General features: G+C 38.2%; 14 protein-coding genes, 1 long non-coding RNA gene and 2 other non-coding genes across 32 annotated transcripts; 9 read left to right on the forward strand and 8 right to left on the reverse strand.

Moving 5' to 3' along the window:
- Nucleotides 1–3,146: 3,146 nt before the first annotated feature.
- Nucleotides 3,147–45,248, forward strand: syt6a (synaptotagmin VIa). The gene is made up of 7 exons (XM_056733249.1): nt 3,147–3,303; nt 31,493–31,877; nt 33,825–34,383; nt 39,436–39,556; nt 40,339–40,510; nt 42,356–42,506; nt 42,894–45,248. The coding sequence occupies exons 1-7, from the start codon at nt 3,147–3,149 to the stop codon at nt 42,963–42,965; spliced, it is 1,617 nt and encodes a 538-aa protein (XP_056589227.1). The 3' UTR covers nt 42,966–45,248.
- A 53-nt stretch (nt 45,249–45,301) lies between these two features.
- olfml3a (olfactomedin-like 3a) lies at nt 45,302–51,500 on the reverse strand. 3 transcript variants are annotated; one of them, XM_056733252.1, is made up of 4 exons: nt 51,167–51,500; nt 49,361–49,423; nt 47,669–47,951; nt 45,302–46,214 (listed from the first exon to the last, which is right to left on the reverse strand). In XM_056733252.1, the coding sequence occupies exons 2-4, from the start codon at nt 49,394–49,396 to the stop codon at nt 45,424–45,426; spliced, it is 1,110 nt and encodes a 369-aa protein (XP_056589230.1). In that variant the 5' UTR covers nt 49,397–49,423; nt 51,167–51,500; the 3' UTR covers nt 45,302–45,423. The 3 variants fall into 3 exon arrangements, with proteins under 3 accessions (XP_056589230.1, XP_056589229.1, XP_056589228.1); XM_056733251.1 differs by lacking the exon at nt 51,167–51,500 and adding an exon at nt 50,982–51,156; XM_056733250.1 differs by lacking the exon at nt 51,167–51,500 and having other exon boundaries at nt 49,361–50,958.
- A 14,687-nt stretch (nt 51,501–66,187) lies between these two features.
- On the reverse strand, nt 66,188–88,467 carry c1qtnf12 (C1q and TNF related 12). Its single transcript, XM_056733285.1, has 8 exons — nt 87,130–88,467; nt 76,632–76,736; nt 76,114–76,225; nt 75,819–76,000; nt 73,680–73,788; nt 69,220–69,313; nt 67,669–67,747; nt 66,188–67,394 (listed from the first exon to the last, which is right to left on the reverse strand). Exons 1-8 carry the CDS (start codon nt 87,301–87,303, stop codon nt 67,296–67,298), a joined length of 954 nt encoding a protein of 317 aa, XP_056589263.1. The 5' UTR covers nt 87,304–88,467; the 3' UTR covers nt 66,188–67,295.
- A 1,363-nt stretch (nt 88,468–89,830) lies between these two features.
- On the forward strand, nt 89,831–93,130 carry sdf4 (stromal cell derived factor 4). Of its 3 annotated transcripts, XM_056733200.1 has the most exons (8): nt 89,831–90,140; nt 90,586–90,921; nt 91,149–91,285; nt 91,399–91,512; nt 91,611–91,769; nt 91,886–92,061; nt 92,247–92,446; nt 92,534–93,130. In XM_056733200.1, exons 2-7 carry the CDS (start codon nt 90,614–90,616, stop codon nt 92,421–92,423), a joined length of 1,071 nt encoding a protein of 356 aa, XP_056589178.1. In that variant the 5' UTR covers nt 89,831–90,140; nt 90,586–90,613; the 3' UTR covers nt 92,424–92,446; nt 92,534–93,130. The 3 variants fall into 3 exon arrangements, with proteins under 3 accessions (XP_056589178.1, XP_056589177.1, XP_056589179.1); XM_056733199.1 differs by having other exon boundaries at nt 89,832–90,140; nt 92,247–93,130; XM_056733201.1 differs by having other exon boundaries at nt 89,858–89,975; nt 92,247–93,130.
- A 3,512-nt stretch (nt 93,131–96,642) lies between these two features.
- ctdsp2 (CTD (carboxy-terminal domain, RNA polymerase II, polypeptide A) small phosphatase 2) lies at nt 96,643–105,534 on the forward strand. Its single transcript, XM_056732502.1, has 7 exons — nt 96,643–97,437; nt 101,207–101,358; nt 101,813–101,914; nt 102,057–102,113; nt 102,577–102,669; nt 103,182–103,367; nt 104,189–105,534. Exons 1-7 carry the CDS (start codon nt 97,377–97,379, stop codon nt 104,321–104,323), a joined length of 786 nt encoding a protein of 261 aa, XP_056588480.1. The 5' UTR covers nt 96,643–97,376; the 3' UTR covers nt 104,324–105,534.
- Nucleotides 97,444–100,999, forward strand: LOC130408964 (uncharacterized). The gene is made up of 2 exons (XR_008904809.1): nt 97,444–98,798; nt 99,215–100,999. It is a non-coding gene; the product is annotated as an uncharacterized LOC130408964 (long non-coding RNA).
- Nucleotides 105,535–105,802: 268 nt separating the features above from the next.
- On the reverse strand, nt 105,803–130,120 carry nckap5l (NCK-associated protein 5-like). Of its 4 annotated transcripts, none has more exons than XM_056732501.1 (12): nt 129,760–130,120; nt 115,804–115,932; nt 115,645–115,713; nt 115,207–115,245; nt 114,560–114,679; nt 114,153–114,239; nt 110,942–114,066; nt 109,844–109,979; nt 109,665–109,740; nt 108,833–109,132; nt 107,920–108,068; nt 105,803–107,675 (listed from the first exon to the last, which is right to left on the reverse strand). In XM_056732501.1, exons 2-12 carry the CDS (start codon nt 115,921–115,923, stop codon nt 107,424–107,426), a joined length of 4,473 nt encoding a protein of 1,490 aa, XP_056588479.1. In that variant the 5' UTR covers nt 115,924–115,932; nt 129,760–130,120; the 3' UTR covers nt 105,803–107,423. The 4 variants fall into 4 exon arrangements, with proteins under 4 accessions (XP_056588479.1, XP_056588476.1, XP_056588477.1 ...); XM_056732498.1 differs by having other exon boundaries at nt 114,153–114,242; XM_056732499.1 differs by lacking the exon at nt 129,760–130,120 and adding an exon at nt 122,805–123,035 and having other exon boundaries at nt 114,153–114,242.
- Nucleotides 130,121–130,385: 265 nt separating this feature from the next.
- kansl2 (KAT8 regulatory NSL complex subunit 2) lies at nt 130,386–136,180 on the reverse strand. 4 transcript variants are annotated; one of them, XM_056733855.1, is made up of 12 exons: nt 136,092–136,180; nt 135,766–135,805; nt 135,269–135,389; nt 134,059–134,311; nt 133,806–133,972; nt 133,548–133,662; nt 133,294–133,457; nt 133,054–133,220; nt 132,704–132,794; nt 131,939–132,192; nt 130,957–131,151; nt 130,386–130,846 (listed from the first exon to the last, which is right to left on the reverse strand). In XM_056733855.1, the coding sequence occupies exons 4-12, from the start codon at nt 134,307–134,309 to the stop codon at nt 130,778–130,780; spliced, it is 1,473 nt and encodes a 490-aa protein (XP_056589833.1). In that variant the 5' UTR covers nt 134,310–134,311; nt 135,269–135,389; nt 135,766–135,805; nt 136,092–136,180; the 3' UTR covers nt 130,386–130,777. The 4 variants fall into 4 exon arrangements, with proteins under 4 accessions (XP_056589833.1, XP_056589831.1, XP_056589834.1 ...); XM_056733853.1 differs by lacking the exons at nt 135,269–135,389; nt 135,766–135,805; nt 136,092–136,180 and adding exons at nt 134,691–134,741; nt 134,887–134,948; XM_056733856.1 differs by lacking the exons at nt 135,269–135,389; nt 135,766–135,805.
- On the reverse strand, nt 132,442–132,575 carry LOC130409869 (small nucleolar RNA SNORA2/SNORA34 family). Its single transcript, XR_008904934.1, has one exon. It is a non-coding gene; the product is annotated as a small nucleolar RNA SNORA2/SNORA34 family (small nucleolar RNA).
- Nucleotides 135,513–135,655, reverse strand: LOC130409871 (small nucleolar RNA SNORA2/SNORA34 family). The gene has a single exon (XR_008904936.1). It is a non-coding gene; the product is annotated as a small nucleolar RNA SNORA2/SNORA34 family (small nucleolar RNA).
- Nucleotides 136,181–137,003: 823 nt separating the features above from the next.
- mlh3 (mutL homolog 3 (E. coli)) lies at nt 137,004–143,177 on the reverse strand. Its single transcript, XM_056733852.1, has 13 exons — nt 143,053–143,177; nt 140,298–142,738; nt 140,098–140,199; nt 139,943–140,019; nt 139,308–139,412; nt 138,895–138,979; nt 138,750–138,818; nt 138,502–138,610; nt 138,223–138,382; nt 138,098–138,121; nt 137,917–137,995; nt 137,495–137,643; nt 137,004–137,216 (listed from the first exon to the last, which is right to left on the reverse strand). Exons 2-13 carry the CDS (start codon nt 142,735–142,737, stop codon nt 137,133–137,135), a joined length of 3,483 nt encoding a protein of 1,160 aa, XP_056589830.1. The 5' UTR covers nt 142,738; nt 143,053–143,177; the 3' UTR covers nt 137,004–137,132.
- A 1,820-nt stretch (nt 143,178–144,997) lies between these two features.
- tmem240a (transmembrane protein 240a) lies at nt 144,998–152,268 on the forward strand. 2 transcript variants are annotated; one of them, XM_056732313.1, is made up of 4 exons: nt 144,998–145,784; nt 146,061–146,167; nt 147,920–148,128; nt 151,105–152,268. In XM_056732313.1, exons 1-4 carry the CDS (start codon nt 145,728–145,730, stop codon nt 151,257–151,259), a joined length of 528 nt encoding a protein of 175 aa, XP_056588291.1. In that variant the 5' UTR covers nt 144,998–145,727; the 3' UTR covers nt 151,260–152,268. The 2 variants fall into 2 exon arrangements, with proteins under 2 accessions (XP_056588291.1, XP_056588292.1); XM_056732314.1 differs by having other exon boundaries at nt 145,000–145,784; nt 145,977–146,167.
- Nucleotides 152,269–156,640: 4,372 nt separating this feature from the next.
- atp13a2 (ATPase cation transporting 13A2) lies at nt 156,641–169,610 on the forward strand. Of its 4 annotated transcripts, none has more exons than XM_056733839.1 (29): nt 156,641–156,773; nt 160,369–160,466; nt 160,544–160,711; nt 160,826–160,884; nt 161,090–161,159; nt 161,242–161,321; nt 161,400–161,477; nt 161,565–161,634; nt 162,663–162,797; nt 162,871–162,937; nt 163,020–163,151; nt 163,388–163,549; nt 163,746–163,856; nt 163,944–163,990; nt 164,334–164,522; nt 165,248–165,454; nt 165,543–165,638; nt 165,729–165,885; nt 166,168–166,279; nt 166,541–166,665; nt 166,844–167,028; nt 167,161–167,253; nt 167,359–167,438; nt 167,622–167,774; nt 168,210–168,306; nt 168,396–168,619; nt 168,705–168,856; nt 168,953–169,125; nt 169,223–169,610. In XM_056733839.1, the coding sequence occupies exons 1-29, from the start codon at nt 156,761–156,763 to the stop codon at nt 169,388–169,390; spliced, it is 3,501 nt and encodes a 1,166-aa protein (XP_056589817.1). In that variant the 5' UTR covers nt 156,641–156,760; the 3' UTR covers nt 169,391–169,610. The 4 variants fall into 4 exon arrangements, with proteins under 4 accessions (XP_056589817.1, XP_056589820.1, XP_056589819.1 ...); XM_056733842.1 differs by lacking the exon at nt 156,641–156,773 and adding an exon at nt 157,438–157,506; XM_056733841.1 differs by lacking the exon at nt 156,641–156,773 and adding an exon at nt 160,173–160,194.
- A 602-nt stretch (nt 169,611–170,212) lies between these two features.
- On the reverse strand, nt 170,213–173,726 carry szrd1 (SUZ RNA binding domain containing 1). The gene is made up of 4 exons (XM_056732154.1): nt 173,603–173,726; nt 172,309–172,358; nt 171,962–172,231; nt 170,213–171,863 (listed from the first exon to the last, which is right to left on the reverse strand). Exons 1-4 carry the CDS (start codon nt 173,651–173,653, stop codon nt 171,752–171,754), a joined length of 483 nt encoding a protein of 160 aa, XP_056588132.1. The 5' UTR covers nt 173,654–173,726; the 3' UTR covers nt 170,213–171,751.
- Nucleotides 173,727–175,008: 1,282 nt separating this feature from the next.
- On the forward strand, nt 175,009–178,602 carry tmem82 (transmembrane protein 82). The gene is made up of 6 exons (XM_056733379.1): nt 175,009–175,221; nt 176,280–176,352; nt 176,995–177,172; nt 177,270–177,687; nt 177,843–178,024; nt 178,170–178,602. The coding sequence occupies exons 1-6, from the start codon at nt 175,137–175,139 to the stop codon at nt 178,248–178,250; spliced, it is 1,017 nt and encodes a 338-aa protein (XP_056589357.1). The 5' UTR covers nt 175,009–175,136; the 3' UTR covers nt 178,251–178,602.
- A 181-nt stretch (nt 178,603–178,783) lies between these two features.
- Nucleotides 178,784–207,980, forward strand: spen (spen family transcriptional repressor). Of its 2 annotated transcripts, none has more exons than XM_056732315.1 (15): nt 178,784–180,901; nt 184,193–184,513; nt 188,688–189,305; nt 195,454–195,611; nt 195,715–195,915; nt 196,013–196,164; nt 196,263–196,388; nt 196,572–196,685; nt 196,924–197,037; nt 197,131–197,231; nt 197,311–204,913; nt 205,069–205,392; nt 205,478–205,672; nt 205,803–205,965; nt 206,126–207,980. In XM_056732315.1, the coding sequence occupies exons 1-15, from the start codon at nt 180,819–180,821 to the stop codon at nt 206,251–206,253; spliced, it is 10,401 nt and encodes a 3,466-aa protein (XP_056588293.1). In that variant the 5' UTR covers nt 178,784–180,818; the 3' UTR covers nt 206,254–207,980. The 2 variants fall into 2 exon arrangements, with proteins under 2 accessions (XP_056588293.1, XP_056588294.1); XM_056732316.1 differs by having other exon boundaries at nt 195,457–195,611.
- Nucleotides 207,981–210,972: 2,992 nt separating this feature from the next.
- On the forward strand, nt 210,973–241,392 carry epha2b (eph receptor A2 b). The gene is made up of 18 exons (XM_056733062.1): nt 210,973–211,386; nt 221,109–221,412; nt 221,966–222,033; nt 223,089–223,737; nt 231,278–231,433; nt 231,634–231,969; nt 232,545–232,669; nt 232,780–232,966; nt 233,136–233,235; nt 233,686–233,741; nt 233,826–233,951; nt 234,739–234,924; nt 235,279–235,340; nt 235,502–235,711; nt 235,867–236,016; nt 236,114–236,307; nt 236,899–237,054; nt 239,413–241,392. The coding sequence occupies exons 2-18, from the start codon at nt 221,331–221,333 to the stop codon at nt 239,519–239,521; spliced, it is 2,952 nt and encodes a 983-aa protein (XP_056589040.1). The 5' UTR covers nt 210,973–211,386; nt 221,109–221,330; the 3' UTR covers nt 239,522–241,392.
- The last annotated feature ends 2,401 nt before the right edge of the window (nt 241,393–243,793 follow it).

Consider the following 243,793-nt stretch of genomic DNA (forward strand, 5'->3'; position numbering starts at 1 on the left):
TTACCGATGGCTATCCCTTTTCACAACACAGTGAGACTAATGAAAATAGAATAGCTTCATAATTACAAACAACTGCTTAAACACATCATAAAAAGAACATTTTCACAACAAATTTCAGTTACATGTCACATGAGGTATCGGTCTTATCAGTGAATTTTTATGAGTACAAGTACGAGTGCATGCCCTTAATATGGGGCCCGATATCGATGGTATCGGTATTAAGCATCCCTAATATATATATATATATATATATATTGCTGATGTCCTTCTGAAACCATCTCCATATTTTGTGATTTATATTTTAAAATAATAACATCATTATAGTCACCCTTTATGTCTGTCACGGGGCTTTGCAAATAGAGAATATAACCAATAAAAAGTATTAAAAGTACTTACAGTATTTAATCATTTTGAGTTTTTAAAATTTTCTGAAAAAAACAGTAAAAATGGACATCCGATGTTTTGAAAGGACATTGACACTATTTGGATATTTGTTGCTTCATGTGATCATATTATTGCGAATTTATATACATTTTATTGCGAACAATGGCATATCAATATCACAACATAACACTTCATCAAAATTACATTGTTGATTGTAATCAATCCTGTTCAGGTACTGTAAGCTCATGCTGTTTCTGATTAAACCGCATCCCTTCATCAAACCCATAGGCCTAATAGCCTGTAACGCCAATGTAGTGCACTTCTGTGTAGGCTGTAGGCAAGATTGTATCAATAGTGTGATTTGTGTAGCTGGAGGAAATGAGTGAACTTGAAGCAGCATGAATAAACAAAGAGTCACCTCTGTCATTTCTCGGTGGCAGTTTCTAATGCCTGTCACATCTCACTTTTCACAATCCAATCAGAGCAGTCAGATGAAATAACGATCTAATGATGCAGAAATAAAAAAACTGGCACATGTTTGACCCGAGTATTCAGTGAAAAACATTTTGAACGCTGGACATTTCAGTAATGTCACTCATCCTTACTGAATTTGTGTAATAATTCCCTGGCCTTGGTTTATAAAAACATCAAGCACTGGCTTATTGGTTTCCAATAATGATATATCTGCAGACTTATGAAAAGGATGTTATACCCTATAGCACTTTCTAACCACTACATGACATGTATTTATTAACTTCTTTCTAAAATGGAATTGCCTTGAAAAACAGGTACCTCTTGACCCTTCAGGGTACAGAAACACATTTATTGTTAGTAGAGGTATTGTAACAAGTTTGGGAAACACTGTCTTAGAATAGATTCTCATTTAATAGGGGTTTTATTGAACGATGAGACAGATTATCAGGGGAGTCTGGGCAATAATATATTTAAGTAATAAGTGAAGATGTCAATTAGCAAGCTATTATTTTTTCTTTGCCACATATTTCATTTCATTCAATAAAACGGGCTCTTTTGAGCTGCACTGTATTTAATGAAGTCTACAAAGCCAATATCATTTTGTCTTTGACAAAACTGATTAACTTTCTCTATATAAATCAGAATACCTCATAGGCTCCTATTATTTTATTGCCAGAAAGATTTTATTTTCTATTAAAAAGACAAGTAGATATTAGTAGATACAGATTAATGCAAAACATGATACGACAGATTTATCAGACTTTTAACTATTTTCAGTAGGTTCTACTTTTTTTTGCATTTTTTAAATATCAGATGATTTCAGCAGCAACAGCATTAAGAAATGTTATGTGGCCCATACTTAACTTGCCGGTAGACCTCTGCAAAGAACCAATAACTTGAGTATTATAAATTTAATGAAATACAGTTCATATACAATAAAATATTGATGTAAATTAAATTTAAAACAAATTGTTATATTATGATATTTTAACCAAGCACAGAACAATAGTAAACTTCGGGCCAGGCACATGCATCTGATGAAACCATTTACAGTATAGTCAAGTGTAACGACACACATGTATTCTAAACATGCATGCACACAGACACACATGCATGTTTTATTATCTCCGTGGGACAGTCCATAGGCGTAATAAGTTGTATACTCTACAAACTGCTATCTCCTACCCCCTAAACCTAAAGATTTTTAGATTTTCAAAAAGTTTTGTTCTATACAATTTTTAAGCTTTTGTGCCCGTGGGGACTTCAATTTTGGTCCCCACAGTGACGCGGGTCCCCATATGTTGGTGTGCATTCAGGTTTAGGTCCCCACTAACATATACAAACCAAGTCCACACACACATACCTTGTTAATCTGGATCTGTTAATCACTATTTTGTGAGAAAACCATTTGTATATAATTTATTAAAATAAAATACAGTCTTTTGTCTTTTTTGGGCAAAGCGATTGTACAGTCATTTCAATTCCGTACAGTCTGTACATTTAAATTCAATCATATTTATTCATTAAAATTGCCAAAAGTAATATTTAATGCGTTGACTATAAAAATATGGGAAACAAACACTAATGGCCATTTATTTATCTAGGTTATTTATACACATATCTAAACCTATTAAATCAGGGCCATACAGTATGTTCATTTGATGTTTAAATAAATCAGGGTGATGACTGTTGTTTAGACGTATTTATTCTTTAGAGAACATATCGTACTTATCTAATCAGACACTACTCCCAATTCTCACACAACTCAAAGCGGGGTTCTGAACAGCTTGTTAAAACTTGAGAAAAACAAACGAATGTTCACAATAAAAGGCTTTCCATTTCTGGGGACAGGGGGAAGATAAAGGACATTTAAAAGGGCAGATTCCAGACACTATAATCAGAGTGTCCCTCCTTCAGCCATTAAACACATTTGTTGCATTACATTTGTGGAACTCAAGATTCAATGTGGATCTCTAGAATACCTGGGGGCGTTAGTGAATCATTAAGCATAGACACACACATTCTAAGCATGCATTATACACACACACACCAAAGGAAAGCACAAATAAAATCGTTGACTTCTGTTAGACACACACACACACACACACACACACACACGCATAACCAGATATTTATGCGCATTCTTGCACAGAGATTCAAAAGCAAAACAGAATCAGCAGAGGAGAGGGAACCTTGCGTTCATGTGGATGCTTTAGTTGTGCTGCGAGAGGGGGGTGTGTTTGGCTCCTGCTGGAGGAGCCAGCCACACTGAGGATGCGTCAGAGAGCATGTCTGCTGTAGGAAAGGGGCATGATATGTTCTGTCAGAAGGCAGTGTCCCTCATAGTTGACCTCTGCACTCAGGACAGCCCACGGCTAGACCACGACACCTGCGAGGAGTTTCTCTTTCACATCTCCAATCAAGAGTTCAACCACAAAGAATCGGGTAATTTAGTTTCTTTGTGATTTATATACTGTACAATTCTTTTACTTTTAACTGTTTCGTAGATGTTGTGATGTGCTCACTTTTGTGTAGTTTTAACTGTTTCGTAGATGTTGTGATGTGCTCACTTTTGTGTTCTTCTGAATGAGTCTCTCATTTCAATGGAAAATGCTATAATGCTTTTGGCATTGAAACAATCGACAACAGTTTTTGGTCAGCACAGTGCCAAATTTGCCTTGCAGGGTAGTATCGAGTTAAAATTATCTGTTCCCCGGATAGAATAACTCACAGTTTGACTGCGTTCCTGTGTGGGCTGTGGCGAATTTTTTTTTATTATCTTCCAGCAATGCCAGCTAAATTCTTAGCAGACATTACTGCTAGATAGGAATATCACTTCAGCAATAGTTGTTTGGTGTCTCAGGAGATTTGTGCATGTATATAGCCTCAGAAGCGTTATGCTAATATTTCTATTGGAAAGCTGTTATATTATTATCAGATATAGACATTTGTATTTGAAGTCTTTTCTGTGTGGCAGGCACATATTGGACATGTAAAGCTGCAGGCTTCCCTCTGATCTGAAAGAACGTAAATAAATTTGCCACTCACAGAGACAAGGAATACATCAATTGTAAAAAATTACAAATGGGAGCGTGAATGGCACTCATTTATTGGTACATTGGAGTAATTGCGATTTTGGAAAAGAATATTTAAACAGTAAATGCATAAACCGTGCTTAAAAAAAACATATGTGTTTAAAAAAGGGATAGTTCACACAAAGAGGAAAATTCAGTCATCATTTACTCACCCTCTTGTCATTTTAAACCTGCAGGGTGCTTTCTTCAACAGAACACAAAAAATGTTTTAAAGAAAATTGATAACCAAATAGCGCTGACACCTATTTGCTTCTTCTATTGTTTGGTCACAAAACCAATGCAAGTGAATAGGAGGTTTGAAATGACAAGAGGACGAGTATGTAGTTTTGTATGAACTATCTCTTTCACACTTGCCCTGAGATCATTTTGTGGAGGTGTTAGTCGCTATGTAAACAATTATGTCAGACTTTCATTACACGGTAATCTTGACCAACTAAATTCAAACCAACAATATTACTGCAATGTTTTTATCTTTAATTCTTTTCGTCTTTTTGGGGCAAAACTGGTTAACACTTTAGTATAGGGGGCATTTCTCACTAGTTGTTGTAGCATGCCAATGGCATTTTGGCTGTTTATTAAAGCACATATTCTGCATAACTATACTCTACATCCCTAATCCTACACAATACCTAAACCTAACAACCACATTACTTACTATTAATAAGCAACAAATAAAGAGTTTATTGGGGGGAAAATAAGTAGTTTATGGTTTGTTAAAAGCGAGAATTGCCCCCTATCCTGAAGTGTGACCCAAAATAATAACTGGGTGCTGAATTATTTACAATATTATCATATGTGTAGCATTAACACTATGTGATTCATCGTGTTTATCATATCACAGTAATTTTCAATAACAGTATATTGTGACCCCTAAGGACTTGTAGCCTATTATTTTGAATGTTCAATCATATTGCTTGCAGCCATATGAGTATTTTTGGCCAATTGTGTGCTTGTCATTCTGTGAAGTAAATGTGTTGACAGACCTATGCTTAGAAGGAATGTAGACAAAATCCTGTGTCACTTTGCATTAACCTCACCGGGCGAGTCGAAGACACTCCAGCGGACCATTGGCATCTATATCTAAGCCGCGTGGGCACAAAATGCCATGGCATGTTATCAGACGGTCACAAAGAATCACCAGTGCCAGAACAGTGACCCTTTTCTTATTGTTGGACGAATTTAAAGTGTAATGTCGGGAAAGATTAACAGACGTAAATGTCAAACAGATAGAAGCTGGGGGGTTCTTCCCTGGAATGATTTGCTTGGAAACGTTTATGCTATGATTATGTGATTAAGTATGAGGTGAACATGACAAAATTTAGTTTTGCACTGTTTTGGTGCTCATTTTCTGCGTTTCCTTCCCTGTCTGCAAAATCGTTGTGATTCTGTAAACAAACCAATTTTCAGTGTCTTCAAATGTCAGATGCCCAGTCTTTTGCTGAGGCGCGTTCAGCGTGTGCCGCGTCTGTGATTGCTAATTTTTGGCAAACTCGGGTACAGGGAAAATAAAACACTCCGAATCACAGCAATGATGGCAATGAAAGCGATAATGCGTTTCTCTGTTTAACATCTGTAAGCTCGTCTGTTGTGAGGTTACCGAAGGGGGTTTCCACACATCTCTCGGTTAGTTTTGAAACATTACAGTGTTTAAGCTTTCATGGGTCTGTGTGTCAGAGAACAGCTGCTGTTCAGCGATGGTAGGACACTGTGTTGCTGTGGATGATGGATGAAATGGCCAGCGCAATCCCATTAACAGTCAACAGATGTCTAAAGATGAGACGCTCACAGTGGAGAAAAATCACATTCACCTCCACGAGGCTGGAGTGCGGTGTGTAAGAGAACAGAGAGACACCTTTGCAATTGTCCTTGTATGCGAACCTTATCCATTGAAATGATGGATGCCAAAGCACAGGTGATGTGTCAGATGTGAACATCGGTTCTAATTACATTTCATTTTCAGGGTCCCATCACAGATTTATTAAACTGGGCTCCCTACAGTAAACATTACGAGCAGATTATTTTTCATTAGACGCGGCGCTGAGAACAGTTGCATTGCAGGTAAAAAGGAGCAAGTCACGGAAAACAATTCTCTTTGTTGTGCTATAGGGTTTTCATCTACATGCTATTCTTTTTTTTTAATTCTTTTCCCAAAATTGGCCGGCAGCCATTTTGCTCCGAGAAGATTAGGCACTTTTGCTGGATTTCACACAGGCAAATGGCAAGACAAGTCCAACGGTAGTGGCTAATTTACATGATTATTATGTGTCTTTGTGATAGGAGGGTAATTGTTGGTGTAGTGGAGGTGGAGTGTGTGTTTCAGGACCCATGCTTGAGGGGACTGGGCGCTGACATGAGAGAGAGTGGGAGTGAAACCAGTCTGTCCGATATAAGTATATGCTACAGCTGATGGGAACATCCACAGACGTGTATGCTTCAGTGGAACGCAAAAGTAGATATGTTGAGAAATGTCTCTGTGATTTTGTGTCCATACAATGTAAGTCAATGGGGGCCGGTGTTGTTTTTTTGACTCTTTAAAATATCTTATTGTTCTGCAGAGTAAAGAAATCATACAGATTTATAATGACAACAGTTATTCCATATACTGTAGGTACGTAGCAAGTTAGGTTTCATTATATACAAATATTATATAATGTAATGATATATTTTTTAAACACTTTATTTGATGTAATGATATTTATTAACAATATTTTTTAATACTACAAGATACAATGTTAAATAGAAATAAATAAGCGGTTGCCAAGCAACCCAGATGCAGAAACAATGACAATTTTACAGCGGCTTAGAACACGGCAACACGCAAGAAGAATCGAGGACCAGAACAAAATATGAATATACACAAACACCATGTTTTATACTATTATATTATTGCATACTATTTTACATTAATAAATTTCTCAGGCCAATATGTGTTTTAATGTAGAGCCTTTTATGTAGGCATTTAGTAAAGAACCCTGCTGGGTTCTAGAACCATAAAAACATTCTATGATCTTTCAAGATACTTAAATAAACATATAATTTATTTAAATGCATTTAGGTCATCACCTAGCATTTACAGGTATAATATCATTAATGATTTGAGTTTTGTACAACTTATGTGCTTATGACTCATTTTAAATGATCTTACATGATATGCCGTGTAATATGTTCCTTGCCAGTGTCATGCAAATGAGGAAGCATGTTTGGCAGGAAACTCTTCATCTCGTTCCGTGTCACGCTGTGTTAACAGACAGCCTGGGTGCTACATGCACCAGACGCATCTGCTCCAACGACAACAAAGCTTACTGACATTATCTTCACTGTTTCCTGGAGTCCAATGAATTGAGGAAGCTGGAAGCTAAAGCTTTGTTTTTCCTCAAAAGAACCCCTGCAGATATGGCCACCACAGTAGGAGGGCTGTCATTATGAGCATAATGTGAACAAGCAAAACTGTAACAACACGGTACATTAAAGCACAACAGGCTAATAAGGACGAGTAAAATATCATACATGAAACATCTTGCATTGGAAAGAAATTAAGATTTCACATTAAGATTTCACTTTAATCTATCACATGAAAGTGTGTTTTTATTCTTTCTCTGAATTCAGTTAAGTTGCCTACAGGTGCACACATTATCTTTTACTAGCTGAGACAACCAGACAGTAATTGAAAATGTATGAGAAGATCAAAGAGCGTGTGAGTAGACCTTTAGCAAGGCATGTCTTTTTGATTTGATTCATTTAAAGGCATTTAGTTTTATTTTAGAGTTGCATTTAAATTACATTTAGCGATACGATTTGTAAGTTTAGATTGTATTGCACCTAAAAGCACAGGATTCACCTTTTTCCACCCTGTTTGTTGTAATTTAATGCTCCGTGGCTTTCTTTATACATCCATGTCAACCTTCCTTAAACATGAATATTTCTATATTTCGGGACACTCCAACATATAAACCTAAAACATTCTACAGAATGATTCATTATCTTTCCGATGAATGTCTTTCCCTTCACAGGAAACCCAGTGGTGCGTGTAATTACGAGCAAGATAAGGCGTGTATGTTTTCATGCAATGATAGAGACATGCTCATCATCGGCTTCTCCAAAGCACTAATCCATGTGGATAAAAAACAACACGCTTGTTCAATAACAGCACAATGCCTAAAGCCCAGTATGCTCATCTAGTATACCTAGTAAGCGCTTCAGTTTCAGTATCAAAACATTTGCTTTGCGCAGACATGCAAGAGACGGCGGCCCACAAGAGACCTGTAATATCTCTCCATATATTTACAAGCACTCACACAATTGTGCATTGGATCTAGTTTTGAGTGCACTTCTTACCAAAACAAGAGACCCCCTTTGTGTAGATTGCATTCATGATGGAGTCATGGGTTGAGGATGTAATGTAATTAGGAAATGTGTGATGTACAATGGAAAACAATGGAATGATTCACTGCCCATTCAAATAGGTAGGCTACTGGAGGGGAGAACAAGTGGTTTGGACTATGAGACTCCTGCTGCATGTTAAACAGTTGGGAGGAGTGGCGGGAGTGAAGAGAACATTTTGGTCCGACTGTCTGATATGAATGTCTAAAATGAATGTTCAGTGTGCAACAAGGTGAGTCTATTGCTCTTTCTGTAACCTAAGATAGTTTGGGAACACAGTATTTCAAAATATGGCCTGAAGCAGCTCTGATGGAGGACATGGACTTGATGATAAATCCAAATCCAATCCAAAACTGAAGCAAACATTTGTTCATATAAAACAGATTACGTTTATTGAAACATATTGAACCTCTTTAGTATTACCTGTAATGACGTAGGAAATTTAATTTAAAGCAGCGATGTTTAACTTGGCTCTTTATCGCCAAGGCTTCAGGCTGCTACAAACTTATCGTTACGTGAGTTGCTTATGTCAAAATCTACCAACAGCTAAGCTTATAAATCATTTTTGTAAGCTTACTGTTGCGAATGAGAAGTTAGGGAAGGAGACATACTGATTTCTTACTTGCTCAATAACTGATGTTGGTTATTTATAACGAAAAAGGTTACGAATTGCAGTTTTAACATGATGACTCTTAAACAGCTGACGATATTACCACAAAGCCCGACACGACCTTTTGTTTACCTTCGTTCAAAGATGATCTTTATTTTAGTGTGGATTGTATTTTCTTATAACGTTACCTTGCATAGATGATTGTTGGCCTTCGTTCTACTAATGATTTTTTTTTATTAAACATATTTATTTTGCTATTCCCAAATATATGGTTAGTTGCACTTTATTTGCTTTTTGTATTGTTTTGGTATTGATAATTCCTCACAGACCGACCACTAGCCTTAAGCAATTCCAGAGTTTGTTACAGATTAAACTTTCTAGTAAATTAAGCTTAGTTTTCATTAGATGTGCTGACATTAGCCCACCAGCGTTTTAAATAACATACAATATACAATTTGACTGGCATGTGGCAGTCTTTGTCCTGAGAGGCTGTTGTACTGAGTGACAGAACAGATGATAAATGACTGCAAGTAAATCCTCACGCTCAGCGACTCCAGACACGTTCAACGATCATTCCAGTAAATCTCATGTAGATTAGTTGAAAATATGGAGGGTTTCTGCTGTCTATTGCAGAATTTAAGAGAACAAAACACTACAACAAAAGGGTCTTGAACCATTGCGAATATAAAAAGGTAGAGGATATAATATGCCGGTGATGTCTTAAGTTACCAAAAATAGAGACGCTGTAAAAGAGAAAGTATTAAGTAAGCTTAGCATCAATTCAATGCCATTTGGAATCAGCAGGATTTCATATAATAGCTGGGATTTAATGCATTATGCATTGTCCACACTCCCAGTGACATTATTCAACCAACAGCATTTTAATTCTAAGCCTGCGTTTCTAAAACGCTGTCTCTCACTTTTTCTCTACATTGGTAGAAAGCAGAGCACCTCACGTGGTCAGAGGAAAATAGAAATGGAGGTCTGTGAAATGATTATGTACTATCCCATTAGCTACACCCAACAGAGAGATTTGCTTGTTTATCTGCCGTGAAATAACCCCAACTGACAGTGAAACTCATTGGCACATAAACGCACTCAAGAACAAACCTTTCTGAAGCACAGTGACGCAAATTCCCTGGGACATCAAAGCTTTGAGGCATCATATCATTGAGGTTGTCATATATGAATCACAACCCTCATATATTTTCCACAATATATTTTTCATATCATTTTCACATAACTCTCTTTAACCTTCTTCCTTCCTTTCAAGCACGAGTGCCGGACCGACTCCGCATTGTTAAGGGATTGGTGGGTTTCAGAGGGGTCTTAAAGCTCTTCTAAAGCATCTGAGAATAACCAAGAGAATTTTTCGGTTTAGATTGTGCGTTTCCACATGGTGAGTGCTAAAAGGATGAAGCTTCAAACCTGAGCCCTTGTTCCTTTGAACTTGCCCAGAGTCCCTGAGCAGTCTTCAGGTGCAGTCAGATCTGTGTCACGCCGCTGTCAAAGATGACCAGAGGGTGTAGATGTATGGCTCATTAGAATGATGAATGACGTGTCCGCTGATGACTGATCCTGGAGCTACTGTAGCCAGCATGGCATGTGCATGTTTAGACCGCGACTTCCTCCTGTTTTCCCCTAGAGGGCCTTTAACAAACACAACCTCTCATGCAGGAAGCTTATTGTGTCAAGAAATGAAAAATTTTGTTTGTTCTTTATTGACATTTAAAATCCCTCTCTTTTGTCTTAGGAATAAGATGGCATCTGTCTGACATTATTAAAATAAATGAGGCTTTGTTGTGGAAAGAAAGCTTGTCCACACTGGAAGGTTTTGCGCATGTGTATAGCTACATAACTAACATAGAAAGATTTGATTATAAAAAATTACAACTGTCCAGGAAACTCTTGTGATTCTACCTCGTCTAGAATGTATGATCAGATTCACGGTTGCCTTTCTAAGTCTCGTATCTGAATCAAATTACAGAAAGGGGGAACTGCTTTTGTCAGCTAGGATGTGATGTATATACACAACCTTTATTTGTCAATTAGGGATGCACTGATATGTATATTTTGACAGATAATGATAACTGATAACATTAGAAGCCAATAACCGATATATTGGCTGATATAGTATGCACGGTAAACCATCGGCAATATCGGTATTGCCCGATAAATAGCCATTTTAATGTTATTGATATCGGCCGACAATAAAATTTAGGCCGACATATTATAGCCGATAAATCATGAATGATTTCCTCTGGTTGAACCACTTCATCTGCACTCTGCTCACAGTTAAAATCCAGAACAGTACTGTCTTTGTCATGATCATTCATTTACTTATATTAGCAAAACCTTGTTGATGTAGTATGTAGATGCAAATAATAGGAACAAAAGCATATTGTTTGAAGCCGACTGCTGTCTGAATGCTTTCTGTCTTAAGACCTGTTAGACTTGTGGCTATTGAGGATAACTTTCTGGGTTGCTCTGTCAGAACATATTTAATTTTTTTATTAAATAAACATTATATCCCGAAAAGTAGATCTGAGGATCTTTAAATAGTGTAAAGTAGGCTTGGTATGTGATATTCAGGGGGGAAAATTAATTTTCAGGTTTAGAAAACGTTATATTATTTAGATACTGTATGTTGGCCAATATATCGGTTATCAGCTTCCAATGTTCAAGAATTATCGATTATATTTGTTGCACAAAATTTACATATCGGTGCATCCCTAATCAAAATATGAATATAATTTTTTTTTAGCCTGAAACAAAAGGCAAAAGTTGACAACTGCTTTTATTTAAAAACATTAAATGCAGAAAGCAAGGTAAAGTTTAGTTATTTTTCGACAACATTAAAAATGGCCGACGCCAATAATATATCATGCACCACATTGTCAAGTATTTGATTTAGTACAGTATGTTTATTTGTATGTATGTGCATGTTTGTTTGAACAGATATGCTGTTTCATAGATTTAGTTTATATACATTTTTATAATATAGTTAAAAAAAGGTATTCTTAAGAACTCTTCTAGAGGAAAATTGTATTGCTCAGATGTCGCACAAGAGAATGAGGTTCTCCATTATGCTAAGTATCAGTTTGTTTTAGATGTTTCTCTGTAAAATGTCTAAGGACGAGTACACAAGCAAACAAATGAGACGGTGTAGCAAAGAGCTAGAATTAATGTGCACAGCACAGCTTAGATAAAACATATAAAAAATAAGACCACCAAAAAACAGGAAATATTTGAGTATATATTACTCTAAAATGCCTGACTTTTGTTTAAACACTTTGGTATTCTTGTAAACCTGAGCACAGCTGGAGATGTTGAGAACCAATTTAAAACTCTAGGGGAGACACATATGAGCTTCATAAAATCTCTCAGGGAAAACAAAAGCACAGAAACTGGAGATTTAAGTGCACCGTCTCCAAACTAATTTAAGCCACAAATTAAGGGAAATCAATTTGTTGTCGCCTATAAAATGCAATTTAACGCAAACGGGCTGCTGAAATCACTCCGGGGCTCATGTGTAGTGTTGCATGTATTATTTGGATCAAAATGGTTGTTGTTCATCAGGGCTGTAATGGTTCCAGTTTAAGAAACATCAGGTATGGCCACTGGCAGAGACGATAACGGCAGGAGGGAAACGGTCCCAGCATTTGACTGCTTTCACCATTCAGTGCTCTGCTGAATGCAGCTGATAGCATGATGGTAATCTAAACAGAGGAGGCAGGAGGGACCCGCTATCTCTCCAGCTTGGGTGAAGGATGCACTGCAGTATGCGTTTGAACCCGCAGCAGAGGCTATAGTGCAAAACACCCAGAGACATCAAATCACATGTCTTCGCTTCTTCTGTCTGTAACCGATCAGTCGGAACCACAGGCACATTTGTCTCCTCTTTAATCCATTGGCAAATTCTCTAAATAAAGAGAATGCGCCTTTGGTGCTTCATCCATTGAATAAACATGTTTGATATTCATGAAGTAACCTGCATTAACATACATGCGCCAAACTTATGCAGCTCCGCTCATTTGTTATTCTAGTTAGTCTGGCATAAAATCACAGCTGTTTCACGGTTGTATCTCTCCTGTATAACTGTCCATGTGACGGAGAGGTCCATGTCCCGCGTGTTGTGTATTGCGCTGTGAGGTGTGACACCACAGGGAAAATGAAAGCGTGGAGTGTTTGTAAGTGTGTGTAGATCTCAATGAGGTATCTGCCCCCAGCCTTGTGCTGCATATTGCTGACTGGCTTGCTCTCACTGCCATAGAAACGGGATTCTTAAGCGCTGTGGAGGCGCATTCTGCCTGGGCGCTGCCGCGTGTTTGCATCGGAGGGATCAAGGAGAGAGTGAGAAGATATAAAGTGTAAGAGAGAGACAAGTCCTGGTGAGTATTTAAGTGTTACACAATTTTTTGGAGGAGTTTAGTGACTGTCTTTTCTTTGAATAGCGTGTGTACTGGGAAATATTTTGAATGGATTTGTGCATCAATGGGTTGATGGAGAAACAGGTTGCATGCGCATGTTGTGACAAAGAGAATTTGTGTTATAGCTGGGAAGAAAAAGGCAAGCACGTGCTGGTGATTTTTGCAACTGTACCTGAACTATTCACAAATTTTCTCAAATTTTGTGCCTGTTTGTGTGAGCGCCTATGTGCACGTGTGTGCAAGCGTGTGTCCACTACATCAAAGGAGGATGCGGTCGCTCCGGCGACAGCTCTCATGATCTCTTTATTGCTTTTGTTTTATCCCTCCATCCGTCTCCATGGCTGAGCACTTTTAAACCGATGACCGCTGAGTGGCAATGGATTATAGGTTAATGTTTTTTATCCCCTGCCCTTTCAAAAAGGCTTTGTAAATATTTGATCAAAGCGGTTTTTGTGCCCCTCATATTTGTTTCTTCTTTTCTTGTTGTTTGGTTTTCCTTTAGGACTTTTACAGTACAGTACATGCTGATTTTGTTTTCTGGCATGTGAATTGCGCTCAGAGCCACACAGTGACTTTGACAAGTCTCACTTTGTTTGTTTGTTTGTTTTGTGTGTTAAATGAGCAATCATGACTGCGGGGTGTTTAGGTTCTCATCCCCGCCCCACCAGTGATACTATTTTACCTGCTGCGTAATCCTTGCGAGGTAACCTGGCGTCACATTGAGTTGAAGATCAGCTCGTGCGGTAGATGTCGGCTTCGATAAAGCTCACATTTTCAAAGCCCCTACAGCTGGGTCGTTCTCAATATCTCGCCCTGCTGGAGACTCACGTAAATATGTCACTCCATCTGTGGAGCACAGCGTTGGCTCTCGCCGGTACTGTCACACCCTCGTTCCATAGAGAGACAGAGTCTTGCCACAGCAGTGTAGCAGTGCAGTCAAGGTGAGCAAACTTTGGCTCTATTGCCTGCCGAATATATAGCACTATCATAAATCAATGGTGTTGCATTATGCATGGAGCAGAAAGTGTTTTGGGTACTGATACTGGTACAGTGCGGAGCTGCACATCACGGCTGCTGCATGTTTGTAGTGACACTTACCCACTTACATGAGGTCCATTTGAACCGCACTGGGCGCAGATGCTTAGCGGTCAGAGAGGAGAGATCATGTGATTAACGCAGTCATCATTGACATGATGGGGGTTGATAGATCTATTTTCTTGCTTTCTATTCTTGTCTCATTGACACTCTTACTCTTAGGGCTTATTTCCACCACATTCTGAAGAATTTTTTTAATAAATCTCTTTCAAAATAAAACATGACGTTTTTGTAATTTCTTGTTCAGATACAGATAAAAAAAATGATTTACGCGATGACACAAAGACTTTCTCAAGTTTGCTTTGTATTTATAAATATGTGTATATAATGCATATATTTATATAAAATATTATGTTTATATTTTATTATACTATATTAGGATTTGTGACATAATAATGAAACCTATACATTTTCTATTTTAAAATCGATTCATCTTAGGATTCATGTTCACTTGACAAATAAAGTTTTTGTTTGTATAACAGATTTTCAATCTAATATATTCCAACAAGAAGAATCTTTCATATACGTTTATAAGTATACAGTGTATATATATAAATGTATGTATGTATATACACAGTACATGTATATTGAAATATATATATATATATATATATACAGTATAAACACAATCTGATGGGTACAATAGTACGAGGTGGCTGATTCTTATAAATCCTCATTTAAGCGGGGAGGTGTTACCGTGGGCCTTTATTGTTGCCTTGCCACCTCATAAAATTTGTGCGTTTAAGCACAATTTGCCATTGCGCCTATGATATTATGACATATATTTATGTATAGTGTTTCCCATTCATTAATTAGACTATAGCGACCCTCAATGAATAGACTTTTCATGATTCCCATTTTCATTTTATTTTACTAGTTAAAACAGCTTAATTCCTGTAGCTCAGTGGTAAGAGCATTGCGTCAACAATGCAAGGTTGTGGGTTCGATCCCAGGGGATTGCACATACCTATGTACAAATGTATAGGACATTGCAATGTAAGTCGCTTTGGATAAAAGCATCTGCCAAATGCATAAATGCAATTAATTGTAGAGTTGTGAGTGCTAAGCTCCTCACTCTCTCTCTCTCATGTTGCATGCAGTACCTCAACAGCATCACCTCTCTCACATGAAAGTAAACAAATTGTGGTGGTGTTTTCGAATATGCATTCCTCCTTGTACTTGCCTTTCCGCATAAACGTCAACAGTCACAGATATTATTGACAGAGAAGACGGCTGATCATGTTTATATGACTTAACGAAAGGTTAGCAGAGTTTCCCACACACCCTTTCTCTATGTGCTTTGTGTGAGACTGTGTGCGAGGTCTCGCCCTCCCTAAGGTGCAGTGTGCGCGCGAAAGTGTTCTGTAGTTGTAACTCTGTAACAGTGAATTCTCTCATATTTCTGAATTTGCGCCGAATTATCCACGCTATACGTGATCTTAAAGAAAACTATCACTCGTATTTAAAATAAAAAAAGGCTCATAACACAACAACACAAGAGCAGTAAAGGCTGTGCGCTGCATGAGACGAACAAATAATATAGCCAAAATCACCTCATATATCCTCTCTTTGATGTTAATGTATGTGATTTTGTCAGACGATGTCACTTTATAAATCAGGATTTTATACGCAGTTAAAGTAACAGATAATTGTATTAAAAACGAGATGATATTGGGTCGTGTTTAGTTTTATGTCTGAGAACAGCTAATATGTGAAAATAGCATTCAGTTATGTTAAATTACAATATAATGTGATCAGACGGTAGAAGCGAAACCGATTTCAAGTGTCAAAACTAGGGCAAGCGCAAACACGAGTCACGGCGTGATGACGTCACAAAATTATGTTTTATTAACAAAGTTTGGGAGGAGCTGCACGTGCAGATAGTTAACCCCGCTGGCTTTCCATGACCGATCTCACAAATCAGATAATCAACTTGACTGGTTTCCTACAACCAAACTCACCAATCATCCCATTAACCTGAGAGCAACCCCTGCAAATAGACAGGCCGCCTTACCTTCACCATCTTTAGTGTCTTTCAGCACCCCTCCTCCACCCCGTCACCTCACCTTCAGCTCAGCACCTTCTAGCTCAGAAGGGGGGAATGACCTGAGTCCGGGGCTCTCTCCACGGGACAGAACGGCAAATATGCATACTATCCGTCCCTCATTATCCACACCTATTATCTGCGAGGCTAACTTGAGAATATGCTAATTAGTTTGTGATGTCATCAGCGCCACAGTCTCACAAAATCCTGTGGGAAACACTGATGTATACAAAATGTATAAAAGTTGTGCTGAGTGACACGAAAAAGGGACATGTGTTTCCAATAGAATCAATAGATTCTGCCTTGAGATTGGTTGATTGTTTCCACATTGTGTAAAGAAATATAACCTTGATATCAAAGATTGAAAGACTAATGATTCAATTCGAACTATGATGCACCTAATCTCATAATCGCATCATATTTTACAAATAATCACAAAGTTTAAATTCGAAAGAGACGAAGAAAGAAATTACCTTCAATTGCTGTTTATCTGTCAATAGCAATTTATTGCCAGCGTATGCTCTATTTAAGTGTCAATCATAGGTCCCTCAGCTAGAACCCCCTGACATTTAGAGACCCCAGGGCAATGGCCCCTAGATGGTATAACTATACTTTCGCTCAACAACATTAAAAGGTGCTGAGAGGCAGGTTCCCCCATGGCTCTTGCCCTGCAATATGCTTTAGGGCTCACATTAAAATGTCACCAGTGGACAAAACTGTAAAATGTTTCTTACAAAAGCTGGCTGAGTGAACCTAGTGAGACATGTTTGTAATGTGGCTTATAAAATGTGTATTGGCAGGTAGCAATTGTGAGTGGTGAGGTGTAATACGTGCTTTTAGTGTATCTGCTCTCCCGGGAGAACTGTTAGAGGAGCAGTCGGTCTTACGAGCGTAAAACATCTCAAGACTGCATAAGAACAAGTCTTCATTCTTGAGTGGAGAATTATTGAAAATGGCATCATTCAGTCTTGTAAAACTAGACAAGAGGTACATACTAATGTGAACCGTTTTCTTTAGTGCTTCTGTGAAATTAGTACGAATGCTGTGGACTGGAATAGATTACATTGATAGGAGTAAGCAAGGGCACAAACATGTGTTCACATGTTGGTCATTACGAGTTATTGCTTTCTATAAACTTTTATTGTTTGAATGCAATGTTAATATTTTCTTACACCTAAAGCTCACATAAACATTCAAGCTCACTTAAAACTCCCTCTCCGTTTTTCAATGTGTAGTAAGTTAAGTTATATTTTCTACCCTACTGCTTGCTATCCAAAAATAATACAGTAATCAAACCGCATAGCTTTGTAAAAGATTCACGAGTTAACGCTACCTGAATGTGCTATATATATATATATATATATATATATATATATATATAGCAATTTAATATGTATATACGTATAAAATGTATACTGTATGTATGTGAGTTTACTTGTCACAGTTATCTTGACACAGTTATCTTGAGTTATCTAGACTTTATTAACTTAATTAATTGTTAATAAGTCCCTCACCTAAGTTTATCTGATTATTTAAGCCTGTCTGTTCCTAAGTTCTCTCTCTGCCTTTTTTTATGTCTACGTGGTGTGCTTTTGTTCCTGCATTGTCGCTCCTGTGGATTGTTAATACCTTTTTATAGACTACTCCGTTGTCTTGTGCATTTTATGTAGCCATCCTGTGACTATAATATAATTTTTCCCATGCAGTATTAATGTCTCATGTTATATTAATGGGTAATTCTCTTGTGATGAACACCATTCAAACCACAATGTTTCAGATCGTCTGAGGCTCTTAACTCTTTTCCCATATGATGAACATCATGTAACCAATAAGCACATATCCACATCAGATCAATATCAGCAGATCATTCATTAGAGGGTCAAGAAAAGTAAAGCACAAAGCATTGAAGAAATCAATGCTCATGACTTACCTGGACCTACTCTTAACGTGAACATGATTTAGTTTCCTTGTCTGCTTGTGGTGAATAGTGCAAAACAGACTGCACTCCCTCTTCTTGTCAGGCCTAATGCGGTACGATGTTATGCTGAACAGCCCGTGACTCCCGCTGTCATGGTGCTGTCAAGCGCAGGATCAGTGAAGTGATGCGTCGCGCTTAGGCTGACAAGATGTTTATTTCATGTCACAGGCCAAAGGCCAGAGGGAATCAAGACCCCAAATCACCACCAAATGTGCTGTGTCAGCAATTTGAAAGGCATTATTTTCAATTGTATATGTGCAGAGGTTCAAATTTGCAGTTACAGGCCATCTGACCTTCAGATGAGCACTGATCTGCAGAAGGCCAGAGGTTTGATGGACGTGACTAATGCAATTAGACATTTTCACAGGAAGGGTTGTGAAAAGCACAGATATTACATTATGTATTGTAGAATATCATACACAACAACCGGATTTCTTGTTGTGAACAACTAGAGCTTCTTATTCATCAGCTGTTGTAAAGTGGTACAAACATTAAACTGGGATTTTACAGGTTAGAAATGAGACCCCGTTCAAATAATAGTTATACCCAATAAACTGAAAGCAGCCATAAACAAGCAATGAATATATGTGCCAAATTCCACAAAACTTTTATCACCTTTTCCATGTCATAAATCTTCACATGCTCGTAGACTGTTTCCAATCACAGCCTGACATCTGACGGAATGCGCCTTTAATATTCCCTCCATCTTTTGAAGTGGTTCTGCACTCAATGAAATCTCTATAAATCAGGTATACATCTTCTTGAGAGAACCAATTAAGGTCCACAATATGTGTAATAGGAAGATATGTGTGATGGGGTCAGTAATTAAGGAGATTGTAAATGCTGCAGTGGATCGTGGGGGACAGACAGCAGCTCTTTTATAGCCATCTCATATATTTAATTGGCACACCTGAATCTGCTCAGATAAAAATAAGTATAACAAACCCAGATTTGAGCTTAACTTCTTTCCATATGTCACATACATTTATTACCATACCATTTTGGACATATGACAATTATTGATTGTTGAGTCTATACAGTATCACCACCAAATTGTCACTCTTAAACCATATAAACAATCTACAAATGTCACTCTGCTGCTACTGTTTTGGTCACCAAACCCAACATAAAGAAATTAATTTATTTACACATAGGCTTAATATTATTATATACAGTAAACATAATAAGCAGCAGTTTTCATTCAATAATTTACAAAACACTGTAAATGTCATGGATTCTACATAAAAAGTAGTAATTTTGTCATCATTTACTTTCCCTTGTGTCTTCAAACCCTGGATGGATTTCTTTATTTTTAAAGGCAAAAAAAAGATTTTTTTAGTTTTCTTGTTTCAATGGGACTAGATGGTGTCCCTCTTCTTAAGCTTCAAAATAACACAAAATAATAACAAATATAATAAATAATTTATATTATTATTATTTTATTTGTATATGTGCAAACCCTCTGAGGTTTGAATAAGACAAAATGTATCAAATTTAAAAATCTATCTAACATTTTTTTAAGCAGTTGTATATCTTCTGAAGACCTAATGATCCTTTTATGTTGATTTAAAGTAATACGTTTTTAATTTTTTGTGTGTGTTTTTTATATTATTACTTAGGAGTTGGCTGGAATGAGTTTACAGCCTTTTTTAACAACTTTTGTAGAGGCTTTAAAAGAAACCTCTTAACTTAAGTAAGCATACAATTAAAAATCTGAATTGATGTTTAATTTCTTCCCTTCTCCAGCTCGTCTGTTTTTCCAATTTGTGTGTTCTGTGCTCGTATAAAATCTCAAGTGGGTGTTTTATGATTGAAGTTCTAAAAATAAAATGATTTTCATTTTTCATATCAACCAGGAACAAATATTCATCATAATAAATTTTCTGCTTGCTTTAGATGTAAATGTATGCAGAGACCTGGAATAAAGATGTTGCATAAACCGCAGTGTAACCCATTAGCTTTATATTGGAGGATTAAAGTGTAGATTTTTTATGTTCCCTGGCATACCCGGCAACAGTTTTATTTTATTCTGGGGGAATAATGTGCAATAGCATGTGTTGATATTGGGATAAATGAGTGTAGCATTCTCAGCACAACGCCTGCTTTACTGCCTTTGGTAGTAGGCCAGAAACAAACACAACAGCTCATAGCATACACAGGAAACAGAAAAAGCGTCTCTAGAGATTAAAGAATCCTTTGGTTTGTTTTGTAGTAAGATATCTTAACTTTTTCTAAAACAACATCCAATCAGGTACAAAAGCTTTATGCGATACTATCAGAATTACATTCAAATGCATTAATAGCTATTAGTAGTTTAATTTCCCAACTCAAAATTGCTTTGGATTTCTAAATGATGCCATTGGCTTAACAGCTTTTTAGGTATTCTATTTAATGCCTGATTAGAAATCTTAAAATATGTTTAAGCATAGGCAAATATTTAAATTCAAAGACCCAGTTTCATCTGATAACAACACACATCAACTTGTCCTCGTTTGTGAAGGACATCAAGTCAAGTCAAGGTTATTTATATTGCGCTTTTTACAATGTCGCATTGTTTTAAAGCAGCTTAACATGAAAAAGAAAACACAGAAGAGGAAATTTGTGTAAAAAGTTGATCTAAGCAGTCTCTTAGTGACGATGGCAGGGAAACAAAACTCATTGAGAGAAAAACATTGAGAGAATGCCAGTTCTCCTCTGAAGGATTATAGCTGCAAGCAGTGACTTTTGAGTAATAGTTATTTTGTAAATGTTTATGATGAATTTACATTTAATTTAAAACTGATGAGGTATGATTTTGTGTAATGATTGAGTCTCATTTTGTGACTTCAAGTAATACTGTTGATGAAAGAAAAAAATAACTGTAGCTTGTTTAATTTAAACTCGAAAATTAAGTTTCAAGTATCAAGCTTAGCTTGAGTTCTGACCGGTCAGGTAAGACATGCATCAGCCGATCACATCAGGGGTAGCAAATCAAAGTGAACCAATAGTCACTAGAGTGCGTCCTATGCAGGTTGCCTTTCTTTGCTCCTTATCAGCTGCTTATTCGTGCCGCACTGAAAACCCACCTCCATCCCCATCTCATATCTGCCGGATAATTTTAATTGAATCCTGTTACGCATCATGAACTGTTCTGGTTCCCCAGGTTGGGGGACATGTATTTCTGTGCTCCCGCAGAACAGTTTCATTCAGCCAACCTTAAATATTGCTTCGTTTAAATATTTGATGACAGTGGTCCTGACAGAATGAATGTTAAGTGAAGCACCTTACAATTGTGTTAAGACTACTTGTATGAACAAACTCCTTTTTAGGATTCTAATCATGCACGAAACCCAATAGATCATGTTATTGGATTTTGTTATGATGCAAAATAACTCATTTAACTCATCAAAGGAGACCCTGCCGTTTCTTTCTTGCATTGCTTCTGGAATGTGCTGTCACGGCGTGTGTGTAATAACAGAAAGTGCATGTGAAGGAGCATAGCTTCAGTGCTTCTGCAGAGAGGTCTTTGTGGTTAATTCAAATGGATAAACACTTCAGACAATCACGCTGTGTCAAATCCAGACCGGGAGTGGGAAGGAGTCTAAATTGAACAGTGTGTGTTTGTTCATATTCTGCTGCTAAAACAGCGAGCCAGACGTCCAGGTAGGGGTCAAACAGATTACATGGGTCTAGGCCTACGTAGGGCTATAGAAGATGTATGGACACTATGATTCATTTTATATCATCATGTATGGTTCACATGACCGATAGGATTGGTTACTAAATTCATGGTTTTATTTGAAAAATGTTTCTTAAAACGTATGAATTATTTCTCAATTTAAAAAACTGTCACTGAGATATTCTGTGAATAATGAAACACAACACACACACAAATTATTCTATATTTTGCATAGTGATAGCTTGATTGACAAGCTCTATATCATTAGGGATTTGTATACATCTGGGTGTCTTTTTTGCTCATGAATTTGTAACAATGCTTGTTTTGGCTTCAGTGCAAAAAGCAATTTGCTTGCTGTTCTCATTGTTAGGTGTTTTACCAAAGAGATAGCAAGAAGCAAATGCCTGTTCTGAATTTAAAAAGCAGCACGGTGAGCACACCATGGGCACTTTTAGTATTATCGCAGTTTTGCTTTGGCAGAAGCAGACATTTGATGGCTTATCAAGTTGTGGTTACACTTTTATATGCACACAGCAGGCACTGGGGAGAAATTGCAATCATCATGACTAAAACCCAACAGCCTAAAAAAACTGTTTAGCATGTAGCTATGCTTTTTAATTTTTGGTCATTTTTTTAATCCAATAAAAGATGTGACCTTATATAACCTATTATTGCTTTGGTGACCTTTTGATGGTTGTTTATTTTGGTCTTGAGTGGACTAATCTCAATGATTACTGATCGCTCTAGTTATAAGTAATTATCATTAGAACCGAGAGGAACATGAGGCACACATTCATATTGTTACTATTTCTTTTCACTCAAACATGCTTAATTATTATTCTTTAATCATTTATTCACCCTCATGGCATTCTAAACCTGTTCGACTTTCTTTGGCAAAGCACAAAAGAAGATTCTTTGAAAAACGTTGGGAACCAAACAGTACTGGATCCAATTGACTTCCATTGTATGGACGCAAAACCACTGGAACATTTCTCAATATATCATACTTTGTGTTCAGCAAAAGAAAGAAAGTCATACAGGTTTTGAATGACTTGAGTGTGAATAAATGCTGAGAAAATTTTAATTTTTTGGGAGAACTATCCCTTTAAATAATATATAAAAAAAGAATGTCTACATCTATGTTTGCTAATGCACAGTGCTTTAAGGAAAATATTTTATTGAAAGACAAATCTTTAGACATTTTATTCAGGGATGTGAAAACCCAGCTGAAGTGCTTTTTTGTTACCTAGTGTTTTCTACATACAATAATCATAATGTAAAGAACATTTTGTGAAAATGCAACATTGTTGTTTATATATTGACTGAGTAAGAACATGTCAAAGATTGAAATCATACTCTAATTAATGTAACTTTGAAGCTTGTTATCTCAGAATTAGATTTTGAGACTTCAGCCTGATTTTCACAGACTTTGTCACAAATGGTCATAATGTGTTTAGAATTGAATGATTCTGACTGCATGTGCAGTATGTCTATTTGCTTTCTCTTTAAATACGCTTTCATAGACATCAAGCAGTTTCTTTTTGTTTATATTATCATCAGTACCTTTAAGGAATCCGTGTCTGTGGTGTTCTGAGAAAATGTTTTGATTATATTTTAAATAGGCTCTCAGTTTTCCCCTAACACCCTTGGGTTTACATCAAAGTCTCATACGAGTGCACAATCCTAGCAGGATATTCCTCAGAACAATTTCGCCCGGAAAACTCATTTCTATCTTCTGGGACTTCAGGAAAATAGTAAGATGTCACGCCTAAGGACACATTCATATGTGCATCTTATGTTATTACAGTCAATATATTCCTGAAGCTCTACAAGAGGCTGTTTATCTCTAAGTCCTAGCACGTGAATTCTGTATTGGTCCCAGTGGTCTTCAGTTTGAGATCCCTGGCTTTGTGTGCTGTTGCTTTAGCGTTCTGAGAATCAGGGAATTAGGGGATTGGAGATTTCAGTGAAGGAGCTATGAAATACAGCAATCTAAAAATGGCCCGGATGTGGCATGGAGATTTACTCACAGAGCCAATATGTTCCCCCATGCAGAAACCAGAAGAATTTCTCCTCTTTAAAGCCTTGGGTTTCATGCAGCATCATGCGCTGCGGTTTACACAAGAAACCTGGAGAAATGACCCTGAGACCACAGTCACGTCCTCTTCTTTTAACCTTGATTCTGGATGATGCTTTTCTTTTAGCAGTAACCATTTAAGTTATATTAGATATTTAATGCATTGTGGAGCAATGTCTGGCTTAGATCATACACGCAATTTAAAATAGGCTCCATTTTTTGTTATATACTCGTAGATTGTACTGTTGCTAAGTCACAGACTGCTCTTTACAGAGCTGTCTCATTGATTTATTCAAGCCCGTATAATTGATCTCGACCTGAGAAACACAGCAAGGTTTAGTTCACTCAGCGGCTGGATCTTCTGAGCTTATATTTGCATACATCCTCAGGAGATAGAACCAATCAAGGTCTCAGTCCTGCAGTGCATTTCTTAGCCAATGATACTTGTTGAATTCATCCAATATAGTCTTTGAAGCCAGCTCCACATTTCCTTTTCAAATTTCTCGCCACGATTTTTGCCATACATTCGCAATCAATGTTCTTAAGCGTTCCCATGGGAACGGAGATTTCGTTCAAACGCATGATATGACAACACCTCTGCGCCCTCCCTAATGGTGGCCACTCATTGTGAAGCCAGTTCTTATCAACGTGCCTCCAATTGTCCTGGAAATATCAGCTGCCAGAGAGATGTGTGGGTGAGGGACGGTGGGAATAATTAGGGCCGCTGAGTTAAAAAACAGTGTCACTGTGTTTCTTTGTGAACACACTTTGTGTGTGGAAAATTAGGTAATTTTACTACAGTAAATTGAATTAATTAATAGACTGTAACGGACACTGCATTTGACAAACAAAGTGACTTGCAGTGCGTTCATTTGTATGTTGCTTGGGATCAAACCATGACCAATAAAGCTGCACATCTGAGCCATATCAAGACAAGCAATCCTTACTTGGCGTCACATGATCCTAATGGTTGTTTATGGCTTCACATTTAATGTCCGTTCTCTAAATGTCCTTTGTGCTCGCAACAAAGCTCTTTGTTTTTGCCAGGGATTAGATGATTAGAGCTGACAGGGCACATGTTGCATCTTATGGCTTGGTTTCTATGGCAACCAGGTTACATTACAAGACATTTGAAGGGAAAACCCTCAGGCTCCTGTTTGCGCCGTGACTCTGTCTTAAAACAAGTCTAAATTGAATTTGTAGGCCTCCTGATATTAATCGTATGCTCTAGCCACAGCCCAACCCTGTTGAACCCTGTGCCTGAGGAGGGAGGGAAATAAACAGCTCCCGTCCCCCTTTCATGTGCTATCTCATAGGACAGAATGTTCTCCTGTTTGCTCCTGCAGCACTTGGCTTGAAATTTCACAAAGCGCCAAGAGACGCTTTAAGTTGGAATGCAGGTGTGAAATGAATTTAATATGCATGAAATGCTGGAGCCGTCTTCATTTATTTTATCATTATTGTAGGTTTTTGGGATGATGGCCATTTAAAGGGGTAGTTCACCAGAAAATTAACACTGTGTCTACGGGTGATCCCGAATAGTCGAAGATTTGATGCTTCGAGAGGAGGAGCCTGACTACCAATCTCACAGTCGAATCTTCAATGTTTCCCCTACCATTATCTTAGGGGGCGTCCTGCACCTCCAACGGCACTTCTCGCCCCCTTGAAGGTCAAGTTAATAACATTTTTTATGGAGCGTCAGATCACAAGAGAAGTCAAGTTTCCTTTCTATATACCATGTCTATACATTCTTTTCGTATTAAACCAACAAAACAGCATTATGTTATTTATCTAATTTATACGGCGGCATGTCATTTCTGTTTCTACGTGTTCGCGCATTTACAATTCTCCTCTGCTCTCTGTATCGAGTTCCGACCAAATGTGCACGCACATACACAGGTAATCACACTTTCACCAGCGGACAGAGAGCGCGTGTGGGAAAATATTTTGCGTCCACCACCTGAAAAGCAGATAATAAATTGTGTTTTTAAACGCTACTAGGGTGATGAAAATGGGAAAATTTCCTGGCAAAGCAACTGTCCAGTTACTCAGTTAGAATGACAGGTTTTCACCAAATTTTTCCTCCGTTCCATCCGGAACACAAGATATTATTAACCATTAAAAAATCTGACCATTTCTGTGATTTAAATTGAGCAGCGCGTCTACAAAACAGAGATTTACACATCAGGCGCACTCAGGGATATTTATGTTGATTATATTTTTCCGCTATATCTTTGAATATCTTTATTTATAATAAATTGGTATACTTAAAGTCTGCTTAATTGGAAAGACTAATTTTGTACTTAATATACTTTAATAATGCAGAAATAGTGCTGAAGTCCAACTAAAAATACATTTAAGTGAATTTTATTGAGCTACAGTGGAACTCTTGCAAGTATGCTTCAGGTACACGTTAAGTATCTTGCATTGAAAGATTGACTTTACGTAAAAATCATAAAATCCTTATCAAACGTTAGTGACATAAGAACCCATTTTTATTTAAACACAGTCTTAATATGAATAAATGTTGTGTCTAAATAGTAATAAAATACATTTAAATTACACTTAGTATGAAATAAACGCTTTTTTACTAGGGTACACACACATATTTGTTTGTTTTTTATACATAGTGGGGACTATAAACTAGGGATGCAGAATAAATTATCGGTATCTGCCGATATATCGGTTATCGGGTTTCAGTCTTCTCTTGTGTTCTGTAAAAGATATTCATTCAGGTTTGAAATAAGTAAATGATGACAGAATTGTTTTAGGGGTGAAGTATTGCTTTAAATGTCATACTGTTGGTAATAGGTGGCATATGAAAAATTAAATACCAGCACATTATTCTATGCATATTATCTAATCAGCCATAAACATTTCAATTACCAGAATACTACGCAGAAACTTGCTCTCTCTCATCTAAACTTATACAAATAGCCTTAAACTAATAGAATGATTTTCTGCCCCGAGAAGTTCCTGTTGATTGACTGATTGCATTTGTGAACCATTATGTGCACGGCTCATTAACTGACTATTATAACCGGCGCTGTGCCGAATATCATGCTGGTTCGCAACCAGGTCTACGGGGAGTCACAGTGTCACACAGTTTGGATTAATTACCCATATATCACTGGGTGGAAGACAATACCCCTGTGTTCACATTTCTTCACTGCTGCACGTCTTATTGCTCCTGACTTTATGCTGCTCGTAGACAAATCATAATACGTGTCCAGTAAACTGACTGTACACACAGTATCATAAACATTCACATTGAATATGTTTGGAGTAAAATTTGGCACTGTATATGCGACACATTTTCTGGCATGGAATAATAAATACAATTTAATTGATTAATCCCTCCTCCAAATCAGCTTGACATTATCAGCACTGTCCAGCTGTGAGTGTTAACCGGTCTTGATATGGATCAAACGTCAACACACACAGACACATTTGTTACTGGATCATTTCAGATGATAAAACACAAGCTATGGCAGGCCGTGAATGTGAAAATCCTCTTCACACATAAATCCCAGGGATTTCATACCCATCCTGGATAAACCCTGAGCCTTTCAAACGGACACTTCAGAGAAAGCAGTTTACAGAATTTGGAAACCGTGACAGCGTATTCACGTAAAAAACTGACGTTCAGCAAAAATAAAGCTTTTGGTATAGAAAATTGTTACAAACTTTAGAAAAGCACAAACTTTATTCATGGTACTGATACTCATTTCTGGAGGTATTATAGTATAGACGGTTTTGAAGCAACAACATTAACAAACATTACTGTTTATGCACACTTTTGTGGTTCAAACTCAAAGGACAGTTCACAAATAAATTTTGATTCTGAGTTGTTCCAAATCTGAATAAATTTCTATGATCCGATGAACACAGAGAAAGATATTTGAAATGAATGTTAGCAATTTTCTGTTCTGAGACATTGACGATTTTACAATGGTTATGAATGTCGCCCCAGAACTAAAAATTGCTAATATTCTTCCACATATATTTATTTGTGTTCAATAGAACATCATAAAATATTATACAGGTTTGGAATAACTGTTGGAATGTTTAATTTTGTGTGAATTGTCCCTTTAAGTTCTGGTGCACATCCACAAAGCTGCCACACAGACACAAAGAACCATTCAGTTAAAGGTTCTTTAAAGAATCATCTCTTTCTTACCTTTTTGTAATCTGAAGAACCTTTTGCACCGTGAACCACCGTTATTACCGGCAGAAGAACTGTTACTTGGCCAAACTTATAAGCGACAAAGTTATACAGCCCATTCAACAAATTGTTTTAATAATAAATTGAACACATAGTGAAATTCATTTTTTTTTATACAATTATTAATTATACAATAAAAGAATTTACCATAATACACACTGATTCAAATATAAATAGTCTGCTATTAAGCTAGACGAATAAACAAACACGGACCGGAAGTTAACCGGGCCAGGTGTATGTGTCCTGAAAAAACACGTCTATACTAAACTTTCTAAATGTGGCTGTATCATAAACCACACTGACGTTAAAACACCAGACAAGTTTGAAATGCCATGACTAGATTTAAACAGCTCCAGCAACGAATCCGTCCATTTTTTAATTTGTTCTTCCTTGTGGAATTGAACCTTTGAGTATTATCTTTACATTATGTTGTTTGTTTAAAACCGTCAATTAATAAGAAGTGCTTTGACGAATGAGAGCTGTATGAATACTAAATTAAATAAATAATAACAAATAAATAAATAATAAAACTAGATCTGACCCCAAGCTCTTTGAACTGTCAGTAGAGATTTATATTCCGTTTGAGCAAGGACACATTCTGCACTTCTGTGGAGCCTAGGGAGATCATGGCATGCATTATTTCCAATAAATCAGACCAGTCAAAGCCATGGGTGGAGAGAATTCATACTATCACTTGAGGAAAACACATAATCTATATTTTTAAATGTGCAAAAACTACTGTGGTAAAACAATAAAAAATGAATTTTTTAATAGTATTGCATCCTAATCTGCAAAAACTATATTTCTATAAAGCTTCTCTCTCTCTTTCTCTCTCTCTCTCTCTCTCTCTCTCTATCCCCTCAATTCTTATTTTAAATTAATGTTTACATGGTACTTGTCGGCAGTCCTGGAGCTTCTTCAATCCATTTGTTCAACCGCAAGCAAATTCTGTGTAATCGTGAAGCAATGAGATTGAGCTTCCCTTCCGCTTACACGCACGAGAGTCATTCATGGGTGGAATGCTTCTCCGTGAGAGCCCTTGATACGGCTGTAGCGTCTTCCGCTAGCATTGTTCTCTCGGAAATACATTATAGCCCTGTGGTGACACCATATCCGTGATAACTTTAATTACATTTCGTCATTTCTGCGCTGTATGATTGTGTGTGCATGATGTCAGTTCATTTTATGGTTTAGCAAATGCAGGGACACAAACAGTCTGTGATTTACACAGGGTTGCTGTTAGTAAACTGAAAAGTTTTATAGCTAACTGTGCAATCACACTGCCACCGTCGAGAGGGTCGAAAATCACTCTGGCCGCCCGTCAACAACGTTGTAGAAAGATTTGTTGGGGCCCTAATGTAGACCAAAGCTTACAGGGCTGCGTTGTCTGGAATCCTCTCAAGCGGTGGACTTCTTCATTCCGATTGGTTGTCGCCAAACCGCGTCCTAGCTCATTACCATAAAGTTGACCTGATTTCAACTCTCCTCGATGCCCTCGACGGGCAAGATCTCACATTGAAAATGAATGACTTCCGGCTACTTTGACGCTCTTGACAGTGGTGGTTTAAACGCACTGTAAGTGAGAGTGGAGAGGCTGGGGCTAGTTGTCACACTTTTTACCTCTTCAACGTTTCTCCCAGTTGGCTGTTTATGTAATACAAGCATACCTTAACATCTATACTGTATTTTTTCCCACTCTAAATACCCAGAAAGAATATTTTGACCCGTACGTGGTTACTTGAATATATGACAGTGTGGTTGTATTGCGTTGAATTCGATTAGCTAACAGCTAGCAATGAAATTATACTATATATATTTTGGTTTAAGGTTGGATATAACCAACAAAAATGTTACTTTAACAGGGATTTTTTTCGACAACCACTGCTACTGTAAACACACAATTTGTATGTTTACAAATTGTTCAATTTTTTACACCTTTCGTATGTGACAACTTGCCCCGGTCTCCTGTATAGTTCATTTTGTAAAAAATTTAAGGGGACAATTGACCCAAAAATCAAGCGTAGCATCAGTTCTGGCAGGTCACGTGAGTCAAGCTTGCTTCAGCCGATTACATCAGGTGCAGCCAATCAACGTTAAACAATAGTCATACAACACACATTAGACTGCGTCCTATTTAAATTGCCTTTCTTTGCTCCTTATCAGCTGCATAATCGTGCGGCGCTCAAAACCCACCTCCATCCCCATCTCCTCCATATCTGGCTGTATCTGTCGGATCATTTAATTTAATCCTGTTAGGCATCATGAACCATTCTGGTTCCCCAGGTGGGGTGACATGTATTCCTGCGCAACCACTCTGTCCATGCAAGGCTGTATGGACAGGCGGAGAGTTTGCCCAGAACAGTTTAAATTCGTCAACCTTAAATATATGCTATTGTTAAATATTTGACGATAGTGGCCTGACAGAAATAAAAAATTCTGTCATTTCCTCACCCTCAAAGTTTTCCAAATCTGTATAAACGTCTTTGTTCTGATAAACACAGAGAAAGATATTTGGAAGAATGCTTGTAGCCAAACACTTCTTGGCCACCATTTACTACCATGGCAGGAAAATGGACAATGGTAGTCAAAAGTGCTCCAGAAATGTTTACTTTTCTACATTCTTCTTTTGTGTTCTACAGAACAAAGAAATGTCAAAAGCAAATCATGAATACATTCCTGTATATTTCCCCTATTTTCCTTATACAGATTTAGAAGAAGTTGAGGATGAGTAAATGATAACAGAATCATTTTGGGTGAATTGTCCCTTTAACAACACAGGTCCATAACACTTTCTGTTTAAGATATTAATTCAATACTTACATTCAGATCTAAATATTCTATTGGTGTTGCTGTTAAAAAACATTAAGTGCTTCTGTACGGACTGGACCATGTACATTTACATCATACAAAATAGTGTAAAAAATAAGATCTTTACTCATTTAACTCTTCTTGGACCTAATGCACTTTTCCTTCTGTCTTTCTCTATGTTGTGGCCATCTGTTTGTCCATCTTGTGCGTCCCATTACTTCCGTTCCACTTTAGACATCACTACAGGCCTTCCCATCGGTGTGATAATAACGTGTGGTTTGGCGCTGCTGTTACTTTCCACACTTGTCTCCTGGAAGCTCTGTTGGGTTCCTTGGAGGAAAAAATCGCTCTCATCAAGTTCTGCGGCCCTCGCCACCGACGACTGCCCCTCGTTTCAGCAACCGTCTCTTCTGCCGAGTCCTCATCATTCCAAGGTCGCTATGGCGACTGAGAAGGAAAAATATCCTTTGGCATCGATGGGCTTCCTGGAGGCAGCCGTTAAAATAAGCCAAACATCTCCTGACATCCCCGCTGAGGTGCAGCTCTCTATGAGGGAACACTTTCTGCGCCGAACACAGCGTATGCAGAGACAAACCACCGAGCCGGCATCATCCACCAGGTAACAGATTTAAAAAGTCTCTCGGAACACACCGCACATGTATGAAGTCAACAAGGTTGTTTTTATACATATTTGAGTAGGTTTCTAACGCTTGAGGGACAGGTTGTGCCTGCAGTCATATTCAGTGGGGGAAAATTAGAATAGTTTCTTTGTGTTCAAAAGGCTTGATTTTTCTTTAGTTGCATTCGTTTGAGATCGCATGGACTTCTATAAATTTGTAATCCTCTTTGTCTGTTATATTCCAGATCAACTTTTGTTTTTCAGTGATTTTTTCAACTTTTGGACCCCACTATTTTTGCATTTCATTCCTATCAGTCTCATCCAGAGGTATACACTTGAAAGCAAAGCAGACCAAGCCAAACATCTCTGAATGAATACACACATATAGTCCTAACTCATTTACAGTCAGATCAGCTTTCCTGCAGATTTGGGTATGTGCAAGGTGAATGTGTAAGACTGTGATTTTCCATTAAAAAATGCCTCTCTGAAGACATCATTAATCATATGCAACTCATCCATTCCCGAGTCTCCCAGCAACATTTCCAAGCAGCAAGAGAAACATTTACACGTTGAAAATTAGAATAGTATATTGCTGATGGTGCATGATATTTAGAGGGTATTGAATTCTTTCATCTTGGGCTACTTTGTTCTTTTATACCTTTAATTATTTCTGTGTCACTTCAGGGTGCGTGTTTAATGTTTAACTGTTCCATAGTCCCTGGATTGAACTGAAGTGTCGCTCATGCATACTTGATTATTGGCGATATTTCCAGATCACTTAATTATGGTGCAGTACTTGTACGCTTGAAATTAAGTCTTTGTCATGTCATGTTTGCCTATTAAGGAGTACTGTCTAATTTAGTTTCAGTATTTTGCTGCTCTTGAAGCCCTTTTTACAGATTTCAGGTTATTAACAGCTCAGCTGGAACAGGGAAAGCTTGGTTTTATTAAAATTAAGTCAAATGTGGTTGAATTAATTGCAAGACTATACACTGTAGTACTAAGGCTTCCATTGAGGGAGACTGTTACATAAGACTATAATCCGACAAGCATTAATGTTTCTTCATGGCATGCAGTGGAGGTGGACTTCCTGGGGTTTGAGCTCTAAATGTTTTTTATTAAAGGTATATTTCCAAGGTATTACATTTTGTATCATCTTGTCATATTTGTCCAAAGAGGTCATATGTGGAAGTTGCCTGAATTTAATCCTTGTGTAGTCGAATAGTGGGAGGTCCATTAACACCCGGTTGTGCAAATGGTTGGAGGATGAGGAGTCGGAACCATGGCTGAGGGCTGGCTCTTGGAATAACCGTGAGGCGTACGGTTCTGTGTTGGAAGGCAACTAGCGTAGCCTTGTTAAACATTTTAATAAACCTGGCATTGGGTTAGTCACTCAATTCTCTGGGGCTTTGTTCTCATCCTTCTGAATTATGTTGCATTAATAAGGAGTTATCACAAGCTAAGACTGTTTTGTTTAGCTATCTTACAATTAGTATATAATATACTATATCAGTATATACAATTAGTATACTAAGTTAAAGTGTCACCAATTTACCTGGTGACAAGGGTCTTAAAAAGGTCTTAAAAAGTATAATATTTAGCTCCATGATTTCTGTATATATCCTGATTGAGGCATGAATCTTGCAAACTTTGGAAGTAAAAATGTTTTTCCTCATAAGCTAACAGCCTGCAAACCTATAAACTTTGTGTACATGAGTTTCCTAAAAAGCAGATTTTTGGAAGTGGCATTTCAAACATTTTTATAAAGCTTAATTTAAAAAAGACAGCTGACACATGTTTCAAAATAAATAATGAAATACTGAAATATCAAAAATGATATAATTAATATCCAATCAATGTCCTCTGAACCTGTACATTTAGACCTTATACCAAGTTCTGTGCTCTAATCCTACTTTCTCCAAACTCTCTGTCTCTGATTTACTCCAGACACAGTTCCTTCAAACGTCACCTCCCCCGTCAGATGCAGGTAAGCAGTCTGGACCTTGGGGACGACTACTACGTAGATGAACAGCCAACCAGCATCGGCCGCATAAATCCCGAACTCTACAAGCAGATGGGCACCAAGAACGAAGACTCCAGCAACGGCGAAAGTGGCAAAAACTGCGGGAAGATCAATTTTTCTCTCCGTTACGACTACGAGAACGAGATGTTGCTGGTTAACATACTCAAGGCCTTCGATCTACCAGCCAAGGATCTTTGTGGCAGCTCCGATCCCTACGTGAAGATCTACCTACTGCCTGACAGGCAGCAGAAATTCCAGACGCGAGTCCATCGTAAAACGCTCAACCCCACATTCGACGAGTCTTTCCAGTTTCCCGTGCCCTACGACGAGCTGCCAGCCAGGAAGCTCCATCTGAGCGTTTTTGACTTTGACCGATTCTCACGGCACGATATGATCGGAGAGGTCATACTGGACAATCTGTTTGAAGCGTCTGATCTCTCCAGGGAGACCTCCATCTGGAAAGACATTCAGTATGCTACCTCTGTAAGAATATCTTGGTGTTTTCTCTTTGTTTAATGTGTTGTGATAGTAGTTTATTACGCTCATGGATGTGGAAATACAACCACTCTTCTTGCGTTAAAGAGATCACCCAAAAGATGTAAATCCTATCATTTATTCGCCCCGATGTCATTCCAAACCTGTATGAATTCTTTCTTCTGCAGAACACAAAAAAATATATTTTGAAGTATGTTGGTACCCAAACAACAGTGGTCCACATTGACTTCCATTGTATGGACACAGAACCACTGAGACATTTCTCAAAAGATTTTCTTATGTGTTCCACAGAGTAAATAGTCATATACAGGTTTTAAACAACATGAGGGTGAAAAAATGATGACATGAGTTGTATTTTTAAACAATCTTTAAGGTCGATAAACATTGTGCGTTCCCGACGCATAATTTAAGCTTGCCTGGTAAGAAAAAGGAGATTTTAATGAAACCCCAGCAAGGGCTCTTGATTTTGCACTGGTCAGATACTTTGTGTTAGGTGCTGATAAGAAAATCCATTGAACTTTATTCGAAACAACAATGCCATTAGCTTTATCGGTGCTTGCTGAGCTACATGAATTGCTTGTTGAGTTATCAGTCTGTTTAAGTGCAGTCACAATATAATGTTATACACCTGCCAAAGAGTAAGGAAGCCAAATGAATGAGCGCTCCGTGATTTAGCCTCATTAACACAGAGATGAGTTGATAATTCACACATGAGCTTGACTGACACAGGTTCTATTGTGACAGAAAAGTAATTGCTTTTTTCCGTAATGGGGACTAATAAGCGCTGGTGCCAATCAAAGGATGCTTCAAGTCCACAATATTGCTTTACCTCCAAAATAGGTCTTGAGGTCATCTGAGGTCAGTTGACAATGGCGTTTTTTTGCTGGGTCTAAAGCTATTTACGAAGGACCAATTCAATAAACCTGTGCTTATTGCTCTTAGGGCTGGAAGCCGGCTTCGCATTTGAACTTTTATTGCACTTGGCAGGCAATTTCAATTTGAAACTAAGCTGCGACTTCTCAGAACTGATAATGTTAGATTGATGCCAGCAGCCACCAAACATGTTACAGGAAACACTGTCAGACATAAAAGCACATTTGAACTCATTTAGTCACTAAATCAGACAAATTTGGTCAATTTGGGCTTTTCAGAGAATAAAAAATGCTTTCACATCGGACATTCTTTATAAGTCCTGACATACGGAGTACCCTTTCTAGGTACAAGACTCCACTCATTTCAAATGAGGCGGCTATTAATGAGCACTTTTAATTCATATCACACATTTAAGTGAACTTTTATAAACTCACAGTGTACACAACAGTTTCTAGGTTCATAGATTCTCAGACATCAGTATTTTAATAAATTATAAAAAATGAATCGCTGGTCATCTGGAATTTGATTATAGAGATTAAGGTTAGTATAATGGTTTTTCAATAATTTTAAGCACACCCTAAGGGTATATTAGAATTGTTTGTTGTTTCCCTATTGGCCATGGTTGGTCGTAACAATTAAAGGGACAGTTCACCCAAAAAAAAGGTTCACCCTCGAGTTATTCCAAACCTGTATAAATTTCTTTGTTCTGATGAACACATAAAAAAATTTGGAAGTTCTCTTGTAACCAAACAGTTCTAGACAACCATTGACGACCATAGTAAAAATGACAACGGTAGTCAAAAGTGCCCCAGAATGGTTTGCTTTCCTACATTCTTCAAAATATATTCTTTAGTGTTTCTTTTTACAAGCCGATATTTGTTAAAGAGTTAATATTCCTTGAATTTGAAGGTCCTATTTTGGTTTATGGAATGTCAAACAACAAGTATACGTACATACAAGGTGTAAAAACACTATTATTTTGTTATAGGCAGTTATTCTTACCTTACATCTTTACTGACTCTCGAATGATTCGTTCGGGGAATCATCCGTCTAATCCCCTCATTTCCGCCAGCATTCTCTGATTTGATTGGTCAGATGGTCTAGTCTGCTGTGATTGGTCTGCTACGAACGAGGCTCACAAGCTACAGTGATTGGGGGAGAAAAGTGAAGTTTTCGTGAGCAGTCCTAACAAAATGTAGGCGGCGACTATATATAGCGACGTAAATCAGCGGACGTTCGCGAATCGGACAAGGGCACGACTCGTTTGCATGATTCAGAGTCGACTTTTTCTAAGCCAACAACTTTGTTATTCGTTTACCTTCAGCTTTATAACTTTTTTTAAATATGTTTATTGCTTTTTTTAATCACACATAACTTGAACAACATTCGCATAATTTAAATCAACGGAAAACAGACAAAAAATCACATATCTTTAAGTCCTCCTATTACAGGACACAAATTTCTTTCATAACTTCCATTATCACTAACAGCTGTTCTACTGGCAAGTCTGATACTGCGCCCATCCGTCAATCCACTTCAAAAAGTCTCTGCTGTGAAATACTGAAGCGCAACCTGCAAATAATCACCTTAGAGAGACATTAAGCCACAAGTAGTGGAGTCGAGGGATATGTCCATCAGATGGAGGCTTACTGAGCTCATTTAAAGGGACTCGTATTTACACCACAAGTAATACTGTTGATGATAAACTCCAGCACCAAAAAAACTTTTCCTGAAAGAGGGCAAAGTTTGGACGCTAATAAATTACTCTCATCTCTTGATAATGTTGCCACTGTTAGCTGCAGCTTTCAGTTTTAGGTCTTTTTAAAGTAAACATTAAAGTCGTTTAAGTTTAGATATCGTGCTGGGTTTTAAATGAAGGCGGTAAGTGCATAAAGTAACTTGGAATTTTATTTATAAAAAAAAAGATGGCGATATAGTGGCAAAAGTTACATCTTTCAGCTTTAAAATTTAGACTTAGCTGTGAGAAAATGATAGACCCCGTGCAACAGCTTAACCCTGACGGAAAGGCAGAAATGTTTAGCAGAGCTGACGTTTAATTAACGGGTTGCTATAGTGCTGTCCAGGAGAAGAGCACGACTTAGAGAATCCTAACAGCTAATTGGTCACCGTTGCTATTTATGTCCGAACAGCACTCCTTTAGACCTCCATATTGAGTCATAGGCTTATTAAACCCAGCCTTCACAGTACAAATGCCAACCCACATCCTCAAATAATGAATAATTGCTCACAATACTTACTAGGCTTTAGCATATCTGGGAAATGATGGCAAACTGACAGACATCCTTGACGTAATATATATTTTTTCATCCATTGTGCAGACACAAACATAAAAGATTACTAATATTCTATTGACACTAATGTTGCAGTGCAGGAAGCCAGTGTGATTTGGTATGAATCATGCAATCAAGGTCGGTGATTCATAGCTTGGCAGAAAAACAGTTCTATCATTTATGAAGTCAGCGTCTTGTTGATGGAAATGCAAGGATTTTTTCATGGCGCTTAAAGTATAATAAATGCCTAAAAGTTTAAAAAGGTTAAGATGTATTTCAGAATGTCCATTTGTACTGAATACCCTTTAATGACAGCAGGCATTTCACTGTCGGGACATTAGGTCTTACAGACCACAGGCATCAGTAGAAATCTGAAGGTCTCCCATCCAGCACAACTCTGCTAAGCTTCAATGGGAGCCAGAGGGCAATATGTTAATGATCTAGAATTTGTGTAGAATCTTAAATGTCTCGCTTATCTTTTCACAACAATTTTTTTCTTGCTCCATTTTTCTAGGTATAGCTCATACATATGCTTACTGTATATATTCGAAATTATTTATGTGCACAAAAATACATATTTATATTTAAATATTTTGTTTACTAAAGAAGTTTATAAAATGGATGATTTGGACTTGACAATGTGGAAAATGCCCAGCATTGATGGATGATATTGTTTCAAAAGCATCTCAGGGTGAAAAATGGCTGTTTCACAAATTCATGGCAAATTGTACTGTAGCTACCTTGAAGACACTAAAAGGAAACATTTGGGAGAGCGGGGACGAAAGTAAAATCTTTCAGTTTTTCAGAAAGAGAATTATTTTTGCTGTGGTCCGTAACTCAAAGGTGTGCTCTAGCAATACCAGGTGGTATTTTGTTCAAATGTCGAATGACTTTTCAAGATAAGTTGCACATTGTTACTTTCGACCCCATCAGTAGGTGACGAAAGTAACACACAGGTGGGTCAAAAGTAACACAGCAATATAGATTGATTTTTTGTGCTACTTTGGTTTTTATTCATTTAACTGACTTTGACCTTGTTAATATGTAACTGCAAACACTTCATGTCTTTTATCTTTTGAAAAAAGTATAAAATTACATTTCATTTAAAATTTTATCACACGTTTAAAAAAGAACCTGATACTACAAACTTAAATAGTTTCAAATATTTTATGATTGGCAATTACAATGCATTTTATAAAACGTCTTAACACTATGAACAATATAAAAATGAAATCAGCATAATCTAATTACATTAGTAAAGGGACAAAAGTAACAAGTGTAACTCCTGACATTTAAATCCGATTTACTTTTATAATGAAAAACTCTGACAGGCAATTTTCAGCACTAAATCACCTGTAGATTGATCATTACTGTGACAAATGAAACGAGAGACACAACTTGTAATTAGAGAAAAAGCACAGCTTCAGAAATTTACTTTCCGTGCTCGAAAAATGTTTTCCGGACCTAACTGTGGGAAACGATGACGAAATCACGTGATATTCGGCAACAAGGTTGCGTGCTGAGCGTGACGTCAAAGCTTGGAATTCAAATGTAGTCAGGGCTCTGAGTAAATCACTATGTTACTTTCGTCGTGCGTTACTTTTGTCCCCGCTCTTCCCAAGTTTCGTCATTTCTTTAGTCACAAGATAATTCTCACCATCACATTATCTAAAGACATGAAAAAGGAATGTGATCCTAAACTTTTGAACGGTTTTGTTTGTGGAATTTGTACCTGTCTCTGAAACTTTACTCCATTACAGTTATTTACCTCTGTAATCTCACTGAGAAGAAGGTGAAGTATATAGTAATGCTGGCCAATGTTTTATGTTGTTACAATGACTTTCTCTGTGTGTGTGTGTGTATGTGTGTCTTACAGGAAAGTGTAGATCTTGGGGAGATCATGTTCTCGCTCTGCTATCTGCCTACAGCAGGCAGACTAACACTCACGGTCATCAAGTGCAGGAACCTTAAGGCAATGGACATCACAGGATACTCAGGTAGATTTTCTGTCACTCATTTTACTGCCATGAAGCATCTGAATACAGCCCTGAGCGTGGAAATATTGGGGCAATGGTCTCTGGTGCAATTTATAGTTCATTCACAGGGCATGAAAAGATGCCTCTGGAAAAAAGATAGTTACTAACCTGATTCCTTTGTATCAACAGCATCGCTGATAGTTTTAGGCAAAAAGACTTGTGATGTGATGCAAGAGACAATTTTAAGCTCCAATACCAAAATACTGTCACGGTTTCTCGTTAATAATATTTCATACACCCGACATTTTTACTTTTATCCGGTCTGTAAACGTTTTTCATTTGCGGTGAAATTGAATTCGCATGCGCTGGATAATATCTATTAAGAATTGCCTCAAGCAAATTTGGTGTCAGAACAAGTACTTCTCAACTGATTTGTTCCACCCGAGCTGGAAGTGGTTTATGGCTTTGTAATGTACAGACATAATAGATCAGACAAATTGTGCAATGATGGGGAAGGATGGAAATCGGATTGCAGCCCTGGATCGACTCTCAAGTCATTTTATTAAAACACTGAATCTCACCCGCCTTCCATTCACACTGAGCATTAACTGGGATCAATGAAGATATTCAGCATTCATTTAATATATTTTAAAATTTCATTTTAAACCATTGTTAGAGGATTAATCCATTTATATTTAATATTTGCGAGGACAAAATAAGAATTAAAAAAAAGAAAAACATTTAGTCTGCAAATTAGAAATAATCGATATAACTGAACTGATACCAGTGTTTTGTCTAAACAGATCCCTATGTGAAAGTGTCCCTCATTTGTGATGGGAGGCGTCTGAAAAAGAAGAAGACTACAACAAAGAAAAACACCCTGAACCCTACATATAATGAGGCCATTATCTTTGACATCCCTCCTGAGAGTATGGACCAAGTCAGCTTACACATCTCCGTCATGGACTATGATCTGTATGTTACACAACTTCCTTTGTTTTATGTATCATTTTTAATCTTTGTAAATATAACACAGCATGCAAGAGATCACATATCATACTGTATTTGTGCATGAACCTCAATCCATTCAACATAATTTGTGTAGTTTTCCATAAATCAAAGACATGCGCCACTGTATAAAATGCATCGTAATAAAAAGAACACATCCTTTAGTGTTCCTCTAAAGAAAGAAAATAATATGGGTTTGGAATAATCTAGGATGAGTATAAATGTTAACTTTAAGGTGAAGTGTGCTTTTAAATAGCTAGAGGAAAAGGTCAGGTGTCAGAACATTCACTCCTCACCTCTCTACAGGTGGGTCACTGGGAGAAGGGCAATGTGCATGTATTATACTCAGCAGTCTCAAGCAGTGAATCAGTTTGTGGTATTAAGAACAAACACAGCTTTGGATGACATGCCAGGAGCTGGTGTTTCACAATTCTCTTTTGTGGGTTCATACAAAGGACTCATCTAAAGTTCAGTGTCAGAGACATAAATGTATCTTGATATGTCTTTCCTATGGCGCTTTTGCTATCTCGTCTCTCTGAATTATAAACATGCAAATATACGTTTGCACATATCACACAATATGAAGCATCAACACACTGAAAGGAAATGATTCGGCCATGTAGTCCTTCATCAAAGCCCATTAAGGATAGAAATACTATGTGAACCAGGGTTATTATAGTTTACTAAAACTTTTAAAAGATTTAAATTAACTTAGATCAAATAAAGCATTGATCTTAATATTTGACAGACCTCAGAAATAGACTTAAATAAGTTAAGGCACTATAATTGTTAATTAAAAATAAATAATAAGTCAATGTAAACTATAATAAAACAATAAAATTGAAATACATAGTAAAATAAATGTGTAAATAATCAACATAACAATAGAACTACAAAATTTCTTTGGTCCAATGAAAACAGAGAAAGATATTTGGAAGAATTTTAGTAATTTTCAGTTCTTGGACATCATCCACTACCAAAGTTTTTGTTCTGTTTAATACATAATCAGATATTTTGAAGAATTTAGTTCTCAGGCACCTTTGACCACCATTTATTTCTTCCTACTGTGGAAGTCTAAAGGGGTGTAATGATACACTCAGCTCACGATTTCTCATCTCGATGTTTTCGACAAAATTAAACATTTATTTACAAAATATTAACAATTTAAGTAATTTGTCTTGTTGCCCATACAACTTAATAAAGAATTTTAACATTTTAAGGCTTAACTGAAATTAGAATTAAGACTATTGTCAATTTTGACAGCAAACTTTGATTTAGCTGTAGTAATTTGACTAGAATGCTATTTAGTTTTGGTCATCCCCATTTGGATGGTTTTAGTCTAGTTTGAGTCGTCTAATAAAATCTATCTGGATTAACTAATTTAATTGATGTGATTAAATGTTTCAAACAAAGATTTAAATGTTTTGGCATTATTTACTTTTAAATCAGGTCATTACCTTTATTTTTCAGAAAAGTTCAGTAACTTCTGCATATGCATTGTTGTAACACAGAGAATATTGGACCATGAAGTATGTCTCCTTTTGACTCAATTGACTCCTTCCAGTCAAGGGTGTATTCATTCAAGGCATTCAACCAATGAAACGCAGACAGAGCTCAAACGCCATTGACTCACATCTCTTTGCTTATAAATGTTTTTATCATTTTTAGATGAAACATCCCTTTAAACTACAAAGAAACGGAGAACAACATTGAACCGTGTGGATGCTATGGCAAAAGCATATTCATTTCATAAATTGTGAGATTAAATCAGATTGTCATCCTTTCGTTCTTTCTATTTTTGTTGTTGTTCAGGGTGGGCCATAATGAGATTATTGGTGTGTGCCGTTTGGGGTGTGGTGCTGAAGGGTTGGGTAGGGACCACTGGAACGAGATGCTGGCATACCCTCGTAAACCCATTGCACACTGGCACCCCCTGCTGGAGTCCAAGAAATCTGAAAAAGAGGTAAGTAACCATTGAAGTGTGAAAATGAAAACTGCAAATATTGAGCAGAAATATTGCTGAGGGGCCTATATAATGACGTTCTGAAACAGACTTTATTTCAAATGCAAATTGCATTGCTAGATCTATTTCTGACCAGTCGCCAATCTCGCTTTGTAAACATCCATCTAGTCACTTCCTCATTGCTGTGTATCACCAGTAATGCAAGAATGTGTCAGAGCTCATTTACGTGCTGAAATATTATGAGCATTCTGACCTGACCTGTGGTCAAGAGTTAATAATAAAAAATTCAAACGATTCTGAACTTTTTGTAGCAGGCCTCTTGCGCTGGAAGTGATTATGGGATTTTTTTCGATACGATGTTCTGTGTTTATGTGTCCTGTCTTACAGTGGAAAACCAGAACGGCCAGTTTTGACAGTCAGGGGTCTTGTCCCTCCCCCAAACCTCCTGCCAGCCCTTGATCAGAGCCAGATGTAAAAACCCACGGGCTATGTAAACCCATCTTCGCTCTCTCGCCGATGTCTATGTGTCTGTACAAGGAAATGAGAGGGAGAGAGAGAAATAAACTCTGCTATCCACGTTTCCCTTTGGGTTGCTATAGATGCTTCCCAAACACTGAACCAAGATCAGTCCCTGCTGTCTTTGCCGATGTTCCTCATGTTCAAAATGTTCCAGTCCACATGATCTTCCGTCAGCCATCGGGGTGTTGTGCAACCTTCTATACCTAGAATACTCTACAAAGCAAACTTTGTATTCCTAGAATAGCTCGGTACAGTCAGCAGAAGTGTTTCTCCCATTTGAATTTTCCTTCAGACTGAAGCGTTTGAAATGTGAGTGTGGTGTTCTGTAATCTGTCTGCGTGCTGTAGAAGTTTCCGCACAATGCTGCAGGTCCATGTGAATGCCTTTGCTCAGATCTTAAATTTTGAAAGGAGGACTAACCATCTCGAGGAACGAAGGGCTTGACAGTGTGAGCAGTGAGAGGAGAAGAAAGTGATGCGAAAGAAAGTAAAGGATTTGTTATGTGATATAGGAACCTTTTTATCCTTCATTGTATGAATAAAACTGTGTGTGAAGGTACAAATATCCTGAAGAATATAAAAAATAGAAGTTTATAGATGTTGTTTAAATGTTAAATGTGTAAAAAGAGATGGAATTTCCGCACAACGATCTTTTCCTATTCCTTATTCTTAGCAAAACAAAGATGGTTTACATGTAAAGACGCTCATAGCTGCAAACACTTCACATGTAGCCATATACAGCAAATATATTTGATTACATTAATATTCATGTGCGACACCACGAGTGCAAAACTGGGCATTTCATGGAGGAGTTAATTGTGAAACGGCCATAAAGAGGTGAAGAAAGGGAATCTGAGTAGCATTGCATTTAATAGATTCTATTCTTCTTTAAAGCTTCATGCCGTTCCATTTCCATCTTATGTTGACAGCTTATCGAGTTGACATCTTTTGACATGTAATTTTATTGTGAGTTAAATTGGACTGTCAAAAGTTTCCACATTTTGGTACATTGCACTGGAAAATGTCTAGTGTAAGCAATGCTTAAATGAGTTTTCTGCACTATATGACAAGAGCAGGGTCCACTTTACATCAAAAAAGTTTAAGATATTTACATACATTTTTCTAGAATAACTCTTTAAATTGTACAGTCTGTCTCCAGTATACAGCATAAAGAAAAAGTCTTAAATAATTGATCATTTTTAGGGAAAAAAACAATGATGTCATCTTGCGCAAGCATTACTTTTGTATTGTTTAGGGCTGGATAATGCATTATGGTGCAGGCAAAAAAAATCATTGCTACTATTTAGATTTATTAAACAACTTACAAATTTACATTGCGTTGTGATGAAGAATATTTTAAATTATTTATAGTGGGGTGTAGAGCTCATCTGATTTACTGAATTCTGGTTCTTTTGTTTAACACGGTTATTCATCAGAACTTCAAGGACATAAAACTCTTAGTTTAAACCTACTGAATACGTTTCAAAGAAATGACATCTTAATGCACACAAATGGCATTTAATGAGAGCTTCCCCTCAAAATCCTGGACATCTTTCCATTGTTTCATAAAAAAATAGCTAAATATTGCATAAAAACAGGCGATTCAAATGCACATGATTGTCACTAAATCATGAGAGATGAGCCCTGTAAGAGTGAATCTTCTATGCAGGGCTTCTATTGTCAATTGATGTTGCAGTCCTGCTGCTCAAAGATGGTGGGTTCTAGAACAATGACTTTTCTGTAATATCCAGCTAGTGGTGTTAAAATATCTTTAAAGATATATGACACGTCGGGCTAGTTTAGGAGATGTCCTCCATATCATAAGATTGAGTTTTAAATATTTCTATATAGTAAAACAGATTTCATATTTTAACAGAATCTTCGAAAATACCGGTGAACTTGTTAAGAAAATGGTTGTGACAAAGTACAACTTATTTGGTCTTACCTGTTTTTACAATATGAATATGTTGTAATACTCAGACAATATAGAGTGTGTTTCTGTACGTGAATGTAAATGAAGGTATAGATAATATACAAATTGTTTATTTACCTCATCACTAACTCTTGTGTGCTGTGTTTTAACAACCTGTTTCTGCTCCCTTGTGAATCTAATAACTTTCTAATTTTGTATTGATCATTTGTACTTGTAAAATAACTTGTAACGTTTGAAGAGGTTCTTGTATTTCAAAAATGCCAAAATAAATTGTTGGTTCAGTCATTTCAAGCATAGACTTGCTTTCGTGAACTCCCATCTGAAAACAATGTGTTACACTGATCAATATTATCTCATCTTTTTTAATAAAATGTGCAACTGAAGCAATATATCTGTGTGCTGATAAAGGTAAAGGCTTTTGTAGCCTGAATTTTAAAGCCCTTTCAGATCTCCAAAAGCACACGTTCTATTCCTCAGGCGGTGGCATAGTTGCCCATAGCTTCTTCTTCAGGGCTAATTTATAAATAATCTGGTACCCATCATCCCACGCATAAAGCTGCCGCTCCTCCGGATTGTATTTGAGGCTGGAATGAGCCCCGTACCGTCTGGGGAAATAAACAAGAGGGGCCTCGCCGCTGCTTACCATATCATTCACATCAAACACACACTGCACCCGCGAGCGGCTCGGTGGCTTAGTGTTATAAACCACGAAGACTGTGCCGCAGACAATAAAAGCCGCTTCGGCGTTGTTTCTCGGGCAAGCTGTGTCCCACATCTGCTCTATATCTAGAGAGTCTGAGTCCATCTTAGCTACACTAATGGTATCCCCGGAAGGATACAAGGCCCAAAGGCCATCCTCATCTGCTATCAGGTCCACCAGGGTCTCTGGATTAAGGCTGTACACAGGGCTGTTGCTCTCCTTGGGAAAAACTGTGCTGTCTGCGATTGAACCGTTCTTAAAATCATATTTCATAACTTGGATCTCCGAGCTCTCGCTGATGTAGTAGAGGAAGCCGTCGAACACTGCATGTCCAGTCCCGTTCCAGGCAGAGGGAAGGGTGATCTGTCTGCCGTTAGATACACCTGATGAGGCCGAAAGCTCTCGTACGGAGCTGAACTCATACAGCGTGTTGTCAGACGTGCTGTTGAAGACGTAGACTTTTGCTGATCTGGCATCTTTGGTCCATACACCTTTGGGACTCCCGAGCCTCTTGAGAATCTTCATTCCTCGAATACTGGACACGATGTTAACGCACACTGTCAATGAAAACAGAAATTGTTATTAAATCCAAGTGGGTTAAAACCTTGATCCTGGAATAAAGAAATAAAAGAACTTGAATGCAAAAAAGGTTAAAAAAATTAACTGTAATTTAACCAATTAGTTTAATGCATTATGAAGAGTTATTAAAGGGTAAAATGCATTATATTTCTTCATAATGTGTGTAATGCATTATATGTAGTTGTAAAGAATTATAACCAATTTAAAATGTGTAGTGTAACAATGAATTGCTAAGTGTTATAATGTATTAACTGTAATAAAAATTATTAAGACATTACAATGCATTAAAAGTCAATTTATATTGCATTATACATACATGCTTCAAGGAAAGTGTTACCAAATGTATTAATGGAACAACCATAAAGAAACAGTTTTCAGTGAGATGCTCTTTGTTTTTTATTAGAAATATTATAATGAAACATCTTTAGGGTTTTTAAGCACCATATAGTCTACAACAAAGATTTGTGTTTCTTTGAATATATTTTCAGATAAGTCAATAATGTAACCTTTATTCTTACGGTAAAAAGTGTGTTCTTAGTCTTGTATGGTAGTCTAGTCTTGTGTTGTAGTGTTTGTAGATTTGATCTTCTACAATGTTACCAACAGTGTAATTTAATGAAAACCGATCAACATTAGTTGTTTTGTATTCATCGCAAGATTCAACACATCTATTCTTGTTCCAGCATTCGCTGCTGTCCTATCGAAACCTTTTATCTCCATATTTCATTTTTGCCATAAATCATTATTAGTACCCCTTCATGTTTGTGACTGGGTTTTGCAAATATCTAAACAATTAAAAGTTATAAAGATGTATTGTCAACAATATAGTATTTAATAAATTAATAAAGTAGTGTTTTCGCTTTAAAAAAAAACAGCTAATTTGGAAGGAAATTGAGGATAGATATGTGATAAAAAATAAACAAGTAACTGTTTTATACAGGCCAAGGATAACTCTGTCAGTACTTCAAAAAAGCTGTCTTTCAGGGTACACACAATCCCAATATGAGCATGCGCAACTTGGAAAATAGTTCTTAAGAACATACGCTTCCAACATCTTAAATCAAAGCTCTGTCCTGATTTGCAACAATTTTAACCCCCTTAACCATTTTTACTTTTCCAGAATTGTAATTTTCTGGCATGAACTCAAAAACACCTGTCCCTTACGAAATAAAAATAAGAGGGTCTATACTGGAAAATATAATGCTATATATTAAATAATACATATTTCCACATATTGGAATCAATTACATTTTTTTAAATATCAACAGCAGCAATTACTGTATAATGCCATATATTTTAATAGACAATAACAATGTTTTATTAAGTATATTTATAAATTAATAATTAAAAGTTATATATAGAATAATATATTTTCTTTGCCTACCAGAATAGGGTTGGTGTTATTCCCTCCACCCCTACTTATTCCACTTACCCGAAATCTCAAAGAACTCTTCCTTCTTCCTCTCTCTGACAACCACATCCTGTTCCACCATTTTGGCTGCAGCTTTAACACACGGCCTGGGGGGATTCTTGGTTTCAATGTAGTCCATCTCTCTTTCCACTCGGTCCACCCGTGCTCCTGCAGCCTCCATGTCCAAACGCAGTTTATTGTCCTCCTTGGTCAACTTTTCCAACAGGTCTGCAGCTTGCTGTCTGAATTCCTTCAGGTCGGAGTTGTAACGGCTGTTTTGTTCGTGCCACATTGCAATACGTTCCTGGAAGAATAACAAACTGACTAATGAGACATGCACACCATAACTTGATTTAGATTTTACCAGATAATTCTTTCCAGTGTTAAAGTCATTGAAGTGGTAAATTGTTTTTTTGTGCTTATTAAAGGGTTTGGCGCAGAAGCATGCGTTGAGTAATTTGGAAATCCTTTGTTATCCTCTGATCTCCCATTTATTATTTGAAAATAGGAGGGAAATTATTATCAAAGCAGGAATGATAATTCATTTATCCAAATGTGAAAAATCTTCCAATTTTGAAATGCACTGGTTCTTTTATGGAGAATCAAAATGTGTTTTCCATTTTATATCACTATGTAAAGGATAATTTACAGTCACCCAGTCGAAACCACCAAAAAGCAAGCTGTAGCTTTTTTCCCATCCATCTCTTTGTGTCTCTCACCGGCTTCTTAAGCAATGTTTTAATTCATCTCTCTTTCTGGGAACTCTTAAGCCTCTTGGCATCTATAAAAAAGGCTTAAGTTCACAAAAAGAATGATTAGGTCCTGGTTGTACCATAGTAGATGACTGTTTGGAGGTGTAAAAGGTATTTTAGTGGGCCATGTAATGTATTAAAATAATTGCTTTTTTTAATTTAATGTAAATTAATTAAAATTATTTTGGAATATAGTAAAAGTATTAGAGTACAAAAGATTTAAAAACTTAAAGGTACTAGGTAGTAAATGACACATATTAAGACTGCGTTTAATAGCTTTTGTTTATTCATGTCATCAAACGTGTCTTTGCAGGTTTGCTGAATAAATGTCATTAATTTTATGAGGTGTCTCCCTAATCATGATAATTATTTTGTATACTCAATGTTCCAATTTCTGAGCTTCACTGAGAGCAAAACTGCTGAGCTAAACAATACTGTCCTCACGTACACACATCACAGGGATGTTTATCTGCTTGAGGCAGTTTACAGAAAAGACTTTGTAATAGAATCGCATATTCAAAGATGATGTCAGACAGCGCTGGCTTAGAAAAACGGTCACAGTTTTAGATTGTTCGTATAAGCCATGAATCGATTAGAAAGACATAGTTTCATAAAGACAGATTTGCTCCCTGATGTTGTGGCCGATGTTTGAGAAAAGTTGCTCAAAGGGGGTCACTTCCGCTTCAGTCATTTTGTGTGTCTGTAAACTCTAAGTTAAAAGAAAATAAAAGTTTTGAGATACTTTCAACAACTAATTGTTTAATAAAAGTAATGACTTCTCTTTACTGTCATGTAAGAATTGTTTGTGTAAGAAATGTTAAAGTATCTTCATACGAAAATTTCAACTGATACTATGTATAATCTGTTATGGGACAGTCCCATAAAATGGCTGAACACTAGCATGATTGCAGAGAGAACACCCAAGCAGCAAATGTGCCCAGACAAACCAAACGATTCTTACCTCCATAGCAAGCATCCTACTTTCCAGGTAGTTCATAAGGCCCTGGTAGTACTGGCCTCTGACCTGAGTCAAAATGGTGAAGAAAATGAAGAATACGGTGGCTTTCATGGTAAGTTTGGATGAGAAACACTTTCAGGTACTCCACAAATCAAGAGTACATTGAGAACTCTGAGAGGCTGATGTGGAGCAGCTGGATGTGGAGATTTCTTGCCGTGTAATAAGCGTGTGTTCTCAGAAGCAGAAGGGACCAGTAACAGGGACTTACAGGGTTTCAAATTCGCTGGCTGGAATGTTTTCACTAACACTGAGGGAGGAGCCATGTGGACTCTCTCTGTCCTTAAAAGAGACTGAAATACTGTACCTTAAATATGAAATCACTGTTGTAACGTGTTATTTGTATGCACCATGGGTCTGAAAAACGCAATTTCAATCTTCTATACGTATGTACTGTACATGTGGCAGAAATATCAATAAAGCAGACATTGAATTTGACTATTACCTCAATTCCTTCACTTTATTCTGTCAATGTACTAGGCTATGCAGACTAAATGATTGAAGAACCTGACCTCTTGTTTGAAGAGATAGATCCTTATTAAGTATCCTCACAGTCTTAGCTTAATACTAAAACCCTTCCATCAGAATCCATTACGGAGTAAGAACAGAAAGCACAAAAATTAGCCAAATCTAAATATAATTTGTTCTGATATTTTTCTAATATGAGATATTTTTCATTTTTGTCCTTTGCAACCCCAAGGACAATTCAGGCAATCGATGTGAGCGAGCGCTCTGGCCCGTTGCTACGATACTTCTCCGCAATATTGGATGGGCAAGATGACACTATAAACCACAAGGCTTTCACTAAATCTTTGTTTTTTCGAGTCAGATGACATCATGTGGTCCTGTTTTTGTCACGTTGAAGGACCATATGTAGTCTACATGGTTAGGTTAAGGGTGTGGATTAGGGTATGGGTATCATTAAACTCGAAACACCAAGGATTAATGCTGCATTTCGGATCTTGCCGACCTCAATCCCGGAAGTAATGGAACGGCAAACAAAGTCGGTTATCCGAACTCTGAGCTAGGGGCAGATTGATTAACCCCGACTTCAGGGAGACGCGTCATTTGACGTCACGGACAAGATGGCGACTAGCCCTTATAGCAACATTAATTAGGTAGGCATAGGCCTAACAATTTATATAAATGCCTATACACCACGTTTGCCCCGCTGCAATACGTCAATGGCGCCTAAATGATTGCTTGATAAGCCAGACTTTTAACAGTTCCGTATGACAATTAATACGTTTTCATCTCTAACCATCTATAACTGGAGCCAAAACTTTCTGTTCTCCATGTAAATAGAAAAGTATTGAAATCAGTTGAGAAATGAAACCAATGTTTATCCAGAAAACTGCAGCTCCACCATTTGTTCGTATCTCTTTATAGTTGGCTTTTGCCCTCACCAATATGGCGGCGGCGTTGACCTACAGTCCAGCAGACAATGTTAATACTACGAGTTAATAAATATATATACAGGGGCATAACCTGTTAACGAACTATTTCTACAATGCGTATTAAGTATGAACATGAACGTTAATATATCAAGAAACATTTGAATAGCTACCATAGTCTCGTTACGGAAGGTTGCGTCATCCAGATGGTCTGATTTGAAGCCTACTACGTCATCGAGACTGTCGCGTATCGTAATAGCAGGGAGGACATTCCATCTGCACCCTTTTAATGCGTCTTACTTTCAGGAGAATTCGTAGGACACATGAGGTTCATCCTTCATTGCTAGAGATAACTCACCAAACTGCATTTTTGTGGATGCAAATTGTTTTTTTACAATTCAAGCAGTGAGACAACGCTGTTTCCCTGTCACTGCTTTTGACAGATCATTGCAGGCATACTTTTAAGTGACAAGCTAAATTCACTGATCGTGTTTCCAAGCGCCTCCACGTGGTGGGTTCAAATCCTTCTGGAAGTCGATTTAATAACCTGCCGCATAAACGAAACACAAAATCACTAAAACTCTCACATAACTTCGAGCAAATACTCTTAATTTAAAATGGCTAAATTGGACCCCCTGTTTTGAATTAAGGGGTGTGTCTTTGGTCAAATTCAGTGGTCAGTGTGAAGGAAATTCCGGGTCAGCTAACGATGGAGTAGTCATGGCAACACTACCAGCTGCTTGCAGACTCAGGGCCATAACAGTTGACCCCATTGGGGAAATGAACCAAGCTTATTACCAAATGCAATACCATAGTTTTATTATTTATTATTTTATTATTATTATCCAATACCATGGTTAAACTATGATTATTATGGTGAGGTCGTAGTAAACGGTTGTACTGGTTTTACTATTAGAAAACCTACGGTTACCATGGCAATGTTCGCAAGGGGCTGTCTGGAAGATTTAAGGAAACTGACCCCGTTGATTAAATTCATCACAATGATCATTTCAAAGAAACTATTTAAAAAAAACATATTATCCGTTATAGAAATGGACTATGATAAAGTTTAAGAAACTACTACATCGATTCTCAAAGAATGTGGCGCTTTTCATATATCTCCACTAGATGTCAGTGTAAGCGAGCTGCAAAAAATCATGTTTTCCTGACTTCAATTCAACTGTTTCATCTGTGCACAAGTCACCATTACATTTTGAGATTTTAACCTCTGATGTACACTGCTGGCTTGTTTATATTTTTACAGCTGAACCCTTATTATTAACTCTTATACAAAACTATCATTGATTTTAATTTTCATAATAATTTGATAAAATCCATAAAAGCTTGCCTCAGTTTTTTTGCTTATTAATAGCTATAGATCAAGTCAATGACATTGACATTATGGTGCCTACAGAGAGGCAGTTATCCGGTAGCACTCCTGAAACCCAACCTAAATACATCAGAAAAGAAGGATTTTTATAGGGCCAAAATAATGATCGAGTAGGTCAGAAAGCATGACCACCTAGTGCCAGGTCATATAAAAGAACAGACTGTGCAAAAGCACTATAAATCCCTCTGCTTCTAGTAAATAGCTTTAATACACCCAAGGCGCCAAATCACTTGACCTGTGTCAGCCTCGGCGTTTGGGAGCTTTCTGCTTGACTGAATGTTCCGGACCCACCCCCCTCTCGTCCCATTCTCTTGCTGTCAGTCCAGGTAATAGTCAAGGCATAATTAGCAGCACAGTCATCTGACACTTATTTTGTCTGACTCCAACCTTGGGCCCACTTTGTACGTTTAATCAGGCCTTAATCTGGACCTAAATGCGACGTTTCTTTGCTCTCCACGGATATTATTTTGTGCATTAGTGTCCTTGAAAACCACAATTCACGGTTTACTTTCTATAGGCGGGGAAAATATATTGTAGCCGGGCTGTTGCTGGAACAGACAGTTGTGCAATTATGTATGCACGCAGGAAACCGAGGAGCTTGATGTAGCATGTTTGCGAACGATGCCGCCTTGGTAGCTCATGATGTTAATTAGTTCATGTGGGAACATTTATGTAAGCTGAAGTGAATAAAGCGGCGCTTATGTAACGTGCGAGTAAAATCTGCCGCGTCTCTTTTACCGAATCCATTTTGGAAATGTCATCACGCCCCTAATTTGTACATGAGACTACGTGTGTTAGGTCAGCGTTGCAGACATCAGGCAGGCAGAAGACAGTTGGCACGGCTTCGGAACGTTCTAACAGGGCGGCATTCATTTCGCAGAACCCATAGTACAGGACTCCTGCCCGTTGGAAATAAAGACACAGTATCTAGACATGTCCACAGAGAGCTAAATCCAAAAGTTCCCAGGTGCCCGGTGATCTGTACCCCCCACGCAGCTACGTCAGTGCCCAGACTACGCCACCTCGCTCTCTTTGCCGAGAACCAAAAACAAACTCTCTCATCAAAGACAAACCTGTTCCTTCGTACCTCACACATGTTCTCCGACGTACTTCGGCTGTGGAGAGCGAGTGGGCTGGAGCAAGTTAAGCACAGCAACTCTTTTTAGGCCCTGCTGCATCTGGGAGCCACTTGTTGGTACATATGGGCCGCTGGTCAATGGCCAGCCGTCATGGCCAGCTTAGACTGAGTTGGGGCGTCCAGGCTTTTGGCCAGACCGAGACCTTGATGTCATATTGCCAATGCTCCACTTGTTCTCGCTATGAAAAGCTTTGTGAGGAACGGGGGGTGGGGGGGGGCTGATGGCATACTATTATAGCACCGAGCACTAATTACATGAGCCACAAAAGAACTCGACAGCCAAACATGTTGTCTCACGCTTTTGAAACAGCCGAGGTCTCGGCTCTAGCTCTGTAATATGACTAATATATATGGAATGCATCAGAGTTTGTTCAGTGAATCCTCTGTGTTTGCTAGATAATGCAATTAACAGCTTGATTGTTTTTCAGAACAGAGATAATGATGGTTGCGTATCTGGTAATCATGATTCCAGAAGGGATTGTGAGGATTTAGAGATTAGATTCAGTGTTTGTAATAGCAAGCTATAATGCTTGCTCTCGCGAAATTTGCCAGCGTGTTGTTAGCGTGTTGGTGGTATGTGCAGGGCCACCTACAGTACTCTAATCTGTCTTGTGTGGTTGCTAAGGTGCTCTGTGGGTTTTGCTTGGGTACTCTGGATTATTTACAAAAAGCCACTTTGAATCATGATATTATTTCATTGTTTTATGACATCAGACCATCTCCCAACACACACACTCACAGAGGTGACAGACTCTCCATAGACGTTAGAGACTTTCCAAAGACTTAAGGATTTGTATACTGTACCCAACATCCTACTCTTAATCACAGAAAACCTTTACTTTACATCTTACATCGAAACATAATTTAGTTTGTTTAATAATCAATTCAGATATTTGGGACTGACAGTTTATCTGTGTGAGGACATTTGGTTTAGAATCCTAGTGAAAAATAAATGTACTAAAATGTATTTCATGCTAAGTATACTGCAAATCCATTTACAACTTATGTCCTTAATGAAAATATATTGCGATTGAATTTGAGGTGTACTAAATTGGAATACTTAAAGTCTGCTAAATTGGAACAACTAATTTTGTACTTAATATAATTTAATTGTGCAGAAATTGTGCTGAAATTGTGCCGAAGTCCAACTAAAAATACATTTAAGTGTATTTGATTGAGCTAAAGTGGAACTCTTGCAAGTATCCTTCAGGTACACGTTTAGTATGTTGCAATGAAAGATTGGTTTTAAGAAAAAATCAAAAGTGACATCAGAACCCATTTTTATGCAAACAAAGGCTTAATATGAAAAAATATGCATTGTGTATAAATAGTACTCACAATAAAGTTTAATTAGAATTTTTTTCTCAGTCATGTCAGTAAATATGTGAACACAATTAAACTATACTTAGTATGAAATTTATGTATTTTAAATATTTTTTTTACATATGTTTGTTTTTTATACATAGCGGGGACTACAGACTAGGGATGCACGATAAATTATCGGTATCTGCCGATATATCGGTTATCGGCTTCCAATGACAAAGAATGATCAGTTATCGTTATCGGCCAAAATTTACATATCGGTGCATCCCAACTATATACTCTAATGTTAAGAGTCTAAACATTACATACACATTTCAGTCCTCTATAACTTAGATCATTTCTAGCAATTTGTTCATTTGGCTCAATTAATGTTCTGTTCAATTTTAAAATTCCTGTTGAAAACAAATGATACATTAATAGAACCTGACCTGAGCCAAATGATAAAATCTGATGCCACAAATCAAAGGTCGATTTTTTACAGAGTAATGATTTTCATACTATACAAACTATATTTTCTATTTCCCTATCTTCACCCTACCCCAACACAAACCTTTCTTCGTTTTCAGATAAACTTTTTTTATTATATAATCAGTTTATTGGAACTGCTAGTCGCACATACACAGACTATCAAAGTACTCAACTGAACAGAATATATAACACTGGCCTAGTGGTTTTGGGATATTTTACTGCAAAACTGTTACAAACTGTACCTTTAAGAGGCTTATTTTGCCAATTTAAGTGTGTAGGAATCGCTCAATTTGAGGGTCAACCAAACTGATGAAAATGGATGAAAGAAAAGAGACTGTTCATTTTGTGCTGATGGGTGGTGTGAAAGAATATTTACACAGCAAACCCATAATGATATTGTTGAACCTAACCACAGGATGGAGGAGAAACAGAGAGAGAAATAGAGAGATTTTGGGAAGGAGGGGGGTATGTAAACGAGCGAGAGATGCTGCCACACAGTCAGACTGTCTGGCTACAGCAGGATCCCCAGCACTCAGCATCACATGATTCCTGAGGTCAGAGGTTATCCCTGCTGATGAATATCAGGCTGAGGCCAGTCGCACTCACTAAAGAAAGGGAGTTGTTTTCACTCCCAGAGTCTGGAAAGTTTATTTCAGGAATTTATTCTGCCAGCATGAGATTGTAAACCTGTCCCACATTGGGAAAATTATGTCTGCAAATTTTCGTTTTTTCCCCTCGAACGCTATTATAGCAGCTAGAGTATCTGCAGACCTTTTCTCTTTTCTATAAAAGCATAGATGTACAATCACGAGTAGGATTGAAAGATTGAAAGTGAAACATTTCTGCTGTACAATCAAAAGTGCAGTCTTCATTCGCTTTGATCCACAAAAGAATATCTTGAAATGCAAACACTGCTAATAGTATTATAACATGCACTTCATATAACACCTTGACGTGGACTGTAGGGAAAGCCCTCAGATTATTGCGGCCGTGTGGAGGGGCTGGCCACATTATGAGCTGCAAAGCTGGTACAAATGAGGAGCTAAGCCAAACCATTATGTCATCTGCAAACCACAATATATTCTCATCTAGCCGTGATCTTTGAAAACAATCCACTCCAGTTTGTGGAGGAAATGAATCGGCCTGAACTCAGCATGAAGGAGAAATGCGGCTGTGGTATGTGAATCAGAAATGTGCAAATTTTATGCCTTGACAGTTATGTGGCCTAATATATTTCATTTGTAGTTGAGTGTATATCTATTGCGTTTCACAACCTTCTTTTAACCTTCCATATACACACACAAACTGACCTTAAAGCTACTGTTTATAGTGAGGAAGATTATATTAATACAATTAAGTTCACCCCAGAGGATAACACTTCAAGAAACGCTTTATAGGAACCTTGTAAATGGAAAAAAAACACCGTTAATGGAACATAGTAGCTGGTTTCTAGAATCCATTAGATACTTTTTTTAAACATGGCTGGTTTCTATTTGGTCTGTTGACAAACCAGCAATCAGCTGCTAAAACCAATTTAAGGTGTTCAGGTTGCAACACGGTTGCCATGGCCTCTAAGAAGACCAAATAGAAACCAGCCATGTTTAATAAAACTATCTAATGGATTCTTCAGCATTGGCAGCAATATGGGCATCTCTTCCCGTCATTCCTGCCGTAATGGCTGCCCTCATCACAGAGGCATTGACAGAAAAAAAACAAAAAAGACTTTGCAGACACCTCATCTGTAACGGCACTGATATTTTTGACATTTATTAACACTCTAACAAAGAACGAATTGAGTGACGGTGCGACGGCTGGCTGAGGGAAAAGGAGGGAGGGTTGTGTGTATGGGGTCTGCACAAAGCCGTGTCAAACCACACCACATACCATCACCAACAGGAGAATAAGAAATCCATTTGAATTGTTGACATTGAACTTTATGAACCAGACAAGGCAATATTTCAGATTTTTCTCTTTCTGGCTATATTCATCTCACTCCTGTGCTACTCTCCGGAGAAGCTTGGAACACATAACCGTGGACTGATGGGAAGTTCAAAGGAAAAATGTATTTCATGTCTATACATTGGGATTTCTGGTTAGGAATTAATGCCTTTTCAAAGACAGACTGAAAAACAATATTGCCTCAGAATAAATATGGTGAGGAATGTGGAAAGAATGATATGACACTTCACTTTAATGACATTACAACGTTTGCATATTTTCCTCTTCAGGCATGTGTGTACTAGTAACAATGAAATGCACAGAGTCTGTATATTTTAGTTGAGCTGCTCTTTATTTTATGGAGATTCGCTCAACACCACAACCCCATGACATTTGAATTGAATTTAAATGAATCGCTTAAATAAACACTTTACCTCAGATGCTTTATAGCAATTTAAAAGTAGATTTATTCTTCAGAGAATGTCTACTGTAGGGTTTATGTTCTAATCTGTTGGAATGAGTTGTGTAGCAATACGTTGCTTTTATTATGTCAATATCAAAATGAGAAAGCCACTTTGCAACTGTAAACTCCAGAGCGACTGGGTAATTCAAATTAGGGATGGGGAGTCGACTCCAAAAGAGTCGAATCCTCAACTCTTAAAGCGGTACTTCACCCCTGAATCCAAATTTCCAAATGTTTTACTCAACTTTACGGCATCCTCACTGAATTTGGTTTTCTTCTTGAAGAATAATGCAGTCGTGGTTGTAATACCACAAATCCTTTTACTTCCAAGCGGTAGAATGGGAGTGAATGGGGGTTGACTTTTTGAAGCTCCAAAAAGTGCATCCATCAATCAAAGAACTGCTCGATACGGCTCCGTGGTCTTACAGAGTTCTTCTGAAGTAAATCGATGCGTTTGTTTATGACAAATATCCACATTGACGGCACTATTAACGTTGATGTATAGCTTCCGTCATCTCTTGAATGCGCGTGAACCAGAGGCTTGTTTTTCCGGAAGATAATACAGGCGTGTTGTAAATCCCGGTGACTAACGCTTCCTATAGGATAGCGTCTATTCTAGCGGGAGCTTTCGTCACCATCATTTGCCGGAAATACAAGCCTCTGGTTCATGCACATTCGAGAGATGACATAAGCTAGACATCAACGTTAATAGCGATGTCAATACGCATAACTGGACACAAATCAAAATCAAATTTGTAAAAACGAATTATAAAGCGTTTCATTCAGCTTAAAAACTATATCTAACTATAATCATATATTCAGTTCTTGTTGTTCTTACTGGGTTATTATTATAGCATATATTGTCGGATTTAAATGACAAAGAAGGGCAATGAGTACAAAAATAACCTCTCTGTGATGGTGTTCGCATTGTGTAATTGCTAGTGACTTTGGAAATTGTTTGCAAGCCAAAATTTCCCAAACTTATGAAGTTAAATTCATTTATTTTACATTCGTATTCCTGAGCCCTTTTTGAATGAGAGTCGAAGTGTCGATTCCATCGACTCCAAGAGTCGAGAATTGGAGTCGACTCCAAAAAACCCGGAACGGAACAATCAAATAATCTAACCGGTTGCTATAGACGGTTTCATCTTAACAACATAAACATTACTACGCATGTGCACATTTGTAACCCCAACTTAACTTGCGGTACACATTCACAAACAATAGAGCACTCTGCCTGTAGATTATTTCTGATAACAATCAAAAGAAACCAATAAGAACCTTTACTTTACTAAACTTCTCTCTCCAATATTCGGTATTGAGACGCCGGTTCCAAGCTCAACCGCTAGATATCAGTGTAGCATACAGTTTGTTTAAATCTGACCGAACTACAGGACACATGCAACAAATTGTTTATTTAATAAAATGAACATACAACACAATTCAACAAATCGTTTATTTAATACAATTATTATACAGTAAAAATGTATTTAAATCTATTAAATAACATATAAATGGTTATATTATTAGACACTAGCCAAACCAGAAGTTAACTGGAAGTTAACACGAAAATCATTCAGAATGTGTCTTAGAAAGAAACAGCTTATATAGGTGCATGTTTGATTTATCCGAGACAGGCTTTCCCAAAATGCTCCTTTTTATCAGAATGCTGGTTTCATCGATTTGTTTACTCCATCATCCAGACAAGTTCACTATTGCATTTTCCCATCAGTCTGTGAGGGGCACCACAGCCCTTCCACTTGTCTTATCACTCAGAGCTGAGATAATAGGCCCAGATTTAGTCTGATTAGTGCTATTAGTTCCATCCCTGTCTCCTCATCAGAGATGCTTGACATGTTTCTCATAACGGCCCAGCACAGTGGCGCTGGGCAATGAGGCGGACTGATGCCTGGACATGGGTTTGAATGAGGTTTAATGTGCAAAGTGATTTGCATGGTCAAAACAGTGTATTAGATGCTTTACAAATGGAAGACTATCATTGTGTAGCTGAACATGCAGAACCATGAGAAGGGCCACGTTCCAAAAGCCACGTTGTGTCTGGATGCCTGACTCAAATCTGTACTTGCAATTGTCTCTAATTGTGACATTGATTTGGGCAGATCTGCATTCTTCAGCCTCTTACGGTTTTCCAGCATGGGTCTCGGAGTCTGGGGAACCATCAACACGATACCAATCTAAACCAATGGCTCCAGTTCGGGCCTCCCACGGTCTCCGAGGGGCAACCTGTCCAACCTTAAAGTACCTAAATACCCCCTTCCCCCTCCGTTTCTGTGGACAGAAGGGCATTAACGTGAGCAGTGTGTCAATGACAGATGCATGTCAGAGCCGAACCAATTATGAAGACGTTCTCAAAGACAGCCTGTGTCATCACGTCTCCCAGTCGCCATGCTGAAGCGAACATGCCCGTTCTGTGTTGTGGGTAATTAACCTAATGATGCAGCTATTTGATTCATAATGCATCTTCGCAAGTCTTTCCTCAGGGTGTTGCCTTGCTGTTTTGGGAGTCTGATAGATTATCAAAAAGAAAGCTGAAACTGCTTGTGGTTGTTTATTAACTACATCATTTATTAGATTTATAGAACTATATTAACCATAATTTGGAAACAGTCCTAATTTCAATATTTATGAAAAGATAAATAAATTCACACTCTCTCAATCACACACACAGAGACAAGAGCATCATATTCATTCCTGGCAATGTCTTCTGTTTCTTACCAGAGTCTTCTTGTCTGAGCAATAGCTCCCGCTCACAATTTATAGGAAAGTCAGTCGTTGCTCACCGTCTGTGTACTTTGCTCATTCCAGGCTTTACAGTGCTGCACATTTAAACGTAAGCTTGGAGAGACACGTCGGGTTTATTTATAATCCAGAACACCACACATACAAGTGGGGTGAAAAAACTGCGTAGGATTAAAGAGAAGACAAAGCAATGTTTCCAGGTGGAGACATGGAGACAGGCCGTGAATTCAGAATAAGCAACAAAACACGGTGCGTTACATTTATTTTACCACAAATTATCTATGATAATTGTGTCATGAGTGACTTCTAGCTCTTATAAAACATAATGAAGGAGTAACAATAATATGAAAATACATCTAAATAGGCGTATTTATTAATAATACTAATAAATCATTAAATGTAATATTATTAGCAAATTGCTCAATGAAAATAAAGTGCAGTCATGCAGTAGGTGTTTATCAGCATTTTACCTCATATATGAAAGTGGCTCATCCAATCAAATTCAGAGCTATACTATATATAATAACAATATTGAAAACATAAACTTAAGGGAATAGCTCGCCCAAAAAAATTCTGTCATCATTTACTGACCCTCTTGTCATTTTAATCCCGTAAAACGTTCATTCTTCTGCCGAACACAAAAGAAGATATTTAGAAAAATTTTGTTAACTGGACCCCATTCACTTGCATTGGTTTTATGTCCATACAATAGAAGTAAATGGGGTCCGGTACTGTTTGGTACTTTCTTCAAAATATCTTCTTTTATGTTCTGCGGTGGAAAAAAGTCATAAAGGTTTGAAATGATAACAGGATGAGTAAATGGTGAGAGGGTTTATTGAGTAGTTTTTGCAATTCTAACACAGATGACTAAAAATAAAAACCTAAAAATAAAAAGCAATTTTGTGGTTTTACGGCATGTTTCGGTTCAACATCATCCACAGACAGAAAGAGACAGGAGTGAGCTGCTGCTATGGCAACGGTTTTGTTTGGTGGTGACTGGTATCAGTGGGGCTGGGGCTGCACAGAGCTGTTTAGAGTAACTCGGGTTGCCATGAAAAAATTCTAAGCATGCACAAAACATAATATACAGGGACTCAGCGTCGCCCAGGGAGAGAGTCTCTCTGTCTGCTCTGCTCTCTACAGGTGGCCTTGTTTGGAAATGCTGACAAATAGGAAATTTGGAGGCATAGTTGAGAACCTCAGCTCATTCCAAAAGCAAAGTCCACTGCGATATTCTTGTGGATTGTCCAGGTTTCTTTCTTTTCTTTCTTTTAGAAAGATGGTTTGGTCATGGGGTCATGTCTTATCACGTCTGAAACAACAGTATGGTAGGACTGACTGGGGCTAGTTGTCACATGCGGAAACTAAACATTTGTGATATTCGCTAGAATAGTGTGATATTTTTGCCTTACATTTTCAATCTTTGACGTTTAACGGTCCAGTGAATGAAATTTAGCGGCATCTAGTGGTGAGGTTGTGAATTGCAACCAATGGCTCACTCCACCCCTTCCCCCTCCCTTTCGAAGCACAACGGTGGCTGACACAAAACTAAGATGTCATCCAGTTTTCACTTCTTGAAATGAGCTCTGTAGAGCAGTTTGTCAATTACCGTAGAAACAACATAGCAAATTTCATGTAAGGTGACCCACATTGTATGTAGATAGAAATAGCTCATTATAAGGTAATAAAAACATAACGCTTTATTATATATAAAATATCTATTATCGGGCAACTTAATCAACCAATCACAACGGCGTTTCCATGCCTCTCCGTGAACTTGTAAATGCATGGATTTCTCCCAGCCAATTAATGGAGATCAGTCTACCATATGGTGTCTGACTATTTCAAGCTTAGCATAATACCGGAATTTGTGAAACAAATTCGTAAATAGCATTGAAACGAATTGATGAAATGATAGAAAATCACACATTATATGGTTGAATAGTTGTGTTTAAAGGTGGGGTAACATGCTATTTCATGCATTCTGACTTATTTACACTGTTAAACGTGCTGGCTTCTCATGCTCAACATGGTCAACTTGTTAAAGAACGAGGTAGTATTTCTGTGCTCGATACACTCCCCTAGCACTCATACTTGTTTTGAAAAGTTTTTTACAAGTATGGATACCTGATTCGTAATAGGGATCCCATTCCTTTTATTTGCCATTCTCCCAGAAAAGTACACCCATGCGTCATCCACCAAGCGAAAGACCACGCCCACACACTATCGTGAGAAAAAGAACACCCATTAATGCCGCTTCACTCGACGGAACTTGAGCTGTGTTTGTTTGCTCACTGCATTTATTTACAGTGATCCAGTGGGAAACTTAAACTTATAAATGGCATATATTTGTATTTTTTACTGTGAGGCTTATTACTTTTAAAATAAGTGGCACCAGCAATAATAAGTATTGCTATTCTTCACTTCTTATTATATATTTAGAATTTATATGTCAATATTATTTGTTTTCAGCAGATCTGCTAAAATTCTAACAAAATTAAAATATGTTCCTAAATCAAATAAAAAAATATTATTATATAAAAAAAATATTATATGAAGTTATATACGATATATGCACTCATTTAGATTTTATATATGTGTCTTATATTTTAAATATAAATACTTTTTTGAACAAAATGACCATAGACCAGCCAAAAAACATATATATTAACTTCATTGACCTTGATTTTCAAAATAAAATGTATTTTTTTCCTTCCCAAAAGTTCAAAAGACTTGCAATAACCTCCAATAACACTCCAGGGTTGATATTCTATACAGAATTTCGAAGTATCTCAATGAGTGCCCAATAAAGGGGTTAAAGTAAAAAGTAGCTTTACAAAATATTATTGTACAATAAATCCAATCCCATCTTAAAGTCAATTATTGTTGATACGTCACATATAGTGTACCAATAAAAATGTACACCACACAGTACACTTTACTGTACAACAATGGAGACATTGATTTATGTTAAGCAAGCCAGTTACTGTATGGTTCACTTACTACACTTTACATTTATTTTAACAGTTAATCCCTTCTGAGTCCAAGCTGTTATCTTTCTAGCTGTCCAGTTGTTGGGGATGAGGAATCCATTAATTAAAACTCTGTTAAACCCATAGGCTACAGACATATGCTCCGATTGTTTATACAGCGCTTAGCGAACAAGGAAACTTCCACATTCACAATGGCACCATTCATAAACGTTCACTCTCCTCTCTGAAAAAAAGAGAGTTGCTCTTAGCATTTGGGCAAGAGGTAATTGGGATCACTCAGCTTGTCTGATGCTGATAATGGGGCAATGGGAAATTCCTGTCAGAGAGTTTGTGGTGCAAGGCAGTTTCGCAACCACCTTGGCAGCCTTTGAATGCTCCACACTAGGACGGCGTATGGGTTGAAGCATGCTTGCATAGCTGTCATTAAACATATTTAAAACAAACAACATAATGGCAAAAAAGACAAAGCTCTTTGCATTTTGCTCAATTCTTATGTTTGAGGTAGTTACCTAGAAGGTTAAAGGGACAGTTCACTCAAAAATGAAAATTCTGTCAGCATTTGCTTACCCTCATGTCATTACAAATCTGTATGGATTTCTTTCTTCGGCAGAACACAAAAGAAGATATTTTGAAGAACGTTGGTAACCAAACAACATTGGCTCGATTGACTTTTATGGACACAAAATCACCAAGACATTTCTTAAAATATCTTCTTTTGACTTTTCACAGAAGTAGGGTCACACGGGAGAGTAAACAATGACCGAAATTTTATTTTTGGGTGAATTAATTAATAGTTTTTAGAGACATAACGGGAAAACCAATAGGCTACTTATCAATTATAGGCATTAAAAGGTATTTTCTATATGACATAACAGTTATACATGATGGGTTTTAGGCATCAATTGAGTTACATTTAATCAAATGTTTGGTACATAGTTAAAATAAATAAACACAGCTTTGCCAAAAATAACATTATCATATTAGCCTAAAAAGAATGACTTGAATAACAGCCAGATGCTGGTCCTTGTAGCTTATTTCATGGGTAATTCCTAAATGTGCCAAATATTTTACTTATTTTGAGCTGCGTTCCAACAGCAAATTGGAGAGCAAAAAAGTTCATTTTTAAAGATCACAAAAAGGTTGTCTTGAGTTAATAGGTTTATTTAGTCTATTTATTAATAAGTGCAACTGCAATAGTGTCCTTAACCACACGTTTCAATACTAAAATTAATGTTATTCTAAGAAAATGGCCATGCACCCCTCGAGCCAAGACGTTTTCATGCCAGGCAAAGCAAATTTCGTTTGCGAAACCACATGTTCCAATAACTGCAGAATACATCTACGACACAATTATGAAGCCGTCTATGTTTTCAAACATTTCAACAAACAACATCTTGTCTAGAACATGGCTTTCACACAGAAAACTCCCTTGTTTAAGAATGAAAATGAAATACATATTGTTTTGGGGTTTTTTAAGGTTATATGTGTGTGGGCTCTAAAATTGACATGCACATAACACAGCCGTATAAAAATATTCCAAACAAACACCTCTCTTGATTCTTCACACTTTTCCAAACATCTATCAAACAATTTCAGTTTAGATGGAAAATTTGATACATCAAATTGTTATAATATTTTTTTTTTAATTAATACGTTTTTAATCCTTTTAGCCGCTCTCCAAAATATAATGAATGTAAGATATATAGTATATTTCTCAATCAATAGGCTTAAGTTTGGGTGTGCCAGGGCTACTGTGTGTACATGCTGACAATACTAACAGCTGAAGGAGATTACCTGCAGATGCTGTGTAACTAGCACTCACGTTTCAATTATTATCCCTAAGTGCCAGGCGAAAAGTGCTGCAAAATTGTCACAAGTGTTTGGGGTCTTTTATGTGTGCATTTTCCACATAATAAGGGCTTAATTTAGTCAAGCTGGTGTAAAACCGTTACAGACTGTTGAAAAAAAATCGTCACAGATTCTCTTTTATGTTTTTTTTCCTTTGGCAGGGCAATGTTTTAATCTATTCCTTATCAATAAACAAGTTACTAAAACATGTTTTTGAGTCAGTATTGTTATATTAAATCAACACAAGCAGAGCGGGTGAGATGCAGCATTGTAACTTCAACTGCAGCCTCACAATGACAGCAGTTCTGCTGTATTACAAACTTGATCATCGTGAAATCTAATTTACGTTACGGAACGGCACTCAAACCGCATTGTAGCTACAAACTGCGCAGCTGTCTGGTTTCAGTCAGATTTACTCAGACAGCCGGTATGCTGTAACCTATCAATATGAGTGCTGAAATAAATATGTGCTCCAACGCACGGCGTGAAACAGGCTTTACAGCTGATGGTTTTACAGCCGCCTGACAACCAAAGAGGATTGTGATAAACAAACTCTAGTGTGGTCTCAAAATGAAAGCTGATAAATGTAGTATCTGGAATAAGCAAAACTTGGACTACACAATGCATGCAACAAAATGGAAAATGGGTAATGCGTCAATAAATCACACAAATTTGCTAAACCACTTTTTGGTAACACCTAAGGTTGTTTTTGTTAACATCAGTTAATTCACTAACATCAGCATTGTAAATGATTTGATGAAATTCCACTCGTGCCCGAGTGGCGTGCCATCATCAGGCTGTCCGACATGCCTCGGTATTTGAGCGATCCGGGATTATTAACCAAGCAAATGATGCAAAAAAGCTTTTTCCACACTACTGCAAGGAATATTCTTCATGTGCTACATTGTGCAGAATGTATGAAGAAGGCATTGGAATTACTCACCTACTTTATAAATCAGAGAATTAAAAATGTTAGCAAATATTCAAACCTCATAAAAGTCAACCGCAAGTATGCACAGGTGAATAGATATACTTTATATTTATTGAATATAGTTTAATTTCCATTACACCACATTACAAGATACTGTAAAGCAAATACGTTCAAACGGTTTCGCTTCTTTTATATTACTTGTATGGAGATCTATTGGAAGCCTAGAAGCCAATAAAAAAAATAAATCTATTTTAATTGGCAGATACATTTAAACATAAATAATCTGTATATATGTCATATTGTACATATGCTGATACATGTGCATCTTAATTTCTGTATTCACTAAAGACAAAGACGAGAACATGTTTGAAAATAGATGGAAAAATAAGAGAAAAGTGAATGTAAAAACTAGATGACGTATTTAGCATTGAGGCACACAAGACGAGAACTCAGCAGGACTCTAACATGTCTAATCGATCATGACTGTAGCTTTCCAAGCACACACTCACACATTCTTGGATCAACACTATTGTCTGGTATTTTTACCCACTGGACATAAAAATACACTGATCGTCAGCGCTGTTTTTCTTTTCTTTTGCTTCTCTTGCTTGTTTACTTCTTTTGGCCAAGCGTAATGGAACATCTTTCATCATTAATCCAGCTCGAACGCATGCTTTTTGGATCTGCATAGTAAATAAACTTTGTCTAGCTTATGATATTTAAATGATATTAACAATACACAATACAGTCGTTTACGACAGAAGGTGTGTATTTTGTGTTACACCTCCAAAATATGTGAGACTATCAGCCCAAAGATAAACCCATTGCTTTTGTATTGTATTTACTCTAAAATACCTCTCACCCCATATTAAACAATAGAAACACTATAGGAGGATGGTGGTGACATCATGCACCAATATATAGGTAGAAAAATCTCTTTGTATACATTAATGACAAAATACGATCTGGTGAATGTGATTCAATACGAACACAGGGAGCAGGAGGAATTTTACTGTAAGGAATACAGTCAAGGCAGATAAGAGTCCACTGTCCTCAAGTCTTTTAGTATTGCATCCAACAGTCTTTGTCTCTAGCAGTGTGGGGTTCGATATGTCCTTTGCTCATCCATAAAGTTTGTACAGACAACCGCTCTCACGGCGAAGTCAAATGATGTCTTACGATGCTGCGTGTCGGTCCAAAGAGTATTGTATTTGATCCACCAGATATAGCCGAGGCTATACCCCCAACAACATGCCCATGAAATCTGAGCCATTCTGTATTGTGATCGATGCTCCAGCTGCATTGTCCACAAATATGGAGGTGTACTGGCCAGCCTAGAAAAGAACACATCACATTACGATCACACACACTCGGCTCTGAGCTCCTGGCGTTCACTTCAAAGACGTACGGTTCGATTTTAATCTTAACTAAGCATTTCAAAACACAATTTGGTAAATTGATTTTAGAGTTCAGTGAACAGAAATAGCACGTAAAATAGCAGAGGAGCAAGAGATTCGATTTTAATAAGAATATAAAACTCTAACTCCAGTTATTCAACTCAATGAAGTAAGTAAGTCCAACTTTGGGGTCAGGTTCCCCAAAGCTTACCTGAAGTTCCAGCAGTCCATGGACATACACTGTAAATATCTTGCTGTTACTCTCAAGACCGACAATCACTTCCAATGATCTGCACAAAGGTATAAAGAATATAAAGAGTATTAAAGAACGGGGAGATTTGAAGGCAGAAACTGTGTTTGTATGACAGTCCATATGTTTTGCTACTTAGATCAATATGCAAACGTGTGTTACTGTGTTAATGTGTTACTTTATTACATGCTTCTCTTCTTTTAAAATAAATATAAATGATGTTGTACCCAGTTACACTCAATTTTTCCAGTGATAAATCTGAAGAATTACCCGTCAAGAGCTTTGTTGCTAAAACCGACAGGGACCCTATATGTCAAAGGTGGCCAGTTAAGGTTACCAAGGTGACAGGGACCAGACGGAAGGTGAGAGGACATTTTTTAAAGGCCTGCTTCACTTTAACACAGGAAATGCCTTGCTGGTTCCACACAAGCGAACAGACAAGATGCTTTATAGTGCTAAGATGCCGGACTAACAACCAACATAAACTGGAAGAGTTTGTCCAGAATTTCAACCTCTCTCTCTCCCCCACCTCCTGTACCGCTAATAGTATTTTTCTTTTAAGCAAAATCATTTTTGTTTGATTTGTGAAAGAGGATTTTTATGACGCCTAAGCCGCTATAATAAAAACCACGTGCTCGGAATTTATAAAGAAGCTCAAGCAAAATATTCATTTTCATCTGAAGCGATGTACTCCTTTAGGTCTGAGTCATGAATTTATATTGGAGTCATGAATTCATGTGGATGTGGTCTGTGGACACGGAGTCCAAAATGGAGCATTTGTCTCTAATAAATAGGTGCTGCATGGGGGTAAATTATACATAATGTAATCATAATAACTTTTCAGGCAAAAGATGTTGGTGTCAGCACTTCTTCTGGATAGTTTTGCTGACAGAATCGACACTGTCTGGCAGGAAGACCTGAATTCATCAACACTGACAAGATGTTTCTGTGGCCGGCCTTTCACGCTGTAAGACCTTAAAGTGATAGTTTACCCAAAAATGAAAATTCTGTGATCATTTACTCATGTCATTTCAAACATGCAGAACACGGAAGAAGATATTTTGAGGAAAGTTGGTATCCGAACAGCACTGGACCCCAACCCCATTCACTTCTATTGTACCAACACTAAACAAATGCAAGTGAATCAGGTCCAGTTAACAACATTCTTCTAAATGTATTCTTGTGTGTTCTGCGGAAGAAACAAAGTCATAAAGGTTTGTAGGGAGAGTTAACCACGACAGAGTTTTCAGAGTTTTCAGGTGAGCTACCACTTTTAGTTGTAAGATTTTGTTTTCATATCATGATTTTTTTGTCATGATTTTATTTTGAATTTACAACATTCATCGTCACTGCATGGAAAAAACAGTGACTGGTACATTTCTCAAAATGTCTTTTTTTATGTTTCACAGAAGAATGAAAACCATTAAAGACATTGATTTGAAATAATGTAACGGAATTTGTGACGAATTTATGAAAGGATTTTAACTTTCTGTAAACTGGAAGGAAGCTTACGTATATCTGTGGCAGAGTGATTCAATGCAGATCAAAACTCTCACATTGTCTCTGGCTCTCAGCTGGTTCTTACTTTTCTTCACTTCAGTGTGATCTGCAAAAAAGAACATGAAAATGCAGTTGTTTCATCAAATCTGAGTGTACACCGACAATGCAAACAAATAGTAACATGTTTAAAAAACACATATTCCCTTTTGTCACACTGAAATAAAGGCTGTTGTATGAAGAGTAGAAGAGTGTCTGTTGAAGTCTTGTGTTTGACAGAGTTTTGTATCTGGGGCATTTGATGCCAGTCCTGTTTGACCTCCGGCCGCATCTAAATATTGGTCTCTTCTATAAGTCTGTAGAGGATTTGTGAATTTGTTTGGGGATGTTGATTTTATTCTGCCACAGTCTACTGCAGAGAGCCAACTCCTTTTCCCGGAGCTGCATGGTGGCGCCACAGCTAAGAAGAGTTTTGTGTTTAGAGTCCCTGAGGCTTGTTTGAGCGTAACTCCACATCAGTATTCCCACTATGGAGGAGATGAAGTCAACACGATTACTCCCACCCCAAAAGCATCATCCAACAACATGGCTGTGCACTTTTTTTTATTGTTAATTGCAAGATATTGTGCAAGACACCCCCAGTCTCCGAAAAATACATAACGGTTGGAATGTAAGTTACAGGGGAATGCAATCCATGTGTTGAGATCGTGCCAAGTCTGAAGCACATTCATTGCATCGTGCCATCTACTGATGTTTGCGTAATGCATGTGTTTTACGGGTTTGTTTTTATGGCAGAGAAATGTTCAGTATGTAAGAATTCAGTAATGCTTTTGTTGTTGTTTTATTAGAATGTAGGAAAGCAAACATTTCTGAGGTACTTTTGACTCTCATTGTAATGTTTCATACTAGTCAATTGTGGCCAAGAACTGTTTGGTTACAAGCATTCTTCCAAATATATTTCTCTGTGTTCATCAGAACAAAGAAATGTATACTGAAGGGACGGATGCCGTGGCTTCACCTTACTTCAAATATTAGTACCTTTGTGTGGTTTTGACAAATACAAATTAGCATAATTTTATGATAAATTGATGATTTAGGCAAGATTACGTTTTTTGATTATGATATAAACTACAGAAAGTAGAGAATAATTCATGGTTTAGAGTCTCTTATGGAGGCTTAGGCCCTCTCTTCCTGCTAGGTCAGTGTTACTATGCAAAGAGACTTCTTATGCTCATGTTCGAAAAACATCTTCTGTTAGCACACACTCTGCCCGTGAGTTTGTGTATGTGGGATTGTATCGTTTCAGGTAAGTGAGAAAGATGAAAAATGAGACGGACGTAACGCCTGTCATCTTTGATAATCTATAGGACTATTGTCCTGTCTCATGACTCCAGAATTGTTTGAGAGCTTTCTGTTCTTGTGTAATTGATTATCTATTGATAACCAATCATGTGAGCTTGATTTACCTAAGTAATGACATAGTTCAGTGGTTCTCTACCAGGGGGGCACGCCCCCCCAGGGGGGTCCAGCGGCACTGCAGGTGGGGCGTGATGGTTCCCTGAAACCCCAACCCCTTTGGAACTCGATCTCGAATGCACAGAGGAACTCGATTGCAAATTGACGGAGGGCAATGTTCCATCTGAAGCACAGTCTCATTGTAGGTCCTGCACAGTCCAATTTTAGGCTGCGCAGAAAAGCTTAATATCTACAAAATACGCAAACGTCCACTCAGGATTTGGAAGCACCAGCAATTACCCCTACATCATTTTTAGAAACAGGTAGATCATATAAGTATGTTGGTCTTTCAGACTGTTATTTTAGAATAAGCGCAAGTCTCTCTCTCTCTCCCGATGAGTTCAGAGTGTGCGTGAAGGGAGTGTAGTGTAAATAAAGTGCCTTTTCATGTATTTCTGAACTTGGACAGCTGTTTAAAGCTGTTGACAGTTATTAAAGATGTAAAAGGCTATTTTCGACAGGCAAATGACACAACACCGCGTCTAACTCTCGCTCGGTTTTTATGGTTTTAATGGAAACCATTCATGTCTGTGATGGTTTCTTCGGTTTTATCAGGATGATTGTCACATTTATAATCTGATTTCTTGAGATCAATCTGTCATATACAGGTATTTTTTGCATTTTATGTATAGTTTATATTTTACACATTATCTTATATCTCAATGTACATTATGGGGGGGACCGGCAGTTCTTAAAATGGGTTTACAGGGGGGCGCGACCATGAAAAGGTTGAGAACCACTGACGTAGTTAGTTGACACTGTTAGTTTAAATACTACTGCATTTTGGATGGGATGTAAGACTCCTTGAGAGTGCTGAAGCTGACTTCTGCTAGCGAAACTCCAAACAATTTTTGTTCAGTAAATTTTCTTCGATTCACTCTTTGTCTTCATCATAATCATGGTGTACGTGTTTTTAGTGTAATTCCCCTACAATACAGATTTGGAACAACTCTAGGGTGAGTAATTATTGAAATAATTTTTTAACTTTTGGTCTTCTTCCCAGATGTTTGTTCTTAAAAAAGAGCCTGTAATCTTGTGTCATACCCAGTGTTGCCACAGTTACTTTGAAAAAGCAATCTGATTACTGATTATACCTCTAAAAAGTAATTTAGTTACTGTACAGATTACTGGATTTTAAAAGTAACTAAGTTAGATTACACTTTACTTTATCAGTTACATTCAGCTGCTGCCGCCAACAACCTCGCTGCCTCAACATAAAAATGACAATGGGTTTTGCACTCACTTTATTGGATGTGTATTTTCAACAGTAATGTCAACAATGTATCTCCTGAAATTTTAAATTGAACTTAAAGACTTTTTCCTGAAAAAAACATGTTTTTATTAAAAATAATATAAAGACTGATTTTCTTGATTTCACTTAACGTAAATACTTGTTTTTTATAAAAAATAAAATAAAGACAGTCTTTCTTGACCTGACATATTTTACTGTTAACACTTTAATAATGGCAAAACAAACTATTCATAATCTACATTATTTATAAATGTAACAATTAATTTCTTTTTAACATGTTTTATGAACATTGAACCTGTTGTTCACAGCATTAAAGCAGCAAGGAGTGGTTTTAAAAAACAAGTGTAAAACGCACGAAACATGTGCGAGTCAACCGTGTTTTCCTGTAGCTCTTAGCATTGCGTTAACAACGCAAGGTTGTGGGTTCGATCCCAGGGAATTGCAAATACCTATGTAAAATGTATAGGATAAAGCAATGTAAGTCGCTTTGGATAAAGCGTAGTGTTACGTAGTGTTACTGTGCTCGCCAGCACAGAGAGTACAACGAACCTTAATATTGTCATCTGGCGGACACAAACTCGTGACTGTATTTCCAGCTAGAAACGCGCATCTCTCTCTTGCCTCTTGCGTAGTAGAGGCTATTACACGTGAATTAAACTCGACTTGTCGCATAATGCTACGTGTCTTCACTCCTTGAGACGCAAGAAGAAAGCAAAATTATATATTTTTACTAAGGAAAATGACAAAAATAGTAACGCACAGTGACTTGGATAAATAACTTTAATCTGAAAAAGTAACGCGTTAGATTACTCGTTACTGAAAAAATGTGGTCAGATTAGAGTAACGCGTTACCGGCATCACTGGTAATACCTCCAAAGTTTAAGAAGAGATCTTGTCACAAACTGTTCTCGGATTTGTCAAAACACCAAAGTTTACAGTATGACAGCAATTGTCTCCTTTTTTTTGTATTTCTCCTATCTGAGACAAAGCTACTTAAAGAGTACATAACATAAGATCATGAAACATTTCATGCATAATGTTGCCGTGTTTGAAAGTACGCAGTCTGCCAAGTTGTAAATCCAATGGTGAATGAATAACAAAGTTATTGGCTCTGAATCACGCAAACGAGTCGTCCCTAGTCCAATTCGCGAACTGCTGCGGATTTACGTCACTACATAAAGTCCCGCCTATGTTTTGCTAGGATTGCCCACGAAAACTTCACTTTTCTCCCCCAAACATTGTAGCTTGTGAACCGCGTTCGCGGTAGACCAATTACAGCAGACTAGACCATCTAACCAATCACATCAGACTAGGCTAGCGGAAAGGAGGGGATTAAACGGATAAATCGTGGAACGAATCATTTGAGAGTCAGTCAAGAAGTAAGGTAAGAATAGGTGCCGAAATAATATTGTTTTTACACCTTCTATGTACATAAACTTGTTGTTGGACACTCAATAAACCAAAGTAGAACCTCAAAAATCCCTAGTTATGTAAATATAACCTTTTTGAGAATTCTATTAAAACTCCTGAACTATTAAAGAGTAAAAACTTAATATGTTAATTAATCCTGTTATTATTCAAAGTTTAGTGTATTATGTTATTATTCTTCAAATCACTAATGACAATATCCAAAGACAAAAAAGTAAAAAATAAAAGAATCAGATTATGAGAGGTAAATGTTTCCTGAAGTGAAACTTCCTTTCCTTACCAATATGAACATTGGCAGAGAACTGATAAATTCCAGTTACGGTGGCTGTAAATCGGCCCGTGGACTGATCCATCCCCGTTCCTCTGAGGAAGGCACCTTTGGCAGGAGGCTAAAGGTATGAGACAGGTGAGAATTATAGAGGGCTTACAATAAACATTGCACATCAAATAACCAGTTCCTATACTTGAGAATATGAAGCAGAAGCTATATGTCAAACATTAACAGCAGTCACCTCAAATATTTCAAGATGTATGTGGGGGAAAAAGATATCATACACAAACTCATAAACTGCTGACTACCATTTCAAGCGTTAAAGACAAATTTGTCTTCAGCTGAATTTTTGCCCTTCACGCTCTAATAAACTCACTTACAAATCGAAGGATCCCTCATGCAGCATTCCAAAATGAACCAGTTTTAGGGCTCAGTTTGGGAGCACATAACCATTAAATGGCTAGAAATATGTTGATATCTGCCAAGAATCCTCCGATTCTGTTTTTGATCATAACTGCAGCCATGTAGCCGTGCCAGACCACATTATTTTGCATTACGCCTCCAGAACCCACTGAAAGTTCCAGACTCAGACGCTTTTATAATGAGTGCTCCGATTGGTGTGCTAAACACCCTTTCACTTATGCCAGTTCTGTGCTGTCAGCTTAAAACACATACGATAAATGCCTTTCTGATACATGTCAGATCAAGAGGAGTTTGATTTCTTTTGACAATGTCTAAATCGGATGAACTCATGTCGATGTGCAAAACTGTTATGTGAGAGAGGTGAAGGGATGTATATGATCTTCAATTCGTTCAAATGGAAAAGCGATATTCAGACATCTTTGGATGATTTATGATACTACCTGGGCATAAATGTGAAAATGATTTATTTTTATTTACTGAAATGCCGGTCTTAAAAAATCAACTGTTGTCTACATTAAATCAATAGCTATTTTTTCCATGACTTACTCCCCAAGAACATGATTTTCAGTGTACGTCAGTTGTTGACATAAACTAGGTTAATCAGAATACCACAGGCCGTAGTTCTTCCCTGAAACAGCGTTCTGTTTCAAATGGTGTCTATTTTTATCCACACAACTCACTGGTTCAGAACCTCAGACAGAGTACCTTTTGTGCATTGCATTGGATGTCATTTTTAGGAGGACCTGGTTGAGTACATTATTGGCCAATCCAGCATCTCATTTCTAAATTCATAAAACAAGAACCAATATGGAGGTTACCATCACAGATGGCTCTAAATTCAGTTGTGAAGCACACTCAGGTTGGTAGGTTTGGAAATGGCCTATAGACACAGCAATGGAGTTTGAAGCTGAATGGAGCCAAGACAAAACCAACCTATTTCAAATCATTTGATGGAATTTAAAGAGCTTAATCTGCTTATCACGTGTACTTTTGTTGTATCTTGATGATTTATCGTGTGTTTCGAAATCACTGGAATTCATTCATATTGACATTAATTCAAATGCGGCGTTTCCTTCTTTTTTTGTTGGCCCATGAACGTTATTGTGCTCAACATAAGGCATTTATGTAAGAATACTAACAATAAGAAGTGAAAAATAAAAGGGAATTCTTTCTTAAACAATTCAATAACGCCAATATGTGTCACTTATAGGTGATCACATTTAGGCGCATATGTTGTATATTTTCTTCTGTCTTACTTAACAGCTTACAATCCTCTTGGCCACCATTGACTACCACAGTAGGAAAAAAGCTCTATACATTTCTTTGTTCTGTTGAACACAAAAGAAGATATTTTGAAGAATGTAGGAAAGCAAACAGTTCTGGGGCACTTTTGACTACCACTGTAATTTTAAAAGGATTTTTCAAAATATATTTTTCTGTGTTCATCAGAACAAAGACATTTATACATATTTGAAACAACTCAAGGGTCAGTAAATGATGACAGAATGTTTATTTTTGGGTTAATTGTCCCTTTATGTTTTAGATGTACAGTATGTATATGATAGAGACCAAACGCCTCTGAAATGAGAGACCGCAGAAACACACACTTTGTTGATTTAAAACCCTCTGTCACCTCTCAAAATATGACTTATCATACAAGTGTTTGATGAAGTAAAGCAGATATGTTTCCACTAACATCACAACTTGATTCTACGATTTACCTACCGTCTGAAAGTTCTGCAGCTCTGCCAAAGTTTTCTTGTCCACGACTACAGGGCCTTTGAGTTTGCAGTGAAACGCTTCTTCAATTCTCCTGTAGGAGGTCAAGCTCTCCAGGTTAAGGAGAGATGTGGGCAGCTGACTGGGTTCGTCGGGTCTGTCCACTGCAGCTCGCCTCTCTGTGGCCTCTGTTCAAGCAAACATCATGTGTATCTCAAAATGACCAACTAATCTTCATGATAGCAAGATGACAAATAGAAAACTCTGTAGAAAAATGTAGATGCACATTGGGGGCCCTCACCTTTGATCATTTCTTTGAACTCTCGCAGGAGGACCTCTTGAGTGACCTCTGCCCCGGGAGATCCTGGAGGTCCCTGAGGCCCTGGAGGACCAGGAGGACCCGGGGGACCAGGCTGATAGTCAAAAAAAGAAAACTGTTATATAAACTAACATCAAATCAACCTCATGAAGACGTACAGTTAAGTTCTCTCAATGCTCAAATGGTATTTCACTTTATATAATGACATGTCACCACTTGAAATGTTTAGGAATGTATTTCGCAAACATGATAAATTCCATGTTAAGGATAAATTATGCAATAACAGATTTACATTCGCAGTATTTTTTACATTAAACGCAGTGCGTCCGTAATTGTGCTTTTTAGTTTTTATTGCACCTCAAGTTTAGCCGTAGCCTTTAGCATTAGCTGTTTAATTGTCACAAAATATAGCCAGAAGAATTGTACTGTACATTCTCATGCTCTTATGTGCTTCTGTCAATTCTGTCTTTGACATTTGATAAGATGAAGATTTTCCGCACCAGTGGTCGTTTTCGCTTTCTGCATTTTCCGGGAAAGTTGCCCACCGGTCTCTTCACAAAATCCATCCATGATCCAAGAGGATCCACTCTCTGGTTCTCACTGACCTGATGAATCAAACCAAAAGTGATAAACCTCTTGATTTTTTTTTGGAACTGCATATAGCTTTTAATAAGTTGATGATTCCAGATATATGAGAAATGATATCGCTTGTTTAACACGTGTCAGAGAGTAGGCTATAAAAATGTATGTTAATACCAGTGATATACAGCCATGTTCCAAATTTTCATGTATTCAGCATTTCTAGATGTATTGTGGCCAGTCTAGTGTCTGTTGAATTTCAACAAAATCTAATTTTAGGAGTGACATCAAGTCATCCAACAGCAATGTGAAAGGCTGACAACATCACAAGACACATGAAAACTGTGATAAAAAGGTTATCACATTTAAAAAGAATAACTTTTCCTAAATACATGTACAAATAGTACTGCTGTATTGCCTAAAAGTATTATTTTTTGTTATTTTAACCTGTTTCTCCGGTTTTAATTTTCTGTAAATAAAAGGATTTTTTATTTATTTAGGAAAGAATATTGTTAGTAGGTAAAAGAATGAAACAAAAATGATAATTTTACCCAAAGACATGATTAGAAAACTTGAAAATAATTTTTACATGTTTTTTTTCCACGTCTATATATTTGATGAGTCATTAAAAGCAGTCATGATATGAAATATTTAGGCTAAGATCATTCAGTCGGCGATGTATCGTAGCCATAACCACTGAGTCATAATTTCTGCTTACAAACCCTCATAGGAAACTTTTGCCTAAAGATGCTATAAAATGGTGCCAAACATCATAGCAGGTTGCACTCTGTACCCGTTTATTTCTAATTCTCTCTTTCTCAGCACTTGCAAGGAATGGATCTTTGTGTGGCGTGCGGCACTACCTCATGCCAAACACACTCAGTCAAATTTGCTCTTAAGTACTTTACCCTTTGCTTAATTACTCCCGTTCAGTAGTTCTCTCAGGTGCTATACGTCAGTTTTGCCCTGCAGTAGGGTCTGTGCAAAATAAACAGCCTTTCTAAATTGATCTAGTTTAAACAAGTTTCCATGAGCGAGACATTACTGCTAAACTGAAAATGAGAGGCCCTAGACATGGCGCGTTACACTGTGGGTTGCTTTATGCAACTGGATAAAAACATACAGTGGAAAAATTGCTGGCTGGTTCAATACGCTTAGCAGGCTAACCCAGAAAGAAGTTATCTAATGTGCAATATTTAATATAACTCGCTCTGTTTGGCAGTAGTTTGAACTCTTTAAATTCAAGCTTGGAGTGATTTCAACAATAAGCAGCCAAGCAAATGACATCTTCATTGTATAATGTTATCTATTTTCCCAATAGCAGTATATATATAAAAATAATCGACTGAGAATGTTCAGTCTAGTTGAAAACAACACACTGTGTACATTAGCATCGCACCAAACAGCATTGCTACTTTTTGAACGACCAACCCCAAACAGTGTTGGGCTTTCTGAAATCCACTAACCACAAATATGAATTCGATCTCTACGAGCCCTTCCCTAAACTTCAAGTGACTGCGGTTGAGATAGAAACAGAGATAGAGAGATAAGTTGCGGAGGTGTGCTGTCGAAAATGGAATTTGTTTAGGTTTGGCACCGAGACTTGGATCGCTTATCTGTTAAACTAACATGCTACATCTCCTCACCATAAGACGTGTCCCTTGTTAAGCTGCAACGAAGTATCGCCTTGTTTTTCTGACATATACTGGAAAGAAGAGCTCATATTTTTGGTTGCGTGTAAAAAAAATCGTTCTATGTTTCTTGTGACAGGAGACAAAACAAACAACTCAACTAGCACACAAGCCCCTTGCGTGTTGGCTGTCTCGATGTTATTGTTGTGAATAAGAAGCCCGGAGACAGTGAAAGACAGAGAGATTTGTGAAGATACTGTTACAGCAGAAGTCGAACACTCAGAATTTCACCAAATGCTGGAAAAAAGACAAGCGACTTGTTTCTCTTCCATTGTCTTATATGGAATGCTTTAGAAACACAGACTGTATGTCAAAGCAGCGTGGAATGGGTTAGCGCTGCCAAAAAATAGCCACAGGATTCTTATGTTAGTGAATAGAAGAAATGCTCGGTTCTTGATGTCCTCATAATGTTGTTTCAATGAAAGTTTCGTAAGCTATCAATAAACTGCAATGCAATGAAATGCCGCACGTGCACCTACAACCAGTTTCCACAGGATTTGCAAAGTGGACAAGCCAACACCTTTGCTGATCCACTTAAGAACATTTGAAGAATCAGCATTAACACCATGAACGATCGGAGTCAGATCAGATGAGCGGGGAGGATCCATAATTCTGTCAAGGCAAGGATTAACTTGCCTGAAGTCGCTGCTGGGAAATGATGTAGAAGTTTATGGAAACGCGTCAATACTCTATGCCATCAAATTGTATCATGTTCTCTCATGTTCTCCTTCACGCAAAAAGGAAAAGACAATATATCTAAATGGTGCACACAGATTAACGCTCTACCAGACAAGACAGATTTAAAGTAGATATAACCAGTGATCTTATTCTTCAACCCATGCTAATAAAGTCTCTAAAGCAATCTTTGGAAACGAGAGAAGATTTTATTTAAGCTTAAAACTCATGCGGAATGTGTGGTGGTTTGTTCAACGCGATAACGTTTCCAATATTTCAATGCACTATGTACACAGTCGATTCAGTTGACAGCAGTACCATGGCTTGTATGAAAAGCAGTGTGCTGAAGTTATTCAGATCATGACAGATCATGGCAAGCTGTTATTATCTCAGCATACCACTGGGGTGGATTTTTCTCTCACGAGTTTGTTTTGGGGCTGTTAAAACAGCAGACCGTTGTGGAGCAAAGCTGCCAAATGCTCCATTAGAGATAGTTTAAAAAAAGAAAAAAGTCAAGAGCTTTGGTGAGACAACAGGAAAGCTGAGAAAAATGGACTTCTTGAAGACATTATGATAGGCTGAGTAAGTAAACACAAAGCCCCTCAGTCATGTTTATATAAATGGTCGAACATGATATGGGAAGTGTGTACAGCATGTCACTTTGAAAGATTTTTCTAGACTTCTATAAACCGAAAGTTTATTGAAGAATTAAATGTTGAAAGTCAGAAAATATTATTTTATTACATATTGAAATTTTCTTGAAATCTAAAAAATATCTTTTTTTTTAAGATTTGGCCCATGTATTTGTTTTCTAGTAATTCCGTTATTGAAGATACAACATTTATACAAAACTCTTTAGAGCTCACTATTTGTTGAACATCCAGGAAATATGTTCATTTTACGAGAGAAACGTCAGAGACATTTTTAATGGCAGCGCTCCACGGCAAATATAAACACAGCCATAAAAATCTGCCTCGAGGCCACAATCAACAATTATGCGGAAGTGATTTTGAAGAAACATTGAGCTTTACATAATTTTAATACAGAAATATGAATACTTCAAATGATGATAACCTTTTTACCTCACATTGCCTTATGTTTTCAATCTGGACTTTAAAGTCTTTCTACTTTAAAAAAAAAAGATGACATAATTATTGAACCTAAATGACCCATTTTTCTGATTTCTAGCACATTAATATACAGACATATAGTGCTAGAAAAGAAGATATTTTGAAGAATGTTGATAATTGGCACCCATTCACCACTAGCAATTCGTTTTGTGTAGAAGTGAATTAGTACCAGTGCGGTTCGATCACCAACGTTGTTCAAAATATCTTCTTTTGTGTTTTGCGGAAGAAAATAAGTCAAACAGGTTTGAAATGGTGAATAAATGATGACAACATTTTCATTTTTTGGGTGAACTATCACTTTAAGCTTTTGTACTGCGAGTTGTCATGCAGAAACACAAAATACAAGAAACCCGCTGTGTTTCCATCAAGACTAAACCTTGCTGCAAAGATGGAATTCCCATTACATTAATACAGCTTGTTCATACTTGTTGACATGGCACATACTGTACACCCGTCTGCTATACCACCATCTCAAAATTATGACATTTTGCTGTGTAAAGCATGGTGCGCTGTCAACATTTCTCGTTGGTCCTGAAAAAACAATCTTGTCGTGTCCCTCACCCAACCTAACCTTTATATTAGCGCCAAATATTAGCTGTCAGGTATGTTATTTCAAGACCAACAAAGATGTTGAAAAATCAAACTGAGGGCATTCCCAAAATGATTGTTGTTTCAAGATGGGTGTATCATCACTGTCAGTGCACTCATCCATGCATGGCTCAGTGATATTTTCCATCCCACGCCTCCGGGGAAGGATCTCCCCACCGTATCGCAGCTCGGGATTGTTCGTTTCGCACCCACCATCTCTAGATTCACCCATCATTTAACATCTATAGCTGTACTGACAAACAAGAGACTGACGAATAAGATGTGAAGTACACCAAACGTGCACACCACATACAGATCCTCTCTTTCATTAGGCCTCCCTCCTGATGAGAACAAAGTGTGGTGATGGTAGGTTCCGAAACACAGCTTAATGGGTCAGTCAACAGCTTTATGGGATTGTTTATCTGAACCCGTGCAGGCCACACCTTAGATTCTTACCTGCAATTACGGTTTCTGTTGGTACCAAGTCATTACGGTTTTGGAACTCGACAAAGAGATACAAAAGAGAAATAATTCTTTGGCTGAATATCAAGCAGCACAGCTTCAAAGGGCATCATTTAACAGGTAACAGACCCAGCAGCACTGTAAATTTCATTACTGGGCCTCATTACTCTGTAATTCGTTCCCTGTGGATGAGGCCTGATATCTAATACACTCCAAATGGACGACAGATACTGTTTTTCTTCGCATGTACGTCAAATATTTGTTTGGCAGTTACCGTAAAGTTCCTTTCATCGCATTCTTACGTGAGCAGCCAAACAGGCAGTTAAACGCTATGTTATTACTCATGAGGGAAAGTTGGAATTTTTCCCATTAAGCCCACGGGTCATTAAATAGTGACATCAAAGACGTCTGAATCGAATTTACTCAGATCTAACCCAAGCACAATAACAAGTTCGTGTCGGAATCCACTTTCAACTTTACCGAACTACCGATTGGGTGTTGTTCAAAGTCTCTCTCTCTGTTCTATGGCATTGTGGCAGTATAAACATTGTTTAGATATTTACGTGAAGTGCGCATTCCTGGCTAGTGAAGACATGTGAAAAGAGAGGGAGCCACGGGATGTATTATGATATCTGCTGGAGAATTATCTAGCCTTCCTCTCACATAAAACGTCAAAGAGATAAAGAGCGTCCGATTGCAGCATCACACCTGCTTTGTGTACAAATTATACCGTTAAGATAGTTTGCGTCAAGCTAGTTGCTCATTTCCCCATTATCTGTGGTAGGTCAAATGGACAGCTAGAAAAAGCTTCAGGTACACACCTACATCAATGGGCCGTAATGTCGCGCCCCCCTGGAAGATAAATAACTGTGGTTTTGAGCTTCGGAGAAAAATTCAGTGGAGCATAATTGTAAGATTAGACCCCATGTAAATGTCGTTTACATGCTCTGGTATTTGCTAATAATGTGGAAGAGAATTAAACAACATCTGTTCATGGAAAATGTATGAAAGATTTTTGTTAATTTAATGCAGAGTCTAAAAGTTAGATTGTTTAAAGATTAGAAGAGTTTTATGATTCGAGTAGGGCAACAATAGTGATATCATTCCCCTGTATTAAATAAATGTTCCAACATTAAAGGAATAGTTTGTTCAGAAAAGGAAACCTATTGTCATCATTTATTAACCCTCTTGTTGTTTCAAAGTTGTATGACTTTCTTTATTATGCCTAACACAAAGGAAGATATTTTAAAGAATGTTTGGAACCAAACAACGGACCCATTGGTTTTGTGTGTATACAATAAAAGTGAATGGGTACAGCCACTGTTCAGTTATCAATATTTTTTAAATATCTTCTTTGGTGTCCAGCAGAAGAAAGAAAGTCATACAGCTTTGAAATAAAAAGAGGGTGAGTAAATTATAAATATGTTTTATCAGGGAATAAAAGCGGGAGAAGAACAAGCCTTGAGAGACAGATGTTGACTAAGGGTCACCAAGGAAAAACTTTACTTGACTGAATTAAAAAAGTATTTTTAGGCAAACCCCGTATAAAACCTTTTTTTCTTTTTGAATATCATTGAGATTTTTTCATGTGGGGCAAACACTGCTTTTCCATAGCCTGCTTTGGCGTCACTGTTTTGGCTTTGATGGGATTCCCAGCAAACCTTTATAGCATGTATTAGTAGGACAATAAATAACAGCACATGGATCCAATAAATCTCACCTATACCTCTAAAGATGATCTCCACCTTTAACTTTGAACATCACCTTAACCCTGTAGCGGCAGTGACACAACCTGGCACAACATTGCGTTTTAGTGTGATTATGTCATTATTCTCAGATCGTACTGGACAAGATGAAAAGATTTTAAGCAAGGGGAGAGCGAGTGACTAATCCTTCTCGAGGTGTCCGCTTTCAAGACCCTTTCTATGAGGCATTGTGAGGGGCTTACGCGGCCTGCTGCCCCAGTTTTTACAGGGGGCCGCACCGCCCCTATCGGATGTCCCAGACACAGCGGAGTCAGCCTGGTCTGTGAATGACAGAATCAATGGGCTGGGAAAGAGCGCTGCCAAGGTTGTTTAAATATCTCTCAGGAATTACATCATGGCATTCTGCCTGTGCTTGGCCACAAAGAGAGGAAGATGAGGAGGAAGAGGTGATGAAGACACTTGGGATGTGATTGTGAGGGAGAAGAATAAGAAAATGCAAAAAGGTCTGGGGATAAAAGAGGGAGAAGAACAAGCGAGACAGAGGTTGACTCAAGGTCACCAGTTATAACTTGTTTTCCAGGCGTTGACTTTTTTAAAGGAATGGTTCCGGCAAAAATGAAGTTCTGTTATAATTTTCTCACCCTATTGTCATTTCAAACATGTATGACTTTCTTTCTTCTGCAGAATACAAAAGTTGGTAACCAAACAATGGCGGTGCCCATTCACTTGAATTGGTTTTTTATGTATATAATAGAAACGAATCGGTTCATTTCAAAATGTCTTCAAAATGTCTTCTTTTATGTTCCGCAGAAGAAAGTCATACAGCTAAAAACTCTAACATTAATCTGAATCAGGCAATAACTCTTGTCAACAAGACAACTGAAGCAAACAAGTTATGGAAAGCGTGTAGTTGGCATAGGGGTAGGGTGGGATGCTTGAGAATGCCAACTGTGTGGGTGGGCTAAAACATGAGTTAATTTTACAATGAAAATCCCAATATCTAAACAATACAAAGCCATAAACAAATAAAGGTTTGAAATAGCAAAATATCGACCATGCTGGAGACAGAATATGTCAACATACTAATGTATGATAATTTAGACACAGAAAGAGTTTATGCTTATTAAAATTCTTAGAATTGTAAATATTTGTGTGTTTCTCCATTCTTTATTATAACGTAAAACTGTTGAGCCCACAACTTCTCAAATAATACAAAAATAGCTCAGTCGTCACATTCTGATAGCGAGTCTGGTGAAGAACCCCCTACTGAGAGGACTAATTGATGCTCTGATCAGACTCTTTGACTGTGCATTCTTCACATAACTCAAGCGGTCATCCACTTCAGACGTTACAGTCTCATCTTGAGCAACCTGGTGTGAAGATCTGTTAAGATCAGTTAAGATCAGCCAAAACGTAATCACTTTACACCTGTAACATGCATGTCAGAAGTGTCTCATTTGACCGTTTATTACATAATCAAAATCTATTAATCAGATCCCCTGAAACAGATATCCTGTCATTGCCGGTTGTGAAGAAATCTTACTGTACTAGTAAATTACAGCTGTCAGAAGCCCTTATTCTCTAGAAATGCACATATTTAAGTCTGTGCCACACTAAATAGAAATGTCCCAGAGGAAAGGAAAATCAAACAAGGGATCTCCTTCTCATCTCACATTTTTCTCCTTGACAGAAAGTAGATTAAGTGAACATCAAAATGAGACATAAGGTTATGTCTGCTGATTCTCACATGTTCATCCTTAGTCAAAAAAATGTCATCCTATCATGTTTGTCTCCTCTGAAATTTAGATTAGATCTTCATAACACCTCACACCGTGCTCAGATTATTCTCCTTCAATAAAGACTTTTACATTTTCAGATTTATCTCATCTAAAGTTTATAGGAGATCTTGATAACATCTCACACTATGCTCAGACATTTCTCCATAGCTAAAGACTCTAACATTCTTACATTTATCTCCTCTAAAGTGTCATAAGAGATCTCCATAACATCTCACACTATGCTTAGACTTTTCCCCTTAGCTAGAGCCTCTAACATTCTCACATTTATCTCCTCTAAAGTTTCACAACTCCAAATCACTTCGCAGCTTTTGTATTTGGTCATTCTTGCAGCTTGAACAGAATTTATTCAGTTTGACTCAATCAGATTGAATTCCTTGTTTGGAATATGAACTGCATGTACAATGCTGGAATTTGAAGATACATTTAAATGATAGTTTCTATATATATATTAACCATATTAGTCAAAATAAAAAATGTAACACCTTTCTCCAAAAATTGTATTTAAGATATCTGGGGCTGGTTGCAAAAACTTCTATAGACTAGTCTTAAGTATACTGCAAATCCATTTAAATCTTAAGTGCTAAATGAACATACACTGCGATTGAGGTACACTAAATTGGTATACTTAAAGTCTGCTAAATTCAAACAACTAATTTTGTACTTAATATACTTTAATTGTGTAGAAATAGTGCTGAAGTCCATCTAAAAAGAGTATTTGATTGGGCTAAAATGGAACTCTTGCAAGAATGCTTCAGGTACAAGTTTAATATATTGCATTGAAAGATTGATTTGATTAAAAAATCATAAAATCCTTATCAAAGGTGCCATTAGAACTCATTTTTATTGAAACACAGGCTTAATATGAAGAAATGTGCATTGTGTATAAATAGTCCTCCTGATAAAGTTTCATAGTATTTTGTCTCAGTAAATATGTTAATACATTTAAACTATACTTAATTTGAAATAAATGAATTTTAAATTAATTGTTTTTTACTAGGGCAACTACTACTTGTTCTTTAGTAACTATTCAACTAATTATATGCAGCTGGACCCGGGAGACAAAGCTGATACATAAATGAGAAATGTAAAAGAATAATCAGCCCTTAGTATCCTGATGCAAGATAAATCCCTGTCAGAAACATGTAGCCTTGTGGGCAGCACCTCAGGCAGCACGAGTTCGAATCCCAGCTAAAGGTACTTTCCTCTTCCCTTATTGTCTCTCATCCTACGGTCATGTCCAATGAACGTGAAAAACAATATCATCATCATCATTAAAAAACACTAAAAGAAAAAAACAATAGTTCTCAACAAACATCCGCAGTTTGTATTCTTTTCATGACTTTCTCATGTCACACTTGTGTCAACTTTTATTTATCCTAAGGAGTTTTAGGAGAAACATCTGAGACACTGTTGATACTACAATGAGAGATAAATAAGAATCTCAACTAAGTCTCAGACATTTCTCATGTCTCAGTTGTGTCTACTCTAATGGATTTTAGGAAAACAAGGGAAGACAAAGCTGATACCTAAATTAGACTATAAAGAGATTTCCCATGCTTCTCTTACCACAATCTCAGTTTTCCCTCTCTTAGAGATCTCTCATTTGAGTTTATTTTTGTTTCTCCTCAGGAATTTTAGGAGAAATATCTGATAAACTGCTGACACTTCATCAAGAAACATAAATCAGAACTATGTCTCCTGAGCTTAGAAAATTCAACCAATGAGCAAAAAGTTTTTCCTCTGGGGAAACAGCATCTCCATCACAGGCTTTGAATGTGCTCTGCATAATCTTGTTCAAATAGCCAAAGTTTGAGAAGCAGCTGCAGTCTTTCAGCTAGGGCACATATACAACATATGATGTAAGACAAGCGTTAATTCCAAATGCAACCTGTCTTGCTTTCTGATGTGACATGCTCTGTGTGTTATTACAGTGTGGTTTTGACACTTTGCAAAAAGGATCTGTTGCTGTGAAGCATTAATGCACCTTTTTCCCTGTGTGTTAGGCCAAATTATAAATTTAATTAAACGTCAGCTTTATGATGAAAAGTGTTTTGGTATTAAGTATATTCAATATTTTTAATGAAATATTCTGAATTATTATTTTTTTCTGTTCTATATTAGCTGTTTTCATATAAAAACATAGTCAGCGTATTACATTTTTTTAATAATTAAGTGTTACCAAAATGAGGAATAACCAAAATGCTAATAAAAAAACAGGATAAACTGCTCCCACGAACATCAGGTAATGCAATAATTGAACACCTGATGTGACATCACTTTAAAAAACTCATAAGCATATGTTTATACTAGCAGAAAAAGATAACAGAGCATTGCAACCATATTTTTAGGATTTTTAAAGAGAACATACCCTCACGTCGTCCTCCTGCTCCTCGCTGTTTGAGACGGTGCTGTTGAATGCTTCAGTGTACTGTGGATTGGTCTCCTTCGGCCTCTTACGTGCCTTCCTGCCCTCAGCCCACCCTAGAAGGATGCAGTGACTCCAGATCACCGCCGTCACCACAGCTAGCAGCCAGAACCGCATCTTCAGCCCACCAGCCTGGAGAATGTTGTCGCCTCAGAAATCTCTGCTTGTCTTTCTCTCCTCTGCAAGTTCTTGGTCAGAAACACAGTGCAACGGCAAATGTCCACTTGGCTTTAAATCATACGCTTGACCTCCCACAAGAAAATAATGTAGGCAAACATGCAACCAACGTGAATTAAGCTGGCTGTTAAGCTTGGTCTTGATCTTCTCAAACGACCAAAGCTCCTTTGGCAGAAATAAAGTGAAGCTTACTCGACTGTGAAATGTGTCAAGCGGAGCGGCCCTGGGAAATGACAGGTCATCGCTGAGCTGACAGCAAATAAACCCATTAGTGAGATTTTTCACGCTTCCTGCCCTGCGGGGGGTACCAGAGGGCAACCGAAGAAGGTCCAGGCAGATGAAGTGAAGGTGGGGAGGGGAGCGTGGATGGAGATTACAAGATTCCCTCTCTCTGGATCTTCGCCTCTGTCTCGCTCATACTGTGTCGTGGTGCCTCTGTGGTGTTGCAGTCAGTGATGCATCTAAGTTGATTCTCTGGTAAGCAATGCTGAGCTCTTGCCCCATCAGTCTTCACATGTGGTTCCCTCTTGACGCTGAGGTGGAAAAAAATGTCCCGAGGGAATTGGAGGTTGGAATCACTCCAGTATTCGTAGCCTTTGGCCCTCTCTTGACGTTTTTTTTCCTCGCAGGGAAAAATTGGTCCCCCGCGGCCGACTCTGAGAAACTTCAAAGCCGTGAAGCACTTGACGAGACAATCGCGCGCTTTCTCTGACAGCTTCAAACGTCCCCACTTGCGTACGAAGTCCCCGGCCCTAATTCATCAGCCTGGTCCAGCAGAGTGATAAAAACACATGTAGACTCGCATCTAATTGCATGGTCTTTGTGGTAGGTCTTGCTCCCTCTGCATTCGCTTGTGTTCTAACTCTGTCCAGATCTTATGCTGCTGCTTCTGCACTCTCTCTCTCTCTCTCTCTCTCTCTCTCTGCTTACATGAGGTCTCACAGCAGAGTTCATCACTGCCTCTCTCTCTCTCTTTCTGATTCCCTGCTTCTCTTTTCCTCATCAGAAGAACTGGCAAACCCAGTGGGCTCAGCCCTGTTTTATCTCACTAATGAAATACTCAAGTCTTGAGAAAGCAAAGGAGAGCTCTTTGCCAGGCAGACTCTAGGGAATGTGTGTTCCTGTGTGTAGGTGTAAAAGTGTGTGTGTGAACTGTCCTACTTTGGAATAGCTATGTGACATTTAGTATCAAAGAATTCAAACACCTCACAAAGAAATGCTTTGAGGCATCATAACTGATGTCTGTCCAGCTCCGAAGACACAAAGGGGATACTTCACCCAGAAATGAAAATTCTATCATCATTTACTCACCTTCAATTGTTCCAAATCTGTAATCTGTAATAAATAGTTCTGATGATATTTGGGAGAATGCTTATAATCGAACAGATATTGTCCACATTTAACTCACCTAGTAGGAAAAATTACTTTATCTTTTTTTTTGTTGAACACAAAAGAAGATATTTTGAAGAGTGTGGGACAGCAAACAGTTCTGGGGCACTTTTGACTATTATTGTATTTTTTTCTACTATCGTAGTCAATGCGGGGCAAATCTGTCTGGTTGTAAGCAATCTTTTCAAATATCTTTCTCTGTGTTCAACAGAACAAAGAAATGTATACAGACTTGAAACAACTCAAAGGTGAGTAAAGAATTTTCCTTTTTTGGGCGAAGTATCCCTTTAATTTGATGTGAAATAATAATAATTGATCGCTTACCTAAAATATGCCCATCTAGATATACATTTACTACTGCAAAATATGACAAAGGGGAAGAAATGCTGATGGTAGTCCTGGGTGTAATGTTAATGTTAGTATTTCTTCAATATTACCACAATGTGTGATCTATGTTATCTGTCCATTCGTAAATGTGTTGTTCAACAGTATTCAAATAAAACAAATAATTATATTAAATCATAATCAGATTTTTTACATTTATTAATTTACATTTTTGTAACAGTGTGAGTGAACCTCTCTCTGCAACAACTGGAGAGAGTATCGTACGCCACTTGGCGCTCTTTCGCCCTCTGGTGGCTGAAAATTAAACAGCTGAAATGATCAGATTTTTTAAGTTAAACGTTTTGTTTAAATCTGACAGGACAACGTGAAGCAAATTGCCCTGATTTAATTTTTTCAATAAATTTAGATTTTTAATAATTAAGAAGTGCAAAGGTACAAAAAAAAACAAGATGTTAAGTTCACAAGGCGATATTTGGTAAAGTGGGACACTTTGTCATTGCTATTAATGGAAGTTAGCTCCATTCTCCATACGCGTTGACCTCAGCAGCAGGCCACACATCTCCCATCCTTATTCCTAAACCAACAGCAACAAAAGACTAATGATCTAGTTAAAGACCGACGGTTTAACATGAAGAAAAAACGTTTTAAAGAAAACGTATTCGTATGCAGTTAGTTTTTAGTACACTAGATGGCGATACGCGCTTAATAAGTCCATTTTACCTCGTGCAACTGACGCTACAAACGAAGAAAACGCCATACTGACGACGTAGCATTGTTTCTGTCCTGAAGGCTCGCCCTATGTCAGACTGTAGCCATCGTTATCTCTTTCTTGTCTTGTGTTTAACGTAATCCAATAGAGAAAGAAAGAACTAAAGAAGGTAATAAACTGCTCCAAAGCTCCCGATTAATCTGGAGTGACGACGTGTACAGGAACTACGCGATAAGCTGCACATAGACCGTCATTACGTTACAGCTGGGCATAAACTTCCTCTCTTTTACACATCTGACATCTTATTTCTGCTGGGGATCGTTTACGCTGACAGGTTCGTGTTTAACACTTTAGTATTACCCACAAATCGATATTTTTTCTGGGTGTTGTCAATGTTGTCATGATCCATGATCAATGTCAACTGATATAACGCTGCTAGTATACTTACCGGTTCACTAAATAACTAACCAGCTCTAAAACAATGAAACAACTTATTTTGTCAATAATGCACGACCCATTGTCACAGTTCTTTATATTTTTGTTGACTCAATACACCACAATGAAAGTGTAGTAAAAGTGTGTTTTTGGTAGATTGATCACCATTTGCATTACCTTCGTTTTATTCAAATGATCATGGTGAATATGTGGTTTACTTTAGTAAATTTGTACTAAATTTGTTGTAACAGGGGTTTTACTACAAACACAGAATTGAATTGTATTTTCTTACCGAGTACATTTAAATCTGCTTGTGTTTTGAATATATTCTTTGTTTTTTGTAGGATTTATCTGTGAAGTCGAAGCTGTGAAATGACGTCCAACCATAGATCTTGGACCGGCTGCCTGTCCGCCACATCTTTGGCGGTGTTTTTGATGCTGACAATGAATGCTCACGCCAGACCAGCGAATATGTCATCATTAAAAGACAAACATCCAAGCAGCAAAGAGGAGAACGAGATCCTTCCACCCGATCATCTGAACGGCGTGAAGATGGAAATGGACGGACACTTGAATAAAGACTTTCATCAGGAGGTGTTTCTGGGGAAGGAGATGGAGGAATTTGAGGAAGACTCGGAACCGAGAAGGAACAGGAAGAAACTTATTGAGATCTTCACCAAGTAAGTCTGTAGCTGTTGACACAATGAGAGTTTTCACAAAATATGCTTATGTGTCAGAGTGTCAAGGTAAAAGTTTTTGTTTACACTCGGTCAACAACAGCATTCACGTTTTGTGTTATCGACAAATTGAACAAAATCAAACTAGTCATTAAAGATTTAAATATGTCAAAGTTGTGATGTTAAGTTCCCTTGCGTTCATTCATTTATTTTTGAATCACTGTCTCTAGAGTGGATATCAATAAAGACAAAAGTGTCAGTGCTAAAGAAATGCAGCGCTGGATCATGGAGAAGACCGAGGAACATTTTCAGGAGGCTGTTAGGGAGAACAAGCTCAGTTTCCATGCCGTTGATCCAGATGGAGACGGTAAGTTAAGAGCGAAACAGTCATGTGAAAAAATTACAACAAGACTTGCAATTTCCCTGTGTCATGTTTGTGTAGTAAAAAAAATCTGATCTGCTTGTACTGTGCTCTGTCAGGACATGTAACTTGGGATGAATACCGTGTGAAGTTTTTGGGCAGCAAGGGATTCAATGAGAAAGAAGTAGCTGAGAAGATCAAGAACAATGAAGAACTAAAACTGGATGAAGAGAGTAAGTTTGGATATTGCATGTCTATTTGTTTGGTTTATTTTGCTCTTACTAAATTCATTTCTTATAATGAAAATGTATTGTACGATGCCTCACCACAGCCCAAGAGGTTCTGGAGAGCTTAAAGGACCGCTGGTTTCAGGCAGATAACCCTCCAGCTGATCAGCTGTTGAATGAAGAGGAGTTTCTCTCTTTCCTGCATCCAGAGCACAGCAGAGGCATGCTCAGATATATGGTCAAGGAGATTGTCCGAGATCTTGGTAAGTATTGAAATCAGGGATCTAGGATGCAATTCTAAGATCATTGAGAACGTAGCTATTTCATTAAATGTCCTACTTCTTGATAATGGAACCATGTGTTTCAAATGATTTAACAGACCAAGATGGAGATGGAAAGTTGACTCTTGCTGAGTTCATCTCCCTCCCCATGGGAACTGTGGAGAATCAGCAAGCTCAGGACATCGATGATGACTGGGTTCGTGAAAGGAAGAAGGAGTTTGAAGAAGTCATTGATGCTAACCACGATTCGATTGTAACCATGGAAGAGTTGGAGGTTGATCCTTTCTCCTTTGTGTTGTGAATCAGAATGTTTTTACAGACATAGCTTCCTTCAGCTTGCAATGTTTTTAATTAATTTAGTATTTCAGTCTTAAATAGTGGATGCATTGTGGACTTGCATTCTTGCTGTTTTAGTATAGAGCATTGTCTTATCTGTCTGATTTTCTCTATGTCCCACAGGAATACATGGACCCCATGAATGAGTACAATGCCTTGAATGAGGCCAAGCAAATGATTGCTGTGGCAGATGAGAATCAAAACCATAACCTGGAATTAGAAGAGATCCTTAAATACAGCGAGTACTTCACTGGCAGCAAACTTATGGACTATGCCCGCAACGTACACGAGGAGTTCTAAGACAGAATCCTCACTTCAAAATGGTTACATTTATGTATATATCTCTAAAGGCTACGCTAAGGCTTGTACAAAGTGTCTAAAGAATAATGTTAGTATTTGCTTGTTTACAGGTGCATTTGGGCGTGTTTGTAACTTTACAAACCTGCAAGCCAGAAACTCTTTTTTTGAAGTATGACACATTATTCTGCCTTCATATTATCATCGCTGCTCTTATGAGGTGTCATTTTGAAATTCTACATGAGCCTGCACTTATTAGTTTTAGACACGATCGTGTTCATGAATTCATGAAGTTTTGTGTTATAATTAAAAGAAATGTATGTATATGTGGTCAGTAAGAGAGGGTTTTCCATGTGGAAAATGAATTAATGTAAATATAATAGATATTTGGAGTGCCATAATATATAAATGTATTGACTTTTCTGGTGGGCTCTGACAGCTTTCTGGCCGGAGAAATTATTTAATGAAACCAATCCAGTCGGACAGCTGTCAGTATATTAGAGACTTATTCACTGATGCTTTTTCTTCACATAAGGTTATTCAAAGTGAAGATAAAAATAATTAAGAGAATTTAAGTGCATTAAAAGGCGACTGCATCATTTGGGACTGTCATTACCCTTTTTAAGTCAATATGAAAATAGAAGGACAGTTTTATGTAATTTGTTGGTTTGGGGAAAAAAATATATAATAAAATACATTTGTAAGTTCTACTAACTGTGTGCATTTGAGCTCTAATCACATTGTATTCACAGCTTTACTATTTCATTTTTAATCGGAGAATTTATGTTTTTCTTGCTTTGGTAAAGTGTTAGATTTTCCTGATTAGTAGTTGAGGTGTTTTATTTAATTATTATGATTTATTTTTCAACTTCATCCTGTGGAAATTCAATTGACATGTGAACAATTTTTTTTTATTTTTGTTTCTAAATGCTAGATAGTTTTAAAAAGCATTATGTTGCTGTTCAGTTATACTTTTCAAAATTGTTATTTTATATTAAATCATCCTATTCAATCGTAAAATTAATCAAAAATTTGTTTAAAGCATGCATTACATTTCAATATGCTGTACAGACTGGTAACTTAATCTTTCATAACATTGTTTAAACTACGTTCTGGTGATTTCATGGAAATGAATAAACAACATTAAAGCATATGCCTCCTAGAAAAACAACTGTTAGGCTTAGAGAGCTTTCCAAATAACTAGATATGATGGAGAAAAGAAAAGTCAGGCTTTGTTGGTATCTCATTCAGTGTTCCTAACCTAATAGGAAAATTAGGTTGAGTATACAGTTTAAAACGGTGGGGCATACTATTTTTAAACTGGTTACACGTTTACTTAACTATCAATGTACATTTTCCGTTGCATAAGTTCTCACTATAAGCACAAGGGGGCAGTCAAGTGTCACAATTCATGAAGACAGCATAAACATGCCCTTAAACTGCCGTGATGAATATTGTTGCATGTGTTTATTACGCAACCTACACAACATCTTGTTTACCTTGGGTGTGCCCATCATCTGTAAACGAGATATTTGCAAACTCATTTTCATGGATGTGTGTCTATTCACATCCAATTTTATCAAATCAAAAGGACGTCGAGTCTAGTTTGTGTGCAATAAATAAAACAGTCCCAAACCATGCAGAGACTTACATAGGGTGTGGCATTGTGCAGAGAGCAGACAGACGGGTTTCAAGTACAGTGGTGGTAAAGAGAGCCTGTCTTTTTTTCAGTGGTAGAGACTGTTATGTAAGGAGGGAGAGTCGTCCCACCTCCCCTCTCTGTTTTTGTTTTTCTCAATGAGCCAGGCTCTCCCTCATGCAGGCCCCTGCGCCTGTCCACAAGGCCCCTTTCCTGGAAACAGAGCCTGGCAGGGGCCACTCAGGGGCAGGTTTGGGGGGAGAGAAAGTGATTGGGGGAGGGGGTCTCCTTCCCCTTCCTGTAAATCACATGGCTGCAGATTTGAGTCTGAGCTATACAGATACTTCAGATTTGGTCAATCTGGGCAAGGCTCTTGTTAAGCATATGTGTTACGATCGGGTCACCCAGTGCATGGACTGGACGTCAAAGAGGGCGGAGAAGTTTTTATGCAGGATTAATCTTATATCATGTTTACTGATTATGAATATGTGCGTTATGTTTGAATTTTGAAGATTTTGGGGAATACGACCACTTTAAGTGCATTTTGTTGGAAAACAATGTTATTTATGACAGGTTTTTCACGTATGATGTCTAAAAACAGTTTTTAAAAATACAAAATACGGTCTAATCCAAATTTACAAGAAACACATGTAATTTACAGGAAATATTTTTACGGCATTTATCTGGAGGCCCAGCTGCTGGAATTGTTTTGCTTTTCATATTTTTTACAGTGGATATATATGTTTGGACATATTTTTATGTGTATTATTTATTTCTTTATTGTTCGTACTGTTCGTTTGTTCTATTGTTCGTTCCACATGGAAAATAGAGAAAATCGTTATTTATTTATTTATTATATTATATTATATTTTAACTAAACCCAACCAATCCTCCAGTATGTTAAAAGTTGAAGTTGTCTTTTTTAACTGTCTTGAAATTTATACCAGGGATGTTTAAGTGCTTAGGAGCATCAGGTTCAGATTTCACTCTGGCCTTGTTCAAGGCATCAATCCAAAATTGTAGCCTTATAAAAACACAACAATTAGGTTGCCCTTTCGGGCGAGAATCTACGATTACAGTTCAGGTTTAAAGTACTATTTCGGGTCAGGTACCACTACTCCATGATAAAACCTTAATGGTTAACAAAAGCGTACATAGCAGGTTGATCTATCTAATAATTAACATTATTTCGTGAACAGTCTCCATAGAGTACGCTTATGTACATTTTATTACATACTGTACGTAAATGACAGTAATCAATTTTCAGCCCCAACTTCTTTTCAGTAATCCAATATGAAATAATTGTCATAAGAGTCAAACCAATATAGAGTATCATTAATTACCTCTTTTTATCTCTCAGCTCTGACCTCTGTGGAATGCTTAGTCTGTAGGACAAACAAGGGGCACTGTCTACACCAAGAATGAGGCGGTACAATTTCTGTAACACGTATACAAACGTTCAGATTAAACTGAATAGAAAAAGCTAATTATGGTGATCATACTGGTGTAAAATTATTATGTTTACAAAGACCTTGAACTTGGTATGGTTTAGACATTACTATGCATTTCACTCCAGTGCTCTTTTTGTTATTCTATGCTTTTTGTTGCATGGAGTTGCAAAATAACTTTCAAAAGCAGAACATGTTTTGGAACTCATGCTTACACTTATTTTAGTCACGTATCTGACATCTGCACAACTTCCACATTTCTAAAACTAGGAATGTAAATAGTGGTACCATTCTTGAGTATGTCTTAGTTTTGTGGTACAGAATTGGTCCCATTCAGAATAGTCAAGAATAGATTTAAATAAAAGGAGATCTACAGTTCTCAGACATGTGAAGCGATGCCTATTCTGCACCTCTGAATGGAAACAACAAAGATTACATTATTATTTGAATACATGCCTATATTGGCTTGAACAATGAAAGTGCCTCCACTTATTCAATTATTGGAGTTTATTAACTGCAAAAGTATGTTTGAAATAATCAGTCACGTCCTATTAACACCTAAATGGGTTGTGACCTTATACATAGCAATTTAGGATGGTCAAGAGTGAAGATGAGCAAAGCAACCTTAGGTTTTCCTATAAGCAGTTTTACAAGTCTTTTTATAGAAAGGCCTGTTGTGACGTATTGTTGTGATCACAAATAAGTTGTTATATGGTATCACTGAGTAAAGAGTAAAGAAGTTTAATGATCTCACAGCTTTACAGAGACATTAGTGACGCGAGACATGTACGCCATCATGCATGTTTGAAACGACATAAAGATTAATAATCATAACTATTAATTATAAACTACGTCAATTTATCATTTGATTGATGCCCCCGTTGTGCTTGTTTGCTAAATTAAAATATTTGTTGATTATCACACTTGATTCAACTACTTTAACAGAAATTGTGTTTTTTAGCACAGAATCCCAAGTTCAATTAAAAAAATGACAACTATTCACTCGACAATGTTGTTCAGCAGGATAAGGATGCGAACTAACAGCGAAACGTTTAAAAATAGAATCAGAAAGGCGTTTCAAATATGACCAGTTTATTCACATTGCTCGTGTCCTTCTCATTATTGACTAAACATTCCGTCACTGTGATATAGATTTTACATGATTACTGCATAAGACTACTGATTTGTGACAAAACCAGCACTGGAATGCGTTCAGTATGGAGCGTGCAGCGTACAGAAGAATGCTTTAGCAACTCCCACTTCCTGAAGATCCAATCCGAAACGAGCAACTGTTTCAAGGCGCCCGTCCGAATCCGTCCAAAGCAAAACAACACACGGAAAACACAAAAATCGCCAATCGTTACACATTTTCGATTGTAATGTTTGCGCGTTATACGTTTGAGCGAAACGACAGTGTCTTTAAAAAAAATACTATTTTGGATATACCCCGGCTAAGAAGTTGTTTATCTGTAGTAAGGGGAACTTGAAACCGTCCCTTGCCCCATGTCCTCGGTTGTTTTTCTTCTTTCGCCTGGATTCTCCATGTTGTCGGTGAAAAAGTGAGGGCTTTACCCAGACCAGAGGGGGCAATGGATAAATATACATGCGATAGAGTAAACCGAGACTCGAATCCTAGAGAATAGCAGATAAGAGAAAACAAAACAAAGTGGCATGCCCCTCCCATGTGGAAGAGAATAGAAGGCGGGAATAAATAAATAAAATAATTCGTCGCCGTCGGATCGAGATATTTTTTGCGCGAACGGAAATTATTCATTTCAGGCATCGCTAGCTATTAATGCCACTAAATGCGGGCCGACTGTTTGTCGCTGGAAAAGGTTGGTTGGACGTTAAGGGCTGTGCGTTTGTTAGATGGAAAGTTCTATCATCACTCAAGTGCGGAGAGAGGATTCTCTGTCGTCTTCGAAAACAGGTAGGCAGTGGATTGTCACATGTTACATGGTCGCGTTCAGCGCTGTCAATAGGAGCTGAACTCTTTGTTGTCACGTTCTCTTATTGGGATCAAAGAGTCACAATGTTCGTTTGAAAGATTTATATATATCTTCGACGCTCGAGCATTGACGGTTGTTATTCGTGATATTGGGATGATTGACATGTCACAGTCGCGAGCGGAATTCGTTAAGTCGGTTAGAACTTAACGAATTCCGCTCGCGACTGAGACATGTCAATCAACTCAAAATACGTCAGATAATATAAAATCTTATTTTTGTACGTGGTTTGGTAGGGCTTAAATCAATAACAACTTTATTGTATTATTTAACGTGACATGCCTTTATGATGCAGTCAGGCAAACACCGTTTACGTAATATAAACTGTTAAGGTTGTTTGTATTTTTCCTTCTGACGTAACTTCATTTGACATGTTTTGCTGTATTGTTTCCCGCGCCGCTATACACTCAAGCGTATATAAATAAACAATTCATATACGCATTGTTCATTTGTTTTTTCCCTTTCACACAATAGGCATGATTCTGATGTGTGAACATTTTTAAAAACGTGTCGCCAATCCAAGTAGCGTTAAAACAAACTCGAGTTTCCTCTTTTGTGACGTTAAACGGACTGCGGTTCATGGCTAATGCATGGATAATTCGAGGGACATTTTGTCCTAACATGCTATTTACGCTTAAAATATTTCCCCCCTATTTAATCGACTTACCAACGGTCGTGTATCTTGCACCCTACCTTACTGAAGTGACACGAAAATATCGAGTATAAATGAGGAAAACATCGGCCTAATGGAGTACGCAAGGTGCCGCGGTGGAATGCACAAACACACCCCTCAGCACACGCCCTCCATCTGCCGTGCGACGAACAGCCACATACGCGAAGATTACGAAAATTCAAACCTTAACGGTTGAAAAAGGCCGTATTTCACACGTTTCAACAAAGAAGATATTTAAGGATACGATAAAATACGCGATTGATACCATTTTGTCCCCTAGTTACTATCGAGTGAACTATCGTGTTTTGACGCGCGCGCAGTGTTTATCCCGTTTCTAGTAAATAGACGATATGACCGCAGCTTCGCTAATTATAGATCAGACGCAAATAGGTTGAATATAAAACTCGCAGGTTATGCTTACAGATGTTAACAACATCTGTTAGCGAAATATAAGCAGCCATAATGTTCGGAAATAACAAGGCGAGAGTGAAACAATCTCTTGAACAGTAACACAATAACAACTCTAAAAACAGCCATGACTGCAAATGGCGCTCAGAGCGTGAACAAATACAGTGCAAATGTGAATAGCGTTGCATGCCTGAGGCAAAGTGTGTAAGTTCACGTAAAATATTACTGTGTAAAGTATTTTGAAGTAGATGATGCAATATTTGCTTTGTTTTGTCGCAATGTAAAAGAAGCAAATACCAACGTTTCTCTCATTTATTATCATGGCATTTGTTTTGCCATTAACTATAGGTTAACTTGATGTAAATCAAAACGAAGTTATTAAAATGCACTCCACGAAGAAAGGACAGGAGAAGCAATGCTTTGTTTAAAATGTGCAAGATGTGTTGTTTGTAAATGCACTGGCAATTTATAGCTTCCATATGAACTGATAAACATGTTATGCTGGTTGTTTATTTGTGACCCTGACCAACAAAACCTTAAGTCTTAAGAAATTGAGATTTTTATGTCATCTGAAGGCTGAAGAAATCAGCTTTATATTGATATATGGTTTGTTAGGATAGGACAATATATGGCGGAAGAACAAACGTCTACAAAGCTGGAATCTGAGGGTGAAAATCGACTTTAAAAATCGATAGTGACAAAATCGACTTTGAAGTTCTTTATCATAGTAGGCCATCCACTCACAAAAATAAAGTTTTTATACATTATGGTAGGGAATTTATAAAATATCTTCATGAAACATGATCTTTACTTAATATACTAATTATTTTGGGTATAAAAGAAAAACCTGTAGTTTTTACCCATAACCTGTATTTTTGGCGATTACTAAAAATGTTCCCGTGCTACTTAAGACTGGTTTTGTTGTCCAGGGTCACATTTAACACCAGATCAAGACATGTGGGATAATATTACTGATGCCACCCCAGTGTTTTCCGTTTAAAAAGAGACATGTAACAAGATAGAATCAAACAACTCCCTGAAATTACAAGAATGACAACAGTTTAAAAGAAAGCAAAAGCTGGTATGTATTTATAAGCTACTCTGTCCAATGGTGTAATTACAAATATCAAGCATGGCCTTTTACTGTTTTCTTAGCAGATTCCTTGGACTCCCGTTACACAGATCTCTTGAAACTCAAATCCATGTTTGTCATTTATTTTACTTTGTATATCTTTATTTTAAGGAAACGTCACTTAGATTATTCACAACGAGAACGAAATGAGTTCTGCAAAAGCGGCAGATTTAGCTGTTTTCGGTTATACGTCTAGTGTCCTGGGAAATTGATTAAAAAAGGACTTATGCCCTTTCATTTGATTAGGTTTCAGCAGCCGTGCAGTGGAAGAACTCTTAAAAGTCCCTCCAAAACACTCACCCATCTTTTTTATTTTGTTCAGATGCTCTGCAATATTGTTTCATCTTCATGTGTGAAATGAATTCGTGGATACATTTTCCTTCTACTCCATTTCCCGAGTGTCATTGTTAAGCGGAGTGTTATCAGTGAGTGTACAGAGGGGCTAACACCGCACAGAGTAAATGATGACGGAGGAGGCCATTTTCTCTCATCCTCTCTCCGCTGTACATGCTGTTAGTATGTTACATAAGATGATTCCTATGGCTACATAAATCCCCATAGGGAAAGAGAGAGAGAAAGTGTGCATTGATTGGAAATGAGGATCAGCCGGCTCTTCGTGCCTTTAGCTGAGAACGGGGAAAAAAACATTACTAGGACTAAAGTTACATCGTTGTAGAATCAAATAATCATTTGCATATTTTGGTACAAGAGCTTTTACAGAATGTTATAAGAAATGATTCATTATAATCTAAACAGACATGTCTGGACAAAATCACATTTCAGTTGCATGTAGATATTTGAATGCAAAAGTATGCGAAACCCCCAAATATGCAAGGAGCCGTAAGCCCATTGTACTGGATTGCAAAGCTAAATACAGATGCCATGTTACAATCATTGCTCTTATTTCTGTGCCTTGGAGTCGTGTATGTGGGATTACACCCGGAGAGCTTGTTTCTGACAGACTCCTTTGATGAAATGTTAGGAGTTGTGTGTGTATGTTTTGCTCTGAAGGTACAGCTGAAATGTGTGGGCTTTCCCGCCCTCTGAGATTATATAACATGTACCAGCCGTGGCCAGCAGTCTCATTTAAAACAGATTTTCTGTTTTTGTGCAACGTGTGCCATCGCTGGAGAAGGGTGGCTGAGCATTTGGTCATTTTGATGTTTATAGCCACTCTGTGTTTAAGGACTCAAACATACCAGTGTTCTGAATTATTTAAAAGATCTGTCAAACCTCTGTGGTGTGTTTGATGCAAATGTGGATTTGTTTTTTATTTCCTTGCATTGTGTTCTCACCTGTTGGAGAGTTAAACGTTTCTAGAAAAGATTAAAATGTACTTATTGTGTAACATCAGCCTGTAGTATTTAGTGATAGCTTTAATTGTTTATATTTATACTTTTTTATGTATACGTAATTGATTCATCAGAAGGCAAATTATAAAATTCATCAAACCTGTTTTGTTGTGTTTGCCAATTAACAGATCGGGTGAATAAAAGCTCGCCTCAGAAACCTGGAAGTCGAAATATCTTCAAAAAGCTCATCTGTTGCCTTCGAGCACAAGATGCCCAGCTGCCAGCTTCACCTACCCATGATGCCTTGCTAGCAACTAAGGACAATGGAACCATTGCCAAAGTATTATAGTAACCTTAAATCATAACTATAATTAGAAATATATATAAATAGTGGGATTTTAACAACTAGTCCTATTAAGTGAATATATTTTGGTTCATTATGACAATTAAACTTAGTGTGTTATTGCTTCATTGGAAAATATCTATTTTTAATTATTACCATTTAACTAAGTTTAATTGATGGCCTATAAAGTGTTGAGAGGAGAGGCTCGGGCTCCCTTTCGCCATTTGTACTTGTTAACCTACTGCATTGTCGTGCCCAGTAGAATATTACTCAAGAAAGTTTCTTATGAAATTAAACTAAGTACACATAATTTTTTTTAACAAAACAATAAGTGTTTTAATGTCATTCTTAATCATAAATAAGCCTTTTGATGTTGTTTGGCTCAGAGTTACAAGCTTACATTATTATGACAAAACAAGGAGCTGTATCTGATAACTGATCTCATCTATAGATACCAGGAGAGTGTCTTCTACCAGCATTGACCTCTCAGGACCAGCGTAAGATCTGTGTGGTCATAGATCTTGATGAAACACTTGTGCATAGCTCCTTTAAGGTACGACCTTATCATTAAACATAGTAAGATCTTGTAACGTGACACTTTGGAAAAAACCATGACGTTAACATTAAGTTTTACCTCTAACAGCTTTTTGTCACCCCATCAATGTTTTTAAAATATCCACGTTGTATTTTTGTAGCCAATAAGCAATGCTGATTTCATCGTGCCTGTGGAGATCGAGGGGACAACACACCAGGTGAGATGTGATAAATGCTTGTATACGTGAGAAAGACTGGTAATCCCCTGCCAGTAGCCTGGTGTTTATTGACTAGAGCTGTGCACAGAGGACATATGCCTGAGGAAAGAGGGGAGGTATTGTTCCACATTCAAAAATGAAGGATTGGCTCCCTCTGCTGGATTGCTGTGAGAATGCTTCGGCAGCGCCAAATAAATGTGATGGACCAGAATGTTGATATTTTGATCTATTTAACATAAAGAGAATTTTGAAGACAACCACAATTTTCTTCACAGAGAATCCTGCATTTGGCCTCTCCCTGGTTCAAGTAATCCAGGATAGGTTAGTTCCCCCTAGTACGGCCTATTCTTGATTACTTGTTTCAGGAGGAGGCTACCAGCGTCACCGCAGAACATTGATAAAACGTTACTGTGTGTTTTTTTACATTCTTAAATCTAAGTGAAAAATCTAAACTGTTTTGTAGGTGTATGTGTTGAAGCGGCCATATGTGGACGAGTTTCTTCAGAGGATGGGAGAATTGTTTGAATGTGTTCTGTTCACTGCCAGCCTTGCTAAGGTATTAAACCATCTTTTTACCTTTAAGTTAGAGCTTTAGGACATTTTAGAAATGCCTCCCAATGACTACTCTGCCATGTACTATTATACCCCTATTTAGGGTATGCACTGATGTCACAATCCCACGTGAACATGTGGCGACATGCCCTGGGACATGCTCCCCTTTGTGGCAAAACACCCAGCAAAATGGCGAATAGGAGAAACAAAGAAACCGTGACTTAAATATGCAATTATTTGCTGAAATTACAAGCAGCTGGACTCTACGGTGATCCTTATGATAAAGGAATCAGGTGTTCCTGGACACAGAAATGTTGAACGGAATGGCGTGTGTGTGGAGTGTTTTGCCACCCATGGGGGCGTGCTCACGTGGTGTTAAAGTGACGACACGTCCATACCTTCTATAGGAAATATCTTGTCTTAGCATTCAGATTCAGTCTATGCTTTAAGATTCATTGCAGTTTTCCTAATTCCATCCCTCCTCCCCCATCCTCCTTGCATTCATCCCTATGGTAGTATGCAGACCCAGTGACTGACCTGCTGGATCGATGTGGCGTGTTCCAGTCCCGGCTCTTCCGAGAATCTTGCGTGTTCTATCAAGGCTGCTATGTTAAGGACCTGAGTCGCTTAGGCCGTGAGCTCCACAAAACCTTGATCCTGGACAACTCCCCTGCCTCATACATCTTCCACCCTGAGAATGCTGTGGGTTTCATTTTCCTGCTGTTGTTAAGACCAGTGATTCTTGATCCTAGTTTTGTCTCCTTTGTTTGACACGCTTGATGCAAATCTTTAAGTCATTAGAAGAGGTCCGTGAATTGGTCGGACATTTGCAGGGTTGTGGATGCCCAGGAGAATTTAAAGAAATTCTGTTAAAAACTGTTTTAATTATATGGTTTAAAATAGGTTTTTAATTCCAATGTAAATGTAAAGAAGTATTAATACAACCCTAAAGTGCTTCTTATAGATTGTTTCAAAGCAACAACAGAAAAACACGTTTCTGCGCACGTTCGTGGACTGCCCTTAACTTCCGGTAGTGCCTGTACATTGTACAGTGCCTGTACATTATTTATGATAGCAAGCAAAAGAAACCGAGAAAAAACGTTTCTTGGCAAAGCTTGCCTCCCCAACATTTTGAATTTAGACAGCGATATCGAGCTCAATTGCTAGATGTCAATGTCCCATACGGTTTCTTCAAATGCGAAAAACTACCGGTCCCATTCAACAAATTTTTATTTAATACAATTATTAGACAATAAAATAAGAATATAAATGAATATTAACATAAATTACATCAAATATAAATAGTTCTATAAATATGATATATTCTAAGACACTAGTCAGACCCATAACAAACACAGACCGGAAGTTAACTGCAATCCGGTCGCACGCGTCCGGTGAAACGGTCTATACTCAATACAATAATATTAATACAAAGACTCATCACGAGGAACAGATTCATGCACTTCTTTTACTATTAAACTGGTAAATTGGAGGTGTTTTAATAACTTCTGTGTTTTTAACAGGTCCCTGTGTTGTCCTGGTTCGATGATACAGAGGACACAGAGCTGCTTCACCTCATCCCAGTATTTGAAGAGTTAAGCCAAGCCGATGATGTCTACAGCAGGCTAGAACAACTCAGGGGTCTCTCCCTACACTGAACAGGGCAAACCTCCAGGTTGTGCTGCACTGACTGCCAATCACACATAAGCAGCTCATATGACAGTAGACTCCCCCCTCTGACCTAAAAACACAAACACAAAAGCTTATAATCTACTGAAAATTGTGCTGTTCTGTTATTTGGTCCAAGTGACCTTTAACTGTTCGAGACGATAAATATTTTTATCGGAGACTGACTCTGTCATCGAGTCTTTTGCAATAATAATTTACGAATTTTTTATTACTTTTTTACTTTTCTATTATTATGATTTCTTTACTACATCTTTGGGAGATTAAACCAGATGCTGATGAACATTATAAAATACAGGGTTTAATCAAATAGATGAACTATGGTAATCGGCTCAGAAAATACTTTACACAGCACAATAAACATTCAGGTCAGTCTATGCAAGTTCAACTTGAACAGATCACTATTACACCCTGTTTGTTTTAATCTTTATCATTGATTTATCAACGTACTTCAAATTTTTTCAGGCAGTCTAGTTTTCCTATTGTATTCTAGACTCATAATGCCAGGAATTGTAAAATGGCATGAATGGGATACATATTTTTATTATCCAACATGCTATGCAAATGTTTTATATACAAATGTGACACCAATTCATACACTTGTCTTATTACTTTAAAGGCCTTTAAACACACTTCCATTTCACTAAGGTGGTTTAACATAACATTTAACAAAACACCTGTTTTTTCTCTGTTTTGTGTGAATTACAAGCACACACTGTTACTTTGATATTTACTGTATTCATCTTAAAGTGTCCTTATATCTGCTTCAAGTGTACTTGAGCTTTGTTATGATGCTTGAGAGGCAGAATTAACACCACACAGATTGAACCAAAGATGCATGTTGTTTAGTTTATCGTACTCATTGAGGGTTTACATCATGCTGTATTTTGTCCAGACAACTACTTATGCTGTCATCTATATGTATATTTGGTTGAAACTTGAATTCTTCGTATGAAACGCTGTTGGCACAGACCAGCTGCTCCACCACCTTTTGTTTTTAAATATGATCAGTTGTTTTTACTGTAGCATAAGTATTAAAACAATTTTATACTCGCAGCAAAATGTTCAAAGGGTGGTATCTTGCCTGTGTAAGGTTTGTGTTACGTGATGTTCAACTTTTGTACTGCCAACGAATACACTTGTTTTCATGTGCATAAAAATATACATAAAATAGTTGAAATTATTTCCTTGTTGTCTCATTGAAGGAACACAGAACATTGTTCTTAATTAACTTGAACAAAAAAGCTCTACAGAATGCATACATACAAAATTCAAAATATTCCTGTACTACAGACAACTACATAAAATTCTAATTTTTTCCAGAATATAAATGTTCAGTCTAATAACTTGTAAAAATGATGGCAGCTTGTCAATCTTTCTTTAACCACTAGGGACATTCAAACTTAACTACAGCAAGAAAATATGCAATAAATAAACAAACAAAGAAAAAATATACTTAAAATGGATTTATTGAGTTGCATGTGTGATGGCGATTGCTTAGAAAGGAGATTATGAAAACACATTTATGGCTTTTGCAGGACAGACTGAAAACAAAAATCAGATAGCACCTTATATAAACATTTTACAGATATATTAACAACTTCGTCATAAATTCTTTTGTAAACATACCAAACTAATATAAAATATTCCTGACAATTACAACAAAGTAAATAACAAAATGTTATAACGGCAAGCAAATCGGGGATCTAAGAGAATAACATAAACTACTTAAAAAAAATATACAGGATTTTGTAACAAAACACAGTGTCATGCGTATATGATTAAAAAGGACTTTTTAAAAAATGTAAATTTTAAATAGGCCAGAAAGGACTGTGTTACAATGTATGTCTGTTCAGGAATGTTTCCAATTAGTCTTTTCTTATGGTTGATTTATTGAAGAAAAATGGCAGCAACATATTTTAAGTGAACAAAATATGGGGTTATGAAAAAACATCACAACAATAGTCCTGTGCGTAGTCCAAGTAATTGACAAAATGAAACTTCATTTCTAACAGCTATAGAGAGCTGTGTAAGGCAGAGTCAGCATTATTACATCAACAAGGTACGTAAATGAACTGCAAGCCTTGTTTTTAAAATGTGCTGATAATGGGTGCTCATTTTCTTGCCTATTCAGCCATGGCCAAACCTGAAGATCCTGGGACAATCCTGGGAAGGTTTTGTTAAACATAAGTGATTGTAAGCAGCGTGATCCAACAATACACAGTTTTGATTTAGGTCATGAGCTCATGGGTCACAATTTTAAATCAATGTTTAAGAAAATAGTAATAATTTGGGGAACAAACTAACCCATTGACACAAAGAAACATAAAAACCCAGGCACGATACATTTCAACAGAGTAACCAATAAAATGTGGTCTTGTCTTACCACACAATTCAAAGAAAATAAATAAATAAAAATGTAAATAACAATTTACTGCGGAACACTGTAGCTCTGTCTTACATGGATAGCATTTGTGTTGCTGCTACACATTTTTTTCTAACATACAACACAATGAAGCAAACAAAAGCCTAAAATGCAAGTTTTACACAAATATGTTTTTTTTCTTATTTTCATGAAAAAGTCATTTTAAATTAATTAAAAAAAAAATCACATATATTAACATTCACTTTCCAATAACTTTACACAAATGTTACCAAAGGATGTGCACGGATGTTGCATGAGAATACCAGAACATTCTGCGAGCTAGAAACTGGAAGACTTTTGCGATGAACCGAGACCTTGGTCTTCGAAGCGAATTTAATAATAATGTCATGAGTTGAGCGTCACTACTTTGCTACCACTTGAAACAGAGAACACAAATGAGGTGAATGAGTTGGTAAAATGGTTCGAAAATGAGATCACTACAAACACACCGTAAAAGTCCTTCCCTCCATCAGGATATATCAGATAGAAACATGGGTATTAGGGGTAATGCATGTGGGCTTGCTCGGTCAAAAAAAAAAAGGATTTTCCCGTAAGTATCCACCTTTTAAAATTGTCTGATGTGTGAGAAGCATCTCAAAAACCAGGTTTACAAAAAAGGTTGGTACCTGGTTATCATTCAGTCAGTTTTAGCCTTGACTACCACAGGAGGAGAGGCTGTCGTAGAGAGAGTCACTCAGTGACTCGGGGGTCTCTAGGACTTGGGGATGGTTTGGAGACAGACCGTCATCTGGTCTCTCTCTCACCAACTCTAGACCCGTGTCCCTCACCATCTCTGGATTAGCAGGAATACGACTCTTGCCTCTACGTGCCTGGACGGGTTGAGGAAGACTTCTCTGGTCACCTTCTCGGTTGCTTATGGGGTCACTAGTCTTGTTGCGCTGCAGACAAAACGTCCCAGAAAAAGCACAGTGAGTTTTGATTTGAGCTGTACTGAAATATCAATGCACCATACTGTGATGATGTATAGCAACATACATTGAATTGAGTAAAAATCATAATAAAGTGTAAATAATGGTGAACTTTATTGCATTTAATGTTGATCTATAAACAGTGAGGTAGATGTTTTTAATCGTTTTACTACACTTGTGGTACTGACATGTAGGTTTAACAAGTGATTCTCACCCTCTTAAAAGAGCTTTTATGACTGACTGGCTCCACATCATCTCCAACACCAAGATAAACCTCAGATGGCTCTGCCGCTGCTTTGAGGTTAGGAAACGTCCAGTTTTTAGTAGGGCCTAATTTCATAGGCGCTCCACAGATATCAGTGCCTGGATAAGAAAACCAAAGTGAGGAGTAAAACCACCTTCATATATCTGTAAAAGATTTCACATCATTCTATATTAAAACTGAAAAACGCAACTGTATGGCAAAGTACTCCGATTTCGAAAATGTGCTTAATGCTTCTAGTTTTTGGCAATGCACTTTAAATAAACATCACAATTGAACTTTAACAATATCAACAACAATATCAATTCACTACACAGCTATCGTGGCCAAAAGCAATTTTAATTTAAAATAAATAAATGATGTTATGAGTCAAATTAATCTTTAATTTTGTGTGTTTTCTCAGTTTTTTTGGCCAACTGAATCACAATTTTACCATGAATCACCATTATTTTGTTACACCCCTAATCGCAATTAAATAAATATAGTTAAAACCGGAACAACAGCTTTTCTAAATCAAGATTATTGTGCAAGCAGGTTTGGTCAAAAATACTATTAATATCAGATGTAAAATACATTTTTTTTATAGCACACTGTGTTCTCATGTGAACAGGGAAAAAATGAAATGGGACAACAATTTGTAACCTTTTATCTAGTAAATTTTTCAGAGATCTACACTCCAAATACAACCTAATGTTGTGAACAAGCAGCGTCATATTCTACAAGCTCTCTCTAAATTCCTGAAGAATAAAAAAGTAATTGTCCACCATGGCATATTCACTTATGGATTTAACACGGTCAATAACAATCCTTCTCTATTTACAACGTTTATTAAAAAAAGCATTCCAGTACAAAGCTGAATTCCTACCATCATGAACAATGTTTGCAATCTGACTGGTTGGAATCTTGTTTTCCAGCGTGCTGGTGTGATGGTCTATATCCTGACCCCCCATAAAATCCTCTTCCAAAGAGGACAGCTCTCTCTCCAAAGTCCATGCCTTGTGGGAAATTTTCATCCCTGATCCATGTTTTCCCTGGAGATGAGAAGGGTCACTCTCCCCGTGGCACTTTCCTTTGGGAATGCTTTTGCAACCAGCATTCGCACTGTAGTCGGGAAGCGGGAATGTGCCGATACCACTGTCAAGAGTGTGTGTGGAGATTCCAGAACCTGTAAGAAAAGGATTGGAAAATAAGACAAATGTGGTCAGATTTTGCACAGATTTTCAGTCTGGACTCGTTGCAGAAAATCTGTGCCAGTCTGCAGCTTTGATCAGTTAGTGTGTTTCTATCTGAAACTTTCAAAAAGTCTGCAAGTGTATGATGTCTAGATTTAAAAAAAAATCTCTTCAGATTTTAAAAGACTTGTAGTGTATGCCAGCCAATAAGTAAAAAACAAAAAAAAGAGCTGGAGAAACCCAACCCAAATTTTTCGTGGATGGTTATGCAAGTTTCCTGTAATAAATTATTACCATGGAACTTCATCCAGAGAGAAACATCATGAACATCACACCCTTTTCAACATATTCAAATACATCTACCAAGCAGCTGTTGTCAAGGATGAATCACTTTGACGCACCTAGACAATTCATCATCAAAGACTGTAAAACCAGGTTAAAACCTGTTTTTGTGGCTACATGTTAAGCACTCATAATTCCTACCCCTGGAAACAATGAATGCCGCACATTGTAATCATGCATTACCTGCAAAGAGTTCATGATGAATGTTCTCAGCCATGTTGTCATCTGATGTAACATCTTTCCTCAATAAAGTAGAAACCTGTACATTTTTAAACTAAAATTAAAACGGTTTCTCATTTTCACTACTTAAAAACTCATTTGTAATTTAAATTGGTGATAATTACAAGAACGTATGATTTTACCTTTTCCATGTCATCACTGCTTCGTGTCTGACTGCCTATGCCAGAACTCTGGTGACTGAATACAGCTCTGGATTTACAGTCAAATGAGAGGCGTCTATGTGCCATGCTGATGGCTCCAGTGTCCTTCCCATCAACCCTAAAAAGAAAATGCGAAATACATTTTTTTCACACAACATAATTTCACATGAAACTCAAACGTCAGACTGTTTCTAACACATTTTTCTCCAGCCCAGATATTATAATGATAACTCACAAATTCCAAGTCACTGTCAAAGCAGCCGATTCACAAGCCATATTCAAAAGAAGTATTTGAATGCAAGTACACGTTCACACGTTGTTTAAATCACCACAGATACTCTTTTTGGCATAAATATATATATTTATATGTAACATCTGGAAATATATAATAAGCCTATATATTTGTAAGGCTTTGTGTGAAAAGAAGGAGGAATAAGAATAGAATAGAATTTATCAGAGTAAACTAGAGTAACTCAAGTAGAATTTTTAGAAACATATTTATGGTATTAATTTTCGCAAACAGATCAAAAGTATCCCACAGTTTATCAATTTAATATAGCTAATACTATAGATTACTTTAGAATACTACAGTTTTTCATTTAATATTATAGGGTGTCATTCACAATAACTATCTTTTAATTAAATCTTTGGTAACACTTTACAATAAAGTGCTATTTCTTAACAGTAGTAAGTGCATTAGCTTACATTAATACAGTAAATGCTGAAAAACTAAATTGTTCATTGTTAGCTAAACCTTGTTAATTTTGATTAATGTCAATTCAATTGTTCATGTTAGCTGATGGTGCATTAACTAATGTTAACAGACACAACGTTTCATTTAAAAAATGTTTTAGCAAATGCTGAAATAAACATGAATGCTGTAGAAGAATTGATCATTGTTAGATCATGTTAGCTAATGCATTGACTAATTGTTAACAAATAGCACCTTGTTGTAAAGTGTTACCAAATATTTACACTTTGCCTAATAAATCCCCCCACGCAATACCACTATGGACCACCGGGGGTCTTGGGACCGTTTTGGAAGAAGTGCTCTATAGACCTGTGCTGCTTTGTACTAACCGGTTCAGCAATTGTTGCATGAAGTTGTCAGATGGCACTCCCCTGTACATAACAGACAGCTGTCCTTGTGCCTGGTCCATCACCACCTCACAGGAATGTCCTTTTCCTTGTCGGTCCAAAGCCACTCCATTGACATAAGCCCTTTCTTCTTCAAGAGCCTTATGTAAGCCCTCGGCTTTCTCAATTAGCATAGAAATATTCAAGCTCTCACCCTCGGTTTTCCTAGCAGCTCCTTTGGAATCCTTGCCCACCGAAGATATATTGAGTTTCCATTCTCTCTTGTCATCTTTCAATTTCGATCCTTCTGGTTTTCGGCTAAGAGCAGGAAGCTTGCTTTTTCTCAGGCCAAACCAGTTGGCAATGCCGTTGGAAGCCTTTTGCTTGACTTCAGCCATTTGCCCTTTATCTTGTTCTTGCAATTTTAACATATTTTCCTCGATGCCCTTCATGACCTTTTGCTCAATAGAAGACTGAGTACTGGGGGCAGAGTGTCTCTTCTCTTCGGCTACTTCTACTGGCCTTGGAGGTGGAGGAGGAAGACTCTCTCCGTATGTAGAATTCTTCTTCTTATTGGCCCTGAGATGGCTTCTGTCTTCTGATTTGGACATGTACCTCTGAAACTCTTGGGTAGGCTTCCCATCTCGGTTCATAGATGGTGGTACAGTTTTCGTTGGTGACTTAAGTGGTATTTTATTGGGGCTGCCACTGTGGGGACCGGTGATGTTTTTTCCATTATATGAAAGGCTATGTGGTGTTGTACTTTTAACATAACTACGCAAAGCTTGTGCAGCCTCTAAGTTGGAAGATGGTGGATGCATCTTCGATTTTGGGCTTTCTTGCTTGGCTAAGAATGATCTTGAAGGATCAATTTCAAGTTTAGTCACTAAAGAGCTGGAGGGAAGAGATCTGACTGCTTGCTCGCCATGCTGAAAGGACCCTTGTTGTTTCGAGATAGCACCATCAAGATGACTTGAATGATATGACTTTTCATCAGTGGGTTCAGTATTTTTCATAAGTCTATATTCTACTGATTTACAATCAGAATTTCTGTCAGCAGTTTTGATTTTATCTTGACCACGTGTTGCCATACCTGCAGTGGACTGAACTTCTTTCCTTTCTGCAAGTTGAGAACAAGCTGTCAATTCCTCTGGGTTCCTTAACTTGCCAAGTGCAGCCAACCTTTCTTTAAACGAATGACTTGATTCACCTGAATGTCTACCAATGCCTGATTTTTTAGGAACAGGTGGTGGATCGTTTCTTTTAAAAGGTGATTCTGTGCTGGGTGGATCATTATCCATTTCATTTTTCTCTTGGCTTCTGGACCGCATACTGATCCCAGTCTGAGCTTTCTGGGATGTTGACTGACTAGGCAGACTCCGGTGATTAACTTGCTTATGCCACACAGGGCTCTCAGAGCTGTCCTCTTGATCTGAAGAATTAGATTCTGGTGAGGTCTCTTTCTGCTCAAGACTTGTTGGTAGCTCTATCGCAAACGTTGACTGCTTCCCTTTTACCGCTTCACTACTAGAACTGGTATTTCGAAGAGATGAGCTCACTTCTCCCAGTAACTGGGACACATCGGTAGCACATGTTTTGGATAGATCTGACACGTTTTCATAATGGGATATTTTCAGAGGGGTCTTATGAACTTGGGAATTTTGAGTAGGTTTGGTTACACGACTTGTTTTAGGTATACCAGAGCTAAGATCCTTTGTCAGTGGTGTGAGAACATCTTCAGGCTGGGGTGGAGATGTTGGTGCAGACTGAGACTCTGATTTAGAAGCAGGCAGCTGTCTCTGCCTTTCTGTTGTGGTTGCCTTTCGTGGGGCTACAGGCGACTGGTGAACCTCATAATTGTTGCTTCGGCAAGGAATCTTTGAGCTACGTGTCAATTGAGGACTAAGACGAGGTTGATTAGTTACTGTAGTACGTTCTCCAAGAGTGGGTATCTTAAGAAACTTGAGCAGTTTGGAGGGTGAGGCCTTGGCCTCTCTAAGGCAGGAAACTTGACTTGGGTTGCCGGTAAGTTTTGATCTGCTGGACTGAGGGTCGGATGGGGTGCTGTCTTTCACAGGAACAGTGATGTCATCGAGTACTTTTGAGGCTGTTTGATTTTCACTAGGAGAAAACAGCAGACCTTTGTGCACCAGTTCATTGCTTTCCATCTCACAGTGCGCATTCTGGAAGTTGTCTTTGAGTCCAAGAGTAGGCAGCTTTGAGGCGGCCATGCTGGCTCGACAGAGACACTCCGTGTCTTCTTTCACTGCAAAATCTTCACTACCACTGACCTTCTCAAGTCTCTGTGGTGCTACAATGTTTAAGTGCTTCAGATCAGAGTCCAGCAGGTTGACATCAATTGAGCCATCATCATAAATCGTGTCATTGCAGGTGCTACCACTAGACCTGTTTGACTGGGACTCGAGCAGAAGGTCAGATAACCTATTCTTGTCTCTTGTTTCTACCAGCAAAAGATCAGAAACTGCTCTAGTCTGATCTCTTTCTGAAATTGACAATCTTAAATAAGGGTCTAGGGCTTCTAAAGGGTGGGGATCACTGGATGGACCTTGCTCTGCTGAAAGAACAGACACATCAGCAGACGTCCTATTTACAAACAGTTCACTTGTACCCGTGGCAGGCTTCACAAGGTCCTGCAATTCCGAATTCTCCTGAAAGCCAGACCGAGCCAAATTTAGGTTGTCAATAGTAACAGGGGATGAAGTGCAACAATTGTGGCTACCCTTCGCTAAGCTGACAGAATCTTTATTGGACAGCATCAGGCATGTGCTACAGCTACCACACTTGACATTGCTGTGATCTCCTCCATTCAAATGCGGATGTGTGCAAACATCTGGACAGGAATGGGAACAATGTGCTTTGGGTGCATTGCACCTGGATGAATTGTCTCTGCAGGCTAATACAGCCTCCTTAGAGGCAAGAGCCTGGCTGTAGTCACAGATTGACGGAATGCCAGAGGAGCGATGGTACCGCAGAGGATCAGTTTCTTCAAGCTTGCGGAGGACTTCTAATATGTGTGCTTTCTTTTTTAAGAATGGAGACATGGCCTCCATTGAGGTGGACGAACCCTGGGTCTCAGGTATGCAGTTTTGTGCAAATTCACTGGTTCCCTGAAAAACAGAATTGAATAAAATTACTTGTGCTTATCTTACACATAATAGATGTAACAAAGTTTGGTGACGTGTATGGATTCTACCTTGGCCTGTGGATTTCTTTGAGTCTCTATTAGTTTGTTAGGTTCACTGTGCTGCAGCTCGCCGATGTGTTCCAAACAGGGCCCTGGCTGCTTTGATAAAACACAATAAGGATAACTTTAAACTTTTTATATGAATTCATCAATGCATTGTGTGTAACAGTGTACATCAGGGGTATTTTTTTGCTCGCTTTAAATCCCTTTAAGTCAGATAAAAAATAAAAGCCCAAGAAAGTAAAACAGGAAAATGTTAATTGACCAATTTTCTGTAGTTTGCAAACAAAACTAATAGGATGTCCCTGTGGGGTTTGAAGAATGTTTTGTAAAAAACACTTCATTTAAACAACATCATAAATAGCACAGGGGATTGTTTCATCATATGATCATGTGTAAGTATTTAAATCGCTTACCTGCTGGTGTACACATGATTGACTGTGTAATTTCTCCTGAAGGAGTTCACACAGTGTTCTGTTCTGCCTCTCCAAATCAAACACTCGCATTTTCAGCTTAATGCATTCCTCTCGCAAATCCTAAAACAAGACTTTGAGTTTATAAATTTGAAAACATGACAAAGTTATAGTACTAAAATGCATTTGCCAGGTAGGTTACACTTCACAAAACATGCTGTTCAAGTTATGTGAATTCTTTGTATACCAAACTAAATACACAAGGACCTGCTATTTAGTTTTCTTTCCTTACAGCCGGTTTACACAAAGGACAATAATGATAGCTATAATGTTTTTTTAATTATTCTATATCTAAGAGAATAGTGGAGCCCACATCACAACCATAACGATAAAGAAGAATGATATAGTTTAGGTCACTTTTTCAAGCTGATGAACAATAAAACATTGACAGTCAATTAAAATCCATTTAAGTTTAATGGGATCGCACATTTAATATGTGAAACTGCATAGCAAAAACTTAAAAGAAAAGAATGTAATCGTCCGTTGGTGTGAAAAGAAATATAGTTATTGTTCTTGATGTAAAAGAAAGCATCTTGATCTTATTTAAAAGGCTAGGAAAAAAAATCTCCTGCAAAAATACACAGTTTTACCTTTTGATTGAGTAAAGCTTGGACAACATGGTTGGCCACCTACAAACAAAGAAGAATGTAATCATTCACATTTGAGAACATGTGTCTGAAACATCTTAAACAGAATTACAAAACGTCTTGGCTCCCTGCATTATACTAAATCACTCCAAATCTTGGAGAGTTCATCCAAAAATGCCAATTCTATCTATATTTACTCACCCTTGTGAGTTACAATGCTTGTAACAAAACAGTTCTTTGTCACCACTGACTACCAAAGTAAGACAAAAAACAAGGGTAGGCAAAAGTACCCCAGAACGATTTGCTTTCCTACATTCTTCTTTTGTTAAAGACATTTGAGGGTGAGTAAATGAAGACCGAATCTTCATTTTTTCGAGTGAACCGTTCCTTTAATGTCAAAACAACTGCATGGAACAATATATAATATCACTCAGGACTCACCTCATCCAAGCATCGCTCATATGCTTCTCTCTGACTCTCATTTGCCAGGGAAAGAGCAGAGTTCTCAGCCTATACAAAAAAGGACAGTTTCAAACATTAAGTCATGACTTTATCAAGGGAAGCAAATCTATTCTTGATGAAAGCATGCGATTCACTTACCTGAAGTTCCTTTACTCTCTCTAGGAGCTCACTGCTACTCTCTTCCTCTAGATAGGACTCAAGATCACCCTCCTCAGACTCAAAGTCCTCGTCCACTCTATTTTGGGCCTCTTCCGACATTGTCTGTACCTGACGAGAAAGAAAGATTCAGTTTCTGTACCTCGATTCGTAGAGATGCTACCAATACTATCATGAGAAAAATGGCAGAAAGTGAAAAAAGTTTTAAAGCCCTATTCTGTGTGTGTACTGTACACACCTGACTGAGCAAGCTGTACGCCAGCTTTCCAAACTATTTTGTATAACTAAAACACTGAATAAACAGACTAAGGGTATGCTTTTGAATCTAAAGGTAAAATGGTATCATAATCTAGACAGTAGGAAATGTCCCTGGCAAGCCACATCTTCACTTTAACAGCATCATCAGAGAGGATTAAACAGAAGAGGTTTGAAGACACTGGAGGATTCCTGCCATCATTCGGCCTCCTCATGACCTACTGACTTACTGACCGGGTCACAGAATTGGTTCCTTGTGACCTGCGTTTAAACTTAAGAGGAGAAAGGAATGTATTGAGGCACATGATCTAGTGCTGTGGTTACCAACCAATATATTATGTACATATTTACATGTCAACCCAGAGTTGTCATGAGATGTAAAGAGACCAGTCACATTGTTTTATAACTTGTAGCTGATCAAAAAAAACAGGCCTGAAAAAAAAACACAATTTAAAGAATTTCCTTTCATCCGCCCATTCCCACCACTGCACTATACCGTAAATATGACCTTCAATGAGACGCCGGATGTACTTGACGAATGGACTATCATTGCCAAATTGAATCTAAAAATCAATACGCATGTTCATGAGACTCATTTATAATTGATCCTCTAAGCATTCTGTGTGCTCACTTATGTGCCAAGCCTATGTATAGACGCCTGACTCTTTGCGAGTGAATAGTTTAAATGGAAACTCCATATCTGGAAGTAAATGAATATAAAGCCTATTGGGGCCCGAGGGCTGGCAGGGTGTGGAGGGTCAGAGAACACAGCTCTATTTTAACAGAGAAGTACGGCACTGCCGCAAGCTCGAGGCCACACTATACAACTACAAGCTATTCCAGAGCGCTGCGGTGCCAGGAGGCTCCTTTCATATGACAAACTCTTTTCACAGAGACACAAGGCAGAATCCACAAACAGTAGCACATTTAGTTGTATTTTTCATTTGAAGACAGTTTACATTTAAATTTTAAACATTTTAGAAATAAAGGAAACGTTAACATGTGTAATTCATCTTCATTAAAGGGACAGTTCACCCAAAAAATTCAAATTCTGTCACAAATTTCTCACTTTGGTTGTTCCAAACATTTATATTAATTTCATTGCTTGGTTGAACACGGAGAAAGATATTTGGATGAATGCTTCTAACCAAACAGTTCTTGGACCCTGCTGACTACCATAGTAGATGTGTTTTTTTATTTTCGTTAATGAAAATAATGACGATAAATATTTGTCAACTACTATTGTTCCGGGACGATGACGAGACGAAAAAGTAACGCCATTAAACTACAACTAAGACTATATCAGCACGCAATATTGTGACGAAAAGTGTGGTTGTGAAATAAAAACTTTTTGGAATAAATAGAAGATAAATACTACTGATTTTTGTGCAAGCCTCTGCTGTACGAGCGTTCATGTTTACGGTTGCCAAATGATAAGAGTTCAGATCCCCCAAACAGGGATAAAAAGTTTTCTGACAGTGGGTGAATTATTTTATGCACTCTAGCTAGATTTGACATTCTATTGATTTGTGCTAATTGTTAAAAGAGATACTTATAATAAAATATAAAAACTAATTTCTCAAACGACAACAATCACTGTGATTAAATTTTGGAAAAAAACTAGTTTGTATTGACTACAACGAGATGAAAAGCCTACATTTAGTCGATTAAACAAAAATAGGACATGCATGACTGAATTAGATAAAAACTAAGACGTATATTTATCGTGGGACTAAAACGAAGACTAAAATCAAACAATAGCTGACAAAATTAACAAAACATAGTAGTCAGTAATTTTTCCTACTATAGGTCCAAGAACTGTTTGGTTACAAGCATTCTTCCAAATATCTTCTCTGTGTTCATCAGAACAAAGACATTTATAAAGATTTATACTCGAAGGAAGGTAAATGATGACAGAATTTCCTTTTTGGGTGAACTGTCCCTTTAAATCTATAAGTCCATCATCCCACATATCTCCAGTTCTAAAATGGTGCCTATTGCCTAAAATATTTGACTTTAACGTTTTACTATGTTTATGACTATTGTACTAAATTTCAAAACAAACCTGAACTTTTTTACAGTGTTATTTGTACCAAATACTTGCACTGATTCATAACTGCTTTCTTAATAAAATTCAGTTTTAAAGAATTTTTTAAGCCTGCATTTTAAAAACTATGTCTGTGTGTTATGTCTCTCAATAAAAATATCCGAGACCTTTTTCTATGATGTAATACATTTTCAAGTTCCAGAAACTTGAAACTTTTTAACAGCTCGCAAAACACCCGTGAAGTAGAGAAGCCAAAAACTCACCGAGGTATATTGTACAAATCCAAAGCCTTAGGCACAGAACATAAATGACATTTTATAGTCTGAAGAGCAAGTTTATACGATAGCCTTCTTTAGCGTGAACATAGCTAGAGGAGCAGAAATAACCGGTATTCCAGGTTGCTTCTCTGGTTTAGTTTTTGAAACAAAAAAAAGAAATGTAAGAAAAACTGTTCAAAAATGAAAGCTTCTTTTCGATTTCAGTGTGCCGTGCTCAATTTCTCATTTATGTCGGTCTAAACTCACACACGCGATAATGATATCAAGGAATACGCCCTTTAAGGAAGTCAAATCTACATACCGCTGTAATTATGGGTAAGTGATGAAAGGATGGCAATATGTTTCACAGCATTTGTAATACTTCTGGATTAGCAAAAAACGTTTCATGACTTTAACCCACTTTACCCTGCGTCTGTTTTCTGACGACTGGCGGCTAGGGTTGGGTCACCCTCAAGCTCAACCAGCCTCGATCATCTTTTCTTTTCATCTATGAATCACTTGCACACAAGGAAAAATTAACTGGTGAGTAAGCTGATTCTGGTGAAATACAGCCTCCAAAGTGTATTTTTAGCTCTAAAATAGCAATGATTTAAACTGTCGGTCTTCATAACAAAAATCATAGCTACTGTATTTTTGGCTCCTTCTCAGAAAACATTTGACATTCCTCAAAAGTGACAGCAATAATGTTTGATGAAATAACAGAGTGCCTCCCGCCATAATAAACAGAGCACTTTTTGTCAGTCCTGAGAAAGAAATGCATTCTCCCGGACCAGTGCAGTATAAATACGTCCAACCTCTAACACAAGCCCTCAACCTAAACAACAGGTCTAGACCATTTCATTTCATCTCCACAAATGCTAAACAGACATTTTCAGTTTCCGTCCTGAACAACCACACCTGGTTTAACCACACAACAGGTTGGCACTCCTAAAAAAAGGTGTGTTAGCTAGACCGCAGTCATTCACTCTGTGGTGCCTTCAAGACCAGGTATGAAAACCACTGACCTATTATTGAGTACGACTTCTATTAGACACATCACCAACGTCAACTGTTCTTCATTTGACACCTAGGAATTCAACATATGACTAACATTTTGCTGCCATCTCTTCGCTTCGGTCCTGATGACCAATAGCATTTACTACAGTACAATCTTTTCTAACGCGCTGAACTACTCTGTTCTCATGTCCTAAGTGGAACAAGACTAATCCCCTGTGCTCTTGTGACTTAACAGATTAGCATCAGTTTGCATCTGGTCCTAAACTTAATGCTTGCGCTCTATACAGACCCATTGTGAAGCCATGCTTATTGCAGGACACGTGTGACAATCCACCCAGATTTGTAATGGGATCCTATGTGGATTAAATGGATCATTAAATATTAACTGGGGCAAACAATTGCATTGCATTAACGCAAGGCTCTAACTTTCACTCAGCAGATCGCCAATATGTAAAAAGGATACTGATTTCTTCTTATCACAACCTCATGATGATTTTTTATAATACAGTTAAATAGAGTTTATTTTTGGTGTCAAACGTCAATGGTTCCTTAACTGTCATGATAGACATTTGAATAGATATAAAGGGCATAAGCAAATATCGTTGCGGTCCTTCTTAAACCTTGTAGCTATTATGTTTTATTTTATTTTTCACCCTTTACATTTGTCACTGGGTTTTGCAAATATCTAACCAATAACCAAGCTCGTCAACTTTGACAATACAGAATTGAATAATTTAAAAAGCACAGTGTTCTGGACAGCGAGCATATGTAAAAATAGTAGGGACCCAACTTGAAAAGTTAGAAATCAATCCCTAAAAGCTCCTTTGTGAAAAAACAGTTAGACCCAAATATCAGGGTAGACCCGCCCCACTTAATATCTAGGGTGGCTATATTCCCGCTCTATATACTATCCTGTTGTGGAGCCGATTTCGGCTCCACGCAAAACAGGCAAACAAGCTCCCATGCCAACAGGAATCTTGGCAGAGTTGTGCTACGATGCCAGACCCTTAATCTCGGGATTTGCTGTATAGTAAACATAGCAATAAAGCACTGTGGCATACCCTAAACAGGGCCTCAAACTCATTTGTCTGTAAAGCAGTACATTTATTGAAACTAAGCTTCTGAGAGACTACTGTTAGTGTTCTGCGTTGAAGCACACAGGCCTGGTAAGACCTATATTCCCCCGTACTTCTGAGTCAGCGGCTTGGTATGATGCCCAAAGGAGAAGTCTACCAAATGTGACTAAGACTCGAAATCAAAGTTCTGCTTTGCAGACGCCAGTCTCAAAAAGCATGGTAATGTCAGACACCAGAGGCCACTGTCTTCTTCACGAGACATATTAAACACAGGAGGGACATTCTTATCTGACAACGTGGAGAGAAAAGACCGAGCTTTTCATACCGAAAATTGGTCAAATTATTTAGGGGGAATGCAGACAAAGACGGTTCAATCAGGGAGTTGGATGATGTAGTTTCAGACTTCAAAGTACACAGGCTGACGTTTTTTTACCATAACACACACAAAAGGAACAAAGACTTTACCTGCCTCTAAGCACAAATGCATTACAGAGAAGCATCGAAACGGATGGCTGAAAGATAAAGAAAACGTTTTGCGGTAAATTGATGAATATAAAAAAAATCATTCAAGTCAATGGAAAATTCAGTGCAAGCCAATTCATGATACACACAGTTGCATTGTGTGATTTTTTATTCAATTTTGTTCAATTCTAATCTGCATATACTTTCCATATATCGTATACTGGTCTATTATCTTGGTTTGCAAAAATGAAGGTGTCGTTCACAACCTTCAGTGGTTTAGGTCACCGATAGGGCATTAATGAATGAATGGCCAACACGGATATGATGCTCATGTTTCCTATTTTGAGGGGGGCACCTCATACAGTGAAGAATCATATCTAAAAAAATGCAAATACGGATTAAAAAAGAATGTAGATAAAAAGGGAATTGGATTTTGGGGGAGGTCCTGAATGGCTTGGAGGGGTGGAATAAAGCCAGTGTGAAGGCAATCAAACAGAAGTAGGGCTCTCTGGGATCCCCTAAATGTGCTGCCAGCTCCGCCTCCATCCCCCACACTCGAGGAGTTATTAAGCACCAGCCAATCCCCATCCTCAGAGACCGTCTCTGATTATTCACACCCTGCACAATGGGCACAGAGCCCACAGACACCTTCATAACCCAATTATTGATCTTTACACATGATTTACGAGCAGGTCAAATGATCAATCATGCTCGGAGAGAATGGAAACTCTTCATAAACGCAAATAATGAACGAGTTACAATAAACAAAAGCAGACGCGCCTACGCTTAAGAAAGCAAACAAACATCCAGACCGTTCCTCTAAGTCCCTAAGGCCATTCTTTTTTCCCCTTTGATGTAAATTATTCTGGGGATAAGACTCTCTGAAGTAAGCGAGGCGGCATCTATTCCATAATGTGGCATTAAATATCAAAACTCTTCAATAATGTAGGTTTATACGTTTCTAGAGCTTATGCGGCTCCGTTTCAATATTTCATGCTCTTTAAAAATTATTTTATCCGATGCATCAGTGACACTGACAGCAGGGCCCTAAATTTTACTCTCTAGTCCTCCATTTTGCTCCAAACATCAAAGGTAAGCTGTCTCTCTGTAGCTTTTAGCAAAGTTGCAGTGCTGCAGCCATCTGCGGACTCATGCATTATTGTTGTCTTTACACAGCAGCGCACCAATGTGGGTTATGTCTAGATGCAATATATTATCTCCGTTTTCACGGCCCTAAGCTACCGAACACTTTGAAAAAGACTTGGCGAGCAAAAGCTATTGCTTGGTCAAGGACTATTCTGACCAATTAACTTTAGCTCATAGCCAACTGTAGGAAATAAGGTTAAACTCTCACACCCAAACAATGAATCCTTCAAGCATCACACAGAAGGATGAAAGCGGTCTCTTGTGTCTGATCCGGTATAAACAGATGTGTGTTTATTAATATTTTACCATGCAACTGATTCTCTAACCTACATTGGAATGAAATCTAGGACGTTACATTGTGAAGAATGAGGAAAACTTGTGTTGGTTATTTAGAGTGTTGTACATAGGTAAACTGCAAATGAATGGCATGATGACCGACCTGCAATAAATGTCCCAGAACAACACATTCATACTATTGCGACATATTATCCTAGCTTTGCTAAAAACGCTACAGATGGCATGACTGCTGCGCAACTGTTCGGCAAGGGATAAATGCATACTTTACAAAACTAAGCCAAATCTGATATCATTTCCATCGGATCATGAAACATATCGCAGACAAACTGCCAGCTAAATCAAATGACTAATAATAGTGAGAAACATTCAGGCAAGATGGAGCCCTCATAGAAAAACAGTGTTGCAAATAGCTTCGCATAAAATTACCTTTAATTCCTGTCAGAGCATCCCAGGCGTTTTAATGCGACCCATGCAAACGTGAGGCACAGGAGCAGAATCCGAAAGCGTCACAAATAGACCTGAGAATTGTCAGCGATCTTCCGTCCTCCGCGAGCACAGAGGGCTCTCCCTATTCAAGGAACTAAATCGACTGTCCATAAGCAATTGTAAGGAAACTGTCTATAGCATTTGCAGTGGCCTCCATGTCCTCCCATTGTTCAAGGGAGTGTGAGGCAGGCATCCTACCCCAATAGACCCAGCCTACTACAACAGCTGTGGGCCAGCCCCCTACCTCTCCTCTGAGTGTCTCTCCCTCCTCCAACGGCTGCAGCTAAACATTAACCCTACAACTGCTGGCCAGGCCATAAAACCGAGAGGGTTATATTTCAAGGAGGACAACGCCGCACCCCAAACAAAGATGAGGAAAGAGACCCATATCCCAATGAGCGCCAGGGTAAAATGGAGTTACCGAGGCAACTCTGCCCCCGTCATGAAACAGGAGCTTCTTTTCTAAGAGGATTGGACTACTTTATCAGACTTGCAGTGATTGGATTGCGACTTCAGATATTGCGGCGGGTCAATAGTGCTGCATGACCACAAACTGACTTGGAAAACACTGATGAATGTGTGCAACCAACTTTAGATAGCTAAATCACAAATACATGCATCATGACACTTTGTGTGACTAAGTCGGGTTGGATACAGTGCAAAAGTTCATTACACTAACACTATCTATTCCTAATACCGGCACAACAACAAATTCTTGCAAGCACAAAAACCTTATCTAAATATATCTGCTATGTTATGGCTACAAGGTCTACAAGGCCAATGGCTTGTCCCTGAATGTGAATGAACCTTAGATCATGTCCTTGCCAGATGCTTATTCATATGTGCATGCCTGTAGGTAGAATTCCACCTCTGCTATGTTGAGTCTTCACATGAGATGACTAAATTGGATGAAATGACCCAAATGCAAGGGGGTCACATGTTGTCTTGGAGTCAACAGACAAGGGGTAGGACAAAAGGCCATTGTGATGCCTTAAACTCCACTTTCACCTCTCTAAACACCAAGACGGATAGACTTACGGCATTACGAACAATGATCCGGAACCACAATAGGGTACTTTGTGACACGTCGGTCTTAAATGTCAGGTATTTAGAGACACGTTTTCTTATTGGGGGTTTTCGAGTTAGCGGTGTGTTGCCAAATCACCACTCGGCGATGACATGCAAACTGGAGCACACTTGAAAGCGTCTGTAAGCCTCAGGTGCCAAGTGACATTAACATGCTTGTAACAATTCCACCGCACTACATCTCCTTAAACACAGCTGGACATTTGACCCAATTAGAATATCTCATAGGACGTACTTAAGGCAATTACATTTGAAGATTTATCATGATGGAGCAATATTGTGAATTTGATTTTGGCATGTTGCATAACTATAATGACGTTGTAATGAGATAGAGCAGACTATGGACACTTGGAGCCGTGCATGGGATGATGATGAAATACTGATATACTTTTCTGGGTTATATGATGGTGCTCTTCTCATCCACTCCATAGAAGCTGAACATACAGACGTATACGTGTATACACATAGTATTTGTTTATGTCTGGTACTATATATGGGACAAGACATTTGCCAGTGCTTGTTCCACTTCCATTTGGCAGCAGTTGGTCAGTGACAAAGCATTTGGGCGAATCAGGATTAAGAGAATAAATCAGGCTCATGGCAAAAAAGCCCCATTGAGAGTGAGACAGCTTAATGGGCGGTAATGTGCTGAACTCTATGTGAGGTGGAGGGGCTGATCCACCTTTTAGAAATGTGACACTAGTCTGGGTTGGAGGGGAGAGAGGGGGGCAATGACCATGGTGCTTAACTTGCCTGTCTTTGCATCGTGAAGAGCGTGTCTTCAGTTAAAACAATCACGCAGCGGTAAATAACAAATTTATCACCCGCATTTAACACACTTATCTATTTCTCCAAAAGCGCTTGACTAGCAGTATTTCGTCAACTGGAGGGTGAGCACGTCAATTCAGGTGTCTGCATGAACACTAATCTCTCTAGTTTCCAAATATACAGAGCAAGTATGAACAGTAAAAACAAGCGGAGTAAAAAATAAACTGCTTGACAAAGCAAATTTGACTTGGAGGTCACAAACACACAAGTCAATGCTATGTCTACCGCACAAGGACATCTGGTAAAGAAATGGTGGAATAATCTTGTAGCCATGGTTACCACCTTGACTAAAATGTCACACCGGCTACTGTTTTGGCTTAAAAAATAAAGCAGAAATTCCCAATAAATTCCTCCGATGATAAACAAAGCCACATATTTAACAAACCTGGAAAAACGTTCGCTCGCTGTAAAATAAACAGCTCCGCATAATAAAACAGTGGCCTATACGCTTGGTTTAAAGGCTGGCATTTGAGTTCTGCTGGCTGGGCTGGTGTACCTGTGCCGGTACTGCAGTAAAGCGCAGTGATGCCTGGACTTCAGCAGAATGCAGAGCCAGTGAACATGGACACAGCCACTAAACATCTGGACACCAGGCGTCGTGGCTTAAAGCAAATGCCCTACGGCACCTTCCAGCTGGGCCGAGGCAGCCATTTCGGCTCCCTGCCTTCAATCTTTTGTTCCGCTCAATGTGACCACAGTCCAGTTAAAATGCAAAAATCCATTTTTAAGCCGCATTAAAGCGTTAAGCGTGCATGCCACAAACTAGCACTTCATTTCCGTACTTAGATTAATCCTCTGCTTAAGAGTTGCTGTACACATTCATGAGCTCTGCCACCTAAAAAATATACCGTAAATAAAAGATGATAACGGACTGCCGAAAGTTCTCGAAGAGCAGACCGCTAGTGCGAGTGTTTTAAAAGAAGTGACCCTCTAGCATGGCAGGTTGCATATTTAACATAAACATAACATACATCAGCTTTGGTAAGCCTCTCAGGGGAATAGTTTGGCGTAATTAACGGGGTAAAGGTCACTAGATCCTAAACCGCCGATGCTTTCATTTGGAGAGAAAAAAGAAGGAAAATGAAGGCACGAGGCCATTTCCCCCGCTTTCAAACAGGGTGGTGGCTTGGCTTTTCAAAGGGGTCTATGACTGTAGCCTCTTTGTGCCAGAGAAAAGAACCCCTGCCATATCAAATGTATGGCACTTTACAAATGCCCCACTCTAAGCCGTTCACCATGAGGTTTGTTTGACTCTTACCGCTGCCCGACCAAATCACGGACATTTATCCCCTCTCTACCCAAACAGGATGTGCCATTGACCTGGTTTGCTTGAATTGATTAAGGCCACATTCCAAAGCATATTTCCGCTGACTAAAAGTATGAATTGAATGTTTGTTGCAGCTGAAGACTGGCGCACTGTGAGAAACCAATGCAAATGTTTGCTTCAGTTTTTTTTTTGCAAGTGTGAACGTGAAGCAAAACAAATCCAAATATTTTGCAGGGGTGCACTTCTTTCGCTGATAGGTTCTGTGAGCACCACTGTTTAATGTGAAAGATACTGTTACTGATGGAGAACTACAGGAAGTTAATTGGAATGTAAGCTTGAAAAACTCACTGTAATAATATGTACAGCTGTGGAAAAATTAAGAGACCACTTGAAAATTATTTTTAGTTTCTCTGAATTGACTATTTATAGGTACGTGTTTAAGTGAAATTGGAGATTTTTTGTTTCATTCTGTGAAATAATGCCAAATTCCAGCAAATAAAAATGTTGAAAAAATCATCAAAATAAAAGATGCAATGCTTTCAGAACTTGAAAACTGTAAAATAGATGTTTAAATAACACAATACTAATGTTTTTATGTGTATTTTAGTACCAGTTCACAAATAAAAATGTGAAAGAATAACTTTGATAACCACTTATCAACCACAAATTTCATGCTTTTAACATTTCTTTTTGGATTACTTTGTCATTTCTAAGGTTTTTGTCTGTTGGAATTATGGAACAGACACTATATTGAAAAAGCCATAATACATGTAAAAAATTTAAAGGCAACACCAAAGTGGTCACTTATTTTCTTCAGTGGCTGAACATGTGTCCGATGGTATGACATTGCCATTTTTCGATCAATTAAGATAAATCTATCTTATGCTATTTAACATTATAAATATACTGCAAGTTATATAAAATAATATATTATTAACAATTTGTTTTGCTGTCACATTATAGGACACATGCACAATTCATTTGTCAACTACCCACATATAGTGTGCAAAATACAGCCTACATCATCATATATATTTAATGGATGCACAAGAAAGCCTTTAATGACTTCGTTTTGATTTTGGGGATCCGCGTACATACAAAGGCTGCAAGAGGGGGAAATGCAAGAGTTATTGCCACCGTCCAAATATCTGCAGTGTTTGTGAAAACAGTAGTAATGTCTTGGGGAGATGACAGCCCACTCCCCCGCTGTGTACGCGGCATATCTTTCTAGCATCCCCGAGTAATTGATGAGCTTTCTACATGCTTATATGATCCCCCAATCCATAACCATGGTAACTGTTTGCCGGAGAGCGGAGGGCAACGCGCCAACAAGGAAAACTGGTAACAGTCATGTCCGACCTAACACAGCATGGGGAAAATGAGAGCCTGTGTGTCTGGAGGGAGTTAAACATGCTTTGTGCCAACACTGACCCATCAGGATACCTTCCAGCCTTTTATGTTGACAAGCAAGATGCTGGTGGAAGGACACCTTCCATTTTCTCACCCCAATGCAAGACGGCTTCTCCAGGGTAAAACTATGACTCTTTGAGAACAGACCCAAACATGCACTGCAATGTCCAATTTCAAGCCTCGGCCCTTATTTTCCAGAGAGCAATTTAGATGACCAAAACCGAAAAACACAGTCAGACAACAAATATAAATTTAAGGAAGGAGTCAGTTCTTCTTTCGAAGGTGGTTCCTCAAATCTGGACCGGGCAAAGCTGCAGAATAACAATAAGGAGACGTAAACCGCTCAACAACATACATTAAAGCCGCCAGATAAATCTGAAAGACAGCTTTGTTATGGAAGCTTTTGTGATAGCAGCTGATCAGAGTCTCTGCCCTGTTTTAGGATCAGGTGGCCAGCACAATCTCCCCCAACCATTCTGGGCTCCAATCCATAAAATAACACCATGAGCCACAACCTGGAAAAACAACGAACGCCACTGTTCACAACACAAAGTAACAACTCCAGGCCATGTGGGAGTTGTAATGTGTTGAAATGGATTTCAACGCTGACTGATAGTATCTTTTTCTAAATACATATGCATGGGAACAATAGCAATTGTGTGACTGATATGGCACAGTAATTGTATACGGGCGTTTCACTAGTACAGGAGCCACACGGCTTAAACCTGAGTCAGTGCATTTTTGCAGAAATCTAATTATATGGAGACATACATTCACGCACAACTTATGATAAAAAGTTTAACGTTGGTTAAAGAAAAGCACTGATGTACCAAACACTGAATATTGGCTGCGTTCTGATTGCAAAGCTAACATAACACAGGTTACAAAAGAACTAATAGAAGCGTTATAAATAACTATTCAAATTACTTTTCAGCAGAATCAAGGCAAAGAACACTTGCACGCATAAGTGCTTCGTAGGAAGAAATGTGGCCATAATTGCATAGACGTCCAACAAGAAAATCTGCCTCACTCAAAAGTGCCTAAAGCATGTGTGTGTTCTTTGCAAGGATACACCCACACTGGCATGTGCAGAATCTGTCTAAAAGAATTTTGGGAAAACACACACTGTGAAGACATAGTAACTCAAATAGATAAACTGCAGCTACACAAACATTTGTATATTTTCACAGATAACATGACGGAACTCACAAAGCACAAGCCAGCACAAACATTTCGAATTCCTCGAAGTGTTTGGGAGTCATTAATAGTGTGTGATCTTGCCTGTGTCATCTGACTCCCATTAAAGACAATGTGTGTCTCCCGGGCATGCAAAAAAGATCAAAAGCTATGCAAAGATAATGTTGTGATCACAGGGAGTTGTTCGCAAAATTACCAAACATCTGACTATCAGCAAACATGGAGCAAGGCCCCCTGCTGCCTGTAATGTCCTTCGTGGCCATTTGGTTTACTGAGCAATTTGCAGTTTATCTCGCTTTCGATTGCTGTCAGCTATTTTGGGCGCATTATTTATTTAATGCGCTGTGCAATGGGCTGTTTGGACACTCTGGGAGAAGCAATATCTTCACTGCATCGTGTCTCGGAATATGAAGGGAGGCTGTAAAATATCCTGAACATGGTTCTGAACACGGGACTTGCAAATGTGAAAAACATCTGTAATATATTAAAGGGGAGGGGCTGAGGGCATGCTTTTACCCTCAATTACTCTTGAATTAGTTGCTGTTTTAGGGTCTCATGCAATGAACTCCGCCAAAACGAGATAATGTACAATGCAGCCTGCGTTTATATCACACACACACACACACACACACACAAGTAAACACGAAAGTTGCGGGTTGTCGGAGTGCGTATTACAAACACTTATATGCTTTACAAAGAGGGGGAGCTATACCTTTAACTCGCGTTACATGAAACACTATACATACTGGTCCGGGGAAAGCGACGCAAAGGCTTGAAACAAGATCGGATTGTTGTGTTTTATAGCCTACATTAAAACCACAAACTCCCTATATAAACACAAAACTAAATCTAGTTTGAATGCAGTTAAAATGGTTATTTAAAGAATCGTGCATCTTGTTTCTGAGCAAAGCAGGATCACGACAAGCATCCTCAGTCTACAACCCCACCGGTGTCCCGATAGCCGGATGGCTAATGCTCCACATTTCCTATCCCCGACATCAACATTTAACAACAAAACAAAATCACTCGTGCATTACGCTGAATTGCGCAAAATCGGCATCGTTTCAACACTTTCGACAAATGGCTTGAGGAAAAATGAATCTTTACCTCGCGCGATCCTTGCGTTTCTTCGGAAGGTGTGAAAATATCGACGATAAATGTTGCTACGAAATACCTTTAACTGTACTATTAAACTGGCAGCGTGCGGACATGTTTATCTGTTTTCCCGGCCGCTGATCGGAGGTTTTATCGTCGTCTCTTCCCATCCGTCTCTCTTCCCGTGTTTAGGTTAAAGCACTCGGCAGGAAAAGTGATGTCATGGCTTGAAATTGTGTTGCCCGCCCCACTTTTAGTAAAAGGGCCTATCTTTATGTGCTCCACGTAGCATTTTCACAAAACTGCATTTTATTGCTTGCCCTTACACGGTTTGCTTATAAATAGCCTTTATATTTGCTCAACCACTTTATTTTGCTCGAATATAGTGTGCAAGAAACGCGCTGTTCATCGCTCGCGCATCTGCAGTGATATCATTGTGACTAACCAGCGACTCAGCATTATGTTTGTCGTCTTGGGCTGAATTCACAATAAATATATATTTATAATTTATATTATACTCGTTATTTCGCTTACATTTAGTTTATAGTTACAGTCACGAGTAATAAGAAAAATGTTCAATAGGATTGTCCCAGACGAGCTTATCCACGTGTGCATTATTGTAAATAACTGGAGCATGACGCTGTGTGAAGATTTATTTTAGTCAACGAATACCAGTACATGCGATTTAAATAAGATATCTACTGTTAAAACAAAGAAAGTGACTTTTTCTGTAGTTTGATGAAAATTTTGATATCTGACATCCACATAAGTCCTTCTAAATTCTATGACCTTTGAATGTGCATGTAATTGTTCTACATGCCCTTTAAGCTTCACAAAAAGCAGAAACATGTCAGTCTGCTATTTATAGAAAAGAGAAGCCTGGATTTAAGAATACTTCTGCAATGAAAGCAGGCCTCCGGAAGAATTGCTTTTAAACAAAGTTATTTAAATTGTTTGAAATATCAACACTATGACAGCTGAGAAAGTCAGGTCACATGGTGCTCAAGATAAGGCATCTGTTGTCTTCCTGTCAAAAGTCTCTTGAAGAATTCTGTGTGGTAAACACTTGTCCAACTGCTTTGAAATGTTCAGATTCAACCTGTAACAAGAAAACAATCCCGGTGCTCACTTGCTTATTTCAGAGGACAGATTTGAACAGTTTCACCAATTACCTTTAAGTTATTACCAACAAGTGACAATAATAACTACCTGGTCTTCCACAGACACCTCATCTCTTTCTGAAAGCTCTGCGTCTTGGGCTTCAAAGCCCTGCTCATCCCCTGTCAGAATATCCATGGGAGCCTCTGCAATTTCTCTGATGGTTTGGTCTTCTAAAGCGAGGGCTGTATCAAACAGCAGGGGAGATGGAGGACACTGCAAACCCTCATCTTCAACATCAAGATCCTACACATCATTGATTGTGATGATAAAAAAAGATAAAAGATGAATCCATGAAGCTGCCAAATGACAATTGTGCTTCCGTAGTATACTGCAGACAATCGCACATCATAGTTTCACTCATAGGTACGGTCATAATTATTTAAGATTTCCATTCACATATCTCAATGGATGGCACATTTCTTCAAACTAAAGCCCCATTGTAAATGGAATAAGGGACTCGTGATTCTCAAATAAAATACTTGGAGGTTTAATATCTCATCAACACGATTATAAATGAAGTAGCATTAAAATCCCAATCTCGTATCAAATTCCATCATTTTGTTATTAGGAGCCAAAGTAACAGCACAGAAAAAATCAGCTATGTGTGTATGTTTGTATAGAGACATGTGATTTTTGTAAACAAACATGACATAATGAACTGGAAAATAAATAGAGCAGCAGCAAGAATGAGACGTTTCTAAAAAATGAGATTTTACTATGGACACAGAGAAAACGTGAAGCACACAAATTTTATATGACCGATCATTCAGATTCATTTTTCCCATTTATGTGAAGCTACAAGCAAAGGTATTAATTACACAGTGGGAGACATGTTTAAGCAGCTATGTTTACAGACATGCAGGATCTTGATTTTTTCTTCTGCAATCTGTGCATGTTCTAATAAACAAATTTAGTGTCGTAATTACACTGGTAATATGAAACTAGTTTGAAGGGATGTGCCAAAACAGTTATGAAAACCAACTGCACCTAGTAATTTTTTAATGAGGAAAAAGATCAACGCAAATCATACATCACTGAATTCCAATGGCAGATTTTCTGTGGGCTGGAGCTCTGCGGCACTAAGGTACATATCTGTGGGTGCAACTGCTAGTTCCTCCGGGGCAATAGACTCCTGTTCAGGTTGGTACATGGGTGGAGGCAAAGTCAGGTGCAAAGAACAACGAGGCTCCTCCGACTGTCCCATGTGTACAGGACGATCACAAGGGACATCCTTCAGACCTGGGCACATCTTAAATAAAACTTGGCCACTGTCTTGATAAATATCTATTGTGAAAGGTTAAGGCTGAATGTGTAATGCATGTTTTTAGAACAATATCGGTATAGTTGGAACAAACTAACCCAATCTTTTTCTCAACAGGTAGTGGTATAGCTTTTGTTGAAACCAGTAACTTATTGGCACCTATTGTAGTATTGCTCCTCTAAGAGATATCGCTAATTACTCCCTAAACTCTTTGGAAGTCGCTTTGGATAAAATGTAAATATGTTTAACTTTCAAAGGAATTGATGAGTTTAAAATGTTCCTTCTATTGAATCTGCTTAACCCATTAGATAGTTGGGAAAAGGCAACAGACCAATAGAAGATTTGATATTAGCCACTGCTTGAAACGAACAGCTACAGCAAACTGTTGGCCTTCATTCAGGGCTTCAAAAGACTGTATATAAACATTCACCTTAATATAAAGATTTATGGATTTTAAGAACTGCACTTCTTACAAAATATTCAACAGACCTAAATTTAGAGAGGTACAGATATGCCAGTAACAAACAAGGATACGAGAGACACAATGTTGTGTCATCGGCAGGCACTGATTTGAACAGCGTGTCCCTTCCACAAATGAAATGCATCTTTGGCCGGAGCGCAGCCCCTGTACATAAAGAGCACAAAAAAATATTTAAACAACAGACCATGACAGAAACTAACTAAACTGAATTAATTTTCATTTCAGATATAGATGTCTGATTTAGGTGGCCACCCACCTAAATTAGCAACAACTTTAATTTGTTAATAATCTGCTTTTCTATTCAGCTGTGGAAATGCTTGCCAACTACTGTTCAAGGACATGATAACCACTGACTTGGCTTAAAAGAAACAAACCTTTCAAAAGGCGTAAAAGGCTTTAATACCTGTGGTGCAACACCCTCTGTTATTGCTTGTCTGCGCTCTCTCAGCTGGCGATGCAGTAAAGCCTCCACGCCATAGCGATGACGATAACGACGCAAAGCCTTTAATTTTTTAAGGTTTTCACGCTCCTTTGTGGACAGTCCCTCTGGGCCTGTTAGCAGGCTGTTCCCTGCAACACAAGCATTGAACAGTTACGCACTGCATATCACATTCATTTTCAATGAATTAAACAACTTCCTTACCAATGGTCTCGTGCTCGATTTTGCGACCATGCAGGTAGCGTCGCTTCTTTTCTTTCAATAAGTGTTGCAGACGTTTAAACTGGTCTATGTACAGGGACTGGAGTCTGATTAGCTTTTCACGTGTTATGAGTGCCACCTCTTCTGCTGTGTACACGCCAGCATGCCTATAGGAAGTAACCGTCCATCAATTGGCATCTCAGTTGACATTCTTTCATTGAGACTTATCAGTAAATTTTGAAAGTCAAATTTCTCACTTCAAAGGGTCTTCATGGTCACTGTCTAGACTTTCAGCCTCACTGTCAGGGTCACCTCTCCAAGTCGGATCCAAGACAACAGGATCCTGCTCCTCTTCACTCCAGCTGTCATCATCTACACAGAGAAACGAATACATATAAATTGACCATAAAAAAAAAATACACATACACATAGCGCAGTTATGGTCAAAGTGATCATGAGGCCAAAATCGTGTCTTGTAAAAAGTAACTAGACAGTATAAACAAGTTAAAGCTCACCTAGTATGCGACTAGCTTCACTACGCCCCTCTGCGCCAGAATCTGGCCGACTGTAGCCGCTGAGCTGAGACAACAGAACTTCATGGGAAGGACCCGAGGATGCCTTGCGCATCTGAGCTTGCTGAACCAATGCATTTCTACGTGCGTGCTCAGCACAAAACGTTACCCTAAGAAAAGAAAAAAACGCATAATTGGTCAAACATTTCCCCTACTAGATGGACAGTTTATTACATAAGAAAATAAACATACTCACCCATCTTTTTTGTCTGGTTTTGGGGCTGCATTGGGGCAGCGCTTGCCATTTTTATTGGACACATAACTGCACTGCTTGTAAGGGGCATTCTTATCCTCAAGTATGTGCTTGATGCAGAACTCAAAGCCCTCCAGTCGAGGATGTGAACAGGGTCTCTGGGTGTAGGAGCAGGTTTGAGGCTCCTGGGTTCGAACAGCCTGGGTCACCCTTCCCCTGCTGGATGGCAACACGTGGATCCGAATCCTGTTCATCGCTGATGCGACGTGAGAAATACAGAAAAACGACTCATGTGGATCCATCATTACACCAAGGCATTTCGGATACCATACAGAGCATGGTATGCAAGTATAGTGTACTTATATGGCATGACTAAACGTGTGGACGGTGTGGGAGGAAAACCTCCTAAAGCTGTTAACAATTTGTTTATTTTGCTTATGTTATTTCTAAACGCTACACAAGAGTTTTTATTTACGGCAACTGAAATTAACATTACAAGATATAGATGTAAGATATAACGTTATCAGCACACGAATTCGCTCATGTTCCTATAAAACGTGCTAAGGATAAAAGAACAATGTCGCCACGTTTGCAAAGCAATAACAGATATATAACTGGTATAACAAAAAGATTACCGTTTAAATTTTTTGCGCTAAATTCATACGTCAATGCTGCCATTCCGCCATCTTTGAATTGGAAGATTGTAGTTAACGTTACATGCTGCTTATTTGAAAAATTGATAAAATCGATTTAAAAACTGTTTATTTATGTCTGGACTATTCTGTTTTTAAAAAATCGCTACTTTGTTACTTTAGATTTCTACAAACTCACCAATGAGAAGATTCTTATTAACGTTTGCGACCGCTTCCTAGAGACCCTCCCAACGTCAGCATCAACAATGAACTGTTGGCTAGTGTCGTCCATTTTAGCACCCTCCCATATTTGTGTTCATTGGTTCATAATCGTTTAAGGAATGATTTGATTGGAGGAAAATAGTGCTTGGGTAAGTAACTCCGTTCATGATTGGCCATTCGCTTACACGACTATAACAAAATAAAAGCCCTTCAACGTACATGTCTTCTTATGGTTGAGATATCATGTAAATGGCAATAACCTGTCATTAATTAAATATAAATGTTAAGTGCTGGACATTTTATTAATAAACACGTAGTTACTACTATAAGAAAAAGTTTTCTTATGAAAGAGTTTTTACATTTTCCATAGTGCTGTCATGCCCTGTACATCCTTCTCATTTTGATGTCCCATGTGAACAGGGCGATCCCATGGAACACTCCTAAGACCTGAGCACATCTTGAATAAATCTTGATAAATGTCTATTGTGAAAGGTTAAGGCATAATATGTTTTGCATGTTATAAGAACAACATTGGTACAGGTCAACACACAGTTATATAATGTTTATTTCAAAAGAAATCCAAACTTGGGAGTGCTGAGTTTTAAGTGTTCCTTCTACTTAATCTGCTTAACCCATTAGATATTTCTGGGCAAGGCAATATAATAGACCAATGAAAGACTTTGATATTAGCCACTGTTTGAAACCAACAGCTACACAGCAAGCTGTAGGCCTTGATTCAGGGCTTCAAGAGCAGTTATATAGATAACGTTTACTTCACCAATTACATTTCACTATGTGAACAGGAAATGTTAGTCATTTGAATTTTAAGAAATAAATAATGCACAGACAAGGATACGAGAAGACACAACGTTGCATCTCTGTCTTAAGAATAATGCCTGTACAAAAAAAGCACAATAATATATGAACTAGTAAACTGCACTGTTCTTCACTAACGTCATCTAACAGTATGCCAAACCCATATTTATCAAATTAGGAGGTCTCATTTTAACGCTTGAACCCAGTAGCTGGTGCAAGTTTCTGGCACGTGGTCCAGCTTCTTTAATATCTTGCAATCGCATACTGATTATATAAACAACTGACGTTACTAAGCTTACAAAAACGGATTCATTATATATATGTCCCATTCCGTCTTTATCTGTAATTTCCACAAGGATAACTTACCGATGAAAGTATATTCTTAGGTTTGTTGGATCTTCTATCAATCCTCCGCTGAATTCCAGCAGCGAACTGTTGACGAACATCGATTTAGCTCGCCTCCCACCCACATTCATGCCTATTGGCTGGCAATCCTCCAAGAAACGATTTGATTGGAGGATGAGAGTCTTTGTCCTAGAAATAAAAACTAGATGCCGCATCAGCATCTGTTTCTATAGGCCGCTATTCGTAGGTCATCCGCCATATTGCAACAGTGTGAGCCGGTCTGTGTTGCCAAATCTGCGGCTTTCCAGTGGAATTGGGTTACTTTGTAACTGTTGCTACGATGTGTTTAATCCACAGGTTATAAAATAAACGATTTTGTTATATAGCAGTCAATCTCAAAACAATTTTATTCATGAATGTTAAATAATTTGGACTAGGGAGGTTTGGTTCGTGATGAAGGATTTTGTATCATATATCTGGCAACCCTGCCAAGCATGATAACGCTCAAGAGCAACCTGACTGTGTATGATTATGAAAATATATTTGTTGTTGTGTAAACTCAGACATTATATTTCCTATACTAACACATGACAACATCGGAAGGGTATCCAGTTTGTTTTGGAATGAAAATGCACAGCTGCGCAGTGTTGTGGTATTCGAGCAAACTGTGAGTGAGATCAATGGACCGTTCCAAGATGGCGGACGGGCCTACGTGTCTTGAGAGCTTGAATACGGCATCTAGTTTTATATCTATGGTTTTTAAACGTCACATGTACAAAAGCTGCCCTATTTCTTCAAACGTTGTCAAACATATCTTATGACAATACTTTGTGAATGGCAATGACATCAAATGGCAATAACAACATTTTATTTTTTGTATTTTTTATTGATAAAAGTTTGACAATAATTTACTATAAATATGATGTTGTTTTTAGCAAAATAAATAATTCAAATAAAAGCTGCAGTATTTATTTTGATGTTTTTAGATATTTTATGATAGTTGTAGATTGAACACCAAATTTAAAGTGCTGGAAGTTTTTGTGCATCTATCCGTACTCAGTTTTATGAAAGAGATTTATCTTTTCCATAGAGCTGCCATGCCTTGTACATTCTTCTCAATTTCCTCAGATTTGGCTTGGGAAGATCCTGTGGGGAAATCAAAAGTAAACAATAAACATAAAATATTAAGGGTTTAATATATGGTACAATATAGTATTTAATAAAATATCTTCTCGGATGACATATCTGGATATTGCGTAGGGTTACCGCTTATGATTATGTCTAATTAGTGGTGTTTTTCAAACCGTTTATAAATAACATCGTTTTGTGTTAAAGGGATATATATACGGGGTATTGCCATGAGGGTAAATAAATTATCACAGAATTTTCATTTGTGGATGATCTATCCCTTTAGTTAGATGTACCTCTTGACCCTCTATGTGGTGAAGATCTGCGATTGGGATGATGGAAGGTCTTCCATGGGCACACTGGAAGGGAAGCTGACAAGAGGACAGCGAGCTCACCAGACTACAGCACTCCTCTTTACTCAAAATGTGGTTGAACTTTATTGCTCCTGTTAATTTAGAATATTGTGAAAATGATATGTTTTGTCGATGACATATTACCTTCAAACTGTACACAAATGTTTAGAAACATTGTGCTGTTTTTTGTGTGAACATAAAATATTTCTATTTTCCCCCATGTATTTTATAAATCTCCACACAAAAGATGTCCTGATCCCACATCCCCTAATTTGCCCCATTCACTTAACTTCTCTGTTAAATATAGACAAAAGTTTGCCCCAAAAATTATATTTAAAAACACTATGGTGGATTGATACACTAACCATGACAAGCTTGTGATGCAAGCACATTATGAACTGTTAAGGGTAGGATTCCTCTCACTCTTCCAGTTAAGCGTAGAAGCTGTAAAGTGAATCAAAGGAACAAGACCCATCAGAAACAAATCCCCCATCTTCAATAAAGCAATAACAAGAACATTGGTTCACAGTAACTGCCCTGACTCACCTCAAATTGTTCCCTCAGGTACTCCTGCCAAATTAAATATAAAGTTTAACAAAAGAAAAGGTAAATGTTATGTTTCTAAACTACATTAAATCATGCCTGTACATCAAACAGGAAGTGATCCTAACCTCTGCAACGGATTTAATAACAGACCGCCTTCCTCGGTGGAGCTCTGTGCTGTCTTTCTCTATGAAACATGTGGGAAGTCTCTCCAAAAACACATTCAGTGACTCACTCTTCTGGAAGCTCACATCTAAAGCAAGATCACTTAGAAAGGCCTGACAAGACCTTCAAGAACAAGAGATATTTATAGAACCATTTTATTTACTGCAGAACTCAGTTTTAGAGAGATGATGATGATGGTGGTGAAGTCAGGAATGTTGATTCGAGGCAGCAGCGGCGCTGACCTCAGAAGTCTAATTTCCTCTTCCGTCACACTGATCTCCAAGGGTGGAGTTACACTTGAGGAACACAGCCTCTTTTTTCCAGGTATGTCTGGATCGTCCTCATATGAGTCTAGATCAAACAAGAAGCCGTTTTGATGCATTTTATTCTTGTTACACTCTTTTTTGGAGTTTATTCATTCTTTCACATGTATAGTCTTTACATGTCTTCCTAAATCATTAATGGTCAAATGTACCACAACTTCACTTACCTGCGACCAACCCCTCCAGTCGAACTCGTTCATGAGCAGCATGTTGATCAACCAACACAAGAAGATTTCCTCCAGTGAAAAGAAAGGAACATGCTTAGAACAATGTCACACAATGTAATGCAATGACCCAAGGTTAACATGTTACCTTCATTTTTACTGCTTTTGGACATCTCTTGTTCTGTTGCATTTATCAAACAAGCAAGAAACTTCTTGTCCACTTGATTGATGACCTGAGGTAAAATCAAAGAGATGAATTTCTGCAGAGAATGAGGGGCCGGTGTCGCAGACAGGGCTTGGATTAAGCCTTAAATAAGGACATTAATTAAGGTGTCTAAGGAAAAAACATTAATAGTGTGCAAAACAATGGCACTGATATAAAATACATACATATGTAAATTCAAGTAGTTTTCAGTAAAGACAGCTCAAGCATACATGTTTGTCTAGGAGGCTTATGCCCTGTCTGCAAAACACACCAAGGGGTTTTGTGACATTGTACTCATAAGAGTCTAGAATATCATGTCCGCAATGCACTTAAAAGAATATAGAGGTAATACTTGCTCTCATAGTGTGGATCATATTCTTGGTAAACCGGTAGGAAAAAAGAATGTTGTGGATTTTCACGGCAAGGCCCTCTGCTTGACCACTGGTTACATCCAAAGCAACCTTTTCAGAATTAAAAAATAGTTACATGTTCTTTAAAATTAGGAATTTAAGATTTAACTACCATACAAAATGTTTAGCGTCGCTCATTAGTTTTTTTATATTATTCAGTGCAAATCATATATTTTAAGAGTGTTTTTTAATAAAATTGTAGTTTTCTGATGGAAAATCATGTTGACAGTGAAATTTTGGGCTGCGAAAAACATTTGAAACATGTTCTGATTAATATGCATTAAGATCGCGAGAGACGATTTAGTCAAGTGACCCTAAAGGGCGGTTTCCCTGACACAGATTAATTTAAAGCAGGACTTGGCCTTAGTTAAAGTTAGGATATTTAAGTAGTTTTTTAATATACACTTTACAAAAACACATTAATGTAGATACAAAAATTGCACAAATATATTTTAAGATATGTCAGTGTAAGTTGTTTTCAACAACTCTAACATTTAAATTAGTCTGGGACTAGGCTTGAACCCTGTCCTGGAAATCTCCCCTAAATGTTTTAAGGATAGTAAGAGAAAAGCTAATGTAACCTCTGGGGGTCGTATGAACACTGGGTTTGTCCATTCTGAAAACAGAGTTGAAAGAGAATTTGGACCTTGGACAGCCTCTTAAAAATGAAAAAAGAAAGTCGATTAGTAAAAGTGCACAGCAAAGCTTTTCCCCATCTTGATTTCGGTATAGGTACCTTTGCTGTCCATCAGTGAGCAAAAAGCTCTCTCTGCTCTAGGCTTGGGGAGAAAGGGAAGTACAACATTTGTCTGAAATGGGTAACACCTGTACTCAAATCCTATGAGTCAAAAAACATGGATTATGGTAAAAACATACAGTTTAAAATAGCCTGATTTTACATTAGTTATCAAACGGTGCTAACTGAATTCTGCCTACCTGTTTTTGAAATAACACTGACCACCATGTTAGTAACATCTGTGGTACATGGCACCTGAGCGTCCAGCAGTGGAGAGTTGTATTTGCTGAGTCCTGTCACTTGGTTGATGTAAACCAGCTTACCTAATGAATTGTCATAATGGGCCAGCCAGTTGCTGGAAACTGGGATTCCTTCATCACTTTCTTTTATAGTCTGGCCTTCATAACTTCCTTTTCGGGACAGTGGATCACACTGAGAGGTAATTCCAGCTTCCTCACCAAAGTTCAAACCTCCTCCAGAGGTAGTCATACTTGAGGTATAGAGGTGTGAGTCCTCTACTGCAGGAGGTATTTTGGAGCTTTGTTCAATAAGAACAACGGCTGGCATATCTTTAAGAGAATTATTGACAGCCGAATCAACCGTTCCAGAAGATTCAAACAAAACGTCTCCAGCAGAATCAAGTGTTTTTGGTTGTAATCTTTGGCACTGAGGTATTTTGAAGGCTACTTTGCTCTGTTTCAAATGTGAACATTTAGCATCCAACGATATTTTGTCTCCCTTGTTCCACGGTGAAGATTTAGCAGAACATTTAGAAAGTGCAGACACAGAGCCTGGAATGTCCCTTGTACTGTCTATGTTGTTCTCATCATTTTCACAATAAGTTCTAATCAGACCATCTACATCAACAGAAGAATCTTCTGAGAAGTCATTTGATTTTTGTGAAGAGTCTGGATGCAAGCCACTACTTGCATCCATAGTTGGATGTTTTTTTTCTGCAGCTTTTCCAAACAACTTTCTAAACTTGTCAAGGGATCCGGCTTCAAAAGACAAAGTTAATTTATGCGGCGCCGCAGTTTTGACCATCTTTGTGCAGGGACCATAATAACTGTGCGGATCCGGCTCACCTCTTCCACCGTCATTTAATAGCAATTTTCTCTTTGGTGAAAAAAGTTTGTTTGGAGTACTGAAGTATTTTAAACTATCTGCCGAGGATTTTTCATTCAGTATTGAAATCTTGCAACTTTTGCTTTCTGTCAGTTGGGTGTTGTTAATATCTGTTGAGTATTTTTTTGCACAGATTACATTACAATCTTTTTTCCAATTGTTTTTCATTTCTGAGACAACGGGTAATACAGGTATGGTCCGTGAAGGCAGGGTGACATTCTGAACCGCCTTGTCTGTCTCTGATTCTTCACTCGAGAAACTTTCTCTGTTTCTTAAAACCACAATTTGAATGCCACCAGAGACATCCACACCATCTGCATTATCCTTGTTCTCAGTCAGTGCTTCAAATCCTTCAACTTTTTCTTCAACGTTGAGCTTTCGTACTTCCGCAGGGGTTTTCACTCTCCTCACTGGACTACCTGTTGAACCATCGGCGTCGTCCATCACCTCCGTTTCCAAATTTTCCTTAATGATGAATGATTTAACCCCCTCCTCAACACAGGTAAGAACATTATCCCAGTCTTTAAACTCAATGAGGGACTTGGCTGGTTCCATGCATATGTCATATTCAGCGTAGTTACATTTGATGTTTAACACATAGACTCCATATAGATCAGCAGTGCTCCTTTGTTTTGGGCTTGCTGTTGACGCCGAATTAGTCAGGCTGTTGTTTTGTTTGGCTCCGCTGCTTACTCTCTTCAGGAGGCAGTTGAGTAGTTTATGAATGCGTGTCTTCAAAACAAGCCTCCCGTTTACGAATAAGAATTGCAAACTGTTGTTGTAGTGACCTTCACGACCAATGTGACCAGTCAGTTCAAACTGCTCATGGATGTAACTGACCTCTCCAAGCGTCTGAGCTCGACTTAAGCCATGTATCTGAACAAACCTGTAATAGGTATTACGTGTTTTGGAAAGCTGTACTACCATGTGTGAGGAACTTTCAATTTTTAATGTAAATGACACTGATGGATGCATTAAGGCTATGGCTTCCAATCTCTGTCGGATACGTTCCGTTTCTAAAACAGCATCTAGTCTTTTTCTTCTGACTGGCATGTTGTAGAAGAGGTTGTAGATTGATACGGTCGTCCCTGAGGATGGACGGACAGTCCGCACATCAACAACCTCTGACTCATTTCCTTCATTAAACGTTTTAATGTAGGTTTTCACAGTTTGTTTGGTTCTAGAGTTTATGTCAACCGTCTCAGCAAGAGAGATAATACTGGAAAGAGCCTCTCCCCTGAACCCATAAAAGCGGAGGTTATCCAGATCGTCCAGTGTACTGCATTTGCTCGAGTTGTATCTGATTCCCACTTTCTCCATGTCCTCCCGACACATTCCTGAGCCGTTGTCGATCACTTGCAGCCTGCAGGCCCTATTGTCCATTTTGATAGCAACACATGTGGCTTCAGAGTCAATGCTGTTCAATATGAGCTCCTCCACACACTGCTGCAATGAGAAGATAGTCACGCCGGAGCGCAGTTGTGCTCGAACATCTGTGGGTAAACTCCTGATCATTCTGGAAAGAAACATTAAAATAATTAGGTGCAGTGCGATAAAATAAACAACCCCTAAACATTAATGAACATGTTAATTATTACATTTTCATTCATTTGATATCTTAGTAATGGTGTAATTTATTTTACACATAAATGACATGAAACGCATTTATAGCCTTATTTTTTGGTGAATTCTGTCAGATATTAGCAGTGTGTAAGTTAACGTAACGTTACAGAGGAAAAAAAATATCTCGTTTACAAATTGTAAGCAACAGTCTGTATATGGACACAAATATAGAAATAAGTTTAATATCAGCAACGTTTCGTCGATTACCTTGCAATACAAAGGGGCGTTTCTGTCAACTGTATGAATATGTAATATAAATAACATTTGTAAAGCGAGTTTTTCTATTATTCGTTTAACAAACAGTTGAGTTCCCGCAGCAACCGAGCTTTAGCGGAAATGACGTCGACCAATGAGCAGTGTGAAGGAACGACTTAAATGTGAAGATGTATTAAAATAGCAAAACTCGCACAAGTTGCTAAGTATTTACTTTAGGTTAAGTCTTTTCCCCATATACGCCCAAATTGTTTTCAAGTATATATATTTCTCTATAAAAATAAAAATAAACATTTTCGAAAAAAAATTAACTGTGACATGAGTCGTTGCAATATGGCTATTATAGGCAATTCAAAAGTTGTACATATATGAACGCTCACAAAATTAAAAAATACAACCAATTAAGAAATCACTTAGTATACTTAGACACATAAATTGGGTATATTAATTTTACGTAAAACATCCATGCATTCATATTGAAATCTGCTTATAAATTATGGTCGTATGTAAGGTAACTTTTGAATGTTTCACCACTAAATCACATTTTAGAAGGTAAGAAACACATATAATTGTACTTGATTGGTAATATGTAAACAAAACATTTTCCAGAGTATATTTGAAGAGACATTCAAAGTAATATACTCAATTCAATTCAAGTTTATTTATATAGCGCTTTTCACAATGTGCATTGTTCCAAAGCAGCTTTACAGGAGCAAACAGGAAAAACACAAAGGTAAACACAGCACAGTGCATGGTGTATATCATGGTAACGCATATGTTAAAAAGTATCACAAATCATTATGGGGCCGGGTGACGGGAAACAGACTGTTGTTCACCCTGGCTGGGAGAGTGAGATATGAGAAAATGATAGAAGTGGATCTCTTTCACCTATTTATTTTCAATCTGGTACAAATACCACACTATATTCTAATTAGGTTACTTTTCAATATTCAGCATTCATTTAACATGTAAAGGTGATAACAGTCACACTTTGTGGAGTAAAGTTTTAGCTTTAGCTTTAGTTTTAACAGAGATTGAGGGAAAACAACTTTGACACTGCCCTCATTGCACATGGCCAATAAATCTTTTAAAATCTCATAAATCATATTCTTAGATCAAGTGTATTTTATTATATTTACTTAAGGAAAGACAAAAAACCCTAAAGCAATATTAAACATTATTAAACATTATAAATTGGAGAATTCTCAGATTTTCATGGAAGCTAATTTCCTTATTCATTTCAGTACTGTTGTCAGGTCTTTTTTAAAGATTGGGCGAGAGGGGGAGTGAGAGAGTTTAATGGTGGTCAGCAGTAAATCTTTCCTGTGGCTGCTCTCCAGGGTGCTGAAATGCGTTGCTGTGTGGAGGGCATCATGACATGTTCCCGGTGACCTTCACAGATAAAGATGGGTCGTCGGAATCTGACCTTTAATATGTTATTGCATAATAGTAATAGGATTGTGTTAAAACATCTTCAGAATATATATAGAGTTTCCCAAGCATGCTGTAGAACAGAGGAATTTGGTTACGTTTTACACATGAAAAATTGGCCAAAGCGCAGTCTGCTCCACGCGCTGGAAAGAAACTGAAGTGCATCAAACTGAGTTCTTGTGCCAGTGTAACAGACTGTGAGAACAATATGGCTTTCAAGCTTGAATCGCTGCCAAACCGGTGCTTTGTATCTTCTGTCAAGGTCTTATGCACGTGTTAGTTAAAGCACAGCATCACGGAACCCGAAGTGGGGATAGAGATAGCGAAAATTGTACGGTCTAAACGAAATGGCGCAATATGAACTGCAGAGCGCGCGAGTGGGCGTGAGGATGGATCGCGAAAAACTACGTGGTCCTTGAGGGGGTGCCTGTCCTATATAATGCATTTCATTAATTGAAAAAGATCAGCCATGTTTTTTTTTACGGGAAAAGTGAATTAGTCAGACTCTTCTACCACTCCCAACCCTCCCGCCCCCTCTCTCTCGCTCTCTCTCTCTCTCCTTCTCTCATACTCACGCACGACCAAAGGAACGCTCCTGGTCGCCGTGGACGACATCGAAAGGTATAAAGCTGTGATGGCAGATGCTGCATAAAGCCAAATGGATTTAAAGAAGGAAGGGTCTGGTCTTCTGGTGGCTCCGAAAAACCTATCGTACGAAGAAAAATCGTACATAGCGCGGATCGCGGGAGATATGTAAATTTATAAACCTTGACGACGAAATGAAGCGCACGTGAACGAAACGGGAAGACGGCAACCTCAAGACAGATATATCAGAGATCTAGCTGGCCCTTGCCTTGATCAGTTTCGCCACACATTTCAACGGAGCGCAAAGGAGGAGAGAGACTGTAGCATCAGTAATCAGACTAGGACACTCTCAGCGCCCTCCCACGACGATACCGAAGCACACGGCTGAGGCGGATTCAACTGCAGCATTGGGGGAACGAATCACTGGATGAGGTTGAAGGCTGTGTTCCACGCGTTTGTAGGCATACATTTGGACTCACTCGAGCCATATGCACCTTAAGAACATTTTCCAATCTGCCGAGTTTCGGACTTAGAGGCAGGTGTAGTGGCGAGGGCGCATCCATGAGCGTCTTCTCCCGGGACGGCATGTTTTTAGTTTAAGCGGATTTGTTGAAAAGACTGGAGAAAGAGGAAAGGCGAGTTCGGAAGTTTTGATGCATATGATCACAACCACCATGATTTTTATGATCCTCGGTGCTTCAGTTGTAATGGTAAGATCATTAGACCGCTCACCTTTATTTGGGTTTCAATGTGTATTTATGCCATTTTTTAGAGTGAAATCGGGGGTTTTTAGTTACAGAACTGGAGTATGTGAAGTCCACTTAAAATCTCAGCAGCATTACCGTACTTGTTTCTATTACTGGCTTATGTGGAAATGTATCAATGTGTATTTCCCCCTGCAGTGGTCACAGTACCAGGTCATGTAGCGGTTGCTGTTTTCCAATACTGCTTGTCATGTCCCGGTTGACTCGAATGGTTCTTTGCAGGCGATAGCGTGTTTAATGGACATGAACGCACTCCTGGACCGCTTTCACAACTACATCTTACCGCATTTACGAGGGGAGGACCGTGTCTGTCATTGCAACTGTGGAAGGTAAAAACAAAGGTTAATAATTAATAACCATCTTATTACGGGAGCGAAAACGTTGCCGTTTCGCGCATTGACATGTTCACCACCTATAATGCTCAACGGTTTTAGGCCTGAACCATTTTTGGCTGTCTGTGCAGTTTCATCTCATTTATTTATTCGGAGATCGTCATGTTAAATGGCCTTTACATATTCGTGGGGGTTGTGTCATTATTTGGGCGTAATTCGAAAGGTTATCACACCGATGTTGGTTTGCGTCGGTGTTGGCTGTACGAAAATTATCCTTGATTTTCCTGCTCGTATTTTTTCTTTCTGCGTATCAAGGTGTGCTTTTTTCTTCAGCCACAGACAGAGATGTTGTTCTTTTGCATCTTAGTGTTGATTCAATTAAAGAACATTAAAAACGGAAAATGTAAAGAGGCGTTGAGTGAAAACATGGCAAATTCAGCATTGTGATTTTGTGTTTAGTGTAAAAAGAGGCTGTTATGTACATTAAAATGAGCGGGCCCTTTATCTGTTCACTTGTAGATAGCATATGTACAGATAGTCCTTCAAGAATATACATCACAAATTTAATTTTTAGTTGTCTATTAATAAAAATGATCAAATTTCAGATATCACTTATGCAGTTGTTTGTGTTTATGCAAAAGACTATAAAGTTGTTCTTGTAAAAAAAATATTGGGATGGTAAATTAGGTCAAATTAAAGCTGTTCACATGTGAGAGATGCATTTTTTTGTAATATTGTTAAATGTTGATGCATGGTTACTTAAAATGTGCTTCATGAAGTAACATCTAAATGAACTAGTTTAAACTTAAAAGTATAAAAGGTTGCAGGAGTAAATTTAATGTTAGATCAGGTCTGTGTCAAACATTAGGATCAAGATCATTCTAAATGATCTAAATTCTCATTGAATTGGTTAGTGAAAATCAGCGGTATTTGCAGAAATGGACCATTAACCATGACCATTTTTACATGAAACTAGATATAAACATTGTTAATTATTGTCCTTGTTAATTCAAGTTCTAAATTATGTTCTTCCCTTAACGTCTTTGTTTCCGTAAGATGTTTCAATATATTTTATCCAACAAACTTTTTTACTTTTCTCGGTAAGATGTAAATATCTACCTTACTTTTGTTTTCTAATGTTTAGACAGGCATTTTCTTGTCCTGTATTTTAAATAGCAAATAGTTTTCACTTGTTTCCGTTCTATGATGTTTTTAATTTGTCACCATCTGACTCTTGGGGATATATCGCACGATTGTGTCTACCTTTCTTTGCACGTCAGCAGGGCAAAATAGCTATACAATTGCATATATTTATTAAGCTTAGAACAGTTTTAACATGCATTGATTTTTACATTGTAAAACCAAGTATATATTTAAAGTCCTTTCTATGCCGAATTATTCAATTTTTAACATGAAACTGCAAAATAACATAGCAACAAATTTAAAAACAGCATTATTTGTAACAGTGGCAAGCCATATGTTTAATGCATAAAAACAAACGAATACAAACGTAACTTTAGTCGCAGACCCGTGCAGTCTAGTATCAGCACAGAAATTTCCTTTTTCGCTGTGATGAGAGAGTTATTAAAGCACTTTTATATGACTGCCTTTATGGTTTTTGTACATGACATAAGGGGTTGTACTTGTGTATCTCCCAATCAGTTTTTTTCATTTCTTATATTACCATTGTTTTATATATGATATAAGGATTTTTTGTATTCTGAAGATCCGTTCTCCTCTCTTTTACAGGCATCATGTTCACTACGTGATTCCATATGATGGAGACCATTCGCTGGTGGACTCGTCTGAGAATTACTTCGTGAGTGACAGTGTGACCAAACAAGAGATGGACCTCATGCTAGGGCTGTTGCTGGGGTTCTGTATCAGCTGGCTGTTGTTGTGGCTGGATGGAGCTTTGCACTGTGCCGTGAGGGCCTGGAGAGCCAGTCGTTACTATGGTGAGTGGAAAGAACATTGTAACCACGAGTACAGGGAGATCATATATTTTGAGAGATGTAAGAACCAAAGATTGTGCTTTTAAGTACAACCGATCAATTGAAACTCAGATGTGACTGAATATTAATGCATTTCATTTGAATCATCACAGTGACATCAAATCACACATTTTCTTTCATAAAGTGACAATTTATGTAATGGTATGAGCAGAAATGTTTACACTGATGCTACCATTGTTTGTGTTGAGGAATTTGAGGTTGAGAGAGATTTAGTTTTGTTCTGCTCTTTCATTTTTGTTGTACTAACACACTTCAGTATAATTTCAACATAACGTTGCTTCTTAGGGTTCTTAGCGATGTTGTTGTAGAATAATTTTTGGTTACGAGCCAAAAATTTCATTGACTCAAAAATTCTTATAACCATTTCTTTCTTACTTTCAATCTAATGAACCTTTTTCCAAAGAACATTTTGTTAAACAGAAAGTACAGATGTTTGAGGTTCTTTGTGAAACCATTCATCCTAAAATGGTTACATCGTGAAGCACCTCTTTTGAAAGTGTAACTTCAAAGCACTGTATCTAGAAAATAAAATAATTGATTTCAAACACTTTACTGTCAAAAACAAGAAGCTTAAATGTTCTAACAATACCTACACAGCTTGTGCTGACGTCTTAGCCATGCCCTAAACTGAAAAGTTACTAAATTTAATGAAACAGCACATTTTAGTAATGTTTCGCTAATTTAAATAAACAATTTACAGTTGCTGTTTTATATTATTAGTGATTTGTATTAGATTCAATAAGAGTACATCCTGAGGATCTCTCTTTAAATGTCTCCTACTGTATTGATTTTGTAAATAAACATGTATCTAAACACCAAAATTCTTTTTTTATACGAAAACATTTACACCGCCTCATTTTTAAATGTTCATCAGCTGTCAGAACTCCCCTTCTGCCCTGTTATTATCACCCTCAGTAATGAATGCATTAAGATGAAGATGGTGGCTGTAGAAACTAACAGCAGGCATTGACTGAATGTAAGTGAATCACAGGCATCACAGCAGTTGTTTATAACAGTTGCCATGGACTCTCGGGGCACAAATGTACATATGTTGTGATAATAGGATAGTTTAAATAAAACCACCGTGTTACTTAGATGGGTGGTTGATGTACATGTTGCAGGTTAAATGAATAGACACAGAATATAAAAACGTGACACAATATTATTATAAAAATAAAAGACATGTAAACAGACATTAAAGGGGATAGTTCACCCAAAAATGAATCCTGTCACTCTTGTCAATTTGAAAATGTGTTACTTTCCTTCTTCCGCAGAACACAAAATAAAATATTTTGAGAATGATGGTACCCGAACAATGGCGATGCTGGCGACCTGAACAAATACCCATTGATTTCTATTGCATGGACACAAAACAAATGCAAGTCAATGAGTACTGCAGTTGTTTGATTACCAACATTCTTCAAAATATCTTCTTTTTTGTTCTACAGAAGAAATTAGGTCATACAGCTTTGAAATGGCAAGAGGTAAATGTATGTCAGTAAATCATTTTTGCGTGAACTATCCCTTTAACGTATTATCTAGATCCATGAGAAAATGCTATTTCCATAGGGTTTTACCTACTGAAAAATGTTGGGAATACCTCTCTAGTGCAGAGTACCACAGCAGTTAAATCGTGATGTTGATGGCAGGTCAGCCTCATTTAGCCTCACCAAGATAGTGAGTGAAGGTGAGACTGATGGAGAGAAAAGGTGGGAGAGAGATGCAGTCTTGCCCCCACCCCCACTAGCACACGCACTCTTGCACCCTTGCACTGTGCTAAAAATAGACAAAGAGCAGCTGGAAAGGGAGGCAAGTTGGCGAGACATATAAGCGTGCAGTCACACACAATAAATGTATATGGTTGAGATTTTCATGCACGTTTTTTCTCATTACAGAATTCAATCCCGCACCTCAGTTTATAAGCCACAAAAACTGATGTGTTCTGTTGATCTGAGTCAGTGTTCAATTAAAAATAAAAATAGCAAATTAATGTTATTAGATAAGAGTAAATAAATATGTATAATTGGGGATTTTTAATCATAAATATTCCATCTTCTTTTGATTTTGATAAGGCTTTAAAAAAGCCCTTATTCACTGTCTTCCTCTGTATACCCTTCACGATAGTCCTAGTAGATGGCATACTCATGGAATGCTATAAATAACCCCCCATCCCTATTGCGTCTCTTTCACACACACACTGACACACTTCCAAATGGGCTAGTTGTGAGGGTCGGAGCCGTCTGAGGATCTCTCTTGCAAGGTCTCGCTATATCTCAACCTCGGTCCTGAACCACATACCGTTTCCATTAACACACTGGGTACACATGCTGGTTTATTATAGTATGTTGTACATTTCTTCCTTTTTCTAACCATCTTAGGTTTTTAATAGGATAATTGACCCAAAATGAGAAAAAAAATCATCATTTAGTCACTGTCATGTCATTTCAAACCTGTATGACATTCTTTCGTCTGCAAAACACAAAATAAGATATTTTGAAGAAAGTTGGTAACCAAACATTGGCCCTCGATGACTCTCATTGTATGAACACACAACCGCTGAAACACAAATATCTTATTTTGTGTCCCAGTGAAAAAAGCAACATAGAAAGGCTTTGAGGAAGAACAAAGCTTTTCTGTAGCTCAGTGGTATGAGCATTGCGTTGTGGGTTCGATCCCAGGGGATTGCATATGCCTAAGTATAAATGTATAGGATAATGAAATGTAAGTCGCTTTGGATAAAAGGGTCTGCCAAATGCCTAAATGTAAATGTAAATGATAAAAAGAATTTGTGTTTAATTTATTAGATTTTTCCCTTTGAGAATGCAAGGAACTCCAAAGGGATCAGAAATCCTATTGAATTGCATTGACAAAGCTCATAACCTAATGCGTTTCTCTACTTTTCTCTACTAACGCTCACAGATACCCCATCCTGGTCGTGGTTACCACAGTTCTGCAACCTTCGGGACCTCCGTAGACGTACACAGCTTCGGCAGCTGGAGGATTCCAGTGGAAACATGGTGCACATTAAGCAGAAGCTTTATCATAACGGTCACCCCAGTCCCCGTCACCTCTGACTCTTTTACAGCAGTTTTCCCAAAACTGCTCCATTACCAGCTGCTGCCTCAGAGACTCTAATCGTTCCAGTCTGAACCATCTTTTAGACCTTCTGAAAGCATTCAACACGATCAAGTATTTGCCGAAACTAAAATTCAAGAACAAAGAAGTTTATTGTTGCCAGTGTCCTGATTTGTGTTCCCGTCCGTCACGTCCGAGATAGAAAAGTGGGACGAATGATTTTGAACATTCTTTTTTCTGTACAGACATGTTATTTTTCATTGCTGAATCTAGGCATGCACTTTTAGAATGGGGGGAGATGCAAGAATTTGTTTTGTGAGACGTTGGGAGTCAATTCATTTTTATCTTGCTTTCCCCTTCCTTTTCTTTTTAGCTTTTTCATCAAGATATGGTTTTATTGGGGTGGGGTGATACGTATGGCTTGGGGTGGGAGGTCATGGTTTTGTGATGGTGGTTGATGGTGTAGTTAGAGATTCCTGCTAATGTAAATAGTGACACATATTGTTTTATGGGATTGAAGTGAAAACACGAGTAGGAGGTTCTTAGAAAAAGTGTAATGAGCTGAATAAAAAAATAGAGAAACAGTATTGATACGTCACAAGGAATTTTGAATGCAGATGTGATATGTGAACTTTTTGGATGGCTGAAGAGATTACTTCACGATCGATTAGCTTTGTTACTACGTGAAATAAATGAATGTAATAATTTTATCTGTAAATAAAGGAGAGTGCAGGAAGATTGAAATGAATGGTCAGGGCTCTTTTTGCTGTTTTGAACGTCATCCATCAAATGTAAGAGAACTGCTTGCACTCGCTTTGTCTTCCCTACACTGTGTCCAATAGCCCATCCAGGATTGCTTTTAAACTATTCCATACTCAAACAAGAACAACCAGCCTGCCAGCACAGAGAGCCCTGACCCAATTTTCTCTTCCTCTTTATGTCCAGACATTGCTGTTGTGAAGATAAAATGTCTGTTTTATTAAAAGTGCCATTGAAGCACAAGAGTGACCCCTAGTTTTGGAATTTGTCATTTCTCAGCTGCTGAATGTGTTACTCAGTTAAATTTCTGTAGTTTTCTTTTGCCAATAACATTAATATTGTTCATGATTAAAAACTAGCTAGTTTGAAGTCTTTACTGATTTTGAACTTAAAGTGAAAGGTTAAAAGATGCACAATGCTGCACAGACTGAAGCTTAAGTAAATGACAAATGTATATTAAATTTAAGAGAAAAACGAAAAACATCTGTCCTGTTGTTTTCAGACATGATGTAAAGGGATAGTTCACCCAAAAATGAAAATTTTGTAATCATTTACGCACTCTCGAGTTGTTCCAAATCTGTATAAATGACTTGGTTCTGATGAACACGGAGAAAATATTTGGTATAATGCTTGTTACCAAACAGTTCTTGGCCACAATTGAAAATTTGGAAAAATTACAATGGTAGTCAAAAGTGGCCGAGATCTATTTGCTTGCCTACATTCTTCAAAATATCCTCTTTTGTGTTCAACAGAACAAACATTTTTCAAAATGTTTCCTACTATGGTAGTCAATGTTGGCCAAGATCTGTTTGGTTACAAGCATTCTACCAAATATCTTAATCTGTATTCATCAGAACAAATACATTTGTGCATATTTGGCAAAAACGTGAGGGTGAGTAAATTAAGACAGAACTTTTATTTTGGATGAACTGTTCCTTTTAACCTTATTAGATGAACTGATTTATAATAAAGAACCAACAATGAATATCACATTTGAAATAATAAGTATAAGTGCATTTGCAATTATAAGTGCAACGGCATTTTCCTTTAGAAATGTCAACTTTATATTTCAACACTAAGTAATTGGCTTTGACTAAAAATTATTTATCTGTATAAATAGGCCTTTGCTACTTTACAAGGGTTAAATCAAATAATAGAATTGTTTGACCTGAATGCGGAGGAACACGTTTTGATATCCTGCATTCCTTAAAATTCGCTGCATGGATTCATGAGGTCAAACGGATTTGATAAAAGCTCTTCTGGCAGAAATGGGGCTCACTTGACAGATAAACGTAGACCACTTAACTTGAGGCCTGAACAAGATTGCTTGTTTTGATCCAGGTGTCACTGCAGATGGGTGGAATTGAGACAAGGCCAATGAACATCATTCAAGTTTTGACTTGAAGGAACGCTTAATGCTTCTTCACCCGTAATTCTTGAGCGAGACCAAGCAGGGAAAAGAATGCAATAAACAGATATTAAATACATCTTCAGAGCTGCAATGTAGGTCAGTTTTCACTGTTATAGCAACGATGAGGCTGCTGGGTTAAAACTGGACCTCTTTGCACTGTGCTCTTGGGGTTAATTTCATAATGATCTTGAGGTGTTTTTAAACATGTTCTTTACTTCCAAGCAATTTAATAAAATACATGTTTTTGGATTTGTAAATATCCATTTTGCTTTAGGAAAGTCTGCAACAATAAAAGCTTTCCTGTAGTTCAGAGCATGGCGCTAACACCACCAAAGTTATGGGTTCGATCCCACGGATTGCACATAATTAGAAATAAATGTATAGTATAATACATGTATGTCGCATTGGATAAAAGCGTCTACAAATGCATAAATGTAAATGTAAAAGGTTAACCTGAATAACATCACACATTTTTTATCTGACTAGGTTTTTTGTTGTTGTAGGCTACATAAGATAAATTATTGTAGAATATAATGTGCCTTGACAATAACGTCTTTATATGTTGCTTTTTATAGTTTTACAAGATTCTTCTGTTTCAAATGATAAAAGTAGTGTAAGATAAGTGTTACTGAAGAGACTGCAACACAACACACATCCAATAGTCTATAACACACTAACCCTAACCCTAACTTGAGCTCATGATCTAAAAAAAAAATTTGTATGAATCAGCAATGGATGAAAAAATATTAAAGTTAGTGTTTTAACCTGGGAAATGAGTATGTATCTATTCCAAAGCCAATAAAATTTAAATATATATAGTAGTAAAAAGATTACAGATAATTACATTGAATTGGCGTAGTTAAGAATGATCAATAATAACCTTATTTAGGTATATGATATGTCAAGGACAAAGTCATAGATCTGATTTTCTTAAGGAAACACACAAAGGAATTAATGTAAATGTATGTATATAAATGCAATTATGCAGAATAAAACGTCTGTGGTATTCTATCAATATGTAAATATGAAATGTAAATGTTTAATCTGACCTTCCATATTATGTATGACCTCCAAAACTAGTTAATCAATTTGAAAAATGTTGTGTTGTTGCATTGTAGCCTAATGGTGTAAAGGCATTTTAGGTACCGCCCACATTGTCCTGTAATTGCTTTCAATCGACAAAAGGCACTCATAGGCGTGGCAGCTGTGTAACTTATGTTATTTAAAACTATTCATGGTTCTAAAGACATTTAAGTCGTACATAACAGAGCTGAAGTGAAAAATGTCAGTCGTGTGCACATCTCCAAGTCGCAACTGTAGGAGGCTGGCGGCGAGTTGGTTAGCGACGGTTTTAGTGACAACATAAACGTTGCTGCGCATGCGCGCACCTGACCCCCGCCCCAGTCAACTTCCGGTACACATTCACAAACAATAGAGTGCCTGTAAATTTTTCTGATAACCAGAACTCAACAGCTAGATGCTAGTGTACCATACGGTTTCTTTAAATGCGTCAAAACTACAGGACCCGTTCAACAAATTGTTAATTTAATAAAATGAACATACAACAAAATTCAACAAATCGTTTATTTGTTAAGATTATTATACAGTAAATAAAAAAATATGAACTAATATTAACATACATTAAATGAAATATAAATAGTTATATAATAAGACACTAACCAAGCACAGACCGGAAGTTAACAAGGGGTCAGGTGCGAATGATGTGAAGATTTGCGGCTCTGTATTTGACTAGACGTCGCGTGTATAACTTTATCACAGATGCAATCTCTTTGAAACGTATGTGTTTTTATAACTAATGTAGACACAGTTGTAAAATATGCCTATTAGAATTGCACAGAAAATACTCGTTTTTCTCATAACTTGCCTTACAGGGAACTTCTTTATTAGGTTTTATTAGGCCGTGTTCAGACTTGACTTCTTTTCTGAAGCTGCTAGCGTCTGTTTTACATTATATAATCCTATGAAGTAACCGTGTTTTAAAAAAACGCCAGTGCCGGCGTCTTTTTCTGCAGCTCAGTGTGTGTCGAAGAGTGTCTTTCGACGTTGAAAAACGTCAAACGTTTCTAAAAGAAAAGCCCTGCGTCAAGCTCCCTTTTCACAGCGTACCAATGACAGAGACCCGTCGTTTCCATAACAACAAGCGAGAACGTGATTGGTCGAGAAGGCTCAAGCTCGAAAAAATAAAAAAGCGACCTAAACGCCCGCTGGAGCGTAGTTTTGTATAATTGTTTATAAATCTTATAAATTTAAGTTTAATTTTCACTTTCAACTTTCTGATTGCATTTCTGGCGAAACATTAGTAGCCATATTATAGTTAATCATATTATAAATATATGATTAGTTATTGCAAAGGCGCACTCTGTTTATCATTCAAAATGACTTCCGTTATGCTGCCTATCTGTTTCTCTGGGCTGCCTTCGTGCACAAACGCTGCCTCCGAAGTCATGGGGTCCGACTGCTATACAAAAAGTCTGAACACGGTTGTTTTCAAAATACACCAGACTGATGCATTTAACTTTAAAATGTACATATTCCTACTGGGGAGAAGATCCATATATCAACAGTGTTGTAATTTTTATTCTAACAATGATTTGTGTGATGTTTTGAATGCACCTAAACTATTCTTCATATATGTATTTGTACGTACAGGACATGTTTCTGTGTGGTCTGTGCCTCCTTAAAAAATGGGTGCAAAACACCCCCTTAGAAACGGCACCCACAGAAAGTCCTTGAACTACCTAATCCATAAACTAAATTCTGTATTAACTGAATAGAGCTTATAACACCATGTAGTGGTTCCATGTAGTAGCATTTCAAAGTAATATGTATTCACTGCATTTTTATTAATGTGATTTATCAATTTCTCCGGCACTGATAAATAACAAATATTTAATCCTAATGTTGTAAAATTACACTAAACACGAGACACGAGCCTAGCGCCAGAAACTGTAACAAAGTTGTTAAAATATTAAATATTGAAATTTTACATCGAATTACGTAATTGATCGGCGGGAATTGGTTAGTGTGTAAATTAATCTAAACAAAGTGTTTTTGATACCATGTAGAAATATGTGGTTTTATAGCATTTGTGTGATTTTGTACAATCACAGTTAATCAAACAAAATAGACGGTCTCATGACGTCCTCCAGGGGGCGGTATTAAGTGAGTGAATTTCCCCAAGTACCCCAACAGATCATAAAGGAAGAAGGTCTATAGCGTCACATTCATAGGAAAATAGTTGAATAAAAAGCTGTATTATGTCGCCAGGCTAGTAAGTATGCGCGTTGGGACACTTGAACAAGTTCAAAGATGGATTCGCCGGGTAAGTGTGTGTCGCCTGCGCATGCCTTACTGAACGAAATGTCAACGCAGCTACATATAATTTACTCGACTGCATTCTTTGACACGCATTATGAGTTAATACTTTAGAATTGGATTGATTAAGTGAATACTACTTCTAGTTGTTAATGTCTGAGGATATGTGAACAGCTATTCAGAATGTTTAACTAAATCAGTGTTGTGTTGTCAAACCATTTTACGTCATGAATTGCGGGAAATAAACAGTCAGATCAGGGTTGATTGGTTAACGTGACCATTGGGAAGTTGAAGCGGAACTTTCATTTGCGTTATCCGACAGAACGGAATGTGTGCAACGTTAAGTACGATAACAAAACTCCATGTTCTCCAAACAGTAACATACGACTAACAGAGTCTTTAAAAAATGTAGCTCTGTATACAGACCAGTTTTTTATTGCACTTATGGTTTTTGTTGTTCCAATTGCTTCCATTGTTTACCTCATCTATAAGTCGCTTTGGATAAAAGCGTCCGCTAAATGACTAAATGTAATGATCATGATGTATGAAACAAACTCTTGCTGCGGTAAATCAAAGATTTCTGATTCACACATTTAGTCTCTCTCGTCACTTTGATGTCACGCACACGTGCACGATTCATATAAGAATGTGGGCGGGGCTATCTGTATTTGTTGGTTTACCTGTTCAGAATCAGCAGCATTTCCTTTCTCGCTTCTATTAGGCTCTAGCCGGAGAATTTGGTAAGCTGTTAAGCCCCTGTGTATATTTTATCCACCGAAAAGCAACAACAATGTCATAAATAGAACACGTTGTGTATTTTATTGGAAGTTTCAGCACGAACAAGAGCAGAGGGAACGGGGGTAAGTTTTCTTTCCTGTAAAACACACCTGTGGCTCATCAGCACAATGCAATAGGTAGAATATAAACAGTTGAATGAAGAAGAAAAAGTAATATGTGGTGTTATGTTGAGACATAGGTTTGTGATTGACTTCTCAATGTGATAAAAAGGACATTTTCTTCTGGACCTCTTGCTTGTTTTCTACTTCAGTCAAGTTCTTTGTAGTGGCAGAACCTGAATTACAAGATCAAGCGCAGTATGTTAAGCCCGTGGAGAAGATCATATTGTAAAGATATTGTGTTGTTGCAGCTGTTAAACTGATGGTATTAGTTTAATTAAAGGGGAAATAATGTCAGCGCTGCCCAAATGTTTACTTTTTCAGAATGGTTTGTTTTGAGCATCGTTCACTCCATATTCTCTTAAAAATAGAACAAAATGCATATTAAAATTATAAAGATTTTTAGCTGCTAAAACGTTGCTTTTAGGTTGAAGACAATAATGAATTAAGATAAAATTATAATCCTTCTTATGTAGTTTTATACATTTGAGGTTCTCATTTTGGAACCAAACTCTTCATATTTAATTATACGGTCCAGCCCGAAATGATCACACCCTTGGCAAATTCTGACTTAAAGTTACTTTAAGTTCAACCAGCAAGGTTTTTTTTTGCCGGAAATGACACGGGCTTCTACCAAAAGATAATAAGACGACGTGAAAGAGGCATCATTGTGGGGGAAAAAAGTCTCAGCTTTTATTTACATTTGAACAAAAAGTGGCAATATTCATACCCTTCTCAAGAATGAATAGAAAAGCCTTTATTGGCTATTACAGCAATCAATCGCTTCCTATAATTGCTGACCAGACTTTTGCATGTCTCGACTGGCATTTTTGCACATTCATCTTTAGCGATGAGCTCCAAGTCTTTCAGGTTGGAGGGGCTCCCTGATCTTTAGCTTCCTCCACAGATTCTCAATTGGATTTAAGTCAGGACTGTAAAACATAACGTTAATGTTTTTGTCTGCTAACCATTTCTTCACCACTTTTGCTGTGTGTTTTGGGCCGTTGTCGTGCTGAAACCACTGGTGCCCAAGGCCAAGTTTCTCTGCAGACTGCCTGATGTTGTTGTTGAGAATTTTGATGTATTGCTCCATTTTCATGGTGCCGTTTTCTGCGATTAGGTGCTCAGTCCACCGGCTGAAAAACACCCCCAAGAGATTAGGTTCCCTCCACCATGTTTGACAGTGGGGATGGTATTCTTAGGGTTGAAGGCTTCTCCTTGAAGGCTACATCATTGTGGCCAAACAATTCAATTTTTTCATCATCTGACCATAAAACAGTAGACCAGAAGTCTTCTTCTTTGTCTAAATAAGCATTTGCAAAGGCCTAGCGGGCTTTCGTGTGCCTTATCTGGAGAAGTGGTGTTCTCCTTGGTCTGCGTCCGTGGACCTCAGCGTTGTGCAGTGTTTGTTGGACTGTCTGCCTTGAGATGTTGCCACCAGCAGTGCCCAGCTTCATCAGGATAGCCTTGGTGGTGATCCTTGGATTCTGAATAATTTTGGTCATGCCACTTTTTGTTTAAATGTATATAAAAGCTGATTTTTTTTGCCAGGGGTATGATTAGTTTCGGGCTTGTCTATATATGAATATCTATATATGTATGTGTGTGTGTGTATTTATATACATATATGTGTGTAATGAACATTACGTTTTAAGGAACAGTTTACCCAAAAATTTACATTTTGTCATCAATTACTCACGATCGAGTTTTTGAAACCTATATAAATTTATTTTAAAATTATGAAGATTAGCTGCTGAAACATTTCTTTTCTCTTGAAGGCAATAATTAATTTATAAAAAACATAATATCTGAAAAATGTTAAAAACAGTTCCAAAAAGAAATAAATTTAAAAAATCATGTTTTTTTATTGTGCATTACAATAAATATAAATCAAACTGTGGTTAAGCCATAATAATAAAAATGTGGCTAATTTACACAATAAAACACAATAAAAACATTATAACATAATAAAAAATAATGATTTTAGAACATTATTAGTTATCCTTTTTTTTTGTCGAAGGATGAAGCAAACATTTGTGATATGAAAATCAGCACAATCTTTTTAGTGTTTAGAAGCATCACAAAGCAAGCACATGATGTGGAAAAAGTGTGTTCTCATAAACTGCTGTGACTGGTACTGGTAGTAACATAGCAAAGTCGAACAAATCTACTCTAGAGGATAAACAAAACCATAGTGGCAGATCTTTAAACTTTCCTTTTTAAAGCTGTAGTAGATTATAGAATAACATGTTTAAAAAATGCTTTGTTAAGGTATTTTATTCAGATTATTACAGTAGCTGGTTTGGTTTGGTTTTATTTTCTTATTTGGATTTACGTTCTTCTTATTTTCAAGGACAGACGCTGACTTTAATACAATGGTCAAATAGAACTGTTGACTTTGCAAATATAAAGACACTGTGATGTGTCACATGTGTCCATGATGATTTGACAGGGTGTGACTTAGTGGTGCACAACGTGGCACTGTTCTCAAATGTAGCAAGATTTCTCTGTTGGCTTCACATTAAATGGGAAGTAAGATTCTTCTATATTTAAGCACATGCCTCTGTCTTAGCATAAAAGATTAAGCCCAGTTCATGCTTGATTTTGTACTATGTACAGAAAGGGTGTGTACGCAACACAGGGTCTGCATTGTATGTGCCTTTTACAAACTTTTCAGCAGGACTGATGACTGATCTTGTGTTTTAGGGAGCTGGGGTCAGGGGGCGGCTGGGCTGACCTCTCCAGAGACAGAACCCATCGTAAAGGATCCTGGGCCCAAGGAACTCGCCGCTGTCTCACATATGGTATAATTTCTATTGTAGCACATTTAGATGGTCAAATAATGTCCTATGGAATGTTTTTGTTGTAATCTGTTTCTCAGGATGTTCAAGGGTACAGATGGGTATGCTGGAAGGTGTGGCTGTGTCGAATCGGGGCAGTATGTTCCTTAGGACTGCTGCTATTGCTATTAAAATGGCGCCCTCGGCTCGGCATATTGGCCCGGTGCACCTCCTGTCCCATTCCAATGGCGGACGTTTTACTACTTAAGGTATTCTTTCAATATGCAGTCCTTATATTTTAAATATGGATTGGTATAATATTAACAAAAGAAGATAGATATTTTACTACGGCTAAAGAAGGACATTTTGTTTGATTTTTACAGGACAGATATGGCCAGCAGTTTGTTATAGATGTGCATACAGAAGAGATTGAGGAAGGCGGGTAAGACCCACAAAGCATTAACTGTTTACACTTCTCCTTTTTATTTGCATGTTCTTTGAGTTTCCATCAAATGGAAGCCATCTACTTGTGTTTATTGTTAGCATTTGAAGATAATATGGTGGTCTATTATATCTTTGATCATGGGATAATTGTTGAATGTTTTGTGCTAAATAAACTATACTTTACTATTATTATTATGTTGTAGTTTGGAGTATGCAGTAGGAGAGGCAGATGAAAATGAATGTAGAGACACTGTGCAGCTACACAAAGAAAAGGTAACATTAGGCCAGTCAAAACGGGGATTTTCCACATTTTTGCACCACCTGCTGTAAAATATCTTCTTTCCCCTTCATTCAGAAAACACTGCTTAGATATTATGTGTTTGAAGGCATGCGTTACATATGGGTGTCCAAAAAAGGAGCTTACTGCAAAGCTAGGTAGTGTTTGTTATCTTTATTGTTGGTTTATAATGTTAGCTGAAAATTGTATGGTAGTTACGTCTCATCTCTCCTCAGTATTCTCAATGAGGGTTGGACCTGTGCTGACCTGCACGGCCGACAGCAAGGACTAAGTCGTGCAGACCAAAGTGCAAGGTCTGTAACCTTTAAATAACCATGTGATAATGTAATTTGATACCTTACACAAATACTAGCTTTCTTTGCTTTGTTTGTTTTTTTCAGAAAGCAGATCTTTGGGGCCAATATTATTGATGTTCCCGTGAAGTCTTATTTGCAACTTCTCATTGAAGAGGTAGGAAAATATATACCGTGTATATATACTATATGAAGAGTTTGGTTCCAAGATGAGATAACTTGTTTTTTTAATCATATTTTTTATTATGTTATCATGTTTTTATTGTGTTAGTTAGCTTTATTTTTTTTGTTATTATGGTTTGAATCCAAACAAATCAACTGCAGTTTTATTAATATTAATTGGAATGCACAATAAAAAAACATGGTTTGGAAAAATATTAAAAACGGTTACAAAATGAGATAATATTTGATAATGAGTTTTTTTATTGTGCATTCCCATTAATATAAATCACACTGCAGTTGGTTTGTTTTGATTTAAACAATAATAACTAAAAAAAACAGCTAACTAACACAATAAAACATAATAAAAACATGATAACATAATAAAAAACAATATTTTTAAAGATTTTAAAAACGGGATTATCTCATTTTGGAACCAAACTCTTATATCTATATATGTGTGTATATATGTATATGTATTTATGTACAGTATATGTGTGTAATAAAAATTACGTTTTAAAAAACAGGTCACCCAAAAATTAACATTCTGTCATCAATCACTCACCCTCGAGTTTTTACAAACCTATATAAATGTCTTTGTTCTGCTGAACATCAAGATACTTGAAAGAGTATTTGTAGCCAAACAGTTCTAGGCCACCATTGACCACCAAATAGTAGTAAAAAAATTCTTATAAATGTGTTTGTTCTGCTGAACACAAAATAATCTATTTTTTAGGAATGTTTGCAAGCAAACAGTTCTGGGGCACTATTAACTACCATTGTATTTTTTTCCTGCTTTGGTAGACAAAGGTGACCCAGAACTGTTTTCTGTTTCTTGTTCAGCAGAACAAAGTAAATTGTCAAATACAGGTTTTGAACAACTCAAGGCCAAAAAAATTATTACAGAATTTTCTTTTTTACGTGAACTATCCACTTAAAGTCATTGTGTAATAATTAAATAAGGATCTACCGTAAAGTTTACTTCATCAAATATATGTACTAATACTGCTTACTTTGTATGTCCAGGTGCTCAATCCCTTCTACATTTTTCAAGTGTTTAGCATCGTTCTGTGGGTATCGGACAAATACTACTATTATGCTGCTTGCATATTCATCATATCCTTAATTTCTATCGCTGTGTCACTTTATGAGATTCGTAAGGTATGTGTTGTTTCTTTTCATCGTATACGTGCTGCCTTTAAGTCAAATTGTAAAATGTTTCATGATTTCTCAGCAAAGCACTTCTCTCCACCGAATGGCACGCTTAGTGGTGAACATTACTGTGCGTAGAGAAACTGGAGGTGAGATTTATAAATTCTCAGGAATAGCCAGCAACCTGATATCACTGGTGTTTATCACAATGTGTGTTGGTTGTGAGTACAGAAGAGGAACAAGTGAGTTCAGAAGAGCTGGTACCAGGGGACTGTATTGTGATTCCAGCCGAAGGGCTTCTCCTGCCCTGTGATGCCGGCCTGCTGGTTGGGGAGTGCATGGTGAATGAAAGCATGCTCACTGGTGAGAGAAATCAAACCGACTGTGTTATGTAATTGTTAAGGGGAAAGTGGGGCTCATTTTAAGCCAATAATTTACAAACTAACAATTCATCAATTTACACATTTTACACCTAGGAAAGTTCTGACAATAATAAACTGACAAGCAAAAGTCATGTTTGTGATGCTCCATGGCTGTAAGCATTGTAATAGTTTTGATAGCTTTCACTGCTGTAACTTATGAAATTGTCTCGCTTACAGGTGAGAGTATACCTGTAATGAAGACACCATTATCTGTGTCTGAGGAGACATACAACGCAGAGTTGCAGCGCAGACATACTTTGTTTTGTGGCACACAGGTCATCCAGGCTAAAGGTGGCGGCCCTGATGGCAAGGGGGCCATAGCTGTTGTAACATGCACAGGTGACTTAAAAAGAAAACAAATCATGTTTTACATACAGCTGAAGTCTGAGACCGATAGTGGACTATTTTGCCATGCAATTTTATTTTTTAAACTGCTGGATATGAATAAAATATCAGTTTGAGTTGAATTTTCTACATGCACAGACAATTAGAAATGATTCATTTTATGTGTTCTGTGTTGTTTTCTGTTCCTCAGGTTTTTTCACAGCCAAAGGTGACCTTATTAGCTCTGTCCTCTACCCTCAACCGATAGACTTCCGCTTCTATAGGGACGCTATGAAGTTTATACTGTTCATGGGGGTTTTGGGTAAGTTAGTTTATCTTGATAACTAAACTATGACTTCTGTTATGTGGTGTCAGTAGACAGTATTGATTTAATGTGTTTGTTTTACAGCACTGGCTGGCACTATATACAGCCTTGTGATACTTTCAAAGAGCAATGTAAGCATTTTAAAGATCATTTTTGAACCTCAAAACACATACACCAATATCAAGATGTATAACACCAATAAAACACAACCTATGTTTTGGTCAAATTGTCAATTACATCAGTTGCACTTGTTTTACAGTACGTGTAAGCTATAGTGTATTTGCAGTGTACTTAACTAAGATTGTACTGGGTAGTATCAGGTAACTACATGGTATAAGTTTAGGTTCAGGGTTAGTACCTAGTTATTATATTTACTGTAATAAGTACACAGTATGAACATGGGAAACAAGACTGTAAAATAAAGTGCTACTATTAAATTCTGTAACATTTGTGTTTCTTCTTTTTTGCTATCAGACTAACTGGCAAGAACTTCTCATAAGGTCTCTGGACATTGTGACAATAATTGTTCCACCTGCCCTTCCTGCCGCTATGACTACAGCCACCATTTACGCCCAGAATCGGCTGAAGGGCCGTGGGGTGTTCTGCATCAGCCCTCCTCGCATTAACATCTGTGGCAAGATATCACTGTTCTGTTTTGACAAGGTGAGAGATCAAAGCTTCACGAGATCCTTTATTAGAAGGAGCCTTGCTGTTGTCTGAAAATACTTTTCTACTGATGTTGTACCTTGTAAATATACTTTGTGGGATAGCCAAATGTTGGTATATATTAAACGGTGTAGTTACTTATTTCATCAAGTCAAAGGCTGGGTTACAGTCTGTTTAAACAAACTTTGTTTTATTGGTCTGAAAAGATGTTCTGTTTGTTTAAAGATCAGTGCCAAGACTACATGCCCATTCCTTACCCAAGAATGATAGCTATAATAGTAACTATACAATAACTATATTAGTGTCCACTCCACACCAAATGACATGTTTATACTAAGTTTAAATGTGAATATATTTTAATTTGCAGTCAATTTTTTATCAGCTGGACATAAGTCCCTCTAAGAGGTGATCCCAGTTATGTTGTCCCGCTGTTTCCTTATAGTTGTGATGTGGACTGCCCTATTCTCTTAAATTTTGAAAATGTTTGAAACTTTAGCTTTATATTTACTTTTCCTTATCATCCTCCGTGTGAATAAAACTTCTGTCCGTCACTCGCTGTTTTAATAAGAGCATGTGTACATAGTATCTTGTTTACACGGATCTGTTAAGACGATTAACCGTGATGACTAATAAGATCTCTGACGCCTCAACTCCTGTTAATACTAAACATCAAGATCCTGTTGGATGGCCCGTACGTCAAACTGTGAATTTTTTGTTTTCAGACTGGCACTCTTACGGAGGAAGGGCTGGATGTGTGGGGTGTGATGGAAGTTAGTGGTACAGGTTTTGCTGAGCTGGTTCCTGACCCTCAAGTTCTTCCTCCTGGACTAATGCTCTCTGCACTCGCCTCCTGTCATTCTTTGGCTTTGCTGGGGGGTCAACCGCTCGGAGACCCACTGGAGCTCAAAATGATCGAGTCCACCGGCTGGGTAAATTCCTACTGTTCTTGATGATCTTAAAGACCACATGAAGTCAAAAATCGAGGGGTCTAAATTTTTCATTGAATGTAAATAATAGGAACTGACAGAGCCTGCAAATGAGATGGGACTTGACTCTGAATTTGGGAGACAGAGAATACAAGCAGTGATGAGGCCTCCTGCATCTGAAGGAACAGTAAGGGGCCAGGAATAACAAGACAGTCACAGCTATAACTCATCAATTTGAGGATTATCTTCAGACATGCTGTTCATTCTTGTTTTTCAGTCTGTCCATCAGCCAGTGGCGATAGTTCGGCGATATCCTTTCTCATCTACTCTCCAAAGGATGAGTGTAGTGACTGTTGGCCCTGGAGGAGATTCTCCCACCGCATTTCTTAAAGGAGCACCTGAGATGGTGGCCAGCTTCTGCCTTAGAGAAAGTGGTACGGACCTGATTCCCTATTTCTTGTGAAGTACAAACAGTGGATATGGAGCTGTATTTTATTTTGATCTTATTTATTATTCTTCCAGAAGTAACTTACAAGAAACTGTATAAACACATACAGAGAAACCACCAAAATACATAATATAAAAAAGCCAGAGAAAGATTTTGAATGAAGTTCCATGATGGCAATTTTTGACAAAAATAGTTGGTTTGCCTTTTATCAACAAAACGTATGATTCAAGCCATACCAAATTGTGTTTTGCTCCTGTCTTTGAAACAGTGCCTACTCATTTTTCACACACCTTACGGGAGTATGCAAGCCAGGGCTTCAGGGTCTTAGGACTCGCCTACAAGCACCTTGCTGAGGATACTGACACAAGCACTGTTGAAAGGTCAGCTGTTTTATTTTCTGTACATACACCTTGATTTCAGCAATCGCAGTAGTTTAAGATGGCATCATTTTATTACAAAGGTTCACAATGTACAATAAACGAAACATTAATTAATATATAAGAACACATTGAATAAGGCAAAACAAATGATTGAATTTAATTTAATTTGAATTACGTCCGTGCCATAGTAACAGTTTGTAACTCATCGTAACCAAAGGGTAGCAGCTTTGACACGAGATTATGATCTGTGTTTGCTTACAGGGTGGCGTTTGAGAAAGACATGAACTTCCTTGGTCTGCTAATAATGAAGAACCAAGTGAAGCCAGAGAGCGCAGAGGTCATTCACGTTCTTAAACTGGCAAACCTTCGGCCTGTAATGGTTACAGGTATGTGACAAAAAAAACTTAACACTTGTATTTTATCAACACCAACACTTTTAAGCTGTATGTTTTATCAGAATGATTCGTTTTGTGATTCAAGTTTAGTTGGCTTTTATATTAGTCTCAAGTGATGCGTTTTTGTTGAAGAAAAAGTGATTGGTCATTGGTTTTTCTGCTCTGTCAGGTGACAACATTCTCACAGCTGTAAATGTAGCACGTGCATGTGGAATGGTGCTGTCACATGAGAGGGTTATTTTTGTTCAGGCATCGCCCCCTACTCCAAACTCGTTGGCCTTACTACAGTTTCATCAAGGAGATGGTGTGGTAGCCAACGTTAATACTCAAGAGTCTATGGATGGTCTTTCACAGGTTTAAATATTTTCACACATTTTGCATTTATGCATTTGGCAGACGCTATGTGTAATCGCCTGGGATCAAACTTTTTTTATTAGTTCACAACTTTTAAATAGAAACTAAGACTTCCTCTTTTTTTTCACTAAGGGCCTCTATCAGAATGATGGGGGTTATCACTTGGCTATAAATGGAATATCCTTTGCTGCACTTTGTGATCATTTCCCTGAATATGTACCCAAGGTGACTCTCTAGATTAGATTTTGTGAATATTGATCCATTTCAATTTTAGATGCTCTGTTGTTTTGGTGGATCTCCAGCAGGGTTCAATGATTGTCTTTGTCACAGGTCCTGATGAGAGGGACAGTGTATGCCCGCATGACTCCGGATCAGAAAACCCAGCTGGTAAAAGCACTGCAGAAACTCAAGTGAGTACAGAGCTTTAAATAAAGCCATGAAATGTATAAGAGTATAAAAAAGTACACTTTAAATTACCACATATATATAGTAAATTTGTTGATAGCTATTACTATCAATACAGTATACATTCGAACCGTAATTTTACTGTTTTAAAGACCTTTATAAAAGATTTTCTCTTTCCTCCTGTACAGTTACAGGGTGGGGATGTGTGGGGATGGAGCCAATGACTGTGGTGCTTTGAGGGCTGCAGATGTCGGTGTGTCATTATCTGAGGCCGAGGCATCTGTGGCTAGTCCTTTCACCTCCAAGTCTGACAACATTAGTTGTGTACCTCTACTCATTAAGTAAATAACACTTTTTTTCAAGTTCCTTTTATACGTTGTGTGGTACACTGCTTCACTTTTGTCTAGTTGACAGCCTTAAAGGCACAGTTCACCAAAAAATGAAAATTCTGTCATCATTTGTTCACCCTGAAGTTGTTCTAAATCTGTGTACATTTCTTTGTTCTGATGAACACAGAGAAAGATATTTGAAAGAATTCTTTTAACCAAACAGTTCTAGGCCACCATTGACTACTATAGTAGAAATGTGTTGTGTATTTTGAAGAATGTATGAAAGCAAACCGTTCTTGGGCAGTTTTGACTACAAATGTCATTTTTCCTACTATGTATAAGAATTTGATTATATTGTATATTATAGTCTATGACACCGTGTTTTCTATGATGGTAAGAAAGCACTAAATGCCTAATTTGTTTGATATCAAATCACCTTTTAAACAGGGAAGGCAGATGTTCACTCGTGACATCATTCAGTCTTTTTAAGTACATGGCCTTGTACAGTATAATCCAGTTTGCATCTGTGCTTATTCTCTACACTGTGAGTATCAACTGTATCACTATATTCATTATTTAAAAGAAACAACAAAGTTAATAATAATTTTAACAAAATCATCTATGTTTTTGTAGGAGAAAACAAACTTGGGTGATTTGCAGTTCCTCTTCATTGATTTGGTCCTGGTGACAGTTTTAGCTATAGTGATGGGAAGAGGAGGACCCAGCGATGAGCTCCATGCCCAGCGACCAGCCGCCAGTCTTCTCTCTCTGCCAGTTGTGGGTAGTCTACTGTTGCACACTGTGCTGATAATCCTAGCGCAGGTGTCTGCCCTCCTTATCACTGTGTCACAAGACTGGTAAGTTTAAATAAGACTTAGTTTGGGGCTAAAAATCTTTGTTTTTTTATAAACCTTGCATTTGTATTTTTTACCTTTCTTTCAGGTATGTGCCTTTGAACGCCACTGTTACAGGGGCTGCAAACTTGCCTAACATGGAGGATACAAGTGTATTTGCCTTATCAGGTTTTCAGTATATCATCATGGCTATTGTGATAACTAAAGGATATCCTTACAAGAAACCACTGTTTTACAACGGTGAGATTTTAAACATTGACTTGTTTGTTTCTTTTTTGCTACATATTGATGTGTTGAGTGTTCATCACAAGTTAATTCCTGTTTTTCTCCTCTTAGTTTTGTTCCTCATCACACTGCTGATCTTCTTTGCGTTGATGCTCTGGCTAGTGCTTTACAGTCATAGCGTCATCCATAGAATTCTGAAGCTCTACAACATTACTGATATGAATTATAAACTGCTACTAGTGGCTTTGGTTGCACTTAATTTCTTCATTTGTTACTTGCTTGAGGTAAAAACAAAGACATTTATATCTGTATCACATGCCACTGAATAAGGAATTAATGTCAAGGCTTGGTACTTATTTAGTCTTGGACTTCTATTCACAGCTTCTCATTGACCGAGGTGCTCTGAACTGCCTTCGCAGTCTACGAGGGAAGCGCGAGTCCAAAAAACAGTTCAAACGTCTGGACGCACTGCTAGCAGAAACACCCTCATGGCCGCCTCTGAACCAGACCCTGGTCCCACCACAGAGTACCATCATTGGTGTTAGCTAACACCTGCCTCCCGATTTAACATTCCGACTATTTCTACTACACATATCCAAGGTTGCCAAAATCTGATACCTCTCACCTCTAATAGATGTGTGTGTAACAGATGCCATCCTTGTCTGCCTATTATATATGGCACTAACTTTCTTTTCATACAGCAACTGGAGTGAACTTTTAATGGTGTTTCTAATGCAAAATATTGAAGGAATTAAATGTTAAACTATTTTGAAAAGGTGTGTGGATTTAATCGTGTCGGAGAATAACCTCCTGATGTAGAAAAAAGTTCAGGTGAGATGAGGACTCTAAGTAGATGTTTACCTTACTATTTGATTAAGGTTGATACAAGGAAAAGAAAGGGTTAAAGGGATAGTTGATCTGTAAAGAAATACAATTCCTCGGTGATTAATTCACTGCCATATATTTTCTAACCCATATTATTTTGTAGAATTGACAACCTAATATTTTTCATATAATAGATGACCAGTTGCTATCAACGTTGAAAGATGAGAGTTCTGCTGGGTTTGGCCTTTTAGCCTAATGGTTTTAAAGAAATTCCAATCATGGGGTTAAATAGTGTTGTCTTGCACATTCATGTGGTCTAACGTCTCCATAGTTTATTTTTCAGGTTTTAAAATATTTTAAATTATTAGTTTTATATTTATATATTCAGATAACCAAATCTTGAAACTTAATCCCAATCTTACTCCATTAATCAAGTGTTATTGTATACATTAAAAATGTAAAGGCATTTCTCAGATGTACTGTGGAGAAAGAAATTAACGTTTGCTTTTAAACAAAATTTAGCATGAAGAGTAATATTCAGAGACATTATTTAAAAAGTCTTTATTAAATGGCCATTTTTAAAAGTATTTACAGGCAGATTGCTGTTCTCAGGAATTCAGACAAACCTGTCGATTCCGTTTTGTTACAGCACAATAAGTGAACAATGACATATCAGATTAAAGCGTTTCCATAAACCGCAGGGTCGTTTCAAAGACATCTTTCATGGACAGCACAGGAAAGAAAGATTAAGGACAGAATAAAAAAAGGGTGCTGTAGTCAAGAAAAGCATGGCTCTTCCTGTATGGACATTGTATTGCATGAGCCAAAGCAACTAGGTCAACTGACTTAACACTCAAAGTTGCCTTGATAGGCCACTGGTGCTATGCACACTCTTATTTTAAATTTCGATAAACGTTAAATAATCTCTTATAGAATAATCTGAAAGCCAGTCTCGGAGATGTTTTTTTAAAACCGTCTTGAAGTCGTTACTTCATGAAAGCTTAACATTGCACCTTCAAACATTTAAAAACCTATATCCACTGATACGCAACTTCATTCCTCAAAACAACCTGAGTTCCTACATAAGTAAAAAAGTGAAAAGAAAGAAAATGGTCAACAGCAGATCTGATGAGAAAGTGAGGCATGGGGAGCCAGCAAAATCAAAATCATCTCCCTTCGCTTCACCCCCTGCACGGTTCTCCCCAGCACAACAAATATCTACAGAAGTATCTTTTCTGTTAGATTTGAATTAAAATACACAGCTCTAAAAATAACTACTTTCTCAAATCATCTGAAGGCATAGAAACTGCTTAATCTGCTGCATTCGTTTAATTCTACTTGTTTGTTTTTATTCTTTTTACTTGATGTAGAAATCAGGACAATCGGAGGAAAACCCATGAGTAAAACAACTTATGAAAAAAATATAACCGTAAACAATAAAGAACAAACTTAAAGTCAGCTTGAGTTTCCATCATGACCTCGCTGTTCCTTACCTATTTAAAAACGTATGGCAAATAGCAGACCAAGCCAGTAAGAACCAAAATTAAAACAAAGACAAACACAATCGATACAAAAGTAAAACAGTGTTGAAGGGAGATGTGTGATAATTTCTACAATTATTGCTGAAAGAAGCTGGTGCCTCATGTCATGTATACCTCCAGCTCTGCCATTCCACCGCTATTTTCTGCTTCAAATGTCTTTTCAAGGGGGTATGCGTGAGTTGCCGGGCTGGCTGTCGTCGACAGCGAACTATAGCGAGTAAGTGAATATCGTTCTGCACTTGTTTTTCACTTTTGTTTTAAGGGGCAGGGGCTGGACATCACAGTGAGCTGTGTTCGGAAGCGAGGTCCTCATCACAGTGTAAAACAGGGAATGAAACATTCCCCATCCGCTCCTCTGTCTCACGTTTCTGTCCTCAGTTACGTTCCACACGCCGGCATACGCGCCGTGCTTGATCTGAGAGTTTTATACTTAATTTAGAAACATCCTGCATCCTAAATATTGATAAAAATTGGTAGAATTTGACCGTATTCTGGGAGACAGACTCGATCGCTTCGCGTCCTCCTGGGGGAAACACTGTTATTCCTATCTGCGCTGATGAAAGCCTTGTGTGCCATCTGGACCTGCTGGTTGCCGCACCGCGTGGTTTACTGATCTGTTCTCTTCTGAAAGTGTATGGCTGCTTCCGCGAGGGGATCTGATCGAGGACAAATCACAGTTAACCTTAAAATACTCGTTTTGACAGTAAAATAATAGACCAAAAATTCATTCGTCAAATATTTGTCAGTATTTTACCGGTCTGAATTGGGCCTCTCCTGCGGTGTTTCATCAGGCGTAGCGCTGCCAAGAATTCTCTTCCTGGCTTCTGCGTATTCTGCCTCCCGCTGAGCTAAGGATTTTACTTGAGGGGAGGGTCGGGTCTGCGTCATGGACGATCCCAAGGATCCATTACTCGAGGGTCGCTTCAAAATACGAATCTGAGGTGGGGGTGCGGCGGGGAGTGAGTCATCCTGAATGACAATTCCGGTTTTCACCGGGGATCGACTTGAACTGCCACTTGCAAGTCTGAAGGAAACATTCGATTTTAAGCTAAATGCACATTAAGCAGAACATGGGCTCAACAAACTGTGGACGACGCATACCTCTCTTTCTGACTGATCCGAAGCTTTTCCTCGAGTCTTCTCTCCATTTCCTAAGTCAACACAAATGAAAATTAGAATTTTACGTAATATAGGACGATGCAATCTTATAAATCATAATGAGTGAAGTGTTTGAAGGAGGGGCTTGTGCTGCAGGAGCAGCAAGTTTTCAATTTCAAGTTATTTATAAATCTTTAGTGCTGTGGCTAAATTAATGGCAGGGCCAAATTACAGTGTGGTGCTTGAGTAACCAGACAATATGAGGGCTTGTCTAAGCAGAGACTTGTGGTAAAACTAAATAAATGGAAGGAAAGATGTTAACAGTGGCAGGGTTGTAGTTGGCACTGACAAGTTCAGTTTGACTGTGGTAGTGACAAATCATAAATGAGAGCACATTGCTATATCTAAAATAGATACTGTTCCTATTTATTCATACTATATAGTGCATGCATATTACAGAAAAGATAAACCAGAGCGAATACAATTTAACTTACAGTCAAGTTAAGGCTAGTAAGAAAAATTCCATGAGGCGAAAATGAACCCCAGGCAGCTTCAGGCGTTAATGATGTGTTTTAAAGATTAAGCATCAATGTAATGGAGACTTTTAAAAAGACGTGGCATTAAATGACACCTGTTTGTTTTGCCAGGTGGCAAAATCATGTCCTTTCATTTAACGTAACAGCAGCAGCACTACATACAACCGTCCGATGGAAAAAAACACATTTGGATATGTCCACATCACTAACATACTTTCGCGAAAGTAAAAGAAATTGATTCACTAATTCAATCGTGTTTTGATAGAACACGTTTTAAATGACTCTTAACTTAACACTGAAACCTACGTTCATTTAATTACGACATCCAACAGGTCCCATTCCGTCAGGGCAGCCATCTTTGATTCCTTACGTGATTGCAAAGACAGGGTTTTCCTTTTTAATTCGACTCAAGTTGTTTAAGCTAACTAGCACTAGTTAGCGAGCAAAGTCAATTCATTATTCCGCTTGCCTAGTGGACAAAATAGTTTTACGTGACGCCCCAACGCGTCGCTTCGGTCACATCTAATACTTCATTTTTCAACATACTAAAGTAAAACAAGAAATAGCTCACATCGTCTATCTTGGGAACAGTTTCCCTTTAACTTCGGCCTACTTCCCAACTCTGTACACTCATACACAGGCGTGACTAGCAAGCTAGCAGGAGGCCAGCGTATGAATCGGCCTAAAGCTCCGTGTGAAACTATTTACACTTTGAACAGCGTCTGAGCGAGTATGAAGAAAGCACACGGAGACATATTTACCCCACTATCAGCAGCCTCTTCCCAGCTTTCGGCGACCTCCTCGTCGTCCATGTTTCCACTCTTAGCTACTAACTAGGGGGTTCCCTCGATCCACAAGCTAACGCACATTTTCCCTCTACAGCGTAAAAGACCGTTTCGTGAGTAAAAGTCTTACACCACAGCGCCACCTGCTGTACGGAGGACATTAGAATTTCTGGACCGGGGTTTGTGGTTACAACTTTAGAAACTGATCTAAAGTTTCTAAAGTTGTAGAAACTTTAGAAAGTTTCTACAACTTATATCTGAGATCTGATATCTTATCTTATGAAGATGAACCATGTTTGTAAGCATAGTTGAACTATTATATTTGCAGTCAAGCACAGGAACCACAATTGTAGTAACTACAGTTTAACAATGATGTAGTTAAACTATGGTTATACAAATTGTAATAAATCAGACAAAACGTGGTTGCTATGTGAAGGCCTCACAAAACGTATGTGTGGCATATATATTTGCAAACCAGCCAATGAGAAGGCTAAATGATATGTTTTGCTTCAACTGTGGAATCTGGGAATCGAAATCGATAAGCAAAATCGTAAACTATTAAATTCAAATGATACTCAACCCTTATTTTAACAGAATGGTTACTGATACAATTTGTTTCCTCTTCCTTGCTGGATTTCTTGAATGGCATCAAAATGTAGGCTAAAAGATCGTATTGTAAAGAAAACATCATTTTCTGGCAAACTACTCTGCTATCCCGGACACAATCTATGATCGTACACCCTTAGGGTTCTTGAGAAAAGGTGATACATTTTTTATACCATTTTGTTTGAATGTATGCTATAGAGTAGAATACACATTTGATTTTTTGTTTTCTGCTTTTTTATAAGTATTTTTATTTTGTTGCTGTGGCTAGTGACAGGAAGAATCATTTCAGTCTACGTGAAGATGGTGTTTTGAGGACCAGTTTTACAAATTGATGGCTTACTGCCCTATTCCAATATGATTCCAAATATAAGAAACTGGATTAGATTGTGTTTCTTAGTTCAGGCTATATTGCAAGTTCCCTTAAATTAAAATGGTATTTGTTTATATCTTATAACTATACAATACTGAAAATGTAAACAAAAAATTACATAAAATGTGCATTCAAATATTTGAGATGAAAAGGATCACCAGTAGAGGGCAGAAATCACATGTTTATTTCTTTTAATCATATTTTTACATGTTGATTTATATGTTCTTCTTACAAATTTGCACCTCGAGGTGAATGACCAACATTGACTTGTGTAGATGTCTACTTGTGAAAATACATTAATAGATTTAATCTATGTGCGACAATAGCCAAAATAAACCGATAGAATATGAAGACATGACCTTTGAGACTGTCAATCCTCCACCTCACAGCTACTGATAAAGGTCTTACATGAATGAGTCTCTCAAACATCACAACTGAAAATAAAACCAGGTCAATGGTTTGGGAAATTCCGCTTGGATTTAGTTTGTGTGGTCTGTTTGACTAGTATATCTACAGTGTTTCACTTTAACAGGCATGCTGTCCTTCATTTCCTGGTTAATCCCAAGTGTTCCTACTTGGTTAACACCAGGCACTGATCCTTTACATTTTTTTTTACAAGGTAAGTAATAAAATAAATGCTTCTGTTAGACAAATCTCAGGAAATAAGTTTAACATTAATTGATATGTTATAATCATTATTATTTTGGTAACACTTTACATTAAGGTTCCTTTTATGATGCATTTGTAAATGTGTTCATAAATGATTAACAAGTTATTTACAAGTGCATTCTAAAGCAGTTATAACTGCGTAAATGAAAAGGGATTCTAACGTAATACCTGCCGAATAGTGAGCCATTTTTAACTGACATGTTATCAATGCTTAATAAATGTGAAAACTTCCCAGGCATCCATTTTCTTTAAAGTGCACTTTCATGGGCTGTCAAAACTTCTAAATGATTCACATCGGAGATGTACCCTTGTGAGCAAGCATCCAGTTTCTTCAATGAATAAATGTTTTCTAGTTTTGATTAACTATTGGTAGTAATTGAATCATTAATAAAGCATTGTAAACAAAACCATTTTCAACAACCTTTGTGCATTTAGTGTTAAAAGGTGATCAAAAGTTTGATGAAAACTGTTTTGGATAAGCATCATGATTTGAAGGTATTCTGGAGGGCACCGTAAGACATTCGGAATCGGATCAGGTAAGCAACATGGTTTGAAAAGTGACAAAATATATGTAATATACAATAATAAGAAACACCAGCAAAACACCCTACAGTCTCCCGTCTGACAGCATATTTTGCAAACAACATCAAGATAATAATGAATCTGCTTTTGAGTCAAATAAATAATGAATTAATACACTTATTAAGCATTAATAACATGCAAGTTAAAAATGGCTCACTATTTGGCAGGTATTTCATTATTTCACCCACCTTTTTTATTTATAAGGCATTTGTAAATGACTTTTTAATCATTAATGAACACACTTATAAATGCTTTATGAAAGGAACCTTAATGTAAAGTGTTAGTATTCTTTATTAGTTTGTATGTTTTCATAATAAGTATTTGATTTATTAGTTTAGATGTAATGTTTTAGAAAATGATCTGTTGATATAGTGCTTTGTGTGTGGATTGTGATATTGTCTGACGTCTGTTTGATATTAATCCCAGGAATAGTGGGTGCTTGTGGAATTGTGGTCCTTCGTAACCTTTTAAGGGTTTACTTGTTTGTTGATGCTCAAAGGTAAGGACTATTTTGTTTCATCTATTAATGTTTACATATTAAAATAATATTATGTTTTGCATGTATCACATCACAGTTATATTAAAGGCATAGTTCACCCAGAAATAAATAATCGTCATCATTAACTCAGCCTCAAGTTGTTTCAAGCCTGAAATTTTGTTGTTTTGCTGAACACACACAAAAAAATAACTTGGAAGAATGTTTGTAACCAAACATTTCTGGGACAATACCAGGCAAAAATCTACAATGGTGTTCAATGGTGCCCCCAAATTCTTTACTTTCCCAGCATTCTTTAAAATATCTTATTTTGTGTTCTACATAACAAAGAAATATATACAGTTTGAAACAACTGAAGGGTAAGTGTTGACAGATGTTATTTTTTTGTAATTTATTCACCCTCATGTTGTTCAAACCCAGAAGGACTCCTTCTTCTGTGGAACACAAAGGAAGACATTTTGAGAAATGTCAGAGTGGTTTCATGGCCATGCCACACAAGTCAATGGGGTCCAATGTTGTTTGATTACAAGCATTCTTCTAAATATCTTTCTGTGTTCTAAAGAGGAAAGTAAATAGGTTTGGAATGACATGAGGGTGAGTAAATGCTGAAAGAATCTTCATTTTTGGTTGAACTGTCCCTTTAAGTGTTGCAGATGCTGAAACGGACCATAAGAAAGCAAACAAACGAAATGGAGGTCTAACAGAGATAATTCAGTTCTGGGTCCTTACTGGGGTTCTTTCCATCGTGGGGTCTCGCGTCGCATCTCTGGTGGTTTTGGAGTTCTCTCTTCGTGTCATTTCAGCACGGATCACAGGAGGATCAGTATGAATTTTTTTTTGAATACATAATTTTCTTTTAACTAATTTATGCATGACTAACTATCCCACTCTGTGTAAAATATACTTTTCCTCTTGTTTAGGACTCAGTAATTGATCCTCTGTTACTGCTGCTCGTCCAATGCCAGTTTTCCTTAGGATGTGCACTCAGCTGCAGCATAAATTTCCTCCATGAGGGGGCATCACAAGCATGGTTAAGCCTCATCCTTGCAGTTGGACTGAGCTGGTTTTTGTCAAGTCAGTGCTGTAAACTTTGGCAACATGTACAAAGAATGTATCCAATACACAGCACAGAGCGCTATTGTGGACTCTGCATTGGACTCCTGACTACTGGCTCTTCTATATTAACTTGGCTTTGCACTGCCCTGATTTTAACTTTTAGCGTGTCTGGAATTGCTGCCATATCAAACATAAACCAACAATTTCTATCAACAACTGAGGCTTTGAGATTTTGGACACCACTTACAATCTGCTACACTCTACTGGTTGTGTATATGAATGGTAAGAAAATTAAATGGTAGGACTAAGAAAATAGGGTTCAACACAATTGAAAGTTTTTTGAAGACATATTTTCATATTAAGAAAAACATTCATGTGAAAAGAATACCGTGGCCTATGCCGTCATAAGATTATATAATCCAATGTTTTTTTTTCAGAGGATCGACATCAGCCTGGCCCGCAAATTCTTCTGAATTCAGTTGTTGTGCGACTGGGTGGACTTTTTGTTTTACTGATTACGGTGGGCAGGTGGTCAGATGTGCTCCATATCCTAATCTGCTTCATTGGTGAAGCTGTGTGCCTGTTACTTTCTCAAGACCTTTTGGAAGAGATATATAAGGTTAGAACTAAAAATGCATATCTTCTAGGTCTTTCTTTACACTGATCTAAGTAACCGGTGGAGGTTCAGGCGTGAATTTCCCTACATACTCCATATAATAATAATTACAAAAATACTGCATTAAATTCAACTTCTTTCTTTGCAGCATGCCACCCATGTGCCCAAAAGCGCTTTAAAAAGGCCCGTAAACCAGACTGAACCAAAGAAATGGGAAAAATTCGACTGAGCATGGATGAAAAGGCTCAGTCTTACCAGTGAAAGAGCATTGCGTTAACAACGCAAGGTTGTGGGTTCGATCCCAGGGGGTTGCAAATATCTATGTAAAATGTATAGGATAATGCAAAGTCGCTTTGGATAAAAGCGTCTGCCAAACGCCTAAATGTAAATGTAATGAAAAGACGCTAGGCTTCATTTAGCCTATATTGTGAAACGGACAAGCAGCAGGAATGAACAAAAAGGAACCTTATTTATAAAGAATTCCATCAAGGATATTTGTATGAAGCATAATGCATCATTATTTTAGTGGCGCATTGACAAAAACCCACAATTGACTATCAAAATAAAGCTATCTGTCTATATTTGTGGTGAATTCAATCCCCATACTTCACACCTACACACAGCCTAACACTTTCATTTGAAGAATACATTTCAAGTCTCTATAGACATTGTATAACGTCACGGAATTCCACACGGCCAACAAACAATTGATTTTCCAACTTATTTTAAATAAAACGCACTCACAAACCATCACAATTCAAGATAACACTTTTATTTAAACACGAAGCTTTACATGCATCCCTCTCACGAAGTTATTCTTTGTTTGCATCTCTGTAACAACATTCTCTCAAGAGTTTGTGGGATCGGGGCAAATTGAACTTGAACTCAAAAATAGCTCAGGAAACAAAATGGCGGTAGCGCGTTGTATTCTTTAGTTGTGCCTGGTCCTGTCTATTCTAGGTCATGCTCAAAATGGCGTCATATTTCAAAGAACATTCTGGCGTCAACAGTTGCTTTAACGATTTAAACACCCCGAAACATCACGAAGGTCAAACTGTTTGTGACGTTTTAATCGCTGCTATGTTTAAACTGCACTTATTTTCCATTGCAACATCACTTTCAATATTTTAATATGTTGCGAGGCATTAGCGTTACACGAACGACGCACCTCTCTCTCTCTCTCTTTCTCTCGATTTACACTAAATATTCCACAATTTCTTGGATTTTTTACAATTCCTGTCAAATAAATACACACGACGGTTACGTTTTCAAGACAGTAACGTTAAATCAATTCCTTTCCTTAGACGTTGGCCACGCCGTCTGTTGTTGTTTGGGAACGGAGAAAGAAGAACATTAGTGTCCCAAGTGCATTTATTGTATAACATGAAACACTGGATAGGTCTGAATTGCGCTTTTGTATTTCCAACGTGCAACAAATCCAATCCCAAAAGTACGGTCAATGGATTTTATGAGCTCTAATCCAGAAATATTAAGGATTTAGGCAGATCCATAAAATCCATACAATTCCAAAGAAGGCTCGAAGATTGGGTGGCTTGCCCAAGACAGACCCCGCTCCATCTCGGTGCAAGTTTGAGAATTTTCTGCCCGTCTGTGGGTCTGTAATCGCTCTTTGTCAAACCTCTGTGGGCGTGTCAGGCGCATGCGAAATCCAGCCATTGCGGTCCCTGTTTTGCCGCATTCTGGCGCATGCGCGCTTTAAACTCTACGCCTCGTGCTTTTTTAGACCAGTAGACAGTCGAACCCTTATTTGAAATAGGAACGTTGAACTGGTTGGTCACTATCTGTGGCGTTTTAAACCATATCGATTGCCACTAATTGGTAAAACTATACAAAGATATGTAGTGTTAAATTATGGAGTTGACTCTTGTTGTTAAAAGGCTGGACTCACATTAATAATTAACACCCGACACGAGGCTTTTCTTTTTAATAACTAATCATATACAAGGTGCAGTTCTTACATTTTCTGAAACTAAGACTACGGGCAAAACTAATTCTCTCCCAGTACGTACGTTATTAAGAATTAGGACAATGATTATCCCGAGAAATCATTAATTTGACAAAATAATATAAAATGATAAACTGCAGTTTACCAACCAAAATAAGGCACCCAAGTACATATAACCTCTTGATGTTTATGTTTGGTTAAATTACAAATGTAAGTCGTGTATCACTTGGCAAAACAAACGAGCAAGGAGCCATCCCATCCAAGATAGCACTGCTGTCAACACGTTCACATATCAACCTTGGAGTCATAAATGTATGTGGAAAGAGATAGTTTGTGGTAAACCGCATTGTACAACTCATGTTTAATTTTCGTTTATAACGTTACACCGTTTCAACACACAGTGCTAGAACAATTTAAACTGCATTTAAGAGAAAGCGTGGCGTACTTATATCTCATATTACTCTTACCGCTTGATCTGAACGGAGGGATTGCATCTAGGCTAAACATTTGAACAAATTAGAGGTGATTCACATAACAATGCCCTGTCCAGTTTGATGCATGTGGTATTCCAAATGCTCCTCGCATACGTTTCTTCTAATGCGCGATCTCGTCATGAACCGGAGCGCGCTCCTCGACAGCAAGGTTCAGGCTATCGTAGTCAACACAGCTTTCAAGTGCAAGCGGGTCCTATCGTAGTATCGAGTCAGAGGAACTACTCGTCGTTTTCGAGCTTTGAACATCTCCAGTGTAACACACACACACACACATTCAGTCGGAACGGATTTAACTCAATAAAATCTTCTGTATGATCGGGGGACACCAAAACGCAGTATGGTCCGGGAAACCAGACATTTATGGGTGGGGAATTTACCAGAAAATGTACGAGAGGAAAAAATTATCGAGCACTTCAAACGGTGAGTGACAATTTTCAGCAAGAGATCATCCAGCAATGTGGTTGCTTCAGACGAGCTGTGATCAAGTGATTGGGGAAAACAAAAGCGAGCCACCGGTGTGTGGTTAAACACCTTAAATGTGTGCTACAACTTTTACAACAACACTGCATTTGAGTTGGCTGGTTTTGACTTGGCTGGTTTTGACGCTGGCTACGTTAGTTTGTTAGCTTTCGAGAGTCGCAGTTGTCGCTAGGTTGCTAATTAGCACGGAGGGTCGCGCACAAGCGCGTTACTTGTGGCTGCACAACTCTGGCTTTCAGTATGGTTTGCAACCCAGAATGTCTCTATCAGAACTTAATGACACTTGTGAAAGTCTGTCTAGCAGGTAGCTTCCTTATGTTGCTCGATGGATAAAAATATAGCGAGCAAGTTGAATAGGCTAAATTGAGTCTGTACTAACTTACTAAAGGCATTACAGTGGATCTTTGGTGGGTGTTGTTTTGAACCTTCTCGGCTCAGATGTCATGTATGTCAGGCAGGCTGTGACCGTCAGTGGCTGTGCAAGTCAAACAATGGAAGCACTTTCGAGACAACGTCGTTTTGTTACACGACCATACTGCGAATTATGATTACAGTGTGAACATGTGACGAGCGTTCGTACTACTGAACCAAATCTGACGTATACGTTCTTAGCCAGAAGTTTGTGCATGGCAGTGAAGTGCGTGTATACATGGATGATATTTGCATGGTTGTCTCGCATACATTATTTTGCACATTTTGGGAGCGATGTTTTCAGTTCAAGAATTGTTGAAAATCTTCCATGTTGACCCTCGTTGCAAGTGCAGCATTGTCAACAACATATAGAGGGGCACAGGGTTTTGTCAGATTTGACATGCACTGCTTTAATTCATCCCGAAGCTATTTCTTTGGGTTTGTTGGGTGGTATAGCTGAAAGTATATGCAATAACAGTCTGTTAAAACAAAACGTTGTCTTGATCTGGTATTAAGTGCTTCAGTCGGATCAGCAGCAGAGCTAGATTTATCAGATGTGGTCGCAGTGACCGTCTATTACACATTTGATATTAGACTCGGTCATTTTATCGACTATATAAATAAACAAACACTAGATTTCAAATTTAACATCTATCTTGAAATGTTGTGAACTTATTTACCCAATAATGCGATTAAAATATCAATGCCACGAATAAAAGGGTGAATTTTATGAACGTAACACTAGACCATAACGTGATCAAAGCCTACTGTGCGAGCAAACAGGGAGGCAGACTTTGAAAGCATAGCTTTGCGACCATTATGAACAATTTTAACTATAAACATCTATTTATATAATAGGTGTTGTTTATTCTTTGAGTTTTGACCGCTCTGTTGTCTCACCGGCAGCCTTTTGTTCAAATGCATGTTTATTATGCTTAAGATTTGCATTATCGGTCGCCCTTGGAGCAAACGCTTTGAAGCTTATTCGTGAATAAGTATTTGCAAATCGTCTGCTGCACGTCTCTATTAGATTGATTTCAATCAATTTCCGTAAAAAGATACAAGTTGCTGAATTTCTCGTCAGAAATGCGCGCGAGGGTGATGCGGGGACGGTGAGTGACAAAGCTCAGGTCAGTGCAGAAGAGGTGCTTACGGAAGATGGGGAATGGGAGAATGAATAAGCAGTGTGTGAATAGGTTCGTAAAATGGCGACGGTGAGTGTGAGAACTGGTGTGTCAGGCAGCTTCTCACCTAGAGCAGACAGCGGTGGGCTGAGCTACACCCATTCAATGCCTAGTGTTATTACTCATTTTCATATTTTCACTGATGCTTACGTGTTCTTTTTTAACCCTCGAGTAAACCTGTCTTATTGCATATATGTTGTATGACGACAGTTTTAACATTGACAACGGATTAATGGATCCGTAAATTCACATGATTATATAAGCCATGTAAGGCATGACTCATGAGCTCTATAGAAAAAGAGCCTAAAAGCGCATTAAGGTCACCAAACATGCCCTGATGAGCATATATTTATGATATTGTGAGGTTTCACATCTGTTATCATTAAAGGACTGTTGTTAAATTGCTTTATTACATGGCTCGTTGGAATGCTTGATTCTGATTTGCCAGTCGCAACATTTGCAGGTTCGTTATTCCCAGATAACAACCTCTCATATGTATAAACACAGGGTAACCCGGATGCAGCAAATCATTTTGACAGGTTTTTTGACAAATTTAATACAAATTTGTATTTTAATAACATTTATGACATTGTATTTACAAATTATTAATCGACAATAAACCAAATTGCCTGTTTGTGACATTTGTTTCCTGCATGGAAGGTCTGCATTTGTTAAAAATGATCCTAAAAAAAATATTTCAAATTCACATTCCATGTCTATTTTTTCTCATGTGGCAAGTAGTCGTGTAATAAGCGGGATAATGTACAAGCAGCCAGCTGTTATCGCGAAATAAGCCCCTTCAGTGTGATTCCGCTTCGCGTCGAGTCCTGATCACACTGTCGGGGCTTATTTCTGCGATACAACCTGCTGCCTGTACATTATCCCTTTCTTGCTACGCTTTGGCTGCCTCATGGCATTCACACACGGACATATTCTTCAGTTTAATAGTATAATCGGATTAAGATATCAGAGCCATGTTGATTGTGTTATGTAAGGGATAATGCACAGGTAGCCGGTTGTTATCGCAGAAACAAACCCCTGACAGTGTGATCAGGACCCGAAGTGAAGCAGAAGGTCTTGTATCACACAGAAGAGGCTTATTTCGCGATAACAGCCGGCTGCTCGTAGATTATCTCGTTTATTGCACGGCTACTTGCTACATGAGAAAAAAAACCCCAGTCAAAATGATTTGCTTTATCGGGGTTATCGTGTGTTTTTAGTCTTGAGGGGCTGGAACAACGAACCTACAAATGTCGAGTACTAAATCACGTTATTTGCAATTCTGTGGTTTCAACCAAAACCTAAACATTGAATTTTTGATATTTGTTTCCTTGTCATGATTAATGGCTAAATTCAAAATAAGTGGAGGCATAGCTGGTATTGTTTATACTGCTCATGATGTAGTACGTGCTTGTGTGATGATACCGAAGGGAGGACGTATTTATTTTAATAGCCTATTTACATATTTCACAAATGAGTAAGACCCTTTTTTATTCCAATTTTTCTTATATATAATCTGCCTGTAGATTCTAAGCAGAATGCAAAAATGTATTATTATGTACTCAAAGTATCATGTAATGCATGTGTTGCAACCCAATAACTGATTTAAATGTTTGTTTTGCCCTTTTCTTGGTAGATATGGACGTGTGGAGAGTGTCAAGGTCCTGCCGAAACGTGGATCGGAGGGTGGAGTGGCTGCCTTTGTGGATTTTGTGGATATTAAGAGTGCTCAGAAAGCACATAATTCCATCAACAAGATGGGGGACAGGGACCTGCGCACCGATTACAATGAGCCAGGAACTATCCCCAGTGCAGCTCGAGGCCTGGATGATAGCCTGTCCATAGCCACTCGTGGGCGGGATGTTTCAGGGTTCACAAGGGGGGCGGGGGGCCCGGTGTATGGGCCCCCTGTGTCACTTCACAGCAGAGAGGGACGCTTTGAACGCAGACTAGACGGGTAAGTGGACATAGTTTTTCTGAAGGCAGGGGGACCATTCGTTTCTTGTAACTCATCTCTCCCTCCCAATTATTTCCGTCATTAATTGAGCTAATTTATTGTTTTGGGGGCGGGGGACATGAGGGAAATTAAGTCAAAACATGGGAGTGTAGTGATTAAAGCATCACGCTTTGATGGTTGAGGTCTGTCATCACTTGCCGTGTAAAGCAAGCCAATCGAAGTTTGCATAACCATGGTGCGCAGAAATTCATAATAATAACGTAGAGTTTATCGCAACTCTGCGTGAATTGGATATTACTGCGAAGAGAATCCAGGGCATGTTTTGGATATTAAAATATACCGGGATTTCTGGAGGTGAGAGAGAATCGGTGGCCGTGACCTTGCCTGGGATTGCCTTATTCTGGAGTACCGTCCAAGGTGGATTAATGCCTTACTACATGTGGTTTTGTGCTGTTATTGTAACAACATTGCAGTGTTGATCAATTAAAGCGCATTTATTGGTAATTGGATTATTGAAATGGGTGGTTTAGGAGCAGTTCTTTCCCTCCATGATCTGGAAACCTCTGGATGATATTCTATGGAATCTTAATCACCCTGGATTAATACTACCCATACAAGGATATTCTATAACTACATTACAGTTTGGGATTAAGCATGGTTTTAGGGTTTTGCTAGTAAATACATGGGGGACTATGCCATTTATCAACGTGGTAGAATGTGACAGAAACGCAGTGAGCAAATCTCTTTATTTATTCATTACTTGTTTCTAAACCATTTAAGTTCATTTTTACATTTTTTCTAAACTCAAAATGATAAAAGAATGGATTTAAGAAGTATATCGTTTTATTCGGAAAAGTGGACTTATTTTTGGATCGACAAATTAAAGCATGGAGGTGTTGCTGTGGGGCTGAACATTTCTCAATTTGGATGTGAAATATCCCTTTGGATTACAAAGCCCCATAATGGATCTAGGACTGTCTATGGATACAGCACAGACAAGAAGAAAGACATTTCTCTTTCCCCTTATGGACCATTACTACGGCAATGGATTATTGACCTTTCTTCAAACATCAATCAAGATTCCAATGGGATTCGTACAAGACAATTCCCATATTGTCAGAGAAGAATCGGATTATTGCCATTCACAGCGGTTAGATCATTGGTACCTTGTTTTGGGATGTCTAGAACTACTATAACTTCTTTTCAACCTCATGGAGAATGTGTTTGTACTGTGGGATCGAAATAAAAGCATCAGAGATTTTTTTCTCGTTGAGAAGAGGGATTAAATAACTCCGTGGCACTCCGAAGAGCAATTTTTAAAATGATCTACATAGACAATTTGTTTCAGAGGACTATTAAAGTTAAGCTGTATGAAGACCTACGTTATGGATTTATTGATTTTTGAAACTCAATCTTCAATTCCATGCTGATTCCTGTTCTATAAAATTATTCTTGGATTGGACATTTTACTTCCTAACTACCTCCATACACTTTTCCTAGATCCAAACAACACTTTTTTGGATGCCTGGATACTTTTTGGCTGAACTATTATATTGGATCCCGAAACATAAGGATTACTTCCGTTGATTTTTTTTCGTACCATTTTTACATTCTACATTTTGAACCCCCTTTTTTTGCTCACAAAGTTCTGTCTCCCTAAATTGTATTTGGAATTGTAGGTCGGGTTACCGCTGTCTGAAAAGGTTGGTATGTTCTGCCCTGTGTATATTAGCTGTTCTCTAACCCCTAGTATGATCCCCTGTCTTTTCCATCTCCCACTAACAGATGTAGCTGTTAAAACAGGCTGTTTTTAGTAGCTTGTTGGCATTTTAAATAAATTTACCTCACTTTGCTGTCCTTTTCCTGATACTCACTTTCTTTCACACTCCCTGGCTTTTTGCCTCTCTGCTTTATCTAGGTGATTAATTTGAATAGTGTTTGAGTCTTCAAGAAAAAGGTTAAAAGGACGATTAAAGCATACAGAAAAGCTGACCAATCACATAACAGCTCTATGGATTTGAGAGATGGCAAATGAGCTTGGAGTGTTGTGATGCAATGTGTCACCACTGTTTGTCAGTTCTTGTGAAAATTACAGGAGTGAAATATGTGTATTTTAAAGGTTCATCACAGTCAAGTTACACAGCTGGATTTCACTAAACCAAAGCTTTTTTTCTTATTAAATCCAATAGGAAGACCTAGGTCAGATTTGTGGAGATACGCTTACTGTTACTCGCTATTAATGACTAACCAAGACATCTAAAACTTTTAAAGACTTTTCTTCGATGATCTGAAAAGATTTTTTTGAGACAATGAGGTTTTATTAAAGCTGTAATCTGTAACTTTTGCATCTTTGTTGCCATCTGTGTTTAAAAAATAAAATTGCAGGTTGCTTTACGTAGGCACTTCTCTTTACATGGGTTGAATTCAAATTGACATTAAGACAAAATTATACCCCATCGCTCAAAAATCATTATAAGCTTACCGTTATGAAAAGTTTTCAACACTGATTTTGTTCTATTTTTAAACTAAATACAGTTAAGGATTGCAACATATAAGCAACCGTAGGTTTAAAAATGGGCATTTTTTAAATTTGTAAAAATGGTTTTAAAATGCATGTTGAACAGGCTATGTTGAAAGCTATTGTAATATAACCAGTGTGCTTAAATAGCTAATACATTAATAGCAAGTTGCTGTGTTGCTAGGCGACTGTACAGTATGACTAGCGAACAGTGATACACTTTTCTAACTTTTCTTTTATAACATGACTAAATATTTTATTAAAATTTATGATTATTATTATTAATATTCAAATAATAATAATTTACAGGCTAATAGTAGTCTTTAGCCTCACAGCATCCTCGAAACCAATATTTTAATGATTCGTGAAAATGGTCATCCGTATTTTGGTATGGAGATAAAGGTTAGCATCATAGTGATTTTTTTTTCTGTAGTTCAAACTTAAAGCACATTGTGAGTCTTTATTAGCACTGTTTGTTTTTTGCCTTTGGCATGTGATAGTGTCTGGAACCTGAACCGGTAGCATGTGACATCAGACTTAACAAGCTGATATTTGCTGAAGTCTGAGGACTATGGAAGTTTAGTAAATAAACAAATCACTTCTATTTAGAATTATTTCTATTTAAAATTGACTTCATGTTTAAATACACAAACTTTGAGTAGTTTTTAAAGTATGAGCAAAATAACCAGTTTTGCTTTCAATATCACTCAACAGCAGTCACTGAATCAAACATGCAATAAGACTGCAGTCATGCGGTATCCCTTATTTTAATTCAACATAAATTTGTTAAAACTTTGCTTCGAAAAAAATCTACGGTAAAATTCAATTTCTTGTATGAACATAATACATGACAGGTACTGACTCAAAATGAATCAGAATGAATGCAGTTACTTTGTAATAGTGAACATAAGACTTGTCAAACTGAACCAATGCTAACATGGAACATAGGATAGCGTTCCCTTATCCTTGGCATAGCTGTTTATTTAAACAAGACTCCGACTAATTTGCCTCACTAATAATTATTCAACCAGAAATAATTATTATTCTTTTTTATTAAATTACATTTATTTTAAATCAAATCACAAAATGAATAAATCACAAACATGTCAATAGTCGTAGAAGTAGGTTGTTTAGACCTTAATCTCAAAATTTGGGGCAATGGCTTCGTAGTTGCAATTTCCCTTAACAAAAACAATAGGTATACCTGTTTAGAACAATCATTTTAATTAACTAGGAAATGTTTTTCATTACACTTTATTAATTGTCTCTACCCTGTGTAACTTGGAGTGTGACTGACCATTGCATGCATGACTTTTGTCATGCATATTTATTCTTCCCTTTTGTTTTTAATATATATGGATTTAGTTTGAAAAGCAAAAATTAAAACAAATTTCATCAAAGACAAAATAAGCAGATTTACAAATAAAGACTGTACTCGCCTGCATTTTTTTGACATGGTATCAATATTTGTATTGAGCAGAACAATAAAAGGAAACATCTATAATCATGCACTTGCAGTCTGTTTTAATTAAATCACCTCTTCAACGCATGTCACTTGATGCTCACATCTATCTGGGACCCATCTGACGAAAATAACATGTGTTTCATTCCGTCCTTTTTCCTTTGCCATCCTCCAATCCTTTCCTTATCATGTAGGGCTGCAGACGGTCGGGAGCGCTCTTACGATCACAGTGCCTACGGACACCATGAACGCAGCAACAACAGCAGTACTTTTGATCGACAACGCCACTATGAGACAGATTATTACAGAGACTCGAGGGACCGGGCCCTCAGTGGAACTAGTGGGAGTGCCAGTTCTGCCAGTGGCAGCATTGGAGGGAGCTCCTCTGGGGCCAGCGCAGGCGGTGGCGGGACTGTTGCGGGGACTAGCGGCACAGGTGGAAACAGCAGCAGTGCTGTAGGAGTAGCAAGTGGAGCATCAATACCGGGAGCAATGGTGTATTATAGTTCACGAAGTCCCAGTTGTTTTGAGACTACAGAGACTCGGTATGAGCCCCGTGCCCGGGAATCTTTCACTCTGGCCAGTGTGGTCCATCGGGATTTATACAGGGAGGAAAGAGGAAGACGGGGAGAAAGGACATACCACCACAGTCGTAGTCGATCGCCGCACTCTTCGCAATCACACAATCTGTCACCGCAGAGGTTGGCGAGTCAAGCCATGAGGCCGGCACAATCCCGCAGTGCATCGGGATCCCGCAGTCGCTCCTCCAGCTCTGACTCGGTCAGCAGCACCAGCAGCAGCGGAAGTGACAGGTGAGAATTTTGCATGTCATTAGCATATCTGATGCAATACTTGACCTAAAATTTGAAGGATTTTTGTCATTTATTTCTTCTTGGCCAGGATTTTAAGTGGGTTTAAGGATGAGTTCATTTATTCCATGTTTTATTTGATTAAAACGAACTCTGGTGCGATTGCTCCGTTAGTGTGTTTTTTTTTGTAAAGCCCATTGCACATTTGCAATCCGAAATTTCGATACACATACAAACATTTTGTATTGTATGTGCAAAGACCTTAAGTGTGAATGCTGCCACCCAAATATTGGTGTGCAACAAAGAAGCTGACCGAGACTGTCTGAAAGTGGACTGAGACCCATCTTTTCAGCCAACTCTGGCGCGGTTCAATTGAAATATGAACGAAACATGGACCAAAGGCATCGAACCAAACCAAATACAGAAATGATAACAATATACGACCCAAAAATCTTTTGATTTTGTAATATAAAAGGAGTGTTTATTTGATCTGTGCTTGCGTATTCGATAAGGAATTTCTGGCGCTGTTTTGGCTGCTTTAAAATACCTTCTTATTCACAGGCATTCACTGAGCATGAATTACCCATGCAGCACTGTGAACACGGCATTGTTTTGGATGTCCCATAAGTTCCATTTTAAAATATAAATCATTAAAGCTGGCCAATTCACTTCAGTTTTGTTGTTGGAAGCAACAGCTTGCACAACCCTGCACTTTCTGCTGAAAAGGGGGCAGAAACCAGCAGCTCATTTGCATTTAAAGAGACACACACCAAACAGGCAAAATGGACATAAAGGGCAAAGTAAAATACAAGATCTGCTGTCTATTTTGAGCTGAAACTTCAAAGACACATTTTGTAAAAGGTCTACATTTGGGAGCCTGGTGCTATCAAAGTTGACCTGACCAGGCTGATTGTGACAACATCAGCTTAACATGAGTTTGAGGTAGGTGTCCACCCAAACTGGTCACGATGGTTGCACAAAATGACATAATTCACCTTTAAACACTGAAGCATGTTGATGCTGAAAATCCCACAAACTTTGGACTTTCAGATCTTGTTTAACCATTGATAACCCCTGTCGTAGCTTCATGCGATGCGATGCTTCTCAGTTGTTAGTCCTTGATCTTTGGACTCAAGCCACATGCTTACATAATGACATGTGATAGTCTTGTGTTCAGTGGTTTTGGTAATCACCTAGGTGTCTGAAACATTTTGTAACCATGGTTACTGATTACAGATTAAGTAGTGCCTCTGTGTTGTTATTCGGTCCCCATCATTACTTTCTCTTTGGGCCTTACCTGAAAATTAGATTAATTTAGATGTTGGTGGCACAGAGTGCTAGAAAATTAAAGTGCCACAGTGAATTACCACCTTGTAAATTTACAGGATTGATCCACAGAGTCTGTTTGACTTGTGACGCGTAGTTAAAGGTCTCATGTGTAATTTTGGAAGATCTATTGACAGAAATGCAATATAAAATACATGACTATTAGGGATGCCACAATACTCGATATAATTTTGAACTTATATTGAACCTCCACGGTTCAATACCTGTAAGTGAATTGCAGTTTAAAATGCTTAAATTATTTCTGTGCGCTCAATTTTTTTTCAGTTTATGTCTGTATCTAATAGCGAGTTGTGGTCGGGCGGTGAAGCGAGGCTGCCTGCAACACGAGAAGCAATGTGCTATTGAGAGACGTGGGCTGGCTTTATTGTATGCCCGTTGTACTAAAGTGATAATGTCCAAATTTGGCAAATCAAGAATATATTTTTACAGTGTATACGAAAGCAGCACGCTCGCGTTGCTCCGCACCCAGCACATGCAAAAAGAGTGTCTACACCACCATGCCAAGTCGGTTCAACGAAAGTCATGCCATTCAGTGCCTTTCCGACACCTGTTTATGTAATAGCAAGAGCACCTCCAGGTAGCTAGTGGCGCACCTTGTTAATAATGGGTGAAAACGGAGGTTCCTATTGAACCGTGGGTGAGCTGTATTGTTGCATGCCTTATGATTGTGTTCAGAGGTGCATAGAGACCTTACATAATGAAGAGTTATGTTTTTATTACCTTAGAAGGAGCTATTTATATCCATTTATATATAGCACGTATCTGCTTGCATCGAATGTTGTCGCCATGTCTGCATTCTGTTTCTACAGCAGCCCAAACTGGACAAACTGTTCTTCAGAACATGTTTTGTAAATACGGCTGCAGCTGCAGGCCCACAGCGCAGCCAATATTAACGCAGCATAGACAATCTTGATGGTAAGCGGGTCTCGGTTGGCGCGTGGGGAGGCTCTTTCTTTCTCCTTGGCATGCTTTTTGGGAGAATTTCCCACAAAAAAAATCCAAAACAAGTTGGTGTGCTGGGGGAGTGTAACACAGAAATACTATGTCATATGTCCAACTCGTTTTTTAAAAAGTTGACCATGTTATGCTTGAGAAGCCTGACATAGCATGTTATCCCACCTTTAATTACACAAAATAGTGGTTTGCAGAAGGATTAACCTATGTCAAATCAATAGTAGATCTGCCTTTGTCAGTGATAACAGTGTTGAGCCTGTCTGAGCAAGAGGTCTTCAGGGAGGACCCAGAACCCAGCCGGGTCCGGGTCGGGTCCCAAATGTATTACTTCAGGTCCCGGGTCATTTTAGGATTTTGTGTAATACCCGAGTCGATCGGAGAACACAGCCGTTATCAGTGTCAGTCAGCACTGTGCTGATTAGGAAAATTAGGATGAGGACTGGAAATAACGGAAAAAGCACGAGCATCCTAAGCAGTTAGCAGACAAAACTCCACCGCAGAATTACTGCATGCCGTCTGTGATCATGGATGCCTTCATTAGTGATGTGGGAAAAGCGCTTATTCCATATTCTATATATTAATGAACCGTCTTGTTACTTTTGGTCAGACTCTGCTCAGAGATGATAGCAAACAAGTGCTGCTAATGTCCGTGGTCATGTGTGGCACTAAACTAGCAATCGTTATTGTAGTTCAACCGAGCAAACATTCAAAGTTTTATTTTACTTGACTTGAAAGAGGAAAAACAACGCAAACCTGCAAAGTCGTTGTCATTCTTAACTGTGACAGCAAGCAGACATTGAAGCTGAATAATGAATGGAATTTAACCTGTTTGTTCAATTGGCGAGAGACGAATAACATGACTGAAACGAAGGAGTATTGCATCACAGTCAGGGAGGCAGAAGGCCACTTACAGGTTTTATTTTCACAACTTGTTTAAGGACTGAATTCACTGTGGGGTATGTGCCGACCAGATCAAATTGGGTCCAGCTGGGTTCGGGTCCAACTTTCAAATAATATTCAGGTTTGGGTTGTAAATGTATGGTTTTTCTCTGTTCTGCACGGGTCTGGGTCCATTGAGATGTTGAGGTGTCAGCCTTTTTCTGTCCATCTGTGCATTCGTAGTTTAGCTGAGATCTGGAATTTGACTTTCTTATAAACCTTTTCTATAGTCTCTTTTCCTCCATAGTTTCCCTGTATTGTGCTTCATCCATTCTACCATTTTTTACTCTTCCAGGGCTCGCTTGTCGGCTTTTCCGGGACAAGTGAATGTTTTGTATTGGGCAAGTGAGAGAGAATTTTACATGCCCAACCAGACAAGTAACTTGAAAATAATATATATAATAACAGTGCTACGAAAAAAACGATCGGTGCTAAGAATAATAAGAATAGGTGCTTTAGACAGAGCTGCATGTTTGTGTGAACTGCGTTTGTTGTGTTTGTGATTGCGTGACATTAATCAATGGCATTGAGTCCATATAAGTAGAAGCGGATGTGGAATCCTGTTAGTTAAGTGTGTCTTCGGGCTGTTCTGTTTGTCTGAGTGAAGGAGGTGCACAGATTAACATACTTCACAAGTGATGGTCAAGGATTTGTCTGCGTCTAAACTGTATGTGGATATAAACACATGAACTTCATCTCAAGAGCTGCTCTGAGAGTTTATTTTGCAAGCATTTTCGTGTAAGCACCAGTGGTATGTGCAAAAGAAAAGTCAGCCCTGACACTAACAATAATTACTGCTTGCCTTTCTTCTTTACAAATCATGGATAGTATTTAAAAATGTAAGTGGCCGCAGCAAACTTGATCAATCAGGATCCGAAACAATTATATTGACACTTCAAATGAAATATAATTTTTTATATTCCGACAATACTCGGACAAGTGAATGACAAATTTAGTCACAGTTTTGTTTGATGCCAGAAAAGCTCAGTAGACCATTGAACCTTTTTTCAGCTGATTTAAGACTCCCTCATTTGCCTTCTGGAACACTGTAGCTGAGAGGTCATGTGACATTTCTCTTGACGCACTTCCATAAAAGTGACTGATGAGGTACCCAGGCAACTGTTGTCATATGGACAACGGTATCTCCAATCACAGCCAGGGAAACGTCTACTCCTTCAGTCATTGGTCTCATGATGGCCTCCCTCACCCGTCTCCTCTTTGCAGTCACCCAGTTTTTGAGGGTGTCCAGCTCTATCTGGATTTACCGCTGTCATATTCCTATAACCAAGAGTATTGTATGTACGTGTTGTGTGGGCTTTAACAGCTCTGGTCAGGATCATTTTATTTGAGCATAAAATGTGACTTTAAATGGAACGGAAGTTACAACAGTTTATCTTTCCTATTGTGATGTTGATCTATGGCTTTGATAGTCTCCTTGACAACGGTGTCATCACGGTGTAATAATACTAGCGGTGGATAAGAATTGCTACTCATTGTTTAAAATCTAGTCTTGTCCGATGATGGCTTTAGTTGATATTTAATGAAACGTTGTCCGTTTGTTATTTTGTGTATTGCGTGAGATGAAGAAAGCATCTGTTCTACTGACACAGGTTTACAGCGCAAATGAACAAATCGAATCTTGCCTGAATAGGAAAGCCAATTATTTTCTTCAAAACAGTTCTACGCATGTATTGCTTCAAATACTATGAGTAAAGGTACATTTGGTGATCCAATTGCTGCTGTACTGTTATTAAAGAGGCTTTTTGCTGCATAGAAAAGCAATTGCGTTATTTTCCGAATGTTCTTTTTTGAATGTTCGTTTCCGAGGACATTTCCTTTATGGTGGCATTATGTGCTTTGAGAAGAAAATGCTGTGGGGGAATTTTAAGAAACAACGGTTGGTGTATTTTCACACTGCCCACTTGAACTGCCCCCACCCCCGTGAGATCCAGTTGGAACTGGAAATTTCTAGCCACTGCTGGCTCTTTGCCCACTCCCATAGGCCAGCCCCTATCAGCAGCACTGAGAGTGAGAGCGGGTGAGAAAAGAGGGCAGTGCAAAGATGTAAACAAAAGGAGAGAAGTGTTGCTTTTCTGTAGCTCAGTGGTAAGAGCATTGCGTCAACAACGCAAGGTTGTGGGTTCAATCCCATGTAAAATGTATAGGATAAAGCAATGTAAGTCGCTTTGGATAAAAGGCCAAATGCCTTAATGTGTAGATGACTGAATCATAGTCGAGAAAGATGTGTCCACTGTAATGTCGTTCATTGTTGCTATTTTGGGAATTCCTAACTACATGTCAGACTGGTTTTAGACAAAAACAATAAAGCGTTCTAATAAATGTACAATTGAATAAACCATAATGAACTTACATTTGAATCGATTTGTCTCTTAGAACCTGAATCAGTTTTAAATGTTTTTGGGCCATTATTTAGACAATGTTTGACATTCATTTTATACTAATTACTGTCATTCTGTCCTTGGAAATAACTAACCTCCATTAAGTATTATTAGTATTTATCCTGATATCCGTGAGTGTGTCGGATAGCTTCGATGTCTCTTTTGTGACTGAGAAGTCTGAAAAAGATTGTATATTCTCACGATTGCTGACAGGCAGTGTTTTGTTTGCCAATAGCGCCTCCTGGGGATGGGAAAATAAAGTAGAGTTGAATTTGATCTGTACATGCTCATTAATGATTATAAACAGAAATTGCTTTGTTAGCAGTGGAATATAATGTTGTATATAATAAAATTGCTCATTTTTATGTAGAAAGTAATATATTATGTTGAATTGTATTATTAATCATCATTTATTATTTTAGATGATGATACAGTAGAATTTAAGTATTGCCATTGTATTTATATGGTACTAAAAGATTTTTCAAGTGTTTCGTTTTGTTTTACTCTGACAGCAGTGATTCGAGCAGCAGCTCCAGTGATCAATCCCCAGCTCGTTCTGTGCAGTCTGCAGCTGTTCCTGCTCCTGCTCAACCCTTACCTTCACTAGACAAAGACGAACCTCGTAAAAGCTTCGGCATCAAAGTGCAAAATCTTCCTGTGCGCTCAACAGGTGAGAACAGTATTTCTGATTTCATTCATTTTGCAAAAACATTCTCTTATGAAAGGATATATAAAAATGTTAATTTGCTCTAAACTAATCAAATTATTTTCAGATACGAGTCTGAAGGATGGTCTTTTCCATGAATTTAAGAAGCATGGCAAAGTGACGTCAGTTCAGATACACGGTGCCACTGAGGAACGATATGGATTAGTGTTCTTTCGCCAGAAAGAGGACCAAGAGAAAGCCCTGGGCGCATCTAATGGGAAGCTATTTTTTGGGATGCAAATTGATGTCACTGGTTGGAATGGCCCAGGTTGGTTTCACTTGTTTTGTACAAAGTCATTGTTTTTGTTGTTGGATTTATAGGTAACACTGGACCAATCTTGGTTCTCTCATCAATTGTTCAATAGAAACAGAGAGTGAGAATGAGTTTCGGCCTTTGGATGAACGTATAGACGAGTTTCACCCCAAAGCTACAAGGACATTATTCATTGGAAATTTGGAGAAAACGACAACCTATCATGACCTGCTTAACATATTTCAGCGTTTTGGAGAGATTGTTGTAAGTAGACATTAGAAACTATATGTGTTTAAAAAGCATGCATGATTTGGGGAAAAATGCTAATGTCACATATTTGTGGATATTTTGTCTTTTACTAGGATATTGATATAAAAAAGGTAAATGGCTCCCCCCAGTATGCCTTTCTTCAGTATTGTGACATAGCAAGTGTCTGCAAAGCAATCAAAAAAATGGACGGTGAATACCTGGGCAACAACAGGCTAAAGGTGAGGATAAAATCAAATTAATAAAATAATTTCCTGAAACTAATAGCAGAACTGAGTTGAATAAGAAAATAAGCTGAATCTTATTAGAAACAATTACTGTAAGATTGACCATTAATTATAATTAGAACTTTTTTATATTGCTATGGAATGAGTTAATGTGTTTTCTTTTCTTCTAATCTGCAGCTTGGATTTGGTAAGAGTATGCCTACTACATGTGTATGGTTGGATGGCTTGGCGTCAAATATTACCGAACAGTATCTCACAAGACATTTTTGCCGTTATGGACATGTTATAAAGGTACTCATCCTGTCAATAATTTTCAATTTCTGATTTTGTATTAAACTTGTTATAGCACTTTTTCTATTGCTACCTCTACGACTAAATGCATGATTGTTTCCTCACCTGTTGCTTTGGATAGAAGCGTCTTCTAAATGCCTTAATGTAAATGTTTATGTTCTATACTTTCATTGGATCACTTTTGTGAATAATCTCAATTTCACTTATTCAATTTTCTTAATTTAAATGTATTTTACAGGTTGTGTTTGACCGACTGAAGGGGATGGCCCTCATCTTATACAATAATATAGAGTATGCGCAGGCTGCTGTCAAGGAAACAAAAGGTTGGAAAATTGGAGGAAATAAAATAAAGGTCTGTAAAACAATATTAATAGTATCATTGCAATTTTGAAAGACAGGACAAGATGACAATTTTTATTAAATTGTTAAAATTACTTGTTTGTAGGTTGATTTTGCCAACCAGGAGAGCCAGATGGCTTTCTACCGTTCAATGCAGGCATCTGGACAGGATATAAGAGATTTCTATGAAATCATTTCTGAACGACGGTAAGTTCTATGTAAACACATTCATCGTATGGTATCATGGATATCTTGATCCACTCACGTTCTGTGTTTTGATTTACAGAGATGAGCGCCGGCCGCCATATCATGAGTTGACAGCTGAGCGGGCATACTACGAAAATGTGCGTACCCCAGGGTCGTACACAGAGGACCCACGACGAAAATATTCTGGCAGAGGTCGAGATTTTTATTCGGAATGGGACCCTTACCAGGGTGATTACTATGACCCACGATACCATGACGACCCCCGGGAATACAGGGATTATCGAGACCCCTATGAGCAGGATATTCGGAAATACAGCTATTTGCAAAGGGAGCGTGAAAGAGAGCGGTTTGAAACGGATCGTGAACGAGACCATGGTCGTCGAACAATTGAACAAAATCAAAGCCCATCCCATCCACGTCGGCCTGCCAGCCCTGCTGCCTCCCTGTCCCTTTCAGAACGTCCACCTAGTGAATCTGAGCATCTTGTTTACAGTCGCTCATCTGAGCAAAGTGGCAGCTGCAGCTCACTTTCTCCACCGCGCTTTGAAAAACCAGACAAAATTCGCTTGGAGAGACACAATATAAGTGATAAATCCGAGAAAGACAAATTACTGTTTGAGGAAGAGCGTGGAAACGGTGGAGAAAAAGAACGGCGTGCTGGACGTAAAGAGAAAGGGGACAGAACTGAGAAGCAGAAATTAAGGAAATTAAAACTTGCATCTCCCTCTGTTCCGTCGTCGGAGACAGACTTTGAACTTGAAAATAGCCCAGAAACTAGCTTAACTTTGCGAGGTAAAGCCAATAAATCTTTAGTTAAAGAGAGAGACTATTCTGGAAAAGGAAAACTTGATCTGCCACCTTGTGTTGTCCAACTGACAAGAGTGAAGGAGAAAGAAGGAAAATTAATTGAGAATGCTCTTAGTGAGAAACAAAAAACAAAGATGAGCGATCCTGTGCGTTCTCCAACCACACCCCCCTTGGTTGATCACAAGACCATGCCTTTCCGCCTAGAGACTCAAGCTAAAGATTTCTTTAAGCATGGAAAACCTTTCAAGGAGAAAAGCTTAGCTAGTCAGATAGAGGTTGTTGACAAAGAAAGCAAGGTGAAAAATAAGAAGTACTGTAAAACTGATTCAGGATTTGATACCAGTTCTTCTGTAGATGCTGACCGTTTGGCTGCACGTAAGAGGCGTTTTGAGGAATCATCTGGAAAAGCTGATCATTTAAGAAGGATAAGTCAGGAGGAAGATGAAGTGAAATTAAGAAGAATCATTGATGATCATTTGCCAAAAGACATTGATTATGATAAAAAGTTGATAAGAAAAGAAACTCACAAGAGAGAGCAAAAAGTTAAGCCAGAGAGGATGGTCACTGTTAGTACTAGAAAGGAAGAACTGGACACTAATATATCAATAGGCATCAGTCTAGATCTTCAATCTCGTCTTGGGGAACCAACTGAGGAAGCAATCGATCCCTTAGACAGTCTTGATCAAAAGATGGGAACTTTTGGAGATAATAGTCAACCAATTTTAGGCCTTGCAGACTCTGATGATGGGAGTTTAGATATGGAGTCTTCAAGAGACCAAGCACCACAGCTCTTAACTAACTATGAGTTGCTGTCCACTAGCCTAGAAAGCGATTCAGAAAATAAGGAAAGGTTGCTCTCCGATATTGATCACTCACAGAGCTGCAGAAAACAAATGGAGGAAAAAAACAGTCGCTTGCAGCAACTTCTAGAATGTGATAAGTCTAATAAAACCGAAAGTACACCCAGCACTGATGCAGAGGACTTTGAACGGCAAAGTATTGTACATGAAGTAGGAAAACAACCCCTAGATGTTACTGCTGATTTACCGCCAAGTAAGCGGAAGAAGTTGGGAGCATTTCAGTTTGATGTTGACTCTAAAAGAGAGCGCATTTATCAGAGGTTTAGACAAACAAATGATGAATCTGATAGGAGACTTGCTGTTCTTCCAGGGACACCTTTTGCAGAGGAGGAGAGAAATGCATCACAGTTAGTGGCAGCTGAGGAGCCACATTCACCAGTGCCAGTGGAGAAGGAATGCCTTGACTTTGTTGTATCTAAATACAATATTGATAACTCGGTGCATCAAGTACCTGCAGAGATTTTAAAAGTTAAAGCATCAATGTCTGATGAGTGTTGTTGGGAAAGGCAGGGGACATTAAGTGGAGGAATGGGCTTCCCCACAAGCATTGTTAAACGTGAAAGTATACGAAAACGTCCTGAACATGAAATGGAACCTGGAGAGGTTCAGACAGACTCTGATGATGATTGTGACAGCAGGCAACTTTTACTGAAGCCAAACTCCTTCAAAAGAGAGCATGAGGAGAGGCTATCAGATTTAAAGTCCTTTGAAACTCTTGAAAAGAACAAGTTCTATGAATTTGCATTAGATAAGACTATTACACCAGACACCAAAGCATTACTTGAGCGTGCCAAATCTCTGTCTTCATCTAGAGAAGAAAATTGGTCTTTCCTTGGTCATGATTCAAAATTCAAAAACTTTCGGAATAGCACAGACAAGGAGAAGTCTGAACCCACCCCAAGACCCATTCCTTCTTGGTACTTGAAAAAAAAGAAAATCCGTTCTGATTCTGAGGGAATGGTTGAATGTAAAAAGGAAGATGCCAAACCTGATGAACAAGAACGACAAGAGCTTTTTGCTTCTCGCTTCCTTCATAGCTCTATCTTTGAGCAGGACTCAAAGCGACTTCAACACCTTGATCGCAAAAAGAATGATCCTGAAGTTAGAGTCGGAAAAGATAATAATACATGTGATCCCCAGGTGGAACAAGCTGGAATAGGGGGATCAGACCTTTCTCAGGAGCCAAAAGTACTTTTTCACAGTCGGTTTTTAGAACTTCAACAGCAAAGGGATAAGAAACAACAGCTAATTATTTCAGGAAGAGCCAGTGAACCCGATCAGATGGAGGAAGAGAAGATATTGGAGGTAGAGCTTGGGCCATCCAATTTATCAGACATTTCCAAAGAGGTATCAGTAAGTCCTATTCCATCAAGAACATCGCCTGTGTCTTTCTCCAAAGACACAGAGTCTTCTGTGCAGTTTGATAAGTCACTTATACCCTCTTCATTAACAGACATTGGAAAACTAGCAGAATTAGATGAGAAGTCAGAAGACACTTTATTAGTTTCGTCCCTATTAATAAGCCAAAACGAAGAGAACAAAGCTGATACAGTAAATTTCACACCCCCTGAAATCATGATAAATCAAGACGTAACAGTAGAAGAACCTCATGAGAAGCTAGATGGAACAAGTAGAACTGGCACTTTAACTATGCAACAGGACTTGGACATTAAACCTCCTACTCCCGGTGCATCTTTAAGTAATATTGATCCAGAATGTGATCCTCCACAGGCATATCCTGTGTTGAATCCAAAGCCTAGCCAAACTCAAGAGACTGTGGAGCTATCAGAAACAAAAACAGAACCTGTTAGTGATTCTGTGCACCCGGTTATTTCCCCACTTGAGATGGAATTGCCAGTTATTGAGCCGGAGTTTGACCAGACACCAAGAAGACAACCAAAGAATAAAAAGGCAAAGAATGTCTCCCCAGCCCAAACACCAATAATTGGTAATGAGAAGCCAGCCACACGGAAAAGTGAACGCATAGACAGAGAAAAGCTGAAAAGATCTTCATCGCCTAGAGGAGACTCCATAAAACCAATTATAGAACCAAGAAAATCTGCAAAATCTCCTGCTTCAGATGTGGAACAGAGCAATGACTCAAACATGAACCATGGAAGAACGCGGCAGCGTCGGAATGTGCGATCAGTTTATGCAACACCCCATGAAGATGAAGCTCTTCAGCAACCTGGAAAAGAGACAACAGAATCGTTTCGGTCTACTCGTAAACGTGTTAGTGATAAGGATGCTGCAACACAACATATGCCAAGCACATCTGTTACTTCAAGAAGAGGTCGCCCACCCAAAACTCGTAAAAGAAGTGATGATTTGTCACCAGTTACAGCAGAACAGACCAAAATATCTGAGGGTGAAGACACTGAAAATAAAGAATCAGCAAATATTGGTGATGTCTCTAAAACACCAGAGGGATGGCGTTCCCCACGATCTCAAAAGATGCATTCCTCACCTGTAAGAGCAGGACAGTGCAGAAAAACATCTAAATTAGACAAAATGTCTGGTAGTCCAGGTTCCATTCAGTTGGATAAAGCAGATGTTGATATGCCTGCTTCCCTAGAGCATCAAGATGAACCTACAGATGAAATTTCATTGCACGTTGAACAATTGTCACAAGACACCAAACACACCACTAAAAGAGAAAAAGAACTTCCATATGTTCCTGAGGAAAAGTCTAAAGAGAATAATACAGAAATCATTCCTATAGATACAATTCAGACTTTAGAAAACAACGGAAAAGTCAAGACATCAAGATCGACACGGAACACCAAAATTACAGCTGATGATAAACCAGTCAACTTTGTGGAAGCAGCTAAAGATGCACTTCACTCAGGTGTAGAGGAAACTGCTGGTTTTGATTCTTCAAACAAGTCCGAGGCACCACAGTTAGAAAAAGAGGAAGCAAATATCCCAATTTACCACAAAGAGGAAAATGGTCATGATCCTGATAACAAAGATGCGTCTCTATCAGAAATGGAACCTCCTGCTGATCCTGTGGCTGCCCTGCTTGCCCGTCAAATGGAACTGGAAAGGGCTGTGGAGAACATTTCCAGACTTACAGATGACCAACATCCAGTACCTTACAAAGTACCACTAACTGAACCCCCTACCCTAATACCACCTGTTGTAGTACAGCCAGCAGAAGAAACTGAAGTGGAAAAGCCTGCCAATCCAGCAAGTGAAACTGAACTGGCTGCTGCAATTGATTCCATTACTGCTGAGGATATATCAGGGGATGCAGATGGATTTTCTGCTCCAACAACATACACAGCCCTACTTCCCACACCAGACACGTTAGTTGTGCCCGTAGCAAATGAGATTAATGAATCTGAGACAGACTTGACTGTAAAGAATATTATGCCGCCTGAATCAGAAAGCAGTTCAGTTCCACAATCCAAGTCCTCAGAAACAAATACCACTGAAAATACATTCACACGATCTCCATTATCAGAAGCAACCAAAAAAGGAGGACGAGCCCGGCCAAGAACACCAAAAAAATCTAGAGGTCGAAAGGTTTCTTACAACAGAAAATTAGACATGATCCAGGATACACTGTTGGAACCTGAATCAACTACGGTCAAACTTCCAGAGTCCATCCCAGAAGAGATTCAGACTGCCACCCCTAAGGCTGCAACATCAGCAGCTGCAGCAGCTGTAGTTACTGTTGCTGCTGCATGTAAACATGAGGTTACATCTACAGTCATTTTGGACACACCAAAAGAAGCAGAGCAACCTGCTGTTGACCAGCCTGAACCACAAGAATCTGCCTTTCATTCTAGCAATAACAGTCCTTCTTATCTAAGAACACAGCATTCATCTCCTGATCCCATATCACCTAGCCTTACATCACCAACCACTCGCCTGAGTTCACCTGCATGCTCTGCAAAGACTCCTCTCACACCACCTGAGTGGAACACCAGAACAGAGGAAAAAGGAATGCCACCTAAAATACAAGTTAGTGGGGCGTTGTCTACATCAGGACTGGGGGCACCCCCAGCAAATCCTCCCATGCCTCCTGACACAAAAGCTTCTGATATTGACTCTAGCTCCAGTACTCTGCGAAAAATTCTGATGGAGCCAAAGTATGTATCTGCTTCAAACAGCAATGCAGTCCCAACCATGCAGTTCACAAAAGCATTAGCAGATCCACGCATGTCTGATAATGAAAATTCAGTTGAGACTGTGTTGCCTTTGAAGTCCTCTCTACATGATAGACCTAAACCCATAACCCAACTTGTACCCCGTACAGCACCTCCACAGCCACCTTCTTTGCAATGTGAGGCTCAACAGATCTTAAAGGAAAAACTGGCTATGACTTCTTCTTCTACTTCAGTCATTAGTCGGATCCCAATGCCCTTTGATTTTGAGGACACTCCTCGGATCTCTTTGAGCAACCGTAGCCCTGGGATATCCTTGCCTAAGCAAAAGTATCGTTCATGCTTAAATGAGAATAACAGGTATCATGGACTCAACCTATCTGATGATGGAGGAAATGTTGGAAGGCAGACCGCTGAAAGCACACATTGTAACACAGGGTCAGGTAGTGGTTTGAGGGTAAATACATCAGAGGGTGTGGTTGTATTGAGTTATTCTGGACAAAAGACTGAGGGACCACAGCGTATCATTGCCAAAATTAGTCAGATCCCACCAGCCAGTGCAGTTGATATTGAGTTTCAGCAGTCTGTGTCAAAATCTCAGCTGAAACAAGAAGTAATATCTCAACCCTCTACTCCAAAAGGATCACAGACACCTACAGGTTATGGACACACAGGGGTGGTATTAACTAGCCAGGGATACAACGCTCAACCTGTTATTTCCTCCAATAATCAGGAATGTACTAGCGTTGAAAAATCTGAACACCCCTACCGCACTGGTCAGCAAGGAAGCTCTGTAAAAGCTTTCCAGCAATCCACTGGCAATTCTCAACTTCTGAGGTATACCCAGTCAATTGCACAGCAGCAGCATATGAAGAAAAATGGAGCAGCGGAGTCTGTTTCATTGAAGACCCTTAATGTAAACCCAGTTTTAAGCCCAATCCACCCCTCGTTATCAGGCAATCATATCTCAAGTCCAGGCGCTTCACATGAACGCATGGTCACACAGCACAAGCAGGACTCACACTCTCCAAGGGCATCAGGCCATTCAAGCTTTCCCAAAGTTTGCCCTCCTAGCAGCTCGGTTGTTTTGGGATCAGGCGGCCCTATACCTCAGTATGTCTCAAGTATACACCATCCTGAGCAATCAGTTATAATGTCCCCTCACAGTGTCACCAAGTCTGTGCCTATAGGTCATTTGTCTCAAGGAGATGTCAGAGTCAATAATCCATTATCTGCAATAGGTTATGGTATTCGTTCAGAAGGCCTCTTATCACCACGGTCTGGACCTCAGCAACGGTCCACTACTCCCCAGCCTGCAGTGACCAGAGATGCGGTACTGAAGTCGCATGTTAGTTCATCCGCTGGTGGCCAGATTGGCGAAACAAGCAATGATGATGTGCAGAATCTTCCACAAGGACTTCGCAGAGCTTCTGCACCCCAGATACAGCCAGAAAGTGTTGTAATTCAGCCAGAATACAAAGGCCTGCATCACAGGGCCTTGCGCTTGGAACAGTACAGCAGAGATGTCCGGCTACTTGTCCACCAACATTTGGCTGACCATCCAGGAGTTGTTGAAAGTCGCCAAACTCGAACACCAGAGGCAATGCAGTCTACACACATATCGTCTGCTTCTAAATCCTCTCCAGTTGTAAAGAGTGCTCCACCAATTGTGAGGGATGTAGCAAAAGCAATGGAGATGAAGATGTCGCCCTCCCCTCACACAGAGAGCAGAATAATAGGACACCCAACAGGCTCTGTGATGGTATCCCCTCAAGGGGTACAGTTGATTCATCCTGGAAATGCAAACCCCATTTCTGAATACTACAGAGACATCCGCGGCTTTCACGGTCAATATCAAAGTCATTCAGTAATTGGGATTAATCGTGGAATGGCTTCATCTCAGGTGAGGGATTCAACATGGAGTTTCAAAATGATAAATCTTAGCCAAGTGTTTGATCTTGCTTTGTGAAAACACATGATCTGTTGATTTAATTTTTGCAAATTCACAGTTAGTACTTGCCCTTGATGTTGTATTTATAAATCATTTTTTTTTACCAGGTATCACAAGAAGTCGATCATGGTCAGAGACATAAGGTATCTGCGGTGTCCTCCATTGCATCAGTGGGAGGTTTTGGTGAACCAAAGCATGATAGTTCACACATTAGACAGCCGAGCTCAATGGATTTGTCTCAACTTTCAAGAGTCCAAGGAGATGCTCAGTCCCCCTCTTATACTTCTCCAGTCACTATAACTCCCAAAACGGAGTTTCCCATCTCTGTACCAAAAGGACATATTTCTAACCAGATGGCACCTCCACCCTCAGCTTCCTCACACATTCGATCAGACACAGGACGGTCTGTTGATATGGTGCACTTGTTAACGGTGTGTTATCTTTTTGTTTTGATTTATTTAGTAATTCAATCAAAGTTTTCAGGATTTAACAGTTTCTTTGTCTGTCTTCGAGCAGAAGTACCCTATTATTTGGCAAGGTCACCTGGCACTTAAGAATGATTCTGCTGCCGTACAGCTGCACTTTGTGTCTGGTAACAATGTCCTGGCTCAACGCTCACTGCCATCAACAGAAGGTGGTCCCTTTCTTCGCATTGCCCAGAGAATGCGGTTAGAGGCCTCACAACTTGAAGGGGTTGCTAGGCGAATGACTGTAAGAAACTGTCATACTTTTCATTCTTTTATGCAATCCATATTAAGAATTTCTCAATGAAGGAAGATAAAATGCATTGAAATTTCAGGACTGGCTTTGGAATTTAATAAAAAACATTGTTTTCTTTTAGGTGGAAAGTGAGTACTGCCTTCTGTTGGCATTGCCTTGTGGATTGGACCAAGAGGATGTCCACAACCAGACCCATGCTCTCAAAACAGGTTTTATCACCTACCTGCAAGCAAAACAAGCTGCTGGAATCATCAATGTTCCCAACCCAGGCTCAAATCAGGCAAGTACTCATTGAATTTAGGTGTTAAACAATAAAACTGTTTAAGCATAAGCAAACTGTAATATTTAAAGGTAGTAAACTTGTATTGTAATATAGTCAACAGGATGACTCAATATGGATCAGTTTGGTAAGATCTTTGTTTCCTCTCTCCCCCCTATAGCCAGCCTATGTTGTCCAGATTTTCCCTCCTTGTGACTTTTCCGAGAGCCACTTGTCTCATCTTGCTCCGGACCTTCTCAATAGCATCTCCAGTATCTCTCCCCATCTTATGATTGTTATAGCTTCTGTATAAGAGGAAGTTTGCAGCTTCTCACAAAAACAGTATGCCAACACCAGCCTTTGGAACTTGCCAGTTTTTTTTACTCTGGAGAGCACCTTAATGTTACTCATGTTTATTCCATTTTGGCCATTTACTCTGTTTTTGTTTGTTCACTAGCTTTTTAATCCATTGTAACATTGATGCATGCATTTCCACTGTGTATCATCTTGAGTTACACAGGGTTAATGGAGCTACTTAAAACGATCAATTCTCTGATCATTTATTTAATTTTTTTCTTCTTTTGGAGATTTGTATATGGTTTTAAAATGGTGAATTGGGAATTATTGGGAAATGGGGGTACGTTTTCTTTTTTAAGTGATGTGGTAGTGATTTATTTTTAAACAATCAAGATTTGTCATTGCACAATGTTATGAAAATCAAAAAAATGAAAAATAAGTTTGTAAAAATTTGGTTATTGAAATTGTATCTTTACATTACTTCATGGACATGCTTCATTCACCAGCCATTTTGTGGTAGAAACTAAAATTGTTATTTTGTCAAAGCATTTCCTGGAATTCCTTTGACAAATTTTATAAAAAAAATGATGTAATATAAAGCAGCTATTGTTCAATCGTAATGTCACTTCCATGTCATTTCTAGAAATGGCTCTCGATGTAACCCTTGTTCTTTCCCAAAGGGACAAAATATGGGAGTATTGCGATTTGTACAGTTTACACTTGATGCCTCAACAGGGGATTGTATGTATACTTTTTCGCTTTCCTCTTAATACTTTCAAAGTGAAACCGAGCAAAGGCGTGAATGTAAATATGTATATTTAAAGACTTTCAAAGCAGTCAATAGACACTGCAGATCACAAGCATAACAAGATTGACAACCTATTGCCATCAACCATGAAAATGAATTGTCATACCGCTTGAGTATCTTTTTTTAATCAATCCTGTGCCATAATCTTTTTAAATGGATAAACTAAATGAATTGGGATTCATCAATCTTTATTTTGATACTTGACTTTGTATTTGTCACTTGATCTGTGAGGTCTGCTTTTTTTAAATCTGTAATTGCCTTTTTTTTATACTTTTTGTCCCCTATCTCTATTTCTATCTTTTTTTTATTGTCATGTTAGAAATGTTTGGGTCTTAACTAATGATACTTTCCTTCGGATCCTTAACAGTGTATCATTTTCACTCTTTCTCTTTTTGTTTTTTAAACATACCTCTCTGAATGTCCAACAAGAACAGTGCAATGCAAGTGATTAAAAACTTTGTAAAAAGGAAAGCTAAGATAAACTATGTACAAATCTGTCAGGAGAAATGGTAGAGACTTGATTTTGGTCTCTTTGAGCCACGCTGTATATAATCATTTTCTTTTTGTGTTGTTTTGTCTCTGTTTTTGTCTTTTATGTCAGGGTCATCGTTTTGCAAGACAAAACAAAAATATGTAAAGAAACCGATGCAGAAAGTATAACCATGAGTCTTAGTTTTGCAGTTTCTTTGGGTTGACAACAATTCTGTCATGGTAATTTTGAAGGCACTTACCCTTTTTGATATACAAAATTTAAGATATAAGAATACCAAAAGAAAACTCCAACGAAAACAGCTGGTCTTAAACTTTTGTCCGTGTTTTACGTTATTTCATCATTTTGAGTGCATTTTGCTGTTCCTCTATGAGGACATTTTAAGATGTAAAATAAATTCTGTTGGTTAACACTTCTGCAGATCATTAAATGGTCATTCGCTATCTGTCTGTTGGTGTTTGCTTGTTGCTTTTATTTGATTTCCGTTATATTTTTTAAAATTTGTCTTTGGTTAATAATTTATGTAATAACTAAGTGTTAGAGCAAAATGTAATGTTATTTTTAATGTGTAAATGTTAGAGCATTTAATTAGATATATTTGTCATGTTAGTGACTCCATCGACCACTGGAAGGCAGTGTTGTTAAACCGTGAACTTGTTTTGTCAGGCTAAACCTCACCAAATAATTACTGGTTCTTTTGAAGATCTTTTTAAAAAAATTGGCCTGTAACTATCATTATTAACACTTTGTATCTACAAAAATAACTTATATAGGTGTATATGAGGAGAAAACTAGTCAGAGGAGCTTCAGACCAAAGTAAACATATGGTTTCATATGAGTGCATGTACAGACAACATTAACAAAGACACCAAACAATAAGTTTGACTGAATTAATGATTTAGAATATTGAAATGCATTACCTGACCGTGTGATCATACCATTCTCATTCTCTTCACACAATAGTCTCTGAAAGAAAGAGAGGACAGCACCACCAACTGGTCAAATGCAGTCATTATTAACATATGCTGAGGTGACCAGTAGTTTTCAAATAAATAAAAAAATGTAACATAAAAAGTGTTATCAACATGTCTTCCTGAAAGTGGAGCCAAGCAATTATAACCATGTCAAGTATTTATTGAAAGATATATGCACACTTTTCATGTTTTGTTATTTCCAAAAAAAAAACACAAGTTTGCCTGCATTGTGTTTTGTTAAAGTGATACTTCACTCAAAAATGAAAATTCTGTCATCATTAACTTTTCTTCGAGTTGTTCCAAATGTGATTTTTTCCCCCCCTGATGAACACAGAGAAAAATATTTGTAATAATGCTTATCACCAAACTCAACTCCCATAGTAGGAAAAATTACTTTATAATATTTTTTTGTTCACACAAACAAAACACAGAAGAAGACATTTTGAAGAATGTAAAACAGCAAACAGTTGTGGGTCACTTTTGTTTACCACAACTTTTTTTCCAACTATGGGAGTCAATGGGGGTTGGGAACTGTTTGGTTATAAGCTTTATTCCGAATATCTTTCTCTGTGTTCATCAAAACCAAGAAATTATTCACATTTCGAACAATTTGAAGGTGAATTAATGATGACAGATTTTTCATTTTTGGATGAAGTTTCCCTTTAATTTATGTTAACCCCACCAATCTTGGTAAAAGTCTTAATCGCAACAAGTAAATGAAACCAAAAGATGCTTATTTGAAAATTTTATAAATAAGCTACAAAAAGGTTTCTGTGATTATTATGTTTAGGGGTATTGTGAGGGTAAGGTACAATATAAAAAGTCCAACAAACAAACCTTTACATAAAAAAAAAATTGGGAGGCAAATTTGCAACCAAAAGTGAGCAAAACCTGACAAATCCTAGCAGAAACTTTTGGTGGACATCATCACATAAAAATATATTAAATATCATTTTTTTTCAAAAATTGTAAAAATGCAAAGTTTTCATTTAGGGTTAGGATAAAAGCGTGGGTTAAGGGTATAGTATAAAAACAAGTCTATGGAATGCCCTCATTTACATATTTAAACGTGTGTGTGTGTAAAAGAGACATTTGAAGTTTCTCGTCTTGGTTTAATTAGTTTTATGCCATATGAATAAATTCACAAACCCTCATGATATCCACAGAGAATTCGTGGAATCCCCAGAGGCTGTGTCTTGTGGTAAGGCTGGCATGACACTGAACACATCTCTCAGTAGATTTGTGAGTGCGGTGAGCTGGAAGATACATCACAGATGATTTTCTGATGCTCAAATTTGATCCCGTCCTAACCACAATGCACGTTATTCAGAAACACTATCTCCCTCCAAAGATGTGGTTTAATATGTCAGGATAAATAATAAAATAAATACACATTTTAAACTTTGCCTCAATGAAAGACCACTTAAATTCTAGATCAAGTTATAGGAGAGATTAGCTAAAACTCGACAAAGAGAAAACGAAGACTAAGGTCAAGCCGAAGACATTTCGCTCTCTCTCTTTTCATCGTGGCGAGAGGAGGGGTGTCTTCGTGGAAAATAAGAGGTGAAGTGCATAAGATTTACAATGCCACGACAGGCCAAGACCAGGAATGTTAATTGACACCCATTCCCAGTAAAGCAGTAATGTGTTTGAAGGAAGTACTGTATGAATTGGAAGGAAAAAAGGAAAAGAGACGGATCTATATTATTTCTCTTCAGCCGACGGCAAAGGTAGTGATGCTGCAGAAGGGAATTTGGTATGTAGTTAAACCATAGTTGGAGGACACAAAGCAAGAACAGGCATGAAAATATCTAATTCATTCAAATTGCTGGGAGTGTTTTGGACTGCTTTATTGGGGCCATATGTAGGCTGCTGAGTCCATGTGATATGATACTTAGCAGGGTTTTAATCTTTAGGAAGATCTGTTTTGCATTTATTCTCAAGCCTCATGAACATTAAAGCCAGTTTTGGAAAATATATGAGAACTATTCGCTCATGACGATTATTCAGATCTACGTAAATGCTTTATTTTTATTTTCATTTTTTTTGGTGCTTGATTATGATTTGTGTGTATGTATGTGTGTACACAGGTGTAGGTAGTTTTTCCAGTGGTCAAAGCTTCTCTTTATTGCACACGTTTGTGCTATCCTTCATCTTTTTAGTTGTCTGTAATTCTACGGGCACGAACCACACTGACTAGCTTCCAAAAGACCAAATTAGAAAGAGAAGGAAAATGTTAAGAATGTTGAAAATACTGGGGTTGGCTTTTCTTTTTTCTGATAAGTGTTCACTTTCCACCAGTCATTTGGGCGCACCAAACATTTTTGCAATTTAAATTTTCTTACAAGTTGCTGAGTTGATACATTCCTTATCAAGAATACATGCACATATGTAGTGTGCTGACTCCTGTTATCTTTAAGCTTTTGACATAAGAATTCTCCCGACATGCCTTAACAAATTCTTTATGATAAAATTGACTCCCTCTGCTGGCAGTTGATACATGTATTTTTATGGAACGTAATTGTGCAAAAATGACCGGAATGTAATCATTACTGGGCTGATATAAGACTGAATCAGAGCAGTGGCGGAGCCAGAGGGCTAGTTGGGGTGGCAATTGCCACCCCAGACGAAGTCCTTGCCACCCCTGTTGCCACCCCGCTGAAAACATTACACTGTTAGATTTTTACGAACATTTCCCAAATCTCCCAGCGGACGTGAATGCATCCTTACGCAGCACGCACAAGCGTGCAGTCGCAGCGTGCTGTTGCTGCTACACTTTTCATTGGTTAAGCTGACACGCAGCACTTTCGTGACGTGCTCCAAACCGCTCCAAAACAACGCCGACAGCTCACGGGATCGATGAAGAGCATGTTGCTGGTATGTACGGCTTGATTGGTATTAAATTAAACGAAGTAGTGTTTAAACGGGAAGTAAGGGAGACGTTGCACTTTAGTGCTTAGCATTAATAATTCATGAGCATTACTAGTCGTAAAACTGGCTGAATAATACTGTCACTCCTGTGTGAATATGCTTAAAACATGTCGTTAGCAAATGTTCAGCAACAATCACAGACATTAGGTAGGCTTATTCATATTTGCACGTGTAATGCAGCACTAATCTTAGTATAACAGACCGTTGTCATGAAAAACAGAGCGTTGCCATGGACGTAGGATTCTAACCGTAGAGACCGAACGGACTATTTTCTTTAGCGGAAGCAATATAAATAGTTTTTAAATCAATAAACTCCCTTTTAAATCAATATGTTGTGTCAAATTATTTATTTATTTGGTAGGTAGCCATGTAATAAGCGGGATAATGTATAGCGAGGTGGTTGTTATAGCGAATACAACCCCTTCAGGCTGATTTAAGATCCCTCCGCTTCACGCCGGGCTCATAAACAGCCTGTCGGTGTTGTATTCGCTATGACAACCGCCACGCTATACATTATCCCTTACTTAACATAACATGTCTAGATGTCTTTAAGCAATTTTCCTTGTGTATTCAAATAGGCTAGACCTCAATATACTCAGATTTTGTCGTCATGTATTACTTTAGTATTTGTATTATTAGTAACGGTGTACTCATGGTAAATAATAACAAGCAAATTGTTCCAAATTATGGTTTCTTCATGAGGTGTGTAAAACATTTTGCTTCATCTCACCAGAACCGCAGAATTATGCTGTTCTGAATCTGAATGTTTGTATTTGTGAACTTGGTGGTGCCATACCATGTGTAGATGCAGGTTATACCTGGTACAACTATTGAAGTTTATCATTAGAGTCAGTGTTAAAGGGCACTATGTTTTTTTTGTATTGTTGTTCTATTATTATTCTTGTAGTACATGTTTGAATGTGTACAACTGCCTACTCCTGCCTTGTTTTGACAGGTCCAAGTTTACCTCAGTTTTTTCTCTTGGACTTGATTAGTCTAAGGAGCACTTTGAATACTTAGTGTTCTATTTTTGCTGTATACTTAATACATAAATAATTGTGTACATTTTGGAAAATAAACAACTTTAATTTAATCTATACACATTTTGTGGAAAATAATTTATTTTTACCTTGCCACCCCTTTGCCACCCCTGTTTTTAAAGTGTAGCTCCGCCACTGAATCAGAGAACCATATTTTTTGATCCAAAGCAACAGTGCATTCAAACCCATCAATCCATTTGCACCCAATGTAATGTGGTATATTGAGCTTCAGTTACACTGAATGAATTAGCCTAAATTACTAAAAGGGAACTAAAATGATCATTCATGCAATTTAACACAAGCAAGATATATGAGAATATGAATATGATAGTATGGCTGAATTTTTGCCTTTTGTCTTAGAGTGTAAATGGATGAGGGAAAGCTATTTTTTACTGTTCTCCTGTACCCTCTTACACAGACCTTTGAAGGTCTGTATGAAATTTAGTGGCATCTAGTGGTGAGGTTGCAAATAGCAACCAATGGCTCACTCAACCACTGGCCCACCACTTTCTAAACACTACAACGCAAGGTTATTTTATTTTATATTGAAAATATTGACCTAAAAATTAATGGAAAAACTTCGATCAAGGACAAATTTAAGTGTTGCCTCAAAAATAAACTGAAGTGAGTTTAAAGCAGTAAAATTTTAATAATAAACAAAACTAAAATACAAATAAAATAAAAATGAATTTATCTTATATAGCAACAATAATTATAAACCAATAAATTATAAATTGACAAAAGCATATGCCAAAATTGCTAAAACTTTAACTTAAATGAACAAAAAAATCTAATTTCAAATATTAATAAAACAATATGAAACTTAAATCAAAGCTATAACAGGTGACACAGGACTAAGATGTCATCACATTTTCGCTTTCCGCTGCCAAAGGAGATGATGTGTTTATGAAAAGCGCTCTGTAGAGAAGTTGCAAGAGGACACGTGGTGTATAGACATAGTTATGTTTATTTTATAGAAGAAGAAGGAGCTTTATTATTATAAGTATGTTTACACACACAAGGAATTTGACTTGGCGACAAGAGCTTAGAGCAGAAAAAAGTGTACACATGGTGCAAACAAAATATACATTAAGATAGAAAAAAATATAATTAAATAAAAACAATAATGGACTATACACAAAAAATTATAAAATATATATATTATAAAACCTATTGTTTCTTACAATGTACAGTTTCCAGATGCTATGTGCAAGTGTAGCATTAGATCCTCTAAAAAATTACACATTGGACCTTTAAATACATAGACATAAAGCCTAAAGACCATGCAGAACTGCAGAAAACAACCGCTCTGATTCTTTAATACTCACTTTAGTTGTGGTTCTCATAATCCCCCAAATCATTCACATGTAATTTAAAATCATATTTAAGAGAAAAATGACGGCTGAAGAGGTTTTGAAACCATTGAACTACCCAGCAGATTCTGAAGTACAATATTCCACTTTCCTCACATCATCCTTAAGCAGACATTTGATAACATAAATATGGGCTGTATGTAGATAATCAGTTCACTTCAATGACACACTGTATTTATCTGATATGAATCTCTCTCAACATAGCAAATTTAACCCTTGTGTTTTATTTTTATGTTCAGGTCTGAGGGACTTATTTTCAGTATTTACCGTTTATTTAGGATAAACATTTTATATCATAAATATCAAATTACACCATATCCAAATTTTTCTTTTAAGTGCATTTTTACTAAAAACGAATTGCACCTTTTGTCATAAATGTTATCTAACAGAGGCGAATGAAAACATTAACCATATACTGTAAGCTGTAAACTTTGTATGATTACTGTAAAATAAAATGCACAATCCTGAGGTGATAATATCCAAATGAATGAAGAAGGGATGCCTTTTTATAGAACATAAAATAGTTACTTTATATCTATTTTCATCTGTCCATATATGAGGAATATGTGGGGTTAATCACAATCCTGAAAATGGCACTTACCTGACTATAAAAAAATCATGCACTTAAAATAGAACAAATGCTTTACAAATTTGAAGAGAGATCTCACATAGGTATTTGAACCACCAAATGTTAAATCTGTGCTGTTACCATAGTAATAACTGCTGGTTAAAAACACATTTTTTTCGTGGTAAGGTTGACATTTTCACGGAATTGCCGTTAAACGAAACTACTTTTTTTTACAGTACAATTGAAGACTATGCCCAAAGCTTCATAGTCTCAGCAGAGTATCATCACATTGAGTTATATAAAACCAATAGGTCTAAATATAAGATATGAGAGCCCTATAACCTTTTAGTGAGGGTGAAATGAAGATGTCTATATGTTTGAATGGGCAATGTTCCATTTTTGTCTCAGTATTCAGTCACGTGAAAAATGAGACTGCAATGCGTGAGTGAGGGTAATGATAAAACATCTAGATAAAGCCTAATAGATGACGTATTTCCATAAACTAACCTTCTGTGGTCCAATTGTCAACAGAATAGTGTGAAGAAAGCCATAGGATTAGATTTGTGCTCCTCTTTTCATACCAAACACAATGGCCGGGATATGTTTAGTTTTGGATCGGGTGGCACTGGGGAATGGAAAAGGTCAATCCCGCTGTGATAGGATTCACCTGGTGACTGAACCCATGTAAACGCGCCACCTCGCCCCTGACATCATCTCCTCCGCTCTGAGGGCTGAAATACAATCCAGTACACAAGTAAAGACGGGTTTTCCTCATAATTATGTCTCACAGAAATAATGGTTCTCTTCAGGTCAGGTTGGGCAGAGCTGATGTGGGTTCAGATCTAAAATGTAAAATGAAGGAATCTGAATGGAGTTTACTTCTTTTTCTCTTATCAACATTATCAGATATGAAATCTGTCTACTGTAAAAACTATAAAGATGACACACACACACAGGAATGCACACACAAACCCTTCTTATGACAAATCTTTCAAATGCCACTTACTAGCAGACATGTGTGATCTTGAAAGAAACATATGCAGGACAACAAAGCGACATTTTATATCGCATAAGTCATTTCTGCCTGTTCTAAGGCTCCCACACACACCCTTCCAACACATCTGATTTATTTTGTGGTTAAGGTGGAACTTGTGAGGGACATGTAAGGGCAAGCTGAAGGAACTGCGTGTGAAAAGGAGAGCAAAATGAAAGATTTAGAGGGAGAGAACGATTACCAGACTCAGAATAATAGTGCTACAGAACGACCATTAATAGTTGACATGTGATGTACTTTGCTGTTCTTCAGTCATTACTTGTACCAGCATATAACTCACATAAGAAGAGTGGAAAAGTTTTGCAGTTCACTGTAATGCCCTCTGTTAAGCTTTACACATTTGCAACTTTTTGCACATTAAATGTCCAATGTGTAATTTTTTGGAGGATCTCTTGACACAAATGCAATATACTACATGTATTGGAAGGTGTATAATGACCTTACATAATGAAGCATTATGTTTTTATTACCTTAGAATGAGCTATTTCTATTTACATACATGGCGGGTCCCCTTACGTGGAAATCACCATATTGTTTGCCCTAACAGGACATACTGCTCTGCTATTCTTTGCTTTCCTTCGGCAAAGAAGCGAATGCGTGAAGACATCTTAGTTCTGTGTGAGCCATCGTAGTGCTTCGAAAGGGAGTGGTGGTGTGAGCCGTTGGTTGCAATTCGCAGCTTCATCGCTAGATGCCACCAAATTTCATACACTGGACCTTTAAAGGGATTTTTTCTTCTATAAGGGATAAATCTTTTTTTTACTATGTAATCAAAAAACTGCTGTTGAACAAAAAAAATATATTTGGAGAAATATCTCAGTGGTTTTGTCGGGCTCAATGTTTCTCAAAATTATTTTTGTGGTTTGCAGAACTAACAAAGTCATACAGGTTCGGAAAAACATGCGGGTGAGTAAAGAATTATTAAAGAATTTTCGTTTTTGGGTGCACTATCCCTTTTACATTTTGGTTACTCTGCATTTTGTTTATGTTTGTTTAATCGTTTAAAATATATTAGTATAGTACAAATTAAATATGATGTATTGAAGATTTTTTTGTGGAAACTTGCGTATTATTGAGGGGGGTGAGGTAATAAAGCTTTAAATGGTCACCATGTGCCAATGCGTTTAAAATGAAAACCTGCTGTCATCTGGTGAATCATTCTGAGGGTCGTGTTTGGGACCAGGCCAACAAAGACAGACATGTTCTCGCACCTCACATAAAGTCCCCCATGAGAAGATAATGGGCCACAGATTCACAGCACTGTGTAAGATGTGACATCTGTCAGCAAATGAGCAAATGATTTCCAACCTCCAAACCACTACTTACCTGTCGAAATAATAGACAGACTGTTCAGCTGTCAAATTGATCTGCAGAGTCCATCACGGGATCTGACTTCAAGGGTCAGTAGATGTTTAATGAAACCATCCCATAAAACAAAATATATAAATATATAATATAAATATACAAATATTTACACTATAGTTGAAGTGAAGGTTTCTCTTGACTTAACTTTAACCTTTTGATGCGAAGGCTGACATGCTAAAATATGTTGAAAGGAGTTTATAAAATAAATATATGACAAATATATAATTATGAAAACATTTGTTTCATTTGTTTTATTACAAAACTAAAATCTTACTTGTTGTCTTGAAATGGATGACTTTGAAGAATGAATAAAAATCAGGCAGCAATATATTGTACAGAACGTATATGTGTGTGTGTCAAAGAATTACACCCAAATGATCGTTCATTAGTTCAGATTGTTATCAACCCATTGATAATCTCATTTCTGTGATTTACATAGACTGTACAGCACCTCACCTCTGTGCTTTTCTTCTGTAAACTCGATGTCTGCTGTTTTTAATCAAACGGATAACACATTTCCATCTTTTGTAATGCTTTTTATCTTGTTTTTGACCGATCTATGCTTTGATCCTCCTCTCCTTTTTCTCCTTTCCCTCATGTGGTACCACTACATTATGAGTTTCCTCCCTCCTCCGATAATTTACACAGCTGCCATTCACTCTCTCTCGGCTCTCCTTGGCAGGGTGAGGGAGGAAGGAAGGGCCAGTCAGCTGGTTTTGGGGGGGGGTGACATGCCTGACGTTCCTAATGCCTGCCTCAATAAACCAATGTTAACCTCCTGGGGCTCGACTGCTGGAACAGGTGGCTTATTGGTGTCTGCTCTCTCAATACAAGACTGTAAAAGTTCACAGTGAGTTCCACCACTTTACAGACCGCAAACTGAAGTTACGTTCAAACAAACAGTGCCACATAGACTTCAGTCATACTGTCATAGGTTACCACACACATACCCGTTCCATCCCTTCCGCCTGCCAGGCTTGTCTGATATATGCATGACTGAACGTTCTCAATGCTGGGTGGGTCATGAGCCCTGAATCAACAGGTGGCCATTCAACAAGTCTTTCATTAATACAGTGCAAGTAAAGCCCTGATGTGATTTGTGCCAGTTTCATAGGAGATCGACTGGGATTCAATCTCTACATAAGATAAAACAATTTCCTCACATAGATTCCTTGTTCGTTGAATGAATTGTGACAAGGTCATTCACCTCCATTGAATATCTAGAACGTGCATTTTTCTGCTTTGTGTTAACTGAGCCTTGAGCACATCTAATTGAACAGAAGGTATATTGGTGTGTTCCAAGTCAGAGCATTGGAATGTTGTTATAAAGGCCTTCAGTGCCCAGAGAGCATTTATTCATTCAGTTGAATATGTGCATCGCTTTGTGAAGCGCAATCACATGACGCCCCGACTATCAGTTGATGCTCATTTCCCGGCGGTCTCAAAATGAGAGCCAATGTGTTATACCAAAAACAGGAATTCAAATAGATGTAATCTGTGAGTTTTGCATCAGATTATCAAGTTCTATCTATACCCACTCAAATGTGATCCTAAAATGTTTTGCCAAAAACAATAAATGAATAGAAATATATATTAAAAATACAAATATTAACATTTGGCCTATTATTATTGTTATTTACACATCTTTAATAATTAAATTAAAATTTTAATTATTTTATTTTATTTCAAATTTTATATAGCCCTTTCGTATTATATCATTTTCATGTTTTCGTTGCATATCCTTTTAATTTTACATAAAAAATCGCAATAACATTTGCATTCAAAATTCACTAAAAGAGAATTATAATGAGATCACATTATTATATGTTAAAAAAGGGTCTCAATACCATGGCATTATGTGCATCATCCACATGTCCAAGTCTTGCAAGTCCTGTTTACCACTTTAAATTTAGACCTGCAAAACTTGTCAAAAAACAGCTATCCAAGACACACAAAAAAGAAAAGTAAATGTTCAAATGTTCACTTTTGTGACCGCCTAAAGAAAATTGGTTAGATGGAACAGATTAGAACTAGATTGTATAGATAGCGAAATCTTTGTGATCTCGATGAAAATAACCAAATGCTTAATGAAAAAGATGTGATACAGAGGAACGAGTGCTGAAGATCCCATCTTCACCCCCTTCTTCCCAATCAACAGTTAGATATGGACTGTATTTCAGAGATGCTGAAGTGTCGGAAAATCAAGCAATGGAATGGAATTTTTCTTTATGTATCTTTCCAGCAACCACATAATCTTGCAGTGATTTTAGGCTTGGGGCCACAGTGGCATCTTCCCAATTCCCATCATTCCCATTCTTCATTGCATCTTAACCAAGATGCTGAAACTGCTTTTCACCCACAACAACGTGAAGGGAAGCGTTGTTTGTGTGCTCGTAGATACTCCTGAGGACTTTCTCTTACAAATCACGAGATTCAATGTTAAGTACTGTTATTCGTATTCAAATTTGATGTTTTATGATGTCATCGGTAAAGTTGCCACATAAACTGCCTGTGGTGATGGTTCCCAATTGAAACGACTGTATAGTCCCTTCATGTGGCGCGATGTCCTCAAATGTGTGTGGTCTTCTGCTCCGAGCCTGTTTCAGAATTGAAACATTGTCTCTTACAGTAGGGCTTTGATGAACTCTGATCACATTTCAAGTAAATATGTTACCATGCGCCGTGGTTGCGCCTTGGCAGGAACTTTTAACGCGGTGCTTGAATTGACCTGCTAATGACTCTTATCATGTGATCCGACACAATAAACGCAAAATAAATACTGCTTCCATCGTTACCATAACAAACTGACCATCATAAAAAGATCACAGTCCATCCATTTCGAATTTACATAAAGGATCGCCCTATACACATAATATTATCAGACCCTTGGCAGAAAGCATTTGCTTCCTGTTATATTGACAGGCTTTAAGAGCAGGAAGTCTCAGCGTTACCACAGAGGTGATTCAATGAGGTACACATAAGCTCACACGTGTCTTTGGGCCACACTTGCTGCTGTATGTTGATGGGCTTGTAACAATGGACCTGCTGTTTGCTACTCTACTGCTGAGTGGACTACCACCTGTCCTCCAACAGCACTACCTTCACAACCCCCCCAAAAAGTTTCGAGCCACCAATCTCCATCTATTCACTACTGTGAAGTTTCAAGATTTACGATATGCACAACTGCGTCAGGTTTAATCTCAAATTATACTAAATAAAATATATATACATGATGTACATTACATTTACATAAAAACACTGTAATCCTTAAACCGATCTTTTTATAACATTTCCATGAAGACTTTTATGTAAATGCAGGGTTATTAAAAAAACAAATATCCTATGTAATTATGTCATCTGCATGTTGTGGAGTATTTGATAAAAATGTCAAAGAAAACATTTTCTCTAATATTAAATTCATGTACGTGTGTGAAAAAAGGGCGTGAGCTGAGAACAGTGGGGTGTGGAAGTTAAGGAGATGGTATTGTTAACCAAAAGAATCTCTGAAACACTGGCATCAGCCCCTGGTGTGAAGGACTTTTTGGGTACGGTGCAGAGGTGTGGAGAGAAGGCATTTTAACAAGAGCCTCAATGACGGCATAAATACAGTCTATTCGAAAATATTTAAAATAAAATAAAAATGATATTAAATAAAATATATTGAAAAACATTCTAAACACATTTTCTATTCGATTCCTTTTCTAGCTTTCCTCTTGCTCGGTGGTAAGAGCATTGCGTTCACAACACAAGGTTGTGAGTTCAACCCCAGGGGATTGCATATACCCATGTATAAATGTATAGGATAAAAGCAATGTAAGTTGCTTTGGATAAAAGCGTCTGCCAAATGCATAAATGTTTAAATGTAAACATTGTTGTAATGTTATTCATAAGTAGACTTCACATATTAAATGCAAAAGAAATCTATTTTTTATAAAATAAATAAATGAACTGAAGGGAGGTTGTCTTGTTAAATACTCTTTGTCAAGTAATTCCATTCATATCTTTGCTAAGCTCTCAATACACCAGGAACTTGACTCTAAAATTCCACAGAAGTTGCTAGGGGACAATTATTGTCTCTATTGTGACAAGTCCTGTATCCAATCTCACAAACTGTGCTCATTAACTTCCTGTATAAGCACACACAGTTTTGATATCAAGATGTGTAATAGATTTAGATTGATTCTTACATGTGTGTGGCCTAGGTACCTACAATCAAAATACTTTAAGTCGTTAAAAATACAAATGTGGGTCTACTGTTCTTTTCACAGGTTAAATGTTAAGAGGTCAGGGGCGGGGTCCCAAAATGAAACTCATACATGTCAATGTCCAACACCACTCCTCCTCCCTATAAGGACGTCGATCACATTCCAGCGGGCGGGGCTCATGACGATCCGCGTTTCTCAATGAGTTTGCCGAGAACGCAACTGGAGTAGAGACTGGTTTCAGCGTGGAGCAGCCGACTACACTGTCCACTCCACTCCACAGAGAAAATGGATTACCGATGGATTAAGCGTATTTTATTCGTCCACGTATTTATGAACTGTGTATTTATTTCTCTTCAGAAAAAAGAAGGTAGGCCCACGTGAAGTTTTCTCTTCTGACTTCTCTGAAACATCTCAGTCAGGTTGGCTCACATGGTTTCAATCCGTGCAAATGGCACGTCTTCCAAAATGTCTTATTTGCGTTGTGCAAATGATCTTCCTTGTGATCGGCATGATGCAGATTTACAAAACCGTGCGCTTGTCACGTTTAACTTCATGCATTTGTTAAGACTGCTTTTGGTGAGCTTGTCTGTGGGATCCAGTTTGAATTTAAATACGGATAATGATTGTGTGTTTAAAATGAATTTATTAAACAATTTAGTAAATTCATTAGACTACATTTTTATGTCTGATAACATGTTGAAACATTTTGCATCAAGAAGTCTGACGTTATTATTAATACAAGTAAAATGCGCTTTGAAGACGCATCAAATCTAAGCGGACCAAACTTTTGAATATGGAATAATTTGTGTTTTGTGTGCTTGAAGAAACATGCATGCTTGCACATTTACTGTACTGTGGCTTCTAAATCAACCCTCCATCAAAAATATAAATTTTTTGTTTTTTAAATTTTATTTTCACAGAGGTGCTGTTGGATATGATTGCATCTGGAGCAGAGTTGGGTTGGTTGACATCACCTGTTGATCATGGGGTAGGTTTCACTCCGACTATATACCTTGGCGAAATTTCTGTGTGACAAACTGATTTATACATTTACAAGTATCATTTCTTTTTCGTTTCACGCGAGTTCTTTGAGAAAAAAAAGTTGTCAATATTGCACAGGTATGATTTAGTGCCTTCACCTTACTCAAGTAATGTGGAAAATGCCTCTGGAAAAGTTGGGCATGTACTTTGTTGCCTGCTGAAGTGTGATTTTTAAGAGCCCTGTGTAAGGTATTGTAAAACTAAAGGGTGTAATTAACATTTAGAGGTTGGCGCATATGTTGCGCATATATATTTTGTGACGTGAGCGGCAAGGAACTGGAATTTTATCATAAAGTTAACTGGAATTTCAAAGCAGGATTGGTTTTAAACCATGCTCCTTTTTACATGCGCTTACGTTCATAGATGGCAAGTACCGACTTGTTACATCTTTGTGTAATCAATAACCATTCTGACACTGAAGATTGTAGCTAAAACTCAAAGGGGAAAAGTTATTATCAGCAAAGATTATAAAGTAATAAAATCTGTACGGTTGTTTTAGAGTCTAGTGGAAAAAGCTGAGGGTTTCGGAATGCGAACAAGGTGTCAGCATGTCTGTTTTATAGAAAGTTAACTGCATTCTTAATGAGCTGCTGTTTAAAGACTTCAAAACTTATATGAAATACTTCTAACCACAAAATTCGTTTTAAATGGAAGCATTTGTAGCTGCGACAGTTTTATTGCATTGCCACACACTGCGCAACCAACGCAACACTCCTATAATTAATCGACCGGAAATCAAAGAAAAAACAAAATGCGTACTTATCTGAAATTGCATGTGTTATTGTATATTACATCAATAGAGCAGCAGAAAGACTGTTCCATTGTTCCCTGCCAAAAGTTCGTGGGCAATTGACCATCATCCTCACTACTACTTAAAATTCCATGGTCAGGACATTTTGCGTTATTTCTGTCCTCAGCATTCACTGGCATCTCTGAAATTTCTTTTCCACAATCTTGGTTTTAACTTCATTGCTAAAATCCATTTTTTTATCCGCTTTGCAGTGGGAGATGGGCCAGGGGGCTGTGAACGGCTCTCTTTTATATAACTACTATATATGCAACGTGGAGGAGAAAGAACAAGACAACTGGCTTCGTACTACGTTCATCCAGCGCAACCCCACGGCCTCGCGGGTCTTCGTGGAGGTGCGATTCGTCGTCCGTGACTGCAACTCTTTCAATGCCGACTCCCTAACCTGCAAGGAGACCTTCAATTTGTATGCCTCGGAAGCTGACGCTGACATTGGCACTGCCTTTCGCAAAGGGCAGTTCCGAAAAGTGGCCACCATCGCTCCAGATGAAATATCCAGCCCTGGGGAGATGAAGATGAACATTGAGACGAAAATAGTGGATAATCTTTCTCGTAAAGGCTTTTACCTGGCCTTCCAGGACATCGGGGCCTGTGTGGTTATCTACTCTGTCAGGGTTTACTATAAAACATGTCCAGCAACAGTGCAGAGCTTGGCAGCATTCCCTGAGACTGTAGCAGGGGCAGAGAACCAGGCCCTGCGGGAAGTGGCTGGAAGTTGTGTAAAAAATGCTGTAAGTGACAACCAACCTCGCATTTACTGCACCGCCGATGGGGAGTGGGTGGTACCCGTGATCCAGTGCCAGTGCAGACCCGGGTTCGAGACCATAAAGGACGCATGCCAAGGTAAGATATGAAGGTCTGATTCGTTTTGAAAGTCAGAGCAGTCTCTGTTGTCACAGTAGTCAATTGTGGCGTATGATTGTATTTGTTCTGGTGAACGTTAAGGAAGATATTTGGAAAAATGTCAGTAACCAAACAAATCTCATCCCCCATTGACCATCGTGTTTTTTTCCCTACTATGGCAGTAAATGGGGGATGCGGTATGTTTGGTTACCGACATCCTTTCCAAAAATCTTCCTTTTTGTTGAGCAAACAAACATTTTGTACAGGTTTGAGAGTAAATGATGGCAGAATTTTTCTTTTTGTGTCAACTGTCCCTTTATGGGCTGGTTTCGGTCAGGCATTTGAATATTGAATAGATTTCCATGTGGATTTGGATTATCATACCATTAGCCATATCATTATGTAAAATATTTGATAATGTAATTTTCAAAGAAGTGATAGTTTGTATTGAGTGATAAAGATGGACAAATTTTACCACATGTTGCCACATAATTTATTATAAGGGTTATAAGGCTGTTTTGGATGTATGAGCATACGATAATGCCACATAAGTGTTTAATATTGTCTATATTTGTTTTTGGGGTTGTTTTGACGGCTTTGGAATCCACACAACCATACTTTATTCTTTTTAAAACATCTCACTCATCAGCCATTTTGTCCCTGTTCCTTCTTTCAAAACCTGTTTGCTCTTCACCGCTTTCACCCAGCGTTCTTTAAACACAAGTTCAGAAGTCAGCGGCTGTTGCAAACAATTGTGCTTAAGGCGGAACGTTTTCGAGGACTGTTTTAAAACTCGAGGTTGCAACAGTTTCTCTCGGTTGGGCCTATCGTGTGTCATATCACCTGTTTCTTTTTCTTCTCCTGTCTTTGCCACACCACAGAGAAATATCAATGTGACAGTCCTTAAGTGTTTCGTGGCTGTTGAAATGCATATGAGCGCACAGACATGCCGGGACGTGTTTACAAGCCTTCCATTTGAAACATTTTAACAACACATGTCCCCACCACCACATGTGGTGACGGGTAAAATACACTTAACAATTTCTGCTAAATGTTTTTTTATTTTAATTTGAGCAGTTTTTGGTGAGAGTCTTGCATGTGCATTGGTTCCTCAAGAAACATTCCTTGATTTGTAGACTTGAAATTGTAGGAACAGGTGTGTGTGTGTTGAAAACCTAGAAGAGAGATAAAGTGTTGGACTCCGGAGAGGAAGGAGGTGGTAGTGGAAAGGTGCGGAGTGGAATGTGAAGGTAGCCGAACAATGTTGCGTTGTGTTCGGCTGGAGACATGCCCCCACCTCTTTCACTCAACTGATGCATTCCTGCAACGTTTATTAAGGAGCCTCCTCAACTACTGCAGGCTGCAGGAATTCCCTGGGGAGAGCTTCAGGCCGGAGGCGACTCGGGTTGATGGATGCACTGTTGATTAAAGGCAATCATTGTCCAATACTCAGATCAGGGCACTGGAGAACAGACACGGGGTGGGTGGGGTCCAGGCTTCGTTCTCGGAGAGGATGGCAAACTGTCTAGAGTGGGATTACTTAAAATTACAAACCCAAAAGCATCAGACATCATGGATCCACACGTGCAGACAGAAGCGCACACCGTTGTATTCAAGTTTAATCAGTGTTGACACTGACACGGTTTTCCACTAATAAAACACACCCATACTCAGTCAAAACGCTCCGTGGAATAAAAGAGTGCATACCTTAGCTGACCACAAAAAGACATGCTGGCTGATTTATCTTAGTTTGCTCAAGGAATCCATGCCCACACCCTGCGACCAACAGTAAGCCCTACCAAAGTTTCCAGGGTTGGATAAATGTCTATTGTTACTGAATCATTACATAGGCAATTGGTCTCAGCATTGTCGGTCTGTAGGAAAATTGAGATGCTGGTGAAGTCTGATGGTCTTGAATCTTTTATTGTAATAAGTTTTAATGTTATGGAAGCCATTTGATTCCCCCCACGGGAACGTGAGTTATGGGAGACCAAGTTAAAGCTGCGTGTGTATTAAGTGTGGTGAGCGAATAGCTGGGTAGTAATTGACTTGGGTGTATGTCTCAAGAGCTGTAAGTACTGGTTACTGGATGTATCTTCTTTCTCGCTTTCTTTCATCATGTAATTTATATAATATGTATGGTAAAATAGCAACAAATGTGATATAGCAAGATTTATCATATAATATGTATATCATTTAAGAAATTGTATTATATTGACTTATATCTTATTGTATTGCTTCACTTTTATATGTTGAGTTACTGCTCCCTGAGTTTTATCCGAATTGAACAAACAGGGCAGCATGGACTATATTTATTATTATTGGCTATTCTGATGACAATATGTTATTTTTGGCCTTGACTTCAGGTCTTGAAAGTGACATGCATTGAAGCATTCCGTTTCACACGGTCCTGCAAAAAATGTTTATACTCCTTTGGGACATTTCCAATGGCCTCTCTGCTTTGCTTATCCCTCTGTCTTCCAGAGATAAATAAATGCTTTTAGATCATCCCCTGTTAACACGCAACAACATTTAAAAAAAAACTTTTGCTCAAAACACAGATACATCCAAAATGTGTTGTGTATGTTTAAAAATCTTGAGAAACACCAAAGCTTAAAAGCAGAAAATAGAAGTCAAGACACCGTGGAGTCTAAATGCAGTGTGCATAGTGAGATATCTGCTGCGCTCGCAGGGCCACAGAACACATTGTGCCCAGGGCATTGGAAGTAAACCCGGGACAAATATAGAATAACAAATTGAGCTGTTCAGCCAGTGAACCACGTAATTTAAAGTTAAAATGGTACGGCAGGGTCTTCTACCTAGCCAGCTTTGTTCTGACAGCATAAACAACGTTGATGTACAGTCTGCAAATGTGCTTTATTCCTCTCAAATATACAAACATGCTTCACTCCCCTCTTTACATTTAATGGCTTACAGAAAACTTGATCGTCACCTTTGGGATCATTTTCATTTCCTTGCAGCTATTATGTTGCAGTGTCATCTGCCTAGACAGGTTTAGATAATGATGCGTGCTTGAATGGAAATGGGTTGTTTGTCTTCTTTAATCCTGTGTCAACTTACTGTCATGTTTGAACATCGCATGAGAAAGTGAGGATATTATGATTGTTCTTTCCATTTCTATATGATGGTTTTTGCACAAATGAATGTGAAATGAACTACACTTGCTTCAAATCACTGTTACACGTAGTGACTAAGGTGAGCAAAGTCCTCTTTTAATACAATGACTCGCTAGCCTAGAAGGAGCTAGCCTAGATCTTTTGAGAATTTTTCCACCTTTCCACCTTTCCAAAATGTTGCATATAATTTATCTTGAGCCGTTTTTTCTCTTTTCTTGTGTATACTTTCATTTAAAGCACCATGTGTTTAAACGTTTTTATCCGATGCATGCCCCTGTCCCAAAGTTAACCTCTTGTCTTTGTTTGGTAAAAATAAAGCAATTTATTTTTATTTTAATGTTTACAGTAAGTTCTGTTGTTGCCGCTGAAACCATCTATAGATTGAAGCCCTCACGTGTTTCTTGTGTTTTATTTCCGAACTGTGTGCATGTGCTCAGTGTTGTTGATTGTATTGTGCGGTCATTGTGAGATCAGCAGTTTCCTGCCCCCATGTCAGCCCCGCGTCCCCCGAAACAGGGCAAACTATAGCGGAAACCGGAGGCCTGCTAATCCTATGTGACCCTCCAACCCGTCAGCTCAGTGATTCTATTGTGATCGCCGGCCATAGACTCCATTCATTCGTTAATATCCTATTTATTGAGGAATTTTGTTTATTGCCTCACTTTTTGGGATTCTTCTCATTTTCGTTATCAAATTAATATTTGGAAAATGAGCCAATGTTTTAGGAAAATCAGCTTTGTGCCCCTGCAGTCCTCGAGGATCTCTGAGCGTTTTCTGAGGTTTCTTAGTCAACCTCCTTTTCTTAATTAACAAATCTTCTGGATGGGTCTCGCTCTTTGTCTCCTATTGTGCCCATCATCTTCTCTCCCTCATCCCCTCTTCTCTTGAGAATGAGTGAAACGTGTGAAAAGAGAGGGATTAGAGCATTTATTGTGTCTGTTAACGACTAGATGAAAGAGTAAGTGGAATTGTAAAGCGTAGATGTAATTCTCTTACAACTGTTCCATTGGGCTGATAATCCTTTGCACTAATGCTCTCACCACACCTTGAGACCATTCTCTCCCCAGTGGCCTCATGTTACCACAACATCCCCCCAACATACAAACAAGCACACATGTTCACAGTTCTGTTATTGTCCTGCTTGACCGTTCAGATGTGGTTAGACTTGTTTTCGTGAAAAACTATTATATGGTGGTTAGGCTTTTCCTAATAGCATTATTGCATCAAAAATTTGAGGCCTTTTGGACGAGTCTGCAGGATATGTGGCTGTACCTCATGACAGACTCCAGAAAAGCAGCCTTTACGATTCCTTCATGTTATCTTAATCTCTGTTTTCGTACGTGCACATGTTTTATTTTTTTAATGGCTCCCCTTCTGAATTTAACCTTTTCCCCTGTGAAATGGGCCCCTGGCCGCTGTCCGCACTTACTCCGCTGTGGTGTTTGTTTTACTTGGCCCTCAGCACCTGGTGGGGCAGTACACTTTAACTCAACTCTGCCTAAGGCTACATGTAAGCCCCTCTGCGCCTAGATTTAAATGACTGGGCCTTTTGTTTTTCTTTCCTTTTTCTTATTTGAAACACCCCCTGTCCTGGAGGGCTTCGTGCTGTCCCGCCGCCATGTAAACACTCATTCATTCAACCCCTCTTCCCCTTCTCGGGCGATCCATCCATCCATACATCCGTCCATTAATGTCACGTTCTCATCAGTCTTCACTCCGACATTTTCACTCAACCCACACAACTCACAGACCCCGGCAGGTCAGCGGCGAGCAGGATCCAGCTACTCTCACAATAAACAAACAGTCACTCAGAGCCTCTTAGGGCTTAAGCCCATGGTGCCAAATAACGAGACGGGGCTCTTGAGAATCGTCCGAAACAGACAGTGTCTCATCACTGCGGGACGTTTGGATTACATAAATATAATCAGCGTTCCTCAAAAGCCATATGTCCTTTCTCTCCGTGACCCTTCCTCGATGATTTTTGCAAAGGAGTCGGATCTGCTGTCCTTTCCAACGTTCGCTTTCTCCGTCCCAGAATGCTTTGATTGGCTGCCGTAGGAAGGAAGCAACGAGTCGGCTTCGTCCTTCCTGCTTCCTGTTGTGTCCAAAACGTTAAGACAAAGCCCATTGCGCTGAACCGCATTCCTGAAAGTGAAAAGTTCACAAAAATGCCAAGTTAGTCTGTATAAGTACAGCTAAATGTGCTGATTCAGTGTGCACAACAAACACAAAGTAAAACCTTCAAAGTTTTTGGTAGAATACTTATTTTGTTAACTAGAATAACACAAGTTTTTGTCCGCAGCCGTTAAGAAGCCAACCCTCGTATTAACGGGTTATGTGGCATCTACGCTATTCGAAACAAGTGTTTTCTCTCGAGCTGTGCCGAGTGGCGTTCCGTGCCTGTCGTCCAGATTGAATGGGCTGTCGAATGTTGTGTCAGACGCTCACACGTCGCTATGAGGCAGGCGAGGGGATTTAAGAATTTAGAGATTACCGATGTGTGCATGTATGGGGGGGCGGCAGGCATATGAAACTGGCTTCACAGCAGCAGCTGTTTGGCCCCTTCTCCGTGAATAGGACAATTCTTTTTCTTATTCTCCCCCTTTCCTTTCAAATCCCAGTAGGACTTGTTATCCCTCTCTCTCAGTCCCCGTGTCTCCCACACCGTCCCCACCTCCGCAGCGGGCCGTGTTAATGAGTTGCAGTAAAGTCTCCACAACAGCTGGCGCAGAAACTCGATGAAGAGTTGACTTGAAAGAAGGAATAAATAACACATTGGCCCGATCTTCCCTGCCACACTAAATTCTTTTCATGCTGAGAGTTTTCTTTTGAAATAAGAGAATGCATGCTCTCAAATATTAGAGGTAATGTATACCCCCGTTAACCCCCTTCCTGTGAGACCGAGCAAGTGGCTTAACCCAAAACAAGGCCTCAATTGATACAAAGCATTCAGGAAGAGAGACGCACACCAGTCTGTAATTATAACTGTTTGGCAAATCTTCAGATAACAAACCATTAGAAAATGGAAACAGTGATTTGGTTTGTGGCTATTGTGTTACAGGAATACGCCAGACCCAGTAAACTATTTGGAAGTTTTGGTTACACTTTAAAATGCATGAATGTCATCGCGTCGGGTAATTAAACCGTTTGTTCGAAAGAAAGATAGCACTTTTCAAGGTAACACTTTAAAAAAATGAAGACAACAAATTAAGAAACATTACCATAGTTATGTGATAAACTACATCTGTTGTTCCTTTCCCAGGGCACCTGTGTGCATACAAGGCAAACTGTTTTTTAAGGAAAAAACTGTTCTTAAGTTCTGAAAACAACTTTTTTGAGTTGTCTATTTAATACAAACGTTTTAATGAAACACGTTTAACATTTTTCCTCACTTTAGGGTGTGTGTTTTTCCATCCAGTCATACTCTTAAAGTGTCCTTAAACTAATACATTCCTTTGGATCATTTAATCATATTTAATCTCTGTGGCATTACACTGAATGTACATCTGGCAGAATTTCAGCACATCTCACCTGCTTTAGACACAAGGTGTATATGATTGTGTAATGCAACTAATATTCTGCCCTTCCATGTCTCAGCTTGTCCTTTGGCTGATAAAAGCCGCACTTGAAACCGAGAACAAGATATCAGCTTTTTATTGCGAATGTAAATAAATGGAACGGTACACTGCTAGACTCGGACAGGAAGCGGTGTGTGTGCGTTTGTGTGTGTGTACATGGGGTGGTGAGGGATTGTGAATGACTCTGACAGCGGAAGGACATGAGCTGGGCATGTTGGAATGTTTGTAGGCAGGTTCAGAAAATACTTTCAATTTTATTCCTGCTTGTACATTTAAACGTCCAAAACTTATGTATGTTTGCAAAGCATTCTCTTTGCTTTTCATTTTTGTACTTTTTTTATAGAATTGTGTTAATATCCTTGGATATGATTTATTCATTGGTCAAAATGTGTGGCAACTCAGGTTAATACAAAACAAATAAAAACTATCCAGACTTCGTTGAAAACATTTCTCTTTCGTAAAACTATTTATTCTCTTTGTTGGATGCAGTATTCATTCTGCGTGTTGGTTTTATTTGTTTTGTAGTGTTTTCTCTCGTTGACTTTTGAGAGCGAAGGTTCTGGTCTGGAATGTGGGATGACTGGTCCTGTTTGTAGAGAACAGGGGGGGGGGGTTGGTTAATACAGGAGGAGTAGGAGTATGCTTAGTCGTGCTCTGTCGACTTTGCACACTCTTGCACAGAGCTTAATAATAGCTGAGAAAAAACACCACATCAAAGGAGCTTCATTAAATGTGTTCATAGATAGATGATCACTTGACATGTATGCCGAGAGCAGTTTAATTGCAGCGATTCCTCTCATCCTTATCCAAACACTCTTTTTGCAGAATGTCGGCCAGGCTTCTTCAAATTATCTGTGTCCGCCGAGGCCTGCAAACCTTGTCCAGAAAACACCCAACTTTCGGGGCTCGGCGCCATCAGCTGTTCCTGCAAAGAGGGCTTTTACCGGGCACCTGCGGACCCTGAGACGGCGGTTTGCTACGGTAAGAATAGACCCAGTCAAACCATCGCTCTACCTTTGTTCCTGTCGCGACCCAGTTTAGCCACCTGTCATTTTCTATTTACCTTTTCAGATCTTTACCCATGTCAGCCTTTGCTTTAGGGATTAACTAAACCACGAGTTCCTTTGAACATGAGTGAACAGGTAAATAAAAGGCTTGTCCTCTGTCCTTTGTCTGCTTAGGTTTACCCTCGTCTCCTCAAAGTCTAGCGGCCACGACATCTCAGATGCCAATAGGAAAGCTTCGGTTGTCATGGAAACCTCCCGCAGACACCGGCAGCCGCAGCGACATCACGTACGCCGTGGCTTGCGAACGCTGCGAAGGAAAAGTGTGCCAGTCCTGTGGCGAAAAAGTCAGTTTCGACCCGAGCGGCGCTGACCTGAAGGAGACCAAAGTGATTGTGAGTGAATTGGAGCCGCATCTGAACTACACGTTCACCGTGGAGGCGCGGAGCGGAGTTTCTCAGTTCAGCAGTAAAAGAGCCATCAGCAGCATTAACACCGCATTGCATTATACAGGTTTGTGCTTTAATTGATCAACACACACAACGCATTTAAATCCATTTCGCCAACAAACAAAAACAAGGGTGAACACAAAGACAGTCAAGAAGAAATTTCTGAGTATTAACTAAAAATCTAATTTTCTATGTTTACACATGCGCTCTGAAATCTGGTTATAATGTAATGTTTTGGAATGGATGTCACTTTTAATAGTCTGATCAAATTTCACTTTGACGTCTTTGCAACGCCTATGTAACATCATGCAAAATGCAGTGTTATCTGGAGCTGTGCCCTAATAATATGTCTTTGTAGTGAATGAGTCAGCGCAGTTGGACATGGCATTCGCATGAAGCGGCTCATGTTGTTAAATGCTTAAAAGCGTGGCAAGACGTCACGGTAGACGTCAATGGAGGCAAACCCTCTTGTTCTCTATATTCACTGGTTATTAACTGCACTGTCTGAACAAACAGATCCAATTTCATCACTTTCATAATGTCACGTGTATAGATAAAACAATTTTTTTAGAATACAATAATTTTATCATATGTACAACAAAACATGTATGAAATGTACAAATTTTGTTTTGATTCCAGATCCCCCTAAAGTGACCGCGATGCACCTGGTGGAGAGCGGCCCAACCAGTCTTTCCCTGCAGTGGTCCGTCTCTCACCGCGCCACGCCCATCACCACGCGCTACGAACTGATGTATCGCAAGAAGGTCAGGAACGTGTCCTCTTAATCTTATATGCACGACTCCAAGTTTTGATCTATGATCGGCCTGTTGTTATTCTCCGTTTCATTATGGTCTTTTCATTATCATCACCGCAGGAGAACGATGAGGAGAAAGCCAGAGGAAAGGTCACAACCTACACCGTGCTGGTGCTGGAAAAGGACTCTGTCCAGATCAGTAATTTATCTCCTTCCACCGTCTACTTGGTTAAAGTCCAAGCTCTCAGTCCAGAGGGAAACCCGGGCAGCTACAACATGGAGCAGGAGTTTTCAACACTCCCACAAAGTAAACAAAGCAGAAATGCATACAATTGACATTTATATAGTTTGTGAAAAGAGTTGTAACGTATGGCCGAATGTGGAGACGTAACAATTAATTGTATCTTAGTGCTTCGAGTTTGTTATTGTATAACGGGGTGATTTATTTGCCTGAATGATTTGTTGTTCTTTTTCAGCCCTTCAAAAAACGGGAAACACGGCAGTGATCCTCGGCGCGGCGGTTGGGGGAGGCGTCATGCTTTTCATCGTGGTAGTGATCCTGCTTCTCCGAAAACGGTTAGGAACGAGTGCTTATTACGCACACACCCAAGCTTTGTTTCTTTTTCTTTTCTTCCTTCTTTAATGTCCATTCAGCGTTCTCTTTTCACTGGTCTTGCACTCGTTCACTCAACGCTTCTAATGAGAAATCTGTATTGAATGCGACCGGTTCGCTGACTGCTCAATAAGTGAGGCGTGTTTTGAAGAGATGAATCAGAGAGGCGTATTGTGTAAGATAAGAGCAGTCCGTTCTTTTGCTTTGGAGACCGTAGTCTGTATAGGTGACCCGAGTCCTCCCTGTGATAACCTAGACCTCCGTCGGTACTTGGCATACACATCCTGCTTTTTTATCCAAGCACTTCTCCAATGAATAGCGCCAATCCACCACTTGCCACTTTTTAGCTCTGGTCTGAAAAGAAACGGTTCGCTGCAAAATAGAGCTCTCATTGAGTTGTTTTTTTTCGACAGACGAAGGAACTCTCACACCAGGCAGGGGCCAGAGGACACTTATTTCTCCAGCCCAGGTTAGTGGGATTGAATTTCATTTGGTCGCTTTCTTCTTTTATAGCCTTGTATCCTAAATTCTAACTCAATTCTCTTCAATCCAGACCAACTGAAGCCGTTGAAGACCTACGTTGATCCTCACACGTACGAAGACCCAAACACAGCGGTGCTCAAATTTGCCAGCGAGATTCATCCCAGTCACATCACCAAGCAGAAAGTCATCGGAGCCGGTTCGTACATTTCTGGCAGTTTGACAGCCCACCGTGGGCCTGTTTTGCATGCTTTTGGGGGGGAGGGAGCTTCTCTTTCCCTCTTGTGCACTTCACTCATTATTTATTTGAAGTTATGTTACAGTTCAGTGCAAGTGACAGCCTTGTTACAGTTCATCGGAGTGACAGCTCCAACAAGGCACGAATCAGATATTGTTCGATTCAAGCTCTACATGTTCGAGCTGGAATATTTTCAGTGTAGCGATTCCTTCCCTCCCGAGAGCGCGTTTTTTTTCACTGTCACTCAAATTGAATTAGTGTTGTTTTCGTAAGCCGCTCTGGAGCTTTTTTCATATCCCACTTGAAGCACCGTCGTTTTAAAAAGCCAAGTTAATTAATCATGACTCTAAAATAAAACAAACAACTGCTAAATTGGTTCTAAGCCCAGAGTGTTTACAGGCTGTACCTCAAATGTCAATCCTCCCTAGTTTTTAAATGAGAAGATCGGTCTCTCAAGCCACCCACAGGACATGAATCTTGTCCACTTTCTGTCTGCTTGTTATACACAAATTCTCATGCCCTCAATGACCCCTCTCAAGAATCCTGTCAGTGACCGTTCACGGTCCTCTTCGTGGTCTTAGCTCAAGGTGCACGTGGGTCATCCACATTCCACTTGTTTCTCACCCTCTCTGGTCACAATGAAGTGTTTCTAAATAACCCCTATATATAATCCACGAGTCAAGATTTTTGTTGCATATTGTTATCTGATGCCTGTACGCCTCTCACTTGGGTGGTTTGTGTGCTGTAGGTGAGTTTGGTGAGGTGTTTCGGGGAATTATGAAAGGTCCAGGTCGGAAGGAGACGGCAGTAGCGATAAAGACGCTAAAGCCGGGCTACACAGAGAAGCAGAGGCAGGACTTTCTCGGTGAAGCCAGTATTATGGGACAGTTCTCTCATCCAAATATTATTCGACTGGAGGGGGTGGTCACCAAATGTAAGTGTTGTAGTCTTAATTTCATTTTATAATAATTTGCAGTTTATAACAACTGTATTTAATTTTTTTATAATTGTATTGTATGGCTGATACTTTGCTTACTCCACACCAAATGTGGTGTAGATTTTATTTTTTATTTGATCTTGGTTTATTTAATTTATTTTTCTTTTTGTTTTATTTGAAATGAATATGAATAATTAAATACAATTATTAGATATACTGTGTATACATATAAAATTATAAAACGTTGTCAATTGAAACATAAGAATTAAAATGTTAAAAAAAGCGAATTCAAATTTTTTATTGGCTTTTTATGTTATAAAACCATGTGGTGTGTCTGTTTCTCTTTTGCAGTCAAACATGCCATGATTGTGACCGAGTATATGGAAAATGGCGCTCTTGACAAATACCTGAGGGTACGCTAGTCAAATTCATTTTCTGAGACAGTAAAATTAGCACATTATTATTGCATATAACATTTTAAAGTGATTTCTTTCAAATAATCTAGTTACAATGTGCCTGTGTCCATTTCCCGTCCCAAGACCAACAAAAAATTAAACTCTGCTTTCCCTCACAGGACCATGATGGCGAGATGACCTCTTTCCAGTTGGTCGGTATGCTACGTGGCATTGCGGCCGGAATGAAATACCTTTCAGACATGAGCTATGTACACAGGGATCTGGCTGCCCGCAACATCTTGGTCAACAGTAACCTTGAGTCCAAAGTGTCTGACTTCGGTTTATCACGTGTTTTGGAGGATGACCCCGAGGGAACCTACACCACCAGCGTAAGCTCACGTAGAAGTTCAATAGATTTGCGGTCGGACGGTTCTCTTAAACTGCTCTTAATCCAGATGTCTTTATTTTTACAATATTACAACCTGGTTATTTTCTGAAATTACAAAGGGTTGCCTGACACTTGTTTGTTTGGTTTTCCCAACAGGGAGGTAAAATTCCTATTCGCTGGACCGCTCCGGAGGCCATCGCTTACAGGAAATTCACGTCAGCCAGTGATGTGTGGAGTTTCGGCATTGTCATGTGGGAGGTCATGGCCTTTGGGGAGAGACCTTACTGGGACATGAGTAACCACGAGGTACAGACGGGCCACACAGCACTGACTCTAAACAATAACTTTGTCTCGAGACATCTTCATTTGAGCGAAATCTGATTTCTTTTAATTTCTCTGATAGGTAATGAAGGCCATTAATGAGGCTTTCCGGCTCCCCGCTCCAATGGATTGCCCGTCTGCTGTTTATCAACTGATGTTACAGTGTTGGGTTCAGGATCGCTCCAAACGGCCCCGCTTTGGTGACATCGTCAGTTTGTTGGATAAACTCCTAAAAAGTCCAGATTCCCTGAAGGCCATTGCAGACTTTGACCCACGGTGAGAGCTCCGCATATAACATTTATTCGAGGGAAAAATATGTATAAAATATCATAACACAATGAAGTGAAAAGGTGAATAAACTGGCCAGACAGTGTTTCACCTATAGCATACATGTTTCCATATTTAGGATTTTCTATAAAAGAAAGTCATACAGGTTTAATAAGGAGTGTGAATAGTGATAGAATTTGTGTTTGACAGATGACAGATTGACGTGTTCTAAATTTGTATTTGGGGGGTGAAAGAAGGGTTTAAAATAGGCTTTTATGGAGCTTTACTGCATACAAGAGGCAGAGAGACGTTGAGGCATGTACCATCTATTACACAATTGTGAACATGTACTTCTCGGTTAAGACATGCACCATGTACGAGTCAGATGCCTGGAACGGTTTGGCATTTTTTTGATGTTTATCACACTGTATGTGTGTGAGAGAAGAAACAGTTTCATATCTTTATCAGATAAAAAAAACTGAACCGACAGGTTTTCCTCCCGAGCCGTCTCTCTCCCACCCAACAATTACAACAAGGGATAGCCAAGATAAAGTCTCACTGTGTGGTTTGCTGAATATATTTGTGTTCTGTCCCTCTCAGAGTTTCCATCCGGCTTCCCAGCACCAGTGGCTCAGACGGCTCTCCCTTCAGGTCTGTGGGCGAGTGGCTGGAGTCCATCAAGATGAGCCAGTACAGCGAAAACTTCAGCATAGCAGGAATCGTCAGCATGGAGCAGGTGCTACATATGAAGAGCGAGTGAGTAATGCAGACCTCCTCTCAATCCGGCTCTTCTGAACATTGTGTAAAAGAAAAGCGCTGTGAACAATTAGATGAGGTCACACGGACAGTCCAAAGAAAGATCAGAAGAAACTCCAACTTGTTTTGTTCTTTCCTCGATGTGTCACATTCAGGTTTTCTTTAGATATGGAATGTTGGGTTTGACTGCACTTTACTGGAAATGATTAACAAGTAGAAAAGAAGAAATTAAATAAGTCATACCAATTACGTTTTAATGTATTCACTTGCTCTTTTAAAGAAAGCTTAATATGTGGTCCGTTCACTCTTCATTTAAATGAGAAGTAGATTCTGGCAAACGGACTTAATTATGTTTTAATTTGATTTTAATCAAACCTGTTTCAACTACATGATTGTAGTATTTAACAGTGTTCAAAATATTTTATTTCTCTTGTAAATTAAAGGTACAGTGTTTGAAATCTAGCGGCATCTAATGGTGAGGTTACAAACTGCAACCACTTCCTTTCGAATCACTATGCTGGCTGACACAGAAAAATTTACAATTTAGTGAGCAGTTTGTCCGTTTAGGGCTAACAACATGACGGATATCATGTAAGGGGACCCGCGGTGTATGTAGATAGTAATAGTTCGTTCTGAGGCAATAAAAACATAATACTTTATTATGCTAGGTCTTTATACACCATTAAGACACGCTTATTATTATATTGCATTTCCGTCAATAGATCCTCCAAAAAACTACTCACGGGACCTTAACATATACATAGTTTGTTTGCATCTAAAAGAACAATACATTTAATTCATTTAGCTATATGAAAACCTTTTTTTAAGGTAACTCCTCCCTAGTCCAAAATACAAACATTGTTTTCTTGTTAAATTGTTCTTTATACAAATGGCCCCAGATGAACATCATCTGTAACTGAGACTTGTAAATTTAGGAAAGAATTTGGTTTGTGCCACAGGAGAGAGAGAGCTCTGTTAACACAGTAAGAAACGACCCACGCTGACACTGATTGGCCAGGACAAGATTGAATTTCAATGAGATGGTATCTTTAGCTTTTAATAATTCTTGACGAACAGAAATATTTTCCATGTTTTTCTTTTAAAGATCCCGTAATTAAACGTGGCTTAAATATGCGCTTTGGTTGCAAGGATAATCTTGCAGAGCCACGGACCATTTATGATTTACTGTGTCTGACCAACATGGAAACCACATAAATAGTGATAATGATTTAACCTTCTCAATACAATAATTCAACTTTTGACTTGACAGCATTTTAATATACTAAAACCTTAAATACTTTAAAAACCTATTGGTTAAAGCAAACGTAAAAGAAAGCCTGAGAGAGACAGAATAGACTTAGACTTTAGTGGCCTGGATGTGGTGGATAGAGGCATGCTGTTCCTCTTCTCCCGTTTTGTCATCACTCCCTTCCTCCCACTATTTCGGCTCTTTTTCCCGAAGCCTGTGTTCAACTAAAGCCAGGAACCACTGTTTCAGCCCTCTGGGGCCGTGAGGCTATGCGGCTACACCCCCTCACATCAACAGCATTGAACTTAAAAGACAGAACATAGGAGATGAAAGACAAATGAGATGGTAGACCAGAAGACACAGTCAGCTGATGTAAATGCAACTGTACATGCCATTTAGGGGTGGGGCTTACAAAGATAATATTTAACACCTGGTAAGAAACTTCGCTTATAGATAAGTGCAAAAAACAAGCAATATTTGGTCGCTCTCCTCAAATGGTTGTACACAAAAAATTAAAATAACACAGGACACTACAAAAAAACACTGTGTCCTTACGTACGGAGTTGCATCAGCCGGAGTGGGTGCTCCCAGGGCGTGCCGTCTGAAGTTTTGAGACTAATGGATGTAGAGACAACAATGTTAGGCCTCGCGGAGGAGGAAGCTTGACTGATGAAGGGGTTGGAATAGATGAATCGAGTGTGCGACTTGGAGGCGAAGGGAAACCGTAGCTTCAAGCCCTTAGACCTCTGGATCAGCTCCCATGGGTGTTTTTAGCCTGGAAGCTTGGTGAACTTTGTGCGGAAGACCAGAAATGTCTTTGATGCATTTGTCATTTTTTTATGGGCGAGTGTTCCATACGGTGTCATCTGGTAGCACTCTTTAAAACCAGAACTATTTACAAGTCCTCCACTGGCCGCAGCCGCCGGCTCTCGTTCACGATGGGTGCAGGGAACCCTAGTTAAATCATCAAGGCGCTAATTAAAAATATAATTAGAACAGCAATTCTGCATGGCGCGGACCGCCTCCCTCAAAATTACCTTATGGAAGATTACATTGTTTATTTTAAAGCATTCAACCATCCTCACACATTTTTTCTTTCCGTTTTTCAGGGATATTCGGAACATTGGAGTCCGTTTACCGGGACACCTGAAGAGGATTGCCTACAGCATCTTGGGGCTTAAGGATCAAACCAGCACCCTGAGTGTGTTTGCTGTGTGAACTGATGCCAAAGGGACCAACCCCCCTGTGTGCTGAATAAACTCTTAAGATGCCTTGGGATGGGACTGCAGGGACAGCCCTTGATCTGCCCGTAACCCCCCAGCCAAGATGGACTCTTCGTCGCCGTGGAGACTTGTAGTAGATTTGATGTGCTTATCAAAAATGGAGGGGGGGGGCGAACGTGTAAAACAATCAAAAAGCTATTGATGTTTGAATCAAACCATGTATAAAGATATATTTTTTCATATGCATATGTTTATTTTTTAGAGACATGTATAGTAGTTGCTTTAGTTTTTCGATAGTTTCATTTGCATGCTTTATTTTGCCAGAGAGAACCCAATGCAGTTGTCACACTCTGATCTTAAAGTCAAAACCAGCATTTCTCCTCCAATGTTGTCCGAATGGGCCGTGTATATGACCGAGCTCTTTAACATTAGCTCGGATGCCGCGACAACAAGAGAAAGAACCAAATACATGCCTTTCTCTACCAGAAATGTGGAATCAAAGCTGGTGGTTATGGGTTTAACGTAAGACTTAGTGATGTTCAGAGGAGATCAAGGTGATTGCGTTCTGGTTTCTATCGTGGCTTGAGCTGGCCGTGATTCGATGCCGGGCGCCCTGATGACATTTTCTTTACAATTACAATCTCCGCGCTATGTGCTTTGAACCATCAAGTTTCAAGTCTCTGGTTTAAATGAAATGGAGCAGCCAGTCGAGAGGAGAGAAGCAGACGCAGCACCATGAAATTAAAAGCACTTAAATCAGAAATCTCAGCAGCTGCGTGGACGCAACTTAAATGCGGGTTGTCTCATCCCTTATCATTATGGAAGGTTGCTGTTATGATGGTATTCGGGATTGAAGGGAACACGTAGCACGCAAAATGACAACATGGAAATGGTTAAAGAATCGAAGGAAAAAGATTCCTTTTGGCACGCAAAGCTGTCACGTCGGACTGAATCAAATAGGAAAATCCGTTTGGCAGTGCACTGCAAACAAACGCACGGCTTTGAATTCGAGATATTTGCGCCGAGCGACAATCAGAGCAATATAAGGGAATGATCAGAAGAAATCTACAAACAGTTTTGTTTACCGGGATATGTGGTTGATATAACAAGGTCTGTTATTCATTCTGTATCAGCAGATTAAAGCACAATTGCCTGGAGCTGTGAATTGTGTGGAATATCTTTGGCAGATTCAGTTTATGATTAACTGATACAAGATACGCGGGGATGAAATGTTATAGCCTGCGTTGACCTTCCTCGATTATTTCCTCTGATTAACAGGACTTCATTGTGGTTTAAAATGGGAATATAGATACGAGTATGAAAGGTTTTGTTAATGATTTGATGTTAAACAGGATGGTTAGGGTTATTTGTATTTACAAAGGATAGAATTAACTATCTAATGTCCTTTGATTTTTTTGTAGACACTTATGGTATCTGATGATATTGCAGTTCCTTGTTATTTTGACATTATTCTTAAGTGCAGATGGGCTCTTCCATGTTTTGGAATGACATATTTAATGTTTGTTTGCAAAACTTATGTTTCATATCTTTTTAAGTGTGGTATGATTGACAACACACCTGAAAAGGGATTTTTTTTGTAATGTCTTGCTTTTGACTATCGATTTCTGCTCTGACTAACTTTTCCCAAACATGAAATATTAAAAAGCTCTTGAGGAACATCGTACCCCACTCATGGACACAATTTCCACAAAAACAAGTTCGATTGGGCCAATTGTTTTGTACTTTATTTAAGTTTTATTTATTTTTTACTTCTATTTATTGTCTTAACAACACTGAACTGGGATTTATTTGTAATTGAAGTTTGTCTTTCAGTCACAATAAAATCTTTGTAGCCTTTAAATTCAATTTTGCCTCTTATTACCCCCATTTTTTTTATTTATGGACTATACCCACAACAATAAAAATGCATAAGAGGAACATAAACACAAAAAGTTGTTTTAATAAGTGCTTCATTGCATTGCATTGCATTATGCTGTTTTGTAGTAATGTTGACCGTGTCTCTTCAGGAAGCCAGAAACTTTGCAAGACTGCACTGTTTCAGTGGTCCGATGAGTTTCTATTCAATGGTTTGCAGTTCATCTGTAAACTATGACAAAAACCAATGAACCTTATGACCCTTAGTGGCTAATTTACTTTGTTCTCAATTCTACCCCTCCTGTACACATCCACGGCTCTACTGAACCCAAATTCAGATCGACTTTCGCCTGGCGCCTTGAGTATTAAATTTATAAGCTGCCGCTGAGTGATGCAGGTAACAATACCACTAATGTATCCTTTGATAAGGTGGAAATGTCAGGGTTGGAATGTAAATATTTGTATACGAAAATAGTCGAACAGGGAAAGCTGGCATGAAAGTCATCATGGACCTCAAACAGGTAAAGCAAGAGATAAAATATCCAGCATTGGTCACGATGACCATTATGCCTGTGTCCCTCTTTGTCAATGCAGCTTTATAATACTTTGTTTAGCTGTACCTGCATTAGTGGTCTGAAATAGTGTTGTGTGGAAAGACCTAAACCAGCGCTGCACTAAGACTTTTTTATTTCATCTTGTATATTTACATGTCTCATGTGGTTCAATGTGTGTATGTTTGTCTGTGGTGGACATGGGTTAAAGAAAGTACAAAGGGAGAAAAAGTTGGAGTCGGGTTGCAGTGAAAGGAAGTCATGTATGTAAATGACACATTTACATAAACATGTGAGCAGTGAACAGAAATGTTTACATCAGAAATGGACCAAAATGTGGATAATTGGAAGCACATTTCCAAGTGTCTATGTATGTGTGTGTGCGTGCGTGCGTTTGTGTGCGTGTACCAAGCTAACTATATTTTGGGAACAAATTTGTACCCAAAAGTGAGCAAAACCTCCTTTTGAGGAGGTCCACATTTGTGAAAACAAAGTAAATAATAAATCATGAAACCATTTTTCAAAAAATGTATTAAAAAAAGTGTATAAAAGTGTATAAAAAATAACAGTAGTTTATGGAATTACCTCATTTAGATGGGTAAGTTTCTCATGAGAAAACATCTTATAAATCAAACTAAATTATGTTTATTTGAAAATGTGAAAATGCAGTTTACCGTAGGGTTTAGGGGATAGAAAATACTGTTTGTACATTATCACTTTTTATATCTATACATACAATATTTCAACATGTGTATGTATGTGTGAAACATGGTCGGTTTTAATTTATTATTGAACATTTGTATTATTTGGAGTTAAATAGAAATGATAGGGATTTACCTAATAAAATGTAATTCAACACAGTCGCAACGTGATTGTTTTTTCTTTATGTGTAGTCAGAAAATGTCAAATTAGATTTTTTTTGATAAACATAGTTAACAAACAAATTTCATAACCCTTAATACAAAAGCAAACCAATACAACAGGTCCATGAAATATGGAAGTTAATGATTAAAAAGTTAAATATATATGTGGAATTTGAATTTGGACCTAAAAGGCATTCTCAATTCAGTTTTGAATGCTGCATGACCCTGTTGCATGCGTGGCTCTTCCAAGCCTAAATTACAGGCCACAAAAGCATAGGTGAGGAGTGCATTGAAGGTTGGGCATCGTTTTATGTGTATTGTTTTATGTTTTGTACACATAGTTTAACCTTAATGGCCAAATGTCCAGTGTGAGGCCTGTGGCTTTCATTTTTAGCTTTCCTTTTGAGTGGCTTTGAAATGTTCCTGCTCTTTAAAGCGCTCGTGTTGTTAAAGTCATCGTTATACTTTTTCCATTTTATTTTTATTTCTTGTCTTTTCCATCGCCCTCTTTTTCATCTCAACACACAAAGCCAGAAAGCGTTGTGGAATTTACATCCCTGGCTTATTTTAGAGATGGGTTTCTGACCATAAAACACATCCTCCAATTTGGGGCTATATTGGTCGTCCTAACTCACTTTTTCTGTATGTTTCTCGCTCTCTCCTCACCTCTCCTTATTGCTCTCTTTTCCAACAGATTGTTCTGTTGTTTTTTCGGTCACAGCTTGGTTATTCTTTACTGGTTTTGATGGATATAGAGTATTAAGTGGTCACCCCAATAGAGTAGCAAGATTACTTTAAACGCATTGAAAATAGCAAAACTGGAATTATGAATCAACAGCAGACAAATATCTCTCTCTCTCTCTCTCTCTCTCTCTCTCTCTCTATCTATCCATCTAAACATAATTTTGTTGTGATGCTCAAACAAATGCTGCTTTGTGATGAAAGTGTCCTGGATATGTTTATCATTAAGGAAGTTGA

The sequence above is a fragment of the Triplophysa dalaica genome, chromosome 20 (genome assembly GCF_015846415.1).
Source record: "Triplophysa dalaica isolate WHDGS20190420 chromosome 20, ASM1584641v1, whole genome shotgun sequence".
Taxonomy (NCBI): domain Eukaryota; kingdom Metazoa; phylum Chordata; class Actinopteri; order Cypriniformes; family Nemacheilidae; genus Triplophysa; species Triplophysa dalaica.

What these genes read in the sequence shown, in the direction of transcription:
- syt6a (XM_056733249.1), top strand. Translation starts at nt 3,147, where the DNA reads ATGTCTGCTGTAGGAAAGGGGCATGATATGTTCTGTCAGAAGGCAGTG. An exon ending in GTTCAACCACAAAGAATCGG is followed by an intron (nt 3,304 to 31,492) that starts GTAATTTAGTTT and finishes GTTCCACTTTAG; the next exon opens with ACATCACTACAGGCCTTCCC. An exon ending in CCAAGAAATCTGAAAAAGAG is followed by an intron (nt 42,507 to 42,893) that starts GTAAGTAACCAT and finishes CCTGTCTTACAG; the next exon opens with TGGAAAACCAGAACGGCCAG.
- olfml3a (XM_056733250.1), bottom strand. Translation starts at nt 49,468, where the DNA reads ATGAAAGCCACCGTATTCTTCATTTTCTTCACCATTTTGACTCAGGTC. An exon ending in GTAGGATGCTTGCTATGGAG is followed by an intron (nt 47,952 to 49,360) that starts GTAAGAATCGTT and finishes TTATTCTTCCAG; the next exon opens with GAACGTATTGCAATGTGGCA. An exon ending in AGAGTTCTTTGAGATTTCGG is followed by an intron (nt 46,215 to 47,668) that starts GTAAGTGGAATA and finishes TTTCATTGACAG; the next exon opens with TGTGCGTTAACATCGTGTCC.
- c1qtnf12 (XM_056733285.1), bottom strand. Translation starts at nt 87,303, where the DNA reads ATGCGGTTCTGGCTGCTAGCTGTGGTGACGGCGGTGATCTGGAGTCAC. An exon ending in GAAAGCGAAAACGACCACTG is followed by an intron (nt 76,226 to 76,631) that starts GTGCGGAAAATC and finishes TTTGACTATCAG; the next exon opens with CCTGGTCCCCCGGGTCCTCC. An exon ending in ATGGACTGCTGGAACTTCAG is followed by an intron (nt 67,395 to 67,668) that starts GTAAGCTTTGGG and finishes GTTCTTTTCTAG; the next exon opens with GCTGGCCAGTACACCTCCAT.
- sdf4 (XM_056733200.1), top strand. Translation starts at nt 90,614, where the DNA reads ATGACGTCCAACCATAGATCTTGGACCGGCTGCCTGTCCGCCACATCT. An exon ending in CTTATTGAGATCTTCACCAA is followed by an intron (nt 90,922 to 91,148) that starts GTAAGTCTGTAG and finishes CACTGTCTCTAG; the next exon opens with AGTGGATATCAATAAAGACA. An exon ending in ACTAAAACTGGATGAAGAGA is followed by an intron (nt 91,513 to 91,610) that starts GTAAGTTTGGAT and finishes GCCTCACCACAG; the next exon opens with CCCAAGAGGTTCTGGAGAGC.
- ctdsp2 (XM_056732502.1), top strand. Translation starts at nt 97,377, where the DNA reads ATGGAAAGTTCTATCATCACTCAAGTGCGGAGAGAGGATTCTCTGTCG. An exon ending in TCACTGCCAGCCTTGCTAAG is followed by an intron (nt 102,670 to 103,181) that starts GTATTAAACCAT and finishes TCCCTATGGTAG; the next exon opens with TATGCAGACCCAGTGACTGA. An exon ending in TCTTCCACCCTGAGAATGCT is followed by an intron (nt 103,368 to 104,188) that starts GTGGGTTTCATT and finishes TGTTTTTAACAG; the next exon opens with GTCCCTGTGTTGTCCTGGTT.
- nckap5l (XM_056732498.1), bottom strand. Translation starts at nt 115,923, where the DNA reads ATGTCGGAAGAGGCCCAAAATAGAGTGGACGAGGACTTTGAGTCTGAG. An exon ending in GCAGTGATGACATGGAAAAG is followed by an intron (nt 109,741 to 109,843) that starts GTAAAATCATAC and finishes AAAAATGTACAG; the next exon opens with GTTTCTACTTTATTGAGGAA. An exon ending in TCATCATGAACTCTTTGCAG is followed by an intron (nt 109,133 to 109,664) that starts GTAATGCATGAT and finishes CTTTTCTTACAG; the next exon opens with GTTCTGGAATCTCCACACAC.
- kansl2 (XM_056733853.1), bottom strand. Translation starts at nt 134,733, where the DNA reads ATGGCAGCATTGACGTATGAATTTAGCGCAAAAAATTTAAACG. An exon ending in TGAAGCTAGTCGCATACTAG is followed by an intron (nt 133,663 to 133,805) that starts GTGAGCTTTAAC and finishes TTCTCTGTGTAG; the next exon opens with ATGATGACAGCTGGAGTGAA. An exon ending in AATCGAGCACGAGACCATTG is followed by an intron (nt 133,221 to 133,293) that starts GTAAGGAAGTTG and finishes CTTGTGTTGCAG; the next exon opens with GGAACAGCCTGCTAACAGGC.
- mlh3 (XM_056733852.1), bottom strand. Translation starts at nt 142,737, where the DNA reads ATGATCAGGAGTTTACCCACAGATGTTCGAGCACAACTGCGCTCCGGC. An exon ending in ATATGATCCACACTATGAGA is followed by an intron (nt 138,980 to 139,307) that starts GCAAGTATTACC and finishes ATTTTACCTCAG; the next exon opens with GTCATCAATCAAGTGGACAA. An exon ending in CAAAAGCAGTAAAAATGAAG is followed by an intron (nt 138,819 to 138,894) that starts GTAACATGTTAA and finishes TTTTCACTGGAG; the next exon opens with GAAATCTTCTTGTGTTGGTT.
- tmem240a (XM_056732313.1), top strand. Translation starts at nt 145,728, where the DNA reads ATGCATATGATCACAACCACCATGATTTTTATGATCCTCGGTGCTTCA. An exon ending in TCGGTGCTTCAGTTGTAATG is followed by an intron (nt 145,785 to 146,060) that starts GTAAGATCATTA and finishes GGTTCTTTGCAG; the next exon opens with GCGATAGCGTGTTTAATGGA. An exon ending in GAGAGCCAGTCGTTACTATG is followed by an intron (nt 148,129 to 151,104) that starts GTGAGTGGAAAG and finishes TAACGCTCACAG; the next exon opens with ATACCCCATCCTGGTCGTGG.
- atp13a2 (XM_056733839.1), top strand. An exon ending in TGCAACTTCTCATTGAAGAG is followed by an intron (nt 161,635 to 162,662) that starts GTAGGAAAATAT and finishes TTGTATGTCCAG; the next exon opens with GTGCTCAATCCCTTCTACAT. An exon ending in CACTGTTCTGTTTTGACAAG is followed by an intron (nt 164,523 to 165,247) that starts GTGAGAGATCAA and finishes TTTTGTTTTCAG; the next exon opens with ACTGGCACTCTTACGGAGGA.
- szrd1 (XM_056732154.1), bottom strand. Translation starts at nt 173,653, where the DNA reads ATGGACGACGAGGAGGTCGCCGAAAGCTGGGAAGAGGCTGCTGATAGT. An exon ending in AAGAGGCTGCTGATAGTGGG is followed by an intron (nt 172,359 to 173,602) that starts GTAAATATGTCT and finishes GTGTTGACTTAG; the next exon opens with GAAATGGAGAGAAGACTCGA. An exon ending in CGGATCAGTCAGAAAGAGAG is followed by an intron (nt 172,232 to 172,308) that starts GTATGCGTCGTC and finishes TGTTTCCTTCAG; the next exon opens with ACTTGCAAGTGGCAGTTCAA.
- tmem82 (XM_056733379.1), top strand. Translation starts at nt 175,137, where the DNA reads ATGCTGTCCTTCATTTCCTGGTTAATCCCAAGTGTTCCTACTTGGTTA. An exon ending in TTTACATTTTTTTTTACAAG is followed by an intron (nt 175,222 to 176,279) that starts GTAAGTAATAAA and finishes TATTAATCCCAG; the next exon opens with GAATAGTGGGTGCTTGTGGA. An exon ending in TTGTTTGTTGATGCTCAAAG is followed by an intron (nt 176,353 to 176,994) that starts GTAAGGACTATT and finishes TGTCCCTTTAAG; the next exon opens with TGTTGCAGATGCTGAAACGG.
- spen (XM_056732315.1), top strand. Translation starts at nt 180,819, where the DNA reads ATGGTCCGGGAAACCAGACATTTATGGGTGGGGAATTTACCAGAAAAT. An exon ending in AGCGTTTTGGAGAGATTGTT is followed by an intron (nt 196,165 to 196,262) that starts GTAAGTAGACAT and finishes GTCTTTTACTAG; the next exon opens with GATATTGATATAAAAAAGGT. An exon ending in GAAATCATTTCTGAACGACG is followed by an intron (nt 197,232 to 197,310) that starts GTAAGTTCTATG and finishes TTTGATTTACAG; the next exon opens with AGATGAGCGCCGGCCGCCAT.
- epha2b (XM_056733062.1), top strand. Translation starts at nt 221,331, where the DNA reads ATGGATTACCGATGGATTAAGCGTATTTTATTCGTCCACGTATTTATG. An exon ending in CATAAAGGACGCATGCCAAG is followed by an intron (nt 223,738 to 231,277) that starts GTAAGATATGAA and finishes CTCTTTTTGCAG; the next exon opens with AATGTCGGCCAGGCTTCTTC. An exon ending in GCAGAAAGTCATCGGAGCCG is followed by an intron (nt 233,952 to 234,738) that starts GTTCGTACATTT and finishes TGTGTGCTGTAG; the next exon opens with GTGAGTTTGGTGAGGTGTTT.